The 243,152-nt window shown below is 40.1% G+C and overlaps 3 protein-coding genes across 3 annotated transcripts; all 3 read right to left on the bottom strand.

The window, feature by feature from the left end:
• Positions 1 to 31,720: 31,720 nt before the first annotated feature.
• On the bottom strand, positions 31,721 to 139,189 carry negr1 (neuronal growth regulator 1; the record flags this gene model as incomplete). The annotated part of the gene is made up of 8 exons (XM_083672573.1): positions 31,721 to 31,821; positions 52,328 to 52,369; positions 62,593 to 62,741; positions 64,331 to 64,451; positions 76,694 to 76,825; positions 88,026 to 88,151; positions 104,220 to 104,458; positions 139,020 to 139,189. The coding sequence occupies 8 exons, from the start codon at positions 139,187 to 139,189 to the stop codon at positions 31,721 to 31,723; spliced, it is 1,080 nt and encodes a 359-aa protein (XP_083528699.1).
• A 34,353-nt stretch (positions 139,190 to 173,542) lies between these two features.
• Positions 173,543 to 182,308, bottom strand: vtg3 (vitellogenin 3, phosvitinless; the record flags this gene model as incomplete). The annotated part of the gene is made up of 24 exons (XM_083672316.1): positions 173,543 to 173,650; positions 173,750 to 173,888; positions 174,018 to 174,163; positions 174,268 to 174,471; positions 174,854 to 174,963; positions 175,102 to 175,270; positions 175,348 to 175,483; positions 175,735 to 175,920; positions 176,078 to 176,165; positions 176,262 to 176,451; positions 176,564 to 176,698; positions 176,997 to 177,121; positions 177,247 to 177,344; positions 177,469 to 177,686; positions 177,965 to 178,183; positions 178,364 to 178,489; positions 178,685 to 178,850; positions 179,048 to 179,205; positions 179,309 to 179,459; positions 179,560 to 179,708; positions 179,858 to 180,019; positions 180,148 to 180,399; positions 180,803 to 180,954; positions 182,245 to 182,308. 24 exons carry the CDS (start codon positions 182,306 to 182,308, stop codon positions 173,543 to 173,545), a joined length of 3,651 nt encoding a protein of 1,216 aa, XP_083528442.1.
• A 478-nt stretch (positions 182,309 to 182,786) lies between these two features.
• adgrl4 (adhesion G protein-coupled receptor L4) lies at positions 182,787 to 192,035 on the bottom strand. The gene is made up of 16 exons (XM_083672572.1): positions 191,962 to 192,035; positions 191,358 to 191,507; positions 188,841 to 188,990; positions 188,455 to 188,604; positions 188,119 to 188,189; positions 187,580 to 187,759; positions 187,100 to 187,283; positions 186,511 to 186,627; positions 186,132 to 186,331; positions 185,636 to 185,815; positions 185,194 to 185,397; positions 184,673 to 184,893; positions 184,515 to 184,581; positions 184,279 to 184,370; positions 183,879 to 184,047; positions 182,787 to 183,683 (listed from the first exon to the last, which is right to left on the bottom strand). Exons 1-16 carry the CDS (start codon positions 192,005 to 192,007, stop codon positions 183,621 to 183,623), a joined length of 2,244 nt encoding a protein of 747 aa, XP_083528698.1. The 5' UTR covers positions 192,008 to 192,035; the 3' UTR covers positions 182,787 to 183,620.
• Positions 192,036 to 243,152: the final 51,117 nt, after the last annotated feature.

Here is a 243,152-nt window from a genome sequence, read left to right as displayed (position 1 = left end):
CCATGCAAGTTTTGGAGAGCATATTAGCAAGTCTGATGAGTATCATATCTTTCATCTCTGCCAACTTATCTACCTGTGCCAAAACTTGATTATGTCCCAGTAGCTTTGAAACAAAGCCTGTGGTAAGCAAACTCCTGGCCTTCACTATGAAACAGATCTTTTGTACTTGAGACGCTGGCCTCAGAAAAAACAAAGAATCTCTGGAGCACAGTGTTATAAATACAACTAAGATAGAGAGAACAACTTGATTTTACCTTGCTGATGCTAATGGCTAATTAATGTGTGAGATGGAGCTGGACTGGTTAGTCATCTATGAAGGCCTACCCATGAGAGTCTTCTCACACTACAGATAGACAGATGTTGCCTTTAAGCACATGTAGGATCAGGTGATCCTACCACCTAACATAACCTTCACCACTATGAGGTAAAACATAAAACTATCTAGATCTGTGCTCAGGTGCAACTAACACCATCAATGTTTTTTCTTTTGGAATAATACTGTAGAGAACACATGGGAGTTGATCAAATAACCACATGAACAGTTTGGTATTAAGTTACCTCTCTGGAGTAATACATTTAGTTTAGTTTAGTTTATTAGGATTCTCATTAGCTGTTGCTCATGCAGCAGCTACTCTTCCTGGGGTCCACACATAACATACAACACATGACTATAGAACACTTATAGACAAGTTATAGACAAGAAAAGTTAGTAAGTAAAAATAATAAAATAATCAAACATTCCACTTTGCTAGTCAACTGAGTCTTGCTGCTGAATATGGGTTATATAGGGTATCTTTTCTCTCCTTATTTCCTATTCTCTTTGCCAAAACCAGCCTACAGCCTACTGCAATCGTAGCTGTGTCCCATTTTCCTGATAAAGGCAGCTTGGTTAGGAAGTCGTCCACCCCAGCTCTGGCTGAATAATGGCAGAGCGCCCTCGCTGTGCACCCCTGGGGGATTATGTTTCAACAGTAACCTACCAGAGCAAAGGTTGTGGAAGTAATTAAAACCAAATATTTAAGAATTGGCCCACAGTCCAGGGGTGCATTTTCAGATCAATGCAGGCCGAGTGAGAGGACCTTGTCGTCTGCCTTGGGCTCCATGTGCCCCACGCTGAGCAAGTCAAACAGAGCCATGCACCATCACCACCACGCACCAGCCTCAGCCCCAGCCCCCCGCTGGCTAACTCAAACAGCTACACAGTGCTCTGACAAACAAGGATACGCTTGCAAACTATACATATGAGTGAAGCTCACTGTATTTGCTGCTGATTAATGCTTATACTTTTGTGGTGTAGCATACTATACGCTTAGTTTGCTATTTAAATTGTTTTGGTTAAATAGAATCCATTAATGTACAGTGTGTACTGTACAGTGTGTACTGTAGATTCTTCTGTATTGTACAGAGTCATCTGGGGTGTGCTTGTAAACCAACACACAGGTGCCTACTACACAAGCTATTCATATTTCCATTATGTCCTCTTAACTATTTGTGGAGCATTGTTTTTATAGACCTAGTTTTTGTGACATTAAATTATTAACATACAATCTGGGTCTCCTATCCTTTCACAGATCTGGGTCAATTAATTGGGTTTGATTTTAGGTCAGAGAGACCAGACACAAATCTCAATGTGAGGAGTACTACTATTCCACAGAGGGGAAACCTGGTAGAAAGAGAAATGCTAAACTTTATACTAGTTGATCACATACTGTAGACTGTAAGTGTATATGTTTTGCAACATTCCAATAATCTATGTTATGCTTTTTTAAGCCGAAACCAAATCAGGATCCTCTGACAGATTCCATGATACCAACAATTGCTAACTACTGTATCAAGTGGCATTTCAAAGGATCATGGAAAAACAAACAAATAAACACACAAACACCCAGTTTTGTTCTTTATTTTGCTGGTAGGAAAAGTAAAAAAATTCAGGGTGATCATAGCTTTCAAATGAAATAAAGTGTTATTGCTGAGTTCTAGCTTTGTTTACCATGACAATGTTCCCTTCTTTGAGTTGATAACAGCTATCTTTTATTCAAAAAATAATGAGAAGAAGAAAAAGAAACACAGACACAAAATGCAAATCCAGCTCCAACTATAAATCACATAAAATGCTTGGACGATAAAGCATATTGAAAAATGTCAGAGAGGCAGTAGCTCAGACTGAAAATCTAATAGTCCTCATATATAAGGAAAATACCTGAAATTATACATATTCTGTGTAATATAATATTACACAAAGATTACAGAAGCAATGCACACATAACTTGGGAACATTGTTTACATGTTTACATGTAAAAAAACTAAGTATCCTTGATGTACACAGACATCCCGCACATGTACATTTTTTTGTTCTCCAACTTAACCTTTCCATGGACACCCGGTGGGACTATGGTTAGATTCTCACTCAGGAGCTCTATACAGTCTGGTCTCTCCAAGGTCAGTCTCAAGTGTGAACACAGGAGCCTGCAGCAGAAAATCAACAACTCAGCTGATGGCTCTTGGCGAGGGAACCTGATGAGATCCTCCCTGTGTCACTAAACCACACACCATCATCCATTTCCTCCCCCTCTCATCAAGTCTGGAAAGGATGTTGGATCTTGTTCCTCTTACTTTCCATTTCATTTCACTATTATTTTTCCTCATGCTCTGAATCTGGAATTAAAGTCCATAAACTATGGAATTATACTGTAGGTTTTGAAGAGGAAAGTATGCCTAGATTAATAACTGAATCATCAGAGTCAATCACTGCAGCTCTATGTTCAAGCCTAGCAGATTGGCCACCTGTATATATTTTTTCGGATCTTATACAAGAGAGATGGGGTCCCGTCTGTTCCATTGAATAGAATCGGTTCTTATCTGCAACAGGGGCCATTAAGTACAGCATGGAGATATGACTCACAATACAATCCTTCACAGCAATAATCTTCAGTTCTCAGAACTCAGATTCAAGAAGACTGAAAGCAGGAATTCATTATTTTCAAGGATGTGTGTGGTATGGAAATCATTCATAGACAACATTTGGTTTTGTTGCAGGATGAACTGCTATTCAAGACAAATAGCAGTGTCAGGTTGTCTCTTCATCAACAAGACCAGTGAAAACAAGTTTGTGAAAACATGTTTTGTATTCAGTTGTATTACTTCTCACAACCTTTATTCACTTTCCCCCCTTTTTCCCCACCTATACCCTCTATACCATGTTTACACCACCTGGAAATAACAGATGCACACCTGTGCTTAGTAAGTCTGGCTCTTAGAATAAATCATACTGGCTTCAATGTCACATGTGAGAACACAGTATTAAATACATTAGTGTGTGATGATGTTTTTTTTTTAATCAGATATTGAATTCTGATACAGTAGTTGTACTGTGTGTGTCCTCATGCTTTTGTTATTTCTAAATAAGCTGTATGTTTGTTCATGACTATGAATATGTGACTAATGCAGTGACTGTGAAATGAGACAGTAAAAGTCCTGTGTTCTCGCCCTTTGCCACAGACACTACAGATAGAAGGGGTGAGCGTTGTTGCTAGGATACAGAGCATGGCTCTTAAAAGGGAGCAAGAAGGAAATTGTGGAGCAAAAGATTTTAAAGTAAAGTAAAGAGTTAACCTAGCTCACCTTCACCAAGAACACAAAACAACAAACAACCAAGCATAGACAATCTCAAAATCATTCATCAAGCATTAACATTATTGACACATATCATGATAGCTATCATTAATTTTTCATTTTAAATTCTTTACTAACAGTTATTATCGAAATGCATTAGGCTTGCTTCAGAGCATCAAGCTTTGTACTCTGTGCTGATGCTAGTTGAAGTTCATGGCGCTTTGTTAAAGTGACTTTTTCTCCCCATCAATCAACACCACTACTGACCCTAAAACCCCAGCCTGTAATTGCCTGCAGGATTAAAATGGATTGGATTCTCCGCTGAAATCCCGCATGCATTTCCATTAGTTTCCACCATCAGGAAGTTCACTAACAGAGGCTGAAAATAGGGATATAAGAATGAGTTTGGAGTCAGTGTACTGCCACTATGAACAATACAAATTCACTAGTTGATAAGTAGTTTGTTGTAAACTGTAAACAAATATGTAAACAAAACATGTATACAGTGTAGGCAGTGTTGAGTTCCATTGAGTCAGAACCAATGTATTGAAACATAATCATGAACTGTAGCCTCCTGGAAAGTGTTTGGGATGAGTAATGATTGTTTCAGGTCTAGGCCATTCTTACACATTCATAAATATGTTATACTGAGGGATATTACTGTGTTATATACATTAGTTCTCTGGCAGAGTTAATGGATTCAATTATACAGTATCAAACATTACATTATAGCCCACATTCTTTATTCTGAAAAAGGGAGAGGTGAGAATGACTCAATAGATTGTTTTTTTATGATTATTATAGAATCAGTGGGTGACGAATGTCTCTGAAAAATAATTATGTGATCAAAAGCATGTCACAGAAGCTGCATGTTGTCTTTTCAACTAATGTATGCGACTGTATGTATGCAGATTTAACAGATACACTGCATGACAAGAGTATCATGAGAGATGCAATATGCGATTTGCATATTTATGATACAAGAGATTCTTAGACTGTTCTCCAGGAAACTCACTTTAATTGGGACTGAGCTTACTCAACCATAAATAGAAAACAAATTATATACAGTATCTAAATATATTCCACATGTATTAGATATTCTTCATCTCCACTGAGCAATTAATATTTCTTTGCATTTCTCCAGTACATACAGTATGTGAAAGCAGGGCAACCTGTGCCATAAGCTGAGCTGTGCTCTCCTGGACTGAGAGCTCTGGTAAATGTTTTTGTGACAGGAAAGAGGCCTCATTACTGATTGACTGTAGCATACACCCTAGCTGCAGTTCACAGTGTGAGGGCCCGCTGATACTAAGAGAACAAGGGAACATATCTCTCTCTTTCTCTCTCTCCTCTCTTGATGTCTCCATCAGCCAGACGATCGATAGATGTACAATATGGAACTGGAAGGCACTATCTTCCATTGAGACAATAAAAAAATGAATTCAAAAACAGCTTGTTAGTCAAATGTTCCAGTCGGTTGCTGCTGCCAGCCCATCGCTTATTTTTCATATTTTACACGAGTTACAGAGAAATCTCAAACGTTGTCCATTGTCTCATGGTATCCAATCAATGACTTTTATTTCAGAATACTCTTGTTTAATGGCCAACGTTTAATGGGTGTTTTTGTCTTACAGAGAGTAGCTATAGTGTTTACTGTTTACCCTAGAGCTAACTGTGGACAAAATTTGGAGCCCCATAAAGGTCTCTATTTCCATACCCACAATTGAGTTGTAACATTGTTTTTTTGAGTGCTATTCAGTGCACTTTGTTTGAAACAAATGATAAAGTTATTATGCCCTTTTGCTATCTCAAAACATACATCATATCCTTCAAATGACAGCATTTAATTAAATATATTATTTCTCCATTATGCTCTCTTCTAACATGACCAGATTCTAACAGAAAGAAAAAAAATGTTTGATGAGAATGTTGTGATCTTCAGCTGTTCTAATCAGGCTACAGAGGCCATATCTATAAAGCAGCCTGATGAAATGCTTTTTAAAGAATGAAAATCTCTCAAGCAGCTTGGTTCAGTGACCCAAACATGCATCAAAGTCCTTACAAATGCTGTGCCGCCGACCATTACATGGTTTGACAAGTCATATCAAAATATATAATTTTCCCTCTAAGTAATCAAATGGGCTCAAGGCTGATAACTCAATCTGGTCATTTGTATTAAGGGGGATCGTGAAGGGAACAGGGTGGAATTATGTCTTTGGTCCCACATTCAATTAGTTTCACTTAGATTGGTCTTGCGCAAAATGATTGTTTTTGTTCTCTTGTGCAGTGGCCATGGCGGCACCAGTCTCTGTGTTTTTGATGCTGACACAAAATAGGTAATACAGCTTGTGCATCTCAACCCCTGCCATTCATGGCCAAACAAAACACTCAAAATGTTAATTTAAAAAGTTTCAGCTGTTGTTTGATCTGAAGAACTATTTTCGGATCAATCCAGCTCGATTTGGTATCTTTCATTGACAAACTTAATTGACAAAAATTGTGCAGAGCAAAGCATAACATTGAAATATAATTGCAGAGCAACAACAAAAAGGACACAAAAACGCCCCAGAACCAAAAACAAGCGCTTACTATTCCTAATTTTGTCAACATGATAAATACATGAGTGTAATGATATTGAAAATAGAGGAGTACTGTATGAACAGATGTCAGAGCTTTACCAGATAACTCTAAAGACAGCATTATTAGTGTTCAACAGTCATACAAGTACAGGCTCTAGCACTCTCCATTTGCTGAATTACGGACTAGTTGTGTTACTTGGCAGTCATCTGTGGAGTGATACTCATAAATCATTCTAAAACCATCCAGTGATGCTCCTACTGTATATACTTAGCCATAGAGAGGTCTATATCTACTGTATACCGTACAGCATGAAACAGGTCCCATTCTGAAAACCTGAAGCTTCTTCCTGTGGAAGAAGTCTACATGTGGTATTTGTTCTACTGTATACAGTCCCACAAACTGTTCTAATTGACAACAAGAAGAGGTATGTTTACATAAATTCCAAAACAGCAAAACTAATAATAAACTCTGTAGTAGTTTGGATAGAGCACAGCACTGCTGTGTTTACTAATCCCAAAAGACTCAAAAACCCATAACGCAAGTATCAGAAGGCTATCTTTCCAACCTGGTATCTATCTCTGTGAGTGCCAGATCCCTTTGAGTGAACATATACTGTATATGTCCATGTAACTGCCTTTCCTTTCAGCCATACTGTACAGTGACAAAACATTAAGCGTTATACATTTCTCATCATCGAAATATTTCATACTTTACCATGTACTGTACAGTGCTGTATGTACAGTATTTGTACTTAATCTAATCTATCATTCTGGATGTTCAATTGTTTCTGGAGCTACATTTGAGGAGATGAAACAAAGGCGCCTCATCTGACAATTATTCTACACCTTTTGGTAACACTTTATATTAACTTTCATTTATAAGCCCTTTATAAACCATTAATAAATAATGAACTCACCATTAACTAATTATTTTTCAAACAGTTATTAACATTAGTAAATGCTTAGTACATTATTAGTAACTATCTTCATAACTATGTAAATGTTCTAAATGTTTTCAGATGATTTCTTAAACAGTTTATATTATTACATTACATTACATTACATTAATAAAGGTTTATAAGACATTTACAGACCTTTGATGCAAATTGTTTGATCATCAACTCACAAAACCACAGAAGAAATGACAATATGCTGGAAAAGCGGAATGTCACTTGAAATATCCATACATTCAGCGCTACAAAACAGACATGTAAGTGGTCATATTTGGCTGCTAAATGTACTCCCACCATGATATAATCAAATATTCTTCATTATTGGTTTCCCCCATCATCCCAGAAAAAGACAGTATGTAAAACTGCCCAGGTTAGAAGATTTATTCTCAAAAATTGGTTTTCAGCTAGCTACGTTACATGTACAGTACTAGCACACATGTAATAAATACAAATATTTGATCACGCTCAACAATCTATCTTAAATAGCTATTTTTACGGGAGCTTTCTTGGTATGTTTGTCTCCAGATATTTTTGTTTTCATGGTAGATTGTTTAAATACACTTTACCCAGTATTGATTTTTATTCTTTGAACAATTTCAGTGAAATCATTCAGTGAGATGAGCTAGCTAGGAGCCATCAATTAGCTAGCTAGGAGCCAGTTTGCTAGTAACGTTAGGCTTTCAATGCAAGATGAACTAGTTGCAATCCTTAATCACAAAATGGTGTGCTTGATGTCAGTCTCGCTACAGTTAAACCACATCTTTAAAAAAAAGTTTGCTTGAATGTTCCTTGGAAGCTGTACTAGCTAGCTAGCTGTTGACAGTGTGTGTTCAGAGCCCGGTGAAGCAAGTAGAATGTTTTTTATTTATATTTAATACATATAAATAAAAACATTTTTAAGATTCGCCAAACCTGAAGTACCCTATACCTGAGCGAAAGGCTACTCATAACAGTAGTGTTGTTGGCTAGCTAGCTAGTAGCTAGTACAGCTGTGAAGGAACCTTCACACAAACATTGTTTTAAGTTATGATTTACCCAAGGCATAACATTGTTATTTCGATGACTGTATCTAGTGAGTTTGTTGTATTGAAACCCTTATGTTGCTGGCTAGTAGTGGAACTGTGTTATCAAACTTTGGTTTGGCAAGCTATGCTAGACTAAAGGGTGAATTGTTGCAATATGTTTTGATTTGTTGCAAATCATTTGTAAATGTTTATGAATATAGTTACTAATAAACATTTAATATTGTCTAAACATGTTGAAATAATAATTGTTTACAGTGAGTTGATTATTTATTAATGGTTTATAAAGGGCTTATAAATTAAAGTGTTACCCACCTTTTTCTATTATTTATTTTTTCCCTCAGACTTTCACTTCAATCTGTCTTTGAAGTCTAATTTGGTGGTGTGGTGGTGGCACTGAAGGTATTGTGATGAGTGCTGCCGCTTTCCGAGGCAGGCCTGTGATTCACAGTGATTTAATTGGAATAATGTATGAAATGAGTCACAGTCGCAGGCGGGAATGTTAACTCTCAGCTCTGCCAGCCTCGACAGAGATCAATGCACCTAACCTCAATTCAAAAAAACATTCTTTAATGGATCCCCTTGGGACCTGCGCCGAGCGACTTCCCTTGGTTATTTATTTATTTTAATTTTGTGCGACTGTGGCGCACACGTTTTAATTATCCGCCTGAGGATTGCCAGGTGGTGGGAGAGTGCGAATTTTTATCCTGTCACGACAAACAATGGCGGTTTTTGTCATGTCCTATTCATCTGCAACATGCATGTTTTTCCATTGTCATCATTACGAGTTGTTGTAATTGACAATTGACAGCATGTGGCCAGGTTATACTTTGATCTGTTCTTGCCCTTTCAGGTTTAGTGTAATGCCCAATCTTTATCCTGTAAGACAATAGCCTATCAGAATAAAAAACTATACAGTATATATGAGTAGTACACTTAGAATGAGTACATTATTTCTGCAATTCTTTCGATGTAAACTAAAACAATGCCTCTCTTAGCCTCTGAGACTTGTTCCTGGGTATACTTCAGTATAGCTTGTGAAGGTTTTTGGTTTTGGTTCATTCCATTACACTTTTTTAGTTTGCCCTTTTTTCTCTCCCTGCAGGTTCCCATGTGTAAAACAGAGGCAACAACAGGCACTACAAAGTCCCTCAGCATGTCCATTTCTGTGTTCTTTTATCATATTTCCCCAACAGACATCCTTACCATGCTGCTGAGATGAAATACACAAGCACAAATGTATTTTCCCAAGAACAATATTGTATCAGGTCTTGTGTTGATATATTGTTTATCTTTTGCCCAGAACACTTCCATTGCTTTGTTTGTTGCTCTATCACTTACGGAGACAGAACATTCTGAAAATCTAAAGTTGTAAATTGTTTAAAATGTTTTTTATTTGACAAATTATTATATAGACATATTGTACACATATTTGTAGACAATATAGGAGCTCCCTTATTGAATAGCAGCATTATATTTGAGTTTGCAGCTGCACAATGTATTCTGAACACATCAATTATTCATTAGAATGAATTATTTTTCAGTAGAAGAAACAATGCCACACAATGCATGATGATGTAATGTAGTGTCTCTCAATTCAGTGGTCAAGACATGTAGTTTATCACCATCTTTAGTGCTTTGCATTGGGGCCCTCCAATATTCATCGCATTTAAAGATGTTTTGGCTGCCCAGAAATGTACACAGTGGAGCACCAGCAAGAGGGATTCATGTACAGCAAGATCATTGTTAAAACCTCCATTACTAATCGAAAATAACCATGACAACCTGTAAATGGCCACAGACTGTCAATGGGTCTAATGTGGGTGGGGTGGACAACAAAGTGTGCATGAAAGCATTCATCTATGATTATCACCTGCATGTCAAAAGACCCAGTCAGAATTAAAGATGGCAGAGTGGATATGCCCAAGCCCCCCCCCCCCCCCCCCAGTAGCTGAGTTTTGAAAAGATGCATTGTGGTCCGTGAGCATTAACACACTGGTTTCGGCCTAATTTCAGGTCATCGCCTCCATTACATTACTCACTTATTTCTACTGTGACCAGGCTACACAGTATATACAGCAGGTATCTACTATATAGTTTGCGATTGGTTCATTTATTGTTTTCTGTTTCTATTTGTATTGTATGCCTAGACATAGAACAATCTATTATGCACACCTCACCGCCTTATTATTCAATGTCTGAGGGCCCTTCATATGAACAGAAGAGCAATGTGCATACTTAAGATGCAACATGAGCCGACAGATCATTTGTTGTTCTCATCCTTCTTCTCTAATAAAATAGAGAATCACAAGAACATACAGAGGACATGCAATGCCTTCAGGAATGTCAAAATCCTGGAGAAATTAATTGAGATATGTCTTGAATTGTCATCTAGCATAGTTGATAAACAGCACAATTCGTTAAGCTACAGGAGTCATTCACAATTAAAATTGCATGCAATGCTTGCTCTGCTTATTGTACCGTGAGCAAGGTGAATAGTTATTTCCTAAGGGGCATCTCACTCTTGAGAGGCAAAAGCCTCCAACATGTACAGTATAACCAACATTACGAGACAGCCTCTTCAAAAACACCATACATACGTACCAGGGGAGGCTGGTAGAGGCAGAATTTGGAGGAAGGGCCATTCCATGCATTACAATGAGCCCAACCTCCAGTTTCTGCCTCTACCAGCCTCCCCTGATACCTACATACTGTCCTCTGTGTTTCAGGGTATGAAGCTAAACCAATTAGCATGGGGAACTATGAATTATGCTGTCAGTCAGCAGCTTTAGTGTGATTCCGTAGGTCAGCTCATCCTCAGGTGGAAAAACGGAGCATGGAGAGAAAGTGGTGTAGAGCGATTAACTGCCTATTATGGCAAGGCATTCTGGGGGAATCTGGGTGAGGGCCAAAGGCCTTCATTATCCTCACATCCTGCTTAAATCATTAAGGGACCTTGGTGACTCTGCCACAGTTATTACAGGGAAACAGTTACACCTTGTTACAGTTAAGAGATATAATGTGAAAATATGGAAGATGAAAATAAAGAAAACATCAATATTCTCTGAAATCCTTCTTCAAGATTTGGTATGAGAATAAAGTGTATAATGAAGTGAATAAATGAAAAGACAACATACTGTATTTGGTGTTCAATATGATTGAGTCTTATTGAGATATCAACATAAGGTGAACATTGAGTTCATGAGTTACAACATTTAGCTTCAATTACTAGTACTTGACCACAGAACCATTTCATTGTCAATATACCTGCAAAGATAGGTAAATATGTCTGTCATTAAAAAAATACTATTGAAAAACAAAATCACAAAATTCAAGATGAAAAATAAAGCTTATTCCATCCTCTAAAGCCCACGATGGTAAAACAGCATGATTTGAGAACAGTCATGTTTTCTATTTAGCCAATCTTCATAATCAGTGTGACTTAATGATGAATTACTTTATTTCTGTGAATAAATTAATAAAGAGATGACCAGTGACCAGACTGTGACCAGACTCACAAGTACTATGTGACTGGATTCCATATGATGCCAGTTTCTTTATGTATTTCTTACGGGAATATTTGTTGTTATAGCAAATTAAAAGATAATAAAACAATGATAATGGTAATTAGATGAATTCTCCTGATCATGACCCATGCACTTTGAATGCTGATTACCATGTAAACACTGTTTGTGTGAGTTTCCAGCCTGATTGCTGAATGCCCAGATCTGCCTTGCCACAAGTATATCCCAAGGTCTGATGAATTAATAACATTTTTCATTCATGCAGGACTGGATTTTACTTCTCCTTTCATGGTACACCACCACCAACAACTCACTTGCCTATTACAACACATTACCCATCAATTATGATCTAATTAAGAAGGATCTGAGGCCTATGTAAAGACCACATTACAGAATATCTTTGCTTGAATAACTTCAGAGGATAAGAAAATAAATACAAATAGCTTTTGAAAAATTCTAGTTATCTTTAGAAACTTCAACTGGCTGATCGCTTTGTAATCTCTCACACGCTGCCACTAATAAACTGGCGTTGACATGATATTTGTCTCTCTGTCAAATCAGGTTATTGTGTCACAGAGCTGTCCTCATAAGAAAATGCCCACCTAAACAATTTGTATGCAAATATACATTTGTATAGCCCAATATAAATTGTATCTATATTATTGAAGTTGACAGTGAGTTTATGACTACACTACAGATTTGAATGGTTTGTTTACTCACCTGAAAACAATCTTAGTTGCAGGAATGTTTGTCTGAACCTAACACCTGCATGTATAAGACATCCAATTCAGTTGCACTTCTGTGTTACTATTTACTTCAAATATAAATGTATCGTATTTCATGTAATAGCTGTAAACTCAGCAAGCAATGAATCATCAACGGGACACTTTATGTGGTATAAATCGTTTGTATAAGTGTCAAGTGGATAGAGTTATTTATTCTTAGTTCAAGGAGACGTGGTGGAAATGCTACTTGTCAATGACATGTGATCAGCAGATCAAGCGGGCTCATAACATGGATGTCAGGTGGAGGCAGCTGTAGTGAGACTTATGTGCTGAGACCAGGCTAAAACCAACATCTCCCTCCTTATCTGGGTCATAATGGGATGCACACAGATGTTATGGAGTAAGATTGCACACCACTCCCCCTGCAGACATGGACGGCAGCATGGTAAATTATCACCTGTCATATCTCCGACATTTCAGCAATGGCTTGATGTGATGCTGGAGATATGGACTTTTGTCGGTTTTGAGTTCTGCCGTCACCCATGCCAGCCGCCTGCATTAAGGCCCAAACTCTCACCCTTATCAGACCCCCATTTTAAGAGGATAGATCAAACATGGAAATGCTCAAAGCATGTAAACAGAGATCAGAGTTCAGATTGGCTAATCTGTAATACAGCATGTCTAATCTGCATCGGTGGAGATGTTTGTGAAACAGTCAACAGCCTTACAGGCTCTGTGACATATTGGTTGTTTGTGGGGAGTGTGATGCTTCTGTGCTCACTAACAGGTTAAAGATGCAGGCGTATACACCCAGGTGCCAAATAAAAACTTCTGTTTCCTCACAGGGGCAAATGAAAACCGCCGATGACAATTATGGCTAATCCGGTATTAATGTATGTAAATGTCAAGTGAAAATAGCCCCAGCTCCCAATGTGTTCATCTCCCAATAACAAGAACAGCTCTTATTATATTACCTGTGCAAATGTCAAATTCTATAACCAAGAGACTAGAAGAGGAGGGAAAAAGGGCAAAATCCAATTGCTAACTACAATCTGATGTCTGGAGGCAAAATGCATGTTCTGTGGTCTTGTACAGCATTTGATTCTGTAAACCCCTTGTTTTTCATCCATTCTGTTGTTTCTCCTGTGGGACTGGTGCTGTGTTCCAAGATGGAGCTGCTGTGAAAGAGGACACACAATTCCCACAAGGGACAAAAAGAAGATGATGCAGCCTGTAAACCATGTAGAATAATAGGACAAACAACTTAAAAAATGATTCAAGGCACTCTCTATAGGGCAAAGATCGGTACTGAATATTTGCCAAGCCAAAATAAAACCTTCTAACTTTTTTTTTTATTCTACGTAGTTTACAGGCCACATCATCTTCTTTTTGTCCTTACAAACATTGCACCCTTCCCAAAGAGCACCTCAAAAAACCAGAACAACCAAAGTAGCACTCTCTCCTGTTTCAATTACCCCAAGGGATTTATATTTATATAGCTGAGTATATCCCTCCCCACACCAACAGTTAAGACCGGTTAGCTGTACATACATTTCCAGACCTTCCAGTATCCATTATACAATACATTTCAACTTCAAATAAATAATGACACCACTGTGGTCGGCCTGATCACCAACAACGATGAGACAGCCTGCAGGGATGAGGTAAGACTCCTGGTGGACTAGTGCCAGGATAATAATCGCTCCACATAGGTGGGGCTGCAGTGGAGAGAGTCAGGTGTCCACATCACTGAGGACTTAACATGGTCACACCACGCCCAGTGATCAAGACGGCACTTGAGTGCCTGTTTTTCCACAGGTGGCTGAGGAAATTTGGCATGGCCCTCCAGATCCTCCCAAACTTCTACAGGTGCACCATTGAGAGTATCCTGTCCGGTTGTATAACTGCTTGGTACGGCAGCTGCACCGCCCTCGACCGTAAGGCTCTGCAGAGGGTGGGAAAAGCGGCCCAGTTCACCACGGGCCGTGAGCTCCCAGCCGTTCAGGACATCTACTACGGGAGGTGCAAGAGGAAGGCCGGGAAGATCATGAAGGACCGCAGCCACCCCAGCCACATCCTGTTCTCTCTGTTACCATCTGGCAAACAGTACCAGAGTATTCAGACCCGGACCGAACCTTTCTGAAAGTAAAGACTATTCTATTGGATTAAAGTTTTTTCTCAGAGTTTGTGTCCTTTGCCTGAGTACTCCAGTCATTACACTGAGGGCCAAGCTGCTCATTTTCATCAACCTAACACGTCTTAAAATGCACTGCTATGGCATATACTGTATGAATATGCCCCAATATGTAAAGAAAGCTTATACATTTGAATATGCCAGAATTTAAGGATCTGCACAAATTGTGTAAATTGGATTACAGTGCTTGTACAAGAAATCATTGAATGTATTTTATGGTGCAGCTTTGTCTAAAGCCTTAGATGTCCCTGGAACAGATCTACAGAGAGGGAGCGAATAATTTGGTCTTCATATCCAACAGACAGGGAAATAATAAAGAAAAAAACAAGTAATAGTTTCTATTACTAGTTTTAGAATTCCCAGCTTTGCCATTGCATTGGAGACTCATATTACAGGTCAAATACATCACTACGCATGAGAGGCGATTTGGCAATGAATTGATTTTGATATGCCTCTATGTAAGTGTTGACATGTTCATATTTCCTGCAGAATGCATTCGAAGTAAACATCAAAATGTTTGCCTGGAAGACATGACCTTGGGAAATCGTTGATGTTCGTGAACAGATAAGTTGTGACTGTGATTCAGATCACTATCAACCATAGCCTACACGCTTGAACATATTGGACAACAACAAACAATAACACTTGGACCAATATCCATTTTGCAGTAATTTCATTGGAACTCATCCCTATAGGTCAAACAAATGTTGAAGAATGGACAGAAACAATGAGTAGGTATCATAAAAACAATGGTTACTACTTAGTAGGTTATAATGCCACTTTTGACTCTGTGAATCACATAGTGTTCTGAGAAGACTGTAAATCTCCCTATCTCGTCTGTCACAAGGATGGATTTTACCCTCCTTTGTTTCACTAGTTTGAGCCATTATCTCTACTCTAATAGCATGTCATTCATTTCAGAGGATTTTCCTGCATAGGGAGGCTCCTAGTTAACGGAGGGAAAAGAAAGCCATTAAAATGGATGGCTTTCTAATCAACAGGAAACTGCGGTGGCACACAGAGACAGTAGTCATTTTCTCAACACCACAAACAAATTAGCAATTTCGTTCCCTATGAACTGACTGTGGGATGCTTGAACAGATATCATACCTCGTGTTTGACAAATTAATATCTATTCAGTCCAAACTCCTTTGATCTTGAGTTTCAACTTTGACACTTAAAGATATATTCAAAGAAACAACACAGTCGATATAAGACAGCTTTGTTTGATCAATGATATGTTTGTTTCATGTCTTAACTTGTGTTTCCTGGCTGAAAAAAACAATCCTGTCTTTGTTGTGTTGGATTTGTTGTCTTTGTTGGCACAAAAAACATGACAGAAGATCTTGTCTTATCTCAGCAGGACTCCTTGCGGGAAGCTCCTCTCTGCTGTTTTCGTTTCCAGCCCAATATAATCATTAGAAGGAGGCTAGTGGAGGCAGAAATCGGAGGACAGACTCATTGTAATGCATTGAATGAAATGAGGAATGGTATCAAACACGTGTGTTTGGTACCATTCCTCATTCCATCCCATGCATTACAATCTGTCCTTCCTCCGATTTCCCACTTAGTTCATCCTCATTTAGGATTTCAAAATGCTTGTTGATGCTGTAGCTTGTTTCTGATCCTGAGACGAGGAGATAAATTATTATGTGTTGACAAGAGGTTATGCGGGAATGTCAAACAAAAATCTCCATCTGTGTTACTCCCCAGTGCGGTCCCTAGGTGTCTCCCTCCAGCCGTCCACTGTGCCACCTCATCAGAACTTCTCACCTGCACCTGTGTGTAATTGTCACTGATGCTTTATGTACCGTCACTTCCCTTCACTCCCCGCTTACTCTTCACCGTTTGTTCACCGTTTGTTGGTCGCCCCGTGAACATAAGCTATTGGAATATACAAGTACTGTTTTTGAGACTGTGTTCTCCCCTTCTATTTTCGAGCCATGAGTGTTTGTATCCTGTTTTGACTGCACTTCCTTAAGTAAAGATACTTTTGTTTGGCAGGCAAGTAGGTCCTGTTACCTACTTGCCTGCCGCCCTTGATCTGCACCGCACCTGGGTCCACTTACTATACCAAATCGTTACAGAAGACTAAGCCACTATGGACCCAGCGGATGCAGATCAATGCCGTCTTGCTCTAGCGGCGCAAGATGCCGTTCTCGCTCGTCACAAGCAGAACCTGCAGACGATGGCCGATAACCTGCGCCAGCTGACCACCGCAGTTCAACACCTGTCTGTCGCAGGGCAACCCCCAGCCCAGGGGGGTGGTGGGGTAGAGGCTCCCGCAGCGGCTCCTTCGTCCCCTCACCATGGTTCACCATGAGCCTCGACTTCCGCCTCCCGAGTGCTACGACGGGCGACCAGAAGGGAGTTGGGAGTTTCTCACCCAGTGCTTCCTGGTCTTCAGTCTCCAGCCATCCTCCTTCCCCACCGAGCAAGCCCGGGTTGCCTATATCATCATCCTGCTGACGGGTTGAGCCCTGACCTGGGCCACTATGGAGTGGGAAAGACAGACCCCAGCCTGCACCAACGCTTTCCTGTTTATGCAAGAACTCTGGAAGGTTTTCAAAACGTCCCGGGTGGTTTGAGGGCATGAGGTGGGGAGACGTCTCACTGCCTACCACCAAGGGAACCAGCATGTGGCAAACTACTCAGTCAGATTCCGTACATTGGCTAGAGAGGCCGAATGGGAGGAGAATGCTCTGGTTGTTCTGTACGTTCACCCTGGAATTTCTCAGGAGGAGTTTCTGGTGCCCACAGCAGAGACGGACACACAAGCTTTCGTTGCCGCCTGCGCGGTGTGCGCACGGAACAAAAGCTCTTAACGAGGGAAAAGAGGGAACGACCCTCTGCTGGGTTCTCTGGCCCCTACCCATTCCCCCTGGTCCCACATCTCCCTGGACTTCATATCTGCCCTTCCCCCATCAGATGGATTCATGACCATTCTGGTCAATATGGACTGTTTTTCAAAGGCAGCCCACTTCGTCCCCCTCCCCAAACTCCCATCGGCCCGGGAGACTGCTAAACTGGTGGTCCAGCACGTCTTTCAGGTCCACGGCCTCTCCCAGGACATAGTTTCTGATCGTGGCCCTCAGTTCGCCTCCAGGTTCTGGAAGGCGTTTGCCACCTGCCTCTGCGCCTCCGTCAGCCTGTCTTCTGGCTTCCACCCCTAGTCGAATGGCCAGACAGAGCGGGTCAACCAGGATCTGGAGGGGATACTGAGGTGCTACGCCTCCAGCAACCCCACCTCATGGAGTCAACGGCTGACGTGGGCGGAATACGTGCACAACACCCTCCTCTGCTCCTCCACCGGGATGTCTCCCTTCCAGTCCCAGTACGGCTACCAGCCCCCCCTGTTCCTGGAGCAGCAGAAGGAGATGGAGGTCCCGTCCATTCAGGCCCACATCAGCCACTGCCACCGCACCTGGAGTCTTCCATCCTGGGCAGAGGGTGTGGCTCTCCACACGGGATCTTCCCCTCTGAGTCGAGTCCTGGAAACTGTCCCCACACTTTGTTGGCTCCTTCAAGATCATACGCCGGGTCAACCCGATGGCGTACCGCCTGCGGCATCCCCCATCCATGCGGGTGCAACCCACCTTTCATGTGTCCCTCCTGAAGCCTGTCACCTCCAGTCCTTTGCCCCCCCCCCCCCCCCCTCTTCCCCCACCTTGTCGGGGGTCGACCCGCATACACGTTCCACCGGATCCTGGCCTGCCGCCGGGTCGTTCGGGGGCTCCACTTTCTTGTAGACTGGGAGGGTTATGGTCCGGAAGAGAGGACCTGGGTGCCTCAGCGCAACATCTTGGACCCGGGTCTCATCACTGCCTTCCGTCGCCTCCACCCTGAGGTGCCACGGTGAAACGGCAAGTGCTGTTCGTCAGGAGGCACTGTTATGGATGGTGGTCACACTCGTCAGTGCCTAGGTGTCTCCCTCCAGCCGTCCACTGTGCCGCCTCATCAAGAACTTCTCACCTGCACCTGTGTGTAATTGTCACTGAAGCTTTATGTACCCTCACTTCTCTTCACTCCCCGCTTAGTCTTCACCATTTGTTCACCGTTTGTTGGTCGCCTCGTGAACGTAAGATATTGGAATATACAAGTACTATTTTCGAGCCTTGAGTCCGTGTTTGTATCCTGTTTTGGCTGCACTTCCTTAAGTAAAGATCCTTTTGTTTGGTACCGCTACCTACTTGTCTGCCTCCCTTTATCTGCACCGCACCTCGATCCGCTTACTATACCAAATCGTTACACTACACCAAGTCTGTCATGACATAGCTTGGAGCAGTGGATTCATGTATCATTTCCTAATAAGTGCACCAGGGGTCATGTGTACAACACAAGCATTCATACGTACATTGATGTTACAATGTTGAAATATAAATGGTGCACTTACATTAATTTGCCAATATGCGTCATACCTTGGGTGGTGCAGGAGGATGGAAAGCAACCAGAAACAGGTTTCTCTAATGACTACTTCTCACTGGTTATTTGTACATAGACATGTGAACTGTTGACAGCTACAAAGGTGTAAACCAGGGTAGTTGAGAACCTAAACAAGAGTTGATTATAAATGTCTCCATGGGGATGCTCTTCTATAAATCTGTATGGGACCCCTGACAGCAGGGCCAAAACTGATTTGAGGGATGAGAAAAACAACAAACCTTAACAGAGACAGGCATAACTAGCAGGCACGGCATGCCCCACTCACACTGAGAGGCCAGTCTTGCAGGCAGCGTGACAGCTATATTAGTGCTAATGACAGGCTGGGTTACTCTCTGTGCACAGATGCACCTGGGCTACAAAATAAAATAAGTGCTGGACTATTGTGCACGCATACAAGAGGAAGCATGGGAACGGTGTGTCAGAATATACAATAGAACTCTTTCAGAAGAAAATTATATGGTCAAAATCACATATAATAGAGAGAACATTGGTTCAGGTGAGTAATTACAGCCTAAGCTCCAACTCAATGACACACCTCTCTGACATTTTCAGGAATATATATTTTTTGCAATCCAAATTCATCTATTATTTTGAAAGCAATAGGTGGTGGAACAAACACCTTCTGTAGAACGTCTTTCAGTTCTCACTTTTCTATCACACATTAATTTCGCATCTGTAGGGTGTGGACAACATTGAACAAAAAAAGATGAATGAAGATGCATAATGTACATGCACACACGCACGCACACACACACACACACACACATACACACACACACACACACACACACACACACACACACACACACACACACACACACACACACACACACACACACACACACACACACACACAATATTTTCTGTAGTTTATGCATGCACAGCCATGCTAATGGACCTTGCCTGAGATTGAAGTGGATCTTGAGCCCCATCTCAGCAGTTCTCAAGTCCTAAATGACCAAGGCCAAGTGAGGACATACATTTTAATGGAAAAGAACAATGACTTCTCTATACAGAGGTCCACCTGAACTGAGATGTGAAATGTTTGAAGTGTTAACAATATAGCAATAATTCTTATGGCTCTGTAGAATGACATTTATATTCATGCACACAAGATATTTGTTACTCTAATATTTCTCTAGACTCCGAATATGAGGAACGACCTCCATTTTCATACAACTACACGTTCTCCTCCACTCAACAGCTTGAGTCAATCTGTTTAATGTGTGCGTTAACAGTATATTAAGAGTTTCTAATCTATGTAGAGAAATTGGCTGGGAATTCCACCATGTGGCCTTGTCACCAGTGCAGCCTTTTGGCAATCTTTGGAGAAACAAGATAGTCGGTATCCTCTGAGCATACTGTAGTAGTCACTGTAGTTTGTTGGGTATTCAGAGCTTGACTTATGCCAGCCTGCATCCCCCTCTGAGTACCACGTTGGCAAGTGTTAGTGTTAGTTCACTAGAGTGAAAAAGGAGTACACAAGGATCATACAGTATGTGTCAAGCTTATGGGTGAGGCAATATCACAAATATTGATATATTTGTATGTTTCTGGCGTTGAAATGCTAGATTTTCATCTATACATACTGCTCTATATTAATGTTTGCCTCTGGCCCCGGTGCATGCGTGCGACAGACATAGAGCATAAACTAAAATATTTTTGATGAATAACACAATCATTTTATAAATAACATGCTGTGTGAAATATAGTGCACTCCATGGCAGGGCCATCAAATGAAGCAGCAGGGAAAGTTGTATGAGGACGCATTATCAGCCTGTCAGCGTAGCCTGCCTAAAATAAATGCCATTTGCATCTTTCTGTTATTTCTTATCTGTTGCATTATGGCTGACTCTTCTCTCCCGTCTCTGATTAAATTTCCATTAGCCATGCCTACCAGTTGTTGTGGCAGAGAGAGCTCCTGAAAGATGCTCTTAGAAAGTGATTGCCAGAGAGTGCAGAGGTGGGATAATAACATGGTGGCATGATTTTAGGACGCACAGTGTGACAGTGTGTCTCTTTTCAGTGCATTTGTTGCTCCTCTTCTCTCTGGGGATGTGGGCAGGGAGAGGCAAGACAGGGGTGCATGGGGAAATATGAAGAGCCATGCTGAAAGACAAGGGCAAAAGAGATTGACGGTTACATTGCAGACAAACAATTATCTCTGCTCTTTGTTGGAGATACAAATAAAATGTAACCCGATGAAGTGAACCATAGAAAACAAAATTCCCTCAAAACGTCTTCAGTCTGAACAGTAAAAGTAGACCCAGGATCTTTTAAAATCCCACCATAATAAAACGAGTCATCTATGTTTAAACAGGTTGATAATTCCTCATCCTGGGATTAGGCTCTGCGTTCGCTGTAAGTCTCTCCCTGGTCCTCTTAATGGCTGGCTGGATTGATTTGCATGGGGAGGATGGGCGGCCGTGTGGCCTGCTCCCTCATTAGTCTCAGCTCGCAGGTGTTCTGGACACCTCCGCCTGGCACAGGGAAGACTGAGGTGAGAGACCGGTCTCCTGGTATCTGTCTTATGAGCCGTGGCAGAGGTCATGCAGGAAGAGGCTCACAGAAGTGGCCAAGAGTGACAGAAGGAGATACAGCATGTGAAGGGAGTCCGATTGGGCAAAGGGCTTCATTTGTTTTTAAAATCTGTAAAAATTCTGCAGACATATTATACACACAGTTCAGATGACAGTGATGGTAACGTGACACGTGTTCTTGCAAGGCGTCCTGACACCACAAATTTGCACTACATCTTAATATAACTGCATGAGAATGTATACCTAGTCTCCACAGCCTATTTCTGTCTGTCTGGTCTCCAGTACAGTTTGTGTGTTTACTGCGGGGAGCTGTAATGCAAAGTACCAGTTTTACTGCCAGCAACCTTGCTACAGTTGCTACATAATGTTAAGATAATCTCTGAAAAGGTTATGATGAAAGGTTTAACTACACATATGCTTTTATTGTATATAACTGTTACGTTTCCAATTCAGTCCATCCATTGAAAAGCCTTTTTATGAGCCGTTTCCATAAGCCAGGCCTACCAGTTGTGGCAATATTTCCAAGGACAAAAGCCAGATAGTTGGCCATCCAGCTTGTCATAGACATCCTAATTGCTAGTAAGAGGGGGAATCACACTGAGACAGAGGTCTCATTATACCGACTTTCATTTCACTAATACTTTGCAAATTCTCTCTTCCTGACTTTAGCCGCTGTCATTTATTGTTCTATCTCAGAACAGAGCTGTTCTGGATCATAAACTCCATCTCTCCACATTTGCATAATTTCTGCAAGGTGGAGAGATTATGCTTCCTCATCCTCAAGGCCTCTCTGTACAGTATGTGAAAGGGATTACACTGTAAAGGAGTCCACAATTAAGCAATTTGACCATATACCTGGTACATACATTGGAATACTGTATGTCTATGGCTTTGAACTGTTATTGTTCAATACAGCATATATATGGATCCAGGGAGGCTTTTAATCATCGGAACACCAGTGTGCTGTAGACTTCATCACTTCTCTTTTGTACTCAGCATCAGGCGGTAGCAAATTAGATGTGTGGGTGGGAGGGTAGCAATTAGGCTGTAGAGCACGGCTACTCAACTTTGGTCCCAGGGGAACGCTGTCTTCACATTTTGGTTCCAGTCAGTTATTCAGCCACTGGGTTTAACTATGTGTCATTCCGACGAAGCTGATTTAGCCCTCTCTCAGCTCTGACAGTATAAGAGGTTTGAGAGTGTCTGAAGTACTGGTCAATGGCCACTTCTACTTAATTTTGCCGGACAACGAAATTCAGCCCATGATTGGAGGTATTTTTCATACCTGAGGTGTGTTCAACAAGACATTTCTGGCTAACTGTAAGCTTTTAACAGTAAGCAACTATCAGATACTTTTGGATGAACTTTCCATGCGGTTACAGGCAAGCGTCAGTGACTAATTTTACAATGATTAACGTTTCCACATACAGTAACAGCAATATTGTACCTGGATACCATTAAGTTACTGTATTCTTACTATTGTACGTGGAGGCAAACATCATCATCACATCCTTGTGGGTACTGTAGTGGCAATTTAGACCCAATACAGAAACTTACTGTATGTCCACAAATCCTTTATGAGATACACACACATAGAGTTACATACTGTACAGACATAGAAAGGTTATAGTACATTGACGTAACTTCATGATCTGCACCAAATGTTGTGTTTTGTACATGTATCTCTATGTTCAGGATTCTGGACCAAAAAGTTAATTTCACGGTTCAAATCACACAACACAGAGCATTCTACAGTTCCATCATCAACTGCCATTTATTAGTATCAAACCACTGCTACAAAATTACATCAAACATGATGAAAATGGACTTGCATACGTGCTATACACAATGTAAGCTTTAAAGTAATTAAAGTACATGAATTTCATTTATTTTTTTTGACAAATATCAATATATATCGATGCCACTTAAAGCCATATATGTCATTCCAGTGATCTAGAGCCTATAAATATACAACTATATCCCTGGTGGCTAAAGGACCTTCATACACATTTAAGTAAAGATAACCATTTCAAATTTCTCATCACAGAATTTTCAGCATGGTGATTTAAGGATTAAATCAAATGAAAAAAATAAATCCACTCAACTATTTTTTGTTAGGGTGTACCATTTACTCCACATTATCATCACCAACTTTGAAAAAAAGAAAACAAAAGAGAAATGAAACATGTACAAAAAGAAAAAAAACAAATAAGGAAAGGCTGCACCTCATATTTGGAGAGAAATTGGTTGTGTGAGTGAAAAAGAAAATGGTTGTCTACTACGTTCTTCATTCAATATAAACAAATGGCTCTGCAAAATGTCTTCAATTGTTCCCTCTTAAACTCAACATCATGTGGTTGTTGGCTGTGAATCAATGATTGCATGCTCATCCTTCCAAGAACATAGGATGTGCCATGTCATTCAGTGCACATACAACAATATAATGTGCCTTCTGAGGCACAATAACGAAAAAGGAATTGGATTGTATTTACTGTCAGTTTCATAATAGTATTTTTTTATACAACACCCTGCTCAGTCCTTTATGAAACTGACAATTGCTCTGGAGCTTCACATAAAAACACTGTGTGATTCAGTCATCAGCTTCACATGGAGGCCAGGATTAGATAGCTTGCTTTAAAACGTCTCTGCATCATTGCCTGGCTAACTTATTTTCCAGCTCAGTGAAAATAATGAGGGACAGGTTGACAAATACTTCATATAACCTTTTTAAAGCCACACGTTCCCCTTTTTGGCAGCTACTGTACTGTACTATCTAAAGAGCTACTATTTTAAAGAAAATCAACAGCGAGATACATTCATGCTAGTCATAAATAAGATTGGTTGTACCATTTGAAAGCTTCAGGACATACTGTACTGTATAATGCAAACCAAAGGGTCTTTTTGAAATATATTTTTAAACATGGCTATTTTTCTTCTCACAATTCTGCATGAAGACTTGCCTTAAGACCAGTTCTCAAACTGTAGAAGGAATTTGTACTATAGCTCGGTTTGACAGGACAGAGAGCTCTTGCCTGCTGTGCTACAAACGCATTCACCGAGTTGAATGTGAGTACTTTAAAAACACAGAGGTTTTTTGATACCAACAACTCAGTATGCTGCTCAGGGAGAGGACAGCGAAGGCTGGAGCAAGCAGCACCCCCAGCGTATGACAAAATCTCCCAGTCAAAAAAAACAACAACTGACAAAGGCACAGGAAGGATTTGATTAACCGCAGGGTCAGAGGAATTGCCTCTCTCAGAACTGCTCTTGCCCCTCTCCATACGCTCAGCCACAGATACTTTTGAAGAGAGCCAAGCAAGAGACAGGAGAAGGCCTGACAGCATTCTAGTAATTTCCATAAACCACAGCATACCAGCATTCACACGCTGCCCTCGCCTGCAAGCAAAAAGCATTTTGATGTGTTGTTTTTCAAGGAAAATAAATAAGCTGTTGTCAAAACTCAACAATGTAAACCCTTTAAAAATTAATGTGCCCACTCAAGTCAGGTAAGTCCATTAAAGACTAGAAACATGTACTTAACGAGAAGGAATTTAATCATATACATATTTTTCCAAGCCTTTCAGTGTCAAATGACACTAGTCCTTGTTAAGAACAGGTCTTTAATATTGTATAACCTGTATTTATCTTATATGTTGAATTGTTCAAGTTTATAGTACATATGATGTGACCTTAATATCTGATGTACCTATGTGTAGATGAGGCAACGATCTGGAGTGGCCATACACTCTTACAAAAAAGTTCTTGTTGGGGTTAGGGTTGAGGTTTTACAAAAAGTTTCTGAATTTGTCCCTGTAGGGGAAACCTTTGAAGAACCCTTTGGGTTCCATGTAGAACCCCTTTGGGTTCCATGTTAAACCCTTTTGGGTTCCCTGTTGAACCCTTTCCACAGACTGTTCTAGATGGAACCCAAAAGCATCTACATGGAACCAAAAAGGGTTCTTTAAAGGGTGTCCCTACAGGGACAAATGAAGAACCCTTTTGTTCTAAGAGTGTACTGCACATCTTCCTGTTGGCACTGTGAATCAATATCATCTCTCTTTAGTCACAGAGTTTTACATTCTGAGGTTTCTGAGGTGTATTGAGTAATATATCCAGTTTCAAAACAAAACATGCCTGTCGCCCCACTCGTTTTGCTATGACGTCATATCCCAGAGTCTACATTTAACTAGTTAATATTGCCATTTTTGTCCATTCAATCATTGACTGCCAATAACATTAGTAGTAAGTTGCAATCAAGGCTGCATTAGGGCTACAGTAAGTGAGTGTGCAGGGTTTTGTGAGTTGTCTGTTGCTTGGAATGTGAATGTTACACTATCTATGCTACAGTATTAGTTAGTATTGCAAAGACACTAGGAAGTTAGCCATTCATTTAATTTAAGCGCATGAATCCATTATGTGGAAATATCTGCAAGCAAAAAAGAAGAAGGACATGACTCACAACTTCATAACCTGGCATGTAGCACACTGCTTGTAAAATTGAAAAACATCATACTGTATGACTGAGGATATCCATTGACCAGATACTGTACAAGAGAAGACAACGTGGAGTGAGTCAGGAATCTTTTAATACTGTTGAAATACTTATATACTCTAAGTAACCAAACACTAAGGGCCTTATCAAGAGCTGCAATAATTGTTTTATAAATGAGGCTTGGATATGGTATTTAACATATTAATTAAATACATTAAAGGCACATTCAGTACAGTACTTGTTCCCCTTATGGACTCATTTTTCTGCTGTTGTTTCATTATTTAAAACATTGCCTCCAATCCAGTATTCAAAGCATTGAACGTTTAAAATGAGGGATTATCACAATATCAGGTGAGTTTAAGATGACGCTTTGAAGTCAGCTCCAATGCAGCGGTGGTAAAACTCAGGGGAAAAGTCAGGGCTTGGCTAGGTCCTAATTGCATGAATATTTAAATATCCTCTTATCTGAAATTTGAAAGTATTTTTTTTTGTTAACTGCTAGCAGGGACAGGTTATCTTATTCTAAGGGGAATAACCACGACAGATGTGTGTCAGGGCCTCTTTTTTAAGAAAGTCACAAATTAACATGACTTTTCCATTTCATCTTTTGCATTTCACTGCATACTTGTATGCTTGTATGCATGTGACAAATAAAGAATCTTGAATCTTGACAATACTCCAAGAGGTGGGTCACAATAATGGTTGTAACCTCAAAAGAGGATATTCAAATCAGAGCATTTGAGAGCGCAGGTCTGTTTAAAGTGTAATTCAAACAGCACATTTTTTATCCAAATGCATTCTGGGATGGAGTGGACAGTGGCACAGATGTATTACTGTAGATGCAGTATGAGGGCCATAATACAATATGTCACAGGAGAGAATCTCTGAAATATTACAACAAAGATCTAGCACAAATTCAAACCACAGCGTATTGGATACTTAACACATTTTATCTATGGGTACCTTAATCTTATTTTAACTACCGTAAGAAAATCTCGAAGTAGTACTGAAATTGGAAATTATGAAGTCATGTTTTTATTCAAAATGATAATGACTTACTAGAGGGGTCTTGGTTAATGCCATATTGTGTATTGAAAATAATGGACATACAGTACATTTCACATGATGAAATATTTCCACATTCTGAACTGCTTAGACAGGTAGCCAACACAATCCATGCTGTCACCAATGTGCCACTCTTACTAGGACTTCAAAACAGCAACACAGTGTTGTCACATAATAATGTACTTAATTTAGATTCAAACAAAACACAAATGAATATAGCCTGGTGATATTTAGTATGTAAGATTTTTTTGGTCAGATTATAGAGCCAAAAGATTCTTAAAACTGATTTTATTCGTAAAAGGTATTGATTATTTGTAAACTGGCCACCTTAAAACACAGGTTAATTTTGACATGCAGCACAACCATTCTCTCTGCACATCATCAAATATGCAAGTGTGTCAAAACTAAACTACACACCGGCTCTACCAATAAGATCAAAAGGAATCCTATTTTCTCTATACACACAATTTACTCATTTCTAGAATACTGTTATATTGGTTCACACCCTCTCAGTTTCAAAAAGTAGATAATTAGATTGCAAACATTTGTCTTTTAATCTATTTGTTTGACAAGAATCAACAACAGTTATGGCATCTAAATTAATTGACAACATTATAAACTATGCCATACTGTGCTTCAATCAAATAATTCCACATATCCAGATTCACATTTTAAATTGTGTTTTTCTTTACAGTGTTTTCACAAAGGAAGTTAATAAATATATTTCTGACCCATTTTGCAATATACTTTAACATTTAAACAATATAGTATGGTGTGGAATTTTCATATTCCATAAAACAAGCTGATAACAATTCCAGTACAAAAAAAACAACAACACAATAACCAAACAAAAGTTCCTTCATCATATTTCAAAATAAAACACCACATAACCAAAATAACAGTAAGTATAGTATTTGTGCTTTCAGACATTTTGATGGCTATGTGGTCTACGTTTTCGCAGACAGAAGTTTTGTTCATTAGACCAATCTGCGTGGTTGGTACAGTAGTCATAATGATCTTGTCTGTGGGAAATATGACTTATATAACTGAAATAAATAGAGAAAATGTCAATGTCAAATGCACAACAGTTTTATTCTAAGCAATCCCACCATGGTTATTTCAAAGTACCAGTATGTCATATTGAATTAGAAAGTTATATCAGCTAAAGTTTTTTGTAAATTGATTGATGGGAAGTCTTTTGAACTGTTAAGCTCTGTACTTGATTGATAAAAAGGTCTAGTAGTCTTTGTGTTATGGGAAGAGCTTTACCTACACTTAAGTATCCCTTTAATCAAAGGTTCTTCTATTCATGAATCTCTGTGACATTGTAAATTAATCACAGCATCTCTCTTGAACCATCGATTGAAAATACAGATGAATACAGCGAATACAGTCAAAACATCCATTTTGAGCCTTGATATGCTGGGACTTCATAGCATAGTCTGAACCATGGTTTCCCAAGCTGAAAGACTGGGATCAAGAACCACTTTGGACTTTGTCAGGCAATGCCTACTTTTGATTATTGATCACCTACCTAATCTACTGTATGTGATCATGAAAATCATGAATATTACACATCTGAAAACTTCAAGCTGTCCCTTATGTCACCATGTGGGCCAGACATGTCTAAAATAATGAGCCCACGCTAGTGTATGTTTGAAATCGTTTACATACAGTGCGTTCAGAAAGTATTCAGACCCCTTCACTTTTTCCACATTTTGTCATGCCTTGCCTTATTCTAAAATGGATTAAATTAATTTTTTTCCCTCATCAATCTACACACTACCCCATAATGACAAAGCCAAAACAGGTTTTTAGAAATGTTTGTTAATTTATTAAAAATAAAAAACTGAAATATCATATTTACATAAGTATTTAGACCCTTTATTCAGTACTTTGTTGAAGCACCTTTGGCAGCGATTAGCCTCAAGTCTTCTTGGGTATGACGCTACAAGCTTGGCACACCTGTATTTGGGGAGTTTCTCCCATTCTTCTCTGCAGATCATCTCAAGCTCTGTCAGGTTGGATGGGGAGCGTCGGTGACCAGCTATTTTCAGGTCTCTCCAGAGATGTTCGATCGGATTCAAGTCCGGGCTCTGGCTGGGCCACTCAAGGAAATTCAGAGACTTGTCCCGAAGCCACTCCTGCGTTGTCTTGGCTGGGTGCTTAGGGTCCTTGTCCTGTTGGAAGGTGAACCTTCGCCCCAGTCTGAAGTCCTGAATGCTCTGGAGCAGGTTTTCATGGATCTCTCAGTACTTTGCTCCGTTCATCTTTCCCTTGATCCTGACTAGTCTCCCAGCCCCTGCCGCTGAAAAACATCCTCACAGCATGATGCTGCCACCACCATGCTTCACCATAGGGATGGTATTGGCCAGGTAATGAGCGGTGCCTGGTTTCCTCCAGACGTGACGCTTGGCATTCAGGCCAAAGAGTTCAATCTTGGTTTCATCAGACCAGAGAATCTTGTTTCTGGGCTCTTTTAGCAAACTCCAAGCGGGCTGTCATGTGCTTTTTACTGAGGAGTGGCTTCCGTCTGGCCACTCTACCATAAAGGACTGATTGGTGGAGTGCTGCAGAGATGGTTGTCCTTCTGGAAGGTTCTCCCAACTCCACAGAGGAACTCTGGAGCTCTGTCAGAGTGACCATTGGGTTCTTAGTCACCTCCCTGACTATGGCCCTTCCGCGTATTGCTCAGTTTGGCCGGGCGGCCAGCTCTAGGAAGAGTCTTGGTGGTTCCAAACTTCTTCCAATTAAGAATTATGGAGGCTACTGTGTTCTTGGGGACCTTTAATACTGCATACATTTTTTTGTACCCTTCCCCAGATCTGTGCCGCGACACAATCCTATCTCTGAGGTCTTCGGACAATTCCTTCGTCCCTGTGGGAGCTTATATAGACAGGTGTGTGCCATTCTAAATCATGTCCAATCAATTGAATTTACCACAGGTGGACTCCAATCAAGTCAGAGAAACATCTCAAGGATGATCAATGGAAACAGGATGCACGTGAGCTCAATTTCGAGTGTCTTAGCAAAGGATCTGAATACTTATATAAATGTGATATTTCAGTTATTTATTTTTAATAAATTAGCAAACATTCCTAAAAACCTGTTTTCGCTTTGTCATTATGGGATATTGCGTGTAGATTAATGAGGGAAAAAATGAACTGAATCCCTTTTAGAATAAGGCTGTAACATAACAAAATGTGGAAAAAGTTAAGAGGTCTGAATACTTTCCGAATGCACTGTATATTGGCAGTCTTTGTAATAATACAGAGTATTAATTATCTTAAACTCGAAAAAGGTCTAGAGAACCAAACAAATAGAAAATAAAAGCTGTTCATCATTGTCTAGAAAAAGTTTTTCCCTCACACCCATTGGAGCCATTGATTACAGTTGCTATACCCGTCATAGCAGATACAGTATCCCCTGCACTGTTATGAAGAGCTTATGAAGAAATAGAACCTACAATTCTTATTAAGCCATTTCACTTCTGTACACCCAAACAAACAAACACCAACATCCAGAGAGTACGTAGCAAAACCTACAAATAATTTCAGTCAGGGTCTGCTCCACTCACATGTTTCTTTGTGGGATCATTTCCTATATTTCTTCTCAACCCAGTTATGATCTGAGGAGAGTAGGATGCGTCTTCTATTCAAACAAAAATATGAAAACATGGTGCTGTAACCTTCCTGCCTTGATCCTCTTCAATACTGTAAATTAGTGAGCTCAGTTTTTCTGATGAAATTGTAATGATATACATGTTGTGAAAATCAAAACATGCCCCAGTCTGACAGAGCTACAATTATCAGAACTTAAGTATGTTATAAAGGTACATACTTGCTACTCTGTTGACTGTCTGGTCAGATACTGTGTTAGAGGCAGGCAAATATAATGAATGTAAGGTGCCTTCCTGAATATGACAAAAAGAGCTCTGCATGCCCCCAAAGTCTGTGAAGTTGTTCAGCCTTTCATCTATTATATTAATATGTTTAAAAATACATCTTGAAAGATCCCGGTCATGTTTCTATCATGCTCTAAACCATAATTTGTATTGAATGGAAACTAAATGTACAGTACGTCTTTGTTTTGTTCAACCCCTAATACTTTCAATACTGGCTACAACATTGGTATGGTATTTGTGTACTGACGTATAGAGGGACTTGGCACAATGGCATCTTTTAAGCCATTTACAAAAACAGATGAAAATGTCAATTTCCGCACCACCACATCCTGGTGAGAAAAGAATGAAAGACCTCATTTTGGAGCCGTCAGGGTCTTTGATAGAGGACAATGAGCACTGATTCACAAAGTGGGTAATCAGAAATTCCCCCCCAAAAAAGAAAGAAAGAAAAAAACAAACAAACAAAACAGAATCATAAGTATTTACATGATGAGAAATTCCACCGAAAAAATTAAAATAAAGACCAAATCCCACATAAGTAATGCTGATTATATCCCACACCGCTTCAAACAAACTGTACCAGATTGGATCCAGCCATCAGCAATGTCAAAGGATTCATAAATGCTTGAAGGGCTCTTTACAGTCTCTGTGTAATGGCCGCCCTCCACTAGTACACACTGATGAAGGAGGCGAGAGCCAGGATCAGGTACCGGCAGGCCAGCAGGACTTGCGCACTTCCTTTACTCCCATACGGTGCAGTGTTGGGGGCTGCAGACAGGAAACAAAAGACGCACTGATTAAAATGATTGCACTCTCAGACGCCACACCTCTTGTTCTCAACCGGCTGTTAGTAAAAATGTGTTGTTTCCAAAAAAACACCAATTACAGAAACTGTTTTTCGAAAGCTCTCTTTAGAATAGTGTTCGTCATGACAAAACTGACACATTATGTTCCAAACACCTTGAACAATCTTCTTTTTCGCATCACAACTCTCTTAAAAGGTTTCCTCCCCTCATCTGCAGGTTTCAATCATATTGCTTTCCCCTTTCCTTTCAGGTCCATAGCCCCAAGGGAACAAGGAGAAGAGGAAAGGAGGAAAGGAAGCTACAGTATCAATGGTATTAGGATGTGGCATTTTCATGGGTTAGTCATAGCCAGCTCTGCTTTCTGTTGTTTCCAAGGATGCACTTTTATTCTGACCAGTGGATACAGTACTGCCACAGTGAAGCTCCTTAGGTAAAGACGTATCTCCTTGGAGCTGCATCGGAGCTGGAGAGGGGGAGGGAGAGGCAGAGGGAGACGGAGGAGGAGAGAAGAGGGAGAGGCCAGACTTTCATTTGGAGAAGTGACACAAGCCCTGGCTCCCCGGCAAATTCAGCGCTACCTGGGGAAATCATATGGAGCACAGCCCAGCTCAGCAGGGTGCTTCTATTTACACAGATATGTAATTAGTTCACCATGTTATTTGTCTGATGTGGACTTTGCTTTTGCACACACATACCAGTGTAAAGGTGCACACAATGCAGTCTGTATTGCTCTCTCTCTCTTTCACGCACACACATCTTTACTGTAAACACAAAAAGGTACACACAAACACTCCAGAAAACTTGTATACCTCATCCTCATGCATGTTCAGTGTACAGCAAATGTTCATTTTGAGGATCAATATCATATTAAGCTGTGTCTTTTGTGTTTGAATTCAATAAGATGCTATATTGAGTTTCATCTAAGTGGCACGAGGTAAGTAGCTATTTTGACAGGAGAGCACATTTTTGTTCACATAATAACAGGGTTGTGACAATTTGTGTGGTGAATTACCAGAGATTTCACTGTCAATGCCAGAGCGAAAAGCTACACGTCCCATTATCACGTACCCCCACACTACATTTCAGCCTGATATTTTCATAAATTATATGCGGGTATTATGCTTGTTGTTTACCTATTACTGTGGAAACAGTATTCTCCCACAAATAGAGAGCAAAAAAGAATGGATTGAATAGAGGAGAGAAAATGGTGCAAATTGTGATGGTGTGTGTAAAATGCATGGGCAGGCTGTGTGGACTGCAGTCTCTCTCTCTCCCTCTCTCTCCCTCTCTCTCTTTCTCTCTTTCTGCTCCCATCCATAGCAGAGGATAATGACACAGTTTTCCTGGGCTGCGAGAGCCGAGATGGTAACCATGGCAACAGCTCCTGTCCTGTAACGGCCCTACTGCTGGAGTCTGAGTGTGCATTGTGTAGCCATCGCGCTAACAAAATAATTTGGGGGCCATAAGCAAATCCCTTCCTTTTCACAGAATGTCTTATCCCATCCGTGGACAAGGCATGGTCGCTGGGGTGAGAGCACAATCAGCATAATCGCCTGTACAATATTCCTTTTATATCCCCAGGAAGTTCTTTATAATTATTGCATCTCCACTTTAAGTGATAATGATTCTGGTGTATGATCAAGTGTGCTAGCAAAAACATACAGTACCAATCTCTAGTAGAAGTAATTAGGGAGAGAGAGAGAGAGAGAGAGAGAGAGAGAGAGAGAGAGAGAGAGAGAGAGAGAGAGAGAGAGAGAGAGAGAGAGAGAGAGAGAGAGAGACGGGGGGCGAAAGACAGGGGAAGGGAGAGATAGTCTATATTAAAGTACCCTCTTCTTTGCAGTGCTTCATTTTGGGCTTGTTTAATATCCCCCTGTGTCTTTTTCTAAAACCTTGTCCTCCGTTGTTTTGACTGTGTGGGCTGTAACTTGCCATTTTAATTAACTCCCCAACCAGGAACTGCCTGGAACACCATTTCTCAGCTCTTTAACATGAAGGGAATAGGAAGAGAGAGAGAGAGAGAGAGAGAAAGAGGGGAGATTTCAGCATTGGCAAGAGCACAGTATCTCAATACTGTATACAGCACCTCAGTGGATTGGAATTTAATTGCCATGTACATCAGTGAGCTACGATGAAGCACCAACAATCCTAGACAATATATCATACAGAAACCAACAGCAATGAGACAAGCGTGTTCCGAGACCAGTGTGCTCCAAAGGGAGAGGAGCGGAGAGATAAGCGAAGATGAAAGTGATACGCTTCAATTACTGTTTTGCAATAGACTGGAATGAAAAACTAAAGCCCCAAACCCCAAGTCATATGAAACTAACAATCCCTTTTTCTTCTTTCCGGAATGAAGAGATCATTCTAAGGAGTGTGCCACCCGTGTCGGAGCAGGCTTCTACTGGTTGTCACTAGCAGCCCACGAATCGTATGCACAACAAATGCTCAACCCCTGAACCTCCGTCACAGTTGACACATATAATGAATCATTCTGAAATATGCCATACTGACACTGAAAGCAGGGAGCATGTTGGGTACAATCACAAGCGTCACTCACAATGCTGTAATTCATCGGAGCATTGCATGAGTATCAACAGCTAGGTGCCTTCTTCTCCTTGCCTGGCCTTGGAGGTTCGTTTGTATATGTAGTTTGTGTTCAATTAAACGTTTTTTTCAATTAAAAATAAATCAATTAGTCATTACCTCATAAATGTTATTCAACCGATGTATGTGAAAATGAATAGATAGACGAAATGCTAAAAACTAAATGATAAAAACATTGAAGGACTAATTACTACAAAAGCAACCTTTTGTCAGATATAACCCTCAAAAGCTAGAGTACTACGTCTGTGTGATGATTCATGCTCAGAGTTGTTTGTGTCTCTGGGCTGTCATGGCTGACCCATCACTATCCCCCTGAGGACAAGGCCTCTGAGATGGGCTACTCTGGCCCTCAGTGAGGAGTTCAATGTCCTTGACCATCAATCAGTGGTTTCTGCTCCCCCACAGCTCCCCAGAGAAAGCCCAAATGAGTCACATTTGAGACCAGGGCTAAACCTCGGTAGAAAACCCATGCATGAACACTCCCTAGCTACCATAATGTCTCATGTGGAGTATGCTTTACACTCATTACCCTACTTGCATAGTAAAGTATACTACTGTACATTCAATTTGACTGTATACTGCATGTGCAATACTCTCCTCTCAGAGTATAATTCATGCTCACCATCCATCTTAGTGTCTCACTAGCAGTGTGCTGCTGTACACACCACTGGGTCACAACTGGCTCAATGACTTGGTGTGCCGATTTGTCTCTCTCTATTTCCTCCTGCTGCCTTACAAGCAAACTGCACACCGATGCTTTATGAGAGGAGTTGATGTTCAGAGCTGATAGTCTTTATCACCCGTTATGATATAATGTACATTCCAATGTGCTGTGTAGCTCATTTGGGCCCCATCATTTACATTAGCCTCATAATGACGACAGGGCTCCATTGAGATGTCCTTCAGACATCATTTTCCCTTCCACCTCTGTGTATCCACACCTCCCGTGCCTTAGGGTTATCAACCCCCAGCAGAATGCTTTCAAAGCACAGGCAGTAATAGCTCGTTTCAGCATCAGTATCAGACTAAAGAGAGCCGGGTCACCTGATAGCTTGTGAGTGAGCGGGCGGTCTTCAATGGTGGCAGGCTCCGGCCTTGAGCTTGACTTAATCAACGGCTCAGTGGGGTTCCTTGAGACATGAGAGAACCTTAACATGCTGTGAGCACAGAGGGGAAGCCCAACAGAAAAGTAATTTCTGGCAAGAATGGTTCAGATACTGTTGTTTTTCATGATTTATGTTCCCTCCTCTCTACTTTGGTTTGTCCACAGTGCTCATTGAAATACGTCCAGACACACCACAGCAATGGAGTATACTCTATGTATATGTATATCATTTGAATAACAATATCCATTTAAGAAATGGGCCTGCTTCAATTCATGATTGGCAAAAATAGTACAGATTCCTCAAAAAACACATTGTTTGTTGAAATTATACATTCAAGGACATTCTGTTTACTGTACATCAATTTTCTTGCAAATGATGTACTTTATATTCACTCAACAAAAAAACAACAACATGCAATTATATCTCCCATGAACTTCGCTTCACAACATTTTAAATTGGAAAGTATTTACATAATTTTGATCAAAGTACACCCTGTATTGGGAATAAACAAAGTGAATCGGTTCAACACAGACTGATCGCTATAGAAGCAAAAGGTTTCCAGTAGCAGCTTTTTAAAAACATAATTACTGTACAACTTGAGTGCTTTTGACTAAATCCGTTAAATGTTTTAGAGGCTTAATGAAATGCATTGGGACACAAATGAAACGCGTCAGCACTGAAGTTAATGTTGTAGATGTAACGAGGGCAGTCCTGTTTTGGGCCTCTCTCTCCTAAACTATCTCTCTCTCTATCTCTCTCTACCTCTCCCTCCCCCTCTCACTTTTTAATGTTTACCATGTTTTGAAACAGGCCTCTTCCAAGCTCTCCTAGGAGCTAACTCAGGCCCTCATGATGACAGCTCAAACTGGTTGTGAAGGATTCCTTATGGGACATCAACACCACTTGCATCTCAGAGAGATGAGCTATCAACAGTCCACATATGATCTTCACTCCAGCCAAGATGAATCTCTCTCTTTCTGCCCTCCCATGTCCCTCCTCCTGCTCCATACCTAAGGAATATGTACTGCACTATACTTAATAGTCTCAAATTCCTTCAATACTGTCTTACAGTAAAGACAATTTTATGTTATCTGCTGAATACAGTATTTGTGTTGGTATGGTTTATTTCAGAACCAACAGGTTAGGATGTACAGTTTTAAGAGCAGTTCTCTAAAATGCATTAATGATACTGTATATTTATCATTTCTGATAACTGGGGCAGTGATTATCTCAGTTCAGTTGAGACCATTTGAACCTGACTAACATGGGATTTCTTACTGACCATCTGTGCACAAGGGCACTAGTCTCAACCTGGATTTGCTGGGATGGGCATTTGCAGAAAAAATCCATAGATTTGTTCATATTTACTTTCACTGTGCTGTTAATTGATTTCTCAAAAATCAATTCTGTAGTTTACAGAAATGATTGAATCGGAATGAAAAAGGCTCTAATCAATGGACTTGTGATTAGCATATGTTATGGTCGTATTCCAGCAACTGTAACATCTTGGCCTAGTGCTGTATGGAGAATAGTATTATCTGTGTGGGCACTCGCCATATGTTTACATTAATTATTGCTATCTGAGCCTTTTCTGAATGATACCCCCACAGGCTGTGAGTGTCACACATGAAATATTCCTTTATTACACCAAGACAAAACCTTCCTTTATTACACCAAGACAAAAAAAAGCCCTGAACGCACTCTGTTTTATACTCACCACCTTGTTGTTGGCTGCCCCAGGGATGTACAGATAAAAGTCATGGTGTCTTAGAGTGAACTCCATTCATACAAGATCTTGGGTATTTTATGCAGCACTTCAAGGAAGGGGGTGCTCTTACAGAATACTAAAAATCAATTCGGTGCATGTTTCTGAATGCCTTATTTTCTCGTTGCCCGTTGAGGGATCATTTAATGTACAATGTTTGACAGTGCAAGGCCAAAAGATGGAAATAGTCATTTTACATTCTATTCATCATAGACCACACCGTCTGCTATACTGTACTCCTGTGCCAAATACACACTTCATGCTAAAACTATTCTCTTGACACGCCCGCCTGTGAGACTAAAGTAGGGCCGAGAATAAAAACAAACCTCCACTTCTCACAAATGAGAATACTAATTGCTGAGCTGTAATTAATAGTTAAATAGTGTGTCAGGGAGTCATGGAGACGGTTGTTTAGGCCGCACTAATGAGAGGAAAATGAAGTCTGTCTATGTCATACAGTCAGATCTTTAGAGGAGTTGTGAAATCTACAGTAGTAGAGAGGTCAGGTCTGGGAAAGTAGTGACGACAACAGAGTTGTTCAACCTATAGTATACTGTACAGCTACTATATAGACACTGTATTGTGGAACAGTAATATCAATCCTAGAACACATAGATCTTTGACTTGCACAAGACGAGAATCCAGCAGTGGCAGACAATATCAACTACTTCTACAGAAAGTGTCAAAACGCACACAAAAGCGCCTTCAACTGTTATCACCCTCAAATCCATTTTATCTTTTCTTCTGTAGGCTTATCCTCTCTAGCACACTGACACTATCTGTGTGTGACTTACATGGCTGCATAAATACCACATCCAGCACCAGTGACACATGCACTTTCCCTCGATACGGCACTGTCAGTCTGTCCTGGCAGGGAGGAAGTACTCTCCTGCTTTCCACCAGAGATCAAACATTATTGAACAAAATGACTGCGGAGAACGATCTTGTGTTTACGGACAAATTAGACCAGAGGATTGACCCCTAGCTCAACCCAAACGGGAGCTCAGTGGAAGCTAATATCAATATATTTACTAAAACCCCCCCGTGGCTACCAAAAAACAGGTCAAACTGATACTGATATACATATTCATAAGCATCCACCACTCACTTACAAAGCTGACTCATCTCTCTAACTACATATATTCCGGCTGGAAATGTGAGCATCGAAAATGTCAGTTCAATTATGTTATAGTCATTATAGCAATTACTGTAGAATGCATGGAAATAGAAAGCTATCATTACAATGCCATCTATGACCACCTACCCAAAAGCTAATGATCAATGTTTCAGAAGTAATTTAAAATATGCCAATTTAATAGTTAATAAGAGCAAAATCCAATTACTGAGTTCCTCTATGGAAGCTAATGTGTTCTTTTCAATGCAGGGGAGAGCGAATCCTTGATAAATTCAACCCATACCAAGCCAAGACAAGCCTCTTGGCAAGAAATTGCTCTCACACCATTCCTGATCAAGTATTACCCAAACAATGCTTGCTAAAAACACATCAAGATAAGCTATTGGCATATCAAGTGTGACACACACAGACACTAAATATTTAGATTACACTAGATTTCTGTGAAGTTACAACAGAAAGTTAGGAGATCTTGTGCAGTAACAAATGACTATCGATTTAAACACGCTCCCCCTACATAAGATTCATGACAACTATCTTTGTTTTGGTCAGACAGCATTTAGCTACTCGTTCATTGTAATTAAATGATTTTTCACTTTGAAAACTGAATTTGTCAATTCGCAGCCCAGCACCATGCACCATCTTGTAATGACGAGGTAGACAAATCTATTTCTCCTGTCACCATGTGTCCAATTACAATCATTTGGGGCACACTTAAGCCTAGAATTATACACTGCATAAGAGCACCAATGCATACATGCTAGGAATCTTAGAACAGCTATATATATATATATATATATATATATATATATATATATATATATATATATATAGCTGTTCTAAGATTCCTATATATATATATGTATATATATGCAGTATCTGTATAAGCATTTATTAGCATTTGATTTGTTTCCTAGGCTTGAATACATGAAATCATAGCCAAATAATGAGACAGCAAAACCATAGAAATGTTTCATAAAGTGTTCACATTTGGATAATGCCATAAACAAGGACAGTCTGATATAACTCACTCAGCCGAAATCCATCCAAAATGCCAAATTACTTGTATCAGTTAATTGTGTTTCATACAGGCAAACACTGTTTATTCATATAAGCAAGCAAGAAAAAATAACTGTCTAATATCTGTTTTCTCTTGACTTGGGCAGGCCCTGGAAATCACAGTTTCATCTGAGCAGAGGGAGAGAGAGTGGCTGCTATTCATCTCCAAACCCACATCAATCACCCAAATGTCAACAAACAAAGCAAAGGACACACTATAAAAATCTAATCTCATGGCAGACATGTACAAGTGATAGAAATAAACAACCTCAGGAGTGAATATCTGGTTGCCATGCCCTGCTGCTGCTGCTAGCAACACACACACACACAGACAGGCGGGCCCAATTCCACTATTAATATTCATCCATTTTGCATTGGGATGCAGCACGACTGTGGGCCCGTAGGGAGCCACCCACTATCACAGAGCTCCCCCATGCTAGACGGCATTAGAGAAAACTGTAAAGCAAAATGGACTAATGCACTCTCTCCCCTCAAATCCACTCTGACAAAAGTGGCTGGGATTCTTCAGCAATGCTAATTAACTATGTCAACGCTGACAGGACAGAGGGTGAGGCTACTTCTGCTCCGCTCATTAACTGTTTTACTATGGTAATTCCGAGGGGTTTGTTAAGAAAACGGGGTGCTTATGACTTCAGAGCCCTCATGGCCTTGGGGTACACTGCACTCTCAGATGTCTTGCCAATGGCATTGCTGAATCTCTTAATCATTACCACACGGAGAGAACGAGGGCCAATGAAAGCCCTGGATATCTCGCCACTGGCAATGAGTGCAATAAGGGGTTAACAGCCTCTGCGTGTGGGCCTCAGAGGCTGCTCCTAGAAGCACTTTCTTTAGAATCCCACCATCACATGAGAACAACCATGTGAGGCATAAGGAGAGGTGTGATGTCTGAGGTGTTGTGTGAGGTGACTCATTGGGAAAAGGTGTCTTCCATGATGCATGCGAGCATTTAGTGTGAGAGTGTGAGTGTCAGTGTCTGTATTAAGCGTATACCGAAGATGTGTCTCTCTGTGTGTGTGTGTGTGTGTGTGTGTGTGTGTGTGTGTGTGTGTGTGTGTGTGTGTGTGTGTGTGTCTCTGTGTCTGTGTGTGTGTCTGTGTTTATGTATTTCTCATGGACCTCCTAAGAAGTGCATCATTCATATGTATTTGAGCAGAGTTTTGGGCGACATGGTGTTGATGCTTTGGCAAGGAAGGGGCCAGTCAGTGTTTATGTGGCGGGCATTCTAAGGCCACAACATAGATAGAAATTGAGCCAATAAAACTAACCCTGGTAAGCAGGCTAGCATCCAGGCTGTTCCCCAAAGAGAATGGCATTTCTGAATGTCATGACCTTTTCTAACCACATTTAAAATCTCAAGGTTTTTGTTTGTCAATACAAATCTCAAACAATCATAAAAGAGAAAAAGGGAAAAAATATGTGAAATATTGGTATATTTTAATGTGCTTTGAGGGGTCTCTTGTCTTCTCTTTTAAGGCTGAATGAGAAGCTTTTTGTTAGTGACAGTGAGTGAGGTGTATGAGGACTGTGCTGACTGATGGAGGGGAGAAATGGTCCTGGAAAGAGAAGCACTTTCTGTCAAGGACTCTCAGAGACAATTGGGTGCCAAAGTATAGGTCCTATACTATAGGACATTGTCACAATGTGCACTACGGCATCTACTGCCCCACAAATACACAGTACATCCTGAGTGGCGGGGGAAATGAAGACATCAAACTTGACAAACCAAAGGGAGAGACAGAGGTGTAGAATAGAACAATAATCAAAAAGAGAGAAGTAAAAGAGATATCCAGGGGAAGACAAGAATACAAAATCTCTCTTGTGCTATGAGGATGCCATGCATGCATTCATGCAATCAATAACACCATGTTTACAGTGTGAAACCAGGTGAAACCAAACAACATTCATTCAAACATGCTGTCTCTCTGTAGGGAAAGATACTGGGGTACAATGTGTGGTTGATCAATCTGGGGGTAAACACAAGTCTAACCCTATCATGTTAGATAGATAATTATGCAAACAAGCAAGGGGAGAACAAAGGCAGTTATTGTAAACGTACTTTCCCGGCACTGTGTTTGACCGCTGGCACTGAGGATGAAGGAAAGGCTTGGATGTTGTCACAGGAAACAGCAGATGCATTGCAAATCAAAAGTGGGGAAATAATCCCCATGTCCTTTTGTGAATGAAAGCCTCTTTGCATAATTCGATGCAAATTTACTGTATAAAGCTTGACTTAAAAGAGTATGGATTGATTGACTTTGCATTACAGAAATGGTGCGGGAAAACGCTCAAATACAAACACCAACGCCATTGAGTAGTTCAAATGCGTTTCCATATCTTGTCTCTCTGAATGTGCACAATATATGCAAAATAAACCTTGAATAATTATTTCTAGGCACATTCAAAGAGAGAGTATTTAGTAGCACTGCTTACAGAAGCTGTGGGCACTATATCTTGACTCTTCAGGCTGCCTCTCCTACCAATGTCAGTCAGGGTCTGCCTGTAATGGGGGAGAGTAATTACTATGTAATTGTAACAGTTATCGTGGGGTGGCATATAGGCAGGCCTTCAAGATGCACATAGTGTGGGAGATGAAATGGGACTGGTGGGTAGAGTCCCAGAGGTTAAAGGGCCATCGGGCAAAGTGGTAAGAGAACCCTTCCCCCTGGCACCAACACATGAAAGACCAGTAATCTACTGGCAGCCAGTTGTCGTATTAAACCCACAACAACGAGCCGAGCCATGGCACTTCATGTCACAAATGGAGCATTTCATGAAATGGGCAGACAAAGCTACAGTAGCATCCTAACAGATGTTGTGTAACAAATGGGCTGGATGTTCTGTGGTTTTGTTGGCCACCACTGATACAGTATGACAGAATTCTCACAATCTGAGCAAAGTGTTAATTTGTAGTGTTTTTGTATAACAAGTCCAAAAATAAATCTCCTGTGATCAGAACTAAGAGGGATGAATCAGAAAGCAAATTAGTGTGGACAAGTGCCCACAGCAAATGAACTCAGTGTGAAAGTGCCCATTTTGAAAAGGAAATAGCAGCACAACCTACAGTATACTTTCTCCATATTACTTAAAAAAGGCTCTCTGTACATTGCCTCAAAATGACACCCATTTAACTCTGCCAAAGAGTATTCTTGTTGGAGCAGAAAAGTGTACAGAGCAGTGTGGTATCCTTGAAGTGTACAGTAATTTACAAATTGGTGAGAAAGCCATCTTTTCTGATTTACTGTGTCCTCCGCTGTAAGTGTATGGCTTTCTTCAATCATGCCCCTTAATGTACTGACCATTAGAGTTTGTCCAGAAAGAGAATGTACCCTGGTGTCTCAATTATAAAGAAAGACAATTTCCACGGCAACCTTGTGTGGCTATAAAAGGAAATGACTATCCATTTCCTGCTTCAAGTCTCACAAAGACTCTGAGCTCTTTGACTGTTGGTGAGAATCCTGAAAAAATCATCTTTGAACTTGGGAAGTCAAGTGAATCACATTGAATAGTGTTCCAATTAAATCAGCAGAGACATTTGAGCAAACAAAAAACAGTTATTTTGCCCATTAAAAGGATTTGTCTTGAACTTGCCAAATTTCACTTCACGGGTAAGTATTTGGCTTTGAAAAACATTTATAACTATTTCAATCCAACATCAAAAAGGGGAAAGATGTTCAATCTGAAAGTGTTAGATTGGATGAGACACTTTAATCTTGGGCACGGTGATAGGAATGAGAGATACTGTATAGAGAGGTAAAGTCAGAAAAGTATTGCTTGAAAGTGAATGGTAAAGGATCAAAACAGTGTCTAGATCAAGAGCTGGAATGAGAGGAGGGAATAAATAAGTGAATGATTAACTGAGTGCATGTATATTCTGTTAAAGGTAAATGGTACAGGGGGTAGAAGGCTCAGTCGGAATACCCAGACCTCCCCACTACGCTGGCATTAACCTCAAGAGAGGCATGGTGGGGGAGTTAGAGAAGTTTGTGGAGTAATTGTTTTTCCCGGTTTGCAGGGTATTTACCTGGTTTTAGTGTGCACCAGCGTGTGTGGGACTGACAGCACGCTGAGGCTTGCATTTAATGGCCGGTGCTCGAGAGGAGGAGAGGCGATCCGGAGTGGGAGAGATAATCAGAGGGAAGAGTGCATGTGGGAGAGAGGAAGATAATAGAGAGAGTGGGAGAGGAGGGAAAGGGGGAGAGGGGGAGAGGGGGGAATGGAGGCAGGATAGGAGCAGTCAGGATGATGATCTGGGGGCATGGCCATTTGTAGCAGACCCTGACATCCCCTCTGTATAGTGAGAAAATCAAGGCTGAAAATTAATCTTCACAGGGGTCGAGAAAGGAGGACTTGAGCCCATGAAATATGTATGTGAGTCCGTTTATGTATTTCATATGGGGAGAAAGTAGGTTATCGGGCATAACTGCAGCCCAAAATGTGCACAGAATGCACCCAGACATTAGTATCGATGATTTGGGACAAGCATATGTGTATCACACCCATTTTAATGGCATTAAATCCATAAGTCAATCTAATGACAATAGCTGTAAAGAAATGTGACTTTAACCAATACAACTTGAAAGAGTTATGGCTGTAAAGATCATATTGTTTAAGTTATCCACAAGCAACTACATATTCACATAACATATTTAAACACCATGAACCGACAAAATACCAACTGGCGCTTGAATACCAATCAATCAAAGAATACAAAATAAACCTTCCCTTCATTTATTCTCATAAAGGAAATTACATGCTGAGACAGACGATCATACCATGCATTCATACATTATTCTGTTATATTATCAAACTAATGACTTCAATTAAGATAAATGCATTATTTATATCTTGTGCATTCAGCTCTTGTGCTTGTGTTATCATAAAACCATTCATTGTGGGGACACACCTTCAACTGGAGTACAACATGGCCCCAAGTTCACTAGGATAAATGTAAGCACCAGCGGTCTATTTACGCAGCGAGGGATCTAGAGGTCAAGTATGATATATGACATGCCATCTGCTTATCAGACCCTTTCAGAGATGACTGTGGGTTTTAACATGCAGCAAAATGAAGGTCAGGGAGAACCTCATAACAACACAGTACAGGGGTTCCTGGCTCTTGATCTTGCCCACTCCTGATACGCCATATATCTGATAAGCAAAGCTGAAATGCAACGCCAAAATGGATTAGCCTCAGATAGCACACTGTGCTGTATACAGTGCATGCTGGGTAAATAGGGGGCGGGGGTGTTTATAGCGGAGGTTGTTATTAAAATCAGTTAGCAGGGATTAAAGGCAGATGCTTGTCCCTTTCTTACTGTACAGTAAACAATGTCCACAGGGAATTAGTATTCGCTACTCAAACAAGAAACCTCTGGAAGCTAATCATTAGGATGTATTCCAATATTATACATTTCATGAATACTGAGGGATTCGTTCAGCCAGTAGCTAATTTGTCATGCAATACATATATACAAGCACTGTCATAGAACAACCAAACAGCTTACTCCTTTAAAAAACACAAAAATAGAATTGCTTCATATTCAGCTGCCAAGCGTGGTAAGAAAGCAGGAACATGATGAACATGGCGCCTACCTCGCCCCATGCTTGTGTTGCCATTTCATCACCCTTCCATGTTCAAGTATTCATGTTCTGCCTGGTTCACTTCACATCTAAGAAGTTTATCCACAACATCTACTACTCGCAACATGGAAAATACAAAATATACACACTCTTAGGAACACTTCTTTCAAGTGTGTGTTCAGGAGCTCTGCCATGGGTGAAGTCTGGAGTCGCTGTGAAGAGAGAGGAAACATCTCTGCTGTGCACAGATAGAGCGGATGAAAAAAAGGCCTTTCATAATCGGGCACCTGATTCAATTGGACTTTCCAGAGTTTCAGATTACAGTTCGCCTGAGTTGAAAGTGCCTGAAAAGGACAAGAGGTGAGGAGATGTGAACCAATTGTGTCTGAGGGCTCTGAAATTAATGCAGTGTTATGTAACTGCAATGCACAGTGATTTTTCATCTGGCTGACTAAAGGTAATTTAAGGATGGTACTACAGTCTCTCCCTCATACAATGACACTGTAGAAATTCAATATAACTCTTCACTGTTGCATAAAATCAGAATGAATCTTGGTGAGAACGAAGTACATACAGAGTTGCACTACTGTACATACATCAATGACAAAGATACATTTCCATTGCCCCACTATTGATAGCCTTTGTGAGTGTCTTTTGTTGTTCTAGATGACCCTGTTTTTACGGTGATAATCAGTATTCATGTGTGACGTGTGGCATAAGTTGAGTCATATGTTTGGGGTACAGTACAAAGTTTTAATATGCACTGCTGCTAGGCCCAAGAGTAAGAACACTCTGCCCTCCTGAATGCCAAAAGAGAGGGATTACCAATGCAAAAATAGCAGCATTTGCCACACTCATGTGAATGAATTTAAAAAAAATATAGCCCTGCTATAAAGCTACATTTCAAGCCCTGCTAAAAAACAATAAGATATAAACAGCATGGGAGGTTATGATTCTTTTAAACAATACCTCACAATGTTTTGATGCGGATATCCAGCTGATAACAGCTGAAAACAGATGTGACACCGTTGTAGAGTGTGATACCAAAGTGATAATGATCTGGTGGACCAAGCAATTATAGCTTCTAACCTTCAGCTCTAAAAGACAAGAATTTGCAAGTGAATATTTGTCCTCCTTGTGTGACAGTGTAAATTGATATTAAAACGTTTTGTAGTGTTGATCATTTTGAACATACAATATGGATGCTTTTGACTGAATGTGCTATACTGTACATTAATACTATAAAATCCAATTAATTTCATTAGTAGCATATTTTTATTTTAAACTTTAATCTAAAGCATGTAATTAACTGTAACTCTCACGTAATCCCCCTTTGCACTGATAATTCCACTGGTAGGCAAAACATGATAATCACGTATTGTGCAAAGGATATTAAACTTTAATGAAACCAGCAAAATATGGTTTATGTGTTATGGCTTAAGTTATAAACGGTGCTACAATATTTGATTGAAATACTGTAGTCAACTGCATAAGAAACTTTTTAATTTGAGATAGATGTAATCACTAAAGAAGCAAATTAAGTGGATTCAAAGCAAGGGTAAAAGTGCTGATATGCTTTCCTTCTCATTCCAGTTGTTATTATTTAGAAACTGTTGGCCAAGAGAGAACATTAGGAGATTTAACTTCAGAGAAAAATAGCAAGTTGTATGTTCTCTGAGAGGGTGTCATGTGTGGTTGAATATCAACCTGCCAAGCCTCTGGGTCTCACAGGTAATTAATCAAATACACTAACTGGCCACTTTATTAGGTACAGGTTCAACTGCTCGGTAACGCAAATATCTAATCAGCCAATCACATGGCAGCAACTCAATGCATTTAGGCATGTAGACATAGTCAAGACGACCTGCTGAAGTTCAAACCGAGCATCAGAATGGGGAAGAAAGGTGATTTAAGTGACTTTGAACGTGGCATAGTTGTTGGTGCCAGACGGGCTGGTCTGAGTATTTCAGAAACTGCTGATCTACTGGGATTTTAACGCACAACCATCTCTAGGGTTTACAGAGAATGGTCCGAAAAAGAGAAAATATCCAGTGAGCGGCAGTTCTCTGGGCGAAAATGCCTTGTTGATGCCAGAGGTCAGAGGAGAATGGCCAGACTGGTTCAAGATGATAGAAAGGCAACAGTAACTCAAATAACCACTTGTTACAACCAAGGTATGCAGAAGACCATCTCTGAACGCACAACACGTCGAACCTTGAAACAGATGGGCTATAAAAGGGGGTCCAACCCAGTACTAGCAAGGTGTACCTAATAAAGTGGCCGGTGAGTGTAAAAAACTTGGGAGCAGGAAAACCTACTGTGACCCCATTTAAAACCATCTTCCAAAGAAGACATTACCCCCAGTTCCAGACATAAATTACCTAAATATCATTTGATTAGAGCAGCTTTACATGCTGACTAAAAATAATTTGATTAGTGCAACTTTCTGTACCTGGGGAGCTGGGTACAGTTAAGGTACCCCCCTGGCAACAGAAAAATGGTTATAAGTTGAGATAGTATTGAAAGATTTCACAATAAGCTATGCAGCATAATTCTTTTGAAAAGCACATCACCCCCCGAGTATTCTGTTCTATTTCCATTTCCCACAAAAATCGCATGCATCATTCAAGGGGGACGTATTGAGTCAGAAAATCACAAATAGCTGTCTTTTCAAAGGTTGCTACATCATGCCTCCTTCGTCAGAGAGCAGATCGATGCTTTATGGCCTACTCTGAGACATTACCAAGACACATAAACCCTAGTGGAGTCGTTAATCTTGTCTTTCGTGAAGCCCCGTGGCCTGTCTGGGGGGAGGGTCACAGGGATGGAAGTGCTACGCATGCCAACCATCCAAGATTCATGAGAGCATTAGCTTACCTCCTCCATAGTTAGTTCAGTCTGATTATGTCAGAAACGGGGCAAAATGATCTGTGTATTATTATGATTATTCAGAGCGGAAAAAGGCTAAAAAAGATTAATGAAAGACTAATACAGTAAGAGAATCTTCGTCATACAGGTTATACCTGTTTTTGTTTTGTGTCATGTTATGTGGATGCATCTGCTAAACAACACACAACTTGGGAATCATGAGTTTAATCATACAGTATATTATGTGTAATGTATACACAATAAAGGCTATTGTATACAGTACTGTAAATTGTATTCCTCCAAATGTTTAGAATGCGGCTTGTTATTCTGTCTATGATTTAGTATATTTGTTGAAATGGCACTATGAAGCTATACCAGATGTATAGTGTGTTTGAGCAGTACATTATGTTCAGCAAATACATACAATCCGTATGCTAAAGATAAAACAAGCAAGAGACCTCAGTTGTCAACAAATCTGTGGTATTACCATTTAAAAGACAGGCACCACAAAGTTATATCGTGCCTGTAGACAAGAAAAAAATGTCAAGCTGCTAAGGCAGATGGTTTCTATTTCTGTCAGTGCGGCTCCCTGAGTGTGTGAAAGAATATAAACATGATGGAAAATTCTGAAAATGCGCATCTGTTTATATGATTTGTAAGTTAAAAATACTAAATGCTGCCCACTCTTTATCATTTGATGAGTTTTGGTGGTGCAAGATGGAGAAATATAGAAAGTTTATTTTACAAGGAATCAATGGAAATGATTTGTTGTGGATGATACCACTTGAAGTTAGAAAAAGTGTGTGTGTGTATGTGTGTGTGTGTGTGTGTGTATGTATGCGCGCGTGCACATGCGTATGCGTGTGTGTGTGTGTAAGAAAGAATGTCTGTTGGTAGTAGCAAGCCATCACCAACTCAACAGCATGCCCAAACACAAGCAAGCAAACTCTTCAGTTCACCAACTCTGAAGCATAGCATACAAACAGTTTTATTTATACACAAAAAACATGTTAATCATAGCCTATTCTAGAGTAGTTAGTGAGTAGTACTCTAGTGACCAAACTATTACATCTATGACCCATATGATTACAGACTAAAATCAATTTATGCATTATAGCAAAATTAAAGTGGAGAATACTTGTCTCTTTGTCCATGTGGCTGTTGAAGTGTTTTTTGGCTATTATATTCACTTTGGAAATACAGTAAGTGCAATAACCTACAGGTAACTGGCACTGTAGCCTCTACTGAATTCAGAATTCAGAATTATACTGTAGCTGTGCTTTAAAGGAACATATAGATTGATATTCAAGTACAGGACACTTCAATATCATTGGATATCATTGGAGCATTGAACGTTGCATTAACATAATATGCTGGTAAAGTATATGAAAATGATCTGTGTATTATTATGATTATTCAGAGCGGAAAAAGGCTAAAAAAGATTAATGAAAGACTAATACAGTAAGAGAATCTTCGTCATACAGGTTATACCTGTTTTTGTTTTGTGTCATGTTATGTGGATGCATCTGCTAAACAACACACAACTTGGGAATCATGAGTTTAATCATACAGTATATTATGTGTAATGTATACACAATAAAGGCTATTGTATACAGTACTGTAAATTGTATTCCTCCAAATGTTTAGAATGCGGCTTGTTATTCTGTCTATGATTTATGAAAGTTAAAGCCTATGGCAGCGTATTGTCATAGCTTTCGCATATTTGTTGAAATGGCACTATGAAGCTATACCAGATGTATAGTGTGTTTGAGCAGTACATTATGTTCAGCAAATACATACAATCCGTATGCTAAAGATAAAACAAGCAAGAGACCTCAGTTGTCAACAAATCTGTGGTATTACCATTTAAAAGACAGGCACCACAAAGTTATATCGTGCCTGTCTTATATCTACTGAATTCAGAATTCAGAATTATACTGTAGCTGTGCTTTAAAGGAACATATAGATTGATATTCAAGTACAGGACACTTCAATATCATTGGATATCATTGGAGCATTGAACGTTGCATTAACATAATATGCTGGTAAAGTGATTTCATCATAATCAAAGAATACCATGACAACAACACTGTCTGGAGACAAACATAGCAAAATTGTAAAGGAAGCTCCATCGGAGTCTAGTAAATACAGTTATTTCAGCGATTTTTTTTTCTTCTGTTTTTGGGATGATGGGGAAAGCAAATTACTTATTATTATTATTGTATTACGGTGGGATCAAGTTTGACAGCCAAATATCTGCATTATCATGCCAGCGTTACAGCGCTGTGTTTAGGTGTCTCCAGTGACGTTCCACTTTACCAGCATATAGGAATAGAGTTGAACAGGAGGACTGAATAGTGCTGCTAATAGGACACATGTCAGCATTCTCATGTCGAAAAAGATTAACCACTCTGCCATCTGCAGAAATAAAGCTGAACATGAACTGGTGCTTATAATGCATTTGCATGCATTATACAGTGTTCTGTTGGAATCAAAAGCATCATTTTAAAAAGCAGTGTTTTGTGGCACTGTCATGACAATCATGGAAGAAATGGTCACTGCTGTACTGTGTGGATTTCAGAGTAGAAGGAGCATTGCTTGTGGCCAAACTAGATAAAATGTGGTACGAGTAAATCAGTCAGAAACCAAGGTACACTGCACACTGCATTTCACATCATTGGTATACTGAGGAGGTAATTCAATTGTATCATCATGGTGATTGATGAGGTTAAGCATCAATTGGCAAGTTCCCAAAGGGAGGAACCATTTTTCACTTCATTTTCTCCTGTTTGATATTATCTTTAACAGTTTCTTATGAGGACCTGTTCCCCCAAACCACTTGAGTCCAATGCATTCCCACCCCACTTGAGCGGAGATGACAGAAGATAATTATCGACAGTATCTTCAACATAATTAACACACTTGGTTAAAAAAAAAAGTTGGGGTGCAGTACCTGTTGCCAAGAATTTAAAACAATTCCCTTTGCCAAGCTACTCGGCTAAGGCATAGCTACAATTAACTATAAATACAATTTGGAACTTGGAACTAAACAAGTGGGATGTCGAGTTAGTTTATCTCCATGATTGATAGTGCTGGTGTTGCGTTGGACCATGAAATTGTCATTTGTTCTGCAAGCATTGCATCAAATGAGAGTTCAGGGCTGCACGTAGCAGCGAGCAGGTTTTGACTTGCATTCTGACAGAATCCCCTTGGCTTATTAGATCATGTTTTAAATAAACAGGTATGGGATGCTGTAGAGTACATACTCATCCAGAGACATGTCTCCATGTAATGGAACATGAAACCATGGGCTAATCCATGATGCAGGATGAAAACTCACGTTAGCGCTGAGTAGATTTATCATGCAATGTCGGTCATAGTGTCTGTGTGTGTGTGTGTGTGTGTGTGTGTGTGTGTGTGTGTGTGTGTGTGTGTGTGTGTTTGTGTGTGTGTGTGTGTTTGTGTGTGTGTGTGTGCGTGTGTGTGCGTGTGCGTGTGTGTGTACTGTATGTGTATGTGTGTGTGTGTGTGTGTGTGTGTGTGTGTGTGTGTGTGTGTGTGTGTGTGCTTGTGTGATTGTGTGTGTGTGCGAGCGGCATGTGTGTGTGCGAACAGTATTAAGCAAAATAATGTAACCAGCGTGAGAGATTACATTCTGTGACTTGCTTAAAACCATAAGAGAGGGAGAAAAGACGGCCCGGCAAAGGGATTATTCGGAGCTGTAATTTGAAAGCGGCAGAGTAAAGTGGAAAAACACGGGCGACATCGACAGCAGCAGCGGCAGTAGCAGCAGAACAGGTTAGAGAGGCAAAAGAGCCAACTGCTCTATCGGAGGGGAGGAACGGAGAGAAAGAGAGAGAGAGCCACTGGCACATGGCAAACAACACACTAACAGAGATCTTTCACCACCAACCTGGCCTTCATGCACACTGCACTTAGCTAGCATAGGGGAGGGGATGAGGAAGCCAGAGGAAAGCCATCAGCATTAGAGAAGCATCACTCCCAGAGCTACATGTAACAGTCACTTTGATGACGCCCATACGCTCTGCGGGAGAGGAGGAAGAGGAGGTGGAGGTGTGCAATGAGACAGGCTGTTCACACGGACAGGAAGACGGAAAGTAAACAGAACCAATCCCGGTTAAAACAATCCAAATGAACTGAAACAAAAAAAGACACATACATTGAAGCTGTACCCCCAGCAGGCATCCCAGCCAATCAGAAGAGAGGAAATTGAGATGGAAGGAGAGGTTGCTCGGTTTTTTTCAGGTTAGTGTGTAGCGGATCCCTTTGCTGGTTTTTGTGTACAGCATGGTTGACATATACTGACCTGGGCTTGAGACAGCACTAGTTGCGGTGGGTTCAATAATTGCTATAGGAAAAAAAGGGGGAAAGAAGGAAAAAAGAGGACATTCATGTATTATTAACAGAATGGAGACGCAAAAGGAAAACAAAAATAATCCACATGCAAGGACAAAGGACAGGGAATGAAGACAACGTAGACATGCTTGAGGACTGGTGTCTCTGTGGATAGATGCAAGCTCCACATGCTGATCAACAACACCTCCACTGCCATCTAAGGTCACAATGGGAATGACCGCCACTGAGGATCAGAATTTGAGAACGCCCCCCACCCCCAAGTCCTAAAGGTCTTCTAACAAGGTCCATTCTAACCTCTGTATCTCCTACCTGCTATTCTAAAACGACTGACCGTCTCTCACTTTGATGGTGTGGGATCAAGCTCGGCTCAATTAACAGCCATAATTACGTCTGCACCTGCTTGGCAGTCGTTTAATCACATTGATGTAATTTGATTTAGGCTTTAATGGATTACCATGCAACTCTCTATTTCCTGTCCTCCTTTTTGGGGGACTGATGGAAGAAAAAACTTCAGTCCCTCTGTGATCCCTCTGAGGGGGAACTGAGTCCCAATCTGATTACCTTATGAACTCATTTCAAACTGAGCCACTGGTGGCATTTAGGGAGCGGAATAATGTGACATCCTGAAATGTCCAGGTCCAGATGTCCGCCATCTTGGATAACGTGACAGATATGTTAGAAAAATAGACACTGCTTCACTAGGCTATTGTGTTGAAGTATATTAAATATCTGAAGTTCATCATATTAAGGATATTTACTAAAGCAACCACATCTCAAGTTTAAGAAACATTAAGACATGACGGCTCCAATAATGCTTCATCTGACAGAATCTGGTGGGAGGTGACAATCACCTAACATACACGATAATCCAAAAACGGAGATATCGCCGCTTTACAGAAACTTCCACAGAGGAGGAGATTATCTTTCACAAGGGCAACCATTATTATTGTTCACATTGCCTCTATATTCGTAAGTAAAAAGCACTTTCAGTTTCTTTCCTTTCTACTTGCACAGCAGGAATCCATATCTAGGACAGCTACTGGGAACATAGTAACCTGCCCATTTTAATCCAGTTTCATGGCCACTCAATACATCCGTTTCAATTTCAGGGCAAATGGAAGTGCGCCATTGTCCACTCAACAATTTCAGGCCTGTGTTCCTTTTCCAAGTATTTTGAAACTATGTGAGCTCTTAAAGAATAAGCTATTAGATTAACAATAATGCACATTCAGAAGTGCTAAATGTGGATGTTAGGACTTGTGTATAAAATTGTTAAATGATATCCCTTTCCTAAATGAATTCTATTGGTGAACCCAGTAGAATTCTTCATTTTCCGTAGCAAATTATGCTGTATCTTTTGAGTGCTCTTGGGGTAGTGGATTTCTGAAGAGAGTCTTATTTTTTCCATCTGAATAATACTTGAGCACGATTTCAGCACTGAATCATTTCCCATGCTCAGATCTCTCAGACACTCCTCCATTACTGCAGAGCATGATATCTTTTGACATGTAATCTCCCTCATACCCACAACGAAGCTGAGACCATTCCCACTCTGCAGAATGCATCCCATCAGAATGCATCCATATGTATGCTGGGCGACCTCTATGCTGCGGGATACTTTTATGCTACGAAACAAAACGCATCATGTTGGCCTGGTATTGAATCTTACACAGTAATAATAACACCCTCTTTGTGTCCCTAGAACAACGGATGCAGAGAATGAGAAACTTTCACTCGCCATTCAGAGATGCCCATAAGCGTCATTGGCTTGGTGTTTTTAGGGGGTTGGGTATCACCAATTGGATATCACCAATTTAATAACAGTAAATTATGACTGAGCCCAGCCCAGGCTGCCTAGTCGACATGATTGCATCATCTGTCATTCATGCATGATAACATTCATTGCATGAATATATCTTTAGGCTATTCTAACTGTTTTTCCTCTGTAATGATACGGCAGCAGGTGATAATATTTTATTATGAACCGGATCATTTGTTATTCTTCTGCTTGTTAATGCTGTTTAGCATGCATATCATCCTATGGGCTTCCACAGGGCTCAGTCCAAGCAAGCACCGCCATTTGTATTCCTGAACGCAGTCCAGCGGGGGAAGAGGCCGTGAACCCAGCACTCTGCAGGTCTAGAGGATGACCGCTTCCCAAGAACACCAAACATGACCTCATCTCAGACACAGAATGGCTTGGCAAACTACTGATGACATTTGTATTGGAAAAATATGTAAATAGTGAAATGATAATGATGGGGGAGAAGATAAAATGTGTTTTCTTATGACATCAGGGGGAGGGGGAAGGGGATGTATCATAAATAAACAATTTCAAATATTTGCTACAATGTGCAAAACAAGGCGAGTATTCTGAAATTAACAAAAGTGAAACGTAAACCGGAAAAACAGACAGAATTCTGCAGGAACAACCTGATTTCATGATTGATGTGGATGCAAGCAGGTAGAAGCAGGTCTGTCGCCTCAACAGAAAGATGAATTTAAAATGCCAAATTATTTTACAATATGCTCCCTTCCTGACAGAGAACATGATTCCTAAGCATAAACTAATATCATATACACTATGTTCACTATGTTCCCCTTCCTTTTGTTCCCTTTTCCTCACATCTTCGCTCTGTGTCTCAGTTACAATCATACGTGTGCACTGGCGACTTAACAACAACAACAACAACAACAACAACAACATCATCAACAAAAACAAGATGAGGGGACATGGTGAGATGACACCTACACAGACGGTGATTGATAAGCATGACAAACCAACAAGGCTTTCATTAGCCCACTAGCCAGCAGTCTTGGCTCCCGGGGCTTTTCTCAGTGGGAGAGGGAGTTACTTTCTGCTACCAGTGTGTCTCTTCTCTTTTCATTTTGGCCCAAAGCAGTAGGAGGAAGGATGGGGGTAGACAGAAAAGCCCTCTCTAGCACTAAGCCACGCCGAGGTGGGCAGAGGATAAGAGCTTGACCAATTAAGCTGGAGGAGGCCTCAGAACATTTGGGGAGAACTAAATCAGTCTTTTGGAAGTTCAGTTCCATAACATGAAACAGGCACAGCTTAAAGACAACTTCTTATCTGTTTTGAGGTCGACCATACTTGAGCAAAAATGTAACAGTGAATGGTGCACAGCAGTAAAATGAAAGAGGCATTTAGAAAGACAGCTTTATGCTTGTTTTTGATGTTGACTAGGACAGTGGGTGTTCTGTAGCAGTATGGGGTACTGTGTACCCTGTCTACAGCTTAAGAGTGCCCAAAGCGTTAGGGTGACTCATACTGTATCAATTTGCAGGAGACGTCTATGATCTCTCTTTTAACGCTAACTCCAGAGAAACATTGAACTGAAACACTCTGACACACACTTGGACATGTGAACTCAACCATGATAACAGCACAGTTAGGACACAACCATCCAACTCTGCACAACCTGATAAATATCAGTGACAGAACTGCATGTGCAAACACAAAAGACACACAAGCCCATATCTCAAACGCTGATACAGTGCTTACCACTCTCTCTCTCTCTCTCTCTCTCTCAATGATCAGAGGCAGAGCATACCAGGAATACTGGCCATGTAATCATTGTGTACCTTTTCACAGCGCTTTTAAGAAGTTATAACCCTAATATCTCTATTATTTATATTGCTGTTGTAGGAATTGCACCCTTGTGAAATAAAAAAAAGCGTTTAGTCAAGTAACAAGTTCATTGTCCAAGCAAAATAGTATTGTGCGGTACAGAGAGTATACCGAGTAAATGAAAGGCAGTCCAAATACAACTACATGTTTGAGAGACACACATTTTATACAAGAGACCCCAAAGGTGTGGTGACCTGAAAGTGGGTGTGGTTAACAATAGCCTTCCTGTCCATTCAAGTGGCAGATAGCAGTTTCAGAGGTGTCGCTGAGGCCCCTTATTCATTGTTCCCATATGGTGACTAGACAGACCTGTTTGATTAGCATTATTTCCTTACATAATCCCCCCTTGAATCTTAAGCAAACTAAAAGCAATTGAGAAAGGTTTAAAGATAAAATATGATCTTGCACATTGGGCACTTCAATTGGTCAATGCATGCAATCACAATTATTTATTATCTTTGTTGAGTATCTCTATGATGAGTTTAATTCAGTTGGAATGGCAATTTTATAAAAAGAAAGAATAGTATAAGGAGCAGTAACAATCCCAGAGCATCTTTAAAGACATTGCTCCCAGTCTAAAAATGGTGTGTGCAGAGGTGGAAAGTGGTTTCTGCTCCTTGTATTGACATGACAGCAAATCATTGGTCAAGGGCTTTGTCAGTCAATGCAGATAGGAGAGTTCTCATGTGATTGACTAGCAGACACTCCCTTATCCTAATGTCTGTAGGGACATAGTCAACTTCCTATGTAGAACCCCCCCTTGATGCTTTTATGATCTGTTTCACGGCTTGTACATCTGAAAAACATCAAATGTAGTATTTATCAGTTTAAGATGCATTTGTCAGCATGTATTCCATTGTTCTTTTTGGAGCTCCATCCTCCTCTCTCATGAGTATTGTGTTTCACACCATCATCATTCAGGAATTTATCCTCCACATGGTTCTGATCATTTTCATGTATCATTGGCATTTCACTGCATGCCTGTAGTTCATGTAGGCTGGTACCAGTACCCTTACTGATGGTTTCCATTTCCTTTTTAAATGCAGTTTTGATAGTCCTGCAGAGATCTTTTATAATCACTGGGTGTTGCTGTTTTGGGTGTTTTCTGGCTGCACCACCACCCTTGGCCCAGCAATCTCTCCATATGTAGCCAATTTATCCACAATTGTGACATTTGATTCTGTGATGAACTTTCTTGCCACCTTCCTTGCTGACTATTGCTGATACTTTCCACTTCTGACTTGGAGAGCGTTGTGTTGTTTCATACCAGCTACTGAAGTACATTGAGCTACTCAAGTACATCTGCAAAAGTCCAATTTCCCTATTTTTGCTTTAGGTTCAGTGCAAGTTTGGTGGCTTCATTAATTAATGAACCATACTGTTACATGACCAGAGCCAGGAAAGATGGATCACTTCTTTGAGGATTTAGACTCCCAGAATTTCTTGTGGAGCAGGAAAAAAGTCTGTTCAGGTAAGCTGCAGGATTCTCACTCCTCCTGAGAGCAATGGGAGACAGGGACAAACAACCAGTTCGGAGGACAGCCATCCAGTACTGGCACATTAACACTCACCTGTCTGACCTCTTCCTCAATGCCCCATGTAACAGCCCCCACCACACAGGAAGAGGGCAGAATGTAGGTGGGAACCCTTGGGGCAGAGTCAGGGTCAAACAGGCGAGACAGGACATCAGGCTTAACATTCTTAACCAGGCCGGTAGGACAAAGAAAAATTAAATCTATTAAAAAACAGAGCCCATCTGGCCTGCCTAGAGTTGAGTCGCATGCAGTGGGGCGGCAACGGTGCTAAAGTTCCTGATGAACCGTCTATAAAAATGAGCAAAGCCCAAAAAATGCTGTATTAACTTACGACTGGTTGGCATGGGCCACTCAGCAACTGCACTAACCTTGGAAGGATCCATTTGAATGTTATCCTCCGAGATGATGAGTCCAAGGAAAGCAACGGTGGACGCATGAAACTCAGACTTCTCTGCCTTAATGAAGAGCTGGTTATCGAGGAGGCGCTGAAGCACTTGGTGGATTTGCTGGACATGAGTTCTTGTCAGGGAAAAAGATGAGGATATCATCCAGGTAGACAAAGACAAACCGATTCAACATGTCTTGGAGAACGTCATTCACCAAGTCAATTTCCTGTATGTGCAAATATACTTGGCCAAATAAAATAATTCTGATTCTGATTCTGACCAGTGCCTGGAACACAGCTGGAGCATTGGTGAGACCAAAAGCCATTACGGGATACTCGTAGTGACCACTAGGGGTGTTGAAGGCCATTTTCCACTCGTCACCCTCCTTTATTTTTACCAAATGATAAGTATTGTTCTTAATGGTGATATCATTCAGGCCTCGGTAGTCGATGCTGGGGCGAAATGTCTTATCCTTCTTGTCGACGAAGAAGAAGCCAGCCGCAGCAGGAAAAGAGGATGGGCGAATGATACCGGCAGCAAGGGAAGAGTCAATGTACATCCCTCTCAGGAGCCGACAAGGAATAGAGACGCCCTCTGGGAGGTGAAGTTCCTGGGAGCAAGTCTATAGAGCAGTCGTAGGACCGATGAGGAGGCAGAGTGGTAGCTTGTGTCTTATTGAATACCTCCTTGAGGTTGAGGTAACAGGAGGGAACACTGGATAGATCCAGGAAATCGGAGTCCGATGAAACCAGAAGGCGTGAGGAGACATGACACAGGAGGCGCTGGAGGTTCCAGAGATGCAGAGTCCAGAGGTCGAGGAGACACCGGAGCAGGAACTGATGGAAAGCAGGAGAGTGAGCATCCCTTGCCCCAACCCGTAACCTCCCCAGTGGACCAGTTTATGTGAGGGTTATGCTTAGGAAGCCAGGGATAACCTCGGATGAGGGGATGTAAAGGGGAGTTGAAAAGATGGAAGCTCAGGAATTCAGTGTGGTTATTGGCGATGGTAAGTTGAAGAGGTTGAGTGTGATGAGTGACTCTGCACAATAGGTGACCATCAAGAGCCTCTAATGGTTTGGGCAGAGGAACAATGTCAAGACCAAGTCTTTTAACAAACCTCCAATCCATGAAACTCTCATCCCCTCCGGAGTCCACAAACACAGGATGATTGAGAGTCTGAGATGAAGTAATTTGTCATGCAGAAGTGAAACCACGAGAGGGGTTAGCAGAAAAAACAGTTTGGCTCACCAGCGCCCTCTTCCTCACTGATGAGCCTTGTCTTACAGGACACCCTGACATGAAATGACTCAGCTGAGCACAGTAGATGCATCTGCTCTCCCTTATTCAATGCTGGTGCTCCACGGGAGTGAGCCTGGCTCACCCCACCTGCATGGGTTCCTCCGAAACGGAGAGTTGGAGAGTTGGCTGCCAGGAATGGCCATTGGGAATGACGCCACGAAGAAGAGCGATGGGCAGTGAACGGCCCTCTCAGGACGGGCGGAGTAACAGCAGACCTGGACCTCTCTCTCTCTCTATCCTGGAGACGATTATCTATCTTTATGGCCAAAGCAAAAAGGGGGAAGCTCTCGAGGTGGGGTCAGGGGGAAGCTCTTGAGGTGCCAACTGGTCCTTGATGGGGTTGGAAAGACCATGAAGAACAGGAGCGGGACCATAGATCGAAACTGGCTCCAGGACTGGAGGAGAAGAGACGAGAGTCTCAAAGTCTGAGTCGGCTGAGTCCATAGTTTGGTGCCAGTTCATACTGTAATGGTGGGAGTCCTCAGAAGGGAGTACAAGACTCAAACGCACGACTCAGAGACTTAAATCCAATAGAATAGTCTGTACTTTCAGAAAGGTTTGGTACACAGGTAGGCAGTCAATGAGTAGGCAGATAATCCAGGAAGAGGGTAGGCAAAGCAGGGTTTGGTACACAGGTAGGCAGTTCAAAAAGGCAGGCAGATAATCCGAAAATGGGTAGGCAAAGAGGCAAAGTCAAAAACACACTTGGAGATCAAAAACCAGGAATACTTATCACTAGGAAATGCTGGGACGTATGACACGAAGGTACAAAGATGAACTGGCACAGAAACAGGGGAACACACTAAATACACAGGGAAAGATGATGAGGAACAGGTGAAGCCAATCAGTATGGGGTAGACAATCACACAGGTGGGAAACACACAAGGGCAGGTGGTGAAGTGTCTGAAACGAGAGACAAGGTGAGTAACACAAAAATAAACAGGAAACAATAAATTAATAACATGAAACAAAGACAAACATAAACTAAGAAACAGGACGAGACATTACAAAAATCATACATCCATCAGATGCAAGGAGAATTCTCATGCCTAAGTCTTTACTATACTCCTAAATCTCCCTTTTTCTTATTTTTACTCTTTGATATCTGCAATTATCCACAGCTGGATAAATTTCCACTCTTTAACATTCAAGTTACTCACAGGATTCCTTATTTCTTTGTTCGTCAAAAGGGGGTTCAGAATGGAGACCTTTACGCTAAGGATGATATTGCCCCAGCTGTTGAATATTCCTCAGATTGTTCTTGGGTCGAAAAAATGTCAATCCTCAAAGTGTTCCATTTTATGTTGTGAAGAAAACGTTTAACGCCAACCTTCCACCCTTTTTGTCCGATGCTGGTTTGCCAGTTATGTAGGAATTTCACCCTTGTGAAATAAGATGTCTTGCAGTTCCAAAAAAGCGTTTAGTCAAGTAACAAGTTTATTGTCCAAGCAAAATAGTATTGTGCGGTACAGAGTATACCGGGTAAATGAAAGGCAGTCCAAATACAACTACATGTTTGAGGGAACAGATTTTATACAAGAGACCCCAAAGGTGTGGTGACCTGAAAGTGGGAGTGGTTAACAATAGCCTTCCTGTCCACCATTCAAGTGGCAGATAGCAGTTTCAGAGGTGTGGCTGAGGCCCCTCATTCATTGTTCCCATATGGTGACGAGACAAAGCTATTTGATTAGCATTATCACTGATCACATTTCCATACACTGTGGTGGCTTTTAAAAGCTGTGGTTGCTTTTAAGCTTCACAAGCTCTGGATAAAGTTATAAATAAATTATATATTGGTATGACCCTTGGTTGTGATGGAGACAAGAAAAAGAAAATAGATCATCTATCAGCATAGAACACAAACCATTATCTGAAACAAACATACTGTAAAAGGAATACAAAGCCTGCAAAGATAACCCAGTAAAAACAAAAACACAATTTCACAAGTTTCACAATTTTACAAACCACAGTCATTCTTGCCACTTAAAATTCAACGCAATGTATACTGCTCTATTAAATATTCATACCCCCCCCCCCTGCCCCCACTTCATCAATACCTATCGACTTGTACTAGAATAGCAATTCAAAGTCGCCCGTGGTGATTTCCAACCCCCTAGGTTTTGTTATGTGTGTTAATGTGAGAGTGTGAGTGTGCTGCAGGGGATTGCTTGCCATTTCTCATTAGGGGGACAGTGAAATTGGCCTCTCTTCCATTAGTGTTGATCATAAAGAGAGAGAGAGAGAGAGAGAGAGAGAGAGAGAGAGAGAGAGAGAGAGATGAAAGAGAGAGAGAGAGAGAGAGAGAGAGAGAGAGAGAGAGAGAGAGAGAGAGAGATAGAGCGATAAAGAAGGCACAGCTCTAGGGGAAGGCACAGGAAGCTGCCTGGCTGTCTATTCTGGGGCCTCTTTGCCACTCAGCCTTTGAGCCTTCAGCAGCATCACATTAAGATGCTCCATTTGAGGATCTCACACAGCTCTTTGATGTTGTTCTTTGTGCATGCACAAATAGGAGACTCAAGCACTCCCTCGGCATTATCCAAGTCTAAGGAGATCTTGTTGCAGGGCTCGGGTGGATAAGGACACTGTGATATTAGAGGGTGCAGAGCACACTGGTGAATAATTGAAATTACCTGTTCATATTTCATCGTTGAATATATCAAATGGAATTTTCCACATCTCCTCAATCAAAACCTTTTTTCACACCAAATATTCTCTTTCCCATTAAATTCTGCGTTCTTGCTGCTAGCTTGATGCACACAGGCAGGTTTTTTTTCTTCCATTTGGATTGTATCCAAGGCATCTCTGACTGATGTTTCCTCATAAAGCAATACGCAGGTGCAATTTATCCATGTTTGATGTCATATTTGGCAGCCAAGAAAGTTGACCAGTTAACACACACACACACACACACACACACACACACACACACACACACACACACACACACACACACACACACACACACACACACACACACACACACACACACACGCAACTGGATATTCTGACCATGTTCAAGAATGTGAGCATTTCATTGTTTCTTTGAGCTGGAGTGCAGTGGTTTTACTCACTTTATATGTGTGTATGTGTTCATATTGATCCCAACCAGAAAGATGAACTTAGCCATGAAGAGGCACAGACACATACAAGGCTAAAGCCTTAACATAAAAAAATGTAAAAAAACAAAACAAATGGCTTATTCATATATTTCTGCGTAGTAATGAAAAAAGCTTTTCATAATGAAGGTGGTCAACCACCTATCCACATCCACAACACAGTTTCCAACACGCAGAGCCCTTATAGAACAGACCCAGGTCAGCGATGAGGAGATAGTGTGGCTACTTACCAATGAGAGGCACACTGGAGTTGGCCATCCCCAACTTGTTCACAGCCACACACGTGTAGTTACCATAGCGATCCTCTGTCATATTGATCACTGTGAGGACTGATCTGGAGCTGAAGTTCTTGATTTCAATCCCCTGGCCCTTGTTAATCCTGAAATAGAACACACAGCAAATAAAGCTTTTCTGTTTTTTTTTTAAATGTCAAGGAGGAGGGGGTGAGTCAAGGAGGGAGACAATGTTTATCATCCTCAGATAGGACACTCTACAGTACTTTGTCACCCTCTTCAATAGATCAGTTTATCCTTTGGCTCACTCACGTCTTTGAGAGTTGTTTAGAAGGACTGGACTCCCACAGTGTGAGAGGAGAGATGAGAGATGACCTACAGGTAAGTGTCAGCCAACAGCCCACCACTTGGCTGTGGTTGACTACTTGTTTCAGCTGAGGTGTCATTAGATACACCATTACAAGACATGTTCCCTATTGTGTCTGACAATTGTACCCTATCACTTTCTGTTGTTGGTCTTTTTGATTTATTTCAACAATCTGTAGAGGCCAGCTGAGGTATATAAGGCATGAATAATGCAGCCTTTGTGTTCAAAAATTAAAATATATCCAGAGAGGACCAGAACAGATACTATTTTGGCTGCACAGTGGCTTCCTGTATGCATTTGGATGGTTGTGCAAGCGCACTGTGGCTCTATGAGTTGAAAAGCTACGTGTGACCTTATGTCCAGCAAATCTTAGAGCATCTGCTGTTCTGTCTCCCACAGCGATTCCCTCTAATGTTAGTTGAACAGTCACATGATAAACTCTGCAGGAGTCTGTGGGCATGTTGGTTTCCCTCCACAACATGAAACAAGCAGCACTGCTCCTGTCAGGACAAACGTGTTTCCCTTTTAAAAACTGTGTATAGTGGCACTTCAAAAGAAAGATTTGACTGTCAAATCTGTCTCATTATTTCAGATCCAGAGAAACTGGCACCATGACATGAGCATTTATGGCATAGCGACAACCACACATAGCTGAGCTTAATGTATTGTGTGACACTTATCGTTGTGAGCAGAATAACACAAAAGACCATGTTCTTGTTCTTAAACCATAATGCTGCGTATTGTATGTCCTAAAATCCATACATCCTAACGTCACCTTCATTATGATGAATTAATCAAGAAAAATACTTTTTTCATATGAAAGAGGCTCAAAGCAAGTGCCAGGCCCTGAATTAAGTAAACACTAGAATCATGCCAATGTGCCTCCTTAGCAATTTGAATAAATTGAATCCACCCTATAATTACAATTAGCACAGTGTGAACTGATGATTGAAATTGTGCTCACTAGGAGTGGGTAAATGATGGGTAATGGGGGTAATTTGGTTTTTAAATTCAAGAACCGCTACTTGAACCTACACTGATTGATGGATGTGCCGAGAATGATTTAAGCCAGTTGATGGAGTTACGCAAACATTTCATTAGAATGCAAGGTGAGGGAGGACAAAGTACGAATTACTATTCTTATTGGTTTACAGTAGGCCCACTGCTGGGCCACTCAGAGCAAAACCTAGCGTTGCCCCAAATGGAGCTACACCAAACAAAGTACTGAAGAGTTAATGCGTGACAGTCACTCTCCATCCAACTTGAGACAAAGCCATTCATTTCCATCTAGAAGCTGATTCCCGATAATGGTTACTATTCAGAGAGCAAAATTTCTGTGCATACTGAATTAAAGGAGCTGGGTCTTACCTTTTTTCACCTTTGTACCACTCAAACGAAGGAATAGGCACCGCTGCCGCCTCACACCTCAGCAGGGCTGTGCGACCCAGGCCCACCCCATGGCTCTTCATCTCGTGGATGGCTGGGGCAACTGAAAGGAAGAAAAACTAAACGTTATAAAGGAAAACGGTACGATCTTGAAAGACCATAAATAAAACAAAAAAGTTACACTTTATGGATGCAATACCGGAAACCAGTTTTGATCCAGACGAAGGAAAGAAGAGAGTCTTCAAAACTTGAAACACACAACATACCCAACCGTGGTCAGTGTGCATATTTAATGTAAACGTTATGGAAGGGGTGGAAATGGAGAAAATGGCATCCATCCCAAGGGTTAGGAAAATGAAATGAATTGCATGGTGATGAATTGCTTAATGGAAGTTCAAAGACTGAATGGCAGAGGCAGGTTCTGTGAATACAAAATGAGTCTCCTTTCATGTGGCTAGTGTAAATCACTTTGCCAGTGTTATGAAGGCAGCTTTAGCTGTGGACGCTTTCTCAAGCAGCCAGGGCCTTTTGTACTGTAGTTCCAATATTTACAGAGCTTATGGTAACACAGGCTTGAAAGAAATGAAATTACCGGATCGAAAATTGGATAGAATTCCCACAAAGCATTCTAGTTGATTCTTATATATGGTGACAATAGAGGATGGACAATGAAGTTCTAACAATCAAACCCTGTCCAATATTAAAGACGACTGTGAGTGCTTTTTTCTTTCCATTTTTGCATTTGTATTCATCAACCATTTAAAAAATCATGTTAAATTCATAAACTGTGGAAGGCAAGTGGGGTAGAATCACATCCTGCATCTGCCAGAGGATATGGAAAGCAGAAGCAGCACATCTAACTGGCAATGTTCCCAATAGATTTGCAGATGCAGACAAGGTTTCATTCCCAGAGGGGTTTTCGTTGGGTCAGTGAAAACAGGTACTGTGCCATCTCTGTCATTTTGTTCATACAAACTCCTGTATCTAAACCCCTGACTAGCAAGCTAATTGAATTGACCTGCTGACTCAAAAGGCAAAGTGGTGTAACAGAGCCCAATGCCACAGATCAAATGGCATTTGGAGTTGTCTATGGCAATGTGGTCCACAAGCCAGTCAAAATAATAAGCGCACAACCTGGTCCACTCAAAACAAACTATAAAAAGCAAACATGAGGGGAGGGAATGACCAAAACAAAACTACTGTACTCTAAGATTCTCTCTGCCTACTCTCAGGAAGTCTGTCCACTTTGGACCTGCTAGCTAGCGGTACATTACATGTCTGAATGTGACTTATGGCACATTTATATTCCTTGTATAAATAGTACATTTGTAGTATATTTGTTTCACTCTGAGAAGCTAGAGCAAGCTTAGGTGTTCTCAAACATTTATATTCCCCCACAATTTAGTCTTTGAGAATCACTTGCCAGTCAGTCATGAAAAAGCTTTGTTTCCAGGTGTAATTTAGCAGGGTGCCCTCAAACCTTTCCAAATATTTCCAATTGCGATTTGCCCCCCTGCACAACCTTCAAAACTAGATAGACTGTGATACAGTAGCTTGTTCTCTCTGAGGCGTTGTCTCACATCACACTCACCAACTGGACAAAGAAAATGTCACCCCAGGCCCTCTGTTGAAATGCCTGTTCTTATAAAGACACAAATCATCCAGACAGTATGCCGTATTCATAGATTCCTGGTAGTCTCAGAGAGCAAAGGTACATATTGAAAAGTAGGCTGTAGTACTGTATGTGTTGGTGCTCTATCATGACTGTACTGTAGATGCTGTGCATCAGCTCTAATGAAGGGCATACAGTATGGAACTTCTCACTGTATCATTGCCAACCTCAACAATCCACTTAGATAGATAAGGTGCGATGAGAAAGATTCACCGAAACATCAAAGGATGCATGTGGGTGTGTGTACATGCGGCTTATGATCATGTGTACTGTGAGTGTGTGACAGACCATGCGAAGGTGGAAATTCAGTAGAAGTAGAAGGATGCACTTCATCAGCCTCCCTCTCGGAATTTTAATGAGCATATACATGCAGTAGGAGTATGTTGATTTTCTGTCCTTGCATATCTCCCCAATTACCTCTGCATCCATATGCCTCAGTGTGCACGGGAAGGGAGACATTGATGTAGCAAATCTAGCGACAGGTGAGACAGGGACTTTTCCTGGTCATTTATCATCATGGGGATAGGTGGCGCGTTGGGAGGTATGATGGGGAAGAACTTGGCAGAGTGGGCTGCCTGCTTGTGTGTGTGTGTGTGTGTGTGTGTGTGTGTGTGTGTGTGTGTGTGTGTGTGTGTGTGTGTGTGTGTGTGCATGTGTGTGCATGTGTGTGTGTACGGTTAGAGTTGGGATATCTCCATAGTGCTAACAACCTTTGCCTCTATCTCGCTGCAGGAGCTGGACCTCTGGATGTCTGCTCCTTTAATTACAAACAGCATTAGCAACAACATAAAAAAGCCAACAGAGCTATTATAGCTCCCACCATCTTAATCACAGGAGGATAACAACAGCAGTAACATGAATGACAACCTTATAGTGAGACAACTCAGTAACAAAAGACTCAAATCACCATGTTGTTTTAAAAGTCTCAAAATCAGAAACTCCTGAATTCAGTCTTTAAATGACCATGGAGTGCAAGTGAAAAAATGTCACTCGATACACAGTGAAAGATAAAAGGCGGAAGATTGCTACAGGGGTCTCCAACATTTGTAGAAATGGAAGCCAATAACGAGTATGACAAAATCAATTGCAGCATGCCAATTCTAAGAGCCTTGCCGAGTCCTTGTAATCCTCCACTGGTGTCATTGTGCTGGGCCATTGATTAGCAGGGCTCTGAAAGGTCTCTGTGACCTACCTGTCAGTATGAAACCACATCTCTCCCATCATGGGCTACAGTAACTGCAGCAGTGGACACAGAAGCAGTGTCAATAGCATCAATAAAAAAGAAAAAATAACTAAAATAACAAAAAGCTCACACACTGTCTCTTTCATGTTAGCAGTGCTATATAGCCTTTCTTCTATAAACGCCTGTGTACCTGCCAGAGAGGAACAGCTTCTCAACTGGCTTCCATGATGAATAGAATCTCTTTCAAGCTGTTGTTTTATAAGGGAAACATTTTGATGTGCTCTCCTTTATTCATTACCAGTGGGCAAAATAACGTCTGTGCCAATTGATTTGCCAAACAAAAAACATTACTTTTGCTTTATCAGTCTTAAAGGAACTCTTTTTTACCAAAAGCTTTTTTGGCTTCCATTTCTACAATAGACCTGGGTCTATACATATTGTGATATAAGGGGCAGCTTATACAACAAGGCTAGCTGCAGAGCTAGCAAGTTAACTGTACTGGTTCTTGTCATACTAAAATAAAGATCAAGACTTCTCTCCCTGATATACGTGGTCCAGACTCTTTCATCAAAACGGAAGGAAGATATAACAGTAGTCATGTGATGCAATGAGCATAATGGATGACTTTTCACAGAAAAAGGTTATATTTACCCAACAAAATGCAGTATGACACAGTATGGTCACCCGTTTTGACCTAACCCTACCTCATTCAGCAAATTGAGTTCTACATATATGCTCTACAACTGACATTGGAATACTATTTAGAGAGACAAATAAAACAACAAAAAACAATGACTAAATAAATAAAGCACCAAAATGCTCAGATTAAACATGAATATCCGCAACGTAATTCATACTAATCTAGTCCTTGGCAATAAGGCCTTTTTAAAGTATAAATTCAACCCATAAAATCCAGTCTCATAATTTCAATTTGAACCCGGTGGCAAGTTCTCCATCATCATATATATTGTGCAATAAGCCATCAGGATTTTGGAGAGTAATGCAAAGTAGTGCACTAAAAATCATGGAGGCCCAATAATCCAGGTAATTTAGTGTCTGGAGAGCACGGTAGCAGTGCTGTAAATCATGGCTGAGCACAGTGACTCCAACAGATGGGGGGTGGAGGGGTGGGGGGTTGGTGCTGCAGGGGCCATGGGTTTGACTAATGGCCAGTTGCAGGTTGATCATAAACCAAGTTCCATTACATTTACATTATGCACACCTTGTCATCAAAACAAAGGTGATGTGTCCAATGTGTCCACACATACATGATAACAACATTGTTTAACCTCTCTCTATCTAAAAATAATGGATGGTTTTAAACTGCAGCCATTTTGCAGTACTGAAGCGTTAAGGGGATCTTCTCCTTTGTTTTGCTGTGCGGTAAGTGTTCCTCCTAGTGTGGCTATTAATGATTAATTGGTGTGTTTCTAAACTGAATATGATTTATTTAGCTGCAAACTATTGTTCTCACGGAAAAAACAGGCAGGCTTTTTAATTAAAAGATCAATTAATAACCTACCTCTTCAGCCAGATTTGAAAATGAGTTTTCCTTGCAATTAAGAAATGGACTCATCAGTCCATGACTTATCAGCTTACACACAGAGAGACTGTTCCCAATGCTGTCTGCGTGCCTCATTGTCCCGTTTTGTCAGCCAGCAGTGGGTTCTGTGGCCAAGATTTATTAATTAATTAAGATTTCTATTCAAAATATCTGGAGCAACATTGTGTTCATTCCTTCATACACACAGGGCGTATAAATAGTAGCCTTGGTGTGCTACGTGGGCTGACAGCTCTGGCCTGTGTTTGACACTGGATGAAGTCAAAAGCACACGCCCCCCAATCTATGTAGATACATGATTGAGCTTGTGGGATTGTTCCCCAGTAGAGCACATCCTACATATTCAGGTACATCAGATCCTTATCTTACTACACCCCCCTCTATCCTACTTCATCTCCCTCTGCATTAAGGATACATGTAAACTGCTTTTAGTTGTGCTCCAGGGGGGTTCAAGGTGTCAACTGCCTACAGTATGTTTACACCCAAGGCATAAATATTAATGAATGGAAAGGCTAAGTGTTTCTTATGTAACTGTCACTTGTTTCATGGCAGGCTGGAGGGTCATAAGTGGCCATGGTTCGTCATTGGGACTTACTATCAGAGCCAATAGCATTCAACGACCTTAATGAAGCTTGAAACCATAGAAGAAGCTTCTGGAAACAGAGTCACATAGAATGCCAGCTAACTGTACACTAAGGGGGGGCTGGTTTTTGCAAACGGGGAGGGGCATTTATTCAGCTGAAGTTTAAGACTCAATACATTCAGTAACACAAGAAAGAATACACTGAATACAGTAAAACTTCCAATAAGCGCAGTCTCCAAATAAGCGCCTGTCTCTAATAAACGCCAGGTCAAAATGTATTGTTTACTGCTATGTATTCTCTGTTGATATTAGCATATTAGTCTTACAGATCATCTGCGGCAGAAACAACAATAAATTACCATCTATCAAAGACGAATCTGGGTTTTACTGATTTATGGTGGGCTAATAATGTGGGTGGATATTTGTTCTCAGTAGACTATGATATACTCAGCTCTGTCATACCAGTGTCCAGTATGCGTCGGGTGCTTGGGCTACTAAAATAAGTGTACTGTGTAGGTTTTTACACCGTGTGGGTTGGGATCAGCATCCAATTTCAGGAAGTTTACTAGTCTAAACATTGTGACACATGTAAGGCATAACACTTCAGTATCACTGTAGCCGATCTATGCTGCATGGGCAAATCCATCATACTGCGTGTGAGACTATAACCTTGATGAGACACATTCCTAACAGATTCCTTCCACCATTCCTTCTACCCCTGCTGGTGCATCAGAGTGGAGATATGACATCTGGAGATAATGACCCCCCCCCCACCCCACCCTTCTTCTCCGCCACCCACTCCCTCACTGAATCCATGTCATTACTTGTGCTTGTTCTGACCACAAACGTGCAGGCTCAGTCACGTCTCCCAAACAGTGCTGTTGGCAGAGTTGGAGGACCATATTCTGGTGTGTCTATGCTGGGAAAGACCAAATAAGAGACTGTAAGCATAGGCAAGAGACAGGCTTTGAGCAAATAAAGGCAGAGGATGTAAAGCATTTTAAGTATTCACATTAAGTCCCAGCATTTTAATTAGGGCTTGGAAGTCTATCAATACCGTGGGTCTAATTGTTCATAGCAGCTCTAATGTACATGCTCATAATTAATTAAAACTGATTACAGTTTTGCCGGTCAATTACTATAGGAGCGAATAAAATGGAGGTGCTTTGCTCTCTCTTTCCCTTGGCCACGTTCACATGTGAACAGAACATTCCCAGCCATGGGATACCAGAGGGAAAGGTAACAAATGGTTGGCAATCTAAGAAGCATACATCGCACAGATTTGCTCAGTAAAGCAACAGAAGTGGTCTCCACATGAAGGACATATTGACAGAGTAGGGGGAATGGTATCTGAAAAATGTGTGTGCTTGTGTAGTACACAATTACTGTTCTTTGTCCTACTTCAATTACTTATTAGTGGGCTTGCTTCAGCAAGTCCAACTATAGTTCTTGAGAGTACTTATTCATATCTCTTTCCGTCATCCATCTAACTTTCTCTCATGTATCCATCTATCTGTTTAACCTTCTCTCATTTATCTAACCTTCTTTCGTTGATCTATCTATAGATCTATCTATTTAACAATCATCTATCATTTCATCCATCCATCCATCCATCCATCCATCCATCCATCCATCCATCCATCCATCCATCCATCCATCCATCCATCCATCCATCCATCCATCCATTCAACCAACCAACCAACCAACCAACCAACCAACCAACCAACCAACCAACCAACCAACCAACCAACCAACCAACCAACCAACCAACCTTTTTCTACTACCAAAATAAGACTGCAATCCCTTTTCTCCAGTTAGTTGGTTTGTTTCAGCAAGTCCAGCTTATATAGTCATATTATACTCCTTCTAGGATTTTCTCACTGCTACTCCTCCTACAACGTTTAAGCTAGACATACCAATCCAACTTTACAACGTGCAGAGAGCCTTTTGTAACTAAAACTCTTATCCTTTGGTTTAGGCCAACATTCTGTGAGCTCCATTTTTACTGCCATGGAACCTGATAAAAGCAGGACACCTGCATAACTAATTCTTAGAATGATGACACAACAATGCACTTGTCTTAACTATTGTACCAGTTCTACCCCACTAAAACCACTCTATCCTCTCTACCCACTCCACTGTCTTAGCACCCCACTGCTCTTACACTGTTGAAGCTAGGAACACAAAACCAACTTCATAATGTTCACATCTCAAAAATAGAACTATCTCACTAAACTTCCTCCACTACCAATAATTTAAACACTTTTAGCCAGCTAAGCAAGCACACAAAACAACGAAATGTGCATAGTGTATAGACAAACAGTCCAGTAAAAAAAATATATTTAACAATGTATGGCATTGTATAGTTATGATGTGAATTTCAAACAAAAAGCCATCAAAGTTCTTTGAGAGGGTGCTGTTTTGTTGGACTACTGGACTGTATTGTTTATCATAATGTGCCTGGCCATTTGGCATCACATAATCCACAGTTGTATTTTGACACCAACATGAAATGGAAATAAATAAATAATGAATCCATTACTTTGACACTCCCCTGAAAGCTGCAGCACTTCTGTTCTGCATCAACATTCTAAGCATCTGCAGGGCCAACATGACATCACCTAATCTGTCTTCTTTATATATTTATTTCCCCAGATTTTTCTGGTGGCAGCATTTGAATATTGTATGGATGGAGAGAGAAAAACAAAACATCTGGTGCGATTTCAAACTGCCACTGGATAGCTTTGGTAGACATGCTGAAAGTGTGACAGACAAACAATGCTCTACAACATGTCACTCAGCTGTGTTTACTTGAAAATGTGGTAAAAAGTTTTTACCAACTGTCAAATTACAAAATGCACAGAAGCACCAGGGGATCCTAGTTTTTTGGGTGTATGGCATTCCTTATGGGAGTCAGCATGCAAGTCTGAATTTCTTCAATGCCAAGGAGTACCAATACTCTGACAGCCAAAGAGTGCAGAGAAATGTGTCTCAATTGGTTTCACTACAGTGAATTTAATTAAACAGCTGAAAAATTACAGTCATGACGACATTCATGTTTTTTGCTTTTACCTGTCTATATCCTACTAGTTTTAACTTGACAAAAAAGTCATTGATTCATGCTGCAATAATGAGGGTGATTAATTAATTAATGACACAATTGCTTTTTATCTCAGGCGGAGGCATTTCCATGGCGCTTTCCTGCCTATTCATCTCTCTGAGTCGGGAGTCAGACGTGATATTTACGCTTTTGATTCAAACTGTGCTCTTAGATTTCAATCAATATCAGCTGCAGGTGCGGTGGAGATGAATATGGAAATTCTAAAAGTGGGTCAGAGATCATATTTCATCAGGTCCAATCATAGCAGACATATCCTTTAGCCAAGTAGGGGCTTTTCAAGCAATCTGATTCCATGATGACCTTCTCATTGGCGATCACCATTGAAGTCTGCTTGATAAAGTACTTTATTAAGCACTGTATTCATTAATGCAAGCTTTATACAAATCAGATGATTCACCACATAATTGAGAGACATGCACTTAACAGAATACTTCATTGTGGTATAGTTACTGGGTGCAAGGACTGCATTTTTTCACAAATAAAATACAGAGGCTACAATATCAGAAGAGCCACCCTTGACACATTTAATAATGTAAAGCCAAATGCCAAAGGACAACTCCAAACATGCCAGAGCTTAATTTTGTTTTCATTACTTTCGTTTGCTTGTTTTAATTAGTGGTCCTAATCTGCAATTAGCCGGGAGGTCAACTACGCTCTTACCTAAAAGCTGTAATTATTTTTTAAAGGGGAATGAGATTGTTTGGGCATGTATTTAATTATACAGTTTACCCTTGAAATGTCAGTGTCATTCACTTCATAGTCTTTTTAGAGTTCACAGATTAAACAAAAAGAAAAAAAAGTGGGAACAGTTGTAACTCATTAACATGGCAGTGGGAACAGTTGTAACTCATTAACATGGCATTATTCCTAACTGAAACTGATGAGAACACTTGAGATGTAAACTTTTACTTGAATGTTGTTTCTTTAACAGATTCTGCAGCTATCATGAATACCATCATAATCATTTTAACCGATTATGAATACTGTGACAATTATGTCTACCATTATTATTATTATTAACTACCATTTGTAATAAACTAACCCTTTCTTTCCAGTTGCAGTATTAAAAATACTATTACTATATTTGAGAATCAGCACAATGTCACTGTCAGAACATTACTATTAAGTTAATCAGCTATCAAAATATTGTGAACAGACAGGTTTCAAGAAACCATTTCCTTGAGAAGCTGGCCTTGACAATGGCACATTTCTGAGGCTCTGTGACTGAGTGACACGATCAGATTGATACCTTACAGCATCCCCTTGAGAACTGTTATGAGCTTGAGTGGACCATTTTCTCTCAGCAACATTTGAGCACATTGGCAAACGAGAACCTTTTATTTAACCGGTAAATGCTTGTTGGCACAGCAGATTTCTTTGCTTTCTTGTAGTCATTTTATCGTCCTTTCTTCCCTGAGATGTTGACGGGGTAACACCTTTATTCTAATTCCAAACCTGGCATGCCTCTACCCCCCCCAGAACTCCCCAGTGGCCGAGTCTGCTCTATGAGTATACAATGATGTGTGAGGAGAGCTTGAATGATAGATTGGGATTGGGCCCAAACTCATCTCTCTTCCCGCAGAGGCAGCGTTAAGCCAGAGTGGTTGAGAGGCAGTGAGCAGTGCCCACCAGCTGGCCCGCCCCTCAGCCTGCTGTGGTATAGCTGCTGTTCCAATGGAGAATTTCAATCCATTCATTGAGGCCTTATCTTTGTAAATTAGCCCATTTGTCACAATCCACCAAGACTCACACACGCATGTACATGTGCGCATGCATGCACACATGCACACACACACACACACACACACACACACACACACACACACACACACACACACACACACACACACACACACACACACACACACACACACAGACACAGCCACAAAACAAACTTTGTTATCAGAACTCCTCTCCTAATAAACCCTGCAGTTGACTTATGATAACATGATTCCTTAGCAGCTAGAAGTATTGGTGAGGAAAAGCAGAGAGAATATATTGGCTACGATCATGCTTTCTACTCTGCATTTACTGTAATACTGGTTTGGGTTGCAACAAGAAATACAGTAGTTTTGAATTGGCTCAGCATTTTCTATGCATCCTATAATTGCAGTCTGACAAGAATATTCATGTAAAAGTGATAATTCAGATTTCTAACTACCATCCCTCCAGTGGAAGGGAGTGTATGGAGGAATGTCCCAACACAACACATAGGCCTAGTGCTTCCAGACGTGCCACCTAGTCTACTGTACTAAGTCAAATTGTTTATGCAAGTCTCATAGTTGTTCACCTACAGTATTGGCATCAACATTATGAAGGACAGCCAAAACACAAGACCCTTACATCTGTGTGGGGCAACTGAGGCTGGAAAACTGACTCTAGAGAGCCATGTGTCAGCCATAACTCAAACAGGACATCAAGATCTCTAACAGTCAAACATTTACGACCAAGGGGAAGAGAGCGCTGAGATTTACACTCCGTGTAGACACAGCCAGCCCATTCATCCAGCCTCAACTAATTATTGCAGATGTATTTTGAATAAGTGCCTTGTCAGAATGAAATAGTCTGGGTGGTACATCACTGCAAAACCACAAAGATTCTTATTCATACCATAACAATTAGTAGTATTTCAAGCAACAGAGTAGTCTGACATACAGTTAAGTTAGGCCTATACTCTATATTTTTGTGTTGTTTTCAGTTTGCTACAACTTGCATTCTCAAAGAACAAATCACTGAAGATGGGAATTAACATTCTGAATAGAGACACTACAACATGTTTGCATCACCACCCCGACCAACAAATTCCAAAAATAGCTGGCAAGATAGTTGAAAAGTAAAGCATTTCACGATAACCGTAATCCTAAAAATTGCCTATTTTAAAAATCCTTTTTATCTGAAACTTTAATAGTATAAAGATCTCTTGAGATGAACAGAGTCTTATTCAAGAGGGACCTGGCATTTGATTCACTCCTTTGATATGGAACACTCAAGAGGCAGGGATGAATTGGTGACACTTGAATAGATCTCTATGTAAAGTTTGGATAATTTGAAATGGCCTGGCATGGCTGAGAAGTGTCTCCAACTGATTGAAAAAATTTACCAGTATCTAACCAAGGCTGACACTGTCAAGACAGGGCTGAGGCTTTCCCCATTGCAAGCGTAGGCCTTATCGTACTAAACCTTTTTTCAAAATAGTTAGGCTAATTTGACAAATCAAAGACACATCCCTGACAACAAGCCCTTGGAAAACGTTATATCTGTTCATGGCAAGGCGTTTAATCATCATGAATACTCCCTTCATTTGGTAACATAAAGACGTTTCCTGTCTTTCATCTCATGTCTCTGAAGAGCTGGAAATAATTGGCCTCTAATATTCCTCTCAAGTCCAGCTTGTTAGAGTGGGTTTCACAAAGAAATGATGGCAGCAAGACATAATTTAGAAAATACATGAACAAAAACAAGCTCAAAACAGTCTGTAACACAGATAAGTGGCAATGAAAGTATATCTGGAGGAATATGCAAGAAAGAAAAGTAGAATGGAGAGATAGCAAAACATTTTTACTTTGCATGTTTAAACGGGTAACCCTGATACATTAAGGAACTATGCCATGGTTTATGACTTTTACGATTGCATTATACACGTACAAGCACAAGAAAAATAAAAACATTTTCTGCTCCCTCCTTCCATGGATGTCTGCCTGATGAGTTCTCCCAGTGGCGTGATTCAGCACAGGGTCTCAACTGAGACAAAGAGATGAATAATAGCAGAGGAGATGAGGAAGACTTTAAAGAGGAGGGAAGAGGCATAATTGTCACACACTTTTCCTCCTCATACTTGCTGATTTCCATGTGACCATGATGACTAAGGCCAGTATCATTCATTAATGCTCCCGGTGCTCATTACTGTCTTCTCACACTTTTGAAAGACTCATTACCTGCATAATGGAACAGTCCTTATAGCAGCCAGACCTTTCCTTACCGTGAATTAATCACCCTCCGCACAGACAAAAAGGGAATTCTCTCGTTAAATATTTAGAAACTTCAAACAGACTTTCGCTCAAACTTAACTTCTGCAGCCTATTGGACTACTGTACTATAGGTGGTTCGTAGGTGTCCTACTATTGATAGACAGGCACCTGTAGTCATCAATATCACTGGAGATCATTGTACTGTGCCTCTGCAGCCCAGCTGGCCCATTAGAAGAAGGACAAGGAGATGTACTTACAGTTGACTGTGACTTTGACTGTCTTGGTGTCAGGAGAGGCAATGTCATTCAGAGCGCTGCATTCGTAGTCCCCCGCTTGGTCCCGTGTGATGCCAGTGATGTTTAGATATTCTCCACTGTCATACTTCCTTGCTAAAAATAAAAGAGGGGAAATAAACAGTTATATTTAGCTCATACAGGATGAAAGGTGTCAAGACAATTCAATATCAATACTGCCCACAACAAGATACTTCAGTGAAATTATAACACAATACAATATTTCAGATAAAACTTGTCAAATATGAAATCAAAAACCTAGAGTCATCCAACTGAAGATCAATGAGATATGACAGAATTAAGTATCTATTGAACTTTGATTAGTGCGTCCCAGAATAGCCCAGGACTAGCAGTGTATTGATCCAACCATATTGATACTGTGGCAGGAAATCAAATAATGGCCTACTAAGAGTCTGCTATTGAAACTCCTCTCCATGCAGTAAGACCTACTTACTGGAACACATTCAAGCCTACTGGCTCAATGCAAATGTCAGTACTTTATGGCTGGGTAACAGTGCCAAAGGCAATAATAGCAACCCTGACTGGCATATTGTGGAAACGCAGCCTGAGAAATTTCCTCAAGAAAACATTGCAACATCGCATCCATTTTGTGATCACATTTGGCTTTATTTACTCTGAAATGCCCACCATGAAAACCATAAATCAAAATTGTCCATTAAAAATGGTTTCGACCACACATTCAACGGTATAGTAAGTATACCTATTGTAGAGAGTTTGATGGGAGACATTTGCGATGGTTAATTCGTTCACAAGACCTGAGTCATGCATCCTTACAGTCCAAATCTTACTAATGACCGCAAAATCAGAGCCCTGGAGGCAAATGTACTCCAATTAAAAAATATTAGGCATCCACATTCACTATTGATACCTTAGTTAAAAATAATGATTCACCACATTCCGCAGTTGCATGAAAGTGAAATCAACAAGAGCGCTTTGCATGGTTATTGCTATCAATAAAAAAATCTAATCAGAGCAGTAACAATAAAACAAATGTGACTGTGAGTCTAATGAATGGCAATGGAAACACTGCAGGAAGCTGCTAGGGAGTTATTAGACAGATAACCCATCCAGAGATTCCCACACCAGAATTCATTCCCACTACAATGGTGCTCAGCGTGAAATCTATTTATATATCACTCTTTAGGAGGTGAAGGGGGAGATGTGTGTGTGTGTGTGTGTGTGTGTGTGTGTATGTGTGTGTGTGTGTGTGTGTGTGTGTATGTGTGTGTGTGTGTGTGTGTATGTGGTTGGCTCAGAGCACAGCCAAGCAAGCCCCAGTCAAACATACTGATGAGGTGGCATGGGGTCTCTGACTCAGCAACAACATCAACTCTAAACTAGATGATGCAGGGTTCAGGTGAGGCAATTGCAATCTACTGTACTGTTTCTGATGTAAGTAGGCAACTCCACCATTATGTTAAAATAATATATTTTGTTATCATGTCAGATAGCTAAATGAGGCCGAAAGGTGGAGCTGCTACGGTTGAGCTGGCCAGATACTGGCCTACTGAGGAGGTTCAGAGGGGTTGGAAGAGAGCTGTTTATCACAGAAAACCCAGACACATCCTAAGGGGTCTATTTTTGGCTGGGCGCAAAGCAAGGGTATTGTAAAACGCAAGTGTGTTGGCAATTTTAGCTGGTAAAAGTTGAGGCTGTAGTATTTTCAAATCATAATGCCAAGATTGGCAAATTACCAGTCTCACATCAGCTCGCTTGTGCTGAGGTGGGAGGGTTGGCATTATTTGAGGTGTGTCCTTAAAAACAAGCACCAAAGTGCCCGTTTCAGGCAGCACAAGCGGGGACATGTAATACCCACCAAAACCACCTCTTAGTGCAAGCGCTGCTGTTTATGAAAGCAACATTTTGAATTATGTTATGATGAAAAGTACATTTCTAGTCTACATTTAATAATGCTCTAGGCAACAAATTCATAGTTTATGTGAAAGCTTCACAAATTCTCAACATTATCGGCTCAATTTTGCAGGATGTTATGTTCATTAGGCTATTGCAAGTGCAAGCCTATTGAGATACACGGCCTGATACAGAACATGTATAAAGTCTAGATAACATTTGCCTAATTATGTCATTGCCATCGCAATTATGTGCACTGAACGACTCAGCAATCAGTAGATTTATCCCAAACTGCACAGTAACACCATAGCTCGTCATAAAATACAAGAGACAACAGAACAGTGCATTAAGGGCACTAGAGGTCAACCATATGACACTGATGATCCTACTTTGTGAAACAAACCAAAAAACTATGGTGAGCACATAATTCAACTGTATCATACGCCATAGAACACTGCTTGTAAGTGCTCAGTGTGTAAGACACAATGGGGAGGCAAGATGCAGTGTAACCACTAATGGTCTTCAAAAATCCATACATGCTGGACAAGCAATATTTTGACTTTCAATGAAATGAATATAATTTAATCTATCTGTGTTTTGAGTCTGCAGTGCAAGGCCTGCCCACTTACTCAGATGCTAACTCAAGCATGAGATCGATCTCCATAAGCAACAAAATAAATAATACAGCTGGTTGGTCTGTTATGACATCTTCCTGGTGCTACCTTCTCATGAGACTTTGTTGTACTTACAGTGACTTCCTACAGTATCTTACACACACACACACACACACACACACACACACACACACACACACACACACACACACACAGTGTACTTGATTCATCAAGACAAACACATTCAGCAACTAGAAAAATAAGTTCCTGAAGAAACGTATTCTTATTTTCGTAGTTGAAGTTAAAATATAGTTGGGACTATAGATAGTCTAATAGATAGATGGATAGATGGATGGATGGATGGATGGATGGATGGATGGATGTATGTATGTATGGATGGACAGATGGATAGATAGATAGATAGATAGATAGTGTTATGGAAAATACATTGATAGAACTATTTTCAGGTTATACACTTTCATATGACTGATACAACTTGTGTAAATACTGTGATTACATTTTCTCTTGCCACACCTCTAAAGTTCTTTAGCCGATAGCCTTGGCGGCGCCTACCATTATGTTTAAACTGTATAAAAGACAACCCTGATAATCGTCTCTTCAGACTTGTGCTGAACAGACCCCTGGATCTACGCTGAGCTGCTGTTACGCTCTTGTCTCTTGTTTGCAAGCAATAAATACCGGACTCAGATATTGTGGCTACTCAGGACTTGTTTCTTGATTCTTACCTCAGAAGAGCTGAAGTACAGAGTGGTAAATCCTAGACTTCCACCACAATAGATAGATAGATAGATAGATAGATAGATAGATAGATAGATGGATAGATAGATAGATAGATAGATAGATAGATAGATAGATAGATAGATAGATAGATAGATAGAAAGAAAGAAAGAAAGAAAGAAAGAAAGAAAGAAAGAAAGAAAGATTGATAGCTTTCATTTAAGGGTGTGCTCAGACTCAAATAATTGTTTCACAATTCGATTCGCTTGAGATTAGTCTGAATATTTAATTTGGCCAAACAAACTAAATGAAACAAACCAAACTCAGTCCATAAGTGGAGGTGGTCTCTTTTGCCAAACAAGCCACGCATGTTTCAATTCAATTTTGCTAGTTGTGAACAGCAAGCGGACTTGGTTTGTTTCCTTGTAATAAAGGAATGGATGAGTTACATAGCAACAACGCTCCACTCCGAACAGAATCTGACAGTTTTCAGTTAGGATTCTCACTCGCCCGCAGCTGATCTTGCGCTTCCACTCACCCAGAAACTCAGCCAGAAACAAATATATGGAGAGGAATTACCGGATTTATTGTCAACATTTGTTTGATAAAATGTACCTGTAAAAGCTAGATAGAAGAAAGCTCTTTGATGATGCTCTGACTGACAGACATTTCCCTGTGACAAGTTTTGTTTACTAATGATGCTATTTGAAGTATGGGCTAAACTTCCGGTTCTGAAACATCATGTCGTCTAGATACTCAAAGCTTGGGAAAGCAAAGGACCCATAGAACATTCCGAAATGCCCGGAGTTAATTAAGTCTGAACAGTCAGACATTTTCAAACAAATCGAACCAAACTAAGTGCAGTCTGAATAGGCCCCAAGTTCCAGGCAGTTACAGCAACAATGCAGCTCACAGAATGTTGGCCTAAATCAACTTTCCAGTATTTTAATGGATAGGAGTTTTTGAGTTACAAAAAGTTTAGTAGTTGAAAATGTTTAATAGGTATCGAAACCAAAACACACTAATTTAGATCTCTCTGCACGTTGTAAAGTTGGATTGGTATATCTAGCTTAAATGTTGCGGTGGGAAAAAGTTGGAAGATACATAATAATAATAGTATGATGGATAATTGAGGTCTACGTAGGTTCAGGCAAGACACTTTAAGGAGATGACAGCTGGCCCGTCAGGTGACAGACAGGCTGTCAGGTGACGGACAGCTGAACCCACCTATGAATGGAAGCAACGCATCACATGGTCATGGGACAAAGGCTTAAGAGAGCTGAGTTGCAACACTCCATCATGATTAACAGTGCTTTGCCACTGGCTATGCAAGTTTACTTTTTCGTGGTCTACCATCATCTGTTTGGGGTTCTTGTCAGCTACTTAGGTAACTGATACACTGTGAGAGTACGCTGTCGAACATTTGGTTGCATTTTTGTCCTTTGCTTGCTAACTGGGTGATCTTTTTTAGGATTGACCATTCGTAAGATTTTGCTATTAGTTTTGCCTTTTTGCCTAATGGGTGTTTATGGCGAGCACAGTTGCTGTCCCGACTGACGGGAGTGGTTCCTCGTGGATCATTGTTGCCTTACGGGTGGTGAGAACCATGCTGACTCAACCATCGATCGTCGCCATTTGGATTGCACGATTCTGCTACTATGTTGTAGCTCCCTACCCTCGCAGGAATCTGTCTGTGGTGTTGTGTTTAACTACCACCATGGAACCTTTAAATTACCCTCTCTTGAATTTGTGCGGCCTGAGAGGCGCTCGCCTGGCAAGGCTTGACTGGAGATCGCTTCAGCCATCCAGCGGAATGCCCGCGATCACCACATGGACAATGAAGTTGAACATTTGTTTTCTTTCTTGTTACTTTCCTTGTAGGCTCAGGTTGCTAGGTGGAATGGCTTAAATTCCTGTACTGCGAGAGTTGTTCTGACTCAAGCCAGGGAGTGTTTAACACTTGACATTGGGATGCTTGGAATTTGTTAAATAGTAGTCACAGTTTCAGTAGAATTAGGTTTCGCTGGTGGTGCTGCTGTCTCACGGTTGCTTGGGCTTCTTAGGCGTGGTGAATACACTGTTTGTGATTATTCATTCTTCTTAGGATTCTCACACTCTATGTTTAGAAATGGATGAGCTTTTGTTTACATCACTCACACTAGTTGGATAGAGGTAGCAGAGGAACTCTCAAGTAATAGTCAAGTAATAGTTGCTTGTATCCCATTTTCTTCCATGTCCTGCTTTTCGCAATGTCGACCATCGACGATGCCTACAACTGATGTTCTACATCGAGGAGGGAAAATCTATGACCAGATGCCGGAAGAGCACGTCTCCGGATCCTGCACCATGTGGGCTAAACCCGGGAACAGACATGCTTCGCTACTTCTGCATCAGTGCTGCCACTTCAGTGGCATCAACTTTCGAGGCATTGACGGCTACCCTGATGGGATGGCACTCGCACCATTACCCACGCACACACACTCTCCCAGGCACATGCACGCACACACGCACACACGCACGCACTCACATGCAAACAAATGCATGCACATGCGCACACACACCCACACACACTCTCTTCTCAGCATCATAAAAACTGTCAAGTGGATGAAATCAAAAGACAGTGTCAAGCACAGATGCTGAATCCTTATATGTATATATGGAGATGCAATGGCATGCAGCAATAAACAGCTGTTTAAAGGCCGATGGGTCGATCTCCTCAGCGGCATCCAAACGTGCATTAGATGGAATTATAAGAAATAGTGACGCCCAAGGCACTGAGGATTGTATGATATAGAGAAATTATGGCAATGATTGCAATAAACAGCGGTACAGCTGTCGGAGTGAGAGTAAGTATATGATGAACAGTACTCATCACAGGTGGTGGTTGGGACGACCATTTAGATTCACATAATGTGAGAATGACCCCAGTCTGATCCAGATGGCATCATCCCCACACTGAAGAAGGTGCAGGGGGACACCGGGAGGGTCACCGAGAGGGTCACCCTTCTAAGGAAGCACCGGGATTGGCGCGGACACACAATTTTAGATTCACATTATGCTAGAATGACCCCTGTCTGATCCAGGTGGCATGGCCAATCGGCCCTGCACTGAGAGGTGCGGGGGGACACCGGGACGGTCACCAAGATTGGCTCGGATACATAGTTGCCTTGGCGTTGAATGGTTCTGTTGTTGGGGTTTGAAGTTGAAAATGAATAGGCTCCCCGACTTACGATATTGTATTTGATTGTTTAACTTCAGGTGGGGAACTATATTAGAGCGGAGCCATCTCCTAATGTATTACCATCAAACCAACTGTATTGAATTACCATTTTCATTAAACAGCAAAACTAATGTATTACCATTTTCATTAAACTTATTAATCAACGTAAATGTCCTGACTGAATTGAAGTCTATGTAGGTTCAGGCAAGACACTTGATGGCAGCTGGCCGGTCAGGTGATGGACAGGCCGTCAGGTGACGGACAGCTGAACCCTATGAAAGGAAGCAATGCATCACATGGTCATGGGACACAGGCTTAAGAGAGCCGAGTTGCAACACTCCACCATGGTTAACAGTGCTTCGCCACTGGCTATGCGAGTTTACTTTTGTGTCGTCCCACCCACCGCCCCAGCTCCCACCTGAGGGTTCGCTCTGTGTTTTACCTACCTACGGGGGTTTTGAAAGATTATAGGCTCCCCGCCTTATGATATTGTATCTGGTTGTCTTCAGGCGGGGAGCTATATTAGAGTGGAGCCATCCAATTACGCCAAACTTTATCGACGTACAGTGCCTTTGGAAAGTATTCTGATCCACATGATGTGTAATTGATTCCTGTGCAAATCAGAGACCCAATAAAAGCAAAGATATTAATTTCAAAATTATATGAACTATTATCCTTGCATTAAGACGGACTCAATTCAACTTATTGAGTGATTTGTTGATGGCATTTTTGCATTTTAGCTCATTTTAAGAGTGTCAAATTTTGTCAAATCTTTGTATTTCAATTTGAATAAATTTACTGAAATTTCTAAAAACCTGTTTTTGCTTTGTCATTCTGGGATATTGTGTGTGGATTGATGGCAAATTCTTTTAATTTAATCCATTTTAAATTGAGTCTATAACACAACAAAATCTGGAAAAAGTGAAATGGTCAGACTCCTTTCCAAAGGCACTCTAAGTGTCCTGATTGAACTATAGTTGGACTAGCTAAAGCAAGCCCACTAAATATATTTGACCATGGGAAAACATTGTGTGCATGACTGAGCATGACTATCTTTGGCATATCCATGAAAGAACAGCCTTTATTAAATGCTTCAACCTTAACACTCGACCACCTCAAATGGCGGATTCTCAAATGTTCAGTAGAATATCTGGAGGGGCAGGGAAGTAGAGAACCACCGCCTGAAAACGAAGAAACAGAAATAGAGGACAAACATATTATATACCAGCAAAACTGTACTATGTACAGTAAAGGTCCTCTAGTGAGAACACAATGGTACAGTGTGTGCTGAGAGCTATTTGGAAGCTTGAGAGAACTCCTCACACCTGAGGGAGATGTCACTCCAAACAAATTAAAGAAATCATAGCAAGGTTAATTTCGTATTCAGTGGCAACGCCCGCTAAGTGCCGTCACAGTAAGCAATTTCCCACATTGTGTTGGGAGCAGGGAGTACATTTCCTTCAGGGCTGCAACACACTGATAGGACGAGCACCACTGAGGAATCCATTATAGCATGGGGGCTGCATTTTTACATCCATTTATCCTTTTAACTCTCGAAAATAGAGTGCTACCCACGCTGTGGCTTTCTGAGCAGCCAACCTTTGGCCCTGCTCGAGGTATGGGCAAGAACCATCTCCCTTCACACTGCGCTTCTTAAAACAGGCTGTTCCTCTGCCTTGACACATCAACCTCCACAGTTACTGTCGGTACTGTTAGCATCTAACAAGGATCCACTGAATGGAGCCAATCCAAAAAACCCTGAGTCATGGCCGACCGAGAGGAACCCTTCATGACCCATGGCATTATCTTGGCATTACTCTCAGGGTTCAGCTTCCGTACTTAGCCACATGTGGCCAAAGAAATAAAAAGTGAGACCGTACAGATAAGGCTGAAAGCTCTATTTATCTCTTTCTCCATGAGAACAGTGCATCAGCTTGAGACAGGGTCAGATGTCAGATCAATCCAATGACTGCTATGGATTTCTAACTATTTCCATTGCCAATAGGTATTTTGTGAAAATATCTACTAAATACATCAAAGTTTGTCTTGTGATTCACATGGTGAGTGTGATGCACACACTGTTCCAACTCCAAGCATCAAAGAATGATTGCAGTTCGATGACAAATCCTCAACGGTGTTACAGTATCAAAGGTACAAATTTCATCATACTGCATGGGTAGAATCAGGCTTATCTTTTTATCATCCAACTCCTGCGAATGTCAAAATGTTTTTTTGCACTTCTATGAGGCAGGAAAATCCATAGTGTCAAGGTAAACACCACACAAGTACTGCGCCCTGACAATACTGACACATTTAAATATTCATTAGTGTCAACTGAGCAACTGAGTCTCCTTGCAGCAGAGCTGCTTATGCATTTAAGATGGTGCCTAACTCAGCTCAGACCCAACACCACTATTGGATCTCACTGCAGGAACCTCAGGGTTCGGAGTGAGTTGTCAAGAAGATTTTGCATGTTCTGATGCCAGTTGTTTCTCGAGGGCCTGTTGAGAAGTCTACTAAATAGACTGGAGTAAAAACCAATCAAAACGCACACAGCCTACAAAAGGCAACCTCTTGGAAAGAGAGAAATGTGTTCCAGCTTAGCTCTGTCGTATAAAACAATCAAATATGAAGTATTCTAGTCAGCCTTTTCAAAGGTCACTCTTGCACCCATGGATTCAAATCTCAATGGAAAAAGCTTATCAAAGCACATTTTGCACAGCCTGGACTGAGCAGGCAGAGTTAAAGGCTATTTCACCCCGTCTCTGTTACCTAATGGTTCAGTCTTTTGGCAGAGTACTTCATACACAGACATGGCAGTCATTGTGTAAAGCAGTTATATTAACAGCTAAATGGATTATGATAGTGAGGGCACCCTGAGCTGAAATTGTTTCCTACAATTTATCTCTTCAACAAAGTTAAGCTAACATGCAAAACCTCAAACCTGACTGTACAATCATACATTGAAATTACGCTCCTTCCCATTAAATACAGCCTTTCAACAAAGATGTGCTGTTTGTTATGAATGTTATCTACTGTATCATATTTCAAAACATACTCCATTTTCTTTTTGAAAAACATGCTAGCATATTATATTATTTTCTCAAAATATGATATAGCTACACTTCAGCGGATGCATGAAGTTTATGATTAGTTGGCAGCTTTGCGAAAAAAAGAGAAAAAAAAAAGAGCAAACAAGAAAACATTTGGAGAGGGAACAAAAACTTGACAGTCAGTCAGGGCAATTTATCATTCTGTCAAACCCCACTGACTGCTTCAGCAGAGCTATCTACAGTACACACAATCTCCCCAAAATGGCTGAGTGCTAGAGAAAGCAAACCCAAAGAAAAAAGGGGCCTTGTGAGCATGTTTGTGATTTCAACACTATTTCACCCTCTTGGTCTCATGTCAATCAAGAGCAAGTACAGTATATCTTACCAAACACATAGTAGAGTAGACCCATGGGTCCTATAGTGTTTGTGAGTTGCTATATCAATATCTCTTCCATAACATGTCATATTGTTGTTTGAATTCACTATTCTCTATTCAAATATTGACCCAACCCAATTGTTCATGATACATGAATGAAAACTTAAAACATTACAATGAGTTTTAGTTCCTGTCAGTTTGATGACTGTTTGGAGGTGAATTCAGTGAAGAAATGTAGGGGTTACAAACCAACAGACAGTATCAAACATCCTTGATGCCCTGGTTTGAGGATATTTCTACATCCTACATAGATAATGGGTTCATAGGTGGATGCATTTAATTATACCATTACAACCTTTCAGTTGTCCCAAGTCCCTTAGACAAATTACCATTACTGTAATAGCTGGTTCATATCCTCTATGCCAAATGTCCCCCTTTGATGTTTTTGAGACTTTCTCTGTGATTACACTTGGTCCTGGCTCTTTCATTTGACCAGAATATAATTTCTTCCCAACTTCAAAGTATGGATACTTCAAAGTAGAAAAGGGGACTGCCACTTTGACTCTCAGGATGGGTCTTTTGATCCACTTCTGAAAACCCAGCACAATGAGGAAACACCGCACCAGGGAGGAGGATTTGACAGCTAAAAGATAAATGCAGTCATCCTCACAGTTATCAGATAAGCACTGCATGCTCTAATCCATTAATATGAAAATGAGGGGGGACTAGCAGGGGCAGGGGGGACGCAATAACAGAGGGAATTTTAGCAGCAGCATCTGAACACTGTTGAATGAGGTTTCGAATGGGGCCTAAACATTTAAGAAGCTTAATGGTGTATGCAGACGCACACAGGAGGGAGAGACTAGCCAGGAGGGAGAGACTAGCCAGGAGGGAGAGACTAGCCAGGAGGGAGAGACTAGCCAGGAGGGAGAGACTAGCCAGGAGGGAGAGACTAGCCAGGAGGGAGAGACTGGCCAGGAGGGAGAGACTAGCCAGGAGGGAGAGACTAGCCAGGAGGGAGAGACTAGCCAGGAGGGAGAGACTAGCCAGGAGGGAGAGACTGGCCAGGAGGGAGAGACTAGCCAGGAGGGAGAGACTAGCCAGGAGGGAGAGACTAGCCAGGAGGGAGAGGCTAGCCAGGAGGGAGAGACTGTAGTCGACAGTAAGTGGCAACTTTGGGTGATCTTGAAATCAACGTCCAGAACCAAAACAGCGTTAAGACCCTGTTAATATTCATATGTTGAATTTCCATCTATTATGCTAACCAATGGCAACACTGTTAAACCAAACCAAAACAAGACCGCACTTTGTTTTTTGGCATTTCCATGAGATTTGATTACACCCAGTGAACCTAGGCTCTAATGTTCTATCCATCCAATCATTAGTGTGGTTATGTGAGAGTGTTTCCGTTACATGAACTCACCTAATGGGGTTATGTGTCTCCAGGAGATGGTGGGTTCCGGTTTCCCACTGGCTGTGCAGATGAGTGACACGTTGCTGCCCTCGTTTACCGTGATGTCAGAGGAAATGTCATATATCTTGGGAGGAACTGCAAAGTAGAAATAACATGAAAGAAACAAGATTACTATTTTGAATCTGACCCAAAGTGCACCCTCCACTCTAGTTTCTCTGTGATGTAGCCAATGCATTGTGTTAGGTTAGTGGAAAGAGAGGACAGAAAAGAGTGAAAAACCCCACAGCAGAAAACATAGAAAATAGTATGAAAAGAGATCACACACAAACTCATACAATATATTCACATGCTTTGGTAAAGTGGTTCTGCAGAGGTTGTTTGCAGTTCAGTGCATATATTTTTTAACCAGCCATTGTATGTGAAAATGTGACAGAACCACATTTAACTTTGGTTGCAGTAGTTCCTTCATGGAATCAAGCATCATTTAAAGAAGTTTTCTTTGGAAAATAAGAGAAAATGAAAGCTATCCTCTGGTGATGATGGTCTCAGCTGGACATCGCTTAACAACACAATTGTTTGTTTTTTTGGAAGTTAAATCCTTTGAAAGCTTTGATAAAAAAGGCTTACTTTATTTAGACAATTCAAAACACACACACACACACACACACACACACACACACACACACACACACACACACACACACATACACCCACACACTTGTGAGACCATTTTAATCCGCAAGGTATGCATCTCAAATAAAGCCTTTCCTCGCCTCCAGTTTATAATGTCAGTCGTCTAAAGGCTACAAAACTGTACTAAACTCTGATCTCTCCTTTCCTCTTAATGTCTGTTGAAAACTGACCAAAGAAAGTAGAATCAACAATTCCCCTTGTTCCTCGTAAGATCCAACTGCAACCTTGAGTCATATAGTCTCTGTGTGGTTTGAACTCAATTTTGCTGCGGCTGCTCTCACTCGTATGCTCTCCATTCCAATATTCTGAACAATACAACTATGTTGCTGGAAGCAGATGAATAATGAGGACTTTTTATGTGGGCTATTTAATTGCAAGCATTGTTGCTCTTCAATCCACACACAATACCCCATAATGTCAAAGTGAAAACATAAAAATTGAAATACAGAAATACCTAATTTATGTAAGTATTCAGACCCTTTGCTATGACACTCTTAAAATTAATAAAAATGCAAAAATGTTGTCAATAAGTCACTAAATAAGTTAAATTGAGTCCATCTTAATGCAAGGATAATAGTTCATGTGATTTTAGAATTAATATATTTGTTTTTATAGGGTCTCTGATTGGCATAGGAATCAATTACACACTATGTGGATCAGGTTGTCATTCCAAGCAAATGGAGAGGAACAAAACTGTTCAGGAATGCTACCCTGAGGCCTGGGGAGACTTACAAAAATGTTAATTCAGTTAATTCATCTATAAGTTGAATGGCGGAGAGGAAAAAGCACAGTCGATGGGACAACATCATCTTAGTCACTCTACAATATTGGTCTATAACCAAGTGGCCAAAAATAATCCCTTAATGGGAAATAATCTATCTCACATCCATATTTGAATGAATGAATTCAAGTGATACAACAAAGAACGTGGCTGGAAATGGGTTTATTTGGTTTTACTACAAAGCATTAAGTTTCTGCACCATCCCTCATGTGAAGAATAGTGGTAGCTGCATCATGTTATGGGTATGTTTGTCACTGGCAGGGACTGGGGAGTTTGTCAAGATCAAGAGATTTATGACATTTGCTGAGTTTGTAGTGACATCCTAATCCACACAGTGTGTAATTGATTCCTATGCAAACCAGAGACAATAAAAACAAAAGATATTCATTCCTATTATCCTTGCACTCAGACGGACTCAATTCAACTCAATTCACTTGCTGAGTGACTTGTTGAAGACATTGCATTTGAGCGTATTTTAAGTGTCATAGCAAAGGGTCTTTGCTAAAGAGTAAAGTATTTCTGTATTTCAATTTTAATACAATTGCAAAAAACTCTAAAAATATGTTTTCGCTTTGTCATTATGGGGTATTGTGTGTGGATTGATGGCAAAAAAATACATGTAATCCATTTTAAATTGAGTCTATAACACAACAAAATGTGGAAAAAATTAAGAGGTCTGGATACTTTCCAAAGCCACTCTATATTGGACACAATCATCAACTGAAAATAAGTATTAATGAGGCATGCCAAAGTAGAAACATAGGTCCAACCATGCTTAACAATAAAGAAAACCTTTAAACCAAATCTTTCCTTTGTATGGATTTCTAGAAGGAAGGACTTCTTGTGCAATTAGTGAAACTTACTCTATTTGGATCTAAATGAGATGAAAGTAGCACCTTTATTCAGAAAGACTTGCAGGCTGTGTTGAATCTGTCATTGCTTGTCTGACTCTTGTGTTTACTTACTGTTGCCCCCACTGTTGACACATGCCCTGAATGTCTGATAGCACAAATGGAAAATGTTGAATTTGTCTGCTGATCCTATCTACCCTGGGCAAGAACAAAGATCCTTTAAAAGACTTGGTGAGGGGCCTGAGTGGTTCAGCAGATTTCCATTTGCCATGCTGTAAACTCAACATCCTGACATCACATGTAAAGTATTTACTTGCTGAGGACAATTCTAAAGAAAATGACATCCAGTGACCATAAAAGCGGTATGTCCTGCAGTCTGATCCTTGGCCTGTATATTGACAAAAGTCCCGCTGATATATTTGTGTATGCAGCACAGCATGTTAGAGTCTGTTTTGTTTTTTATGTTGTCATCTGCTTCTAAGAGGACTTCATGTGAATGCGCAGACAGTCAGGAAACTCAAACTGTTTCACACAGAGTGTGGTGGATTTGAGTGGGAGTGCGAATAGCTTGGAGGGCCTCCATGGCTAAGCTCCCCACTCAACATACTGTATAGCCATACACAGCAAGAAAGGTCAACACTGGTACAGTGCACACTCCTTTACCTTCCATCAAGCATATAATGACATAGCAAACATGATTTAATCTCTAACCCTACAGCTTCTCTCATATTCAGTCTGTTCGTGACAGCTCCAGTTGTTACTGTGGCTGAATCCTAAATTTTTGAGGATTACCTGAAATTACGTGGGCACCAGTTCCCTAAAAGTATACAGAGAGAAATGCATTTTCTAGGAAGCAGGTTTTCTCCATATCATGTCTGCCCTTTTTATGCTTCCCCTCTTAAACAATAGAGGCAGTTGTGACAGCGCCACAACGCCACCCCGCAACAAGACAACATTATAACCCTTCCCCAGCACCCTCCGAGTCAGCTTGTTGTTTTCTTTACGTGCTAATTCATTAACGGCGGTATGATTGTCATGTTTGCCCATTCCACTCTAATTTCCCTTCTCCAGCCCTGCGGGAGGCAGTGAGACGGAGCTGCCACAGCTGATCGTGGCGGCATCATCTCCTTCCCCCAGCCCCGGCAGTGAATAAATAAACCTCTAATGACGCCACCTTGAATTACTGAAACGCTTACAGCTGCACTATTAAAATGCAGGGGTTCTCTGCGCAAAGTGGAATACATGGCTCGGCTTTCTATAAATTCTGACAGGTTCTCCAGGGCTGACTGCTGCCACTAAATTGCAGGACCCCATTACTATACACCTACTGCCAACCCACATTCCAATTACAGCACAGGGAAGCCAGGGCCTCCTGTCATGATGCACACCACCATGGGCACAGGGTGTAGAGGAGCAAGGGAGAAACACATCCCTTATTCATTGAACATATCAGGTTTTTGTTTTCCATATTCTGTGGTGAAGAAAATAAAACTTGTACTCTGCACAACTAAAAAACTGTCTAAATACGACATGATGCCATTAGAAGGAACAAATGCTTACCTGACTGGATGTGAAAGTCCTTTAATCAACAGTGGGTAATTTTGGGAAAATGTACTTCTGGATAAGGTCCATAACTAATACAAAGAGAAGTCTGATGATATCCTTGAATATCTCCTTGAAGGCTTCAACTTGCTTTTGTCTACAGCCACTCCAAATTGCTAGCTGTTAAAGATGACATTGATATAGATGAATTCGTAAAATACTGTTCGGTGTTAGCCAGTTAATATACACCTCACTGATGAGACAGTTCCCACGTACTCCTACAGGTTTTCAATTCCCTTTCCTCGCTGCAGGCTGTAAAAACAAACCAACTCCAATCCCTTAATTAGGTGTCAGACACGGAAACTAAACATAAACACTGACAGACTATATTACCCAAAGGGATTACCTCCATTTGCAATGTCACAAAACATTCACAGATAATACCCTGTACTTAAGTTTAGGAAAAGTTCACCAAAGTATAAAAAAGAAGCTGTCAATGGCAACCGGCTGATTTCAACTGTTTGTTGACATTGCTTGTTGTAACAAATGAGATTAAACAAGATCACATCTATTGTGTGTCAGATGTATTGCATGATAAGACATGAATAAAGTGTGTGTAAATTAACTAGTGTTGTCAAATTGCGTCTAACTTGTGTCAATTACCATTAATTGGGTATAAACATGGCCATTGGCCCATGAACTAAGAAATGCTGGAATGCATGATATGGTATTTCTGTCATAGCCACTGTCATGTGACTTCATCACATAGATTGATCTCTATTCTTCTCAGCTGAAAAAACACTAACTAATAACAAAAAGCAATAAAAATGTTCACCGACACAGATTTTCTTCATTTATTTGAGCCTAGCAGCAACGGTGGAGTTGCTGTTGGTGTGAAGAGTGCAACACACAAAACCTCATTAACGACTATCAACGGTAGGATATCTGTCAGACCATTTCTAGAAGATTCTGCAAAGTGAAGTTCCATGTACCATGTAGTCTACAGTATGACAAAACAACTGCGTAGAAACATTACCTATTTTTCTGTGTTACTAAATTATTCATATATCGTGCTAGTATTCTTAGTTTCACTGCTTAAAATTTCACCAACCTTGACCCTATGTCACCAGAGATACATATACATATAGAAATATAGAGCCCACACCACCAGTAGCACATTTTAGTAGACATCTCATGCATCTCATACAGTAAAATATCCAATACAAATATCTATATCAAGTAAAATATCCTTCAAAATATAAATATATTGGATATCAGCACACATGCTCTGGAAGAAGGTAAGCTTACACTGTTGTATCTAATAACTAGTATTCTGCATTGGATAGTTGGTGAGTGGTTGGGGTGTATAATAGGAGAATGGTTCTGGATACATAGATACAAGACTATAGTGCAGGTTTTCAAATATGCAATACCCAATGCACATAATGCCATCATGGTATCATTATGCCTATTGAATCCTACAATTTACACTATTAATGTGTAATGGCTGTTGTACTGAGGCAGAGGACTCAAATGCACGACTCGGAGACAAAAACTTAAATCCAATGGAATAGTCTTTACTTTCAAAAAGGTTTGGTACACAGGTAGGCAGTCAATGGGTAGTCAGAAAATCCAGGAAGGGGGTAGGCAAAGCAGGGTTTGGTACACAGGTAGGCAGTTCAAAAAGGCAGGCAGATAATTTGAAAAGGGGTAGGCAAAAGGCAAAGTCAGAAACACACTCAGAGATCAAAAACCAGGAATACTTCACTAGGAAATGCTGGGACATAAGACACAAAGGTACAAAGACGAACTGGCACAGAGACAGGGGCACACAAAGACTAAATACACAGGGAAGGATGATGAGGAAAAGGTGAAGCCAATCAGGGCGGGGTAGACAATCACACAGGCGGGAAACACACAAGGGCAGGTGGTGAAGTGTCTGAAACGAGAGGTGAGAAAAAGCTAAATAAAACAGGAAACAATAAATGAATAACATAAAACAAAAACAAACATAAACTAAGGAACAGGGCGAGATGTTACATAATGTACTCTTGTGTTAGAGATTTCCTCCCAGAGCGTCGATTCAAGTGTGTGTTTGTGAATTGTGGAACCCATTTAAGTATAATGTAATAATGTAATGTAATGTATATAATGTAACCATACAGTACTACAATCATTCTATAGGCCTATATTGAGTAATAGTAATATCACTGTAATATATCAGTTGTTCTACCATACACAGACCTACCCAGTTGTATTAGTTTTTGTTCAGTTGTTCTTTGCTTGGGATACATCTGTGGTAGCTTCCATCTTGTTTTATGTATGACCTAGTTTTATTTTTACATCTGTATCTCAGTAAGTACAATACCTTTCTCAGGAGAATCACAGTAGATGCACCTGGTATGTACAACACTAAAGCTGAATGTGACCACAGGTTCAGTTGCATAACCCGTAAGTTATTTTATTTTCTCAACTCCTTCAGTTGCCCACTTCTAAGTTAGAACATTATTCCTCATACAGTATATACTGTAGCATACTTCATGTCATTTTTCTCAAATGGATCAGTGGTAGCCTCATACTGTTACTTAGGCAGTGATTATGATGGGGAGATGTTATGATTATATATACTGTAAATATTCAACAAAATTATATTATTTATTATCAACCTTTCATAAGGGCTTTTGGTCAATTAGGCTACTTATTGGTTATAGACAGATAAGATAGATTGGTGGTGAAGGTTATTGACATCGAAGTTCAGTAATACACCAGACTTATAAAGGGCTAGTGTTAAATTCCATGGTGGAAATGCAAGGATGCTTTTTAGTCTAGGATTATGCTTAATCTGCCTTCTGGATACCAGCCCTGACAGTGAAGAATTTGAATAAAGATATCTTTGAGAGCAAGTGCAACTGTGACCAAGATGTAAGTGCAACCACTAATTAGTCATGAGTTTATGATAATATTCCTGTCATGACCTAATGACGCAAAAATAACATGCTTCCAAAAATGTCAGAATTCATACATATGTTGAGTGATTACAGATGTGGGTAACGATGCAGAAAGTGTGATTCTGAAGAGCTAGTTAGCACATTTTACCACTTGTGAGGATTTCTTAAATTAAAGAGAATCAATTGATGAAAATTAACTTTTGGAAATACCTTGTGAGAAGCAATTAATCTTGAATGTGAAAGCTGCACTGGGCATGTAATTCTAAGATAAGGTATCACCCACTTATTGAAATGGCTTCTAATTTATTCATGGTAATCAGTGTCTCTCTGCAGCATCTCTCTCATGATAAACAAAATTCCTCTACAAGGGCCACTCTCTTTTCATCTTCAAAGCTGATTGCTACGGCTTTTCAATTATTAATATAATAAGTCTTTGAGATATTGTGAGGAAGTGGATGTTTTTGAAATACAAAAGAAGACGCAAAAGAAAGGGTGAGTGCACACTCTCTGGCTTTACAATATTGAAATACCAGCCAACGACCAATTGTCCGTTGCTAAGGCTGATGTACTGTCTCAGCACTCTGAGGGCTTGGATGTGGTCTGATGTGAAGAAGCTCAGCTTTGTCTCCATCTGTCATAGTGCTTTGACGCAGCTCAACGCGGCGTTAAAGGTCAAGAGGTCAAACGACAGAAGCCGGGTCATGATTAATGGAGGACAGCAGTTGGCAGCAGACACAAACTAGCGCCATTTCAGTCAGACTCAGGAGAGTCTCTAGCACCTGTTCACGTCTGCTATTTTGTGGCTCTCTGTATTATATTTAAGAATGCGAAGGCTACTGATATTCTCTAGAGGTACCTTTTGCATTGCTGTTGGGTACCACATATAATTACACATTCTTTGGTGATTCTACAATGCAGAATGAACATTTAAAATTGTTGTTCAATTGTTGTGCAGATAATACAATCTCATGGGTGGTGAAGAGCTCAGTACAATGCAATAATATGCTCATTGTTATATTGTGTGATTCATATGTTTTCCCACTCTCCACTCAGTACTGGGATATGAAACCTAGGCAGACCCTCCAGGAAGACAACAGGACTATCCCTGCTCCATACTTCTAGGATGCAGTTAATAATGTCTAGGAATCTCTATTTCAGTTCAAGGAGGACCTCTCTTACCCATCATAGCTGAAGTGATGTTTAATGTTTAATCTTTCTTCATCAATTTGTGATGACATTCACAATTCCCTTGAAAAATTGATATCTAGTGAGTAATTTGGTAAATGAAGCACTAAACTTTCGGGATGCAGTGCATCATCCACTGACAATAGGTCCAGAGTGGGGGGGACCTGAACGGAGCCATGCATTGTTCTTCCAAACCGCTCTCTTTATTGGTGAGTCACCAAGGCCTATGACAAATAGCACTGTCTGCCAAACAAGGGAAGGTTTAAGTGCTGGAGAGGATGGGCGATTATTCTCCGAAAAAATGTGTGTGGGCTGCTTTGAGCTGAGCACAGTTAAACAAACTGGCACACTCATTATCTGATGATGCCCAGTATTGACAGGGTTCCTTCAGGAATTTACGCTGGATAAAAAAGCGTTGTTCAAAACAATGTGCAGGTACAGTAATGTGGTGCAATTCATGCCAGGGGGAGGGTTCTGAAAAGGCCATACCTATAAATATTCAATAACTGACAATTACAAAAACCCTTAGTAGTGTCTTTCGTTTGTGGAAAACCAATATTATCTGTTGTTCTTCTATTCCTCAAGTTATGAAAGCACTGGTTGTCAAAAAATGGCTCTGACTACACTTTGTACATTCTACTGTACACGATTCAATTTCACAAACAAAAGTTGGGCTCCTTTCCTACATGTTTCCTCCAAAATGTATGCGAAGCAATCATCTCAATCCATGGGAAAATAAAACATGGTCATTCTTCATGTTACTAAGAGTTTGTGTTCTGGAAACCATAAAAAGTCCCCAAAAAAAAAAAAAAAGAAAAGCTGATTGCAAGAAGGCATGTCACTCCGGTGGCAAATTGCACTTTCAAAACCATGAATTTCAAACCATGTTTCTCATGATGAATTTCAGTTAAGAGATGCAAGGGCAATGTCCTGTTGCTTGCGGTCAGTGTGTGTTCAGAGTTATGTACAGAGCGATACTGCCCCTGTCTTCTCAGGATGTTTTCTGCCAAATTCGGGACAAAGTACAGTATGTCTTTGAGATAGTGGCCTCTGTTGTACTAGGGAGTTGATTTTGCAACCTGTTTACTACTGCAGAAAGTCACATATCCCCACTGTGTTACAGTACTGTAGTCATACTCTGGGCATATGCAGCCTGAAAAGAAATGGGTGTGATGTACAAATGTATGATGTACTATAATTCCAGCTAGTAGCATCAAGACAAAAGGAGGGAGAGGTCTGATGCTGGATTGTAACTGTGATGAGTCTTAGATGATGATGAGGATCAGGATGATGATGATGTTGATGATGATGACACATGTTGCAGGGGCTGTTGAAAGTGCACAGACCAGTTCAATCATGTTGAAATGCACATATACACTGGGGATTGTTTTCTCTCTAAATCTTCAACTGATAGTCCCCTTCTGCAGAGATAGAGGACACGAGCAAGCAGTGTCTGACCTTTGTTCCCACTGTTTTAATAAGCCAAAGCTACTGTAATAGCAGCCATACAGTCTATCAATCTATTTCAATGAGGATTCAAAATATACTGTTGGAGCACAAACACACACACATGCACACACACAGACACACACACATACACACACACACACACACACACACACACACACACACACACACACACACACACACACACACACACACACACACACACACACACACCTAAATGGCCACTCTGTTCCTTGAAACACACTCCACTAGACACACATGTAGCTTAAAGCTACTGTAAGAGGAGTGCTGTCTGCTGATTGTCCTTTGTCCTTACATTTTTGTCAACCTATTTTGGATTTAACTTGATGTTTTTGGCTTTGAACACAGAACGTATTGAAGGAATTTCAGAGGGCATTGTAGTTTGGTGAACTATTATTGACAACAAAGAGAAACAAAGCAAGAGTAATACAACTAACATTTAGAGTTTAATATCAGATATTGGTTAAATCTATCGACTTTAAGCCTGTGAAGTGTATCAGCATTATACGGAAAACAGTCTTACCAATGTATTAACACAATGCTTTTTATACTTAATTAAGTTCAGAACAAGCTAGAGCTAAGATGCCATTATGCTTAAACCATATGATATTGATGGAGTCGCCCCCTCCGGAGACATTTTCAACAGTAAATGAAAGAGAAATGTCATTGAAAAGGTGTTCATTCTCCAAATTAATTTAGAGAATGGTGCAAAAGTGCAGCTGACTGGAATTTATTTCCTGACAAGAGCTTGGGTAAAATTAAATCTATTTATAAGTAAGCAATTAATGAGAGTGACAGAATCGTACCGTATCAAGTATAGATTTGGATCTGCTGGGGTTTTTATGCCGTACTCTATAATTATACTCAGCCAAAGGCTGACATCAAAGCTGGAGTGAGACCCAGAGGTTTAACCCTGCCTGGTCTCTCTTCTCTGTGATACTGAGAGCCTCTCCCCACAGAGACACATATTATATGTTAGTGGCGATATCAATCACAGTGGATGTGCTGTGGTCTCCACATTAATATCGAAAGCATTTTCATCAGAAGCAGGATTACATAACATCATTTCAGATATGTAAACCTGATACTGTATGCATGCTTGATGTCCATGTTGGGGCTTGACAGTGGGTTTGAAACAAGATGTTGACACATATAAGGCAATTATATGGCATTAATTGCATAAATGCCATTTAATTATTTAATTCCATAGTGTACTTATCCTCAAGCTGTGGATCATTGCTTAGTTATTCAATTAATAATACAATAGCTTCCAATAACACTGCATTCAACTTGTATATCAACATAAATGAATGATATAACATTGAACATCCTATGTGTTATAGACAAACATATCTGGAAAGCATTTTATTGCCTAAGCTCTATCTTGAATTGAGAGATCTGGGTCTTGAGTGACAAAATCACAATGCATAACTTGAGGGTGGAGGACGGGGTACCTCTTCCTCTCCTTTCTGTGATGAGATATTCTTAGATGAAAGGTGCAATGCATATTTAATACATTATCATGTACGCAATCTTAATTAACAGAGAGGGAAATAAAATGGCAGCTGAGGAAGTGTGATGCCATGTGGGTTGAGGGGTGGGGGGATGGAACTAATAGCTATCTCTCATATCTCCTTCTGAATCCTGCACCAGATATGGTCAGAGGGTATATGCATTATGAATGGGTCAGCCTATGAGGTCAATGAGGTTTAAACTTCAGTTTAATCAAACCTGAACTACAGGAACATACAGTACAAACCTTTTTTTCTCATGGTCAAATAAAATGACTGATACTGACTAAGCCATTAATTAGTTTAGGTATTAGAGTGTGATCCGATTAAATACATTTTTCAAGGTTCCTGGTAATGCAAAGGGATATGAAAAAGACGCTAACGCTTTATATTATATTGCCTTAAAATGTATGTAACTACATAGTAATAACTGTGATATCAACATTGTACTTACAAAGTAGCTACTTTGTAACTGCTATGTAATTACAGTCTAGCGGTGTTGGTTTATACAATGAGGGTATTTGGCATCACCTTTGGTATTTGCACTGGGGTATTTGGCATCACCTTTGATTTATAACATGTTAAATGGAGTTATACTGTTATTGTCAGGGAGACATTGATTGAGCAGACTCTGGCCAATCGTTTAACCAGCGCAAGACTGTAATTACATAGCAGTTCCATAGCAGTTACTACTGTACAATGTTGATACCACAGTTATCACAATGTGATTACAGTACATATTTAAGAGCAACTTAATGTAAAGTGTTGCCAGGGATTACATTACTTTGCTTTTGTCATTCTAATGCCAAAAAATAAGTGTTTGCATTAGGCTATATCTTGATGCTCTAGCTTTTCTAAATATTTTGTTTACACTGGCATTGGTGGGAAATTGGCTGATCCATTCAGACCAAAGCAATCTCGAGTTGTTTTTTTCACAGAATGAAAAAAACCTCTCCTCTATAAACAGAGCCAATGGAGAAAATCAGGTATTCAGATGTGCCCTTTCTTCCAAGGCAACCCTCTGAGCTGAGAAGCCTAAGCAATAAAGCGTTTTGAATTCAATGGTTTTCTGTGTCTCCTGGGTACTCTTTAATGGCAATAAAGCTGACGGAGAGAAGCACAGATGCAAAACTCTAATTTGTTGAGGTGACATGGGGTCCCTGTGGAGGATAAATGTCACACTGAGATTAAATGATTCTGAGAGGCAAGGGAGCCATATCTAACCCCCTATTTCATATGCATATCCCAATACCCTTTAATGCAGAGGGATATGTCTGGTGATGTGAAACTTCATACTAACTAGAGCCTCCTGGAGATGCAGATTGCCGTCAGGTAGAGTAAAGGAAAGTTTATGGAGCATGATACTGTATGACAAAGCCTATGGACTGTACACTGTATGAGAAAACAGTGCAGGCTTTCACTGCACGGCCAGTTGTTGGTCTTCTGACATGCAGTAGAGAATAACTCCCTAAATCTCTGGACACAGGATAAACAAAATGTATTAACAAAATCTCTTGCAACACAGTATAAACAAAATGAGCATGACCTGATGGTCATTGGCAAGGCAGTTTCAAGTAATGAGGCTCATCGGGTTATTTTCTGTAGTAGTAATCTTTTCCAAAGCCGAATCTTTGAGCAAAACAAAAAGTACAACACCACATGAAGGTTTGGAAGTTTGCCAAAGTGTGCTGTGTGGACCTACATAGAGTAAACAGATATATGACCGAGCGACTGGCGTGGTAATGAACCATATTCTTAAGCACGGTGAGCAGCTTGTCAGGCACCTGACTGGGGGCATTTATCAGCTGGAGTGAATCATCTGCTTCAGGTTGTAAGTCCTCCTGTGATGCATTGGGCCCCTCCAGCACACACTCAAATATGCCTTTGTCTTCCAAGCTTTTGTCTGGTGGCTATGTTATGGAGGACATGTCTAGCCACTCTAAATATAGGTGTATAAGGAGTTATAGTTTGCTTAATAAGCTACTGCAGATCCGAACGCACCAAATAGACATTCAGCCTTGAAACAGACATTCAATAGACATGGAAATGACATTGATGTAACATTTGAAAATGGTAGAGAATAACTCAATATGGTGGGGAGGGTGGGCTTGTGACATAAACGTTTCTCTCACAGAGAAAGACCAAACTGTGTACCAGGTTCTGTGACTGTAGGTCACACCCATCAGGAATTATGTGCATTAGAAAATGTCAAATTTAACGGACGGCTGGCGTGCCAGCTTCAGACTGATTGTAGCCATATGGCTGTGGTGTGAGGCTGCATGACCCGACACAACCCTGGCTCCACGCCACATAGCCTACTAAATGGTCATGCGAAAAACGAAAGAAAACCAACTAAAAACAGTCATTTTTTTCAATGGACCACTACTAAAGCTTTCTCTTTTCAACCTCTCATTAAGTGCACGACATAAGAACCCTATTCTGAGTGAGGTTGAATATAATTGCTTTAAAACGTCACATCACCCTGTTAAAGAGATAGAACATGTCATTTGGAAAATGGATTTTCAATAGGGTCACTTGCCTGCTCTGCAGCACCCAATGACTGGCTCATTCAAGCATTACCATACAAACTCAGCCACCAGCCTATTACCCAACAGCTAACAATTATTCTGCTGTCTGCGTTGCCAATTAGCTCCTTGCTAGCATGTCAGACAACTCACACTGTTCTCAATAAGACAACAGCAGAAAACAAAATTATTTATTGACCGTGGTAAATATTCCTGGATATACAATCCAATTTGTGCTGCCTTCAAAATGGTCAAAGCCCAATGTGCTGCCTTCAAAGCCCAATGGTGGTTCATTTTAAAGGGTGAAACATACAGTATGTGATGCCCCTCCCTTTGACTCCCTGTGAAGACACTAACTACTTTTGGTGAGACTTTATATGAATTCCTTTATGTCGCATTCGTAACCTCTTCATAGTGCATTCATAAGTATTTAATGAAAACATTTGTAAGTTGACATTGAATGCTTTATGTCAGCCATTGACATTAGCTCATCCATTCTCACCATAAATAATAGAGCATAGGAGACCCTAAGCCATATTTCCACTATGTTATGAGCCTACTCGTCTGTGATATGGTGCAGCATGTGGTTTGCCTTGAAGGTGCATTCGAAATGGTGTTTGTTCATGGATGACTATGGGAACACTCATGTTAATGTAGTACTTCATTGAGCCCACATATTGGTGAACAGTCATTACTTGTCCTGTGTATCCCTTAAACTAAGAATCATTCATGTATGCTTTATGAATTAATGTTATTCCCATGAACTAAAGTGGTTAAAATAATTTTGATTCACAACATTTATATGAAACATAATTGCCTTGTCATGTAGGACTCATGTACACGAACCCTTTCAAGAAGCCTTCCTATCAGCTCTTTGTTTTAGATCCCCTTGGGCAAAAGTGGTGGTGGTATTACCTTGTTGTGTAAATCAACTACATGAACTACCGCTTTATGCATGCTCCAGATATAATTGTCATATCCCCAAACTAAAGTGATGGTAGTCTTGCTCATTCATGACACATATATAAAGCTGCACTCTCTGGTCATGTCCTGTATATCTCCTGCATTTATCACCTCTTCATGTATGCTCTATAAATAATGTTCATACCCCAAACTACAACGACGGCAGTCTTGTTCATTCATGACACATACAGTACATGGAACATTATTGATTTGCCATAAAGCACTACTTATACTAATTTCTTACAGTTCTCCCAGTCATGTTACTACACAGAATACATCTGAGGGTCATTAATTAAACAACTTTAATTGCCCTTGAGATAAAAGTGTGGAAATGTACAGTAGGCTACAAATCAATGCATAGACTCATTCATTTAAAAAAGATCTTCACTTATATTCACAACTATTACATTATTATTTCACCTTTGCACTTAAGATGCCTATGTATATTGACTAACTTAGCTAGCTCTCTGAGTGTGTTGTCAAGAGACTACTCTGTCATAAGTACTCGTAAATTCATTCAATGTTTAGTCTAACATGTTATATCTTAGTTTTGTGATCTAAATTCGTAGACACCGCCCCTAGGGGTTGCAATTAGTATAAATGGTTTCCAATGCAAATACCTGGGATGATTAATATAAGTTTTACATGGCAGGGGTTGTGAATCCAAATTTGACCATCACTTTAGTTAATGTGTATAAAATGCATTCATAGAGAGGATGCGGAGGTAATGACAATCACCAATATGGGGGCTGATTGATATAATAGACTATTAAGGCTCATAACATAGTGTAAAGATGTCTTATGGAATTCGATTTTGGGGTCTCCTGTCATGCTTTTTCTTATGTCATGGTAATGTCAACAGCTTACATAAAGCATTCAATGTCACGTGTGCAGTTGCTTTCATGAAATGCTTATGCACTATCAGTACGAAGAGGTTATGAATGCGACATAAAGCCATTACACTATGTCAGTACCCTTCAAATAAAGTGTTACCCTACTTTTCACAGAACGGTCCAAATTCTCAATTTGACAAAAAGCTCACCTTGTTTAATCTCTATATTTCAGGAGACAAAACCAGAGCGACATAAAAACACATTATATAGCCTAACTCAGTGTAGCCTAACTCCCTCAGTGTAACATAGCCTGCATGAATAAAACACATGGAGTAGGTAAGTGTGCTTCTATCAAGGAAGATCTCTGTTCAGAGGACTACTTCAAAGCCAAACCAAAAAAAAAATGTCTAACAGTTATTCTTATACAGAGTCTGAAAGTGACAGACACTTCGCCAGCACAGATGGTGCTGGATACACCTGTGACCATTAGCTACCCAATGTATTGGGCAAAGTGAGGATATTGTCAGGTGCAAAATGTTTAATTGTGTGGACTACATGATCCATGTAATAGCTTGCAAACAACATCATGGAAGCTTAGCCATCACTGTCATCAGTTTAGGTCCCCACCCAACCAATATTTAATTACTGTAGCTAAATTGTCCCTGTTTAATAAAGCCTTTCCTCTGTTATTTCAGTTTGGCACATTCTTGAACCTGTGTCTGGCTATCATATCCCACAAGTGGACATTTCATACCCTGCAGATAACTGTGCATAAGTTAACATTCTATAACATATAAAATTAATGGTAATTTACACAATTCCACAAAGTAGAGCAAACCAAACCATAGCAGACAAGTGTAGGATCAAGCAGATAGACACGTACCTTTTACAATAAGATGAAGGTGCTTTGGCCGTGGTTTGCGTTCACTTTGAATCGAGCATGTGTACAAGCCGTCGTCAGTTACATCCACTTTCTGTATCTGCAGACTGTACTCATGTTTGTCTCCGACACTGGATACAATGGACACGCGGGGGTCCACTGACCATTTGTCGTTCCCTGCGAATATTATGCTGGAACGGTTCAACCAGGCACCTTTCGAGATTCCATCCAACAGGTAGCATCTAGAGGAAAAAGAAGAGTCCAGTCAGATTTCATACCTGAGACTCCATACAACACATATATCTCGTTCTGAACAAATATATCTGTTCTGTTATATATGAACACTGCCAGTGACATATCCATGACTGAATCACCACACAGACTGTATAGCCTACTTGTCAACAAGAGTAAAGATGTCTGCAAACATACTTGGACACACACCAAGGTACTTGTTGGCTGAGTGCTATTTGGTTGAGGAGGCATCAAAAAAGAGAACATATTGGTTGAGAGAAGCAAACTTGGTTGCAGGAGCGTGAAAGTAGAGGTATAGTATCAAGATCACTCACTGCTACAGTGATAACAATGCACAATTGAGTAGTACCATTTACTTTCAAATGCTAGCACTCATAGTGAGAGACTGTGTTCTAAAACTGTTGTTGAAATATGAGATATGGATTATGGAACCATCACTTGCAAAAAGCAGTATTTTCATTCTCAGTAAATCAGTGTTATTTTGATGGGTAAAGTAGTGTAAGACCCTAACATGTACTTTTATACTGAGAAGTAGTATGACTTTTATTTTGACACCTGTCATTGTGGTCCTGTGCGTGAATGGACAGTCAAAGGAAGGAGATCCCCTAAGTGGACGCTGAGGAACTGTTCACCTGCACTCAAAGTCTTTAGGAGAACATTTCCGAGACTGTTTTTACATAATGATGTGATTTACTACTGTGTGTGTAACAAACCAGGTGAGGAGCCTCCTCTGCATATTGTCATTCCAGACAAAGCTGTTCCCCATGTGCCACAATACTCATATGGACTCCACTCCAGCTGCCCACAGAGGACACAAAAATACTCTCTTTCAAGCCAGAGAACAGTACACCTGGCCAAGTGGCAGTTCATGGCTAGGGACATCACAGACTACTGTCAGCTGTGTCTGACATGCCCCTGCCACTCACTTCTTTGTATCTCCAGTTCTGGCACACCAGGTAAAGAACCAGCAGGATATGCAGCAGGATCCATCGGATGGATCCAAGCAGGTTGACCATCACAACCTCCAAACACTCACCTTCTCAAGTCAAGGAGCCTCCACTCCAATGATGCTGGCCCGTCCCAGCCAAATGCTTTGGTGCAGTCACAGAGAGACATTTACAATGCCCCTGCACCAGCGAAGATCAGGACACAAAGAGAGTTCCCTACACAGACAACCCCAATCCATGAGCTGCCAAGTGCTCAGCTCAAATAGCCTTTCTTGAAGGACACTCACATTCAGTTCCCCCTCTGGTCAGTTTTCCAGACAACCAGATTGCAGGCCAGTTACTTTGACTGCACACTTTAGGGACTAGTGTACTACTTCGTGTGAAGTAATAAATAAAGCAAACAGTTTAATTTCATACTGATGCATGCCTTATATTCCAGTTGTCCAACTCCAATATTCCAACTCAATGACCTTGTATGTTGTTGGACAACTGTACTTGTATACTGGCATCTAGTATGACTTTTATGTTGACACCTGTCATTGTAGCCCTGTGGGAAAAGCAAGGGTTATTGGATTGAGATACCTCAGTGTTGAGTGTGGAGGCTTAGCAGGTGCCAAGTTCTTTGCTAATCTTTCTTTTATGTTGTCCCCAAAAAGTTGTGTAGCAGTTTATATTAAACACAAAGTCGCTACTGAAGTCGCGGTGTCCATGTTCGTCACGATTATTATCAGCCTTAGAGTAGCATGACAAAATGTCACAAACAGAGAAATAATGAGAAGGACAATGGGCCATCAAGCTATTGTTTAGCCGCTGTCACCGTGCCATTGTGGGTGCCAGTTCAAGCAATAAAGCAACCAAGGAAATCAGTTTGGCACCACAAGCAAACCCCTATGCCTCCCTCGCCAGGAAAATGTCTGTCAGACAAACAGTAGAGGACAATGGCCTAGTCCACCCTAGACTCACCCAGGGGAGGCACTGCCCTGGAGGTATTGTCGCAAAACACTGGTCAACAATGGAAAATGGACAATTACAGAGATAATGCAGTCTAGGTTCTGGGCAAACCCACAAGGAGCAGTGTGAGTTAACCAACCAACTCGAGCATGACTCCTCGAACACGGTCTACAGAACAAGTAGCCCTCAAGTGACTCATCATTTGACACATATTGGTCATTGCTTTACGATGCCAATTATTGCATTTTCTTTTTTTTTGTTTCAAAAAGGGTACAGTAAGTTAACAAACACTGCGCTGACAAACTGACCAAAATGCTAGATTTCAGACCATTCCTAAATGTGAAACATGAAATTGACAACCTGCCCTGTCATCCAATTTCAATACTACAGAGAAAACATTGATACCCCCTAAAATGCTTGCGGTGATAATGACAGACTGAAAAAAACCATGGCAATCAAGTCATGTTTGGAGCTGATTCTCTATTCTGCTTAAATTTCCCTTAATCACCTATATTCTTCCCCTCAAAGAGTTCCCCTCAGACGCACATCAACACAAAAGCGATCAGACCCAAGGTGGGCTTTTCTTTCAACAAGCCCTTCCTTTAGAGGCCCTGCGGGAGACAGACTTCACATGGTTTTACAGGAAGTTAGGTTAATTATATAATTGACCCTGGAGCATACATTTTGAGGAAGCTTTCTACATCTGAAATATTCATTTAATGGCACGTTATTTATTTCATAATGAGACTGATTTCTGAAGAGCAGGGCTCATTACAAGCATTTTGTGTTTTTGGGATCACAAAGACCACCAATTTATGTATTCACCCCCAGTAATTATGCGCAACACAAAAAAAAGAAAGGGTGAACGTGTTTGAGCACCTTGAATGAATGGAGAATGCAGAAAACCCACCGTTAATTACAGTATGGCAGTTATTAAGTGAAGCAGACTGTAATCCTTTTAACCAAACTCATTTAGGCACTTTGATAGTATGCCATAATTATCGCTGGGACATAGGTTTGACCCAGATTCCTATTGGCTTTCTAAATTGTCTTTCTCAGTTGAATGGTTCACACAAATGTAAATATGCTTCCTGGCATGAACATTACAAATCTCATCTTGCAAACATTATTTCGGTGTTGCACAGTCTAGTAGTTCACATTAAGCACCTCTTCACATTTGGCAGAAGGAATTAGCACACTGCTGGATGGGTTCCTCTACAGTAGAGTCTGAAATTTGAGGTTATGTAATACTTATGTAATAGACACCCAGGACATTTATTTAATCCATAGCTGTTAGCTGTGCAGTATTTCCTTGCATATTCATATAATCAATACTGGTGCATGCAGTGTATACAGGAGTGGATTCTTACATACTGTGATGTTTGGACTGTTTATGGCAATAGAGGGGAAATGCTGTAGAAGGTCAATGCTGAAACGTGGTCATTTGACCACGGCTGATCTCAGGCTTGTCTAAAAGTAGTTCTAGTGAGTGCAGGTTTTCTTTTCTTTATTCTAAACTGTATAAGGCCACACTAAATGTAGGCTTTATAAATGAAGGTTTTATGAGACATGATTGTTTAAAGATGCTCCATGCAACATTTTTACCTGCAAATAATGCCAATGACATCTAGTAGTAGGGGAATGAATAACAAAATAAATGAAAAACAAAACATTTTGAACAGTTTCTTGAAAGTCTTGACTCACTCATGCAAGCTATATCAGGTTATGCAAGCCATCTTCTTCAACAGCCATTTAATTATGCAATTATCTCTAAACTGTTGAGAACCTTAAAAATGTGGCTGTTTTAATATACAGAAAAGGCTCGACTCGGTCCTCTGTGGTTTATAATGCCATTGCCACTGAAAGCTGTTTGCAGACAATAGCTGAGTGTTACTCTTAATGGCGGAGCACTTATCCTGCTTGAATAAAAATGTTTTGAAGAGCATAATGAGAGAACGTAGTGTAATAGCGCTGGAAAATCTTGTGAGAGGGAAGCCTTTTGATTGTGATGTTTAAGGCAGATGTTGTATCTATTGTTGGTACTACTTCACAGATGAGTACAGGTGTACGCAAATAGCGAGAGTATTATCATGTCCTCCACCTTCAATAGGACGAATCAGAGTGTAATACAGTATATTTACATCCTGTATCCCACTTCCTTCTCTACATCTGTGGTAGGGCATGGGTCATAAAGAATGCGTGTGTGTGAGTGTGTACATAGTGTGGGTGTACATTCTTGTGAGCGTGCCCTATTGTTGTGTGTCTAAGTGTGTGTAAGTGCGTGTGTTTGGTGTGAGTGTAGGTGTATGTTTGTGTTTACTCAGTATGAGAGGGAGGACACAGAATGGGAGAGAATGAGGACATGGTGCTGTGCAGGGGAAGGTACAGAGCACCAGGCTCTTAATCCCTGCAGTAATCCTGCCTACTGTGGCTGGTGGGACACATCTGAAGCCTACCAGCCATAATCCACAATCCACGCAGTCTAAAGGCTCACACCAATATCCAACACCAAAGACTGTCAGGAGAACAATAAACCCATTTAACATAGCTAGAGACCTGATTTCTTACTTCCCCTGTGAGGTTATTGAGACAAGCGATTCGGTTCCAAGTAATGTTTTCAGTTTAAAAACACTTTTGGAAGGGTTTGCTCATGCTTGAAATAGCACTAACGTGTTGCATTAGCCTTTGTTCAAAGAGTAGCCTACAGCTAAGCATAGTTCAGTTCACATTATGCTTAGGAAAAAAAGGAAAAAACATAAATTATACATAAAATACACTTTATTAATTGTGACAAACTCATACAGATCCTGTTTTTCATGTTTTGAGTTAAAACCTTCACATGTTAGGGACCATAGACCATTTACTTTTAATTGGAACATATGTCAATGCATGTCTTTACACTAAAACTAATTCAAGTACAGAAAATCATTCAGAGCTCTAAATGACTAATCTCTGAATTAATTCTCATTATTGATTCCTTTTGGAACACTGACATTGATTGAATGAATTCGACTTCAAGTGAATGAGAAATGGGGTTCATGAATCATGCTAGGTTCAAAGTTGTGAGTTGGAATTCAAAATGTCTTTGTTGGGGCGTAATGCTGTAGCAATTTCTTCCTCCAGGACACAATTATTTCCATTATGAACATGTGTGAATATGCTTTATGCTTTTGATGTGTGTGGGATCCAGAGCCCTACATGTAGCAACCACCAGGTCCCCGTGCAGTACTCCTCTGAGGCTTCTCCACACACACAGATAATGAGTAAATGTCACATTCTAAAGTGGCTTGAAGACATAGAATAAAACATAAGAACAGTCTACAGTGACAAACAAATAGCACATTTTCAGTAAGAGAGGATACTGGCCACTAGCCACTAGGGGGTGTCACCAGATTTTAATGGTATGATAACCTCGACCTGATCTCATTGCCGATACGGACGCATGTTCAGATTGTTCATGCCTCAGAATACGACCTATGTTTACATATGGTTGACTACGTGAATTACGACTTGTAATTCTGCGTAGGCAGTATTAGGCATTACCTTTGAGTGGTTAAGGTTTGGGTAAGTTGCAACAAGAATGAGCAAGAGTTAGCACAAAAAAAAAGTAGTGTCCGAAGCACAATTCGAACCAGCGACGTTCCGTCATTTTCTGCTGTATGAATCAGAACACGCGTCCATATCTTGGGGTGAGCAGGTTGGATAACGTTCATGCTCAAGTGCCCAGTAACCATGGTTTTATTTATTTTTATTACGGTTTTACATTAGTTTAAAAAAAGCCTACTGTAACATCTAAAATCATTTCAAAATCAAAATATGTGGACTGAAGGAACAGTATTTTAATTGCATAAGTGCATTTATGAACAGTGCTTTGTTCTGAAAGATATCAAAACACAAAATAATCAATGAAATATGCAATTTTAATGCATATATTTCTCTTTTAGCTGAGTTGATTTTAAGTTGAGGAGAGGCTCTCTGAAAGCTGGAGCACCTTTTCTTTTTTAAACACCTGTCATAGCCATTTCCTACAATCTAGAGCCTTGAATCCTAAAAGGTAGCCATATATGCATCACCAAAGATACAGGGGATCCCCTAGGCCTACCGTTTAGCCTATAAAATAACTGTGCCTCTTTGAGTTGTCATTGTTCATCTTCAGACAGTCACAGATAGGCCGACCTGTCTGTCAAACCATAGCCATGAAGTCTGTTAACTACTCTATTCAGAGTAGAGCATGGCATGGGACAGAAAATTCATCTTCTGTCCTAGAGTGTACTCAGCAGCCTATTTTATTATGTAATAGGTTGCATTAGGCCTATGTGTCGGGCCTAATATCAAAATACTGCTAAAACACCTGCTGTCGTGTGTATAAAAGCTGCCCAAGAGCTTAATTTAGACGAGAGAAAGCGTGATGACTACAACAAACTATGTGAGAGTAGACACAGATATTTTGAAAACATGAGTTGGTCAAGTCATTTCTTGATATTTAACTTTAAATTCCCTCCTTACCTCTCTGTTCTTCATGAGCTGATCTGCTACTCTCCCTTTTTCCACTCTACCGCGAATCCTTTGTGTTCCAAAACTGCAGTTCGCTTTAGGGCAGACATTATGTTTTTACTGGTGTGTAGGCTTATTAAACTTTTACGTTCGGATCAAACCATTGTATAATTTCACCTGATCATACTGCGCACACAAGTTCCTATATTATTTTTTGCAGGGCCGCTGGAACACTTGAGTAAGGAGTAGAGCGCTCAGATTTAATTTGATATTGCATAAGTTGTGATTGGCACTCATCAATAGATAATGTTTACGTGTAAATGAAAACATTTATGAAGTTCAAAAAGTATGATAATGAGTTGGTTATCGGCTTCTTGGCTCCTTGCTTGTGGAACACACTGGCACTAGTTTTAGCAGTTCATTGAGCAGTAACACTGGTGAACGATAACCTTACAGGTCGCAAATGCTTTCGATATGATAACCTTAATTTTTGACACTGTGGTTTACCGTAGAACCAGTGCACCGTGACATCCCAGTGGCCACAGAGAGTCCCCAGATCTATCATATGGCAAACTCAAGCAAGGCTACTGCAACAACAAGGATGGTTTGATAACTATATTCTATTGAATCGTGTCCACAACTGGCAGTATATCCATTGAAGACATTAAACAGCAGCATGTGCAGATTTATTATGTAAACAGCCCTTATTTGAACCCCCAGTATTGGATAGTGCCCAGTATTGTGCATGAGTCAGCATTCCCCCATTGCGGAACTGAATGTTCACTGCAATTAGGTTTGCATGAAGTAGACTATTTTATAAACATTTTTAATCATGCATCAGAGCAAGCCACCTCACTCGGCTTCAAACTAAACATTTACTCAAAGGACAAATATACTTTCTTCCAAATAGTTTAGAAGTGTCATTTAATTTGGAGTAAAATCTCTCTAAATGTCAAATGCAGACAAATAGCAGCAGACAAACATTAATACCTTGTTGTGAATTTCTTGTGAACTTGTTTTGACAACCACCTCATTTTTAACCTCTAACTTCTCCAAACAGGATGTTGCACCTCGTGGGCAATGTTTTTCATTTTTTTTACACTAATATGTAAAAGCAAGGCTATTTAATAGTTTCCTCGAAAATAGTGTTTTTTTCATCTCTCTAGGTGCTCCTCACATGGTCGTAATTACTTCTGGTTGCAGAGACCACCAACAATACATCTCCCAAATCAAATTACGCTGCCCTTCAAGATCAATGGTTCGAGACTGTACACTGCAACCTTCCTGTGGTTTTGGCAAAACAAGCACTGATACTTTTATGCAAAATGATAAGAATTGGCTAAAAATGTGGCATAATTGGGTTTGCTCTTGAAATTCAATTGCCATCCATGAAAAATAGGGGGCGGGAAACATCCTTAGATGCAAGGGCTCATGATTTTAGATTAATGGACCAACTGTGTGTATGTAACAGCAGAATTTTGGATTTCACATGCACAATACATGCCTCTGTAATTCCCCCTACAGAGCAGGGGAGATAGAAGAAAGAGAGAGAGAGAGAAAGAGAGAGAGAGAGAGAGAGAGAGAGAGAGAGAGAGAGAGAAAGAGAGACTGTAGGAATATAAATACAAAGGATAATTGCGTTTGTGCTCTGTCTTGCAGACCCAGGGAAGGGAGGCAGTGGGTGGTGGACTCACCCCAGACAGCACTGCAACTCTGAGCACTATAATGGTTCCTAGGTCTTGGGAGCCTATTAATTATGCCTCATTTCATTTCAAATATGTTGTAATGTGCACTCAGAAGAACAATACTGCATATACCTTATCATTGGCCTTTTCCCTTCTATGACTGTGAACATTCATCAACACACAAGTGCCAATCCCCATTCACACACCGGCCGACACGGTCAGCAGCGCAAACATGCACAATGGAATACACACACACACACGCACGCCTGCCCGCACACCCACCCACCCACCCACCCACCCAGACAGACAGACAGACAAACACACACACAGGCAAACACACACATGCAAACACATGCAACATGGTTTTAGCATCTGCTTTCCTAAATCTAGGCTGCTCTGAAGTATTCATTCTGTGTTACTGTTACCCTTTCTGAGTTGGCAGGAGCAACCTGAATGGCACATCAGGGACAGCTGCCTAGCAGAGCCATCTGTGCCCAGGTCCACATCAACACACAACCTAGAGAAAGAGTTATTACAGCCTTCTGTCCTACATTCATATTCAGATTGATATTACAGCTACACTTCATACTCACGGGTCTGAAGATTTTACTCACACAACATTATGTGTAGCTTTGTGGTGGGTCAGTAATGTTTGAATGCATGAAAAACAAGGCAACTCAAAAACCCTGTGACCTTCAAACTGTCATTACAGTCACAAGAGTGGACTCATGAATAAGGCCATCATTTGAATAGGGTTTGTATTTCTGAATAATAATCCCCTCTAAAAGTAATATTCCAGATAATAATTCACATTCTCATTGAGAGTGCTACTTGGTATTCAAGTGCACACCTCTATCGCACGTTTGTTTGTGTTGCTGGGGTATGTGGGTGGGGGGGGGGCTTTCCTGTCTTTTGAGTGCAGTGTGCAGCGTCCCCACCTGGGTAGTCTGTGGGGGTGTTTACCCACGCTGCCTGCGGCCCGCCACCCAGGTGACAGGTCAGGCTTGGCAGAGTACCAGGGAGACTGGGTGAAGTGGAGTCAGAGGGAGGGTCAGGGTGGTACGTGAGCTACGGAGCGCTCCACCTGTTACTGTTGCCCACCCACTACACAGCTCAGAGGGGAAGTCACCCCCAAGTGCAGATCTGGGATCAGCAGACTAACCCTTCCCCAGTTGAAGGACTGTCTTTGTTCTCTTCCTATTATGTCTAAAGACCTTTCTTCCATTCTAAAGAAACCTCATGAGAACTGAAACATCAATGTTTTTACTGAGGGCATTAGGTAGAAATGACAAGTGCTTTTTTGTCTCTGACAATCCTAACTGAACAATGCAAATCTCAATTCCAATCTAAGTGCCCACTCAATCCAACATCCAATGGCAAGGCTCACGTCAACTGTACATTAACAGATCAGGGAGATTTGCGTGGCTATTATGGGGATGGTGATGTCAAGACAATAATGTGTTTTCACACAGCAATGTTATACCATGTAATCCCCCTGTCATAAATAATGACAGTAAAGTAGTGCTTGTTCTTGCTGTTATGTAGGGCTTTATCCTCTGGTTTGATGTGCTGTGTCCATAGCACAAATGGACAATCCCTCATTGTCAAAGGACTTGAGAACCCTTGGCAGGCAGGTAGGTGCACTGGCATTTATCACCCTGACACACAGACATAGGCAATTGCCATACCACTTAACTGGTTTCAGTCATCTGCAAATATTGGAATAAATACATCTCATATTTTACATGCCCTATTTGTGCTTACAGCCTTCCTTTAGGGACATGTTTCTTTTTTCCCCTCCAAGATACTCACACATCCACTTCCCCCTCTACAGTACAGTATGTGATAGTGTGGGTGAAAGAACTAGGTTGTGCAGCATGACTACCCCGCAGCTCTCTGCTTCTGCCCTCAAGCAGCAGAAAACACATCATCCGAATCCCCTTCTAATAAAAGGACTATCTCGTGCAAGGGGAAATTCCTGCAGTTTCATGGTTTGGCCCTGTAATCAAAGCCATTCATTGTAAGCGGACAATATTTCAGCATTTGCTTCAACATTATACAGTACAGTATATCATTTAAATATGGACTTCAATTTGCCATTCACGATGACAAAAGAATGTTTTAAATGTGTGTGTGTGTGTGTGTGTGTGTGTGTGTGTGTGTGTGTGTGTGTGTGCAAGGAAGAGGCAGAGGAGGGGATGAATGGAGAAATTCAATGACTGTCCCTCTGTTTAAAATGCAGCCTCTGCGTTGGCAGAGACTAACAACTCCTTAGTTAAGCTAATCGTGAGTCCATTTGGCAGGGATTATGCGCAGCTTAGGGTCCGTCCCACAGACAGGGCCTCTATCATGTTATTGATAGAGCAAATACTCAATTTTGAGATTGCTTTAATCATTTGGGACTACATGGCAAGACATTAGTAACAGTGCAATGTAATTAAAACGATTAAAGATATTAATGCGCTCGAGTACAATGGCATCTCGTTTAGTTGACTCAGTGGTGCGGATGAAGCCAGAGCCAGGAGGGAGCAAGCACGTCTGTCATGCTGGGAACCAAATAGTCTAGCAATCGCAAGGCATTTTGATTTCTGATGAGAGTCAACAGGAGGCAAAATCTGCGTTGGAGAGACTTGGATAGGCCTTGGGGTAGGTATTGCTTTCAAACACTGTTGGTGAGAGAGCTAAAAAGCAGGTACCAAATACCTACACAAACAACCCCTCTACTGCCTCACCACCCCCAGGTTCTACAATATGAGAACCTGTGAGAAATAAAGCACTGTTTACTTCTTAGCAGTTGATACTGTACATACCACACATATCCAAATAGCCTACAGACAATAAAACCGAAATATGCACTCTAATTCAGTTAGTCAAAGTATAATTGAAAAACCATATTTGTTATGTAATGTGGAATACAGTGCTGCTTGAAAGTGAATTGAATGTGAACCCCTTGTGCAATTATAGTTTTTTTTTTTTTTTTTTTTTACCATGAAATCTTTATTGAATCAGAACCAGTCTTTTTTATCTGACATAACAGGTTGATATTTACCAATTCCATATGTTGGTTTAGAGGAAATCATGTGTGTATTAGAAAAACTAAATTATAAAGAAATTAGTGCAGGTGCAAAAATAAGTTAACGCCAAGTTGCATTGGTTAAATCAAGTAGGTAAGTAGAATCAGGTGGGTAAATAATTAAGTACCAAATGAACCAATCAAAGGAGAGATCTTTAGGAAAGAGTTTGGGCGGGACTCTGATAAATAGAGATAAGAAGTCTGGGGAAGGATATAAAATCATCCCAACAAGATGTGAGCTCCATCAGTCCACTGTGAGGCAAATAATTTACAAATGGGGACATTTAACATGACAGCAACTCGGCCTAGAAGTAGACGTCCTTCCAAAATATCCCCAAGAACCACAAGAAAAATAATAAATCAGGTGAAAGCCAACCCAAACATAACATCTAGAGATTTGCAGACCTCCCTTGCTGCATCTCAGGTAACTGTGCATGCTTCAACAATAAGAAGAACACTGAATCGAAATGGCATTCATGGGAGGGTTGTTAGGAAGAAGCCTCTGCTGTCAAAAAAGAACCAAACTGCTCATCTTAACTTTTCCAGAGACCACCTGGACAAGCCTGAAGGTTTCTGGAAGTCCATTCTCTGGACAGATGAGTCCAAAATTGACCTTTGTGGTCACAATCAAAACCACTATGTTTGGTGAAAACCCAACACTGCCTACCACCAAAAGAACCTTATCCCAACAGTCAAGCATGGTGGTGGGAATGTCAAGATCTGGGGCTGTTTTTCCTCCTTTGGACCTGGACGACTCCACATAATTAAGGGAACCATGAATTTTGAGGTCTACCAGGAGATTCTTGAACAAAACATGAAGCCATCAGTCAAGGAGCTAAAGCTGGGCTGAAAATGGGTCTTCTAACAAGACCCAAAGCATTCAAGCAATTCTACCAAAGAATTGCTCAGGAGAAAGAAGATTTCTGTTTTGGATTGGCCAAGTCAAAGTTCTGACCTAAATCCAATCGAGATGCTGTGGCAGGACCTGAAGCGGGAAGTTCATGCAGACATCCCTCAAATCTCACTCAATTGGCTGAGTTCTGTAAGGAGGAGTGGGCAAAAATCTCTCAAAACAAATGTCAGACACTGATTAGTGGCTATACGAGACATTTACTCCAAGTTATCGCTGCTAATGGAGGTGCCACAAGCTATTGACTGAAGAGGTTCTCATATTTTTGCACACGTGAAATCTGAGTTTTTGTTAAATTAAACCACTTTTGTTAAATAAACAATAAAAATATATCATATTTTTTTTGTTTGTGTCCTTTATTTGGAATGTATTTATTACAAATTGGGGTTTAAGTAAAGGTTTTATAAGTTCATTTTAAGATTTTATACAAAAATAATAACCATCCCTGTAGGGTTCACAAACTTTTAAGCAGCACTGTAGCTAGAACTTTGAGGATCCAACAAGCGGAGAGCTGACAGATAAATAAACACAATCCAACTGTATGATAATTGCTCTTCCTGACCTAATTAACACTAATATGGAAAAAAGATTTTAAGAAAATGCACATTTATGACCCAGGGCATCAACATGATGCCTAAATATAGAAACAACAAGTCAACATTCTTGAATTATCTGGGACATTAAATTATTCAATGGTTAAGCCTGCATATGTGAATATATGTACCATCCAAGATGGACAACCTTTGCCTTCTTATATACAACATGTCTAGAGTGAGTGGACCTTGAAGGGCCCACTCGTTGAGGACTGTGTGCTAAAGACTATCAGGCCTGTTGATTGTGTTGGTAAATTACTTCGTCAACAATGAGGAGACAAAGTGGGTCTGACTGTCTGGAAATTATCAATTGGTCTTTCTGTTCATCCCGAGTCCCAACAGACATCACTCAACAATGTCCGTATTGATGAAAATATGTAGTTTCCGAAAAAATAGCAGCCAATACAGTGACTGTAAATGGGGGGCCAAATCAGGGAAGAAAAGCAGCAGTTATAACAGAGGAATATATTTCTAATGAATTTCCAAATACAATGCATCTATTGAGTGCGGTAGAGTACACACAATATTTCTGTTTGCCATAAAACATTTGATGAATGGAGATTCACCTACCTCTCCTTGAGACATATTAAAAAGAAAGAAGAAAAATTGTTTACTGGCTTAATACAACATATCAACTAAAGTGTTTTGTCATTAAAATATGCACAGCAGTGGTGGCATGGCTCCAAAACCATGGTACCAGATTGTCTCGGTTACATATGAACCATCATCATGTTGTTATCTAAAGCCTATTACATGATGGATTTGAGACTGGCTTTTCCCCCACTCCTGCTTTGACGATACAGGGAATAGCAGGAACGCTGCATCAGAATGAACAGGTTCATTAGGCCCATGTAAATTGCTGCAGCATCTGGGACTTGAAAACTTGGCAACCAGGACAATAATGCTAAAACAGAAAGCCACCGGAGAATCCACCTCATTCATTCATTTTGCATTAATGCGCCTCAGCAGCATCTTGGGCTGCTCATTACAGAAGTCACACATTCAGATTCAGACTCCACAGAGCCTACACTGTAGGGTTGAAGCCATGGTACAGCCACACCGGCGCACCAGATGATGGCATGCTCAAATTTGCAATTGTCTTTATCGAAAAGTAACTGAAATCAAAAAGGTTTGCAGAGAGATTTCAGGCTGACATTTACAGGGCTATATATGGAATTAAACCACACCAACCAAGTTTTATTGTCACAGTATATCATTTGAGGTAAAAGTAAAACTGGTGAATAAAAAATGTAAGCTCTTAAATTTGACATTGCTGCACCCTGAATAATGTGTATGGTGTGTGTGTGTGTGTGTGTGTGTGTGTGTGTGTGTGTGTGTGTGTGTGTGTGTGTGTGTGTGTGTGTGTGTGTAGCCCATGACGTGTGTGGGTTTTTCTTATCAGTTTATAAAACATGCAATTAGTTTAAGATGGCTGGAAGGTTTACTGAATAAGCCCATTAGAGTGAACCCAGTGTTAAATAGGAAAGTGCCTGAAGGCCAGTGTAATGGGTTTTTCCATGGACATGCTTTTCATTTGATGCGAATACAGGAAGTGTTTTCCTCCTCGATTTAATTCAGGTTTGTTTTACGCACCTCAGATTGATGAGGACCATCTATTCAAATATAATTTTGAAATATCATATTTTACAGATAAATGTAAAATAAATGTAACTGTATGTGGTTGACAACTAAGGTGTTTTAAAACCATATTTAAGAACCCCAGAGGCAATCATGCTATTATTGTCGTTTTACACACATTTCACTATGCAATAGATATTTTTTATATACATTTCACATAGAATAACAGTAGAGACATGGTTTAACATAATGTATAGCTTAACGTTAGCCTTTTCTCTTTGCTCTGAGGCTTTGGTGACTCATGAATGAGCTCAAATTCTTTACAAATACAGTTCTCTTTCCTGTGGCTGTGTTCTCAGCAACACATTGACTGTTGACATTGTTGACAGAGCACAGATCATACAAGATAACAATTCTATGATGACTGGCACTGTGAGAAGAATCCTCCTCTACCCCTTCTGAGGCTCTGACATGGAGACTACGCCTCTGTGCTTTGACAAACACTGCCGGGTAGGTAATAGAACACGCATTACATACATACATACGTCATGTCATACATAAAAATGTCATTTTTAAACAATGACAAAGAGTTGGTATGATTATACACTATAAACTTCTCTCCAATTTCCACAGAAATGAATGTGTTCTGAGAAATATGGCGACCAGTCTTTCTATGTAGATTTGACAGATGTTGAGGGAGGGGCAAGTAAATGGGGTGCATTTTACCTAGCTTACCAGGTTTAGCTTCCCCCATAAGCTTGGCGACCATTGACCTTGACAGGGAGGGAGGTAGAGCAACCCCCATTTTGAAGGATAGATGCGGATAACAATTTCATCAATCATTTTCTCAACAAACTATAACACATGAAAGACCCTTCATATTTGTGGCCACTCCTCACCCAGCACACACAATGGGGAAAAAGCCAGGAAAAGGCAATTTTTCCTTGTACACGAAAACAGCAAAACGCTCATTTTTGTCAGCGATTAATGATGTCTAGAGCTGAATAGTGTTGTGGGAGAGAGTGGGCCCTCAGTCCCCCCATCATCACATGTGATATGAGCTGCTGTTTGGCGTCCTCTCACAGAGCTCTTTCTCCTCAGGCTTACTGAGATTGTCTGAGGCTTGGGCATATCACCTCTGGACAGAGAGGACTTCAATTCCCCACCAGTACACACTAACAAGAGGAGAAAATCATCCTTACAGCATGTAGGTCAGCCTAGAGTTTATTACAGTACCAGTGGATTCCAGCTCTGCCTTCCACGGCAGGCTTTGGCTTTTTGTCTAAAGCGCCAGTCCCACTTGAATATGAGAGCAGATGAAGAGCGTACATTGACATGTAATTATGATGTTTGAACATGGGCAAGGACAGAGACCCTCTGACCCATGTCATAAAGATGTAGCCCGCCCCTTATACTGTATCATAAGCTCTTTCAATCAATTTGGATGAATTCCTCAGTGGTACAATAAATGTTTATTTCATCACCGATAAACCCCACATGCTATCAGGGATGCCATATGGACATTATCATCAAGATAATGTTGTTGAACATAATTTGTGAACGAAAAATGCTCGGGCTAGAAACTGTATCCTAAATCACATTTGAGCTATAGAGCATCTAACTCTCATAATACTGTACTAATGGGGGCCCAAAATCTCTAAAAAGCTTAATTACCCCACTCAGCGAATGCTGATGATTGTTTTATGGAAAGTAGGAGGATGTCAGACAGTTGAATGGGATAACAGGGCCAATACAATGACTGCTAATCTGATTCCATTGCTTTCCTGATCCAAAAATGACCATTCTTATCATGGTGACATTTGGAAAGGTTGAATTTAGTCATAACTGCAAACGCATTATCATTAAAATTAATTCTAAACTGTTATGTCCTTTTGTCCCATTTTCTCCGTGAGAGTAGTTTCTGTTATATTCTTATATTATAACTCCCAGAGGGGAAATTACCTTTAAGCATTTCCGACATAGACATTTATGCTGAAGAGAAAAAATGTTCAGGCTAGAAACTGTATCCTGAATCACATTTGAGCAATAGAGCATCTAACTCTGTCCTTCAATGTTAAAGCATGGTAAGAATATAGTAGAAGGATTTCATTTGAGCTCATTGAAAGGAATACGGTTTATCTGGTAGCTACACTGTCAGGGTATGACAAAGTAATGAGCACATTGTTAAATTAGAGACATTCTCTGCGATGATGAACTGTCATTATCATTACACATACAGTACTGAACACTCTCTGTCGGCAACATTACAAATCTTCCAACCAGTCACACAGTACCTTACTGTGAAACGCAATTAAGAACAGTTGGTCTGTTGATGGCAATCTGCTAAGTACCTCCTGGAAGAAGAAATTAACTATGTGAAATAAAAAAGGCAATATAATCTCATGTCATACATCAAATATGAAGTGTATGTCTTGAGCTGGTAGGCTACAAGTGACGCAAATCTGTGATCCTGGGGACAAAGACCTGTTTATGTTATCCTGAATGTGTACACTTGAACTCTTCATAAAGAGTATGCAAATGTGGCCTAGACAATACACAAGACACATGACCCTTAGTGACCCATGAGTTTATGTGAGCTGTGCGTAACAGACAAGACCGAACGACGCTTACTTAGCGTACGTTGTGTAATGCCTGGAAGTAACATGCCTGTCCTCTCAACCCTTCCCAGAGCCAGGGGGACGGGTCTCTCCATCACACCAGTGCTGCTAAACACTGTGTGGAAACGTTGCCTGTGGCGAAACTGATCCAGATGGAGTTAAGACACCCAGAGCTTAAGGTCTTGCATGTGGAGAAAGCTGAATGACCACAATTGATGAAGGTTATTGATTAGACCCAAAAGCCAGAGGCACAGACCAATTGATAACCCACGTAGCTAGCCTGCAGACACCCGGACAGTGCTGTGAATCTAGCTGAGGTGAGGGGAACACTGAACGTGACCGAGTCCAGGTCATAGGGTCATAGTCACAAGGTCATAGTTTGGTTGGGAATTAGCAAGCTTTTGGCATGATTCATCTGGAAGCCCAAGTCGAACAGATGTGACAGCAGTATCATTGTGTGATCCGCTGCCTGTGCCTCAGCAACGCGCCCATCAAGGATGTCCTGGCACTCCCTGTCAGAAATGCAGGACTCTCTCCAGAGACCAATCACCCTTCCAACAGATTGGGCCGTGGCTTTGATGGTGTGGGTAACGTGGTCCACAAGGAGGCAGAGCTCCATCAGCTTTCAGCCAATTCTGCCAGGTAGACTGACAGAACTGCATTAGAGTTCACCTAATTAGAGTTCACCGGCCATCTGCACCACAGAGTGGTAGATCCAGTCATAGGAGTGGAAACCAAACCACAGAGCCACCAGCCTTCAGGTCGAGATAGTCGGCCAGCGAGGCTTCCATCGGAGGCAGATTTGGCCACCCAGCCATCTCTTCTTGGTGGGCTTCGTAGTGGCTTGACCCACCTTCGTAGTGGCTGAGAAAGGCTGCTTCCACGATGACTTGATAGAATTGAGGCATTCAGTGAGGATGGGCACACGCTGGCATGCAGATGGGATGTCGGCCTGCAGGGTGATCCAGGGCCCCAGGTAGCTGAAATTTGAGCCTGGAGGAGGCTCTGTGGACAGCTACCCTCCATGTACATGACTTGCCGTATGAGGACCTAAGTGTCCAGCAGAGCACATAGCTCGCAGTACGAGGTGTCAAGAATGGCAGTCAATGCGGGAATTATTAAGGCATGGGGGCAGACTTTGTGAGAGTCCACCTTCCACAAGGTATGACCACATCCATTCGGGCAGTCTCCCCGGGGAGCTGCCTTCTTTAGACAACGTCTACTGGTCCTGGTAGAACCAGAGTCATGTTTTCTGTGGGAGAAAACAGGAGACACAGTAATTAAGGGAGTTGACATGCACTACAGTCGTACTGTACAGTAAAATCTCCCTTGATAGAAAGCACTCACCTACACACCAAAGCAGTGCAGCAATGAATCTCCACTAAGATGGCGGAAGATAGCTAGTGGGTAGCGTTTCTATGTAGGTGCTAGCCCTGTAAGCGTCAGCGGCCTATACCAGGTGTAATTGTATAGGGGTCTTCAGTGAATAGGTACCCTGAGTGCGTGTCCCATAGTTAGGGGTGGAACAGAGTCGACTGAAAGAGAACATTCTAATATCCAACAAAATGACTAAATCAACAAGCTAACATTACAGTGTCTACACTGATTGTCCTCCTGTGGGGAAGTCCATCTATTGGCAAAAGGATTCTCCCTGGTTGAGGATCTGTGATTGCTTTTGTGATGCTGCCTATGGCCTTTCCTGGCCCCGCCTTGACTCCTCCTCCTCCAGCCAGGGAGGAGAGGGCTGGAATAAGTCTGAAGCCAGAGTGATGATTGATGACACGCCTCCTCTGGCCCACACTTCCCTGCTGACACACTCTCACACGGCTACACTTTTCACTGCTAATTGGGCAACCCTACAAACTTGCCTCCCAGAGACTGTGGGGTCTCTGCTCCACCAAGTCATCCACTCCTACAAAGTGTGCTAGTGCTCTGATTAAGGACTGCCGGTGGGCCCCCCATGTCAGTGGAACGCTTTAGAGAGTCATGAAGTCGGTGGGGTGCACACTTGCCAGATATCAAAATGGGCACCTCAACCCATAAATATTGAGAGAACACGAGAACCTGAGCATCCCCTCTGGAAAACCAGATCTATTTATATCTCACCACACGGCTAAAGCGATGCACTGTGATACCATACCCACGGTTGCTTGGAGAGTGTAGGATACACCGCAATAGGGCTGTGAATTCATCAAGCAGAAAACAATGACAAAGCAATACAAAGAGAGCCACTTGATACTTTCTCAACTGTGTATAGGCCAACGCACAGGGCTCACGTTTTTTGTTTCTCCTGACTTTATCAAGGGTGACTTACATAACCTACCATATGGATATAATGCATTTATGAAGATGGATATTAACTGACACCATTTAGATTAAGTGCCTCTCTCAAGGACACATCAGCAGTATCCTCCAGCTTGTGTTTGAACCAGCAACCTTTGGATCATTAATCCATTTATGTCTCAGAGACTCAAAGTAAACACAGCCCTGTGTCCTTTAGTAATACACACAAACAATACTGGGCACTCCCTTTTTGAAATGTATTTCTAAATGCTCTGAATTATAGGACTATTAACCTTGCGAGTCAGAGGGTTGGAGACTTTTAACTAATAACAATGTCTACAGTGTGCTCCATGATTGCCGATGAAGGTTAAGGGTTTAGCTTTCTGGGGGAGAAATTGCTGTAGTGAAGTGAAGCATTAATGATCTATGCAATGAGTTCCCACAGAGTATTCTGTAAAAATGGTAGCATTGAATAAATATGCAAAAATCTGTATCACACTCTCAATCCCTCTCTCACCCTCCCGCTCTTTCTCTCTCTCTATCTCTCTCTCTCTTTCTCTGTCTCTTTCTCTCTCTAAACCCCTCCAAATCGTTTCTCTTTTAATCCCTGCTTCCTCCAGCGCATTTACAATCCCTTTCGTTTTCTACCTGGCCTCCTTTCTTCTTTTATTCCTCTCCTTTTATCTGCTGCTTTTATCCTTAAGTAATTCTTACTGTTGAAGTGTCTGTGGGCCCGTAGTCTGTATAATTACAGCCCTGTCACTTCCTCAGTGACAGAGGAAACAGTCTGGGGGACTTCAGCGTGTCACCCTTCCAGGAGAGAATCATGACAATATAGATCCTGAGGGAGGCAGCGCCAACAGAGGTCTTTGAATTCATTTCTGGTTCTCATCTCGTTCTTTAAGCACGTACTTCTAAAGAACAGGTAGCTACTGTAGGAGTGGCGCGGCAGACAGGTTCGCTAGTTGATTAGCTGGTTCTAAAACCATTTATGTAAGCTTACAGTGGAAATTATTCTTATTCCATTTTTAATCTCTACAAAGGGATGCCTCTATAAATAATGTATGAGGCTGTATATGGTACCACCCCCCCTCCCCCTCCCTCCCTTCTTATTAGCTGTGCAGGCTAAAGAACATCTCTGGAATAAATTACAATGCAGAAATAGCAAAGAAGCTCTGAGTTGTTGCAGCGGGAACTACACATTAGGAATGATCACACCAAATGGAAATCCATTGGGAGAAATTGGCAAGTGTCCATTTGTAGTGTTCCAACCATTCACTTCTATTGATGCCTCTCTGTACTGTCAATCATGGCATGAAAAGATATTCTGGGCTTTATTAGTACCTGCACTTTATATGTTTGCAGTGTGTTGAAAAAGAAATAAGCATAAAAATAGGCCTGTCCTTTTTTTTACTTTTCCATTGTCAAAACCTGTGTGAAATGCACGGATTTGTCTATTTTGGAAAGCAGTTCTACTAACTCAATTAGAAGCACATCATTGGCAGAGTATGCTTATTGCTCATTCAGATGAGAGCTTGACAACACTGCATATAGCTTCACAATACTATGTGAATTATGATGAAGGGTTTAACCAGCAATTACACTTGATATTATATGATGCCAAGCTCAAAAGATTGTTTGCATTGACATGCCTGCTAAGTAAATTTTGATGGAAACCAGCCCCTAAAGGCCACTCAGACCTATTGCTACTTTATATGATATATGCCTACTCACACTGTTCACAATCACCCCATAATGGCAGTGGAATCATCAATTGGATCTCTTACATATTGCAACTAGGCCTATATCTTCGCAATCTGCTATGTGTATTACTGACTGAGACATGGGCAAGGCAATGCTCTTCAAATCATCTAATATCCACATCTACCTTGGTCAACAACCATCAATAACCAAAGAAAATGTCAGCGAGATGCCAATCTTTGAGTGCGCAGGCAAGTGATAGGAAGCTGCTTATAGGGTATGTCACCCTGAATGTAGCAGATATCTCCAATACAACATAAACTTGTGAGGAAACACACTGCAGAAATGTTTACACAATATTGTGGATAACATACAGCAATAGGCCTCATTTAAGGTAGCCAATACAGTATTTCACTTCTGTGTCATCACCATTAGTACTACATAATGGAGCATCTGGTCCAAATATTCCCCTAAGTGAGCCAGCACATGCCACTTAAGTCATAGGACACAGCACCTGTGTACACATGTTGTTGCACACTAGAGGCACTGCAACAAAATCACAGATCCAGCACAGATCCAGACAAAAGCACAGATCCAGATTTCACTGTCAGTTTTGGCCATATAAAGGCCTATAGACAATGTAATTTCCTGTTTACCAGAACTATTGGTACTGCATGTCCTAAGAAAGCCATAGAAAATGTGTAGCATGGTCATTCTATTCCATCTTACGATAGAAGTATCCCATAGCAGTAGCAATTGACAAAGTACAGTAGTTTTAGTATTCTGGAATTAAAGTGCCATACATAAAGCACAGAGAGGAAGGCAGCAGGATAGAATGTTGGCATCAAAGATGATTGTTAGTTTGTGGTTTGAGGTAGGGAGCACAGAACAGACATCTACATTGAGTCCAACTGGCTAGTAAGAATGAGGAACATACTGTTGCTAATGTATCAAAGATGTGGGTACTCCCAGGCTGGTTGAGTGCCTTCTTTAACTACTTTTCCCATGTAATTTGGTCTGCGTAAAAGTGTATCACACAATACACTGTATCTTAAGATATCAATGAAATGTTAATGTTGATCCTAAGTTATGCTGCTACAGAGTGACAGTAACTACAAACATTGCATTATCTACAAATCCATTTCTTCTGGAGCTCCTTGCACTGAATAGTAATTACCTTGGAGCTGTAATCCCTCTTTTCTTTTGGTTCTGTGGGAATCTTGAGAAATAGGAATAGAGCAAGATTCCAGCACAATGAACCTCACTGAGGTTATTTACAATACAATTATTTTTCAAGCAACTCTGCAAAGAGTAAATACAATAATATGTAAAGGCAAAACATTACAGTGGGCTATACTGTATACTGTCACACAATTCTCTATGCTGACTTCTCAACATTACAGTAAAGTAGGTTGGCTACATCACAGGGGCATAGCAAAAGATGAAAACATTATTTATAAAATGGGTTGGTTAATTATTTTGTTCATACTGCTCCGATCATATCAGTTTCTAATCAAAATAAGAAAATCAGTTCATTGTAGTTCATGATTACTCAAATTCTCACTTCAACCATGCCATTTCAAAGTACTAAATTAGGCTTTCTATCTCTTTTTTGTCATATTATTAGTTCTGTTAAACTATGTCACATATTTAGTCGTCATAAAAAAGCACTTATCTTGCAAATGTTTTTATGATGCTATAACACTGCATTTATTCCTGATAGAAAAATCTATTTTGTACAATGATTCCGTTGCAGATTAGCCAAAATAATTCCATTACACCGCACAATTACCATTCATATGAGTGTACAACTATTACATTACCGCAAGGTTGAATGGCTCAGTATAGAGCACACTAATGGCTTAGAAAACACATTAATACAATGGCAATGGTCAAATCAACTGTGAATATTATGTCAGCTGCATAAATCAGCAGCAGACAGTACTTCCAATTGCTTTCTACATTTCTAGCAAGGTTTACACAAGATTAGTTTTTGTTATTTGGTGTTAGAGTCTTAACTTTGGTGTCAATGTGTTGGATCATATCTTTTTCAATACCTTGAAGAATATCAGGCTATGTAACACACCATTCTTCATTTTAAGCAACCAACAAAATGTAAACAGAAGCACTACAGCACACCTAACACATTAGTATGGTGGTCAAAGTTTTTTTTTTTAAAGATAAAAGTAACAGCAAACTAATATGCAGTCAAACTTTGGGAGTCATCACTAAAATAGACCTGATGTTTTGTGCTCTCTACATACCCATCTGGAATTCTGTAAATGACTATAACTGGAGCGCTCCCCCAGAACCCCACCTCTGTTTATTGATGGTTTGATCAGGACTGATACGGACCAGAGCCTCTGTTAATTTAGTCCTTCAAACAAGCACTCATTGATTGTGATCCCCTTGATCAAGCACAATGAGTTGCCCATTGAATCACACAGTGCAGAACGTAGCTAAGCTAACATGGTGCGAGAGCAGATAGTTATGAATAGACAAAAGTCTCTGGGAAAAAAACAGGTCCTCTGTGCACTTACTGGGCATGTGATCGTCCCACATTGGCAATGAAAAAGTGAATCAGATACTGTAAGAAACTAAGGACCATTAAATGCAACAAGATATGGCTGAGGGAGGCTGGGAGGAAGAAAAAGATGAGAGAGGAGAGAAAGAGAAAGAGGGGGAAGAAGGGTGGAGGAGGAGTGGATTGCAGTCCAATTATGAATAGCAAAAAGCCCCCTGAGCCTAAAATTAGAATTATAATGACTGCCTGTCTCACAAATCACTGTTGAACATTAACACTGATTGAGTCAATTTGCCTGCCATGGTTTGGTGGGGACAATACTTGGGAACCTATTAATGTCAGATTTTTACGCATATGTCAAAACTAATATCTTTAGTTGCCTTTCAGAGTTGCTGAAATTCCTTTATGTTGTATTGCATTTGCAATTAACAAAGCCAGCAACTTATGTTGTTTTCTCTAACCCTAACCCTATACAAATTTTTAGGAATACTCAAAATCCATTAGAAGGGGTGCAAAAGATTGGGTCCATAAGAGGAACAGACCTACAGCGCATTTCAGAAAAATTATTGAGAGAAGTCAATGGAGTTAAATCATCTACTCTACCACTGTTAGATTATTATTCAGAATGGTTTTAAAAGCAGTGTAATGACTTTTTAGCATAAACCAATGAAATTGTCATTTCTAAACAGACATTATCTATCAATCCAGAATGTCTCAAAGTAAGGCAAGGGTATATTTGATCAGTATTATTATACAATACATTATGTACATACATTTGGGACAGTTGTGAATAAATCACCATCACAAATGAGGCTTTTGCTAATCTCTTTGCAGCATGACACCTCTGTTACCTTACACTCCCAACGGAAAAGAAAAGGAGCTCTGTGCTCAGCGATATTGATTTGCTCCACTGCCTCTTCTTCCATTTACTAATAATTACCAATGTGGTCCCTCCAATTACTCAGCTCGACCAAACATTTACAGCAGTGTGCAATCCACACACTCATTATGTAGATGACAGGAAAAAACTCAAGACCTGCTTACGGCGCCTCCAATTAAAATCCTTTGGCCAGGGCAACGCAGCACCAAATAATTATGACAACACTTCCTTTATAGCTTCACTGGAGACCGAAAAACAATGGAAGGACACCATTTTGAAAATAGTATGAGTAACCAAACAGAAGTGGTTTAAAAAGAGAGTTAAATGTCAAAATATTTGTTGTTCAATGGAATATATGTGTGTTCAATGGGATATTGGTTAGTCTTGTTGGTCTCTAACAACCTAAACATCTCAAGAGGCCATCATCTATTGTTGATATACTCACCCTTATTTAGTTTTAAGGATTAAGGAGAATTAAGGCTAATAGTTAGCCTATTTTTTGCAATGTATCAATAGCATACTGCATGTGACGATAAAATATCATCGAGCCTCCATTCTTCACTAATGTTAATCCAGCAGCCCATCAATGTAACAGACAGGGCTCAAACCATACTACTGATATCAGATCCATAGTGTAAACTGATAACACAAACTATGCTGGATTTCATTAAGGGAGAAGAAAATCCTTCTAGAAGAGCAGAAATCCCTCTGGATTGTATTTAACTCACAGTAGAAAGGGCAGTGCTGAGCCAACCATGTGTCAACACTTGCTGGTAATAGATTCTCTTACTTCTCCTGAGGTAAAGTGGAGCTTCTGTCTGATATATTATTCCCACAGGATCAAATCAATGTTTACCTGAAGTCCCTTGCTGGCCTGAGCTCATGCTCAAACACACGTTGAGAGGCTGCATTGAAGTTACCACCTTACTATCCCATGACAGCATCTCCACATGATGCTGATGAATTAATACGTGCTGTTAATTCTCTTTGGTAGTGGAGCATTAGTAGGGTCAGGGTCACCATGTTCTAAAGGGTACATCCAGTAACATCCCAACTGAACATCAACGTCTTAGCAGCATAAGTGACGCTATTCACTAAGCAGTATTCCATTCACTGACATTTATTTGGATGCTTAACCAAGCAACAAATCTAAATCCTTTGGTGACTGAAATTGATATGTGCCTGAGGTAGGCTAATTCAATAAGAGCATGATCAAAGGGCTCCTATGCTCCCAGGCAAGAAATGTGCTTAATTGGAAATATATTTGTCACCACAAATGTGCATATTAATGTTTATTTAAGCCTCATAGTCAGGCTGGCCTCAGACATTCACGACATGATTTTTTTGTCAGTAACCCAGGGCTCAGTACATGTCTGGCATATAAAGACCTTCCACAGATAAGATTATGCAATGGTGTCACAGCAGCATAACTAATTATCATGAAACACAAGGAGAGGCTGACTGATTGATTAAAGATTACACTTGAGGAGAGCCAGGAATCAATCCGGTCAGGCCTCCATGATAAGGGCCTGTGAACCAGATGGTGAAATACCAATGTTGTTCCAAGTATATTTGATGAAGTAACCATAAACAATTCAACCAGATACTGTAGCTACTTTGCACAATGGATTGAGTCTGAGGTAATTGGTTTAATTGTTATCTCTTAGTGTAAGTAGATTATTTTAAATTGCCATGAAACCATTGAACTATTTGCAAGACTTGAGATAGCGATGCCATGTTGGAGTGTATTTGCACAAGGTTCCAGAAAGGATGGCTTGCTCTAGCTCGGTGGACAAACATTGGTTAGAGTTGTACCCAGCAAACCAGGTTCAATACCGATTTGGTTTCATAAAGGTCTGATAAAGCTATTCCAAAAAATCTATTAAATGAAATCTCCCATTCAGTGAAGGCTGGCTGCTGGAATGTTGATTTCCTGGATGAACTAAAAACACGTTTTAAAGCCTTTAACACTAGAAGCTCCGGGCCCTCATTACTAGTCAAAGTACCCAGAGCGAGGTCCGTAGATGTCCATTGGTTGACGTTAGTGTAACATTGAAATAGATCAATACTGGACCATGCAAAAACTTTTTTTTTTTTAATTACATGTTCAATATAACATAGTTGGTTGTACATACGGCCATAATTGGTTTTACATACTGTAAAAAAATAAATAAAAACACCACAATGTAATCAATTTAATCGTTTTATTAGTACATCAAATAAGATTAAATTGGAAATTTAAAGTATATTTAACTAGGCACAGTAAGTGTTTATTTTTGTATAAATAAAATCTTTAGGAATAATGACATGCAATAAAATATAATTATACATACTGTATATGCAAGAAGGTCTATAGACCATTTACTAAAAAATGTAACACAAAAGCACTTCTTCTTTCAGTGGCTATGCGCCTTTATGCAAATGCACAGTAAATCCATCGGGTCTTATGCTCCACCATGCAAACCACATTCAAAACAAATCATCTGAGGTTCACAGACAAGTCAGTTGCACATTCCACAGGAGTCTCAGGTTTTGTTCTGTGTGCATCTGCCCAACTGAGACTGTCTCTTTGAGGGCTAGGTTGCGGGCTGGAGTGCGCCAGGCTAGGGTGCATGATTTGGAACAAGCGGAGGCCCTGGTGCTGCCTTCCTGGCTCTCATGTACTTTCCCCTAAGCTAGTGTGCCAGACAAAACATGAACTCCCTCCTGCTTATGTCCTTGTTCATGCATTGCTTGAACAAAATGTGTGCGCTGATACAAGCGAGGTCGAGCATGTTGTAAAACACTGCAACAGGCCAGTGGTGAGTCCTTCCTTTCACTGAGTAAGATCTGGCCATATGGTCGAGCACATCCACAGCGAGGAAATGGAAGCATGTATTTGGTGTCAACATTCAACATCTAACCAAAACTTGATGCCAAACTTGTCGGGCTTGTTAGCCATGAACTGTGTAAATGGGCACCAAGCTTTTGTTGGAAACAATTGCTCATCAACAGTGATGTTGTCTCCTGGCTTATAACAACCGATTGAATTACATACAAAAGTGTTCCAAACGTGTGTAATCTCCCTCTGGGTCTCGTGTCCTTATCATCAAAACACAGGAATTGTCTAATTTTACTGAAGCAATTCCATCACAGTCTCAGGAAAGACAGGCATGTGCCTGTCATCAGATCTCCAAAAGCTTGCCAAAGTCCATGGGTCTTGCGCCGTGCGCCCCACGGATATATAGAATACCGATGAATAATTGCAGTTCATCAACAGACATGACAGGGGGAAACATAAATTCTGCCCCTATTTTCAAATGACCCTTCCCCGATGGGACAAATGGCTGTGGTCTTTTATAACGTCTCAAGAATGTGGTAATGCAGTGATGTTATCTGAATGGAATAGATCTTATTGGTTCTCCTTGCAAACTGCTCCTAATTTAAATACTATGGTTGAAAGTCAGGTATAAAACTGAAGTACAGCACAGATTCATTCTCTTTTCTTTCCTCTTGGTGTCCTGGTCACAGCTTCAGGTGTTGTTTGTGAGTACAGTAAACTGATCATGTGGTATGTTCTTCTCTCTCTCTAGAGAGAGGTAGAGAGGATGGTCTCTCTCTACCGTCCTCTCTATTTATCATTTACCATTGAGGGTAGAATGTGAATTTTTTCTATTAAGTATTTGTCTTGTAATAATAAGTATACCGTTGCATGGTAACTGCTATCCTATAAAGGCCTACAGACATGTCCAAAGTATTGTCTTCTTTGACCCGGTGTGCCTCAGCAACAGTATAGTCTGTGATTAGTTGCAACAGTCTTCTCAGTCTTTTGCCTTACCATGGCTGATGGTGACACCGGCTCAGTCGGTTCTATTCTGATTCTTCTGCGATGAGTCCAAGGCAACTGCGCAGAGGTGACACCTGCGCAGTTGGTTCTGTTGTGATTATTTTGCGGGGAGCCAGAGGCGTCAGAGGCCGAGGTGACACCTACTCAGTCGGTTCTGTTCTAATTCTGTTGCGGGTAGCTTGAGGCATCAGAGGCTCAGGATTAGAATCACTGTTATCATCACTATCATTACTGATGATAGCACTCATTTCATCAGAGTCCGAATCAACATAAGCATTCTGTAGCCACTCCAACTGTTTCTGTCTATGTGTGCGACCCATTAGGGTTGAAATGGGTAAGCCAATTATAACTGTAAGGTCAGTTTCGATTCACCATGATGCGGGTAAAAGCAAGGATGAGGAGCGTAAATGGGGCATTTGCTCCTTTTGGGAAGAGGTGTTAATCACGTCTTAGGATGTGACTTAGGATGTGACTTGTGATGATATAGATTTTTTTCTATATATGATTTTGAAATTGTAACACCGCTATTATGTTAAAAACAGACATTTAGGAAAAGTCAGGGAAGGAGGAGGGGATGGGTTTCACAACAGCAGAATAATTGTATTATAGTGCTCGTGGACGTCCATTTTGGAGGACTAGCATTAAAGTGCTTAATTTGTATTTTGGAAATGGATGCCTATTCTCTAGTTCACCTCACTCAAATGCCAATGTCCTGTTTTTCATTTGTGTCGATCTGACTCATCTGAGTGAGCTAAACACTTTGTTACCAGATATGATATGAAACAAAGTCACTGTATTTTACTGCACTTACAGGAATAATTGCCTTAGTTTTAACCGGTTATTCCTGCGGCCATTATTTATTGCCAAGTTTCATATTGAGGCTAATGGCTTTTCTCTGATAATCACAAACACTGAGATTTTTCCTGCAGAAACACTGCAATTATAGGAATGCTCCTGCAGAACACATCTGGGTCCCAGTAAAAGCTCTATCTTCCCCCCCAAATTATGTTTCCCTATTTCTTATTATCATAGTGATTATAAGCATATTAGAAGAAGGCTTCTAAACCAGCATTGCATCTATTTCCTTTAAGGGATTTACATGAGGAGAGCATTTCAATTTAGGATTTAATTCACCAGTGCACTCAATCATTTTAGTGGTAATTGAAATATATTAGTGATAGAAATACTTTCTTAATGTCTGAGAAGAACAATCAATGATTGAAAATGAAAGATGATGGCTGTGGATGTTAGCTATTTTAAAATGAATGGCTTTTTGCACAACTTATAGATGACTTTGTGTGGCTGTTGTGCATACTGTATAATGTGTAACCAAAAGCCACAGCTGCAACACACTTACTTGCTATAAGGGACCACATAAAACAGAGAGTGCTTAGTAATTATTAGTAGTTATTTAAAGTATTACTTGATACAAAGTCATCCCTATAGTGCAAATGAATAGCGGATTACATAAGTGCACTAACAACAACCTTCCAAGATCCTCTAAAGATGGATAAAATGCAATTGTACAGTATGCACATCTACTCTCAAAGTAAGGGTCTTTAAACAAAGACCATGAGTATCTTAAGGTAGGTATACACATTTGAGATCATGTGACAATGGACAAGTGTCACTTTCAGAGGCCTACAAATCAAATTAAGCCTGGATACAAGGATTGACTCAGGGACAGCTGCTGGTAATTTTGATTTTGCAGGGAGACACCTTGTCAAATTACCATTTGAAGGAGGTGAAGGCACTTTCAGAATCCTGCCAAGTGGCAATCATCGTAACCTGGTGAAGAGGAGCATTGGCAGTGTCTGGACAATAGACAACATTGAGAGAGTTTAAAGTGAATGCCATTCAGTAACTGGAAGCCTTGGGGAGGTTGTTGGCATGAAAGCATTTTTAGCCACACAGGATATACTGTATTAGGCTATCACCTTGTCAGATGAAGTTCATCAATAGTTAAGCATATCTATTGCAAATGGATGCCAGTATAATGAATTTGATGAAAACTTTAATGTAGCCAGTTCCCCCCCCGGACAACAGATAAGCCTTGCAGCTGAGGCTTGCTGATTAGGAACATTTGAGAGCTGTAGGCCTTTAAAGTAGGCTATGTTTAGGCTAAACTGTAAAATTCTTATCAAGCAGATGTCATATTTTCCTGTCATAGTGTAGCTTATATATTCCATCTTGACCATGACCTGCAAGAATGGTTGGCATGAATGAACCGTTCATACTGGATATTGAGCATCATTCAACTCTGTCAGTCAACCTAGCGTGGATTTGCTCTAGGAGCTAAATTTCACAAATTGAAAAATTGATCATTGCAATCACTCAAATGTGGGCATAGAGAGTGAGAAATTATCACAATTGTGTTGATCGAAATGAGGCCAAGTTGAGAGTCTCAGAGTTTCAGTAAGCATGTAGAGCATGAAGACTATGACATAGAGAGCAAGATTGTTCTGACAGCAACATTGATCCCATTAAGCCTGTAGTGGGAATAGCATGCTGGAGGACTTCGCTGTTTAATCAGCGGTGACAGATTCAGGTGTGCCCCCAGATGTGTCATGCAAGGTAAAACTGGGCTAGCTCCTGTGTACGTCTGAGGGTGCAGACATACACACGTGGCAGGTGTCAGACATGTTCAGACCACAGAGCATCACATCCTCTGAAACCAAAGCACAAACAGCTTCTTCCCTAGGAGCTGACCCGACAGTACAGTATGTACACACATCTCCTGGAGACACTACAACACACGGTTCTAGCCTCTGTGGGTGGCCCATTCTTTTGTTTGTCTCTGTTTGTGCTATAAAAGTATGGGAGAATAAAATGATGCACTTGAATGTGTTTTGACAAATTACAGTTGGAAGTTGCACCCTGAGGAGATGCACAGCTTAAGTATTCATCTGTTTCTGGCTTAGCCTACCTTTCGCAACTAGCCTATGTTGGGAACACCGGCATTCTGGATGCCATCCCTCACATACGATCTCATGGTAAATGTCAAGACCTTTCAAATAACCATAATAATAACATACTTCATAGAAATGATCCATCAGAACCATTTTGCCCCCGACAAACCTCTGTAGAGTACGGTATAATAGTTGCTGGAAAACAGGGCTGTGACATAATTGTGTAGAGGCGCAAAAGGTTTTCATCAAATGCTAGGTTGACACAAGGCAATGATGTTACATTTATACGAATACCAGACTTTGAAAGTAGTGACAGGTCAATTTTGCACCATTACAGAGAATACGGCCTCTAGTGCAGCCTTTATTTTACAGCCAAGGGCCAACTGTCAAACTAAATAACTGAAATAAACTTGGGATCTTTATCTTACCCGCAGTGTGGATAAGTACAGTCCTACTACTATTTTGCTGTTAGAATGTACTGATGTCCAGATGTTCACTTCAGTCATCATTTAACTAATAGGCCTCTTTTAATTAAGTTAAATATCACTGTTTATATTTCATACTCATTACAAAGGACCGTGTCATTAAATATCACTCATGGAATGTACTTACAGGGTTGTGATATATACAATTGTGGTCCTCTGTGGCTCAGTTGGTAGAACATGCCACTAACAATGCTTAGGTTAAGGGTTTGATTCCTCTTGGGACCATATACACTGAAAGATGTATCCACTCACTGCAATGTAAGTCACTTTGGATAAAAGTGTCAGCTAAATGGCATATATATGATATACAATTGTTGCTTTTCTACTTTATTTTGCATAATGATGAAAGGTAGGCTATTGCAGATAACGTTTTAAAACATCATCAAGCTGTCACAGGAAGGGTAGTAAGATAGATAAGTAGATAAATGTTTTGGGAAAGCTTTATTTTATTACTTCATTACCACCACTTGGTTCTGTACAATTTTACATGGAAATAATTGGTACTTTCTGATCATAAGCCTACTTGAACCTGTTGGTATATTGGCATATGTGTGGAATAGATTGCTACAGTAGAAAGATTTCTTGCATTTGTAGGAGAACTACATCCCTTCTGTCCTCTCACATTCTTAACTCTGCGAATCATTAGCTGTGAGGAGTCAAGGCTTATCCATCTGTATCTCAGTGACACCACATCAGTGAGTAATGGGTAGGATGGGGGTGCACGGAAGTGGTGCCTCCCTTGAAAATGTTCTGTCTTCATGGCAGCTAAGAAACCCTTTGTACTTGTAATAATGCACCACATGCATGAAACTAGTACACAGTCAGAAGAACGCAGTCAGAAGTATGCAGTCAGGCAAGGTGCGGCAGAAAACCAAGCATAACTCATTCAGAATACAAGGGCCTTTGTTAATGAAAAGATCCCCATTAGGAAAATGGCAGAGCTTTTAGGGCATTAAAAAAGATTAAAAGGAAGATGATACACATGTGGACAATTCCTTTTACTCCAAAAGCACTAGCCATTTAATTTATATGAACCCATTGTCCGACATAAATCAGGCAGGCAGGGGGAACACACAAGGCCACAGTAATGCAGCATTAAGAATTGAAGAGGAGGGAGAAATAATGAACAGATGACAGAGTGGACGTTCCTCTTGGGAGCTATTCCATAATCCCGAGGCAGTGACTAATTGCATGCTTCTGGGTTTGTCACCATTTGAGAATTGCCACATTTTCTCCTCGCAATCAGCTTCAGGGCAGAAATGGCCCTCTGTCTAAGGTCTGAAAAAAGGTTTCCAATCCCATCCATTGTTTGTTCAGATGTTGTCTTTACAAGCTACATTGTGGTTCATGCTTTGATACCTTCCTCTCAAAACAGGGGCCCCACATTGCAGGAAAATACCTGATTTAGAATGTAACAGTCCGTTCTCTGAAAAGCCCTTATTGCAGTACAAATATCAACATCTAGTCATCCCAGTGATAATGATAAGCTGCAATTAGATGCAAGGCAGAGAGGCAAGTAGAGCAGCTTAAGAGCTTTCCAATATCCATTAGTTCAACGGCGTTGAGCAGAGTGAAATGATAACTGCACACTGTCTGCATACACACAGAAAACTGCATTTAGTTTCAAAACAGAAATGTCAAAATGCTATTGTTAATTTACGTCTTAATTAGCTTCAAAAGCCTTGCCCAAAGGACCTCCAAAATGGCCCCCCTATCCATTTCGTTGATTTCCAGTCTATCTGAGCTGCACAGAGGCAATGACCCGGTTGCGGAGTGGTGCCCTATCTGGGGGCTACACTTGTTTGTTGAGCTGATTCATACCACAGGGATAATCTCTGGCCCAATGAACCATCGGGATTCAGCCACAGCTTCTGCCACTGATCACAGGCAACCCAGATTGACACTAGGGAATTAGACTCCTCTCTAGAGAGAAACCATCTAAGATGTAAGTCAGTTCGACATGTAATTTTGTGATGAGCACCAGCAAGTATACTAGACAACCAGAGGCAATTCTGTGTAATTGTAAATGAAGAAATAAAGACCTACAACACATAATAAGTTCAACAAAACTTGAAATGAACAAATAGTCGGCTACTTGGTATTCAGGTCGACACCCAGAGTAATCCCATCCAAAGGTGATTTCATATTCACAATCATAGTGAGATCAGTACCTCACACAGTGGATCTTCCAAAAGATACATCATGTTTTGTATAATCTTAATTCTCTCGTGTATTAAGCCACGCCCATGATGAAACCCAGAATACACAGAATAGGTTCACACAGAATACAGTTATATGTGGGCTATAGGCTATACTACAGCAACAATAGGAGATTGGTGTGGGTTTTCAAATCAATTATGTAAGCTGCACCAAATGATTCTCAATGATTTCCATCTGGCAGATTGCTCTGAAACTGTCAAATCGCCAACTCAGGTCAACGTCAAATAGTTCATTGCTCCCGACGACGCGTCGCCCACAGTTATCGGCACTTAAATCAATATCTTACCCTGCCAGTTTTCTGTATGAAAGTGAGATACAATATAGAAAATGTATAGTGATATGGATAATGAAGTTACATTGCAACTTCATTGACCCCTTCACAAATGAAACAGCCGATATATGTGATTTACGTAAAGCGCGTATTGAGTGTGGTAGGCTGCGTGAGAAATAACCTAAGATTGTTTTTAACGGATAAGCTCTAAAAAATAAGTAGGTTACAGCCTATGCACCAGGAGCCCACGATGATTTGGAATGCATAAATCATATTTTATATGAGTCATGAGGTTTTATCAAGTAACAAAAGTGAAAGCACCATCGACGACTTGCCGGTGTACCGCCAGGAGGGCTATCCTCCCAGAGGCGACAACAGGACCATTCGATGGAGGGAAATACACGCGCATTATGAATGGGTTGTTTTTGTCGCGCGCATGAGATGACCCAGTTTGGAATACTGAAATAAACCCATAAAATGATACAATGTTATGTCAAATGTTTGGTGTCGCATCACTTCTTTGTTTGATGGACATATTCAAACTCTCTCGTCCGCGACTGCAGACGACATACAGAAGGAAAGTTGTTTTGCTTGTTTTCCTACCTCAAGAGAGCCGTATCGCCTTGTCTGCTGACCACACTTTCAATCGAGGCATAGTCCACAGTTTGTTCGGCGGGCAAGCAGGACGGCAGAAAGCAGCACATACTGAGAATTATAGCGGTAAGCCATTGACCAGAGACACACGCATCTTGCACCGCAAACATTATGTCCATCACAGCTGTATTGTATTTTCCAAGTCTTCTGCAGGAAAAAATAAAACCTTCAACTGTTATTTCCACTCTTTCCTCGTTATAAACCTCAAGAAATGATGCGCTGTATAGTTTTCCAGGTTTGTTTTGATGGAGACGTAGCCCACTGTGCGGGGAAGTGTACTCTCCAGTGGCTTGCACACCATCTAGTGAGGAAATGTGATGTAAAATGGGAGCAGACCTAGCAGCAGACAACCCCCAGGCTCTGATCGTGTTGCCATGCGGCCGTTTCCCGGGCAACCTGTTCCCAGTGGTTCGTGATGGAGCAGTTAAAGCTGGTAGGTATTGATACAACACACCCCAAGAGCAATTAAAGATATCGATTGGAGAATATACTTAACCCTGTCCGGAAATGAACGTTGATTGAATGGCACACGCATGTGACTTGTTATTATAATCACAACTGTATTATAATTAAAGAAAATGTATTTTTTAAATATGAGGAAAGGTTGGCATAATAAACATGTATTATAGGGACAATAGGTTCTTCTTAAAGATAGACTCTGGGTTATTACGCAAAAATGAGCCGTGCGACATTCCCAGAGACTTTCAAAAACGGAAATGCAACAGACTAGAGTATAGATCATGTTGTGACCATGCGTCAAAAGTTTTGAGCGTCTAGAATTCGAATGTCTTTGGTTCTCATCCAGGAAGCTGTTTACTTTAGGCTAGATACCGAGGGACATGGAAAGAAAGAAAGTGAAACCAGTAGACCCTGTTCACTACAATATATTTAATGAAAGTTGCTCTGTTTTCACGGGCGTGACGTCATATCCAGACTCTACCATTAAATGTATATGCATGTCCAATTACATGATTGTAATTTATTTAGTTTTGGTTGTTGTTGCAATAGCATAGGCCACCACAGTACAGTGGCCATTGTTGCGTTCAGAAATGTTCACATCATATCACATCAGTGGCTCCTCTAAAGTGCCTTATAGCTCACTTCTATGATTAGGCTACTAACATTGCCATGCCATTGGAAATAGGCTCTTCCGTTTAGAATTTCCACAAAATTTACTCCACTGAAGCGCCTATTGTCTATGGCTGTGATTGTGTATAATTTGTAGCTTCTTATCAATGTCGTCGTCGTCGTCCCCCCTCCACACTGTATGTGTAGCCTACTACACAATGGACTTTCGGTAAAAGTTGATACTCGCCAACAACCGCTCTACATCACTTACTAGCGATAGTTACCACTCAATGGTTGCCCATTGGTTGCATTACATACACATGCTGAGCATATGAGTTAGCACAGCCGTAACCATGGAGATGACATACATTTCTTCGGGGTGACACGTTGATATTGGAATCCCATTCAATTTTGGCAGCTGAGACATGACTCGTTATGTCCGTATCTCATTATCATATGCAGAACAAAGTCCCCTTGAATTTACATTATATGTTCTGAAGGGAAGAGGTTAAGTAAATGGACAATGAAAAATAGGAATTTGGATTTGGATTTTGAAATCTCTCCTGATCTCCGGAGGAACCTGAAACTCAACTACGTCAAAAAATAAAAATAAATAGAAGTAGCCTACCATACCCATGTAGAATCTTTACTTTCACTAATAGACTATCGCTGTGCAATACATTATATCTTTCTGCAAAGTCCACTATTATGACATCTACAGTACAGTCATCTAACTACAATATTACTACTTCCAGTGTGTATTGTGCTGTCAGTATTCAGTATTAAGAGTAGGCCTACAGTATATGATATTTTCCTCCTCACCAGTTACAGCCTTCAGAATTCTTTAAGAGCCCTTCAAATAACTCCCAAAAATATACCTTCCCATGCATGAAAGCTATAATTGCATTGACTCCCTTTTAGTGGCAGTGCACTGTGTAGAGTGGAGAAAGAGTGGCAGGCTTTAATATTCTTTTCATAATAAGCCCAGAAATGATGAACAAGATGAAAGAGATCAGGCACTGGGCTATCTCAAAGAGAACACTGTTTGAGTAATGAATGTGCCATACCTCTTGTTTTGTGTTGTCATTTGAAACCATCTTAAAGATTGAAGAGTCAAATTAAAATTCAAACCAATGCGTGGTGTTTGACATATTTCATGAGACAGCAAGAGAATGATATGTCATGGAATTGACTGTTGCAATACATATTCCTTCAAACTGTCTTAATGTGGTACTGTGTATGCCCACTGCCCTAGTTTAAAACACAAACTAATATGCAGTAAGTCATTAACACAATCCACAGAACAATGACTATCGCCTTATTCAACAATAGATTGGTGTGACCGTCTGGGACATTGTACTTTGATTGGCTTGTTATGCATCTGTGGTTTTAAGACGCAATTCAACCCCAAGTGGAGAGGCATTAAAAAACTGCATTCTCACAATACATTACAATTAGGTTGTATCCTGTTATTTTGATGATATTCTAATATATTATTGCCTAGTGTTGACTCTCTGCAGAGAGTGATATATTGATGCACTGTAGCTTTACCAAAATATAGCTCCACTAAGATTCTACATTTGTATAAAACTGCTTAGCTGAATCAGTGATCCTATGCTCCCCAAGATAATGTCATCTACTTAGGCTACATATCTGTAATGGGCTTTACTCAAAGCATGTTCAGTACAAGAAATGTGGTTTCAATCCTGTCTTTAAAACCACACATTTAACATGAGCTATACTGGCTATTGTTTACTGAAGTTGGTTATTGCATAGTCATTTTTCTGTAATAGTGATTAGGTCCACCAGAGAGGCTTGCCAATCGATCACAGCAAACATAGCAATGGGGATGCTGAAGTTAAATAAAAATGGATCTGTTCCATGTTACAGCCTGGGTATTGTTGAATACAGAGGTTCTTGATCATTTAAAGGGAAGTCTACCTCTGGACTAAATTGACTTTTATTCAACAGTAAGGACGAGTAAGGATCATTTGATTTAATAGATAGGTCTTGAAATATTCATGGGCTATGGTTAATCGTCATATCACAAGTTGGAGACATAGACTCAATATGGAATCAGAATGTAATGCAAGATTAATCAATGTTCATGAAATTGAGGTCTTCATTTCCTGAACCAGAATTAGACTTAGGCCTAATTCTGGATTAAGTTAACATGTATTTGTCGAATATCTGAAATCTGTCTTTTCCGAGTCAACTGTACCGGGCCCTTATTTAATACAAAGAAAATCTATTTTATTTTCAAGTTCTGAGAGGGTTTCAGATAGTAAGTTAGGAAATAGGCAGTTGGACAGATACCCAAAACAGATGCTGTTGGTTTGTTAGCACAACATTAGATAATGCAATAGGGCATTGTTCTGTATAGGATGTTGCATATTTTTCAAGTCACAGCTTGTCCTACTTGGTTAAATTCCTCCCTCCCCCTTGGTGAGATTACCCAGGACAAGACAAACAATTGCTGTTTGTTGTAGATGGCCAGGATTAGTGGATTTACCCAAGCCCTTATTTAACGTATGCCAGTGCAAATCAAACCTGCAAGATTGTGATTCAAGTATGTTGCCCACTCTGAAATCTACAGCTGAAACTGGTGGTGCAATTCAGGAAGAATATTATGCAAGCAATATCATAGAATCACTTGAAATTCCTGTTAGTGGATTCGATTGTTGACTTCACATAAAATGAACACCATGAGGGGGACCAAAAGGACAGTTATCTTTAAAACTCAACTTTAAGCAATGGCAATATTTTTAATTTCAAGATGGCACCTCATGAATTCTAAACTGTATCCAAATTCCCAAGACAGCAAAAACATAATTATTTTATTTATGAAAGTGTAGTCTTTGGAAATAAGACAGGTCAGGATGGGACAAAAAGCTGAATACACTTGAATAAATGAATCCTTAGTAAATTCAGTAATGACATGAATTATTCATTTACATTTTGTTCAGCAACAGCCTCTTCAAAGAACAAATTACTGTTACGGTCCCTCCTCCTAACCAACCCTTTGGCACCACCTTGAGGCCCCGGCGATCAGTGCTGGAGCGTCCAGCTCCCAGTCGACAGTGTACCTGTTCCCTATCCCCAATCAGCACACCTGCGACCCATTCCCAATCACCTACCTATAAGAACCCTGCCCAGTCTTCACTCCAGTGCCAGATCGTACTGTGACTTACGGTAAACCTTTCCACGGGACCCGCAGACGATTCAAGCCCTCCTGAATATTCCTAGCTATTCCTTTCCCTTGTTACTCACCTCGTTCTCCTGTGCCCCTCTAGAACCCTCGTCTCCCACGGACCCCTCCCCGTCTATCCATTCCACAGACCTTGCCCCTACTCGTCCCTCAACCCCCAACCCCTCTCTACTACTGGACCTCCCGCTAACGACCCCTGGACCGGACCCCGATGACCATCTTGGATTATCCTTCTCTCACCGACTATCCCCTGCTCGCCATCGTCCAACAACACGGCGCCCTCCTGAACCGAGTCACGGACCAGCTCGACGGCTCATGCGCGAGCGCCTCACCCAACTCGAGCTCAACGCCTCGAGCCAACCCAACCCTCAGCTCCGGCGCCACCACCTCTAGATGCGAGCCTAGTCCCCAGATCCAGTGCCCTGACCTCCCACGGTTTCCGAGAGCCCCACCTCGCGCCGCCTTGACCCTTCGGAGGTGAGTTCGGTCTCTGCCGCGGCTTCCTGGCTCAATGCGAGCACGCATTCCACTACCAGCTCAGCAGATTCCGATCCAGAGGGGACAAGGTGGCCGCCATCATCTTTCTCCTGGCCGTCGCTGCCCTGGGCAGTAACTCCGCCTTGGCGTCCGATTACGAGGGCTTCAATGCGGAGTTTCGGTTAATTTTCAATCACCCCCAGGAGGGCTCCAACGCAGCTGCCTGCCTCCACGTCATCCGCCAGGGGACCCGTTCGGTGGTGGATTACACAGTGGAGTTCCGCACCCTTGCTGCGGAGAGCGGCTGGGGGAATAAGGCGCTCCACAGCGCATTCAAGCGGGGCCTCAATGATGACATCAAGGACTGGCTCCTCAAGGACCGCCCCTCATCTTATCAGGAGCTGGTCACCCTCGCCTTGGAGATGGACGACTGTCTGTGTGAGAGGCGCTACGAACGTAGGCAGGACAGGACTCCATCTCCAAGGCTAATGACCACCCTCGGCCGGGCACCCCCAGCTTCCTTCCCGGACCTCCCCGAGCCCCAGCCCCTACAACGCTCCCCATGACCCGAGGAAGCCCCTACAACGTGCCCAGACCCGAGGAAGAACCGATGCAGGTAACCCTAACCCTAACCCTAACCCTAGCGCAAGCAGTGTTTCCAGGACCAGCGTTGCCTCTACTGCGGGCAGACTGGCCACTACATCTGGGCCTGTCCAACCCGTCCTCGACCCCAGGTGTCAAAAGACATGGCTTACCAGAGAGAGGGGTCCTGATATGCCACACTACGCTCGCCCACCCTGGCACCCCTCAAACTTGGCTCATCCCCACAACCATCGCCTGGATCCAGGAGTCCTATAGCCTGGGTGCCCTCCTGGATTCCGGGGGCGACGACAGCCTCATTGACACCACACTGGCTAAGGAGGCTGGGATTCCCCTGCTCCCTCTGGATACCCCTATTCATGCCCAGGCTCTGGACGGCCGACCCCTGGGTTCCATTATCCACAGCACCATGTCTCTCACCCTCACCCTATCAGGGAACCACCACGAGACTCTCCGGCTCCTTGTCATCCCCGCGTCCGCGGCTCCCCTGGTATTAGGTAGACCTTGGCTTGAGAGGCACAACCCCCACGTCTGCTGGACCTCTGGGAGGATCCTGGAATGGAGTGTGGGACGTCATGCTAACTGCCTCCGCTCCGCCCCCTCTCCACCCGGACCTCCCAGACAGGGTCGCCCCGTCCCCAGACCTATCCGCCGTGCCTCCCATCTACCACCACCTAGCCGAGGTCTTCAGCAAGGAGCATGCCTTCCATGCAGTCCACGAGTGAGTATATCTCAGAGTCCCTGGCCTCGGGCATCATCTGGCCCTCCTCCTCCCCGGTGGCAGTGGGGTTCTTCTTCGTGAAAAAGAAGGGAGGAGACCTCCAGCCCTGTATTGACTACCGGTGTCTCAATGAGATCACCATTAAAAATAAGTATCCGCTACCCCTTATCAGCTCGACTTTCGAGCCCCTCCATCACGCAGCCGTCTTCACCAAGCTAGACCTCCGGAGTGCCTACCATCTTGTGCGCATAAAGGAGGGGGACGAATGGAAGACGGCCTTTAACACCCACCTGGGGCACTTTGAGTACATGGTGATGCCCTTCAGGCTCACTAATACCCCGGCCGTCTTCCAGGCTTTGGTGAACGACGTGCTGTGTGATATGTTGAACATCTTTGTGATGGTGTACCTGGACGACATCCTGGTGTTCTCCAGAACAGAGGGGGAGCACCATCAGCACGTCCGTCTGGTCCTCCAACGACTCCTGGACAACAGAGTCTTTGTGAAGGCCGAGAAGTGCCAATTCCACGCTGTCTCCATGGAGTACTTGGGCCACATCGTGGAGAAGGGTTACCTACAGGCGGACGAGAGGAAGATCCAGGCGGTGGTGGAGTGGTCTCAACCCTTGAACCACCAACAGCTGAGACGTTTTCTGGGCTTCGCGGGGTTCTGCAGGCGGTTCATCCGGGGGTTCAGCCAGGTGGCCGCCCCACTAATCGCCCTCACCTCCACGCTCCGCCCGTACTCCTGGACCTCAGAGGCGGAGGCCGCCTTCTCGACCCTGAAGAGTCTGTTCACGGCGGCCCCGGTGCTCATCCACTCCGACCCATCCCGTCAATTCTTTGTGGAGGTGGATGCATCCAACACCGGCCTCGGGGCCGTCCTCTCCCAGATGTCCGTGGAGGGCCAGAGGATCCACCCCTGTCCGTACTTCTCCCAACGGCTGACACCAGCGGAGAGAAACTACGACATGGGCAACCGGGAGCTGCTGGCAGTGTATGCAGCCTTGGTGGAGTGGAGACACTGGCTCGAGGGGGCCCAGCGGCCTGACGCTTCAAGCCCTCCTGAGTATTCCAAGCTATTCCTTGTGTCTTGTCTTTCCCTTGTTACTCACCTCGTTCTCCTGTGCCCCTCCAGAACCCTTGTCTCCCCCGGACCCCTCCCCGTCTATCCATTCCACGGACCTCGCCCCTACCCATCCCTCGACCCCCAACCCCTCTCTACTACAGGACCTCCCACTAACAACCCCTGGACCGGACCCCAACAACCCCCTTGGATTATCCTTCTCTCCCCTACCCCTCTCCCTATTTCTTATTATTAACTACGCCTTCAGACTACACTTTACCACCCTCTCTGTGTGCCGTCATTTGGTTCTTCAGACGTTCCAGTGTAACAATTACCATTTTAAGGTGGGTATGATTCAGACCATAACCTAATATCCTGTGTGTAACATTAGTTGGCCCTGTTTTAACGTGTAATTATATGCACAGTATGGTCTTTTTTCTTCAGAGTAAAACATATTTCACTTGAAGTAGGGCTGTAAGATTACCAAAGTATTTTTTTTCTTCATATCTATTTTGTCAACAACTGTTCAGTAAGTGGCCTTAAAATTGCATTGTGTGGCCTTAATGTCTCTATTAATAAAACCTAGATGCTTAAAGACTCTTGTGGGAGACACTTGTTTCAAAAGAAAATGAAAAGCATCAGTCAGCACCATGCTGGGTTTATATCTGACAATTGTCCCTTGTAATAAAGTGGAAATTACATTACGGTACTGTATGTTAGCAGACTGTGGAGTGTAAATGTAGATGTGACTAGAAGTGAAGTGTTTCAGGTGTGGTTAGCTGAAATACATGAGAAATTAGAAACCTTAGCTGAGAAGTAGTCTTAGTAGGATGATTTGGTCATGCAGATGACTTCAGTTAAATACTTGGTCAGTCAGACAAACAGTAGAGGCCTTGCTCATTCAGCAAGTGGTAACTACTCAACAATGTAAAACCCATGTTAGTGTAGTTGCACTGTATAAAGAATTACGGTAACAACTCCCAAAAAGTGCTTTGCTTTTCAACTGAATATATTGAATTTAATGATGAATCACATAAACTTTGATATTTTACTATTTTGTTGGAGAAAACGTAGTCCTGTAACTCTCCTTTAGATAACCCTAGTGAGGGTATGAAATGTTGGGTGACCGTATGCCCATCGTTTTTATACTGAATTCCTTACAAAAGACATTCTATTATGATACAGTCCAACAACTGCCACTTGAGTGGGAAGTAATGCAATACATTTTTCAAATGGTGTCCCGCTGTCTAACTCCAAATACACATTAATAACACAGATGTAGCGGGTGAAACACATTTTGAATGAACAATAGAGTTTGATATATACACCCTGGGCAGTGATATATTTTTGGCAATTCCTTGCATCCATGTGGAATTGGACCTACAGCATTCATAAGTCATAACTGATTTGTACTCCCAGGGAGACTATTCCACACTTCATACATAGGTGATAGTTCAATAAGGAATATTCCTGATTTATAAAAGGGAACAGCTGATCCCCGCACCCGGTGTGGGGGCTGCTATATAATTTTCCTGGGATGCACAGTCAGGCAAGCGGAATTTAAGGGGGGAAATGGAATGTTAAGTGTGTTTCAAAAAGAGTGGGAAAAGATGTGTTCAGATGTTACGGAGGGCTTTGTAGAGCTGAAGTGTATCTGGGTTTTTTTCTGACTCATCTTGCTGGGCTGTGAAGCAGCTGTTTGGAGCAGGCTTGTGTCCAGTTGGGCATTTCGCCTGGTGAAACAGTCCATGGTGTGTTAGTATGCTTAAGGAAACACATTAATGAGAACTCATTGGGGTTTTTTTCACTCAGAAAAACTAGCCAATATGTATATGATATACTGTCAGGGACATAGGAAGTATATTTTGCAAGGGAGTGCTGCCTAAAATGTTGTGAGGCTTTGCCCCCCTTTTCTACCCAGATAAAATGTTGCATATCACGTGTTAAACAAACAATTCTGCTGACTTTTGATTGGAGAATAACATAGTGGTTAGTGCGAGTGAAAAGCATGAAATGATCGGGTCTCAGGTAAATGACACAAGGCCTACAGCTGATATACCTGAGTGCGCTGGTTCGGACCCGATAAACAGCTCTGATCATGAGAGCGTGGCATATATTTGTCAGTATATCAATCCCAACTCATCCAAATCTGCGCTACAATCTAGCAGGAGCCTATGTCAATGCGCACCAGCACATAAAGTGAACGCATATAGTGAGAGAGAGCAACGTAATGCGAGATGGAGATGGATTAAGGTGAACACCTCACATTTTGGCTATTTGTCCAGAATCCGACAATGACAGATGTCCCCCCCACCCCTTTATGTACCCAGCAAAAATGTTGCCTATCACCTGTTAAACAAGCAATTCTGGTGACTTTTGACAGGAGAATAACATTGTGGTTAGTGCGAGTGAAAAGCGTAGAATCCAACAGCAGTCACACAATTTAACCAGTAGCCTAGATGGCGCACATACACTTCCACATACTGTCACACACACCATCACAAGAACACAAAATCTTTTTTCAAAATACACCCCCCTTCCTACGTGTCTGTGTACTGTATGCATAATTATCACAGTGTACATTATGTGCTCAGAGTGTGTTAGCATTCGTGTGCTCAGATATCTTTCAGAACTGAGAACTGTAGAATGTGTAGAATTAATCTGAGGCCACACGTTTTTAATCACGATCTTGAACATGATGATAACATAACATACACTAAACAAATAGCATGTTCTTCAATTGCATTCTGAAGCAATGCTCCATGGAAGAGTGAATGGAAACCTGCCTTTTCTGTGCCTAAGGTTTCTTCCTTTTCATGTTCAGCTCAAACACCAGCCATAGGCAAAGCAGCAGTTCCTGTTTATATCCTTTGATTATGTGAGATGACACAATAGCAAAGCCCTTTTGGTTTTTGGTTCACCACAAGTTTTGTTACCTTCAGAGAGAGCCTCTTGTAAGTCGACTTCCTTACTTTTGAAAGTAATGGTATTTAAGATGTTGCCTGTGTATATGTTGTTGATGTAGATGAGCAGGTGTTAGCTGTGATCTTAGTTACTCTCATCTTAGAATGGCACAGTACAGTACCTGTCAGACAGATGCAGTGCATGATCTATGCAGCAGCCACTGTCATTATGACCTCTCAGACAGCATTTCCCGCCGGCTCAACACTGTGACATCCCCAAACTATAGGTTACCATCTCAGTGGAAATAATAATGTCAGAGCAATTTCAGCCATAAGCATTTCATTGCAACCATGATGTGAAGAATGTGCTTGCATGTGCTGCTTGCATCAGAAACAAAGGAAGTAAACACAAATGCATTTAGTGTAGTTTTTCCTTATTGGGACACACATGTTGCGTTGTGTTCCTCTAAAAAGTGATAACTTTCCATGAGTATTTTGAAAGAGACTGATATAGTGAGCACATTAACAAAACCCATACAGGAAATACCATTACCCCCCACCCCGACTGAGCCTCCTCTACTGTACATCCTATAAGGTAAGGGTTAGGGTTAGGGTTAGGGTTAGGGTAACATCAATGAGACCAGGCTTTCCTAGTTCAGAAAGCCTGTGAAATCCTGAGCCGAAAGCATGGTACAAGGTAATTGCATGCAGGGGTTCCGGGAAAAGGGTTAGATTCACTGCAACATTAGAATGCAATAGAATGAAGAAGGCATACTGTAACAGTCTTATAATGTAGACCAGAGATGACTCTGGTACTGTATGGACATTTAGTGTCAATCATCATGACAGCACCAGTTAGGTCACACAGCAAGGAGCGACCAAAACAACAGTAAGCTGTTTTCCACAGATTTTGCTGTTTTAATTGTAGTTTGTTCTTTTTTCCATCAATTTTGCATCAGTTTTGCGTCAAAATGGTAGATGGCATTTTCTGTCAACACTTCTCTGCATGTATGTAGGTTGATTTGTTTTCTCTATGCATCTGATTATGTTATGGATCACTTATTTTCACATTACTTAAACCATGTTCCATCTATCACTACTGTTACAGGCACTGCATACCCTGCAAGGTATTACTCAGATGGATTTAACATAACATAACACACCAGGTTTACCTTACCAGAAACTCTGTCATTACTTTGAAAAGCAACTTTAATATTTATTGAAGGGGAAGAGTAATTTTGTTTCGTTTTAAATACATGATTTCTATCTACAATTAATCTTAACATCCAAAAGTGACCTTTTAAGATATTCCAAGCAGTGACAAATAGGGTCATTAAAGATAACCTTCTCTTAAACACTGGATGCTGATTCCGAAGGGCATATCTCTAGTGGTTGAAAGTGAAAATATTTACTACATGCAAGTGTTGCATCAAAAGACTTGACCTCATGCTAATGATGGCCATGAGTTACCCCAAACCAACAGGGGCATTTCATGATTCTAAATTAGATTGTTATAACTGTTATTCAAACTAAATGACCACTTCTTCAAAGTTGACATCTTACACCAAATCAGAGCAGAAATAATGTTTTCTTCTAACACAGCGGAATTCATGACTGGCTACAAATACCCTAACTTAATTATTAACTTAATTATATCATTCTGATCAGAATTAAACCTTTTGAAATACTTGGACCTGGATATGGACTGTGGTCACACCTTCCTGTGAAAGGCAATAAAAAGAATGTGCATAATAGGACTGTTGATTTATTTCATAATTGCGCGACAGTACCTTTTGTGGATTAAATTAAACCCTTTCGAATGAGTTGGAGCAAAAAGTATCTGTTAAGAGAAGGACTGTATGTTTCTGTGAAAATCACCATCACCAAGGAAGGTGTGACCTTCACACGGAAGACAGCAGCCTTAATTTTACATCTCATTGAGAGTTCCCTTTCAGAGCAGCTCAGCGTCCCTGCAGACAGCTGTCATGGAAAAACTGGAATCTTCATAGCAGGGTTTAATCTGTGTGACCTTCTGCAACTGGGAAATAGATTACCTACTGCTCCTCCAAAGCCTCTCCTAACTGCATTCATTGCCTTATGCATGCAAAGGAGAGAGCCAGAATTAGGCTAGTTCTCATTTGTTACTTCACTCAACATTCTTGGAATATCAAAGCCAGGTAGGCATAACCAGAGTGGTATATTAGAAGAGTGGTGCCAATGAGCTTCAAATAGTTCCATTTAGCTTCCTGGGTAAACCTCCTGATTTACCCAATATTGATTATTTACTGGACTAACAACCAGTTGCCTAGCAGCATGCTCTATTGGTATAAAATAAAGGAACTATTTAGTGTTGGCCAATAGAAAATGTACCCCTTCATTTGTGCCACACTTCCTTATAGAACACTCTGGGCATATACAGTACACAAACAAGTTCTAGTCACTGTTCCAGAGGGCAACAGATTTTAAGAAATCTTCAACTAATAAAATACCAGCACATCGAGTCCCATTAGTGCGATTATTTGAAACTTATGTAAATAGATTAATAAATAAAAACTTTAAAAATGAGTCTGTTATGACATTTGAAATATCAAAACAGCTGGTCTACATGCAATGTTAAAGAAGTACCTGCTCTCTGCTCATCAACAACATTTGGGGGTGGGGGGAGGGGAGTGGGTGGGTGGGAGAACAAATCATACCGTATGATTAAGTAGTGCAGGAAATTACATCTTACATGTAACTTTTCCCTTCCTGTCTAGTGTTACTTGCTGAATCAACCCATGGGAGAGCTGTGGAAGCGTCTTATTTGGCTCTGCATTGGCTAGATTGGAAGATTCAGCAGGAAGTAATGAGAATTGATAGGCCAAAGCTTTGGAGGAGATGAAAGGCCTGGAGGCATCATGAATGCTCTAAAAAGTGGGGGGCAGTCTCCAGATTGGATGAGCCCTATACTCCCCTGGTTTATGCCAAGCATATAAAATCCAATTTATTTAGCTGCTACCATCCCCATGCGTACTTTATTGCATGGCTGACCCTCACTTGGAGAAAGACAAACAGAGCTACAGTATGTCACTAACCCCCTGCATTTGAATACCATAGGGCGAGACAAGCCATTATGGTTTTATTTTGCTAGTAAAAGGATGACTTGTGTTTTATACCTCAGTGTTTTACCCCTCACGCTGAGGTGATACCATTTTGCTTTTGTTGGCTTGTAGAACAAAACATTTATTCACAACAACAACCAATGGAGAGCCAATAAGACAGAAAGAGAGCAAAACAGCAAAACAAAACAACATGAATAACTTTCCCAACTGAGAAACCATGCTTTTCATGATTCTCCTGGCTCTGTGGAGGGAAGGGATTCTCCCATCCTCAAAATGTCATTTTCACATTGTTTTGGCTGTAGAACAAGCTTCAGTTCCTCTTTAATTTCCCCACGGTTGACAACCCCTGCAATGGGAATGGAGGAATAGAGTTGAACGTGTCAGTGTGAAATGAAATGGTCTCCAACTCCTGTGGGGGACGCTGCCCTATGTGGCCAGCACTCAACAAGAAATAACACCGGAGCGAACAGGACTAGCGCTACCTGTATGAAAACATGGACATTTAGCTGACAAGTGATTCCAAAATCAGCTGTGTCTGGATACAAAAATGATACATTTTAAATCTTGTTCATGTGCAGTCCCTAATATCAGTTAATCTATCCATCTGTCTGTGTGATTGATTGAATAACAGATAAAATCTCTAATCCGAGATCACTAGATGATACTGGAGCTCTAATCTGTGAAGAATGTGATTGAGAGATTCTATATGAGCACATTGCATATTGGCACAGTGCCTGGCTCCTAACATGGATATCAAGCTCCATAAGAGAACACTGGTGTTTAATGAGGGTGTTTAATGACTAAGATCATCATTCATGGTTGCCATTAATATGTTCCTGGGAAATTCATTAGGCATACACAGTTCATACTGTAGTATCTACCAGCAAACAAATGGGAGACAGGGAGTCACAGGAAGACAGGAAGACTTCCCATGTCAGAGGTAGTTTGACAGTAGAGTGAGACCTACACCTTTTTCAAGCCCTTACCTGTGGAAATGTAAATTATTGTGTCACCACCATCCAAGGTTTGTTGTGAATGTCACACCAATACATAATCAGGTTTGATTATTCAGTTTGCATTTTATAATACCCTTGTTGTTTGCATGCATAACATGCACAGCAGTGGTACTTCTGATTCCTGTCTGTTCAAAGACACTGTTTGCATCCTGCGTTCAAAGGCAGTACATTAGAAGGTGACTCAGGACCAAGATCAATCAAGAAGCCCAGTGGTTTTCTCAGCTGGGCAATTACAACTTTGCACACTGACCGACCCAATGCATTACACACTGCTAGAATGAGGAGCCGTCCTTATCTGTACAGAATTCTTCACAGCACGATACCATTATTTCAGGTTTTTACCTCTTTAAGTCAGCCTTTTTTGTTGCTTGAAGCCTTTCTGTCTTTAATTGAACCTGTTCAGTATTTAATTGAACACCTTTTCCTCATCATATAACGTTATTCACATTTTAATGATTATTTTTGAACTCTTTGAGGTGCATAAAGCCTTCCTCAAAATGATTCTACTGTCTGCATGAAATTCTGGAACAGGATAATCAGAATATTTTAATGGGTGTTAAAAAGTTTTATGGAAATGTCTTCTGTGTCCAGGAGACACTGTTTATTTTCATGGAGATAATTTCCAAGTAATGATTTTGTCATTTAAGTCACCTGTCTTGCGCCTTGGATTATCCTAGAGAATGTGTAGATCTCATGAGCAAAACTACACTATGTTGTATCAACATTGTTTCAATTTCCTTTCAATGTTATCAGTTTGTATCAACCTGAATACCCATTGTGTTGCAACAGGATCTCACAATATATGAATTCATACAAACAGCAACACACAATTCATCCAGTTTGTATGAAAAGCTTGAAATGCATCTTGCGTAGCGATTAGGCAGTATTAGGCATGTACTTTGAGTGGTTAAAGTTAGGGTAAGTTGTCTGGGAAAGGCATTAGGAAAGATTTCCCCACCACAATTTGAACCAGCAATGTTGAGATTGCAAGCGGGGTGCTAAAGCCTCCACCACCCCACCAACCTACTTATGAGGTGTTCTGCCTTTTGTATTGACCTGCCAGTTTCTGCCTTTTCTATTGAACTGCCAGTATAAATGGTCCCTTACACATCCGCTTGGTCACATTTGTACAACCTGGGTTGTACAATTTCATACAAATTTGGTGTTTTGCTTTGAATTCATACAAATTAAGATCCCGTTGGGATACCATACCACAGCCAAGTATGAGGGATTTCAAAAGTAGCCGAAGCAAGCCCACTAAATATGTTTCTGTCAGTGCTGCTGCAGTTCATTCTTCAGACAAAAAGCTATTTGAACTACATCTACGCATCTAATAAATAATTGCAGCACGGCCCCTGCAGATACTGTAATCCAACAATGTGAAGGCAATTTGTACTGTAGGGATTCAGGAGAGGGCAGAGTAAATCAATGGAAAGGAAAGGCATAATGATAAAACTCTTAAAACTGTACACCGCTTAGCGCCCCAGTCTTTCTGACAGTGTGAGACCAGACAGGCCACATTGAATAGAAAAGTCGCATTTGTATTCTATACAGGGACCACAATGCAATTAAGGTGATGTTTGTCCTTTCACCTTCCCTAAATCAATGTGGATTGTACCAATTATTAATGTAACCTGTGTTTATGGCAGGTTTGTTTTAGTTTCACCCTGAAAAAGTAAAAGTATCACCAGTGCTTTTTTCTTAGATTTGTTTTTGTGCCATTTGGATGATGTATCCATGGTATCTCTGACTGATGTTTTCTCATAAACAATTTATCCAATGTATGTCATTAATATTGTAGTTATTTGTATTGTCTGATTTCATAGGTTTGGTAGCTAAGGAATTTGACCAGTAGAAACATGCATAAACTAAAACACACACACACCCACACACACACACGCAACACACACGCAACACACATGCAACACGCACTGTTATGATTTATTGTTGCGGGATTCTGCAATTTAGCAATGCTCCTCCTTTCCTGAGTGTTGTTCTACCATCCCCAGTGGTGAGATCATGTGCGCAATATGTCACCTGATGAAGTGTGCTCATATGGACGTTAGCAGCCCCTCGGGCACTGTGTGTCACACTTGCATCAGGAACGGCTGAGGAGACAGCTAGGCCATGGAGTAGAAGATGGAGTCTGGATCCTCCCCCTCCTGTCTCTGGGTGACAAGACTTCTCCTCCACACCTTCACATTTCTCTAATGAGGTGATAAAGTGAATGAATGAAGCATGAAAGGAGGCAGGCTGCTGGGGCCTGCTTGTTCCCAAGTTGCACCCTTACCCTGCTATTTTCTGGACAAGAGGAGGACAGAATAGGAGCACACAGGAGTGACCGAATGAGGCAATTTCTGCATTGTATCTGACCTCGTTTATCAGACCTGTGTGTCACACACATTATGTGTGTTTGTTGTGTTCAAAGCTTTGCAGACTGCACTGAAACACAAGGAGGACATTTAGCTGTGTTGTTATTCACTTGTGTCAGGGAAACCTAAATGATTACCTCACTACTACAAGGCTTGTGTCATTGTGCTGAATTATTCAATTTATTTTGATAACTATTCTTATGTCCTTAGAGGTAAATGCCATTTTTTCTCAGTCCCGAGTCATGTGTCGAATTTATTGAGTGAAATAACAGTATTATTCACCCGGCTTAACTCTAATGCAATGCCAAAGGGATTTATTAGCAGAAATGTATTCAGGCAGGTTATTTTAGGAAATGTTCAGAGCAGAGATTGCTTGCGCAAGAATATGAAAGGACGGCTCATGACTGGACATTTCAAATGTGTGGCTCTGATTTGCTCTAATCTGTTGACATCTTATCATGTTCATATTATCATTGAAACAGAGCAAATTTCAAATTTCAAAATCAGTAAGTAAATATGGTTTGTAGATATGTATGTGTATATAACAACACATATATGGGAGAAATGGAAATGACTGAAATATCAGTATATTCACCTGTTCTGTTCTGTTCTGCAGTACTAAATTGCATTTAAAAGTTGGTCATTAAAATTCACTCAGAAAATAAATAATAAAGTTCAATGATACTCAAATCGATTGTTAAATTATTAAAATGAATACAGTAAAAACAGTTTGGCTCATCAACTATTTCCATCTTAAAGCTAGGAGTATCATGCAATATGAAATATACCAAAGCCGATAATCAGCCCCATGGTGTGCTTGTACTACAGTATACTTCAAATATATATTTGATTACAATCCTATTCATTGAAGGAAACTGAATTCCAAAGCATGGGCTTGCAGTTGGATGGCAAATGGAGGTTTCTGCTGTGGACAGCCAGTGCAGATTAGTTTGCTCTTTTGAAATAATGACTCTCAGCTAACATTCTAATCTGTCAATTCAAATATTTCCAGAAGCGCTGCTTCTCACATACCATTGAACAGATCGGTGGATTGTGAAGACTTGGGAATTTAAGATGGAAACAGTGGACCATATCCTTCTGCTGTCAGTGGGGGCCTGCAGGGGGCTTAGACGTATTAACTAGATCCTCATACTTACACAAACAAACTGGGAATTGTCAGAGTCAAGATATTTTCCAACACAGAGTGGGCTAAAAGTGTATATTGCCTTCCTCTGTGCACATTTTGGGTTACAAATGGCTGCCTTGCTTTCCGGCACGTGTCCAGTTAATCCACACTGAATACATTTGAATGACACCGTGTGTCCCTCAAGCTGAGGCAACATCTCCCATCTCAGGTGCGAGTGCAAGTGCTTAGCCCCAGAGGCAGGCTGGGAAAAAGGATGGCAGGAGTGCAATTGATATTCCTGCTTGAGTTGCATCCCAGAAGGCGAGTCCTCATAAATAATGTGATAACGGCATGTTTCCAGTGCTGCTGAGGTTAGCTGTACGGTGGAACAAAGCAACGGTGCTATGAGAATGACCTGAAGTGAGTAGCAGGGGTCAGTATCCGCGGATGCAACCTGGGGAGATTGCATTTCCCCCCAGCCGGCTGCCCAGGAGAAGGAGATTGTTGACAAGTTTAATCAAGCTGTGTCAAGCCTGACAAGTGCAAGAAGAGGGCTGTAAAGCTCCATGTTTATGAACAGATAATATTACTGGGGTTAAAGCTCTGTCAGAGGATGCGCAGAGACATTGTTAAAGCAAAGGGGATCTAAACCTCCCGCCCTCCGTAAAAACTGCTCCCTCTGCTTCCCACAGGGAACAAACCCATCAGACTTGTCCCGACACTTGGCTCATGAATGTGAAATTGTCTACTGAGGGTTTGCAGTGTTTCAGGCAGTCATCGTTCAATGAGAATTGAATTGAAATGTCTTTGAATTGGTAGAGGGAAAACAAAGGGATTTACAGTACAGATCATTCTTAGACCAACTGTCTTGTAGATAAAGGGAAACCATGTCCTCTTATGTGTTTACTCAATATACAATATATAGCTATCTACAGTAGGCTACAGCATTTTGGTCTCTCTCTCAGTCTGATATCCTCCAACTGACTCATATGCTCATATGCTAAATTGATGTTCTTGAGTACATTGTATGTCTGGGACTTTTTTTGCCTCAAGAGTGGATATATTTTATTGTAGGAAAACGATGGAATGATGGAAATGGTGGAATCATTGAGACGTGTGATACTTCAGGTACTAAAATCTCAACCGGAAGATTTAGTGCAGAGCAGAAATGTTCCAGAGAGTGATGATCACGTATAGACCATCAGCATTCACTTTTCCTTCACAATTAACTTTGGTCCCAATATAAACTGTAGATTACCTCGGACACTATATTGTTGTGATAAAAAAGCTGTATGCAATGGTTGATTTTTCATTACACATACAATTAACACATGTTATGCCTATTGCTGCGACCATAACAACAAGCTTTTAGACCCATTAAAGTCAATCATCAAAATGCACCTCTATGATTGCAGAGACACTGTCATTTTCAGCATGTACTATGATCACCCAGCCCATTTTGTCTGTGCCATTAGTCGGCTTGTTCAAGGCAACATTTCAAAGATGAATTGCTATATTTCAACAAAACTAGCCCTCTCCGTGTACAAGCCTATGCCACTGTCTTAGAAATAGGTTTCAAAATAGGTAATAGACTACAGTGTGCAGCCTCTCTGCTTTAATGGTAGTACCACTGTGTGCTAAATATTATGCTACATACTGACCATGTAAATAAAAATGCAAATGGCCATGAAACTAGAACCACATGACATCAAATGAACCCGATATATGTGCAGTATACTGTCACTCACAAGCAGTTGTTTGTATTGAACGTACAGTAAATTGTGGGGCAAATAAAAACAGTCTCATCCCTTAACCTCTTAAGCTTTACGCCCTATTTGACTAATTTCTGCCGAAAAACCATAACCAAACTAAACTACTTATAACATTAAAATATGATGATCAGATGCAAAAGCAGGATGCTACCCTCGAGCTCAGCCCCGCTGCAATTGCGTAAAAGTGGTATATTTGACTGCGCTTCTTGCGGTTTGAAGTGCCCTTCAAAATACAAAATGTGGTATTTTAATGATCCTTAAGTCCTGCCTTAACATAACAAATGCATTATTGTTGCATGGTATTTGTTTAATTTAATGATTACTCTGTTACACTAATATCAAAAAATGGTAGCAAAAATCAAGAGCTGAGAGCACAGTGTTCTAGTGTTAAAATGATATAAAAGGATGTTGTCAGAGGGTGGAGAGGTAGTTTTCACACCAGTACGAATATGTCAGAGTTTATTTCTGCTGGTGAGGATACAGCTCTAAGTTCTCTATTGACAAACTATAAAGTCCACTTGAAAGTTCTATTTTGAGTCTTTTCACAAAGGTCAGGGGGGGGACCAGGTCAGTCAATTATATGATTCATGCACCTGCACATGACCATGATAGTAGTAGTTACCGGCTAAGCGTGTATGCATGCACGCACCAGCCAATGACAACTGGCAGGGAGCTAATCCCCTGACAATTTACCCTTACCTTAACCACTTAATTAATTACCAGGCAATGCCTAATACTGCCTAACTGCCACGCAGGTCGAACATACACACAGTATAGTACATACAGTACTAACATAGTGTTTTTATTTTAATTTAAATTTTTAACAGTGTTTAACAGCATGCAGATTCCATGCGACAGTAACATGCAGATGTGCACAGTCTGGTGGCATCTGTTTTTCTAGGAGACTGTTCTCTTTCAGTCGACTTGGTTCAACCCCTCATTATGGGACACGCACTCTTGTGTACCTTTCACTGAAGACCCCTATTCAATCATGCCTGGTACATGCCGGTGACGTTTGCAGCCGGTGACACTTGCAAGGAGCCTATTACCCGTGCCAATAAAGGGACACAGCAAGCACGCCATTTCATCCTTCCCACTCTTCACTCACTGACTGTCCGAAGTGTACTGTAGTTGTATTCTTGTAGCTTACTACAACTTAACTTAATACTGAGAATGATTCTCCTGGGGTGGTAACTTGTCTCTACTGGAATCCTGCAATTCAGCTTGACATTCTAGAAGATTTTTGAAGAATTTGGTAAGCTAAGTTGAGCACCTGTTATCTGAGCTAGCAGGCAAACACAAGAAGGTATGGCTAACACAAGAAGGCACCTGTCTTTGGTTCTTGAGATGCTCACTAGTGAATGCATCAAACCTCTTCAAACCTCTTCAAACCTCTTCAGACTGTTTAGGTAAAAATGCTATCTAATAAGGCTGCATTGTTACTCGCCCTGGCCACGGCCAAGCATGTGTGTCCACTCTACATGCACTCAGTTGCCCCCTGGGACACTAAGGTTATGTTATGCCCAAACGCAACCCATTCCCAATGTCATCTTCATGGCATACCACGGCAAGGCGGCAGTATTGCTCCCTTTCCATTCCCCGCCCTTTTCCTCCCTGGAGTGTATGAACACCAGGACAGTGTCATTCAACGTTTGGGATCAGTTGTTCGTCTGCTTTTGTCTATGCAGCGCCTCCCGGATTGGATTATGGGGGCCATTGTTGAGGCTTACAATTCTTGGGGATTGCAGCCCCCTGTGGGGATCTCCACTCACGTGTTGGTGGCTTCCTGGGATCTGTCAAGGTTGTCTCTGTTTTGTTGATATATGTCTACAATACTGTGTACACACAGTTCAATTATCAGTTGCAATGCATACTGTATACTGTACTGTAGAGTTTGTGCCTCCGTCAGAGGACATTTGGGACTTTATAGCCCACTATGTTTTAAATAACAAGATGAAGCATCATCTCTATATGAGTGATTCATCTTGTGATTATGTTATAGCGCTTGATGTATCTCCCTTTAGCTCCTCTCCGTGTTATGCTTATCAAATGTCCCATCCAGTCTAAGATGAAGGCCGCCATATTCATCACCTGTCATATAGTCTGCCACTCTGATCTCATTTACAGGACACTGAGGCGGACTAACTTTAAGACTGAGGCTCCATGGATAGAGCACAGAGGAATTATACAGTATCAATGAGTTTCATTCAAATTATATATGTTTTCATCTCCTCAAGGACCAGTGCAGAGAGAGGGAAGAGAGAGAGTGAGGAAAGAAAGAGGAGAAGTTTCATCTTTCATCAGAGGGGGCCTTTGAAGAAAACACACCTGTGAGGGACAGATCTTTTTTAAGAGATGGGACATCTCATTGCCAGCCTGACATTGGCTCCTTAGAGAGAGGATGGCAAATATATGCCAGTCCCTGTTGGGCCATCACAGGGAGAGGCATACACATGCTGGGTGGCACCAGAATTTACCCCATCTAAGGAGTTTAACCTCATACCTGAGCCTAACCTTTCCCTTATAGGACTATGTAAGGCCCACACCCTCTCTGATTTGTTGTCAAAGTTTGTTGAGTCCTTTGTCATCCTCTCCATTCTAGTGGAGAGCCATGCCCTGTGGGCTATAGGGGCAGTGCTGGGCTAGCCATGATCCATGGGTATGACACAGCAGATGGAGAGAGTGGTGGGAGACTGGGCGGACCCTCGGTCCTGTGGTGAGTCCCCTGGGCTGCAGTGGAAAGTGACCGTGGTAATTAATCCATCTTCACTTTTTTATCCTCCCAATATTGAGCCTCCCGGGAGAGTGTTCATTGAAGGGCACGTTCTCTCCAAGAATCATTTCTCCTCTCTTTCTTTCCTGAGAGAAAGAGAATGGTAGGGAGGGAGAGAGAGGAGGGGATATATATATATATGTATATATATATATATATATATATATATATATATAGATAGAGAGAGAGAGAAAGAGAGAGAGAGAGAGAGAGAGAGAGTGGGGGGTAGCTTAAGGACCAACTTAAATGGAGGTCATGACAGTCTTACAATGAAATAGACATGAAAGACATGGAATGATTTCAAACATGTAGGTCATTTGGGGGTCCTCATGTAAGAACCATGTAAGAATCAAGTTATGCTGTCATGTGCCTACAGTAACATGCATTTGCCGAAGATCCCAAAACACTCCTATAATCTGCCCTTTGAGAGTTTAAATATTAGATGTATTGATTCTGTTGTTTTGATGCTCAACCTCTCAATATTATATTTTAATTGGCGCTGATTACAGTAAAATACTGTTTATGAGGTTAACTGTAATTGCTGATCTAAATGAGATGTGGGCTAATCAAGCCTGCTGTCCACAATCAAAAAAGCAATACTCCACCAGCCTACAGAACATTCCAGCTCCAAGTTATTTAGCATTCCATTTAGTTCACATTTGGTGGAAATAATCATCTTTATAACCCTCCATTTCGATTTTGAAATCTGTTCAGTTCTGAAAAGTTGCACAGAATTTCCCAAGTTGCATCATGGTGAACATAGTAGATCAAAGGAAAGACTCCTTTTTTATAGTTTAGCATTGGACACATGAGCATTGGACACATGAGCATTGGACACATGAGCATTGGACACATGAGCATTGGACACATGAGCATTGGACACATGAGCATTGGACACATGAGCATTGTCTGTGTTAACAAAAGGTTGTCCATGTGCCTTATTGGAACAAAAGTTTTCATGTGGTTCATAGTGTGCTTTTTTGGATGGTCATGGATGGTCAGAGGCTATAGTTGTAAAGACCTACAGTACACAGCCATCTAAAGAGATGGTGTACTTTCAGCATGCTACATGAATTCATTTATGGAGTGAATACAATGCTTAGGAGCAGAGGGAGATATACAATGGGCCTCATTCTCTTAAATGTCTCTTATGTTTTCTCTTAATTTTCTGTTTAGAGAAAAAATAAGAGAGGTGAACTCCAGATACACCAAACGTTCTTAACCATCCAAATCTGCTCTTACCCAGGTGTGCTGAATGATGAATCCCACTTGATCATACATTGGAGGTGCGAGGCCGATTGTTTGTTATTAGCATAGGCAACGCCCCCTAAACACTATATAAGGGCAGGTGTGGAGTCACGGGATTTACTCTAAAACATATGATAATCTAAATTTGATTATATGATATTCATTCATTTTTTTATGTTCCTCAAATTAAATTATTTTTAATTAATTATTTTTGCTCCTCTTAAGAGAGGAGCAAAAATAAGAAAACATTGGTGAATTCCAGAAATCAATGGGTACTAACAAAATGAGAATAAATCATGGATACGAACAAAAATAAGAGGAAATTTGTTCGTATATTGCTTCCTGCATGAGGCCCAATGTCTTCTCTTTTCACTGTCAGCTTTGTAGTGATTTTATAATTTAGACTCATTTTGAAAACATAAATGTAGCCTTGTCTGCTTTACCACTCTTGTCCAGGGAACTGGAACTTGAGGATAATAGGCAATGAAAACAGCTACCTAACACTGGTTAATGGACAGACGCTCGGATGGTGCATTAGTGTGATAAATTCTCCTTGGCACCTGGAATTGGTACACTTTACTTGAGTGACAAAAAGCTTGTCAAAGCAGTCATGACATATTATGATATCTGTGGCCTTGTGCGTGTGTGTGTGTGTGTGTGTGTGTGTGTGCGTGCGTGCATGTGCGGGTGGGGGGGGGGTCAAGCCTCAAAAGGGAATCGTCCTCCATTGAGGTGTGTGTGTATGTTTGTGTGTGTTTCTAAGACAACCTCAAAGTAAGAAGTACAGTTAACTTGTCAAGTTGTTATGTGCTCAAGTGTGCTCACCTAATCTTGTCAGTTCACTTTACCCACATTGATGTAGCAGCAGTCCAGGAGAGCACATAATATTGAGCACAAAACAAGAAAACACCTCATTCAGCATTTTTATTGAATTAATTTCACCTTCAATTTAAGTAAGTAGAAATCTCGTTATAGCTAAAGCATTGTAAATGAGAGAGTTTGCAGTATGTCTGACATGATGAGGTAATACATACAGTGCCCTCCATAAGTATTGGAAAGAAGAAGCATTTTGTCTTCTTTTAGCTCTATACTCCAACAGTTTGGATTTGAAGTCAAACAATTATGAGGTTAAAGTAGAGATTCCCACCGTTAATTCAGTGTTTTCTTTTTTCAGATTGCTTTCATCATTTAGAAATTACAACCCTTTTTATACATAGTTCCCCTATTCCAGGGCACCAAAGTATTGGAAAATTGGCTTAACAGGTGTTTCTGGTTAGTCATGTGTGTTTCGTCATTTGTGCAGGCAGAGGAGAGCTGTCAATGTCAATGGCTTTGCATTTGCCTTTGGAGTCCGCTATTGGTGTCTGTCAACATGAGGACCAAAGAGTTGTCACTGCAAGTCAAGGAAGCCATAATGAGGCACTACCTAATGGTACAACCCCCCCCCCCACACACACACCCAAACTCAAGCTCTATAATAATTGCACATGTTATTGCACACTGACATTATTGCACTAGTACTAGTGTCACTTTATTGTCATTTTATGACACTTTTTTATTACTTATTATTGAATTGTTGTTGCTGCTGTTGTTGAGAGTGGAGCAAGATCCCAAAACATTTCACTTTGTCTATTACAACTGTATGCAATATAAGTGACAAATACATTTTGATTTAATTTGATTTGATTTGAAATCTGGAAAAATACTATCAGATATATAGTAAAAACCTTAGACCAAAATCAACAGTTTGTAGCATCATAAAAAAGCACTGGTTAGCTCAGAAGTAAAACTGCAAACTGATTGGTAGGCCAAGGAAGACTTTACAGTGGATGACTGAAGAATGCTCACCATAATTAAGAAAAAACCCAAAACAATTGTCGAGATCAGCAATACTCTCCAGGACGTAGACATGAATGTGTCTAAGACTACTATCCGCAGAATACTTCACCAGCCAAACTACAGAGGCTTCACTGTCAGGTACAAAGCACTAGTTGTCCTCAAAAAGGATGGTCAGGTTACAGTTTGCTAAAATGTACCTAGAAATTCTGCAGAGGTCTGGAAAAAGGTATTGTGGACAGAGATGAATATTATTATGTACCAGAGTGATTGCAAGTGGAAAGTTTGGAGAAAAAAGCATCTGCCCAAGATCAGCATTCCAAGAACAGCATTCTACCTCATCTGTGAAACATGGTGGAAGGGTTGTTATGATTTGGGCATGTATTGCTGCCACAAGAACTGGCTAACTAGATGATGATGTCTTAATTGATGATGTTACTGCTGACAGCAGCAGAAGAATGTATTCTGAAGTGTACAGAAACATCTGGTCTGCTCAAGTACAAGCAAATGCCTCCAAAGTCATTGGATGGTGCTTCATCATACAGTAAGACAATGACCCCAAACATACTGCCATAGCAACAAGGGAGTTTTTCGGGGCCAAAAAGCAGAAAGTTCTTGACTGGCAGTCTTCTGATTTAAATCCAATTGAACATGCATTTATCATTTCCTGATGATAAGATTTTACGCAAAAAGACAACAACTGAAGATAGCTGCAGTACAGCCCTGGCAGAGCATCACCAGAGAATATACCTGGCATCTGGTGGGGTCAATGGGTCGCAGACTTCAGGCAGTTATTGCATGCAAAGGATTGTCGACCCAATACTAAACATAAGTACTTTATTTGGACATCAATTTTTGGACTTTTGGAGCCCTGAAATAGGGGGAGTATGTTTAAAAAAATGTCTAAATGGTGAACCCAATCTGAAAAAAAAACCATTGAATTAAAGCTGGTAATCTCTACTTTGACCCCATAGTAATTGTTTGATTTCACATCCAAACTGTTGGAGTATAGAGCAAAAATAAGACAAAATGCTTCCTCTTTCCAATACTTATGGAGGGCACTGTAGCTAAAACATTCTATAATGCTTTTCTTACAGTCTACCAAATCGAAATGATTAAGATTAAGATCATGTTCAACTTCAACCAAGTCTAAGATCATAATTGCTTCCAACATTATAATCTCCTTTCTTGTACAAAGCCCTCAGCATCTGATGATTCAGCAGTTTTGCATGATAATAAAGACAGTTGAGGACTAATATTAGGACACTCTTTAAGAAGACCCTAATTCCCAATCGCACTGATGGGGATACACTCTTTTAGTGCTCAAATGAATTAAACTGTGGTCCAAACGCTGCGGTCACTAGATACCCTGCAGTATTGTTTGCATGAGTTGAGGTTTAACCCATCCTGGCTAACATCCCAGCCATGTATCCTGGCCATGTAATCATCCCCTCCCTTCAATTGGCTCAGTCATTCCTCACGTCCCCAGCAGATGTGGGGGTAAGAATTTAGCTAATTCTAGAACAAAATGTCTGCTGTGCATCACACAGATGGGTGATACATAACACTGGTGGATGTGGTGATTCCACCCTTACAATGTACAGTACTATAAAGCACATTGAGACTTATGGAAGAGTGCTGTACTGTAGCTATAAATGCAATCTATTAATTTGATACAAGATACAATTATGTTTTATTGCCACGCAAGTTAACCAAGGTTTCTATAATGGGAGATCACAAATGAGAGGTAGTAAATGGTCTTCATGCATATATCAAAGATCAAAGACAAACAAGATGAATATTGTTTGTCAAATAAAAAAATAAAAAAAATATGTCAAATAAACCAGCATCTACCAAAACGTTTATATCAGCTTCACAGTATGTATTCATAATGTGATTCCAATGTTCATCATACAGATTGTTCATTAATTGTGCAGCTAAGTGCAGTAATGTGAAGGTCACTTAACACAGAAACACTTGCATTGATGTATTTTGATTGCTTTACAAAACCACAGGGAGCAATAGTCTCCAGTGACACTTAAAGTGTTTCCTGACTAAAGGTACAGAACAAACTCCGACACAAACAAGGTACCAGCTCTGTATTGTACTTTGCTCTCCCAAATGGAGGCAAAGTAGCCATCATGAAAGGACATCCTTCTGTTTTGAGTTACAACAGAACCATTGCCTGGGTTTGCACTTATTTGAAAAAATAAATATGCAAAAAATATGTTATTTGAGATATGTTGTAATAGCACGGCTGATATGAACTCTTCCACAGGAGTAAGTTTACCTGAAGTCCAGTAAAAGCTGTATAGATTCAATAGTGGGAAATATTGTTATATCATAACATATTCTATTGTGGGTTATTGTTTACATAAACAAAAAAATAGGGAGTCTTCCTGTATCCTGTCTCCCCTCTAGACATCGTAGTTAACCCATCTATAACTCTATGCTACATCTATAGCTATGCCTCAAAGAGGGATAAGCGTAGGGACTGAGCTCTTTTGCATTCTATAGTATGACAACTTGTTAAAAGCACATGGTTATGTGTGTGTGTGTGTGTGTGTGTGTGCGTGTGTGTGTGTGTGTGTGTGTGTGTGTGTGTGTGTGTGTGTGTGTGTGTGTGCGTGTGTGTGTGTGTGACATCAATGGAGACTCCGTTTCCTTTTATTGTTCCGAACCTTGATGAACTGTGAGGTTTCCATGGCAACAGCACTTCACAAGCGGGAAGATCACTCGGCTCCCTTGGAAGAGATACAGAACTGCTAGGATTCCATGCCAGGGATCACTATGCTGATCGTTAGTGCACAGTAAAGGCAATGAATGCTCTTTCACAGTGCAACCAAAGAATCTTTAAAATCTTTTCATTTCATCAGCCTGTGCATCATGATTCCAGCTGGGCTATCGGTCCTATCATTTATTAAGGCTAACATTATTTCACTCTATCTTGATATAAATTAACGTTTTTCTGTGCAGTATTATAAATCTATAACTCCATTTTATCCTGTTGGAATTGATCAATATTAATTATTCTGTATATCTATATTGAATATCCAGGTCAACTGAGGGAATAGAGAAAAGGAAAGGCACTGATCGTATATGGTAAGGACATTAAATATTCAATACGTAGAGTAAAAATAGAATGCATGATGATACCCCTGGTAATGCCATAAAGAGTACAATATGGCACTGGTGAAAATAACAGTTAATGACTGCCCCCTGGTGGCAGGACACGAACCGCACAGGTGTGTTGTCTTCCATCCAGTTACATTTAGGTCAAACTTTTTTTGTCTGTTTTGTTGAAAATCTAACAGCATACAATATATCTATTCTGTTCTACTAAATGATTATCTCGTCTTAGCAATCAGAGGAAAACAAATGTTGATGTCAAATTGAGCAATGCATATCTCAAGCATCAATGCTTTTAGCCTGCTGTGCCGTCAGATTGAAATATTATGTTTTATAGTAAAACAAATGGTCCAGTATTGCCTAACAATTCAGTGTTTTTAAGATCAAAACTAAACATGAAGGAAGCACTGAACTATTCATGTTATCCATGGTTCATGGGCCATGAAACCCCATAGATGTGGAACTATGAACACCAGACATTTGGAAAATCCACCAGACAGACAGAAACAATGGTCACACTTTCAACGGCACGCTCAATGAAGCCTTCATAACCTCCTATAAAGGATGGCATACTGCATGGGTTATGCCATATTTGGCAAAGCACCAGAATGAAGGACCTGCTATGACTCTTTTTATAGTATGACAGCTGATTGTAAATGATCTGTGAAGTACTGTATGTATCTATGTGGGGCTTAAAAAGGGTTAAAGATGGCTTTCATTAAGCCTTTATGAGATATACTTCTGGCATAAAGTGCTAGGTAAATATAATCACAGTCATCCACATCTTACAGTACATTCACTAAGACGTCACTGTAATGGCTCATAATGGCTAAATGAGAATGCTTCCCCTGAGGGTTCGTAAGATTCTTTGGTGTACTAATTTACTCATCCTCTGATGTGCATTGATGTGTTGGGAGTAAAACAATAATTGCTCAGTTAGGGCCATTTCTCACCCATGAATACGTAAACTAGAGAATTTATGGCCATCATGTCAGCCAACTTAATTAGAAACCAGGTCTACTATGCCTCCAGTGCATTGATTTTAACAAGTAATTCACTTTAAACCAGGCAGTTACTTTTATTGCTACGGGAGGTATCCTCATTCCCAAAGGGTCAAATTGATTCTTTAAAGTTTTGACTGAGGCGGGTCATTTGAGCATTCCCCTCATGTTGTGTTGCCTCACTCCAGGAAATGATGGCGCCCTCAAATGAAAGTGTCATTATTTTCAGTGTCCCAGACACCTGACAAAATAGGTCATTTTGTGAACTGGACAAACAGTGTACTGAAGTACAGTTAGTTATTCTATCCATAAACTAGGAGCAGTGTTCCAGTGGTAATTCAAAGTAAAGTCAACAGTGCCCTCTAATGTTCAGATGTAAAACACACATGCATACTACATACTGGGAGATTAAGACATCTCCATCCTTTTTCCCTGAAGTACAGTATATACTTGTGCACTCCCCCATATGGATATGAATGGGACTGGACTGAGCCCATGCTTAGACCAATCCTATCTTGTCAAATCCATGTGGTAATACATTTGGGATGGAGTGAGTGGTGAAGCCTGTTCTCCAGTCTAAGTAAGTTAGTTTCATCTTATTTAAAGTCTGTGTGCTGTTGGTAGCTTGTGTATTTTGCTGTGGCTATCCTGCCTTAAGCTCAGGAACCTAGTTTCTATTGGAAGCCAGCTGTTTGAAGCCAATTGCTATGAAGTGCTGTCAATCTCCAGTGGGAGGGCCTGACACTATCCTGCAAGGCATTTAACCCCTGCTCACCTTGGACCAGGACTAATACATTTGGGATTGAGTGAGTGGTGAAGCCTGTTCTCCAGTCTAAGGAAGTTAGTTTAATCTTGTTTAAAGTCAGTGTGCTGTTGGTAGCTTGTGTATTTTGCTTTGGCTATCCTGGCTCAGGAACCTAGTTTCTATTGGAAGCTAGCTGTTTGAAGCCAATTGCTGTCAAGTTCTGTCAATCTCCAGTGGGAGGGCCTGACACTATCCCGCAAGGCATTTAACCCCTGCTCACCTTGGACCAGGACTAATACATTTGGGATTGAGTGAGTGGTGAAACCTGTCTGGTCGTTAACTGATCGTCAGGTGGGAGGGGCTGCTACCCTGCTAGTCATCAGTAATCACAGAATCTGCATTTATATTGTGACAATCACAGAGCGACAGCCTCCTGACATGAAGACGCTTGACACGAAGACGAAGGAGTCAATCTGTGGAGTCCATTGAGGAAGGCCTGAGAGGAAGGCCAAACTACTAAGTATTTTTATTCTATTAGTTTGTTCTTTCACTACTCTGAGTGTACTGAGTGCTACCTACATCTTGTATTTCCCACAAACCCTTTATCTCTATACCGGCAAATATCACAATGTGCTTCCTCCCCATTCCTGTGATTGTATCCCTCAGGAGGATACATTGACGCTACACCCCCACTCGCAACCCTTCCAATCTAATCTACCCACCATGCTCAACTGACCATGACCTCACTGTTGCGGGAGGACTTTGGAACTGTCAGTCAGCGGTCCAGAAAGCAGAGGCTATCTCAGCCTATGCCTGCTTCATGTCCCTCCACTTCCTTGCTCTCACAGAGCCCTGGATTACACCGGAAAACACAGCTACTCTAGCAGGCCTCTCTGATGTCTACTCCTTTTCTCATTCCCCTAGACCCTGCGGATGACTCTCACCTACTTTGAAAAGAAGGTTGATGACGTTAGCAGCTCTTACCCTCAACCTCTCACCAACACTGCTACCTCTCCTCCCAAACTCACTGTGCTACACCCTGTCTCTGGTTTATCAGATTTTTCCCACCTCTTCCCTGATGTTCTAAAACTGGTCACAGCCTCTATGCTATCCATCTCCAAAGACCTCCTTCCATTCCTTACCACCTTAATCAATTCCTCTCTATCCACAGGACCTGTCCCAGCTGCCTTCAAGACAGCCAGGATCAAGCCTCTTCTCAAGAAACCAACTCTTGGCCCGACTGCTGTCCATAACTACAGACCGGTATCCCTTCTCTCCTTCTTATCTAAAACCCTTGAACGTGCTGTCTCTAAACAATTGTCTCACTACCTCCTTCAGAACAACCTCCTTGACCCTCACCAATCTGGCTTTAAGGCTGGGCACTCTACTGAGACTGCTCTCCTTGCCAATCGCTCTTACCAGGTGACGTGGAGAGGATCGCTGTCCTCTCCAAGCCCTCACCACTGGGGTCCCCCAGGGCTCTGTCCTAGGGCCCTTACTGTTCTCCCTCTATACCAAATCTCTTGGCTCGGTAATTTGCTCACATGGTTTATCCTACCACAGCTAAACAGATGACATTCAACTCTCTCTTTCCCCCCTTCTGACTCTCAGGCGGCAACATGTGTCTCTGTGTGTCTTGCAGACATTTCTGCTTGGATGACGAGCTTCCTACTGCTGTCATGACTGCAGAGTCACTACCAATCTTCCGCCGTAGATTGAAGACCCATCTCTTCAGGCTACATCTTAACGGTCCCTCCTAAAGACCTCTTCACACCCACTACCCCCCTGTACAAGTTTCTCTCCTGTTAATAATAATTTGCCTATGGCCCCTGGTCTGAGCATTGATTACTTTATCTTATGGTGACTGAGGGATAGATGATTCACTTACTTAAACAAATGTATTTGTTGTAAGTCACTTTGGATAAAGGTGTCTGCTAAATGCTGTAAATGTAAAGTGCACAAGTGCGAAGGATAGAAAAATGGGATGCAGAAACAGCCCATGCCCAATGCATGATGGATTGGAGGCTGGTGGAGGCAAAAATCTGAGGATGCTCTCATTGCATGGAATGGAATGAGGAATGATATCCTTGGATTTCTACCTCTACCAGCCTTCACTTAAATATGCCATGCCTGTATCTGTCCATCCTATGTAAATAACAAATAACATGCAAATGGTTATGATAAATAACTTCTACTCTGTATTTGGGTAGAGTCTGTGTATATGTGTGTAAGGAGATCTGGGGAATGTACTGTAATGGAACTGGATAGGGACTCCTGTAGCAATGCTCCCTGTCATTAATGGCAACGTCAGATAGCTTTTCGCCTGGCTAAATTAGTTTCCTTAATGAGCCGTGTCATGGTTAGAGCGAGGGAGAATAGGGAAAAGAGAGGAGAGAGGGGGAGGTCTATTTCTTCAAATAATTTGATTGTTCATTTGCTAATGCTGTGAAGTCATTCAGTCTCACCTTCTTACCTGATGAGGTCAGCACAAGGACTGGCTGTCATTGTGCTTTATGACGTGACATGGATCCATAACAGACTGAGTGCATTCAGTAAAAACAGCTTGGAGACATTGGATGAAACTTCATGTGATGTTAGAATTAAACTGGTACATAATAGTGGAGCCAGACTCCAGACTCCTGTGATTGCACTCATTCTGTTCATGCTCTGATGGTGATATCTTTGCTCTACTATTTAGCACCATCTGGCTACATTAGCTCTTGAAAATGGAGGCTAGGGGTGAAGTATTTGATTAAGATGTTGTTAAGATATTTAGCTGTCAACTTAAGTGCCCAGGCATTTGTATCACTAGGCTATACAGTATACTTCATCACAAGCAAAATCTCACCATTGGGTGCAACACTGTTGGACTTGTAATTCCCCTGTTAGCATCCTCAGATTTTTGGTAAACAACCTCTCCAATACTGTTGTTGTGTTGACCTGCTTAACATCTCCTGGATGGTTACTATGTTCTAAAACACAGAAGAACTACCATCTGTCGTGATAATATACATTCTGCTACTGTATATTATCACGACAGTCACAAAACATTTCTGAGGCTGCATTAGCCAAGTTTCACATCTTTCATAAACTAATATCAGCAGTAAGGGCTAGCAATAACTAGATAGAGTTTTTGAACTTTTTTTTGGAACATTTTTACATTTTACATTTCTGTCATTTAGCAGACGCTTTTATCCATAGTACATTTGTCTAAAGTAAGTGAATCATCTATACATTAGTTATCATAAGAAAACATCTATGCTAAAACCAGGGGCCATTGGCAGTCACAATGCTAGAAGAAGGATAACTTAAATAATAATACTTTTTTTTTTCTTTTTTACATTTTATTATTAACCGTAGAGGAACTGTACAGAGGGGTATTGGGGGGTGAAGAGGTCTTTAGGAGGGACAGTCAAAATGTAGCCAGAACAGTTGGGTCTTCAGTCTACTAGCATCTGAGAATTTCCAATTATTTCATTACTGACCTCTATGGATAGTGACGATTGAGAGAACAGTGTGACATTTACTGATGGGCCCAATTTGAGGCTGAATCAATACACAGTGTTATGTAGTTTTATTACAGTGCTTTCTCTAAATGGGCCATGAAGCAGCCAATACAAATTTCAGTCAGAGTATTTGATATTTGTCTAAGTAAATGAAAATCCTGCATACTAAGTTGGGCGATTGAGCCAGTTGCACTTTACTATGGTTAAAAATATAGCGTACTGTAGGTGTTGAATCTATGAATGACATGTAGCTTACTGGAAAATATTGTTATAGAAAACAAAATCATACAACAGTCAGGACAAATATGTTTTATCATCCAGGGATATAACAAACATCCAGGTGGTTGAGGACAGAATCATATGAAAAATATGAATTAATTCATACCCATGATTTCATTAATCTGACACTGTATACACACAAAGGCTGTTCCATCTCTCTTTGGATATTTTTTTTGAAGAGGAAAATCAAAACATTGATTCCTGAATCACATTATTTCAAATTAATCAGCTTACTTTCAAATTCATAAAGGTAGACTTATGTCATATATGTTTTCTCTAACCCTAACACTTAAGATATGATATTTCCAAAAATGGGTCTAATACTTCCTCCAGCCCTCCACTGTCGATCCTTGGGTGAGTTTTTTTGTCACAATACAAATTTATGGATTTCCAGGTTTTTGGTTGTCTTTCTGTAGAACAAAATGCAGCAATGCATTACTGAGGTAAGATTTAGGAATGATATAGGGCCAATTTGTTCATTGATAAATTGATCTTAGTAAATATAATTATTTGTAGCTGTGTCCTACCTCATAGCTCTCTATGCATGCCTAGTGTTGAGTTTCTCAAGTATTGTTGACTGTCCTCAAAATCGGTCACTTGAACTGGAATAGGGATTCCCTGACGATACACTGTCAACTGAAGAAGAAACAGAAAAAACATTATAGTTAGTAGTGACCAAATGTAATGCTCAGAAATAAAACTATGGTGAATAAGTTTGGAAAAATTTAGTTCTACCTCTGGGAGCTTGAACTTCATATCAAAGCTGTCTGCTGAGGCTGCCACAACTGAAGCTTTAACTTCATGTTTGCCATTTTTATCATGTTTCTGGTAAAAGCCGAGAAGGAACACCATGCCTGGGATGTATTCTTCAATGCTAAAAAAGAGAGAGCTCATTCACGCAACACAATCTGCTAATTTAAGTCTTTCAGAATTTTAAAAACCTTATAGACTTGTGACAGTTATAAACATGTACAGCACTATCCTGGATTCATGGTTGTCTCACCTCTCACCCATCTCTTTCATTAATTCTGGAACATTCTGCCAGTGGATTTTAGCTTTGAGTGTTGGCTTCGATCCCGGCAGCTGTGCAGTGGCAATCTTCACTGACATTTCATAGGACTGACACTCAGCTCCCCATCTCAGGTGCACCTAACATGCACAAGAGAACACTCATGAATCAATTTCCCTGGAATAATTATTTTTTTCCCCTGATTGACAGATACAGTATCTCCACCCACCTATATTTGTGTTACCTTAGTTTCTCCATGGACCTTGTCCAAATTGGCATCTGTGCACAACTTCCAGTTGGCCTCCTCCCCGACCTGAGAGACTATCAGCTGAGTGTTGACCATCTGGGCTGCAGGGGTGTAGTAAGCAGCTGCTTCATACCCCTCTGGTTTCACATTGCCACCCATGGCAAGCACTTTGATGTTGAACTCAGGAGTAGCATCCCAAGACTGAAGAGCAGACAGTGGGGGAAGGAAGGAGAATGGGTCAATATACTCTCTCCACAGTTTCATATCTACATCTTCATCTTTCAGGGTGATATACAGTATATGACAGTGTCTGCCATATCTGAAAGAATGTCTTGAACAATCTAATGATATTCTTCGATTTTAGATAAACTGGTGTGAAATGGGCTGTTGTCAGGACAGAACACAATACCTCTGATGCCGAAGGCGCTTGGGTGTGACGAGATCTTCTACTGCTTGAGGAATCAGAAGAGAGACTTAGTCGTCTGGTTGCATCCTGCAGACACAAACATGTATTGGGGAAAGTCAGTTCTGAGTCTCACAGTGCAGGTGTGTAGATAATGATAATGTAAGAGTGGCCAAGTACCCTGGAAAGCTTCCTCAGCGTGTCCAGCAGTTGGCGAAGGGTAGGTAGGTGCTTGCCAACCCCAGCATTTATCTCAATATGGATTTTGTCGACAGGTCTGTTTGTCTGGGCTGGGGAAAGATGATGGAAGAGGGGATGTACAGTATTACAAGTTTCATGTCTCACAGAGGCTATGCCGACATGATTGCTTCATCATGAAATTACACATTTGATAGAGACAACATAATTTTAAGGGTTCTTATCTGTACCTGGCTGAAGTTTATATGCAAAGTGGCTGTATCCCAAGAAGTAGTAAAGGGGGTATTCCTCAATGTAGTGCGCTCTCTTTGCCTCAGACTCAACACAGATAGCTGCCCCATAGATGTTAGACTCTGCACACACCTTTGCCCATGGATGGTATATCTCAGATTTCACAATGTATTTTACAAAATAAATTATTTATGAACACATAAACTTTTGTTGCATGTCTTGCATCTTCTTTCACATTGTACCTGTTTTTGTCCAGAGCCTACAGATGTCTTCTTGACCGGCTCTATCTCCTCATTAGACTCAATAGAGTCAGACATCATTGGGGTCATTTTAGCCAAAGATGGCTCCTCGATATTCCTTGAGACTGCATATACGTTGAAGCTGTTTGATAAATAGGGAAAATAGGAAATGTTACATTAGTACTCAAGAATACTCTCTAAGGCTAGATGTAAACACATACTGTACAACATTTTAGTCCCACTTTACGATGTGTCCTTAAACTGATATATTTACATGGTACTTCAGTTAAAAGTGTAGGTATTGTGTAATTAAATGGTACATTTATTTTATTATTTGTTTTAGGACACTTATCATAAAGTTCCCTCTGGTAAAATAAAAATGTAGGGGCATACTTGACGGAGAAGACCTCAGTCTCCTTTTTGCAAGGAGGAAGTTCAATTTCAAATTTCTTTTGTTTCACGTTCATTTTCATGGCAAACTTCCATGGCATGTTAACCACGGTTTTACTTTTCAATTCTGCACCACACTGGAACAGGTCTGTGTTTATCCCATGGACGAAAAATATATCCTTTGAGAAACTGCAAAAATACATAACAGATACAATCAGTTCTATCAACAATACACACTGGAATAGAGACAATTGTAAAACATGAGGCCACTGACATTAAGCTTGTTTCTCACAATGAAACATGCATCCTAGAGTTACAGTAGGATCCAATATTGAAAATGCTTTACCCAGCAAACCCATCAGTCTCCAGAGAAACATCTGAGGTCAGCAGTTGTCCTAGGTTATCCGTCAGTGGTGGATTGATCGCAGCCTTTGCTGCATGATAAAGAAGCACATTTGGTTATATTGATTAACAAACATCTGGAACACTTGGGATTCCAAATATTTTCCAGTCTAGTATTCTATTCATACCATTCACAGTAATCCCTGATATTGCGGAAAAGTATTTGCTAATTTCCAATGGGAGCCCAAGGGTGGTGGCTTGGATGTAACGGGTCTCATACAAAACATAGGGCTTGGTAAAGTGCCATGAAATCCCCTTCTGAAGACTTTCAATCATTTTCCAGACTGGACTCTCTTTCCCTGCATTGAGACTGAAAGCCTGAATGGGGATAACATTGCAGGAGGGCACAGTGGTTCAGTGGTTCATGTGTATCATAGCGTTACGTCATTGACCTGCAGGTAAAATATGATGCTGTCTGTACAAATCTCACCTTGATGACACTATGAATTAATTCCTTATTCACATCAGCGAAGAACCACTCTTGACCAAAGATTCGTGAATAGGCAGACAAGAGAGGCCTATCCTTGGGCAATGTCTGCCAATCTTCTAGCTGAAAACAACTCATCTGTTATTCAACCGAACAAAGCAAACCTTGATCAAGATCATATTATGTGTCTTGAAAAGTCTGTTTCAACTCACCATTTTGGAAATGGCTTCAAAGTCATTGAAACTGAGATCACCAGTGACACTGGGCATATTTTCACTGAGAAACTCTATTAAACCTTCGGTGTGAATACCAAGCTGTAGAACATATACAGTAGAATAATTTATTTTCTGCAGTGAATAAAAACCCCCCATAAAAAACAATGAATGTGAACTTTTCAAAAGCCATGAATATAATTCTTCAATTTGAACTTGCGTACCTCCATAAGTTCCAATATTCTTCCAATGAAATGCAATTTCCCTTTGGTCATAATGGCTGATGGGAAGACGCTTTCAGCATTTCTCAACAAGAATACCTCAGTTTCTGTGCCAATTAAGAAGTCATCTGGAAGTCACATGAGAGACATGAAGTGGTCAGTGTAGGTCTTTCATATATTTACAAGTGAATAACATTGTTATCACAATCTTGTTCATTATATGGGTGTACTTCAACGCTTCATTTGTACCTACCGTTAAACCAGTCCAGGTGCATAACTTTGCTGTAGTGGTAGCTGAGACGACCGAATTTAGGGGCAAGGATTTTCACAGCTACATTACAGGCTGTTGAGCTTTTACAAAAAAAAAAAAAAGACAATTTTAATGCAAAATCTAAATAATCAAAATACTTAAATTGTCCCTCTAAAATGAAATGTCACAGTGCTCCTGCACCATCGACCTCACAAAATGACTCACAGGATGTGGTTGTCTGGAGTGCTGGATTTGGCAAAGCTCCGGATGAGGGAATAAACAAAGCTGGCAAGGTGCAGGTCTGTCTCCTCCATTAGGAATGCGGTCACTGTTGACACCAAAGCCAATGGTGGCTTGGTTTCAAACAGGATCATACAGGCCAACATTCGTATCTCTGTAAGGAGGTCCTTCTGCACAAACAGGCTAAGGGTGATGTCCTGGACCTGAAACCACAAATATCAGACAGATATAAGGTCTCTCAAAAGGTCCGGGGTTTGACTTGAGCTAATATGCATGCTGTTCATTAATTTGTGTCAAGTCCATCAGTCACAATTGGACGGCAACCAAATAAATTAATTTCAAAACAAGGATTTGTTTGTTTCAACCTGGGAATTGAATATCAGTTTGAACTGATAAGTGAAAAGATGAAAAGTCATGCATAAATCAGTTGTGCTGTCAGCAGCATAGTATCCTGATATATGTAAGGGGAAGCCCTCCTTACACTGTGGGGGTCTCTGACTGCGAGGTGTCTCATCGACTGCACGGCTGCACTCAGCACATAGGCTGGGAGGGTCACGGGGGCAGCTGACACGCCAGGGAGGAAGCGCATGATGGTCTTGATGCTAGCGGGGTGGCCTGCGTTCCCCAGGGCCTTCAGAGCCAGGACCATGTCCACCTCACTGCCTCTCTTAAAGCCATCGGTGGCAAAGTCCAACAGGGGCTGTGAGAAATGGACATGAGACAAGAAGTGAGAAGAGAAGTTAAACTCACAAAAGTAATCATATTCACACAGACATACATATCTGAATTAAACATTTGACTTTACACTGAAACATTTGAAACCACTCTGGGTTCTTTTCTTTTTTACATCATGTGACGTAATTGAAATGTAAATGATTACCTGCACAGCTCCGACTGGGCAAGGCTGAGTAGAGGCACAGTACTTGTACACCAGTGACCCATAGGACAGCACAACAGTGTTCCACAGAATTGGGTGGGACTTACTGAAGGGCATGGACAGGAACTCCTAAAAAGAGAAAATCTCTCTCTCTTCATTGGTCTGCTCACAGAATTATAAGAACACTAGAACCTGACATACTGTACAGTGTTGGCTCTATGCACATATTGATCAGGAGTTAATTACGTAAATAGCCTGGGTAAACTACAGCTAGATGCAGAAATCGTAAAATCATCTTCCATGAGCATTAGCAAGACAACTTAACTTGGACAACTCTACTAGCTCACTCTCTGCAGCCAGGTGATTATTTGCCAGCAGAAGTGTTCGTCCAGCCTCATTGGCTGATACATCACCAACTTCAAATCTCTTCTTGAGGAATTTGAGGACTCTTGCATCTGTGACTTCAACAATAGAATCCAATAACCACCGTCTGTTTACCACAAAGGAGAGTGATGACATTAGTACACACTCAAATTGAGGCTAAATAGTACATTTACCCAGTAATGTGGCAGTGATCACAAAACATGCTTTTCTTCAGGGTTCACATACTGTTAGAAGATAATCACCACCCTGCCTTTGCCACAATATTCAACACTAGAAAAATCATTATCTTAACAACATACACACCGGTGTTCATCATTTCCTGACAGCTGTTTCCATAGAGCCTCAAGATTTTCCAGCGTTGCCACGCGCATAAGTTGATACAGTTCAATAACGTCCTCACTTGATGCACTGTCAACCTGGTAGATATTCGCCTGTGCCAAACGCTTGATAAGCTCTACAATCTATGGGAAACAATGAACGGTAAATAACATATTTGTGTGGTACATATAATTTATAACACAATCATGTGATCATAAACATAAACCGCTCATATATCCTGATTACCTTGGGCATGGGATCATCCAACCTCTTCAACATGATAGGGATCTGAGTCAGCTCATTGACAAACTTGTAAACCAGACTCCCACTGTTCTGCATGGCACCAGGGCTAAAGCTTGTCTGTGTGTCAGTCACACTGATCAGCACCATCTCTTTGCTATAGGAGAGGCGACAGGGACGCTCAATGTACAGTATAGCAGACATTTTAAACAGGGAAACAAAAAGACTTGTGTAACATTTGTAATAATAATTCGTACATGGCCTGCAATTTAGAGCTGCCCCCCTTGACGTTGAAGGGAGAGAAATACTGTTGCTCCAGGGCATGAGCCTTCGAGATCAGGCCTCCGTCTACTGTTGGTTTGACTGTGTAGACGTATCTCACTGTTGAAATGACAGTTTCACCTCTCTAGACCACAGAAGGAACACAAAAAGCATATAACATGAGCTATTGTAGGGTTACATTATTTTCCTTGATATCAATTGCATTCTTGTCTCTGTATACTCATTGAATGAAGTGTGGAATTATACATGTAAGGCCATATTAGAAAGACAAACCTCTTTGGAGATTTTGTTGACAACAGCCATGGCCATTCCACTGTAAATGGCTGCCTTCTCCCTGCAGTTATTGATGTCAACAATTTGGATGACTGACAATTCTTTAGAATTGGCATCCTCTTCAATGGCGTAGTTACTCTGGCACAACCCATGGATGCCAACCTGTGAACAAATACAAATAGAAAAATCCAGATATTTCACTTACAGTGTGCATCTCCGCAGTATATTTACATACAGTATAAAATCACATTGGTGTAATATTGCCTGTCAATTCAGTTTTGGTTGATTACCTCCTCTAGCTCATACACTCTTTGGGTGGTCTTGACTGTGACTTGCAGGAAACCAAGGATGCCTCTCACAATATTGACGATGGTGTCGGAGACTCCAGCAGGTGCATGTATGTCACCAACTCGTCCCTTGGCATACTCAAACATGAAAGGTTTGGCAATCTCGGTGCCGATCCGTTTGGTGAGCTTTGGTGAAGCATTGAATGCATTCTTTCCATGGATGCCATTGAACTCTTCGAAGACCAAGTCTGAAACCTTAAAACCAAATAATACTATAAACAATTGCATCAAAACATGCTCCCAATATATCTCAAATGTATTTTTATATTGTCAGGATACTGAGTATCTACATATCATAGTCATCCAAACCAAATATTGCAACTTGTTACCTACAGTTCCTCACACACTGAAACTAATATTATATGCCATTTAGCTGACGCTTTTATCCAAAGCGACTTACATTGCAGTGAGTGCATACATTTCAGTATATATGGTCCAAGCGAGAATCAAACCCACAACCTAAGCGTTGTTAGCACCATGCTCTACCAACTGAGCCACAGAGGCCTACAGTATGAAACAAGACCTACAGTATGTCTCTGTGTTAAAAAAGGTAGAGATACTGTAGAATATACAATATTGGCAATGACAGGATGATTACCTGGAGAAGGAAGCTTTGTGCTGACACACCAATGATCTTAACTTTGCACATCAGTCTCACACCAGACTCTGCAAGGTCTGGCATGCCACGCCCAATATTCACCATGCCCTCATACTTGTACTCATATGTTTTCTTATAGTTCAAGCCGGGTTCTGTAATATATGATTGAAAACATACAATACATGATCATTTGAATAAAGGGTATTCTTATTCTCTCTCATTAGAACCACATAAGCACTAGACATTTAAAATATGTGTATACAGTAGATAGTAACTCACCATAAATGTTTTCACATGCTGAAACAGAAACATTAAACAAAATAAATGTCACTTTACAAAATTCATGAAATTAATTCGCGAGCTAGCATTTCTACATTTACATTTAGCTGGCTTGTGTGGCTTGTTTACCAACAAAACTTACCAGCCAAGGCCACAAAAAGACAGAGGATGTATCTCTGCATGGCGAGACCCAGGAGTGGTGGCTTGAGCTCCAACCTTTCCTTTATATACATACTATGGTGCTTTATTCACTACAGTATTTGACAACAATGTGTACCTGCGCAGGCAGACCACAGCTTTGGCAACAATCAGGGTCTTAAAGTAAATACACAGAAGTCAAACACATGTCAATGTGACAGGCCAAGGGAGGACATTTCATGAAAAATAAACAGTGATGTAATTTGTCAGACACATACAACTTGGGTTATGAACCAGATAAACCACAAGCCTTTTTCATCACATGCTGAAATTGAAACAGAAAACTAAAATAATGTCACTTTACAAAATTCATGAATTTAATTAATGAGCTAGCATTTACATTTAGCTATTTTTTGTGTGTGGCTTGTTTACCAACACAACCCTTTCCTTTATGTACTATTGTGCTTTATTCACTATGAGACGGCAAGAATGTGTCGGCAGACCAGCTTCAACAATCAGGGCTGTAAAGTAAATATACACATAGAGGACACAGGGACAAAGGTGTGTCAGATTGAGAGCATGCTGACCAGAAACCAGTGTCAATGTGACATGCCAAGGGAGGACATGTTATGAAAAATAAACAGTATAGACAGTAATATTAAGTTGTGTAACACTGTAATTAAATAAGGAACACATCACATTATGTTCTTGCAGTATTTAGGCAGACTATTCTTGTTTTCATTTCATGCAATAACAGCAACTACTGAACTCCATTAGTATGCACTTATTGTCAAAAGTCGTATTCATGTAAATACATGAATTAATGTTAATAATTGAAGTGGAGTACCTACTGAAAAAATGTGTTGAGAGTAAAAAAAAATGCAACAGAGAAGAAGCCAGGTGAGAAGAATTAGTTACCTGAAGTGAAAACGGAGCCACCTGGGATTATTCAAACCCCAAGCGACATCACCAAACACACTTTTGCACTGCAACAGAGCCAGAGAGTGTGGTGATTCGTTCCTCACCAAGCCGATCCTCCACGCCCTCAGCCTCCAGCTCCCACTGAAGAGCACAGGCACCATCAGCCATTCTAGAGCTACTCTTGATGCAGGTGATGACATCAAGCAGCAATCAACCATATCTGAGTGGCTATTCTTATTGATGCTTCCCAGCATTCTTACTGATTGCACTAGCCTACATCAGTCTCTTGTGTGATTTTGCTCACGGCTTCTGTCTGGCCCCCCGGGTTTTATAAATCTGCCTTATCCAGTCTTCATTTTGCCCTATTATGCTTTTTCCTTGCCCTATTTAGAAAGATCAGCTCCCACTACGACCAATAGAGGGCCCCCTTACACTCCCTAAATTCATTCATGATACATGAATTTTTGTTAACTCTGTGAATTGGGGTGAGGCACATTTTGATGAAATTAGCACAGAATGGTTCAATTGTACTGTATATGTTATTTATTGTATACATCCTAATAACATAGCTTCATTTATTAGATGCTGATAGATCTGATAGTCTAATAATGAACTGCTCCAGTAGATGGTGCAACTTGCCTAAATACAGGAAACCACAGGAACCAACATCATCCTTCTCTTAGTGTAAAAAGTGAAAAGGGAGAATAACTCATAAAAAAGATAGATTACATAGATTAACTATAGAAACATATTTTTATTTGTATTCACTTTAATAATTTACAAATTAATATGTCACACGTACTATGAAAAGCGGCATCAAAAGTAACAACATACATAAGAGGACACACCAAACTTGCTGTATTGCAATACTGTGTTGATTTACATAAATCATACAATGGGGCGACTTCCAACTGACAGATATCAACATTAATTCAACATTACATAACGCATTTACCCTTTATTGATCAAACAGCCTTTATTGCCATTTTGATGGCACTTTTGAGCTTTGTTGATGTTGATGTCATGTTGCTCAGTCTCCCTACAGTACAGTGATTGCATTTGCTAGAAAACAGTGCAAAATGTTTGGCGGCTTGTATTAGTTATGTACAGGTACAGTACAGTATGTTAGAAATTGTTGAATAATGTAAGAGAATTACCTGGAGTTGGATTAAAACATAGTGTTTTGGTTTATGACGATACATAAAATACTCTCATGTCTTATAACCATCATCTACAGGCACAATAATCTACTTTTAGCAAGACAAAAAAAAACAAATAGATGTACAGTGCATTAGAATCTTTGCTACATGAAACATGTTGATTAGTCTGTACTTATTATTGTTCTGACAGTATATTCCTTTGGTATATGCCTTTTGTTGCAGTGCAAAATATTGCAGTAAAACTGCTACTGCAGGTAAAACACCCAAGATTCCCGAGTCATTTTCAAAGATGATGGACTTTCTTGGTTTCATAGCGTTGTTCATCTCAAGCACTCAAAACAACACGGCACATTTTTAAACAGCCTGTAGTACTCCTCTTGTATCTAGTAAAGAGACATGATACAATACAGTAAATAACATACAATTGATCAATACAGATAGAGATTCTCAATACATCAAAACTCATATTTATATCAGTATATGAATTGGTTTGATTTATCAAAACATAATGATAGGGGAATGAAAGTATGAGAGATACTGTACAGATCTAGAATAAATAAGTGAGAAGTGGAGGTTACCTTTCTGGACAACACGCAGAGGAAGATGAAGATAAACATCCCCTGGAAGGCGTTGGCAATGGTGAACAGATAGGCTGTGAGGGTGGTCTCGTTGAGAATGTGCAGCACGCCAAATGTCCAGGTGGCACCCAGGACGAACAGAAGGGCCAGGGCACCACGGGCACAGGATCTGGAAGGACCGGTTATGCTTTTGTCATTACGGGCCATATTCTGACTTGATATACAGTATGTGTGAGAAAGCCAGACTTCATGTAAATCAACTTTATTTTGAAGCAACGGAGGAGTTCTGCCAAATATGGGGTTGTGTATTGCCCTAACAACCTAAGACATGTAATAGTAAGCCCTCGATATTCAGTGCACACATTCTGCAAGCGAATCAACTTTTTAAAAGCAGTCATACCTTATGTTTTCATAGTGGCTGATTTCAGGCTTTTTCACAGCAGTATGGCGATACACTTTGTAGATGATCACTACAAATGCTAGGAGATTCACCTGAGAGCAGAAGGACGCAAAGAAACAAATTAGATTCAGTGAAACATGCTCTTTAAAATAAACCTTTTCTCATCCTTCTTTGGCTTTCAAAGTTCACCATTATTTAATGAATTGTTGTTATTGTTGTCAAACCTTGAATCTTACCAGAATAATCAAACATGCAGGCCCAATGAAACTCCATATGAAGTTATTTTCTGTACTCAGCCAACACCTTTGAAACACAAAGGATTATTTTACTACGTGCTTGTCTGTAGCACTATAGTACTACCTACTGTACACTAATTCTCCTCTTTTCTACTTACACTTTATTGGTACCATAATACTTGGAGCCGAGTGTAGCTGAAATGGCCACCACCACTGCTGGACTTCCATATCCAAAGATGTAAAAGTTACGATGCAGGAACCCTTTGTTGTAGATGACACCAACTACGATCAGGTACAGATGGATGCCCTCAATGCACATCCAGGCAAAGGCAGCTAAGAAAAAATAATGGAGCAGCCCGGCAATAATGGAGCAGAATAGCTGAGAGGAGACAAAGAGAAAAAAAGAGACAGAGAGAGAAAGAGAGAAACAAAAGAAGTCTTTATCGTACGACTGACCACCTATGAAATCTTAATAGACAAGGGTGACTGCATACGTAATCAAATGCAAAATGGATGTACACACACACACACACACACACACACACACACACACACACACACACACACACACACACACACACACACACACACACACACACACAGCTGGACATTCTGAACATGTTCAAGAATGTGAGCATTTCAATGTTTCATTGAGCTGAAGTGCAGTGGTTTTACTCACTTTATGTGTGTTCATATTGATCCCAACAAGAAAGATGAACTCAGCCATGAAGAGGCTGCAGCACAGGTTTTTGTGAATAGTGGTTCTGGTGCTTTGTATCTCACTGAAGAACCAGAAGGTGAAGATACACATGGACAGGCAGATGATGGAGATGATCATTCCCAGTTGAGTGATCCTGGTCAGAATGTTGTAGTGGGCCACCAGCTGGAAAGAAGACAACCAACACAGGGAGAAGGTGTGGTAACCATTGCTATGTTATTACTTGTAATAACCCCTCTTGATCAACTCAATTCAGCTAGCAGTGTATGTTGAAAATATACAGTGCCCTGCATAATTATTGGGACATAATTATTTGAAATCAAACAATGACTATGACTATATTAGCAGTAGGACAATCAGGTTTATTCCTGTGATGAATCATATGGACAGCGTGTGCACTTACATTGGCTCGTCCTGAAGACATGAGAATGGCGAAGTGTGTGAGGTGGTTACAGGAGCATGTGGTGGCAGTGCTGTTGACATTGACCCTTTCACAACCATCGGTGGCCCAGTGGCCTTGCATGCTGGCTGGCACATACTCCCAGAAGGCACATGTGGTTATGTCAACATCAGTGTCAATAGGCTTCAGAGGAAAGAGAATAAAATTACAGGTTTTAAATCTACAGTACTATTACAAATTGCATGTGTCTTATACATGAAAATGGTTTGATTCTTGTAAAAATAGGAATGGCTGCCCTCATAATGAACACATTTGACCAATTTATATTTCGTACTTTAGTAGATGATTACACTTTAATAAATAAAAAATATTATAAAATTATTATTAATTATGAGCAAAAACATTTCATAAGATGTGTACTTCAATGCTTGCATCTCAGGTTAGGATTCTTCCCCTATAGAGCAACATGTTGCAGCGTAGGCCCTCTGTGTGATCATACCTCGTTGTGTCTCAGAGTGAAGGTCACATGGTCAAGCTGGTACAAGTCAGCAGGTTTGATGGCAGCTGCTATCACTTGAGAGTTTACAATAATTTCCCCAGTTCCTGCATAGCGTGAGTAGTCTGTAACGCCGGGGTCAGTGCTTGGTTTTAGGATGTCATTAATGCTGGCATACCTCACAAACACTACAGACACACTTCCTGATGGACAGCAAAGTAAAAAAAGGGTTAGTTAAATAGATACAAATTTGTGTTCTTGATTGCAAATGTGTTTGTTACTGAGATTTTACATGGAGTGATATTGTTGTAGATATTAGTGATGCTTTTGTGTTGTAGTTATATATGGTGCTGATGCATAGGACGGATATAAAGTCTCTTACCATTTTTGTCAATTTCCTGTTTATATTTTGGAGTTAGATTGATATGATCCCTTCCCATTGAAACAGACAGCTTGATTTTCTTTGTCTGACGGACATCAAATGTGTAGAGTTTCAATTCTGTGTATGAGAGGACATAAGTCATACAATAAGAGAACAGCCATGTGGTGGATTGAAGAAAAATAAATATCATACAAACCACATTAGAGTTTTACACCACATACCATGCAAGTACCTCATTGTCTTAAAGGTTTAGCATGTAGTTTTGCGCTTTGCTGCCATCTCTGGCCGTACTGCATATGCTACGTTTTCTAATAGCAGCAATTGTTTACATGTCTTTGTAAATAAACAAAATGCAAAATATGTACGTAATGGCCAGTGCTCGACCACGACACCAGATTTTTTTGTTTGGATGAAAACAGTGCTCTTCACATAACGTTTTTTATCATGTGATCTCATTCCTTGATCGCAACAGATTTATCATGGCCAATTAATACAGTTTTAAATCTGAAATCTACATACTGGACTTTTAAACAACCATTGAATAACTCAGGAGTAGGCTGAGAATTAATGTATTTACCCAATGGCTTACCCATATCACTCGCTTTGACATCAAGCTCGGTTGTAGTTTGAAAGTTTCTGGCCAAGGTCAGAGTACTCTCCTCCACTGTGTGTAGAAGTTTGGTGATTGTGTAATCTCTGTGATCCTCTTTGATTCTGCTCCAAGCCACCAACTCATGCTTTTCAACTAGATTATTCACGGCTTTCACAAATGTCTGTGGAAACCAAAATGGTCAGTTTAGTATGTGCTAAAATCTGATGTTTTTTTTTTGTTTTTTTTAATCTTCTTATACTTTAAGAAGTTGTATCTAAGAATTTATTATCAATTAAACTTAAATGCAATTACAGCTCAGGCAGTCTTACAAATGATGTCATCCAATATTCAGAGGTACTATAATGACCCCTAAAAACATGAATTAATGCTCTAGGTTATACTGTACTATACACTGTAGTATGAATAAGTTAGTGACAGTATAATATAAAGTATAAAGATATGGTGAACAATGATTACAGTGAGAGTTGCTTTGGTCAGGGCTGGTCTGGTGGTTTGATTTTTCTCCCCAAAGCTCATGAGCAAGGCAGAACGAGAGAGGGCCTCCACGTATGAGATCACCTCCACTGAGGTCAGCTCCCCAGATGTCTGTTTGACTATCTCCCCCAGCATGCTCTGAGGCTCTGTGAGGTTGCTCATCTACAAATTGAAGACAAAACTTTTAATGAGCTCACATTTCTGCTCCAATGCAGGTCTCTACGAAGAGGAGCAAGAGGAGAAAGGTCTGTTGGAAAATGTCTACAAATAAGAAAGCAATGCAGTCAACTTAAATTGAGGATTAGGTCTTTCAGCACTTCATATCAGACCACTATGGAAATGTGTATATGGATATTATCATATTTTTGAGGTCATCGTCATCCTCAGTGGCTAGCATAAGTACACATTGAATCTGTTTATAGAAAATAGTTTGTTCCATCTGTCACCACCAGATGGCAGTGTTCCCTCATATATAATGTAATTTATGGCACACTACTTTCCTACTTCATTTGAGTACTTACATATTCAAGTGTTTTGTTGACAGTTAATGTTATGCACATGATGTTGTCATGGCAATTCTTCTTGGGATGTTCTGAAAAATAACAAATGAATCATCCTACTGATCTGATAGCAATATATCTCAATAATGTTTGTTTAGTGAACAATTTCTACACATTTACATCATTACAGAATTTATGATAAAAAAACACAAAAGTAAAACTGTAAAATTAAGTTATAATAATTGTATCATAGTTTTGAAAATGTAAGATACTTAAGACGTTATCATCTTCATTTAATATATTTGCAAGTGGAGGATGAATTGATATTTCCTGCAGTATTTGCATACGAACACTTACCTTTACATTCTATCTCATGCTCTGGATGAAACTGCTTGGTGCCTGAAGTTGGGATGTAATCTCTTTGACAGGTGCAAAAGAAAGATCCATTTGTGTTGTGGCAATGTGAGAAAGGTCCACAGACTGGACCGGTCTGACATTCATCAATATCTGAAAGATTTAACGATACGGGTTACTCAATTGTAATGAAAGGTCTATAATGCATTAAGTCATTTTGACAGAAAGAGAAATAATTTGTTATTACAATAGCATAGACTACTACTCATAAATAATGTATTAGTTCTGAAAAATGAATTGATTACATTGTGATTACATCATTGATGATTACAGAGTGTATCAGTGAAATGTTTATCACGACCCATGAGAAAATTCACAAAACAAATTACCAATGCATTCTGTCCCATCGTTTGTTTGGAAATGCGTCGGCCCTGTTGACATGTACCCTGAAAGACAGGTGCAGTAGTAGCTCCCCTCTATGTTGGTACAGTTGCCTTCGTCTCCACAGATATTTGTGACATTCTGGCATTCATTATCATCTGTTGTGATGAGAGGGAGAGAGGGAACTAGGGGTTATTACTAAGAGAAACTAAGGGTCACATAACTGGCTCCATGTCCCTATGGTCAACGGGATCTCACGCCTAATTCGTATGAATTTATCCAAAAATAATAAAATATGAAACTTACGACCCAGGTTGTATTAAAAGCTACGAATGCGACCGAGCGGACGTGAAAGCAACAATTTATGGCAGTTCATAAGGAGATTGGTGTGGGGTGATGGAGGCTTTAGCACCCCGACTTGCAACCTTTTTTTTTCTTTTCTTTTGTTGCTGTTGGTGCTAATTCTTGTTGCTTGTGCTTATGTTTGCTAATGCCTTCCCTGACAACTTACTCTAACATTGAACGAAGTTCATTCCTAATAGCCTACTGCCTAACCGCCACACAAATCGTAATTCACATACAGTAACTACGTCACATTCGTAATCATGCAAATCTGGTCTTTTGCTTTTTGTATGAATTCATAATTACAGGTACCTGACCGGTCTGTATATGGAGTCATAACATAACCACCGTGCCATCTCAAGTTCTAAACACGCTTGCATGGCCTATTCGCAGAGTTTGTTGGAAGTGACCCGATAGGACTTTCCATTGTAGTGCTCATTTGTCTAAATATGATGAACACACCGGTCTTCCTTTTCACTGTACCTTGCGCACAAAGCCTGTCCGGGAAGGGATATCCTTAGCTTCCAGAAATGGGAGGTGACAAAATTCAGGGGGGGAAATATTACCATAACATTCCAGACCTTTGAACCGCCATTTTTGCAACAATATGGCATACTGTAGGCATGGATTTCATAATGACATTCAATGTTAGCAAGATGGATGGAATATGAACTCGAGTATTTTCTGTGTACTCAAATTAACTGTTTTAACCAGCCTCTGTCTCTCTATATCTATTCTCCATAATAAACTAGGCTGGGTGTGATGTAGGGAATCTTAGAACATTTGATATTGGGCACTCCTTAATAGCAAACACTTAATCTCTAATCATGCGCAAAAATGGTAACACACCATAAAATTACTGTACGAGAAATCTTTTAATTTAGAGTGGGATTACTTAATTTAATGGTGCCATAAACGGCACCATATTATTGAACTGAAACATTGTCCAAAATGAATCCATCATTTTCCAAAGCACATTGGACATTACCCGCAATATGTACTATTCTGTGTGTAAGGCAGTGACTGTACGCTGTATGTTTATACTACCACAGTTTAATTTACATTGGGCCCTTGAAATATGTAAACCCTTGTGATAATGATCAGATCAGGAAATATGAAAGTTTCCAGGAATTCTAAGCAAAAGTGTCCAGAAACAAGTACAACAATGTTGGCTGTCGGACAAAGTCAACCATTAAACACCATGCTGACAGAAGATAAAAATGTTTTGCATTGTAGAGTTTTATCTATGACTAACACACTTTGAGGGTTTTGGACCACATGGTTGTTTTTGAATAGATTAATCATCAAATCTCCAATAGTTTTGTGGTCTAATGATTAATGATTTGCACCACCAGTCTTACAAAAACAAGTGAATTGACTGAGAGGATGGTGGTACCCATGAGGAGCTACATGGTGCAGCTGTTTGCCAGTAGACATGCTCCACTTCTGTACAGTATGAGTAGATATGTGTAGTTATACAGTAAAGAGGCTAAAGAGGTAATACATTAAGTAGTCTTTACATTGTCCAATGACAAATCATGGAATGAAAGACAGATGCATCAAACTATTTCATCAAGGCACAGTACCATAGCTTACAACCAAGTCATATATATGAAAAGATTAAGCCATGTTAACATTTGTCACAAGATGCTGTCGGAAACGGGTACAATTAGCTAACATGTGAGTTTCAGTTTTAAAGGGTGGTTGAGGTTTCTTTTTTTATCGCAATTCAAGCTAGTTAGCCCCAGGGTACTGCAGGGACAGTAGTCTATTTGTATAGAGTAAATGACGCAGTATCATGTACTGTAGGACAGAAACAAATATTTGTATCTGACTGCTCTCCTGATGACTGATGACTGCTGTTGAAAGTTTGTCAAAGACAATAAATACCACAAGCTGAGAGTTTCCGTAACATTGAACTCTTTACAATTGTTTACTTAACTGTCGCCAGTAAGGACCCAAATATAAAGACAAATAATAAGATACATTTCAGTATTAACATAAATGGTTAGGAAAACACACATTACGAGAATACAGCTATTTAGACTTCATGGTACCACTTTACTGGTTGTGAATGGCACAAGCCTGGATTTACAGTAATTGCGTGATAAACATCCATTAGCTCCCTGTATTCAGTGTACAGCCTACTGTACACGGTTGTTAGACTGAGAACTTATACTTACCATTGCAGAAAGTGGTTCCATCACCAGTATATCCATGGTTGCAGTAGCAGCCAGATCCATTCAGGTTTTTACATGTTGCAAGTGGATGGCATTTCATATCACATTTCGTGTCAGAAAATGTGCATGGGTCCATGACACTGGAAAGCCATGCTAAATTAACAGAAGTAAATATAGAACACAGTATTTTGGTAGTTGAACATTTTCTTAAAAATATAACAATAAACCTTAAAACCAGGTCAGTATGAGCAATATTGAATGAGACATACTTGTGTGTACTGTAGATCAGTGTTCCATGGTACTGTACTGTACATACAATGATGGTCATATCAACACAAGCAAACAGATATGAAACCTGCAGCCACAACATAAACAAACTAATCCTGAATAGTGTGAACCTTTAAAAGAAAGAAGATATAGCTCGACAATTTCAAATGTTAATTTTTCAAATGAAAATTAATCCTGTCATGTATCCTGAAGTATTTTCTTTAGTGTATTGCACACACAATCAACGGATGTCACCAAGCACATATGTGTATTTCTACCATACCATTTTCAAGGGCCCTGCCAAGCTCTATATAATAGACAAACGGATAGGCTCACTCACCTGTGAAAAGTACAAGTTTCATTGGGGACTTGAGCAAGGACTCCATACTTGCGTTGGTACAGGATTACTTTTAGCTGAAACTATGTGGTCGGTGACGTGGTCCATTTCCTTGCATCAGTTTTCCTGTTTCCTTAAACCTGACCCTTCCTGTCCTGATTTTTTATCAGCTTTCACAAACATTATACTGGGGACACGCAACTATCAGGCCACAATGGACTCCAATACACAGCATGAGAGAATACAGTACTTTGAGAAACAGTCTTATGCGTGTATAAGAAATGGTTAGATTGTACAGCTTGTTCATTTCAATTATTTTTCTAGTAATGTTAGCATGATGTCTCTATTCATAATATTTAGATGTGTCAATTATTTTTCTAGTAATGTTAGCATGATGTCTCTGGCAGCCATTTTGCAAGCCCCAGAGTGCCATTGTTCTCGACAGAAACACACATAGAGTCTACTGTGTAAACATCGGCCCAACAACATTGACTTCAGTGGAGGACGACATCCTCCCTTCCTCAAACACTGTACACAAATGCACACATTCCAGGGCTGACTTTTCACAGACTTTTCACATCTCAACACTCACAAATTAAATTCCATCAAAAGCCTCAGTATTTGCTTCTTTTTTTAAACATTTGTATTCAGTTGATCTACATAACTATCAGTCTAGGGAATAATAGCCATGAGGCTGTCTGCAGTTGTCATGCAGTCTAATTAAGGAATAAGAATATCTCCAACTTTAACTATTTTACAATATTACACACCATGATCATGGCTTCTTTGATGCTTTTACAGAGTAATTCACTCTCCATCTGTTTGATAAGTCCCCATGGGGAGAGCATTTTGAACGGTTGAGTTGAATGGAAAGTCAAGGTGACCAGAATGCTCACTAGCTGGACATATACGTCATAAATTCCTTGTCACACTGTCAGGTAATTTAAATGCATTTGGAAATATAATAAAACGTGGACACGTGGAAATTTCACCTTTATCATTCAGTTTTGGTAGATATGAATAAACTGTATATGAAGAGTTTATATACAGTATAATATGTTGATACTGTTGTTGTTGTATTTCAGTGGCTATCCCAAAGGGTAGCATATCCCAAAGGTTAGTAAGACACAGTAAGATTCAGTAATCTATTACTACAAATAATATGTATGTTTTGTGTAATTTACACTGTAAATGTATATGAATAACAAGTATGTCCTTCCATTACAGTACAGTACACTGTACTGTACAGTGTACCTGATATGGTGTTTGTTGTTGTTGTCAGACATTATAGACATCAGCTTCAATACATTGTCTATTGAACTACCCATGTGCCATTTTCAAAGCTGTTGAAATATTTTTCAATTTGCCATTGTTTGAATTTCTATACCAGCACAGTGCTCTGGAATGATAGCATATTTCTATCAACAGGGTTGAAATATTAGTTCTGTTTAAAAACAGCTACACGCAAAACGATAAGGCCCTTTGTCTCATGTTTCTATAACAAGTGTGCCTTTGAAGATAACACTGAGCTGGTGATTTTATTTATGGTTATTCGACACTGTTAATGTAGAATTGACCCTATTTTCTGTGTGGGAAACAGACTTGGGTGGAATTTGGTTGTGAAGAGAAACGTTTGATGTCATGTCAAACGTCTGAGTCACAAACAACTCAAAGATGAGATAAGCAATATGGACCAGCGACCAACATGTGGACACACATCTATTGAATGAGAAAGTACTGCACTGGGGAACATACTGTACTGTATTTTAGTCGTGCTATATATATATAACTGGCAACAACGTTTAGTACACAGGTGCATTCAAGAAGGAAATGGCAACAATTGTACAGGGAGTGAGGTGACCCTGAGGACTCCAGTGTGACAGTGATTTCTATTCATTCTGTAATCAAATGAACAGTACACAAACATAGCTCATCAATGCACAGTTTCACACTGAAAAAAAGTTATTTGTTGGATAAAGTCCTATCTGTGATCGCAGTTTGATTTGCTTAGTGGTTCATTGCCGAGAAGCATTCATGTTTCATCATCCCATTTAGACTCGCTCAGCATTAATGTCCTGTCCTGGCAGAGTGTTTGGAGAAAAATACGTCTGAATATTTCGCTTTGACACTCTTCCAACGGTGAGGAAGGAAGAGATGTTGTCTAGAACAAACCAAGGTTGATTGCTCCTTTCCTCTTCGGCTCTTTAAGTCAGGAAATCTCTCATTTATTGCAAAAGGCTAAAAGATCCAGCAGGAGCGTGATATACAATGACATTGTATAAGAACACCGTGGCAAAAAAATCTCTTCAACTACAGCAGGCACTGTGTAAATGTTTCGCTTCTTCTTCTTCATCCTCATGGATATGGAAATTAAACTCTTGCTTACTGAGTCTGACAGGTTTTTTTGTGTGAACAAACCAAGGGTGTTTATACTATTCATAATATTTAGATGTGCAGTATACAGTATACTGCGGGAGCTGTTTTGACACTTTGCACGTTTCAGCTCAGATGTACAGTAGTCCTAATAGTCATCCGTGATGGGAGGCCTGAATGCTGGCGCACAGATGGCAGCGATTGTCTCATGAACTTCAGGCTTTTAAATATTTCAGTACACAGGGTTGAGCAGACAAAGCAGCTCAGTCCTCAGGTTCAGAGCAACCAGCTGGCATGTGAGTGGAAGGTGAAGTGTAATTACGGCACAGCTTGTGCTGCCTTAGATTGACATAGAGTATTGCATTGAGCACTGTATATAGTAGCTCAGAGTATAAAAGGTGTGAACAGATGCATATGTGGAAGCTATACATCTTCAACAAGGTTGTCTATAGGTAAAATGGTTGATGAGTGATTGGGGCTTGTGAATGTACTGTACCAGGGGAGGCTGGTGGAGGTAAAAAATTAGAGGACAGGCTCATTGTAATCCTTGGAATGGAATGATGAAAGGTATCAAACATATGTTTTTGATACCATTCCTTATTCCATTCCATGCATTCCATGTCCTCCGATTTCTGCGTCCACCACACTCTGTAATGTACACATGCATTGTTAATTTGTTCATTTATTTCATTGGCTCACATGATATTGAGATTAGATGGAATTTATGTGTAATATCATTTGGGAGAAATCACACGTTTTTTTTGAGAAACAGACTGTCAATAACTGTGTTATGCAACTATGACCCTTGCTATGTGTTGAAAGAAATACAACACCCAGGTTACTGACTATCCCAATCACAATCACTAATGAAATATCCTTCCATCGTGCCATTAGTTTTTCTCCACCACCCATACAGCATATTGTCCTGGTTGGTAGCAATGCTATGGAAAAAGGAGAGATTTGGCTCAGGGCTCTGCAGTTTGACTCACAATCTATTAAAAGTGGCCAGGAGTCAGGGCAGGGCCCGCTTCCTTGAGGCTCCAGACAATGGAGGGTAACAGTGGGACACACATTTCCTATCTGGCCTGAAAGAGCATGATGCTTCGGCTATATTTTGTATAAACCAATGGCAAGTTCAGCATTGGACCCCACCTCAACTGGCAGCATTACATCTCTTCCCCTTAGCTTTTGACCGAATTATCTTGCACTTTCATTCTTGTTAACAATTTATTTTTAAAAAGCACATTGTACGTACAGTAAAGTTACAGTAACTATGCTTTGGACCACAACATCAGTTGATTTTGAAATCTGTAATTGTATTAAACATTATAAGAGTTTACTGCAGGGTACTGTAGATATGAATATGTCACAAGATATGAATACACAAATACATATACCTCCAATATAATGTTTGACATGGGATATGAGGGAAAATACAACTTCAGTGCTTTTACAGTACATTTGACAAATATTGTGCAGCATGTTGTATTACTGTACCTTTCCTCTTTTTGATATATTGCCTCCCTGTGGTTACACTTGGAAATTGACTTAGCAGATAATAAGTACAGATGGACATGTACTCTACTATATGAGACATGCTGCTTTCAGAACTTGGATGTTATTGTATGAGTAACAGCAGCACTGTGAAAAGTCAGTAAAAGTAAATAATACATATAAGGCATAATCAACAACGAGGTATGCGGTTATTGGAAAATAATCAAGGCCATGGAGATGTTAAACAGCCCGAGGTGCTGCCGAGAGACGCTCACCTCTGGGAAGTTGATTATGTTCCTATAACTGCACACGTTGTGAATAAAGACAGAAAATGAATTGAACAACACTGAGCTGAGGCGAAATCTTTAGCTGTCATTGTAATGAAGTGAATGAGTCTTAGCTTGATTTTTTTGAAAGTCTGTATAAACTGCATCTTTGTGACCTCTTCAAAGGTACTGCATTTAGAGTACCTATTGAGATGTGCTTTCAAGCTTAAAAGACACTGTATGTGTGAATGCAAAGCCTGCACAGTCACAGACAACCTCATGACCAAGGACTATAATCTTCAGAGGGGACGTATTACAAGAAATTAGATGTGTTGAGCATATAAAGGATGCAAGGTTTTCTGGGTTACCCATTTCTACTTGTTATATTGAGAGGTCTTATTAGGTCTGCAATTTCTATTTGCCAAATTGTTTCTGGGGTCAAGGGGTTGTGCAAGAAAATCTGTCAGGTTTTAATAGCACACTTCAGGCATACAGCTGTAATTGTGAAAGTAATTGAATGTGTGGCCGGATCAAAGTTCCTGGATGTGATTATGAGGGAGAGGAAAGGGGTCAGCCATCTTGGTATCTTTATATACATATGAAGTCCTGTGCAGTTGACTGGCTCATAATGTGAAATGAAAGATGCTTGAGTTCAGTTATTTGAAAGGTGACCCACAGTTCATTTGGACTACAATCCAGGGCTCCATATTTATTTTTGTTTCTTCTGACGACGACCTGAGACGGTGATCTGACAAGGTTTGGCCAAGGTGATTGTCAAGTGGTCTCTCACAGGTTGTCCTTTCAATTATATGTCACACTGACGCCTTTTCATATTTCAAACCCTTTTTTTAATTCACCACAATATAGCATATCTCTCCCAGTGCCAGTTCACAGTTTCAAATAAAAATAAAGTCTGCAAGATTTCCAGTCATTTCAAAGATGTTGTCTAAACCTCTTACCCTATGATAACCAAACTATAGGGACCTATTACACAATTGTTTATGTTTTTTGTAAGAGGAGATACTGTAAACAGATTAGATATAGCCTAAAACATGTTATAAACAATAGTTCACATCAGAATGTCATCCCTTGAAAGCTACAGTATGTGATATAAATTAAGTGCTGAATGTATTGTATGTAAAAACTGCATTTGCTCCATTGTTTGCATTTTCATTGGTGACCCATCCTTTGATGGTATGCATAAATTGCAGAGGACATTATGTGCATATGCCTAAAGAATCAATTGGACAGTAAATGCAGTTTATTTCACTGCTCTCATAGATGCTTTGTGCGGGTAGAAAATATGAACAATTCGAATGTCAAAACAAATATGATTCAAGTAATGGACAAAAAATCCCAAATAATTTTGACTGTTTAAATGGTCTGAACTACAGACACCAGTGCCTTTCTTGTGGGCCAATTATATGGTTTAATCAAAATTGAAGAAGTAAAAAAAAGAAAGAAAATATGTGCAAATCACACAGACAAAATGCCAGTGGGTTGGAGACTGTGCAAGATAGTAGAAGAAACAGTGGTGTCTAAGAGTTTTGACTAAATTATAACATTGCAAAAACTCAAATCCGGTTTTGTCGGAGAGGGATTCCGTATAATTGTATATATGAAACAGACATTGTTCGGTGACAGCTCCGCCAGGGCTTGAATCAAAAACAGGAGCAATTGCTCAAAGACCTGTGTGCAATTTACAAATGAATTTCCCTCACGCCTCGGTGCTCCATAAAAGCATTTGTCCTGACTGAGATTGAACACAGCTGAATGATCTTATCCATATTCCTAACGTCTTTACATGACAATGTTTTCCATTTTCTGAAACACATCACACTCACATTTTCATATTCTCAGGTGCAACAAGTGTTACTGATTGGCCTTCTTTCCATCCAACCTCTTGTTAGGTTACCAACTGGAACTGAGTGGCAGCACAGACAGACTTTGCCATCTTGAGGTGGCACATGCACCAGGGCCTTGCTTTGCTACTTTCATATAAGCATGCAATGCATCTCTTTCAATGTGCCCAGTGTCAGTGAAGACTCAATGTGTCTGAGTTATAGTTATCGATGAAACATAAAATGCACAAAGTGTTTTGCTAATTACTGTAGATAACTATGTTCTTTGTTATTGAATTGAACTATCACAATTTTGCTGTATAAATAGCATTTCCACTGTTCAAGCATTTGTGTACAATTTTGAATCATTACCATAGTCACAGAGTTGTACAGTGACTGTTTGGATATGCCACTCACGTTTCCCATACTACACAACGCTATAATGTTTAAAACAACATTGATATGTTGTAGCAAGATATGGTCTGACCTTTAGCACGATTGATTTATGCCTACCTAAAGGTGAAACCATTAGTCTCATGTATCAGACCCACCTGTGTGCCCAATTCAGAATATATAAAATTTCAAGGAGCCTTGATAATTCCATTTTGAGCGACCTTTTATAGGTTAGGTCACCTGCACAGAGCCCTGCAAATTGAATAAAGACCAGTAATAGAAAACAGGCTGTCAGGTTGGGCTGCCTGCTTATGAAATCATTAACAACAATGTGTCATCCTTCATAAAATGTCTCATTTGTTCTCAGAGGCAAATGTTATGAAAGTGTGAGGAGGAACTCAATTTATTTTTTATTAGGAATTAACTCAAGATTCCAAAGGTAGAATCACTGGGAGGGTAAATATGTGTATGCTTCACTTGTGGGCTAATATGTTTGTGGATCTGAGGTGTGTAAAAGGTCTGCGGTGTGTAAAAATAAATGTTTATAAGATACTGATGCTTATGAATATCTTTCTTATTTCATATACCTCTTATTCAAAAACGTTGTGTCTTTACAAAACTGTCATTCATTTGGTTAATTTGAACATGAATCAGATTATTATCAAACCAATACCCGGCAAGGCTTATCTAGGTTGAAATTCTAAACTAGGCTGCCACTTTTGTGCTTAACAACTTATCTTCAGATCATATGTGACTGAATGCTGATTGGCTATTGGTTTCCTTGTCATTCAGATTACTCCTGTTATCACTAATATAATTTACACTTGCTGAATTGCAAACCATATTATTTCTTTAATCAGTCGATTTAAAACATCTTTAACGTTCTTTGTGAATAATGGTGGATGAATAATGCAAAGATGACTTTGCAATTGACCCAGCAGAAACAACAACAACAAAAATAAAAAAGGAATCTGATGTTCTCTCCAAGGCTATTCACTTGCACTCAGCTTGTCTGTGTTCCCTTGCGGGCATAGAGAGGAGAAGACTGAGAGGAGAGCTTTAGTTTAGACGCTGCCCCCTATGCAGTCTCATGCTGTTGGCTTTGTTTGGGTCATATCAATATAATAATGTGGCTTGGGTAAATCCTCTCTGTCCCTAACAGACTTCCACTGAGCCTCTGGTGCCACGTGTGTGTGCGCTCTCAGCATGACACGGCCCAAGTACCCCAGGAGGTACCAAACCCTGCCTAATCCCCTCAGTGCTTTTACAAATATCTATATTTCCTCACTGGGTTGATCCAAAGATTACCCCTACGACTCGTGTTGGTATGGACAATGACTTATTCTTATGCCCACATGTTGTTATCCAATAGGTTGATGATCTACAATACATGGCTCAGGCAGCTTTCGCTCATGCATCTGGGGAATACAGTATTTGATCATGGTGTGGGAATATAAAATGTATTCTTTTTGCTTTCAGTTTTTTGGTATTTTATTTAGCTTCATTTATATTGCATACTTGCATATTCAAAAAAGATCATGAATAGTTCATACTACTTATATTTCGAATCCAGACGCAATACCACACTGTAGAGACACTTATGCAGTGCAGTCATGAATTACATGGTCCACCGTTATCACAGACAGGGCAAAATCCCAATGCCAATGAAAATGAATAAAATGGTTGGCAACCAAGTACATTCTCACACAGTTTCAGTGTGAGTTGCAGCATTGTTTATGTGTTTTAAACTGGGTGGGCTATCTTTGGCCCTTGGGCAACACAGAGCGGGGCTCTCGAGGCATCTCGTTATTGCATTACTGTTGCCGCATGTGGCAGTTGAGTCCCACTGATTACTCTATATCTACTATTAGCTGAAATGAAAGGCTCATACATAACACTTAGTTTTATTTCCCCCATCTGTGAAAAAAAAAACACACAACACACAGACCTTTTGCATATCAGCGTATGATATCATTTTGCACATCATTTGCATATCATCATTACTGTTCAACCAATTGCTGCTATCTTAAAGAAAGGATGTTTGGACCTTCATGTTTGAGATCCCTATGGTTCTTCCGAACAAGGTGATCCGTAATGCTAACCATGACATCATTACAGTACATCATGAGTACATATTATAAATAGTGAAGGTAAGGGTGTTGTTATATCATTTGATGTGGGATTGTAAATACAACATATTCATATTCATAAGTACATGGTTGCATATTAATTGTGCCCCGCTGGTACGTTGCATATACAGTACACTGGTTGTTTGAAGTGTGTCTTTACCAGCAGAGGATGCTCATGGCATTGCAGCCACTACTGGAGAAAGAGCTCTGCTCCGTATTCCCTGACAGTTGAACCACCACAGGGTACACCAACCTGGTTTTATCTCCATTCAACCCTTTGGAATATAGAGTGCCTTGTGTAGGTAATGGGACAGTGAAGCATTTCTTCTTTTGACTCTATACTCTTGAAATCAAACACATGTATTATATACAATCTAATCTAGTATTTGTGCATATCGGTTTCACCATTCAGAAATAACGACACTTTTTATACATATTTCTCCTATTTCAAGGCACCAAAAGTAATAGGACAGATTAATATAATGTCCAAATTAAGCACTCATGTTTAGTATTTGGTCGAAAATACTTTGCATGCAATAACATTGCTATGGCAGTATGTTTTGGGTCATTGTCTTAGTGTATGATAAAGCGCCATGCAATTAATTTTGAGGCATTTGCTTGTACTTGAGCAGACAAGATGTTTCTGTACACTTCAGAATACATTCGGCTGCTGAAATTATCAATTTAGACAAATTAGCTCGTTCTAGTGGCAGCTACAGTATACATGCCCAAACCATAACACCACCTCCACCATATTTCACAGATGAGGTGGTATGTAGATCCTTTTTTCTCTTCTTGCAATCACTCTGGTACGTGATAATATTCGTCTTATCTGTCCCCTGTCAGACCTTTTTTCAGACCTCTGCAAGCTTTTTAGGTACTTTTTAGCAAACTGTAACCTGACTATCCTTTTTGAGAATAACTAGGGGTTTGCACCTTACAGTGAAACCTCTGTAGTTCGGCTCATGACATATTCTACGGATGGTAGTCTCTGACATATTTACGCCCACGCCTACCTCCTGGAGAGTGTTGCTGATCTGTGGGACAGTTCTTTTATGTTTTTTCCTGATCATCATCAGCATTCTTTGGTCATCCACTGTCTTCCTTGGCCTACCAGCCTGTTTGCTGCCGTTTGCTGCCAGTGATTTTTCTTTCTTTTTAATGAGGTTCCAAACTGTTGATTTTGGCAAGCCTAAGGTTTTGGCTGTTTCTGAATCAACACTAGACATTGGCAGTTCTCTTATGCCTGCACAAATGATGTGACAAAACACACCTAACCATAGATATATTATATATATATATATATATATATATATATATATTAACCAGAAACACCTGTCAAGTCAATTATCCCATTACTTTTGGTGCCCTGAAATAGGGGCACTACTGTATGTATAATAATACAGTAACTGTTTGATTTCAAATGCAAACTTTTGAAGCATAGAGCCAAAAGAAGAAAAAATGCTTCACTGTCCCACTTCTTACAGAAGGCACTGTATATGTACAGTATAATTGTACATTTAGACATTTCCGCTGAAATACTTACAACTGTGTTCAGTATATGCTACGACATGGTGTTTGGTTAGGACAGTATTACATTTGTATTATTGAATAAAAAGTGAACATGTACATGACAGGAAATTGCTTATGCATTGTTCATGTCCTTTTGCTACATAATTTCACAAGGATGAAGACGAATTTAATTTATCTGGTTAGTGAGGGTTGCGTCATCACCTTGTCATATGTTCACAGCTTAAACCTGAAATGGAAATGAGAGGGCATTTACAGGGGTTTTTAATATTGCTATTATTATTCTGTGACCCCAGAATACTTCTGGTCAGAGAGCCTGGGTTGAAGTAGCCTTGTTGAAAGTCACACAGGCTCATATGTTTGTTTCTGTCTGAAAGGGGAACTTGTTTGGGCTTAGACCTCTCTGTAGAGGGCTTTGTGTATTCAGTTCTGGATTTTTTTTTTTAAGCAGTGTCAGGGGCTTGACTGTCCTTGCATGGTCACCCAATCTGCCTGGCCGACACAGAAGAAGGCTTTTACGAGCTTCAGTGTCATTTCTTTAGGGAAAACACAATACAAAGTGTTCACTTTGCCCGTGGAGGACCAGCTGACAGCTGTCATTAATATGATTTCTCTCTTGTTGAAAGAAAATTGACACCTCTCTCACTTTTCATTCAAATTTAATAAAACAGTATTACCGTCACCTAGCATAATTGACTGCCAGTTGCTATTCTATAGGTAGCCATTTAATACAGTACATGATAATGACAAAATGGATACTGTATATCCATTTTGGATACATTTGTCAAAAGTTTGTAAATATACTGTAAAGAAAGTATAAAGATAAAAAGGGAGAAATGTACATAATGCAAGTTATAACACTCATATTGTTCTGTAGCAAAAAAATAAAAAATAAAAACATCCAAAAAATTTAAACATTTATTGGATGGTTCCAAAATGTTTTAAGAGCAAGGCAACTCCTGCTTTTATAGATCTCAAAGCTTCCAAACTGCTCCTAACAACACTTTCTCCTCATTGCATTTCTCTTCAGAGTGATAGTTGTTGACACATCTCTGGACCTGGCCAAGTCTTCTCTCTGTACTGGGCACTGTCCACATACTTGTGAAATATTGCCTGCAAGAGATCAAAAGCAGTTTGCTTATTATCTATGCACAGCTGAAAGGTGAATCACTCAATGGAAACTGAAAGGTGACTCACTCAATAGAAACTAGCTAGAAGCAGAACAGTACATCAAGAGAACCTTTTATCTGAAATAATGTTTTACTCCTTTATAGAGAGCTCTCATTGAAAATGGAGAGAGAGAGAGAGTAATTAGGATACTATGACATTACGTTATAAGTTATCATTGGCTTTCTTTACTATTTCAACAAATATACTGTAGTATATCCAACAAGATATCCTTGTTTTAAAGCAGTCGGATTTGTCATCAAAGAACGCCATTAGTGTTTTGTTTCACTCAACTATCACATTCAATTCACATTAGTCAACAACTTAATCTAGTGTCTATCAAAACTAGACCTTGAACTGACCTATGTGCCGAGTGGGCTGTTCCAAATGTTCAATCCAGGCCTCAGTACTGCCCAGGCCACCTCCTAAAGGTTTTGCCCGAGGCTACACATTTTCCTCTCAATACCCACAGGCCTAAGGCAACCGCCTTGCTCTAAATCCTGACCCCTTCCACTTTGTAGATGCAGGAGTATTCCACTAAATTAATTTACAATGCCTTCTTTAGCAGTGGTTCTGATATGTAGCATTTCACTGGAAGGAAACCACAAGCATGATACGATAAAGTTGGTTTTGCTACAGGTTCTGTAAATGCCTTTTGTGAATTTAAGTTCACTGATCTGTTCTTGCCCCTGAACTACCACCAAGTAATTTAGTAAACTAGGTATTTGAAAATATCCAATCGTTTATTATTGGTTATCAGTGTATAAAAGTCTCAAGGCATTGTTGAGACACAGATAATACTTTTTTTTTTTTAATTTACTGTAATTAGTTTCTGAAATGTCAAAATAAGACAACCACAAATAATGATTTTTTTAGGATTTACTGTATACATCAGCATTGGCTTGGCTAGGTTATGTCTCAGTACCATCAATAGTCTGCTGTTCAATATCTGAATGCTGTATCAATCAATACAATGGTAATCAGTTGGACTAACTGATCTTTGGTCATAAGCGGTATCATCAGATTCATATGAAAACATTTATTCAGCAGCTAAATTTGCCTGATGAAATTAGATTGTGTGTCAAGTCAATTCAAGTCAATTGTATTCTCATGTATCTGGTCTATTTGCAGAGATATGGCTTCTATCAATGGACTGAACTACATTGCACTGGCTTCCTACATGAATTAGGTAAGATCTAACATTGAGTCCAACTTTTTGGAATATCATTTTATGGAACATAGCATTTGGAATTGTGTTTGTTTTAATTGTAAACTCAAACTACAAACATTATTTAGGAATATTTTACTGTAAGGTCATCTGAGATAAAAGCAAAAAGGGGAGGTGTTCTTATGGCCCTTTTTGAAGGGCTAAGTGTTTTCCACTCAAATAGACCATGGGGAGACTCAAATGACTCCAAAGGCAATATCACCAAGCACTTGTGGTTGACTTTATTTATTTATTAATTTGAGGACTGTCTACTGACACATCTGACTGGTCTAATTGCTGTGAATTGACACCGGTTACTGTTCATAATGGGAGCTTGGGTGTCTTTCCTTACCGCAGTACATTCAACCTCCTCTGGCTGCAACTTAACTGCCCTTAAAATGTCTGATTGCAACATGGGAGCTGTGGAGCGAGACAGGATTATCAGTCTTTGTTGTGTGAGTGTGTCTATTATCCTGACCTCTATTCACAATGGGCCCTTAGGAGTGTCGCTTCCAGCCACATAGCAAAATACTCATAGACAAACAACATGTGAACCAGAGATCTCCCTCTGTCCCAATGCACTAGAAACTTATGCTCCAACTCGGAGCAAAGCATTCAACTTCAGGTAAGACTCTCAAACCAATATTGATTTAATAAAGATAAATGGATGTTACTGTTACATCTCAAGGAAGGAACCAGCGTTGTTGACTGCTTTCTTTGTGTATGAATGGAGATATTGTGTCATGTACAAAATGTTGAATATTCACATTCTCGTAGAATGGTATTTTTCTTTATCTGCAGTTGGCTTCTGTGATTTAAATACACCCAAGTCCTTCAGGGGTCACATGCTGTAGTGTATGTTAAACTGAATGCAAATTAAATTTGTCAAGTATCATGGGTGTTGAATGTCCTCTTTCACTGACTGTGGCAGTGTGTGAGGGAGGCATGTATATCCTCTGATCAGCCAGGGACTGGGAGAGGAAAGTGATTTTATCCCCTGCGGTTTCTAACCTAGAAGTAGTACATTTCTGGCAAAAGACGAGCCTGCTGTGTGTCTAATGTATTCATTATCTCTCTAGTAATGCTTTCTTCTGGTATGTTTTTTATTTTTTAATTTTTTTAATTTTTCTGAAGCACCCAGAGAGTTAATGCTTATTAGAACTAATTAGATGTGAAACTTTTAAACTTGGTCTTAGCAGAGGAGAAACTAATCCACTTTTCTTTGGAAGCAACTTGATGACAAAGATTCAGCCTCATGTTGGGTGGACAAATTCCTTTAGCCAGAGCTCTCTGAACAGCAATATGGATGACTATTTTAACTAAAGTCCACGTTTTTTTTTTAATGATCCTTAGACTCAAGAATAAGTCGTTTTGTAATAATTTACTAAGCATGGACTTTCTTTCTTTTTTTTCTTTTTTTTTTTTTTACAAAAATGAATGTCTTAATTAAACATTGGCCACAATTTACTAGTCATGTTGAAATGATCTTACTTGTAATTTTAGATGTTAGAATGGCCATCTGACATGTTTTACTGTCCCTTGTGGTCAGTTATGAATGCTTTATTTATATTGCATGCACCAAAACTGTTGTACAAAACAAGTTAAAGTTGTCCTCTGTACATCAAGTGAATGCAATCATGAAAAAAGAATGTTTATGTTTTAAATGATCTTATTTTACCTTTAAGCCCCAAACAAACATAGCCATGAACAATACATGGAGGCACGTCCCAGAGGATTGTGGGATTGAGGTCTCTGGCAGGATTCAACAAACAGGCTTACTTAGTGAGCTTTTGAATTCTTCACTGTCCCATAAATACATATCCATAGACGCTTAACAGAGGGATTCCTCATATTTATTTTCATGGTGAATGTCATGTAGCCTATAAATAATTTGCCTTTGATTCATAAACTTGTCAAGATGCCTAAGCTTTTGCAGCATATTTTTCACTATTAAATCTGACCTAAAACCTATACACAACTATGACGAATGATCCAGTGAGACAATGGAATATTTTGGTATCCTATTGAAGTCAATTGGTATGTTTAGTATTGCAAGCTGAAAGAGGAACAATGAAATGCCATCAATAAGCCAATTCTAAGACAAAATGTTGCAGAGCTTTAATTTTCCGCATGTCAACTATTTATCTGTGAGGGGGTATATTTTTCCTTTGTCTTGAGTACTCTCATCTGTTGAGGGTGTGAATGTGATTTATTTATGTAGGTACCCTGATTCACCACAAATTGCCTAATGGTTTGAAACTCACTCATGCCAGTGAGCCATTAGAGACTCCTTGTACAGGGATCATTTGCGGTGGGATGGGATAGTGGCCATTATGGCTGTTTTGTACCTTACAGTATGTATGTAATTGTAACTTAAGAGCAATAAAATGGGGTCTCCTATGAGTACCTTGTGGCTGTCAAAATAGAAAATAAAGGCATGCCTTTTGCACATATTTATTGTTGTATTGCAACTGTCAGTGGGCAGTTTAATCCAGTGAGACCCAATCAAAGTGGCCAGGTGGGGCACATCTTGATCAAATTTTGTGAAACATCCACAGTCAGCAAGAAAACTTCCAAATAGAAAGACATACTGTAACATGACTGATAACAAGACGTGCAAAGGCACATACAGGATTGTTGCATGTTGGCTTCAGATAACGCGTTACAATGAATCTTTTAAAAACAAGCAGGCATATTTAATTGAATTGACCAAACTGTCATTCAATCTTTTCAATTAAAGCAGTTAACAAAATATCTATTTTCATTACGATTCCAGTCACATGGGGTGAAATCTATTTAAATTGTATGTCTACAACAGAATGAGAAGCAACACTGATGTGGCAGCCAGTGGTTACAGGGAACGCACCATGACATCCATTAGATGGATAGTTTGTGCAGAGGTTATCTAGAACTTGTCCTGCTGTCAGATCGAGCTGGCCCGAAGCCTGAAAAGACTCTGTTATCCTCCCTCTACCCACTACATCAGATGGAGGATGATTGTAGACTTGAAATCAATAAAACCACAAACCTCCCTGATAATATTCCCACTCGGGATGCAGTAGAGGATCCAGTCAGAGCACTATTTAACAGAGTGTCCTTAGCAGGCATTTGATGGCTCAAACGTATGTATTTCATATTATATCTGTATATATTTATCAGCAATTAACTAAATGTGTGAGTAAAATAATTACATTTGAACAATGTTGTCAACATTGTTACGGGACTGTAGACAAGATGTCACGGAGGTTGTTTCGTGGCCATCTGAGCATTGCTGGGATCTGAAGATACAGTTGGTTCCCCATCATTCTTTTGTTATTGATTGACTTTCATGTACTGTACAGTATGTAGTTTTTGTCCTTGGAAAACAGGAAAGGCACTGAGGCCTGAAATGATGAGAAGACACTTACAAGAGTTGGAATTGTCGCGAGCCCACGTCCCCTCGAGAAATGTTCTAAACTCTCTTAACACACTTATTGAACAATATTAAAGTCTCTCAAGCTCCCAATCAATCATTTCTCTCCAAGCGTACAGCACATTATTCCCCAAACAATACAAAGACAATATCAGATTGATACATTGTCGGTTCTGAGCTCGGTTTTATCCTTGTGGGGTGGGAATATCTTCTTGTCTGAAGTCACTGAGCAGTTAGAAGGATTTGGTTGAAAGAGCACAGTGGGCCTAGAGATGTCTCTGTGTCCGAGGTCACTGGTGTATAGCCAAACTAACTCTAAAGCCACAGTTTGCGTCGATCCTGCTTTCCTCCGAGTGAGAGACAGAGATTAGTGGAGCATCCATCCACCATGACCTCTAGGAGCCAGGGAGGTGCTGCTGCCTTCCCCATGTTGTGTTGTGTCAAACAATGCTCTGGCAGGACTGTCATTTCAATGCCATGCCACACTGCTGGATTCCCTTTGTTCCGCAGCAAAATGGTGGCCTTGCACACAGCTCAGCCGCTGCCTATGTAGGGTAGATCACAGGCACATACCCCCTCTGTCTTCGCTATCAGAGATTATTGCCTTGTGGTGACACATCTTGTAAGGATCCATGTTATTTTATCCAGTTTGCAATACTGAGTACTTATAGAGCATACTGTACAAGAGGAGATTAGGGGATCATCATTTAGATTCATGGAAAGACTTTGGATGAATTAATGTCATAATTGTATGCCTCCTCCGTTACAGGAAGGAAACACTACGCTCTCTGTTTGCAGAGAGGGTCACTAATCATACTGTGGAAGAGCAAGAACTCCACAACTAATAGATGGTAATACACTGTACTGTATTCCTTGTTGTATGTATTGTGTTCTTCACAATAACTATTGGAGATTAATGTTTTGAAATTGGTATGTACAGATGTGGTACTTCCAATAGTGTCTTAGGATGCTAGTTGCATAGAAGCCAAGTCTATGATGCTGAGATTGTAATTAGCAGAAAGGCAAACATAGAGATCTGTTCTGAAAGAGATTGTGTCCAATTATTGTGGCCAATTAGGTTGTTGTATTGTTATAAATACAATTATTATTATAGTTGAGCTTCTTTGTGTTTAACACTATCAACATGGATTTGGTGGTAGAATCAGGATGTTTAGGTGTAAGAAGTAGGATAACTTAAAGTTCCTTATGAAATTTAGATTAATTTACGTAAAAGATATCACTGCTGCCTGACATTGATACTTACTTGATCAAGCCAGGTTAGATCTTCCGGCCTCATTAATCTTAAAAAATGTTGATTGACAAGCCAGGGGCAAAGATACAGAAAACTGATAGAAGACGAGGTGTCAAAATGTCAAAAACACTGTCTCCACAAACCAATAGAATATCAACACATGTCTGTATCAAATCTCTCCAAGGGCTCTATATTCCCTGGTCAAAATCACCAAGCTCAATATAGCCAGGAAACTGGCAGAAATACCACGGTAAGATATCTGACAGTCTATTTCCTATTTCTCTAAGGCTGTCAGGTTTTCTTATGGTGCTGCCATTGTCTGATAGATACTGTATATGTATAAATAGTTCCCATAAGACCGTGGAGCCACATGTAATATTGTACATTCCACTCTCCATGTAAGTCAAATAATATAAGTCAGGTTTCCATGGAGCGTATTGCATGATATTACATCATAACATCAATCCAGATCCCCTAGAAATTACTCATCAAATCTTAGCCTACAGAATACACAAATGTACAAAGTGTATAGACCACATTAAGGCTTCTTCACAGCTTGTGTAAGTTAATGTTGTGTGGACAGCCCCATACTGTACTTCGTCAACCAAAAATGTTCATTTTGCATAAAGGAATGCTGCTTTGCACAGATTAATGAGCTACACTGTGCAGTGAAGGTGTTCTAATAGCACTGAATCACAAAATGGATGCCCATTCAGGCCATCAATCATAACGAATTGATAATACATACAATATAAAAAACATTGAAGCAATTAGTTTGGTATTATTTATTTAGTTACTAGTATGCGTGTTTCTTTGTGAATGGGAAGCATTACACCACTTCCATATGCCAGTGTTGTGTGTGTCAGTGTTTCAATACATTAAATGTCTGTAGCTTCTGTATTTCAACCTCTATCATTATGAAAATATAATAAACTGATGAAGAAAACCAAAATTACTTAGAAGCACACCTCATAAAACTTGGACACATGGTCAAATGACCCATTTAAATGTATTTACAGACATAACAATCCATCGTAGCATTAACTGGTGCCTAATGTAAAAATAAATCTGGTGGAGTGGCTTATAGTTTAATCACTGTATTTGGCTGTGGAATGTGGGGAACTGAAAAGCAGGTGTGCTTTTGATTATTTCCAAAGTGTGTGCCAAACAGTTTGAGATGTGAGGGGTCAGGTTTTCTTAGGAGGTGTCAGCAGGTCCCCATAGCCAGACCATGCTGGTAATGACCATGTAATTCAAGTAGTCAGCTCCTTTTCATGTCCCAACCTGACACAACATAGAAAAGACTTGGCCGTCTGCTGCCATAGCTCGCCTTCAAAATTGCGCCATTCATTTGTGACGTTAACAGTCTGTACACTAACTTTCTGGTTGCAAAAATATACATTCTCAACCACATTGGCACTTTAAAAGCGCTTTAAATACTGTTTTATCTAAAAATGCATTTAAACTACTCTTAACTGAGTGGAACAGACGGTCAGAGCTCAGTCAAACTGGTGATGATATGGCCTTATTGCTTCAGTGCAGGGTTGTTATGTGTGCCAGGCAGTGTGCAGTGTGATGAGTATTGGAAGGATAAGGCATTATCTGCTTAGTGTTCATCTTGAAGAGCACCGTCACATAATATTCTACCTGGGCCTTGGGCAGAATCTCTGTTTGTGGATAGATAGGACCCCTGCTGAGTGTTCCCTGCAGATAGCGAGGCACAAAAGCAGCCATGACCAAAATGCTGATAATGGAATCAGTGACATTTGATGCGTTTACTTAATACCCCCACTTTGGGACTTCCTTTCTATCTATCTATTCATTTATTTTGTGGATTTACTCTCTTGGTTAAGGGAGGATTTTGAATTGACAGCTCCAGCAAGGTAATTAAACTTTGCTGACTGACATGCTATTCATGTAGGAGTGTTGTGATGCAATGGGGCAAAACTTTGGTAATTACTTACAATTACACAGTGCTTACAACAGTTCTTACCACACTGAATAGATACTAAGTACTTGGTAACATATAAGCAACTTGGTAACATATATCATTTGTATATAATCTGTATATATATATATATACACACACTAATTCTTACACAACTTTTACAAAGGTTATTACACTGTATTTACTCTGGTAAAAGGCATATTTTATCTAAAGTTCCATTAAAACTCATCCACATAAATATTGAAAATAATCCAGAACCTAGATTCATCAGGGTAAATGTATAGAATGCTATTACAACTGAACACTGTACTACAGTACACAAATAGGATGACAAACGACTGCAAATATCCATAAGTTACTGAAAGTGTAAAATCAATGAGTAAGCTTGATGTGGAACTACAGATATCACAAGCTGCTAACTATTGGTTTGATATTTGAACAGCACTCTGAGACAACATTTTTATGCAAGAATTGAGAGCTTCCTTGAAATGACTTCAGAGCACCCTGTTTTCAGATGCCTCTCCAAGTTTTACTACATGCCATGTTTAATTCAGAAGTAATGTATGTTAATGTATGTTAATCTGTGTCACTGATATGCTAATAGGAACCTAACTCCCACAATCCAACTTGTCACTAGTGGCAACATACCCTCATCTAGGAGGCGGCCATGTTGGAATCCTCAGTGAACAGAATACTATGTGTAGATTATGAATATACATGATCTAATATTCTGTAAAAAGTGTAATTCAAACCTTTGGTTATACAGCAATTGGCCTTTTACAATGACAGAAATTAGCAAATGAAACTGCCTGAAATTAAACAAAATTTAAAAAAAAATAACTGTTGTTCTCACAATGAATCAATCATTAGCTAAACTTTGTTCCACTAATATGTTTCACTGAGTTTATCAATCCTAATAAAATAGTACAAAAACAACTAAATGTTGAGAAAACTAAGAACCAATCATAATTGTTACAAACTTAGAGTAAAACATGTTCAGGACCTTGAAAAAACATGAACCAATAATTGTTTGAGAATTGTTCAGGGCGCATACAAATTATGTAAATAGTATGTACAAAACAAACATCTGAGGACCACCGGTGTGGGTCAGGCCATGTGTACAATAACTCAGCAATGTGATTTTTATTAACAGTAGATGGCACTAAATCATCATGTGAGAGTGACTTGATTTCTAAATAAACTAATCTCCCCCTAGTACTCTACTGAATTGGGTTATGATAGAAAAAAATACTTCCATCCTAACTCGCTTGCTGCTATCATTTTCATGCAATTTTGGTAAATGTCCCTTTTAGGAACACCATCCATCGATTGTAATGTGCTAAATAGTTAATTAAATAGGGATTATCACAGCTTATCAAGGCACATCATTTTCCATGGATAATGTGAAGCATTGAGCATTACCATCTTTTAAAGTCATTAAATCATCAGGTATCTATGTCTTAGCAAGGTTTTTAGGGAATTTATTTTGTATTTCAGTTTGAGAAATAGAGTGATGTTCTTTTGCAACTATCATTCAGATTGCAGAATGAAATTACAATATATGATTACAAGACGCTGATAATGCATCAGTTGTTTTGATTGATGTCGCTAATGACAATATCATACAACATCAAGTTTCAGGAATATATCATAGACTCGGATATTAAAGCACTGTAGTTGGAGCTTTAAACCAGGTAGAATAGAGAGGTTCTGTGTGGAGGTTGCCATGGCAATGCTCTTTGAACTGCCGCTCTTGGGGTACATTGAAATTAAAGGATTTGGGAGTCCCTGCCATGACAGTGAAACATCGCTGTTCATTTGCTAAAGCTTTGAGATGTCTCGATACTAACTCTAGTTGGTAACATGTACAGACCGTGCCATTGTACACCAGGTAAATGTGTACACCAGGTAAATGTGGGGCCTGTAGCTTTCCAGAACAATTTGTGTCTTGTTTGTGCAGTAATATGCCTATATGACACATATAACTATTGGCCAAATCTGAACATATATTCATGTCATTTTACTTTTGTGCAATATCTATTTGACATCAATACAATTTACTGTAAAGCATGTAAAGTTAGGATTGCAGCATATGTAGCATATGTTGTAGATACAGTACATGTCTGTGCGTTAACTTTGTCAGTCTCTAGGACAGAGCTTATACTACAAATAGTAACTCTGTGGACTTAATTTCCTGCTAGTGAGGCAATATTTAAGTGAATATTTTATGATTTTTCTTTCGCTCTATTTGTCTTGATTTGAGACAATCAAGTCATTGAGGGAAACATATAAATAATTAAAATCTGTCAAAAAGGCTGACCAAGGATGACAAGACTGGAGCATTTTCAAATAATGATTTGCATCTCTAAAATGATTCTTACATTCTTACAGTACAGTACATACAGTTTACATACACCTTACTTTGAGAGTAAGACAGGAATAGCAGAGTCCATGGTGAATGTGTGATACTGAATATCAAATCTCTAATCAGATTTTAACCATATACATATCTGATCTGTTTTTAATACTTAACATTTACATAGCTGCATTAGAGCTGAAATGTCATAAATACTCATAGTTGCTTGAATATTTCCTGAGTCAATGTAAAATATAGTTATAATAGATGAAAAATTAATTGTTCAAGTACTGTAGTTTGTCTTGATGCTTTGTGCCTGATACAATATGCGTTTTGATCAAACTTCAGCCAGATTCTATTCATGGTAATGAAAACAAATATTTCACTTAAAATGTACAGAAACCCACACATACTTTTTGCTATTTGCTCAATCAATGTTGGGAAAAATAATGATATTTTGAGAATGAATTAACCCACTCATAATCATGCCTAATCTGCCATTGCAGCCTTTCCAGCAGTATACATTAATCATGTCTGAATCCAATGGGATATTTTCCTTCCCAATGGCTCTGGATACAGTAGGTAAGTAAGTGTAGCCACATTCAATCTGATTTGAATCTCAACTGTTTTTAATACAATGGTCGCTAATTGCTAATCATGGTATGTTTTGAATGACAGCATTGTTGCAAGCATCGTTTTTTGGCATGATTAATTTTCCTAATGTACATTCAAATGACAACATAATTAAAATAATGCATCAGCTAAAGTACAGTAGAAATAAATAATACTGTACACAGTTACCGTTTGAATAGACTCTTATGATATCTTTCTGTAAATGTAAAACCAACAATCAACTTAACAACCTGATGTTGGGGCAAGACTGGACCAAAGTTCTGTCTAACACTGTCTTTCTCCACTTTCTGAAAATATAAGATAGACATGTGTAGGACATTTTCTAATGATTTATGACAGTTAATCAATCCCAAGGCAGTGATGTTCTCATGGCGACTACTTCGCTACCAAGTACATTGACCCACAGTAACAAAGGCTGCTCAACCACAGTTACTGATCCTATAGAGCCAATCGAGAAGAACCACACTTCCATCTCATTGTACAGGGTTTCACGGCAAGATAGTATCCCACCAAAGTCCCTCAGAGCCAAAAAGACAGCCAGCACAGCAGATCACCCTTGCATTGCTGCTGCTCAGCACTTCTCCTGCCAAACAGCATTATTACTAATGACTACTAAACCTATCATAAATTTCCATCAGACCATCTGCTTGCTGCCCCTACACATTACAGGTTCATGAAATAATCGCTACCTCTATTTAGATATAGTGAACCAAGAGTCAATAGCATTGATCGGGGGCCATGTCTCACTGTCCCCTCCCAGAGAGCAGCCTTGCCTCTAGTTATTCATGGTTCACTGACAGTAAGCTCCATGGCTGCCACACAGTGCTTTGGCCATATTACATTTGATCTAAGGCAAAGATAACAACTGCCCTCTGCGGAGACCAGTACTGTAGATTTATATTCATACCCTCTTTATGACACTTGGGGTGTTGTTTGCTTATAGAGAGAGACTAGGTTTTTATGAAAATAAAGCACTGTAAACATATTGATTCTTTTAGCTAGCTCTTGGAGTCCCAAATACAATGCAATGTTCATGCAATATATTCAGGATGCATTCATTGGATTTCAGTCTCAGCTCATTTCCAAAAGTAGGGCACGTTTGTGTCGATGCCCTCTCCACATTGCTTTGTTATTGTACAGTATATGAGCTGTGATGTGACAAGAATACAAATCTGCTCAAAGAGGTATTCACTGTGTGATTGACAGTTGATTGTCTTCAGGTGTCTTGTTGCATTCTTGTCTAAGCCTATTTGGAGGGAAGATCTACGTATGTGAGGGAAATTTCCTCTGGCAGGTCAGGATTTCACCCAAAAAAACCTTTCCTCCCATTGTTCTTGTTTTGTGCTGATGGTAGAACCCATAGCAACTGATAATCAACGTCATCAGCACAATATGAGCCCTTGCAGAGTGGGGAACAACACCACTTACTTTTGTAGCTGTGTAATGAGAACTATTGGATCTTCAGTGGTAGACTCAGCTGAAACAGTCAGTACCGTCTCTCCCTACACCCAGACTACACGCTGAGCGTAGGACCCCCGAATGCTTTTTAAAAATTCAGGGGAAGTTCTGTAAATGTGTTGATTATTACTCAGAACTCTATATTGTAGGTCTACACAGTTCCCTAGTACTCCTATGATGTCTTTATTATTGCTATTTGATATTATTTATGCATTTATTTTTTGTCATACAACAGTTGGGTGGGTTCAGGTGTGGTGGAGGGCCCCAACATTTTTAGCTTAGCCTGTAATAGGTTGTGCTGGCACTGGATACTGTAGGTCTTTTTTCTTGAGACATGAAGTAGTCTTTGCTCCAGGAGTGAATTATAAAGACTTTTCTAATAAACATGTGTTATTTCAAACTTTGTAGACAAGCCCAGTGTTTAAGCCTGAGGTTTCCTTTCTAATTCAACACAAAGCTTTGAGTCTTTTCAGATCCAAACTGCATTGACCCCAACACTGGACTACTTCACTACTGCTTCACAGTTGGGTATGTAATGTTCTACTGCTGCTTCCAGAACAGCTCTTGGGATTGGTTTGAATCAATTTAGTTTCCCCTGACCTATTTATTGTATTCAAATTACTCTTAGGTGAAGCTGATTTAAATGCTAGAGAGCTGATAATTGATTTACCCTTGGGTAGTGAATGAGGCTGGGATTGTATAGTATTGGTGTGAGCCAATTCACGTCTTTGTTGGCATGGATAAAGAGGAAATATTCCAATACAGCTCATCTCCTGCTCATCTCCTGCTTCTCCACTGAACCACTGAAGATGCACTGGTTTGGAGTTAGCAATATGACCAACTGTCCACATATTGTGCTGCAGCCTGACTTTGAAGAGTGATAAATTTTACCTAATAAATACTTTTTTCTTAGAAAGTAATTAGCGACAAGCAATTGTGTCTGGCCCCAATTGCTTGTTGGCATTGCAGTTACTTACTTTTTTGGGAGGTCATAGTATAATTTAGTATAATTTATTTTCAAACTAAGGAAAACGTTTTATGAAACAGAAGTTATACAAAAAAGAACAGAGAAGTTATACAGAAGTGAAACTGATAGCTGACTCAAAACTCCATAGGCATTTGTCATACCACTTAGATATTTCTATACTTCATCATTTCTGAAATACTAATTATCTACATATCAATCTTTAAAATCTTTAAACTTTTATGTTTCATATATCCTGCAATGCCACTGCTCGATACTTTACAATGAATAATATTTCAACCAGAATCTTAATTATTTACACCTCACTGTATTTATGCGTCACTACCACAGTATATCAAATCTGGAATGTTCTGTTCTGGCATGATTAGAGAGTGCTACTGTATATTCATTTGATGTTGTCTATACTTACCATGTGGAAATCCCAGGCATTTTCTCATTTCACGTCTCAATCCACTGGGACAAACATAACATGCCTCTTGCACACTGTTATTCATTTACTCCCTAAGGACTTCTCCTACTCTGTGGCCACAAGGTTTGAATAAACATACTCCCACAGAGTCTGTGTTTTTCTTTAGAATAAGACAACCTGATCTCATCATGCCGTATAATATCATACATAAAGTAATGCCTGAGAAGACATAAAGATGTTTACGTGTAGGTAGTCAGTAGAACTGACTTTTTTTTCAAATCAGGCAACTGGCACGAAGATACAAAAGGAAGAATGCTTTGCAAGGTGGTGCAGTAGGTTGGGGGTGGTGGAGGGTGTATAACCAAGACTTGCAACCCGAACGTTGATGGTTTGAGTCGGCCTTTAGTGGTTTTGTTTACTAATTCTAGTTACTAATGTGAATGTGTCCCCATGCCTTCTCCTGACAACTTACCCATACCTTAACCACTCAAAGTTAATGTCTAATACTGCATTACCACCACGCAAGTTGTTGCTTATGTGCTTTGTGGAAATGATACATTAACATCTGTCTTACGTCTTCACATGGAGGTCACATGTAAAATCTTTACATTTTCTAGGTACGTTACTTTACGTACAATATCATACAAATGATTGAAGCCTGAATTGAAAATAATGCCTTTGAATGAATCATCAAGCTGTTTAATATCGTTGGTAGAATTGGTATATTCTTACTCAATCTGTATATCAATTGACAGAATTCAGTTAATTTATTTATGTATGTAATAACTGAAATAGGAAAAAAAAGGGCAAACATAGTTTGTGGTATAAAACAAAAACATATAGCCCTGTAAAAGAAAATTGTCAGGCATAAACAGTGCCTTTTTTGGACCCCCCAAAATAATTTAAAATGTGAAAGCATTACTCGGTTGACATCTGATCATGAATTACTGTGTGGTTGTGATTACATATCCCTTGTCGTTTGTCATAAACAGACCCTTCTTTTAACACCTAATAGTTTAATCCAGTGCACTCTGGTGTAAGGGTCATTTTTCAGTGAATCACATGGTAAGATTAATTACACAGACAGGGCGAAGTGCACTACAGGATGATTGACTCAGAGCGGCTCTCAATGACTCGTAACCTCCACAACAACAGGAACTTGCAACACTATCCCTCTCCATTAAACGGATAACTAAAGACGAACAACACCTCAGGCGGAGGAACTTGATTGTGTTTCAGTCGTCAGCCAGAATCAGTCTTTGGTACAAGTCCTCATCATTAGCATCAGTTGAAGAGCAACTAAAACAGTTTGAAAATATGTATTTCAGGATGTATAAATTCTTATTCCAAATTGGGGGTGCACTGTATATACAATAGAATAACTCTGACAACACACCAACCAACTAACCAACAACAAACCAACTAACTGTCTCGCTATCCAACTAACTAACTAGCTTGTCAATGCAATATGTGACAGAGTATGTGGTATAATAGTTCCAAGAATAAATGTACAGTATGCAGTAGTTTATTTAGATAAAAAATAAGAACATTTCTAACTTCTTTGAAGAGTAACTTGTGTAATAGTGAGAATGTGTATCGTCGGAATGCTCAGCTTTGTAACTGTTGCCTTCACTGTGCAGTTAAATATGAAATTAAATGTAGAATAATGTAACAGTGAGATAATGAAAAAGATTTCACAAGTCAGACAGAAAAGAAGGTCCTCAGGAATAATTCATTGGTCTTGATATTGATGTAATAAAAAAGAAGCTCCATGTCTGTCAGAATGATTGATTTCTATGTGTTCAGGAGGTCAAATCTCATTTCAAAGACACTGAGATAAGATTTTGTATATGAAGAATTCAGTGACATCTTATCCTGATATATGTGTTACTTGTCACACAATTATAGTAGAATGGCAAAACTGCAGAAAGATTTGAGATACAGGTGACATAAGATTTAAATTTAAGATGTTTTAAAGGGGTGAAAGTTTGAGTCAAACTTGTAACAGTTTTCACCAGTTGAACCACTGACTAACCTCATTTGTAAGGAGTCATTTCATTTGTGTAGAAAATGTTAACTGATATATGAACCTGATATGTGATTCATTATTGTAAACAAATATACATTTTCAGAGCTGTTATGAAAGCCTCCTGCCTCAGATTATGTATTCATTTTCTGAAGGTTTTATTCATTAGTTGTGTGATGTTTTCCATAAAAGTTTCACATGTTGACAATAGCGCTTGTTCACAGAGCAGTCCTAGTGAAAGGGCAGTGGTATTTGTTTTCTTCCTTTGTGTTGCAAGAGGCTGTTTTGAATGTTGCTAGGAAGTCTCATTAAATACAAAGTATGGCCTTTGGAGGTTATTGCTCCCAAAGGTGTGTTTCAAACTGTATTTTCTCAAACAATACCTATGAATTGACATTAATGTACTGCCACATGCAAATGACATAGCTTTGAATGTGCCTCATATAACAGAAGGCAGCATAATATCCATTACAGCACTGTATCATTGCTGAGGCTGAACTGATGAAGGTTATAGTAGTACTCAGTTGGGAGAAACTTTCTCAGAGGTGCCAGGTAGTTCTGGGATATAAACCTACAGCATGAGTTTAACAGGAGCCAGTGGGACCAGATGTTCAGGTGTGTTGTTGAGGATGTGCTATTTGGTTACCACAGTGTGATGGTTCTATGGATGACTCTCTACATTTATGTACAATGTTTATGTATAATGTTATAAGGATAGTCCAGTCAGGGAAAATACACATTTTCATTTTCATATTTATTTTTTCATCAATTTCAGAGGCATTTTCAGTGTAATCAATATTAAGCCTGCCGTATTTCAATACCAGAGAGATGGCATGCATCATAATTGAGCTGTAGGTATAAGATTCATTTTCCTAAGCTAAGGTAATACCTGGTCATCGTCTTGCATCCATTTTCTATCAGGCCTCATGGGTATCACCAGCTAAAGAGATACTTACTCATAATGTTGTATTTTATTTTTAAGACAAATTTGCTCAATAAAATAATTAATAAGAGAAAATCATATAGAAAAGTCACCACTCCATTGTGAGATTCTGCTTGACTGGCGCTCCTGCTCCAGCATAAGGACTATTTTGCTGTGAACGCCTTGCACCTTGTTTGAATTAGTTCAGCTTTGCCCCCATTCCTGTAATTACTGCACCCTGTCTGAATGGACTTAGCAGGCTGGTGTAAAGGAGTCCCGGTGGGCCCCAGCGTGGGTCTTTTCAGCCCTGTATATTCAAGCCTGCCATTTCAAAAAATGTATTACCGCCTTGGAGCTCTCGTAAATGTCATGCCATTCTCTCCTGGGTGGGAGGGATCGCAACCATGGTGGTGGTCAAAGAACCCTTGACTTCACAACAACGGGAGACCAGACATTTTGAGAAATTGGTGTAAATGAACAAATATTGCCTCAGCTCGTCCAGTTGGAAAAGCATTTCACAGGTACAGAGAGAAAGAGAGAGAGAGAGAGAGAGAGAGAGAGAGAGAGAGAGAGAGAGAGAGAGAGAGAGAGAGAGAGAGAGAGAGAGAGAGAGAGAGAGAGAGAGAGAGAGAGAGAGAGAGAGAGAGGAGGGGGGGGTCCGTTTCTGCAGACCAAAGATAGAATCTGTGTGGTCGTATTATCTAGCTAGACTGGCAGGTAAATACAGAAGGCAGAATGCTGCATAAGGAGATGGCGTGGTGGTGGAGGTTGAAACTGCCCGACTTGTAACCAGAAAGTTGTTGTTTCGAATCACGTTTTCTTTTTGCTAATTCTTGCTAATTGTTGTTGCATATGCTAATATTTGCTAATGCCTTCCCCTGACAACTTACCCTAACCTTAACCCGTCAAAGTTAATGCCTAATACTGCCTAACCGCCACGCAAGTCGTAATTCACGTAAATCTTAAGTCTTTAGTTTTTGATTTACGTCAAAACAGGTGGTCAAACACTGGTATACCCAGATAATATGATCCCCCAGGCCATATTTCCTCTGCAGAAACGATCCAACAGAACGTATTCCGTTGGAGACTATGTTGCTAAAAGCCTACATTAAAGAACAGGCAGATACCATTGTTGCTATGCAATTAACACCAAGCAATATCGATACCCACCCCCTCAACAAGGCTGATCAAGCAGTATCACTCTGTTTTGTATAGTTGTTTCTTTTGAATATTGATGGGTATACAGTCAATCTTCAAAGCACGGTTGTGTTATATCAAAGTTGCCCTCTCTAATCAGCGTCTCATTGAATTTACTGATCACTGAACATTGCATCAAGCTGCATGGTTTATACATTACCAAATGGGCACCAAAGACATCTTTAAAGGCTCAGCTCCCTGGATGATGTATGTGTTTATGTCATGCCACAGTGGTCCTGAGGAATGACTTGGAGACAGATTGCATGAGCCAGTCTGGTTTGTAGTAGGGGAAAAAAGTGGAATTTGCCTTGGCTGTTTTGTGACTGTTTCATAAGTTTCAAGTACACACATTTGACATGCTGTAGCATAACTTGAATATTATACCAAACATGAAATGGTCCTGGACATTCACAGTAGACCATTCTATTTACTATTCTAACCATGTTTGAACAAACATTATTGTGGCTAGTTTGTGATGTTATGGGAGTTGCAGATAAAGAAACATAAATTAAATAGAATTGGATTATTAATGGGGATTTAGGAAGCCATCCCATATGCCACAGTAGTCAAAATATGTATTTTTGTGGAAAAGAGACAACATTTATCATGTCAGTGCTCAGTTTCCTGATCAGCTTTAACTGTCCCAGAGGTGATTCTTCTTTCAAGACATTAATCATGGATACTTATTACAGATGCCCCGTCATGTCAGGGACCCCATTTGTCTTGAAGAGGAAGAACCCTGATGGATGTTCAAATACTTACACCTTTAAACTCACAGATTCGTCTCTGCTAAGGACTAGTTTGCCATTGACAATGTCCCTTGTACATATGTCATGTAAATATAGTCCCATGTACATGTAAGTAAATAGAAGTATACCGTATAGCAACATGAATACTATTTTATTACAAATGTTAATGATGCTTTAAAGCCTGTGGTGTGTCATAAAAGAGTATCCTCTATAGGGTAATTCCTCCAAGGCCTTGTTGCACACATTATTGTAACCACTTTTAGTGATAGTTGAGGAAAAGATTTTAGGAAAGAACTGGCAGTTTATACAATGTTGTCTTACTTAACCTGAACCATCTAAGACAACATTTGACAACACTATGAACGCATCACTCCATGTCAATCCATTATTCAGATGCATTTCATTGTGTATTTAGAATGTTGCAACATTTAGATTTGTTGCATTGCCATACTTTGGATGGCAGCAGCACTGAAAAGCCAATATAGTCACCGTGCTTGAGTCTGGAGTCCTCTGAGCTTGAAGACATGGAGCTAATGGGGAGAGAGTGTGTCTCTGTTTCAGGAGCTTGTGTACACAGGCGGGGTGAAATAGAGGTTATGGAGGCTCTTTAATATTTTACAGGGGAACCCCTCCCAGGCCATAATTAGACAGTTTACCTGTTAGCCATGCTCTTCTGTGCTGAAATGTTTTTAAACTGGTCTATCCTCGAGGCAAATGGAAAGGAAAGTCAAAAAGAATTACACGCTGTCCGGGCAATGGTGAATCTGCTATTAAGAGCCACGATAAAAAAACTTTCTCATGTGGAGTAGTGATTAATTTTTAACTGGTTTGAGTACAAAAGGTTTGGTTAAAAATTTAAAAGCCTTGTGGCTGTCAGTGGCAGTCAGATGTCGAGACGGTTCAATCACCCCAACACTGGGTTGTTTGGGTAGGACTACTGTATAACACTTGGAGTCGATGTACTGTACCCTACAAATTGTGTTTAACGCTATCTTGATTCAAAAATGTGATGCAGTATATACAGTCCGTCCTAGCAAAACGCTTCCTTCATATTCTGTGGCCATGGAATTTGGCTTTGGATTGGGATTCATCATAGTGTGCCTGTTTTGCTCAGAATGTTTTTGAAAGAGGAATGGCAGGGATCGTACAATTTACATGTCATTACATACTGTTTCAGAGGAATGTACATTGTTTGTAAACAAGATATTCCATGCGGAGAAGCTCCAAATGTTTACATGTTTATTGCTGAACAGACATGCTTTATCAAGGTCAATCTTACATCATATATGAAGCATGGTCTGTGAAACAACAATGCAAAGCAAAGCAGTGCTGCACATGTTCATGGTAGTTTTTTACGCTATAGTTAACTTTTGAGATGAGTTTCCCGAACTTATTGTTTCCAGAACAATAAAGTGAACATAAACTTGACGCCTTAAATGGGGAATTATGATTTTGCCATCTTATGTGTTTGAATAATACAAATGAATAAATTGTTGCATTGTTTGCCATTTTAGATAAAAAATGTTCTAAATTCCAACAGATGCACTTCAGTGAACACAATCTGCCTTCTACCTACAGTTTGGCACATACTGTATCGTACTGTAGTAATTTATTCATTCCCTATTTTTCAACATATAATCACTGTAGTGATATTCTATATTTAAACCAGGTACTGTACATTGCCTATGATGTTTCCCCTGTGGAGAGCAAGACCATCTGTGTTGTCTTCCTTTTACTAATGAGACGGGTGCTTCAGTTGCAACGTTTTTAAACTTGGTTAGATGGGATGAAAGTCTATTCTGTCTTGTCCGTCCACTGTCCTTCAAAAGGTTTTGCTTGATTTAAGAGCTGAGATATTGGTACCTTCCATTGTTTTCATTGGTTGTATATTTTCATCTCATATCTCAAATCCTATCGCATTGCAGGGGTGTGGAATTCCTAATATAATTGTATTGGCTAAGCTTTGAATTCAGGTCTCTCCAGCATTCCTTTACATTGCTTTGCCCATATGTGGTGACAGATAGGGGTTTTGAGCCTCAACTAACATACATTGTCCATGAGTGCTTGGTACCATTGGGGTGTGAGAGTTGAGTGAAAAATGTACACTTGTTAAGTACACTTTACATGTTAGAAGGCTAGGATTGTTTAATCACCATTCAGTCTTCTTTGTCATCCTTGATGTATCATGTGCTGGAAGGGCCCTCCGCACTGTGCTGTATGTTGATTGAATCTTGCGTGGGTCGAATGAAAATGGGGAATAAGTTAAAAAATGCAAGGACATGAGTGAAATCCTGATGCAATATTTCATGTTATCAGGATAGATAATGTCTAATGAAAAGGGAGTATATCAACGTGCATACTGTAGCCGAGCTCAGAGGGTTTTACGCCCCCACAGTTGTTCATCTGTATGCAAAGGATTAGACGAGAGGCTCTAGAATAAAAACCTTATGGGACTTCATGATAGGGGTTGAGGACGTGAGACTACTTTTCTCACATTTGAACTAAACTCCCCTCTCATCAGGACTGGGAGTGATGATGCTTAGAGAGATGTCAGATAGTGAGAGGGGGGAATGGGATGTATGTCACTACTGGGCAATCAACAGACTACAATCTCTTTAAATCAAAGGCCTTCATAAAGTCGACCCTTCTCTGTCATCCACATGCAGCAGCTCACTCCCAGTTCCAGGGAAATGCTGGCACACACAGAAATCTCTCCATGCTTCTCTGTAGATCATCTTTGACTGACCCCATTAGAAGTCCACTGGGTGATACTTACTCCTTATTAGTCTTTTGGAGTAGCTTAATCATCGGACACTGTGTGTGAACAAAGTGCAGAGTAACCATGTTCAGGACTGATACGGTACCTTTCAAATGTAAACAAAAATGTAAATGGAGGGTAGCCTGTGTTAAATTAAACAACTGTTTGGGACAGCGATTACTCACCAGTTGGTATAGCTGTTGATGAAGCAACATACACAATGCTGTTGCACAAAGGTTACGGTATTAAAAGTTTTAATTGACCTAATGCTCTACAATGAAATCCAAAGAATGCAAGCATCACTTTCTAGTTAATTACTGATCATGATGTTACTTATGTCAAGCTTCATAATTAGTCACTAATCGTATGGCAACATACTTTAGTTAAAGTTTACTTTTTGGTGAGCTCTCTGTCATTAAGTTGTACTCTCAGCTCAGTATTTCTTCTCAGCTGAATCAAGGGAACATCAGCCAATACTCATGGCATTATGTAAAATTCTTAGCTTTGGTGATGTCTTTTTAAGACATAATGAACGATATTTTACGAGCTGAGCTGCCAAGAATATGTAAAAAAACTGAGCATTGTGCTAGACGCAGTCTCATTCCCTTGTGTGTTGGATCGAGGGGAAAAGGTAATTTGTGAGGAGACCTTCCTGACAAGATGATGGAGGGTACCCCTTTGTTGATATCCCCTTAAGTATCTCACAGTCAGGAGTCTAAAGAGAGCAAAGCTTACAGTGACACCTTGACTAGCAATTGGGAGAAAAAGTCCACTTGCCATAACGTTCTGTTGGGTTAAAAGAATATCATTATATACTGTAAGGAATGCTCTGTCATTTGAAAATGTAGTTTTTCTTATATTGGTGACATTATTGCCTTTGGGCTTACTGTATGACAATATTTGTAAACAGATTAAACTTTCCTCAAGGAATCGCTGTCACATATGCTACCAAGTTGCTACCAAGGCAACATTTCCTTGTTGTAGTCAAGTGTTTGAGTTTGAAATCTACCTAATGTTTGCTGAGATGTCTTGGCTAGAAACAGATGCCCAGGACGTTCTACATTTCTGCAAAATTAGTAGTTTGTTTTTGCACTCTACCACTAATTGTCAGACATTACATGTTATATCAGTAAGCCCATACCAAGGAAAGAGCTACGAATACCTCAATTCAACAATGTTTTCATTTGCTGACCCAAAGAGTGGTGTCATTGCCACTAAGCACTGATCCAAGTTGGATATATATATAGTTGGATCATATTAAGGTCATATGACCTAACCTGGGGTAAGGTATGCTCATTTTAGATCAGCACTGGGGTCAAGCTACTGTACCCCATCGGACTGCTGTACACACACACACACACACACACACACACACACACACACACACACACACACACACACACACACACACACACACACTCAAATCTAATATTGTTTGATCAATTCAAGTGTGACAAGGCCTAGTTGCCACTGTGAGATGGCGAAATGATATTTCACATTCACTCCCCCTACAAGTTGTTTGTAAATTATGAAATTCAAAATGAAAGTGATTTGCATAAGTAATGGAAAATTATGAATAATTGAATGATCATTTTAATTAGCCTAGAGTATTTTCTGTTTGATTTATTTTTCACCTAAAACAAAATGATACTGCAGCTGTGTCTGAAAACCAAATGTATTTTGGTCCTTGAATGTTTGTTTTATGGAATATAGCAACGTGTTGACTGATCCAAGGTTTCATTGCTGTTGCTCACGGCACTCCATTCTCTCTACACAGAGGAAGGATCAAAAAGGCTTTTGAAATGTTCCATTTCAAAAATGCATGCTATGTTGCTCCTATGAGCCTGAAGTATGATGCAGGCCATCACTAAACAGTATTTCGCCTCAGAATGTCTTGCTCTCATTACAACCATCACATACTGTATTCCAATGGAAGGCTGTGCTGTTCTGACTGAGTACAGCACCCATCCCTGACACTGGTGCATAAATGATAAATAAACATGTTAAATCCATTAATATTTATTTATTATTTGATAAACGATTGATGAAGGAGAAAGGGTTATACAATGTGCAATGATGTAACAGTGAAGAGGTGTGCATATCGCTCCTCCACGTTAATAAATGGAAATATTTTAATCTTATCTTGCAGGTCACTGCAAGCTGTCTGATTTTTCTTTTTTATGTTCTTCATTATCATTAAGGTTACAAGACAATCCTCTCATGTTTAGGTTCATAACAGAGTAGTTGATTACATGACTTACTTGCTTAGTTAAAGTCATTATTCATTATCATCGTAATCAACTATTTGCACTTATGGTTTTGTTTACTCTCATACTCAATTGGGTGACTATTTTGATACAAATGTGGGGATCAGAGTTCCAGTGGGACTTCAGGTGATAATACAACCATACCTGTAGGAAATCATCAGACAGTATGTTGAAGTCTTACACATTTCACACAGATAAGGGTTATAAATGGGTAGTGTTTTAACAAGCAGCGTGTGTATAAGCATATTCCAGAGGCAGTCAGGAACACATCAGGTTTTTCCATCTGTCATGGAAGGTTGTAGCCCAAAGGAGCAAACATAGCTATACAGTGCTTCATTAAGCCTTCAAAGTTATATTTCGTTTAGAGTTGTTGTTGTTTTGCAACTTGTATTTGGTTTCTACCCCATGACATTTGATCAGACACAATTTTGAATAATTAGGAATCCTTAAACCCTCTGTACCTGTATTCTGTCTTTGGCTCTGTGGACCCATTGCTAAATAGATAAAAACAAATACCTTAAATCATTGCCCACAACATTTCACAGATTTAAGAATTTCCTCTGAATACAGGAGAAAATGATCTTCATACTTAAATACATGTTAGGGTCCTCCGGGATCAAATTAGAAGCTAGCTGCGCAGAGACTGATGGTTGAGCATGGTCAGGAATTATTTATCAAGATCTTATTCACTCACTGAACAATATTTCATTCATTTTGAAACTGAAAAAGGAAGACATTTTGACCTATAATTGATGATAATGATTAGTGCTGGTTGGGGTAGCAGTAGTGTGTTTTCAGTCTTAATGAAACTCATCAGGACATATGGAGGAATACAAAGTGTCTTTATAAGTCCTTAGGGATTTTATATGGATAGTGTTGTACGTAGCACCACTGTGTTGGTTTCCAGAATATCAGATATTTTCAAGAAAACGTTGCCAATTTCTTTCATATGGAAATACATACGGGTACTGTAGCTTTCCACCACATCATATGTTCCATATCTGAACTGTGCGGGTTGGAAATTGAAAATACTGCTGAAAGCTATTTGAAAAAATCTAAGTAAAGGTTGGGGTGGTGAGAGGCATTATGGAGAAAATCCACTGTTTCCTAATTTCAATGACTTACCTTACCATCCAATTAAAAAGCAGGTCTACTGTATCATTCAATGTCTCCTTAAATGTCTTAAATCACCCCTGCTCTGTTTGTTACCCATAATGCTGTCTGTCAGAGTTGTGACGCCCTCTCACAGTTGTCAGGAATGCTCTGTCCCGTGTCTCCCCGCAGACTGTATTAGTGTCAGCATATGCTCCACTCTCCTTATTGTGTGTAATCGTTGCTTTGTCTCCCATGCCCTGACACACACCTCACTGCATGCTACTTCCGCAATCCCAACAGTCTCCCCCCAAATCTCATGCTGTCCCCTGCGCTAGTGAGCTGCACTCTGCTCTCACCTAAAGGGATTGCTGTCATGCTGAAAAGGCCAGGCTTGCTATGCCTGACAACTTGTGTATTTGTACTCTGAGATGCAAATGTTTCCCCACTGTTATTGTTTTGTCAGTTAATAGTGACCCCCGCTCGTTCTCTATTGAGGAGGAAGGCCTTTGCAGTCCTCAAGAAACAAACCTTTTTGCAAACTCTCCCCCATAGGCCTTCTTTTAAGCCTTGTCGTTTTTGTTATCCATGTGCTATTGTATTCCACACAAACCCATTTTCTGCTTTATTCCTCCCCCGCTGCATCATATAGCTGGGAACCCATGGGGGGGCAACAAAAGTGCTTCACAGCCCTCTAAGAAAACTTGCTGCTTTTGTGTAATATCCTATTTATGTCTTAAAATGACACCTGAGAATAATCCCATGGTTTTTGAGAAATCTGGAATTAACGTTAACTGGATTAAAAGTCAATTATTACCAGTTCAGGTCTTTAGCTCTAAATTTGTAACATACTGGGTCAACATACAGTATGAACTTTTTTTGTAAATCAGGTCATTATCCAGACTTTTCCACATAAATGGTTTAAATGTTTAATAATAAATAACATGTGAAGTATGTTAAAATATGGTTTAATTTTCTGACTTGAATTTCAACTCATGTTTAAAGTGGCTTTAAAACAGTTTACATTCTGCACCTTTAATGATATGTACTGTACAATAACTATATTCTGATTACTTTTGCAACCAGATTGTAATTCCTCAGCTCTTCATGGTAACTGTAGTTATATGGTAACTAAACAACAGATACAATGAGTTGAAACAAAGATTCAATTGTAACGACAGGAAACTGGCAAACCTGTTTAGTTACTGTGACCAAAAATAACCTAAAACAACTTCAACACTATCCAAAACTTTTGGGTACTCAAGAGTCATTGGGTGGTTGAAACATTCCAAATTTAAATGGAATGATAACTATGATAAATTGTTCTCTTCATTTTAGAATACCATGCAGCATACAGTACATGAACCATATGGCGCCATATGCTACTGGCGGAACACAAGGGTTTGCCCACTCTCCATGGCACACATAGTTTACCTTGTTACCTGTCACTGCCTCAGTGTAGAGAGACTATGTGCCAGAAATCATTGTCACATGAGTGATATTGTTGTGAATAGATTCTACTGATAATGCTTTGAGCATTTTAATGTCCTACAGTAGGTGATGTGTGCACATACTGAAGATCAAGTTGTCATGAAAATCTTTTGAACAGCAGATATTTAAAAAGCGCCATAGTGAATGATTATCAAAGCAGCACTTTAAACTGTCTCATACATTCACTTTTTTTTGTCATTGCCACCTATTCAACCATAGACAAGACAAGACAAGATAACACAGTCAGAACAAGCTCAAGTTAGATGTTGGTTTGCCCTTGAAAGTTTAACAACCAGCTCTGGAAAGTTGATTATAATGTTTTTTCATGGCAAAGGGATTATTCTACAATACACATCTTTTTGTGTGCTGCTCTCAGATATTGTGTACAGTTTGAGGACAAGCAAGCCTTTCTTGTCATCTTGCTTAACGTTCACATATGAGGTCAGAAAGATTAATTGAATATATTCAAGTTTTTCCACAACAGCGAGAGGCCTTGTCTCCATTTCATGCAAAAGTTGATAGTGCGTCAGAAAAAAGTATGCTGTCTTTGACACCTTGCTGCCTTCAAGGACATGCCATACATAAAGCATGAATACCTGGGGGGATTCGTTTTCAAAAGAACATTCTTTACAGTATACGCGAAGCAAACCACAACCCATCCCTCCTCCCCCCATTATTTTTAATTAATTGCGAACACTATGATACTTGCATACTAACGTTGCTGGAGTTTCTAAATAGGTAGCTCAGAGCAGAGTAGCCATATGGTGTTGTCTGACATGAGGAAATTAGGCCACCAATGCTGTCTGTTCGTTGTCACCAACCTGGCCATCTGCTTTGTTTCTGTAGCAGGTAAAATATCCTGCATATTCAAATGCAAGTTATTATGTCTTCATTATACGGGCATTATGGTATACTTAACTATGCAAGAGACGTTTTTTACACACCTTCAAAATCAATGGGCAATGTGAATAGATTTTACCTGGCTGAATTGTTGGATGTGGGGTGTGATTGGCCATTGTTATATCCACTGTCATGTCCATGACCTTTCTATGCTCTGCCAAAGCCCAGAATACACTCCAGCTGACATGTATACAGTACATACTGTACAATGCCTCTCAAAAAGTATTTTATTTTCACACAAAACTTACAGTCTACATTTATTCTTCCAAACTATTGACTCCAACAATTGGTTAATAACTGCACCAAACTTGGTCTGGATATACAAGGGCAATATATTGTCCTCCTTCTCTGCAAATACCATAAAGCGTGGATTTAAACTACAGTATATCTATTATAGGAGAAGAAGTGGGACGTATGTTTACATTAATCTATTTCCCCTGATGTTTGATCTTTGAAGAAAAGTGTAATAGATGTCATGTCTGTATGAGCGGTCTGAAGTCATTGTATTTATGTATCAAGGGTCTGAATACTTATGTACGTGAGGTATTTCTGTATTTCAATTTTAATACATTTCTAAAAGCCTGTTTTCACTTTTTCATTCTGGGCTATTGTGTGTGGATTGATGGCAAATTCTTTACATTTAATCCATTTTAAATTGAATCTATAACACAACAAAATGTGGAAAAAGTGAAGGGGTCTGAATACTTTCCGAAGGCACTGTATGTTTTACAGTAGCACACTTATATGGATAAGTATTAGAAATCTATACCTGGCAAATCACCAGCAATGGAAAGCACAAGCAAAAACTCATGAAAATATTACAAATCTAATAAACATTATATATTTAATATAATCAACATTATATCAACTGGCACCATCTTGGAAAGCTGTGAAGCAAGTACCAAAGTATCTTGTGTACTGCAATGTACAGTACCACATAGTTTTAAAAAGGCTCCCCTCTGGTCCATGCAAGAGGGTTTGTTAGCACACGTCTCAGCTATTTTAGTAAATTTGAGTTGAAAAGGTCTCCCAGTTGATTTGGCCCCGTCAACTGTCAACAAGTCTTACAGCCCGTGGTTGAACCTTGAATCTGCAGAATTTAGGCCTCGTTCTGGTTTGGAGGAGAGATTTTACTCAGCGTGGCCCTGTGGAGCCTCCGGAAGGATTAAAGATTCATGAGAGTTCTCAGAATCAGTTTATTGCTCTGGAGGCCTTTGTGAGTTCATAAAACTACTGTTCATGCAAGTGTTTGACAATTGAGGTCATTTAGATTGAAAGAAAATTGGTAATAATCAAAATTAGAGACATTTTCTAAGTGAAGGCTAATGTAAGGTTTCAAACCTTTATCTTTAAATTGATTCATAAAACATGTAAGCATTTTGGTATATTATCTAGAATAAGTTATTCTTTTTAGAATTAATATGTTTACAGGTTTCAAATAATGTTTTTTTTTGGCTTAAAGGGGCAATCTGGGATTCAAACAACTACAAAGCGGTCTCCCCACCACTTATTAGCTGAGGGATGGGGCTGGAGAAATGTAACCACTATAGACTGACCATCCATGAGATCAAAATTATGGTTTTAACCATATTTTGAAGCTATACAGTGTTTGCTTACAATTACATTCTTTACAAACAATGGAGTAAAACAAGCCTACTGTATATGTTGGGTTATAATGACGTGAGATAGTTGAACTAAGCTCCTGAAGCATGTATAAGTTATATTGTCCAAGAACCAATAGCTACAGTATAGTATATTATACATTTACAAGTAAAAGAACATGGATGTACCAATCCCAGTTTGCCCCTTTAATATATATGTGGAATAATGCCCTAAAAATATATACAGTAATGTTACGGTAGGTTAGTATTTAATTAAAACACTTTTCATAAGAATGTCCAATTGATGTGATAAAAATTCACACTGACCTATAAGATGACAAATTATTATTGTCATCTACTATACACAGTCATCTTAAACGAACATTTACAACATAAAGTGCACTGCAGTGTTGTGAAATATGCAGTATGTATTTTTGTACACAGATCAGTGCTGGTTTGCTCAAGGAAAATGTCACCCTTAGTGTGTCCGCAACCGTCCTCCAGTGCAGGTGTAAAAATATATATAAAAAAGAATGAGTGCCCTCACCATCCGGCAGACAGTTACTTAGGTCACATTACAGGCCGTTTGGCTCGACTAAGAATAGATGCATTTGAAGCAGACATCAATGTCAGGAGAACACACTCTAGGGAAGGACAACAGACTCTTTTTAAGGCACTTAATTTTTTGTGTCCAAATTAATATTTCATTATTGCACTGTAGACTCAGCTAGGCTCCATGGTCTTACTGATCTACAGCAGAGCAACTGTCATCCCCATTTGGCAGCGACACAGTAGGCTACACCCAGCCGCATCCCCAACACAGAGAGAGGGAAGAGGTGCTAACAGGACCGGGCTTTATTACCTGGAAAATTAATGATCTGCTGGACTTAGATTTAATGGCTGCACCATCTGTAACAAATCATTTTTGAGACGGACCTTTCACCTTTATATCTGTTATATCTGTCTATTCAACCATAACTCTCCGGGAATATAAATCAATGAGCAAGTTCCTATTGTTGCAAAAGAGACACCAAGGCTAGAAAATTATGTTATGATTAATTGAATGCAAAAGTTATATCCTCTGATTGCTTTGTGGCTGCTGAGGGTTTCATCTACTCCTTCTCTCATGCTTTACAGTATTCTCTCTTAATTACTGATGCAAACTAAGACTATTTGAATTATATGGTAAATTAACTGTTTTTGTTGTTGTTTTTTTACAATTATACTCTATGTTAGATCATTTATCACTAGAGATTTATTTCATATGCTGGATGGTCTGAGAACACGGCATGCTTAAATACAATACAATACATATCTGTTCACATTAGAAACCATCCAGACAGAACAGACAAGACTAAAATAATAAGCAGATCTATCTCTAAATGTATTTCTAAATAACCCCCTTTTTGGATTGTTGTCCATCACAATACATTGTATGCTTTATACTGTGTAGATTATGTGAAATAAGGTTTATATCATTATTGATATATAGTATCAAGTAGGCCTAGTTTGTATGGAATAGGATCGCTGCCGGGGTTGGTTCAGATATGACTCTCTTGGAAAGTTGAGGAGATGGAATAGATCCCTTGGTCACACAGTCCACTAATGCAGAAATATTAAGTCAAGAGGCTAAAGCACCCCCTGTTGCATGGTTTTAGTATTTCCTCCCTGCACTCTAGGTTCCAGTCCTTGTACCACTGGGGCACATTGGTCGGCAGTTTGTGCAGATTATGATCTACTGTAAAAGAGTGGGCTGCCAACATGTTCGGGCAGCGCTCCTCTGCCGCAGCAGATTTAACCAGTAGACCCAGAGGGTGATGCTGGAACGGGAGAGGACTCATTGTAACTGTTACATTCATGATTGTCTGAACAGCAACTATTGTGAGTTGTGGTTGGAAATTGGCTCTGGGCATTTGCACATGGATCACATTGAGCTGTGTGGATGAAACCTGATTATTACCCGGATTATGGCGATCACAAGTTATGGGGTGGGTATAGTGACAGAAAATAAACTTTTTCAACTGTAATAATCACTTCATCCATTCTTGGGAAATATTAAACCCAATCATTTTGCCTTCAGAAACTATTATAGGGGGAATAATATGTTATTAATTTGATAAATTCCATTATCTCATATTAACTATTCAAACATCATAATTGATGCTTTGCTAACTTTCTTAGTGAGGAATGAAATGGTTTAGCCAGATATGAATGTGCCACAGGCAGTATGTGAATGATAGCTGGTTTCGGATATTTCAGCTATAACTTCTCAATCTCTCGTACCAGCTGTGGGATGATTCTTTCGAGGAAGATAGCTCAGTTTCAGATGATTAAGATATTCCATGCCTTCATACACTATCTGAGGTTGCAAACCCATTCTGAAAGTCCACAGCCCCACGATACAGTATAGTATCTCTATCTGATGTACCTAATGCCTTTACTTCCAATGTATCCACAACGACTGAGTCCTCTTCTGCCCAGTGACAGCCATGCTATCCTACCTGTCACATGCTACAGTATGTGCACATGTCATTAGCAAGACATCCTTGTCCTCTTAATTAAGTTACGAGGCAGATTTTCGCCCAATCAGACTACTGTATATGTGTTTTGTGCAGTAGAGAGAGAGGAACCAGGAGATTCCCCAAACTCACAGCTCTGACCTTTCTTTTGTGGTGCAATCAAATGGGGCTGCCTTGGTGCTTGGCTCTGAATAATTAATTCCTCCCCACAGTAGGAGTGTTTGCTAAACAGTGGGGTCCTCTGCAGTTCACTTCTTCTGCACCACTGCCACTGCACCCTTGGGGAGAGACAAGTGTATGCTTTAGTCAGACTTAAGATGTGCCTCCTGTTTTCAGAAGGGAAAGACAGTCTGCAGTTATTGGAAAGCTGTTCTCTCTACAGAGCAATGAGAGTACAAATAAAAGGAATATACGACTGTGCATAATGGTATGCATTTGTTTTATGGTATTGATATCTATATATCTGACACAAATATTTTTTCTCAAACAAAGGCCCATTAAGCATCTAGTTCATCAGTTATTGTATGTTTGTTGATATGAGAAATTGCTGTATAACAACAGTAACATGAAAAAGGTTACATTTAGTTCTGAGTCCTACAGTAACTTCCTCCCTCCCCCTCTCAGCACCGTCTCCACCACCGGTATCAAGTCTTTCATCATGCATGGAGGAATAGAGGAATAATATATTGCAGAGAGACACTCCTGAGCCGTCCTCCGCTGGCAGTGTGTGACAGCCACTTTGATCTCAATGTAAGGGGCTGAAGCTCCAGGAGAAATTATCAATGAGGTGGGGAAAGAGGGAAAAAAGAAAGCATTGGCCCGGCCAATTAGTACAGGATATTTATTATTCAGAGCAGTGCAGGGCTCCCGTGAGTCTGTGTGTACATTGTGGATGAAAATTAAAATATGTCATAATATTTATGAAGTTATTTTACTGTTGTAGGCCTTTCCGTTGTGGAATTCCTCTGGACTTACATGCAGTATTAAGAGTACAGTAGAGTTTAGCATGCTTTCATGTCCTCATGGTCTTGGTCACTTTATCATTTCCTATGTGGTACTCAAAACTGTAGCAAAACCATTAGCAAGTTATGTTCAAGGGGGCAGTGTGGGACGTCTTTGTAATGGACACAAACATTATGAAGGTTACATTAAAGCTAATCCCTATGATGTCAGTCCCCTGCAAATAAGTTGTGATTTTTATGATTTGAGACAATAATGCTTCAATATCCTCCACCAAATAATTTTAAAAAGATTTGATGTTAAAAACATGATCAAACGCTTCTGTAATAAACTGAAATTATATCTGTTGCGCTTATTATACAACTATGGTGCAATAGTGATGTAATTTTGTGTGATATTACTGACAGATACAACATTTAATCTATTTTGAGTATTTTGCTTAAATTGATGGTATGGATCAATCAGCAAAACAGATTAAAGGTATTAACTTTGGAAGTATATACTTTTTATATCTTTTTTTTTTTATACTTATATTTGTATATTGGACACTTATTAGCAGAGAAACAGAGTGTAATTGTCCTCCAAAACTTTTAAAACTCTGCACCCACTGTAGCCATAACTTTACGAAATAGTTATGTTATGCTTGAAAATGACCAAGAATAATTTAACTTTTTATATAAATCTTGGGGCAGAGTCCACAAATACAAAATTGTCATATCCTTCTCATTTTTCTTTTCGGATCCAAACTTTTGTTTTGATCACAGCTTGTGCCTCCTCAAGAGTGTCATCATTAGACATAAAGACATCCACATGTTCTGTGGCTCCCTCACTGGTATTCCCTCTCAGTGAATGCCTGCTATATGACATGGCTGTCTTTTAACCATGCAGTGACTGATAGATCATTATGAATGTATCTTACAAAATACCTCATGCCTGGAAAACATGCATATCCCAACCCTGCCTGTAACATTAAACATACTGTAGCTATACCAGATATAGGTCAATGGAAATGTTTATGATTTACACATTGGGTATGATGGAAATCCTTTATCTGTTACATAAATTGATGATTATTTGTCACTTGTCACAAAGCTGGAAGTGGAATATTTGTCAGACTTGTCACTTGTTCATATCTACAAATGAAACCAAGATGGAACACATTATACTTTAAAATGGTTTAGTCTCTCCACAGCAATCCTGAAAGACTTCAAAATAATTTTACATTGACCTACTTAAAAATCTGAAAAAATTCATCCATAAATCCCATGCCCCAGAATTAAAGTAATTACTTATTATTATGAGTTTAGATCACATTAAGCGGTATGAAATAATAATAAAAAAATCTTTACGTGTACTTAATGTGTTGTACATATATATATATATATATATATATATATATATATATATATATATATATATATATATATATATATATATATATATATGTGTATATATATATATATATATATATATATATATATATATATATATATATATATATATATATATATATATTTATTTATTTATATATATTTTTTTTATGTTTCCCTGAAACATGTTTCTATGTTATGTTTATGTTTCTATGAAAAATCTCAGTATGATGAAGACATATTAGGCATTAGAAATATGACCAATGCTGTGGGGACCAATGCCGTGTTAGCTCATGGGGGTCAGGGGTTGTGCTCTGCCCTCTGAGTTTGTTAGATCCAAAGGCCTGATCTCATCAGTTTGGCATGAAGGGGGAGCTGTGGCTCCTCCTGTCTGTCCAAGGTTAGTGCTCAGGGTTCACCCTCTACGTGCCTCGCACATTTTCTCACACTTTTCTGGCTCCGCTGTGCCACATTGATTTAAATGTATCTGTTGACGGGAAAATAATCAATGCAAATTACCGCCCACAAATAAGACATGTTTGATTCATCAAGCGGACATTGCTATAAAGGCCACTCTTACTTTTTTGTCCCATTTTAATGTATCCCCACCTCTGTCCCCCTTCGTCCTCTCCTCCCTTCCCTCAGAGCCACTCATAGCCAATGCTGAATAAATGGAATGAGGTTTATGACTTTGAACGCCATGTTTCTCACCACAGACACTACCTCATGGAATGCAGCATAACCTATTTTGTAAAGGTAGGTGAAGTGCAATTTATAAAATGTTATCTAGGAAATCTGTTCTTAACTTTTGGCTTGACACAATAATAGATACATTTGTAAATAATTTCCTCAGAGAGATAGCAGGATTGTAATACAAGGCAGGATCTATGTAATTACATAAAAAAAATACCAAATACAGACAACTTGAGTAGAAAAGGGTTAATACTTACATGAGGTAATTGTTTAATAGCTTTGTATGCATGGATGAAAACACAAATACCACCCACAACCAATCCAAAAATGTGTTAGTTGTTTTTGAAGAGATGCTATCTTATCTTATGTTATTTAATGATATATTGTGGTGCAAGTTTGTGTAACTGAGTATCACATTTAAGATTATTATCTAGTTTTTCATTTTGCCATAGAGACAGAAATGAAAGCATATATACATGTTGGGAGCAGGAACTCTCACCTGAAGTCTAACCTTAACATTTTTGTTTCCCTCCAGTTTGATCTCGGTCAAATGGTTTGAGTCCTAATAGGGTCGGTGTGTATGTAAATTCAGTACATGTGTGAGAAAAATAAAGGAAAGGCTATTTGGAAATTCCTGTGTGATGAAAGGAAAAGAATATCCGCCCAAAAAATGATTAATGTGGTGTTCAGGTACACAGAAGATTGAGTGATCCTGTCATCACACCATATGGTAACAATTTATTCCAGCAAGCAAAAGGCAAACTCACTCAAGAATCTCTCACAGCTATGCCTGCACCACTCCCATGGATAATTGTAAAAAAAAGTAAAACATTTACAGATAAAACCTACAAAATGAAGGTAATACATTACATTGATAATTCAACATTTAATAATTCAACTAGAGATGGATTTGAATGAGAGTATATGTGCTTTATGTGCTGTAAATTCAAATCTTACACTGTAATTAGACTCCACATTTAGAGGAAACATCAGAATACCTTCATAGTGTGTATTGGTTTTGTGTACCATAAACCTAAAGAAAAATAGATTCTTATGTGTAGATCGTTTGTAAATATATTTAGTTTGTTTACTCATGTTAAACAAAAAGTGGATTCAATCAAATTTCTCTAATATGCCATGACCTCTTTTTTTTGTCTAATGGGCCATACATTCGTAATAATGTTGTTGCATCTCGAGATGAGTTAGGATGAGTTCCTGGCTGATGACGCATGGTCTATTCCATACCAAAGGTCAGCGTAGTTTCGAGGTAACTCATGTGTGACCTGTCCTCCTTCTGCAGTGGGATCTGAACTAATGCAGCACTGTCCAAACTGCACTTGAGAGGGTTTAGTCATGTCATTAGTAAGTGGATATACAGTACATTATCTACATTCAGTAGAATTCAAATAGCAGATAATATCAACATGTCTCTAAGTCTATGAGTGATTGCAGCTAATGTCTCAAGATTTTAGGGACTTTGATTATGTTTATAAGGCTTATTACAATCACAAACATGTTGGTCATTAAAGTATGGCTCTACAATGCAGTATGAAAAAAAAAAACCTGATAGAATAAACACAACTTTTAAACGCATAGAAAATAAATGTTTTCTCAAAGGATGAGCCATGTGAACAGTATTGATGTTGCAATCCATTGGTGTCAAATCAGGGTACACCTCGTTTTGAAATAAACGTACAGTAGGGAGGAGAGAGATATGTAGACAGTGCTGAATTTAGGTTGGCTGAGGCAGGCTTGTCGAATTGAGCTGAAGGATATAATTTGACATGCTTTGAGGTTCATCCTCTACCACTTAAATTAGTTCTTTGCTCAGAAATAGAGATTTTGAAATGCTGAGGAATCCATATTACCTACTCACCTAAAATGTATAACATGAGAAGACTGGAGGTCACAATATCACTATATACATTGTATCCAGTCGAAGATAGATGACCACATTGCCCTTAACCTTTCATGGTAAAATTGTGTAAAGTTTATTATTGTAGTGTGCAATATCTAGTATTTCTATCCACTGCTCGAGACTATCACCAGTAACCTAACTATTAATCGAATGTGAGTGCTGCTTTTTTTAACTGAAACCCCCAGGTGGATAAATAGCCGCCCCTCGTGCAGTAATGAGGTCTCTATGGGTTATTGTATGCTCAGAGTCCTTTTTAGATATGTTTGGTAAGATTATATCATCCAGTTAGAGTCGAGAAAGAATCGGCTACCTCATTCCCTCAAGTGCAGATGTGTGTGATGTGCTCCTCTGGGTGGAAGCGTAGTGAATGCAGTGCTTGACATTTACGAAGTTTCAGTAGGCACTATCAAGTGAGGCTTCTCTGAACCATCAGACCCCTTTATCTACACCTAATGCTCCTCAAATGTTATTTTTGAGTCCCACTATCTCCAACAGCTTTCGATGGGTAAATAGGTGTTTGCTGAAAATGCAGATAGGCATTTAATAGAGGGAGAAACATATGAAGTGTTGGATTCCCATTACTTTTCTTCCTCCATGTTGTATCTTCCGCCTCACCCCCACAGGGCATGGTGACAGAAGAGGATAAACTCAAATGGCTTCCATTCTCCAAGGTTTAGAGCTACAGTAGTTTAAGTGAAAGTCTTTATCCACAGCTTTTCCTACCTTTCTGCCTCTCTCTCTCTCTCTCTCTCTCCGGTTTTGGAGAATTCCATAGGGTAGCATTACATTATTGGCTACAAAGTATGGTCTGATCTGAAATAGAAAATTAGAGAGTTGAATGTCATGGTGAGTCTGCAGCCTTTCAACTTTTGATTTGCTATGACTTTTTGTTAATTAAAAGGGAGGTTGTGAGGTGGAGGGTGGGGTGGACCCTCTGTTGTTTAAGTTGAGGAAAATCTGAGGTGGAGGTACTGTTCTTACTATGATTAATATAGGATTTAGTGTACTGTTGGGTTGGGATTCAAATACATTTTAAGTAGGGTTGTGGAATTGCATCTATATCCAACGAAAATGTAATAAGATCTTTAAGCAATCTTTGAGCACCTATGGATAAGATAGGAAGTGTTTCGGTTGGTGTGTCGGCCTTAACACAGTAGACACATGCAATACAACACAAACTACTTGGAAGAAAAGGCATCCGTGAAACTGGGTGATGTGATGAATTCCAACCTGAGTGATCAAATCATCAAGAATATGACTGATCAAATGTGAGAGTAAACCTGTGTCAATATTGAACCGTTAGATGTGGTTTGCTTATAGGGGCCAAGAGCCAAATGTTTGAGTTATAATCATGGAAGTAAGACCCAGAGCATCTTTGGCAGCCCTCTGCTGTGGTATTTGGCCCATTAGCAGGCCTGCCAGTGATGCCAAAGGCATCATCTTATCTTCACTGTACTTGCCTGTAGGATCTGGCAACAAGGTATCGTTGCAAAACCTCCTTATACTACGTCTAGGCAATGTCCGATTTCATCAAAATAGAAGACGTCTAGAAAAAAACCTCCAACATACTAAAGCATTCTTTATTTTGTATCGTCACTATAAGAATTAAATCTTATAATTCTACCTTTTGTATCAACAGCTATGAGAATTACGTTGATACTATGGAGAATAGGAACAGTGCTTGAACGTCAATATGTGCATGTGCAGGTGATACAGGGCAGGATCTGGGCAGGATACTGGATCTGTAATTTGAAGGGACCATTTTTCTTTGCCCACAGACTAATTCATAATAGATTAAAATATGATGTGGGTCATTCTTTTAGACTCAGGATTATAGTCAAATGAATCCAGTGATACCTGTGTATGACCATTGTAGTAAATATTGGCAAGAAATTGTATCCATTCAGTTTTTGTGGTCATACTGAACTATGATGCAGAACATCATAACTGTACTTGCATGTTATTTTCATGCAAACATCACATGACGCTTTCAAGTAGGCTATCACCATTCAGCATTCAACAACCATTCAACATTTCACTTGTTTGAGCATGTCCTCGGAAAGAGGTTTTGTATTTTCCGTAAGTTTTCTATGTTTATGCAGTGTATTGATTTGTTGACTGGCTTTAAATACCAAATCAAAATGTATCCGTCAATTTTTTAGATCTGAAAAGGTCATATAAGAGGAGAAAGTTTAAAAGATCCTTTTATGTCCCACTAATTAAAATGTATATGAATGTATGAATCTATTGTCTATTTACTGTTAAGACATGTCTTGGTCAAGTGTTGAAAATTGGGCTTTTGATGCCTTCAATTCATAATATGCAATTTAGGTCTGAAGTGAATAATTGGAGCCATGGTGACAGTAGTGTACTGTATATGAAGAAGAGCCTGTTTTTCTCCTCATAAACAAGTCACCATGAATTGTGATTTGTAATTACTGTACACATGGATTAACCCACTTAACAGTCTATCTGCAGAGTGTGTTGTTTCATAGTATCACATTTTGGCTACTGTACTGTCTATGTTGTGATCAATCAGGGCCAGTGGTTTGATTTTGCAGTTCTCCACCAATGAACACACAGTGAGAATGATACAGTAGTATTTACTGTTTTCAAAGCTTTGGACTACAAGTCTTATACACACTTCCCCAGGGTTTTTTCAGTGTTGGGGCTTAATTTAGCGTCAAGCTCCTCTGATTTCTGATCAATGTCCCTGTGGTTCTCTCAGCAATGCAAAGAGAATACTGTATTAAGTCCCCAGACACAGGGCTGTAGAATACTTCAATCTTCAATCTTTATTTCAATCCCCATAGATGTACAGTATGTATGTGGTAAAAGCGTCACATATTTGGTTGAACAAAATCTATATTTCACAGTCCACTCTACTGCAGTCAGTTTCCTAAGCTTGGCTGTCTGGTGCCAGAATTAATTAATTTCCTTGCAGATGGAACACAAATAAATAAGCGTGCCCGCCCACTTTATTGAGACATGAAAGAATGTCGATATATGTCAGGAAATATTTTCAGCTGCCTCATGAAGAGATTGGGTTATATTTGTGTTCACCAAACAATCTCATGAGGTAGTGCCACCTACTCCTCACCCCAGTTTCAACATAAGACGCGAGAAAACAGCCGGGAAAGATTCATTTTCATATGCATAGCGACTTAAAATGTCTCCCCATAACCCTTGTAAATGTGTTGATAGTATGAAATGATACCAGTAGAGTTCAGTCCTGATGTATGTGCTCTCCTTGTTGTCAAGAATGTACTGATAGAATGTCAATTTCTGCTCAGAAAAAAATCTCTGGCAAAATCCCAATCACTCAAGGTGGCTTAGACCAAAAGTGCTGACCTGATATTACTGTCAATTGGCAGGTTTAAAAGATATAAACGACATGGACCCAAATCCTTGAGGAGGGCCAAGCTTTACAGCAGTGAGTCTCTCCCCAAGCAAACAGCATAATGCTTGTGTTTGCATGGGGAATGGGTCATCTAGATATCATGGAAGATGGATAGTCTGGTGTTCTGTAGCCCTGTATTGTACAGTATGTGGAGTTTAGGCCTGCTTTAAGCGAATTAACAGAACCATCTGTCTGAGCCTAGGGGGCTGCACTGATTAATACAGGGATAAAATGAGGAAATCACTATGGAACTTAAGTCAAGAACAATGCATCAATGCCTAGTTGATTCCTTCTTCCGTTCATGTAAGTGTCTTTTCTAATGGAACAGTAATCAGGGCAAATAAGAACACATTAATTGGTAGAAATTGTCAAAGGCTGAACAATACAAAAACAAATTAAACATCCCACTTTGAAAACCAAGTCTTCTTATGACCTTATTGTCACTGTACAGAGAGGGATATTATATTGTATATGCATC

Source organism: Argentina silus, assembly GCF_951799395.1.
Source record: "Argentina silus genome assembly, chromosome: 6".
In the NCBI taxonomy this organism is placed as follows: domain Eukaryota; kingdom Metazoa; phylum Chordata; class Actinopteri; order Argentiniformes; family Argentinidae; genus Argentina; species Argentina silus.
The sequence above is the reverse complement of the archived record's forward strand: the minus strand, read 5'-3'. Positions and strand labels throughout refer to the sequence as shown.

Coding starts and splice junctions, on each gene's coding strand:
- adgrl4 (XM_083672572.1), bottom strand. CDS start 192,007: ATGGAGTCCTTGCTCAAGTCCCCAATGAAACTTGTACTTTTCACAG. Junction 186,332..186,510: donor ACAGGAAATTGACAAAAATG/GTAAGAGACTTT, acceptor GCTGTCCATCAG/GAAGTGTGTCTGTAGTGTTT. Junction 183,684..183,878: donor TCTGCGTGTTGTCCAGAAAG/GTAACCTCCACT, acceptor TCTCTTTACTAG/ATACAAGAGGAGTACTACAG.